Here is a 280,808-nt window from a genome sequence, read left to right on the forward strand (position 1 = left end):
ACATAAAAGATTAGCCAATTTCTTAATGTCTACACTGGAGCTCTGAGGCATACAGGCAAGACTGGTTTAACAAAGTACCTGTATACCCATAGTAATAGATAAAAATTGTCCAATTCTGAAGACGACCACGTCTCAAATTATAAGAGTATTCACACTTGCACAGCTACATTTTAATTTTCCCAAAAAATGAGTTCATTAATTTCATTGCAAAACTGATCTGTACAAAGACTGACAACTCAAGTTATTCTTCTTGCAATGTTTTCTTTACATGACAAATACCTGGCATTTTAACATTGGTGTTTAGACCTTTTTATATACTGTATAATCTTCTCTGTACATACGGTAGGTCTCTTATTTTGCATGATTCCAATGCATGTGATCGTGCGGGGGGACATTGGTGTTTAAGGTTACACTCCCACCGGTTACTGTTTCAGCATTATTGATCCTATGTTGTGCCATTTTTATTCTGTTAAATATCTTGAAGTCTTGAATATTTGTACGATTCAAAAAACAAACAAAAACCCTTCGTTCATACCTTGTATTTATAGGACCATAAAGTCACTTATTGGATACTTTTTGGATTAATATCAGACAAAGCTTTATTAAAAATTAATATACAGTAATTCTACAAATAACTGAGTACTGTACAAGTACAGGCACTTTTTTTAATATGCCGTAATAGTGCAATATAATACAAACATGAAAAGCAAACAAAACACAAGCATTACAAAATAAAAATTGCAGGGAAAACTGGAAATGACCATTTCCACTAGATCTGCCTACTCAAAATTGACCATTCTGATTCCATGACTTCTTACAGCCTATTTTTCATATCTAATGATTAAGGGAATCTGTCAGTAAGATTAACCTTCCTAAGCCATCTATACGGGCATACAGGTCATAGCAAGATGAATAAAAGGATAATTTGATATCTGATTAGATGTCGTATTTGAGAAATTCATGTTTTCCTTTGGGCCGGATACACCTCTGCTAATGACACTTATTTAAAATAATCTCTGGAGGCAGATTCTCAGGGAGATCTATGATCTACCCATAGATCTTAACAGCTCATTTAGATATAATAAAAATATGGATATCTGTGCAATGAGACATTGGGTCAGATATGAAGGCATGAGGTTATTCAGCTTTCCATTACCTGCATGCACATATAGATGGCTAAGGGTACTGTCACACAGTGCAATTTTGATCGCTACGACGGCACGATCCGTGACGTCGCAGCGTCGTATGATTATCGCTCCAGCGTCGTAGACTGCGGTCACACGGTGCAATCACGGCGCTGGAGCGATGCCGAAGTCCCCGGGTAACCATTGGGTTACTAAGCGCAGGGCCGCGCTTAGTAACCCGATGTTTACCCTGGTTACCAGCGTAAACGTAAAAAAAACCAAACACTACATACTTACATTCCGGTGTCTGTCCCCCGGCGTTCTGCTTCTCTCCACTGTGTAAGCACCATAGCCGGAAAGCAGAGCGGTGACGTCACCGCTGTGCTCGCTTTCCGGCCGGCAGGCGCTCACAGTGCAGAGAAGCTGAGACGCCGGAGGACAGACCCTGGAATGTGAGTATGTACTGTTTGTTTTACGTTTACGCTGGTAACCAGGGTAAACATCGGGTTACTAAGCGCGGCCCTGCGCTTAGTTACCCGATGTTTACCCTGGTTACAAGCGAACACATCGCTGGATCGCTGTCACACACAACGATCCAGCGATGTCAGCGGGTGATCAAGCGACGAAAGAAAGTTCCAAACGATCTGCTACGACGTACGATTCTCAGCAGGGTCCCTGATCGCTGCTGCGTGTCAGACACTGCAATATCGTAATGATATCGCTAGAACGTCACGAATCGTACCGTCGTAGCGATCAAAATGGCACTGTGTGTCAGTACCCTTAGAAGGGTTAGTTCTACTGATGGCATTATCTTAAAGAATCTATGTGCTATATACGATGCAATGAAGTTTCTGCTGTAGTGCCTTAAATGGTTTAGACATTTCAAATCTTAAGTGCAAATAAATTAAGATGGAAGATAAAAATACTGTCTCCATACAGAAGATTGTCAGAACTAAAGAGGAGCAAAAATATATAAAATACATCCAGTTTTGCCATTGTTTCAGCTGGACCTGGGCAGCATTCACGACTGTCAGCAATCCTCGGTCCGGCATCCTGGGTACCTCTGATTAACAGGCCTCCACAATGTCACGTCAGCTTTAAGCAGAGGCGCCCAGGATTCCAGATACAAGTTTCTCAAAGGGAAAAAAAAAAATCCTGCCCTGAAAGACTGAACAGTGAACACCAGATTGTAGTTTGAATCCTTTAGCCCAATTCTAGTCAGATTACTTACTTTTAAGTTAACGTTCAATGAACTGAACAAGACCATATCTGCAGCCTGTGCCACATTCAGTAGGTACTTCGGATAAAATTTAAATGGCCATTCTACATTTCTACAGTAAGCTATATACAAAAAAAAAAAAAATCCTAAAATGCAAGTTTTAGTTTGATCCTTCATTTCAATAGTAAACAAACATACTTGTGCTACTTAATTATTTTGGATACAGTTAAATTAATGCCCAACTTTGAATTAAAAATATAGAAATATGGCCTATACAGAACCAGTGTCAGTTCTTAAATCCCCCACATTGTCCGGCCTTCACAATAAAGTCCTTAAGCAGCATGCCATCCATTTGCCAAAAAGCCATAGTTTGCGTTACTCCTGTTAGATGATTGACACAAAATTTGAAGCAGAAATCTTCCAAATCCTGGAAGGAAAAAAAAAAAAAAATTCAATTCATAGTCAAACTTTAAAGGGGTTTTCTGGATGTATGAGAAGTCAGTCACTGACTGCTGATAGCCAAATCATGCCAATGACTCCCCAGTGCAAGCGGTCACATGGCTGCATGCAATTTATATGCTTGTGGTCACACGACTACTAGTCTCATCTGATGTGATGCCATCTGGGAGGGATGATACCTGCCCTTCCCCTCCAGAGGTTTCTTGGAGACCAGATTTGGAAGGATTTATACAATGATGGGCAAAGGGAGTAGCCTAGAATACAGGATGTGTGTGTGGAATAGCAATTTACATATAAATTACATCACGGCTGTAAAACCTACACTCTGCGGGCCACATGTAGCCCACAATGCCATTCTTTGTGGTCCCATCAAATTCCTCAGTTCAGCAACTCAAACTACAGGAATTGTTGCACTCAGTGTATGATCATCTTGATCGCTTCATTTACTGCCAAGAAGTTTGAGAAGAGAAACCTGTCTACAGTAGAGGACACTCCAGATATGGAACCCCAACGTAGATTATGGCATATAGCACTGTTGATATATTCCTCATATCCAAATATAAACCAGAGAAGAAAGTCAGCAGGCATGTAACAATTGGTGTAACAGGTGCAGAGGAACAAGGCAAGTAAATCCAGCTACCATTAACATCTAAAAAGTTTAGAGAAACGTTAAAACAAACTGCAACTACACAGTCACTAAAAGCCAATGCATTTCAGACGCTGATGTTCTTAATTGTAATGACTACTTGTGATTGTTTTCAGCCCTTAATGTTCCTGGAAGATTGAAAAAAAAAAAAAGTCAACTAAAAAGGTTTACTTAAGAAAAAAACACAAAAAAAAAACAATGTCTACAGGTAGGTGTTTGTAGCCATTTTTTGCAGGCATGTTTCATAATCCTGTAGAACCATCATACCTTGTCCACAGCACAAAACCAGGATTGGCCATAATACTAGTCCTCAGAAAGCAGGGGTGGGCTCTATGGAGTCCAAGTCCATACAGATAACTGGGGATTTACCTTTGCCTCATACCGGACTGCAGCAGAGTGTAATAGGAAGGCGTTTTCCACAGTTATCCCTCTCTTGATGATATGCTGACACAATTTCTTTAATCTGTTTTCACAGTAGGATGTTGCAAGATCTAATAGTCCTGAATGTAAAGAGCAGAAATATATATTAACTTCGTACCAGCCCAATGTATACACGGCACTAGTGCACTTGGCATTTTATCCGACATTACTCTATCCATTTATGAAAATTGAGATTTTGATAGACTAACAATAATTGGACTGTATGAATCTCAGACTAACTTGTGCTGTGAATCAAGGGCAAGATACACACTCCATTAAAGGGTTGTCCATTCCAAATTTATTATGAATCCCCTAGTGCCCACACTGCACTGCAGGCATTTGCCAGCCTGAGCCAGGACCGATGGGCATGTACGAGCTATACATACTCCCGGCCAGGGCCCTTCCAGGAGGTGAGGCCTCGTTCCATACACCTGTATGGACCACAGCTGTGCCTCCTAGTCAGCCACTAGTTGGGGCTTGGCCTCGCTCTATACAAGTGTATGGAGCGAGGCTGCATTCACTAGACTGCTCTGGCCAGGGGTATATAATGCATACATACTCAGGTCCTAGCACACAAACCGGCAAATCCTTGCAGCACACAGTGCGGGTTCATAAATCTGAAGTTATCGATTTGGAGTGTACAACCCCTGTAAGAGCAGGCTGCAGTGCCATTATTTTCAATCTGACAAACCCGATTGGTTAACAATCAATGATTTATGCAATGTTTAAAGGGAACCTGTCAGCAGTGGGCGGTTTTATGCACCGCTCAGCATTCTGAGCACTGCCGAGATGCATGCATGATCGCTAGGAATCGTGCACTATTCCTATAGCAGGTATCTGTAGGCACAACATCACACACTCAGTTATGGCTGTCGGCGGCTCTGAAAAAAACCTTTCAAGGCCCAGCAAGCCAGCATCTACCACAACTTCTGTTCTAAACCCTCTTAATAGAAAAATGTCAGCTTTTTCTTTAGTTACCGGCAGATTTGTGCGCTGCTGATGAGCACGAGTTATGGCCATGCATAGCATGTGACCGCATTCACAATGGCACCGCTGATCATTACCAAGATCAACCAAGTGCAGTACATGTTTGGACCTGATCAGTCCTCTAAGCCATTTTATACCTATAGCATCTTCTGGCGGCAGGTCCACTGTATCTGTGTACAAGTACTGTAAGAAGGCATAGTATACTGGGTAGGAAAACTGGTTAATTTCTATGACTTCTTTGGAGTTTTCATTCCAATGAGATTGGAACATTGTGCGGAAGTGTTCACATCTGTAAAGAGAAAAACCCAGTCATTCACAATCCAGTAATGTGGAAGAAGCCCAGCCATGACATGGGCATTAATGGTGGCTTGTAGAAAGGACTCAAGGACAATTCTAAGAATTCTCTTCCAAGAAAACTTAGTAGAGAAAAAGCATTTAGTTGCAGTGACAATTATAAAGCAGTAATAGTCATGAGAGAACAAGAACACGTCATTTATCGACATTCACCAAGTGTGCCCGTATTCAGGATTTCAGAGTGGTAGAACTTGACGGATTGCACATGCCCCGACCTCACCACATGGTCTCCATGTTAGATCCATGTAAACTTTACCTTATTTTTAAGACTGCTTTATGGACATGAATATCTTTTCCTTCCAAACGGAACTTCAAGTCTGCTGTTTCTTCACTATCAAACTCCCTCTTCAGTGACTCGGCGACTGTTAGAAAGTCTTCAGGTTCTAGATTTAACATGGTGAATAAGAGTAATACCTTATTAAACAGCAAATCTAATGAGCACATTAATTGCCATTATAGCCAATAACGGAGTTCTGATGGGAAAACAGCGCAAATAACGGGAATTCAGTTTTATTATAAAAAGTGACAAATGAAGATCTCACCAAATGATGTTATCTAGATGTCAGTCTGGTTAGTGAAAAACTGATAAATCAATTTTTAATTATGAAGCAAAGACATTCTACAAATTTACAAAACAGGGGAGACATATGTAATGTCTTACAAAAACTATCAGATAAAAGGCATGAGGGTCTTGCTTGCAAGCTTACAATATGAAGAAATAAGGGGAGGCTTAAAGAAAACAAAATGCATGAAGCGGTCCAAGTACAGATACAAATTGCCAAGTTAACCTTTAGCACAGCCATGACATACCTACAGAAAGCACGCGCCACATGACTGGTGGGTTTGAAAAACAAGCAAACACATCGTCTGTACAAGTAAAGTTTGTGAGATGAGGAGCGAGAATAATCTGGCCACGACAAGGACCCCACATGTAAACTTGGCCACTTTGTGACTTGGCAGATGAAGTGTGAGATGAGTGACAGGCTGCAATCTCCACTATTCTGAAAAAAAAAATAAAAATACACAAGACTTATTTGCTCCACCAAGAAAGTCTTAACATAAGAATGTAGTTCTACAGTATTCTTAAATAGGTATTTGAATTATGTCACTTTACAGGGAGTTTGTCAGCACAAAATGACTACTAACCAAGCACAGGTGCACTCTAGAGATGGGCAAACACCTGGATGTTTGGGTCCGGCAGGTTCAGCCAAACCGTTACAAAAAGTTTGGGTACCAGAACAGTACCTGGACCCACCGAACCCCATTCACTTAAATGGGGGCCTGAACATCCAGTGTTTGCCACGATATCTGCTTTAGCAAGGCTGGTTGTCAAAAATGGGGGAAACCGTTTGTATTTTTATTAATTTCAACAACAACAAAAAAAAAAGTGGAGTTGGTGGACCCCTTTTATTTTGATGACCAGCCTTGTAAACAGTAACAGCTGAAGGTTGTAGCCCCCAGCTGTAAGTTTTGCCCGGCTGAGAGCTTGCATTCAGGTTCTAAGTGGCAATATGAAACTATGTGCCAAGATTTGGCATGGAGTATGGGGGGAGTTGTGCTGTTCTATTGAGCACAAGACTAAATTTCTTTTTGTATCAATCTTAACTGAAAAATTAATTAAAAAGTTTGCCAATAAAGGCAGGTCTTCAAAGATGACTTAAGTCAAAAGTGGCCAGTTCTGGTTTTATTCCTACTACTCCCTTGAGTATTTGGGTTTTCTTTGTGCACAATTTTGCCACACAGTTGTAGGGATAAGTTTTTATTTAGTGCCATTTATGATCCTTACGAAGGGGTCTGATCTTCAGGCTGCTCTGCATTATTACCCTGTGAGGCATGCCTCCTTGTAAAGACCCCAGAAATGTGCACTATATAAAAGGCCCATATCTTTGGATGCATGTGGCAGATTAAAAAAAACAAAAAACCTAACACCTCCGGTGAGTAGCGTGAATATAAGAAAATCTGCTCACTTGACATTGCAACAGGTGCTCTAAAGGTGTGGACTAGAACATGCACTCCAGTATACTATACCTTTCATTCGTCTCCACTCTTACTGGAGAAAGCTGGTTGCTTTTGTTACCGATACCCAACTGGCCATTTGTGTTGGCTCCCCAGGAGTAGAGATACCCTTGATCAGTCAGCCCCATGGTGTGACTGTAGCCACATACAATCTAGAAAATATGGACAACTTTACCAAAGCAGATAAAGCCCTCAAAACTATGCACACAAGAAAAGCTTAATACTACCCGTTTCCAACCCATAGCTTAAATGAAAAAGCCATAAATTGGGCTATGTAAAAGATTATATAAACCCTTTAAAAAGGTAGGCTGAAGTTATTAAATTGCTTCAGTTAGACAGCATGACCGTAAGTTTGCAAATGACTTGCTTTGAATATTTGCTGTCACACTGCTGTGAGCCTTTATCTTACAAGGAGTACAGCTTGTTGCTTGAACAGATCCAGTAGCAGATCTGTTAAACAGTCACCCATTTTTCTTATTTGTAATGGTTCAGTTTTTTGCTTACTGGATCCAGTAACCAATTTTTTTTGCTTACTGGATATGGCAAGCAAAATAAAAAAATGGACCAGTTACAAATGAAAGGAAAACAGATCTGTTAATTAGCATAGACTTCAATGTTGAAAAAAAAAATGCAGTAGGGATCAGTTATTTAAATTTAAAAAAAAAAAAAGGACTAAAGTGGTGTCTGCACAACTTTTTTTCACAGATTGCTGCTGGATCCATTCTAACTGATCACTACTGGGCATGTGAAAGTAGCCTTAGCTACTCCTAGTCAGCTTCTGATCAAGCTGCTTTTATCAGTTCTGCAAAATCACAATACCTTGGACCCTTCACGGCAGCTCGTTCCTTGGCCATGTCAATGTTATTTTTATATAACTATATAGTGATAATAGTGTACACTTTACAACAATAGCTGAAGCAAACTGAAACTCACACCTCATCCCCAGCAAGCAGAAAGTAAGTAGACTGTAGAGCTGCTGAAGAAAACAGTTAACCCAGCCATTTTTTGTTTAAGCACTTTAGTTTCTCATCTGCCTTCATTTTTCTTGCCACATGGGAAGGTTTGCTTTTAGCAGGCAGAATTGTAGCTTACATTATTTAAGTTTGGTGACATGAACCCCCTCTCCTGCACAATTTTGGGTTTTGGCTATGTTGCATACACTGCAATAAAAGTGACCAGGTCAGTACAATTAAACAGGTTTTTTTATATTTTAGGGGTTAAAAAGCTTCAGAACGTTAAATTTTTTGTTTTAAAAAGTGGCTTTTGTTACGCAATGCGTAACTATTTTTACATCAATAGTAGCTGCGATCGATTGCTATTGCAAGCGACGGAGCCAAATTTTTGAAATCTGACCAGTGTCACTTTATGCGGTAATAACTCTGGAACGCTTCAACAAATCCCAGTGAATTTGATATTGTTCTTTCGTGACACATTATACTTTATGATAATGATAAATTTAGGTCGATATGTTTTGTGTGTAGTTATAAAAAATATCAGAAATTTGAGAAAAATGTAAAAAAAATAGCAATTTTCAAACTTTGAATGATTATCCCTTTAATACAGATCGTCATACCATAGCAAAATATTAATAAACATTTCCCACATGTCAGCTTTACATCAGCACCATTTATAAAATGTTCTTTTATTTTGTTAGCATTTTAGGAGGTTTAAAAATGTAGCAGTAATTTTTCATTTTTTCAAGGAAATTTACAACATTTATTTTTTTAGGGACTTAGCCATGTTTGAAGTGCCTTTAGGGGTCCCATATATTTGGAAACCCCCAAAAGTGATACCATTTTAAAAACAGCACCCCCTGACATTGAAAACTGCTGTCAGGTAATTTATTAACCCTTCAGTTGCTTTTCAGGAATAAATGCAAAGTGACATGACATAAATGAAAATGTGCATTTTTACCACCTAAATGCCTCTAACTTCTGAACAGGTTACAACAGCCGGCAGACTCTTAGGCCACTATTTGGTCATGAATTGCCAATCGCAAACATCAGGACCACAAAATCATGATCTGAGGGCACCAATTGGGATTAGGAGGAAGCCCTGACAGTCTGTTAACCATTTATAATGATGTAGTCACTAATGAAAGAAGCATCTAAGGGGTTAAACAGATTTGGACGGTGCCAACACTGATCGTGGCTGATGCAGCAAGTTGTCAGCAATAGTGTACAGCCGACAGCTGCTGGATTGTTACCTGTATTGGGAGGTCATTCTCTTATCTCAGGTCAGTTAAAAGACGTATTGGCGGTCATTAAGGGGTTTAACACCATTTTTGGGTATTTACATTTGTATCGCTTTTTGTTGCATTTTTTTAGGTATGTCTGATAGCAAACATTTTTGCAGTGAGGCTTCATTAAAATGTTGCAAGGCTTGGCTTTCACAGACTTTCCTGCAGTTTGCTGGCTGCAGAATGATATGGAGTTAGTGAGCGCACTAACATGAAGCTTGTTACTCTGTCTCTCAGCTCTTCTGCAGATTTTTGTTTTCACACGGCACCAGAGTTTAGTCAGCAGTTCATTCTCATGGAAGTTCAGGAAATCTCATCCCGAAGCCAGCAATGCAGGAAAACCGCCTGTAAGCCAAAAGGTGCAAGTTTATCAAAGGAATCTATTTCATGCTGCAAAAACAGGGGCAGCCATGTATACTTAAGGGTGCAGGCAGAAATCTGTTACTTGTATGCAGGATCGCATCATAATCCTTGGATTGACCGTCTGCTCTCCTGATGCGAGTGGGACATGTATTTCTATGCAGCTGTCACTCAGGTCAGGAGAACTCAACCACCAGTCCGAGGACTGCAATGTGATCCTGCACATAAGTAATATGGCCGACTGTACCCTTACTCTGAAACGATGCTAGGTTTTGGAGAAAAAAAACAAAACTGAAGAGCCAGGAGGGTGGGAGGGAGAGATCTGTCAATCATGGAGAAGCACATCGCACCTTTATATACCTGACCATACAGATAAGGCTAGTTTCACATTTGCGTTTAAAATGCAATCGCAGGTGGTGAAAAAAACGCATGTAAACGCAGCAAAACGCCGCGTTTTTAGACGCATGCGTTTTCGCATGCGGTAAAAAAAACGGCGTTTTGCCGCGTTTACATGCGTTTTTTCCTGCGTTTGCGTTTTTGAAACGCATGCTGAGAAGTGTGTGACAGCTGCCTATCATCAAAATCAACAAGAAAACCCACTATAAATAGAAATAGCTAGGGTTAGGATCCCTAGGGTTAGGGGTAGGGTTAGGGTTAGGATTAGGGTTGAGTGACTTCCTTTTTTGAAGTCGAGTCGGTTTTCGCGAAACCCGACTTTCTCAAAAAGTCGAGTCGAGTGAAATCGGCCGATCTTGAAAAGTCGGGGTCAGGGGATCGGCCGAAAAAACGAAACCCAATGCAAGTCAATGGGAAATCTATATAATTTTTATATTTACTTCAGCGCGATATAGCAGAAAAGCCGGTAATTCAATTGCCTGCTTTTCATTTCTCCTGCCTAAACTCGACATATGAGACATGGTTTACATACAGTAAACCATGTCATATCCCCCTTTTTTTGCATATTCCACACTACTAATGTTAGTAGTGTGTATGTGCAAAATTTCGGCGCTGTAGCTATTAAATTTAAGGGTTAAATTGCGGAAAAAATTGGCGTGGGCTCCCGCGCAATTTTCTCCACCAGAGTGGTAAAGCCAGTGACTGAGGGCAGATATTAATAGCCAGGAGAGGGTCCATGGTTATTGGCCCCCCTGGCTACAAACATCTGCCCCCAGCCACCCCAGAAAAGGCACATCTGGAAGATGCGCCTATTCTGGCACTTGGCCACTCTTCCCACTCCCGTGTAGCGGTGGGATATGGGGTAATGAAGGGTTAATGTTACCTTGCTATTGTAAGGTGACATTAAGCCAGATTAATAATGGAGAGGCGTCAATTATGACACCTATCCCTTATTAATCCAATTGTATGAAATGGTTAAAAAAACCACAATATTGCAAAGTATTTTAATGAAATAAACACGTTGTTGTAATATTTTATTGCTCTCAATCCACCTGAAGACCCTCGCTCTGTAACAAAGGAAAAATAAACCAACAATATACATACCTTCCGATGATCTGTCACGTCCCACGATGTAAATCCATCTGAAGGGGTTAAAATATTTTACAGGCAGGAGCTCCGCTAATGCAGCTGTGCTCGTGCCTGTCAAACCCCGGTGAATTAAGGTAATGTAGGTCAATGGCCTGTAGTTACCTTCATTCGCTGTGATGCGCCCCCTGCTGGATGTCCCTCAAACGTGGGAAAATATTCAGGAAAGTTACCAGGCTCGAGGTCATATGAGGACATCCAGCAGGGGGTGCATCACCGCGAATGAAGGTAACTACAGGTCATTGACCTACATTACCTTCATTCACCGGGGTTTGACAGGCAGGAGAACAGCTGCATTAGCAGAGCTCCTGCCTGTAAAATATTTTAACCCCTTCAGATGGATTTACATCGTGGGACGTGACAGATTGGAAGGTATGTATATTGTTGGTTTATTATTTTTCCTTTGTTACCGAGCGAGGGTCTTCAGGTGGATTGAGAGAGCAATAAAATATTACAACAACCTGTGTGTTTATTTCATTAAAATACTTTGCAATATTGTGTGTGTTTTTTTAACCATTTCATACAATTTGATTAATAAGGGATAGGTGTCATAATTGACGCCTCTCCATTATTAATCTGGCTTAATGTCACCTTACAATAGCAAGGTAACATTAACCCTTCATTACCCCATATCCCACCGCTACACGGGAGTGGGAAGAGAGTGGCCAAGTGCCAGAAAAGGCGCATCTTCCAGATGTGCCTTTTCTGGGGTGGCTGGGGGCAGATGTTTTTAGCCAGGGGGGGGGGCAATAACCAGGGACCCTCTCCTGGCTATTAATATCTGCCCTCAGTCACTGGCTTTACCACTCTGGTGGAGAAAATTGCGCGGGAGCCCACGCCATTTTCCGTGATTTAACCCTTAAATTTAATAGCTACAGCGCCGAAATTTTGCACATACACTACTATTAGTAGTGTGGAATATGCCAAAAAAAGGGGGATATGACATGGTTTACTGTATGTAAACCATGCTCATATGTCGGGTTTAGGCAGGAGAAATGAAAAGCCGGCAACTGAATTACCGGCGTCTTCTGCTATACCACGCTGAAGTATATATGTGTATATCTATCTATCTATCTATCTATCTATCTATCTATCTATCTATCTATCTATCTATATATATATATATATATATATCTATATATATATATATCTATATATCTATATATATATATATATATATATCTATATATATATATATCTATATATATATATATCTATATATATCTATATATCTATATATATATCTATATATATCTATATATATCTATATATCTATATATCCGACTTTGGAGCGAAGATCGCCGACCCGATCCCACAGTGAGATTGGGTCGGGTTTCACGAAACCCGACTGCCAAAAGTCGGCGACTTTTGAAATTGGCCGATCTGTTTCGCTCAACCCCAATTAGGATCCCTAGGGTTAGGGTTAGGATCCCTTTATCACCTTGATGGTGGGGGGTGGCTTATGGGTTAGGGTTTGGATCCCTTTATCACCTGGATGGTGGGGGGTGGCTTAGTGTGTATTTTTGTTTTTTTTATTAAAACGCAAGCAAACGCATGTGCTTAAAAATGCATGCGTTTACATAGACAGCAATACTTTTTTGGGGGCAAAAAAACGCCTCTAGAAATTACTACATGTTGCATTTCTGCAACCAAACGCAAGCATAGAAACGACGCATGCGTTGGCAAACCGCATACAAAAAAACACATGCGTTTTTAATGTTAAATATAGGGAAAAAAATGCATGCTTTTTTTGCACTAAAACGCAGCGGCAAAAAATGCAAATGTGAAACCAGCCTTAGCTAGCTTTTGATCAAGCGATCTCTCCACACACACTTGTCTAAGTGTTCCCATTCCCTCTAACAGCCATTGTCTATCTGGCAACAGTTCCTCTCCAGCCAAACAAGGTTTTGGCAATAAATCGAACCACCGTTCCTCATTTCACCCTGTAATTGTCAGCGGATAGCTGGCTGATCCTGAATAAGTCAGTGGGTTCAGATAATGGATTTTATTGGTGTGGGGGGCCTTCAGAATCATGAACGTGCCCTGCTCTGGCGATTGGTGTAAAGGTCCCAGCTGTTGTCAACCCCCACAATCTTATCAATAAAGCCCATGAATGGGTGATAAAGGGGTATACGGATTGGAAGCTAAAGGGTTGTCTCATCATAAGTGGGTAAGATTACAGTGACCCAAAAGCAATTTAATAAGGATTTCTCACCTGCACTATACACGCTTGCTGGACAAACACCACTTTACAGGGAATTAGCTGGTTTCCAGTACCTCCAACTCCAAGCTGACCAGTACCATTGTAACCCCAGCCATAAACCTGAGAGAAGGGGGAGCAAAAGACAAAAATTTAGTGTTGATGTATCTGACAGCAAATTTTGGCACAACAGTGGCATGGACAATTAAGGACAGATCTGTTAATGACCATTTATACTGCCAGCTTACAGTGACTTACGAGAGAAGTTATGAAGTGTTGTCCGCTAGACAATCACTAGTGTTCATGTACACAACCATATATTTCATACAGAGCGGTCACAGGAGTTTTAGTTCAACATAGACAAGTACATAGGGTGAGCTCCCTGAATCAACTCCACGGAATCTAGCACCCACAATGTGTAATATTCTGTTTTTCAAGAGATGTATTGAAGCACTCAACTTTTTCGTGAATGAAAAAAGCAAAAAAAAAAAAACCCACCACATTATATATGGCAGAGACTTCTCCTGACAAAGCCCAGGGTTGGTGAAACAAGCATAGGGGTACTAGTTCACACCACTTCTTTATCTTCACTTTTCATTGCATCATGTTTCAAGGTATCTGTCACGTATAGGCGCACAGGCCAAGATGGATTCTGCATCCATACATGGGTACGTTCACACATTGGTTTTGCTGCATTTTTTCTCTGCAGGCAAAACCTCTTGGCAGTAAAGAAGCTGCTAACAAAAAACAGGTTTTGCTGTGTTTTTATCAGGTATATTTGGTATATTTGTCTCTTGTGCATACTGAAAATTTCGCCCCAGACACAAGCCCTTCATTCCCCGAGATCAGCTGCAAACAGGTGAGAGACCTGCCCTTCTGTCCTGGCTTTTTCTTCAGCCTCTGTTCAAATGCTGCAGTATCCTATTGCTGTGGATGGCCTGGCTCTTGCCTAAATCAAAAGGTCGTCACTGCAGCAGCAATAGCATCTTCCCCACTGACCCTGGATAGCTGGGCTTGTTCTTAACCTTACAGGGCCCTTCTCATGGCCTTCCAGGCCTTGATGCTGCCTGACTGGACCTTGAACTTCTGCAGAGCTGACTGCCCAGACGAGGCGCTCCCGCCCAACTGATTCAAATTCTCAGCTGTTCTGAACCCAGTCACTAGCTCCTCCCACATTAGCCATCTACTTGCTGAAACTAACCCCACCTAGTGGACAAACTAGGGAATTACGCTTTCCCCATCTATAGAACAGTACATTTACATGCCAGGGAAGTGCACAACATGGACACTTACAAGACATTACAAGTAATATTTACAGACAGCTCCTGGTGTCCCTTACATATGATTAACCCTCTTTCCTCTAGATATAGAGGATGCACCTTTGGCACCGTCAGAGGCAAACAGGCCCTCTACTTTATTCTTTGCATTTTACATTCCTTTACATTAAGCTTTTCAACGATTATCTAAAAAGTAAAAAAAAAAAAAAAAAGTTTTCTAAGTTTTGAGATGTGGGAAGAAATTGGTGCCAATTTTATTTTGCCCCATACTGCTAAAATAATGGCAGAAGTGGCAAGCAGCTCGGCCAAGTCACGAGAGTGGTTGCTGGACAAAGTTCCACAAGGCTTTATACAGTAATTGGGGTTGGCACTGAGGTTTGAGCACAGGAGGAACACTAGGCCGGGGTGTCCCTAACCTCTAAGACAGTGTTCCCCAACTCCGGTCCTCAAGAGCCACCAACAGGTCATGTTTTGAGGATTTCCTTAGGCTATGTTCACACGATCCTTTTTTTCGCTGCGGAATTTTCAGGTCCTGATTTGTGAAAACCGCAGTGCAAAACCTGTGGTGGTTCACTGCGGTTTTCAGTCCTTTTTCTACTGCGGATTCCACTGCGGATTTCCAGCTGCATTTTCCTATTGGTGCAGGTGGAAACCCGCAGCGCAATCCGCAGAAAGAATTGACATGGTACTTCCTTTTTTCCGCAGAAAATCAGCGCGGATTTTCCAGCGGGAAAAAAGGAACGTGGGAACAGCGGTTTTCTTTTTCCATAGGGTAACTTTGTACTGTACCCTGCATGGAAAAAGGATGTGGATCCGCAGCTGCAAGTCCGCTGCGGATCTGCAGCAAAAACCGCATCGTGTGAACAAGCCCTTAGTATTGCACGGGTTACTGAATGCTTGCCTGTCCAGGTGATGCAATCACCACCTGTGCAATACTAAGGAAATCCTGAACACATGACCTGTTGGTGGCTCTTGAGGACCGGAGCTGGGGAACACTGCTCTAAGACCACCCTGAGTGATTAACCAATTAAAGATCGGGCCATTCTCAGGTTATCTGCACATTTAATGGTTTTCAAATTCTCGTTTGGATATTAAAGCAATTTTTGGCTGTTACATAATTCATGGGCCTGAATTTATACGTCTTTTTGCGGCGATCAGGGGGAAAATTTAATTTAATGTTAAATAGGAAGTGTATTTTTCACATTTAAGTTTTTTCCCATGAACACAATGGATCGCCAAAATATTCGCTTTTTCTTTCATGAAAAAAAAAAAGTTTACTATCTAAAATTTGACAGTGCATGCCTATAAATGGCAATTCAGACTTGCTTGCCAACTTTCTTATTTTACACACTGTCCACCATAATGGTCATTTGACCAGTTTTTTGTGTTTGTTTGTTTTTTTAACATGAAAACTTTACAGAATTGGCCCCACAAGGTCACCAATCCTTTTGAGGGACCTCCCTCACATGCAGGTGTCCCTGGCCTCGTAAAACAGTATGTGGAGGCAGCAATTAGTGCGGTGTGGATGTGAGAACTGGCTGTGGGGGTGCGCTTAGGTCATGGCCAGCCTATTGTTATAGGAGAGTTGATGACAGACAATCCCTTTACAGTCACATGATCAGAGTGGTGTTCATTGAAGTGTGTAATTAAATGTTTATGTAAAAAAAAATATATATTTTTTTATGTTTGTGGGGACTGTTAATCACTAAAAAGGAAACCCTGCAAAAATTTAACAATTTGACCCCCAAGAGAAAAAAAAAAAAAAAAATGTTTACCCGTTACAAGGAAAAATGGTCTTTTGCCAAGCCATTCATCACTTGCAAAGATGACACGAGTCTGCCAAGTCCCAGCAGCTGCTATTCCAGCAGAGACCCATCGATTGCCAAGGTCAGACAAGTATCAGCCATGCCGATGCTTCTGTTCGCTGCACAATATTTATTGAGCGCTAGGTAGCTAGCAGAAGTGAAGACAGACGCGATAATAAAATGCTTGTGTCTTCTCCCCAGGGTCCCTGGATGTCTCCGATAGCTGGTGTGAGAACCTATGCCTATTGATCCTGCGCTACAAACTTACACTGAAACAATGCTAAAGTATAAAACCAAGTGCCGTAAAAATATGGCACTTAGATGTTCCGGTTAAAGTGCAACCCATGGCAAGTTTGAGAAGAGTATCTAAAGATTTAAACATAGGAAGATAAAAGCATAACAACATTTTCCTGCTACTTTTTTTTTTTTTTTTTTTAAAGGGAAACTGTCAACAGGTCTTTGTTACCATATCAGAGCAGCATAAAGTGTGTGGGGGGGGGGATTAGTTACCTTCATCACTATCAACATAAATAAAATTAGAATAAAAAGCCATTTAATCTGTTAAACTCGAGAAGTACAATATGAAAAATGTCCATGCCGTGTATCACTGCACTGGGATCGGACACCTGATTTCACGATACAAACTGCATAGCCTCATTAGACCTAAAGTCTAACAATGTGGTGACTACTTTGATAATGTCATAATGGTGGCAAAATCTAAACCACATCTTCGCCCTCCTCAGTGTCCCTCCTCCCTGCTCAGTACAAGCTGCAGTAGTCAGGCTTGGCAGACTAATATGCTTGGACTCAGGGGCTCTTACTCTTTAGCCAAAACACCCAAAATGCTAAATTTCATGTACAGCCTCTGACAAGGACTTTCACACCAGCCTCATTTGGTCTAAGATGTATTTAACCCCTTTCTGCCAGCTGACGGAATAGTTTGTCAGCTGGCAGATCCCCCGCTTTGGGGTGGGCTCCGGTGGTGAACCCACCTCAAAGCCACAACATGTCAGCTGTTTTGTACAGCTGACATGTGCGCACAATGAGCGCGAGCGCAATCGCGATCTGCCCATTAACTAGTTAAATGCCACCGTCAAGTGCTGACAGCGGCATTTAACTAGCGCTCCCGGCCGTGTGGCTGGAAGTGCTCGCACGGCTGACCCCCGTCACATGATCGGGGGTCAGCAGTGCATCGCCATAACAACCAGAGGTCTCCTTGAGACCTCTATGGTTGTTGATGGCTGATTGCTTTGAGCGCCACCCTGTGGTCGGCGTTCAAAGCAATCCTGCATTTCTGCTACATAGAGGTGATCTGTGCTTCACCTCTATGTAGCAGAGCCGATCGAGTTGTGCATGCTTCTAGCCTCCTATGGAGGCTATTGAAGCATGCCAAAATAAAAAAAAAGTGTTTAAAAATATTAAAAAAAATATAAAAGTTCAAATCACCCCCCTTTCGCCCCAATCAAAATAAAATAATAAAAAAAAACCTTACACATATTTGGTATTGCCGCGTTCAGAATCGTCCTATCAATAAAAACAAAGGATTAACTTGATCGCTAAATGGCGTAGCGAGAAAAAAAAATCAAAACGCCAAAATTACGTTTTTTGGTCGCCGCGACATTGCATTAAAATGTAATAATGGGCGATCAAAAAATGTATCTGCACCAAAATGGTATCAATAAAAATGCCAGCTCGGCACGCAAAAAATAAGCCCTCACCCGACCCCAGATCACGAAAATTGGAGACGCTAAGGGTATCGAAAAATCGCGCAATTTTTTTAGCAAAGTTTGGAATTTTCTTTTCACCACTTAGGTAAAAAATAACCTAGACATGTTTGGTGTCTATGAACTTGTAATGACCTGGAAAATCATAATGGCAGGTCAGTTTTAGCATTTGGTGAACCTAGCAAAAAAGCCAAACAAAAAACAAGTGTGAGATTGCACTTTTTTTGCAATTTCATTACACTTGGAATTTGTTTCCCATTTTCTGCTACACGGCATGGTAAGGCTAAGTTCACACTAGCGTTGTGCGCCGCTGCGTCGGCGACGCAACGCACAACGCACGCAAAAACGCGGCAAAACGCACGCAAAAACGCTGCGTTTTGCGACGCATGCGTCGGTTTTTGCCGAAAATCGGACGCAAGAAAAATGCAACTTGCTGCGTTTTCTTGGTCCGACGCTTGCGGCAAAAAAGACGCAAGTGTCGCACAACGCAACACAAAAAAACGCATGCGTCCCCCATGTTAAGTATAGGGGCGCATGACGCATGCGTCGCCGCTGCGTCACCGACGCAAACCCGACGCAAATTAGCTTAACGCTAATGTGAACGTAGCCTAAAACCAGTGGCATCGTTCAAAAGTACATTTCGTCCCGCAAAAAATAAGCCCTCACATGGCCATATTGACGGAATAAAAAGTTATGGCTCTGGGAAGGAGGGGAGCAAAAACTGAAAACGAAAAAAGCTCCGGGGGTGAAGGGGTTAATATTTGCAGTTTATATTGAAGTATTTTGATTGATCCCCCTTCAGTCTGAGAAACACTGGTCCGAAACTGATATAAGTCAATAATTAATGCACATTCCCACATTAAAAATAGCCATATAGGGGAACTCCAATACGGGATAATCCTGAGTTCTCCCACCTCCAAGGTTTGTAAGATCCAAGTTTCTGGAAACAAAATGGAGTAATGACACACAGATTTTTGAACATGAAACTATCATTTGAACAAATTCATGTACTGTGAGATCCCAGGGAGTTTTATAGATCGCGTATATACTCCAGTATAAGCCGACCCCCCTAATTTTGCAACAAAACTGGGAAAACTTAATGACTCGAGTATAAGTCTAGGGTGGAAAATGCAGCAGCAGCTGCTACTGGTAAATGTAAAAAATAAAAATAGGTACCAATAAAAGTAAAATTAATTGAGACATCAGTAGGTTACGTGTTTTTGAATATCCATATTGAATCAGAAGAACCATATAATGCTCCATGCAGTTCATTATGGCCCCATAGATGCTCCATATAACATTGTGCTACATGTAATGCTGCACTAAAAGAAAAAAAAAAAAAAAAAGAAAAAATGACATACTCCCCTCTCATTGCTGCTCCTCAGCGTCCTGTCTCCGCAGTGACTGTTCATGCAGAGGGCGGCGCACACACCAATACGTCATCGCGCCCTCTGACCTGAAAAGTCCGTGCAGAGGACACGGAAGACATGGCGTCGGTGGAACGAGGGCAGGCAAATATGAAATACTCACCTGCTCCCGATGCAGTCCCTGCATGTCCCATGGTCTCTGGGCACGGCAGCTTCTTCCTGTAGTGAGCGGTCACATGGTACCGCTCATTACAGTAATGAATATGCAGCTCCACCCTTATGGGAGTGGAGTCCATATTCATTACTTTAATGAGCAGTACCAGTGACAGCTGAACAGGGGGAAGAAGCTGCCGATGCCGGAGACCGTGGGACATGCATGTGGGACGAGCGCCAGGAGCAGGTGAGTATTTGACAGTAGTTGCTCCCCCTCACCCGCCAACCATGACTCGAGTATAAGCCGAGAGGGGCACTTTCAGCCCATTTTTTGGGCTGAAAATCTCGGCTTATACTCGAGTATATACGGTATCTGCAATTGATGCAAGCCATAACGTATCAGTTCCCATTTCCTAGAATGCGAACATCTAGATATCCATTGATAGGAGTACTATCAACTGAAGGACCCACAGGTGTGATATCCTCCCTACATACCTTTTTGCTCAATTCCAGAATTGCATCCACTCGGCTCACTGTAGAAGATAAATGGTGGCACTTAATCCCCTCTATTGCTGATGACCGGTGGAATGATGCCCTAGAGGCACATACAATGGTGTCGCCAGCTGCAAACAAGCTAATCCAATTGTATACACTTCACCAATCCCATCTGACCGCAAATAAATTGCATAAATTTGGTAGACTGGCAACTGGTGAATGTCACAGATGTGGAGAATCGGGGCAGATTTCTGGCACCTCATTTGGAATTGCAGAACAACCCAACGATATTGGTGTGATGTCATAAATACATTAGAAAGGATAATTGGGATAGTTGAATGTAGTCCAGAGTTGTGTATTCTGGGAGTTGTGGATGAAGAGAGGTGGGTCCATTATGAGAGTATTTCTTCGAGACGCTTTACTTATGGCTAGGAAAGCAATAGCATTGAGGTGGATGGGGCGGGGGAGGGAGAAGTCCCCTTCGATTAATCAATGGAAAAAATTAGTGAATGATATAATTCGATATGAGAACATACCATATAGAAATGGAGGATGTCCCCAGAAGTTCCATAAGATTTGGTACAGGTGGCGTGACTCACCCTTAACACATTTAGCTACTAATGCCATGGTCTCACGATACAACCCCTGATGTATATCCCTTCCTGGGCATGAAAGTGATAATGTGGGCTTTGGGAGGTGTGCTTACTATAAACTGACCTGGAATGAGCTCAAAATCTGATAATGAAGCTGTTGGTTTTTAAAGGTGCAATGACTTGTAGTGTACATTATATTAATGCTATGGCTCTATTTGTTTTATTATTGAAAGTGTGATATCATTTATGTCACTGTGGATGGTGACTGTATGGATTATTCTGACTTTAGATCGCATCGTTATATGTTTATAACCTTCTCCTGGGGAATATTTCAATTAAAAAAAAAAGTTAAAAAAATAGCCATATGGAAAATCCAGACTATAGATTTGGATCAATATCAGAGCGAACTATCGCTATGTTGGGCCTCACCTGTCCATTGTCCGTTATGGCCATAGAGCACGTTGGTCCAGCTGCAACGGCAATGACCACCTTGCTTTGTAGCTGGGCACACACTCTGCGTGGAGTTGGCTGATTTGCTGTGGTGCCAGAACCAATTTGTCCACAGTTATTGTATCCCCAGGCAAACACCTAGGTGGCGAAAAACAAAATTTTACAATAGAAAGATCCTCCTCAAAAAGACTGCACAGTGGGACAGATACTAATCTGCGCCCATAATCTGCCTGGTGCATTTCAAGGCTGTCTAGGGTAAATTTGCACTGTCCAAGGCTGGTTTCACATTTGCGGTCGGGAGGGATGTGTGTGACAGCATACTTTCTCCACTTTTTCCTCCTTGAAGCTCCACCTACTTCTGTATGCATCCTGGGTTGCCCTGCGTACCAATCTTTAACATTGGGTACGCAGGGTCGTGCGTTGTATGCGGATGCATCCGCATGTGGTGATTTGATGTGCAGCAACTGCACAGAAATGCAAAAAATAGTTCTTACCGATAACTATTTCTCTGAGCCCATGACGGCACCACGCAGAGAGGGGATCCACCCACCAAGGACAGGAAACCTACAGATAAAAGGCAGTACCTTTCTCCCGCATCAGTGTACTAGAGTACGATGGGAGACTAAGGAATAGTCTTGATTTTAACATTACTTGAAAAATTAATTGCGATACCGCGTGGCTATTTAGATAATTGGCATAGGGCACTATATTAATGTGCACACCCATAAGTGAAGGGAGGGAATGTACGGGTGCAGTCATGGGCTCCGAGAAATACAGTTATCGGTAAGAACTATATTTTTCTCTGACACCCATGATGGCACCACAGAGAGAATTGAAGAGATTGTACATTTAGGGAGGGACCACCGCTTCCAGAACCCTTTTACCGAAGGTAAGGTCCGAAGAGGAGATAAGGTCCAATCTATAGTGCTTATAGAATCCACAACGTTCGTCCTCTGTAGGTAAGGACTTCTGTAGGTCTCCCATCAAGGACAGGAAACCAACTGATGCGGGAGAGAGGCACTGCCTTTTTATCTGTAGGTTTCCTGTCCTTGGTGGTCGGATCCCCTCTGCATGGTGCAGTCATGGGCATCAGAGAAATTTTGCATTACCGTGCAGTTGCCGCACACGTCAAATCACTGCATGCGGACACATCTGCATACAACGCACGACCCTGCGTACCCAATGTTAAAGATGGGTATGCAGGGCAATACAGGATGCATACAGAAGTAGGTGGAGCTTCAAGGAGGAAAAAGGGAGGAAGTACATTGTCATCCACAGCCCTCCCAACCGCAAATATGAAACCAGCCTAAGTTAGACATTGTTAGTAAATCTTCTAGCACAATTGCATTAAAGCTCAAGTAACAGTCAGCCAGAGAGAAGACAAGAAAAGCTGATTAAAGGAATGGACACTGCATAGTGTTAACAGAAGGTGTCTGAACAGTCGGCACCAAGGTCCTGCTCTGCCCTTATCCATTTCTTGGTTTACTGACTGATGTGAAATACACCTTGGGTACACCTTACAACTTTATCAAAATAATATTACCAAGTTCTCATGCACCATTTATTTACTCGTTACAGGGCATTTGCTCGTTTTGTTTTCATCTTCAGTTCAGCTTGTTAAATGGCCAGTGTGAACGCTCACCTATGCATTGCATCAATTTATTTAAATTATAGAAGATAAATATACAACTCTGCAGCTCTCCATTTGTGACCCTATGCTACCTTGTCTGGCAAACTTGCAAGAATATCCAAACACCACAAGTGAAAGAAACTAACAAGTCTTCAGATCACTAAATCAGTAAGACATTTAAACTGAATGTGTGGATTCTGCTCAGCAAGGTTAGGCAATTTGTTTATAAGTCTTTGAGCCTGGGCTTCTCCATGAAACATTACCTCTCCATTAGATGTTAAAACCATCGAGTGATGGGAGCCACACGCCACTTGCACCACTCTTTTTGGCAGCACATCAACGCAGATCTGAACAGGAATGGTACCCTGGACGGTGTTACCATTCCCAAGCTGGTTGTACCCATTGTGCCCCCAAGCATAAAGCTCCCCATCTAGAAAACAAAACAATAAAAAGGGTAGAATTACTAACAGCTGCACAGACCAGGACAATGAACCTGAAACAAGACAAAGGTAAGATGAGGTTTCATAAATCAAGACACCAGTTTGTGCTGCAAAAAACAGTTAGGAACTGTGACTACTTGGGGGCTCACCTGTGTCGTGAAAATTGAAAGGTGGAACTGGTGTAATTTTGGGGTGTGAATATTGCAGCAATTGTTCAGTTCTATAAATTTTATTAAAAAGGTTTCAATATTCTTGGTGTTGTACTTTTTTGTATATTCATATTAAGGGTAAGTTCACAGGGTGTTTTTTGCTGCTTTATGCTAATTTTCAGCTGCTTTTTACAATATCAGCAAAGCCTATGAGATTTCAGAAATCTCATGCACACACATTGGTTTTTGTTTGGTCAGTATTTTGTGCCTTGCCGTGTTTTGGACAGAGCATGTCACTTCTCGGCTTTTTTCACCCATTGACTTGAATGGGTGTTAAAAAAAAAAAAAAAAAAAAAAAACAGTAAAAATGCAGGGATCATTTGCTGCGTTTTGCTGCTGAAAATCCAAGGACATTAGCATGGACAAAAAAAAAAAAAACCGAACCAAAAAAGCACCTAAACCTGCATTTTTGACGCAGCTTCATACCTGCTAAGAAGATCAGGTTTTGCTGCAGAAAAAAAAAAAAAAGCAACAAAAACACCCTTGTGAACCCTAAATGTTCCAAGATTTTAGCCACAAAACAGGCAGATGTACGATGCATGCAGCTTCCTTAGCTGTGTAGGCTGGGGCAGAGTCAGCTCTTGTTATCAATGCAGGGTGTGTGCTTGAGAGCCGACATACTGCTAGGGGCCTCGATATAGTAGGATAGCAACATACACCCAGAAGGCCAAGCATTTCCATCTCATCTTAAAAGTGAGTTGCACTGTAGCTTTCATAACACTATATTTCACTGCATGCAGTCAACGCAAGGAGTTTGTAGCCCAAAGATGCACATCAATAGGACTTGTGCTTACTATGGCAATACATCTAAAACCTGAAAGTGGACGACTACTTTCTGAAATTCTAAAGTGTGGCCAGGCAAAGAAAGAATCACTCCATACTGCACAAGCCACATCTACCCTCCCACCTCTGCTGTGACCAGTTAAACACTGGATGAGGTGGCTGACACTGGTATAGTTGGCAATCACACACCTGCACATAGGTGGTGACACGCCCCCCCCACATACCTGCACATAGTTGGTGACACCCCCCCACACACACCTGCACATAGTTGGTGACACCCCCCCCCCACACCTGCACATAGTTGGTGACACCCCCCCCACACACACCTGCACATAGTTGGTGACACCCCCCACACACCTGCACAGTTGGTGACACCCCCCCACACACCTGCACATAGTTGGTGACACCCCCCCACACAGTTGGTGACACCCCCACACAGTTGGTGACACCCCCCACACACCTGCACATAGTTGGTGACACCCCCCCCCACCTACCTGCACATAGTTGGTGACACCCCCCCCCCCCCCACCTACCTGCACATAGTTGGTGACACCCCCCCCCACATACCTGCACATAGTTGGTGACACCCCCCCACACACCTGCACAGGGGGGGGGGGGGGGGGGGGGGGGGAGTAACCTGTGATCTTCAGAAGTGGGCTTGGCAGGGGATATGCACATGGTACCCCATGGACAAAGGATCATCAGGATAAGCATCCATCCACAAAACAGCATCCAAGACTATAGTCAAGGTGGGCATATATCTAGTTGGAAATCTGATTGTGTTGGGAGAAAGGCAGGAGAGGTAATACATGACCATTACATACCTTCAGTACAGACCAGTACATGGGGGCCGCTGCCATAGCAAATGCCAGTTATTTTCTTGCCACAAAGGATATCAAGTCTTCTTGGAGTCATTGTGCTTTGATTATCACCAGTTCCCAGACAATTACTGCAATTCTGCCCAAATACAAATACCTGGAAACAAGATTAGAGAGTTCTGCAGTCTGAAAACATGACCTATACATATTACTGTCCACCCATAGACCAAAAATGGGCAAGTACCACCACGGCAACATGGGCAGTATGGGAGTGCACCGAGAAGCACAGATTGCAATGCAGGATAATGATATTTTTATGTAGTGCCAACATATTCCAAAGCACTTTCCAATAAGGTAGAGACATGGACAGAAACAATGCAATACACTGCAACAGTCACAGAAGGAGTGAGGACCCTGCTTACAATCTAGAAGGACAAAGGGGGACACAATGTGCCTTTTATGTACGGTCCAGCTATTGTTTTATAAGATTTTATAGATTTTAAGTATAAGACTGTATTAAGGTTGCAGAATCCCTGTAATTGACAGTGTCTTGTCTACATTTCATGAGCAGTTAGCCACGTTCTATAAAACTGCTCTAAGAGCATAATCCGGGTCTATAAGACTGATGTCAATAAAAAGTTTTAGAGGCAGACATAATGGGAGTAGTTAATACTTTTAGACTTATAACCCCTTAAGGCTGCACTTCCACCCAATTTATATCCTCTTAATATACTGCAATCATATTATATGGTACTTACAATTGTTCATTATGATTTTCTACCCAGTTAATTATTTTGTTTGCTTTAAATACAAACAGTAAGTGTCCTGTCCCTGCAGAAATCATTCCTCTTCTACTCCTGACCTAGCTTCTCTCCCCCCAGGACTTTTGCAGTGACTCATGACAGGGAAAATTGACTTCCTGTTTCTACATAAAGCTTAGGATTCAGCTAGTCAGTTTATAGTCACATGTCAGATGTAATGGTAAAGAGAATTAGCTGCGTAGAAGGGCAAAATGAGCAATTGTAAGTGCACAGTGCCATATACTGGAATAGGATGACTAATATTAAGATACAAACTTTGATGGGAGGAGCAGTGCTTTTTCAATAAGTCAGTAAAAGGAAATGAATCATCAGGTTTAGGCTTCCAAACCGATGGCAACAATATAAAATTGGGACAGATGCGGATAGCACTGGGTTACTTACTGGGATTGCTGTGGTTGTGATAAAACCAGTCTTTACTGTAGCTCTGGTAGCTTTCAAAAGGTAAGCCTTCTTAAGACTTATTTTCAAAAAACATTTTTAAGTTAATGGTCATAAGTCAGGTTAGATGTTTGGGGGAAGGGGGGGGGGGGGGGACGGGGGAGAAAATAGGAAAATAGGTATTAAGCTTACCGGTAATGATGTTTCCAGGAGTCCATCCTGACAGCACCCTGGAGGACGTCCTCCTCCCCTTGCTGGGACAGGAAACACGAGAGTTTAAAAGGTCCGGTCCCACCCCCAATCCTTAGTGTTGTAACAAGAACAGTCTCAAGGGAAATGCAAAAAAATATATTTTAATGGTCAAAAGAACACATTACATCATGTACCAAGAACATATTACATCATATGCTAGGAACATACTACATACATGTCAGGCTTATATTACAAATGCATAACAATATTATCAGGGAGTGAACTACCCATGCTCTCAGGATGGACTCCTGGAAACATCATTAACGGTAAGCTTAATACCCATTTTCCAGGACGTCCCTCCTGACAGCACCCTGGAGAGTACCAAAGCACCTCCTCAGGGTGGGATTACCGCTTGGAGAACTTTTCTCCCGAACGCAGTATGTTGACCGGACAAAACATCAAGTTTATAGTGTCTACAAAAGGTATTCGCACTAGCCCATGTTGCGGCCTTACAAATCTGCTCTAGAGAGGCGCCTGCCCTCTCGGCCCAAGAAGTAGCTATCCCTCGAGTAGAGTGTGCGTGGAGACCATTTGGAGGTGGAATCCCCTCCAACTGGTAGGCCTCTGAGATCAGACGTGATCCAACGAGCGATGGAGGCCTTAGAGGCCTTTTTTCCTCTATTCTTACCACCGAACAAAATAAACAGATTTGGGTCAATGCGCCATGAGTTGGTGGCTGACAGGTAGTCAAGGACCGCCTGTCTGACATCAAGGGAATGCAGAGCTTTTTCTTTAGAATTAGAAGGGTTACTACAGAAGGATGGTAACACGATTTCCTGATTCCTATTTTTGAGCGTTCCCACTGTAAGGATTAAGCTATCATCTCTAATCTGGAGGTACGGGTCTTTTGTGCACAGGGCCTGAATTTCCCCCACCCTCTTAGCCGTGGTAATTGCTACTAAAAATGCTGTTTTACGTGTCAGGGCTGAAATGGACATGTTATCCGCCGAGGCCTAATTATTTTTAGAGGAATCTGAGGACCAGATTAAGGTCCCAAGGAGGCGATAATTGTCTAATGGTGGGGCGCAACCTTTGGGTGGCTCTGATAAATCTAACTATCCAAGGGTGTGTCGCTAGGGGATAGTCTAGAAAGGAGCTAAGTGCCGAGATCTGCACCTTCAAGGTGCTTGGCTTACGCCCTTTATCAAATCCGGCCTGCAGAAAGTCCAGAATTCTGGGTAAGTCGGGAGTGCCTGCCGCAACCTCAGACCTGCCACCCTCCAGACAGAAAGGCCTCCAGATCTTCAAGTAGATCGCCGATGTGACCAGCTTCCTACTGGCCTTGATAGTGGATATGACTTGGTTCGACAGACCTCTTGCCTTCAGGATGTTCCCTTCAGGATCCAGGCTGAGAGATGTAGCTTCTCTGGGTTCGGGTGATACACCGGGCCCTGGTGGATTACATCTGCTCTGTGAGGAAGCTCCACTGGGTTCTCGATTGCCAGGTCCACTAGAAGAGAGAACCAACTCCTTGGCCAGTATGGAACAATCAAAATAACTGGAGCTTGATCTTCTTTGATCTTTCTGAGAACAGCTGGAATTAGTGCCAGAGGAGGGAATGCATATGAGAGGGGCTCCGTCCATTGCTGGCTTAGACCATCTATCCCTTCCTGCAGATCCCAGGGGTTCAGCGAGAAGAATCTTGAGACCTTCGAATTTCTCCTGCTTGCGAAAAGGTCTATACTGGGAGTTCCCCAACAAAGACAACTCCTGGAAGATGTCTTGGTTGAGTTCCCACTCTGTTGCAAACACTCTTCTCCTGCTCAAGTAGTCTGCTATGGTATTCTGGGAGCCTTCTAGATGAATTGCCGAGATGGAAAGTACCGATCTTTCTGCCCAGCGAAATATTCTCCCCGCCAGCTCCTGCAGCGGATGGTGTCTTGGACCTCCTTGGTGTTTCAGAAAGGAAACCGTTGTCACATTGTTGGACAATATCCTGACGTGACAATTCTCCAGAGTGCGACGGCTCCTTCTCAGGGCTTCCCAGACAGCATACAGCTCTTTGAAGTTGGATGAGTTGTGAACGACGTCTGGAGGCCATCTCCCTTGTAGGATCCTGCCTTTTAAATGAGCTCCCCAGCCCCAGGCGCTGGCGTCTGTAGTAACTACCACGTAGGGATCGGTAGACCATAGCACTCCGATTCTTAGTTTCTCTGGGTCTGTCCACCAAAGAGGAGATCTTCGTACTGGATCCTGGTAGACAAAGTACTGTCCAGAGAAGACTGATGACGGTCCCACTTGGAGAGAATTAAACTCTGCAGAGGTCTTGAATGGAACTGTGCCCATCTTACACACGGTATGCAAGCCGTCATCAGGCCTAGCACTCTCATGGCCATCCTTGAGACTCTGCGTTCTAATAGGAGTCTGATCTGAATCTGTATTGCCTCCAGCTTGGACTCGGGTAGTAGGGATATTCTGTTTGCAGAGTCCAGACATACCCCCAGGAAGATCTTTCTGTGCTCCGGAATCAGGTCGGATTTCTGCCAGTTTATGATCCATCCCAATTGTTCCATCACAGATATAGTTCGGTTCCTGTGATCCGACAGGATTTCTGGTGTTCTTGCTACCAAGAGAAAGTAGTCGAGATATGGGACTATTATGATCCCTTGGTTTCTCAGGAAAGCCACGATCTCTGACACCAACTTTGTAAAAACACGAGGTGCTGAGGCAAGTCTGAACGGAAGGCACTGAAACTGGTAGTGACAGGTCCCGGACGGCAGAACTACCGCAAACCTCAGAAGCCTGAGATAGACAGTGGACGGGGACCTGATAATAGGCACTCTTCAGGTCTAGAGTGCACATCACAGAGTCTTGATCTATGAGGAGGATAGCCGATCGTATTGACTCCATACGAAACCTCTTGTACCTGACCCAGGCATTCAGAGGTTTCAGATTTACAATTGTGTGAGAATCGCCGGATGGTTTCGTTATGGAAAAAAGGGAAGAGTAGTGTCCCTGGCCTACTTCTAGTGGTGGCACTGGTACTATGACTTCTGAGGAAAGCATATCCATTAAGTCTATTAACATGGGAGAGTCTCGCATAACCACCGTAGGTACGATGTACCTGTGGTGGAGGGGAGTAGAGCTCGATACTGTAGCCTTCTGACAGTCCGAAGGACCCACTGATTTTGAGTGATTCTGTCCCAGTTTCTCGCAAAATGGCGAAGCCTTCCCCCTATAAGAGTGGCGTCATTGCGACTTAGATTTAGAGGGGCTGAAGAAGAAACTTCTGTTCTTATTACCCCGGCCACGGGAACCCCTATTAAAACCTCTATTGGACCTTCCCCCTCTGAAGTCGGACTGTCTTCTGAAGGGAAACCCTCTCCGAAAGGACAGACCTTTTAGGCTTGTCCTCTGGAAACCCTTTTTTCTTGTCAGAAGCCGACTCTAAGATAGTATCTAGGGAAGGACCGAATACCCTTGCCCCTGAAAAGGGAATTGAACACAATTTTGTCTTGGAAGCATTATCGCCAGACCAAGACCTTAGCCAGACCGCTCTCCTAGCCGCATTGGATAATGACCCATTTCTGGCTGAAAATCTGACCGATTCAGCCGTCATATCAGATAGAAAAGCTGTGGCAGATCTCATTATGGGGAGAGAATTTAGGATTTCGGACCTCGGGGTCTTATTAGAGAGATGCTCCTCCAATTGACCCATCCAGAGGTGCATAGACCGGGCTACCGAGGTAGCTGCAATGTTGGTCTTAGAGCCGCGGAAGATTCCCAGGCTCTCTTTAGCAGCATGTCCGCTTTCCGATCCATAGGATCGCGCAAGTTTGATGAATCCTCGAATGGTATAGCTGTCTTTTTGGCAACCTTTGCCACCGGGACATCCACCTTGGGTATCTCATCCCATAGTTTTACATCCTCCGGCTCAAAAGGTAGACGCGCCTTAAAGTCTTTAGACAATATCAGCCGACGTTCTGCCTCCTTCCACTCTTCGAGTACCATGGCTTTAATATGCTCACTAACTGGGAAAACAGTTTGCCGACGTGACATAAGTCCCTCAAACATCAGGTCCTGCCTGGATTGTGGCTTAGATGTCTCTTCTATCTGCATAGTGCATCGCACCGCCTGCACCAGATCATTCGTATCCTCCGCCTGGAAGAGATTTCCTTTGGTGGTCCTGGCTTCCAGAAGGAAGCTCACCCTCTTCTTCTGAGATAAGGTCTTCAGAGTCAGACCTGTCTTCAGAAGTAAATTCCAGCTCCTTTGTGTCTCGCTCCCATCTGGCCCTTTTGCGACTGGGAATGGGGCTGGACTTTTCCACCATGCTAGCCAGAGAAGCTTGGACCTCTTCTCGTATTAGGGACCTCATTTCGGACAATAAAGCGGGCTGCTCATCTCTCAACCTTGGATGTGCAATCTGCACATAAGGTTTTCCCATGAGTGTCCGGGAGCTTCACGATACATATAGGGCATCTACTGGATTTTCCAGAGGCCTTGCCGGACTTCTTAGCTTGACCAGGGGGGACAGCGGGGGTTCCCTTATCCTTAAATGACATAAGGTAGGGAAAGTAATGGGGCAGCTGCTTGGTGATTGCCGATAGGGGAGTATGCGCTATGCGCACTTACCCCCTCAGGTGGCATGCCTTCCATGACTCCCGGAGTAGCAGGTCCCCGCAGCTCACAGCGCCTGACAGAAGCGCTTCAGCCGCTGTGCGATCCACACTGGCGCGCACACACTCCCCCGTACATACAGCGTTACCGAAAGTGACGGTAACGGATGCCGCGAAACCGGAAGTGACGCGGTCCCTGGGAACTTCCGCCGGAAGACTCCGCGCCCGGCACCATGCCGTCTGGATGCCGCTGCAGACCTCAGGAACCGCGTCCGCAGCAGAGAGCCTCCCACCGGGAGGAGCGGCTGCTGGTCTTTGGAGCAGAGGGACCCCCCTCTGGAGGGTTTCTGCCCTGAGCCTCTTGACAGGGGGAAGGGTATTGGCAAGCCGCACGATCCCCCTGAGCTCCGGTAAGCTGCACAGCTTTTCTCGTGCGTCCCTTGCAGGGACAGGAAAAACACTAAGGATTGGGGGTGGGACCAGACCTTTTAAACTCTCGTGTGTTTCCTGTCCCAGCAAGGGGAGGAGGACGTCCTCCAGGGTGCTGTCAGGAGGGACGTCCTGGAAATTATGTTACAGACCTTGTTAAAAAGCTCACTGAAGGTTTTAACAATGTATTACTCTAGTCCATTTTAGTCTGCCACGTACTGAGATACATAGAAGAGAAGACAAACTGTTTAAGAGTCATACTGAAACTATTGCAAAAAATATAAAAGGGAATCTAGAATACCCACCAAGAAGGTAAACATGGATTTTTAACAAAAGAAAAAAAAAAAAAAAACAATTGGTCTTACTGGTAATTCAGTTTCTAGGAACCTTCCACGACACCAGAATAGGAGGATGTCTCCCACCCTAATGGGGGACAGGAAACAGGTTAAATACCCTCCCCTTCCTGCAACCACCAGTGTTTTTCTGGACACTGTAGCATGTATAATTATCACTCATGTGCAGGAACAATTCAATACGATCATCAATAGGGAGGGAAATTAGTGCCGTCGTGGAAGGTTCCTAGAAACCGAATTACCGGTAAGACCAATTCTATTTTTTCCAGTCACCTTCCACAACAGCAGCATAGGAGTGGTACCAACAATTTAATTTCTTAGGGGGGGGGGGGGGAACAACAGCCTGCAGAACTCTTCTGCCGAATGTTAAATCCCTGGTAAAGTCTAGTCTTTAGTGCCTGGTGAACGTATGGACCGAAGACCAGGTGGCGGCTCCTCATATCTGCTCCGTAGATGCGTCTCCTCTCTGCCCATGCTGTTGACACTGAATAGAGTGCCTTTAATGACGAAGGAGGAGATAGATTCTGAGATTAGTATGCGAGAGAAGGCTTGCTTGATCAAATTGGCGATTGTTTTGCCGCCTTCTTGCCCCTGTTCCTTCCCGAGTTTCGATAAATAAATTCCGATCAATCCTCCAACTCTCGGTCTTCTGAAGTTAATAAAGAACCACCCTTCGGACATCCAGGGTGTGAAAGGAGTCTTCCTTACTGTTAGAAGGATTTGGGGAGAATGAGGGCAGCACTAGGTACTGACCTCTATGAAAATCTGATGTCACTTTAGGCAAGAAAGTAGGGTCTAGACCAGGGGTCAGGAACCTTTTTGGCTAAGAGCCGTAAACGCCACATATTTTGAAATATAATTCCGCGAGAGCCGTACAATATGTTTAAAGGGCCATTGACAGATCAATCGCTCCAATGTTCACTTAGTACAGCAAGGAATGCTCCTCCCTACTGTATAAAGCCACAACTGGACTGAAACAATGGTAATTAGCATTAAAAAAATTAAATAAATAACTTACATTGTGAGCTTGCGATGCATGACATCAGTCCAGCAGTCTGGCTTCTTTTTCCTGCGCATGACTGGAAGCTGGCATTCTTCCCACCTGATGTTGAGAGAATGCCAGCTTTGAGGCATTCGCAGAAGAAAGAAGCTGGAATGTTGGACATGTCACAACGCATTGTCAGTTATGTCAATTATCTATTTTATTATTTTACAGCGAATTATTGTTTAGGTCCAGCGGTGGCTTAGTGCAGCAGAGAGGAACACTCCTTTGTGTACTAAGTGACCGCTGGAGCAATTGTATCTGTCAGTGGCCCTTTTAAAAGTGTTGGTCTTACAGAAAATGAACAAAAAAAGAGAGCAAAGAAGAGACACTGACAGGAACAGTCAAAACTCCTCTTCTGGGACATAAATCTGAGGTCAGAACAATAGGTAAGTATAAAGGGGCTTTATTAGCTAAAAGGAGCAAGTACTTCAGCAGTGAATGTAGCGTGTAGTAATACCCGGGGCAAGAATTCATTTTGGTGCCCCCATAATGTCCAGATTTCATTTGTGCCCCCATACTGTCCAGATTTGTCACTTGTGCCACCATACTGTCCTGATCTGTCACTTGTGCCACCATACTGTCCTGATTTGTCACTTGTGCCACCATAGTATGGTGGCACAAGTGACAAATCAGGACATTATGGTGGCACAAGTGACAAATCTGGACGGTATGGTGGCACAAGTGACAAATCTGGACGGTATGGTGGCACAAGTGGCAAATCTGGACAGTATGGTGGCACAAGTGACAAATCTGGACAGTATGGTGGCACAAGTGACAAATCTGGACAGTATATTGGCACAAGTGACAAATCAGGACAGTATGGCCTATACTGTCCTGATTTGTCACTTGTGCCCCCATCATACTGTCCTGAATCCTGATAATTCTGCCCCATAATGTCCTGTTTGTGCTGCCCCCATTCGCATCCCCCCAGGGCTGGCTGGCTGGCTGCTGCTCCCTCCCCCCCCCCCCCCCATCATGCATGCAGGCGCCAGGCAGCTCCATTACCCGGTCCGCGCGGCCGCGGTATGGAGCACTTACGACCGACCGACGTCACTGTCCGACTCCAAGTATGCTACAGCCGCACAGAACACTGGCGCAACGGACGAAAGAGCACCGCAGCAGCCTGTCACACGCTCAGTGACGTCACCCGCTGCTGGCGCTTCTCTGATGCGGAAGTGCCAGCGGCGGTCAGTGCCTCTCAGCAGACAGGGGTTTTAGGGCAGGGTGCGCAGGCGCGGCAAAGCGTGCACCGCGGCCTGATGGAGCGCGGTGCATGCATCCTTCCCATAGCATAGGTAGGAGCCCTGTCTGCGAGCCAGATACGGACATCAAAAGAGCCATATCTGGCTCGCGAGCCATAGGTTCCCGACCCCTGGTCTAGACGGAGGACTATGCTGTGTTATCGTTAAGTAAGGCTCCTGCATGGACAGTGCCTGTAATTTTCCTATACGTCTAGCAGAGGTAATTGCCACTAAAAAGACAGTTTTGAGGGTAAAAACCTTTAAATAAGTTCCCGGTAAAGGTTCGAATGGATCTTGCGGTAAGCTATTAAGTACCAGATTTAGGTCCCAAGGGGGAGTGCGACTGAACTATGGGATGAATTCTACTGGCCAAGGTCATGAAGCGTTTTATCCAATGATTGTTGGCTAAGTTATGGTCAAAGAACGAACTAAGCTGAAACCTGAACCTTTAGGCTACTAGGCCTAAGACCTATATTGAGACCCTTCTGGAGGAAATCTAAGATTTGAGCAATATTCGGGTGGAATGGGTCTGGGGTGTTTGGAGAACACCAAGATGAAAATTTCTTCCAGACTTTACCATAAATGTTAGTTACAGGTTTCCTGCTTCTCTGGAGAGTTTGAATTACCTCATAGGAAAGGCCTCTTGCTCTTAGTATCTTGGCCTCAGTAGCCAAGCCGCAAGGTTCAACCTGTGTAGGTTTGGATGCAACAGGGGACCCTGGTGAAGGTCGTTCTGTAGTAGAAGTGGACCTTCCTGGGCCATTTCCAACAAAGTGCTGTACCAGCTCCTTCCTGGGCACATGGGGGGCGATCAGGATGGTAGTGACTTGCTCGGATCAGATTTTCTGTAGCGTTTGACAGAATCGGGATTGGAAGGAAGGCATAGGCGAGGTTGAACCCCTACGGGTGAGAGAAAGCATCCATGCCCTGCACTGTCTGCCCTGTTTAGGTAAAAAGGTTTCTAGTTTTGCATTCTGGCTGCTGGCGAATAAATCAAAATCCAGTATCCCCCATTGAGATACTAGGGAGAGGAAGACTTCCTGATCTAGGCACCATTCCCCCGGATGTACATCCTTCCTGCTGTGATAGACAGGAGGTGTCTTTCTGCCCAGGAAAAAATTCTTGCAGTCAGTGACTTTAATTTTGCAAATTTTGTGCCCCCTTGGTGACGGAGGTACGCTACTGTGGTCATGTTGTCGGAAGTATATGCGCACATGGTGACCCTGGACAAGAGTTGATGCTGCTTTCAGGGCCTCTTCCACCGCCTTCAGTTCTCTGAAGTTTGATGAGTTGGCTCTGACATCTGGGAACCATATGCCCTGGAAATGAGATTTCCCCACTATGGCTCCCCATCCCCTCCGACTGGCATCTGATGTAAGAATCTTTAGAGGGAACTGATCCCAGCTGACCCCTTGGAGGTTCTTGTGACAGCCACCATGCCAGGGATATCCTGACATGATTGGGAAGAGGAACTTTCTTGGATAGGGAGTTCTGCTGTCTGTCCCAGGATGAGAGTATATGTGTCTGAAGGGCTCTTGTATGGGCTTGGGCCCATGATACCATCTGGATGCAAGATGTTAGGGACCCCAGAATGGACATGGAGTGCTGCAGAGCGGGAGCCTTCAGGGTTCTGTATTGAGCCATGCTCTGTACCAGATCGAGCTGGCACTCTGGGCAGGAAGGATTTCCTTAATTTGGAATTCAGTAACACCCCTAGGAATTTCTTTTTTGTGGAGGGAAGCAGGTCTGATTTCTCCCGATTCAGAATCCAACCCAAGGATTCCAGGATTTCTAGAGTCCTTGTTACATTGAGTTTAGACAGGAAATAGATGGAGAGACAATGAGCATGTCGTCCAGGTATGGTATAATGCAAATCCCCTGAAGCCAAATGAAAATCACTGCCTCCGTCATGATCTTTGTGAACACACGAGGTGCTGACAAGATTCCGAACAGTAGGGCGTTGAACTGAGTGATCTGATGGCCCTGGGAAATTCCAAACCTTAGGAACTTCCTGAATTTTCGATGGATGGGTCCATGATAATAGGCATCCCTCAAATCTATCGTAGCCATCACCCAGTCTTGACCAATCAGGGGAATCGCTGACTTGATTGACTCCATCTTGAACCTTCTGTATGAAATTACCCGATTTAGGGGTTTCAAGTTAATAATGATTCTGTGCTTCCCTGAAGGTTTTTTTGATTAGAAATAGGCAGGAATTGTGGCCCCTGCCTATCTTGTTGGGGTACTGGGGAAACCACTCCTGCAGGCCAGAAAGAAATGCATCCCGGGGATGGAGATTCTGTAATGGGGGTAATCCTTAGGCGCCAAGGGGGAGGACTCTCGAACTAGTTTTAATCCATCTTGAATGGTACCGAGTACCCACTGGTTTGAGGAGATGGACCCCATTGGTGGATAAAGTTCGAGAGTCGCCCCCCGACACCCCAAGAGTAGTCACTGTTTGTCAGGTGTCTGCTTGACAAGGATATTTCTGCCCTTTCCCCCTTTTTGATAACTCCAGCAGCCAGTTTTACCTTTTCCTTTGAATTCTCTTTGAGAAGTTTGGAAGTTTGGTCCTTTGAGGGACGAAAACTTTTTTTTTTTGTATTTCTCTGTTCAGGCAGTGCCTTCTTTTTGTCTGTGGCCTTCTCTAAAATATTGTCAAGGGCTTGGCCAGACAGAGCAACCCTGAAATGGAATTGCACAGAGTTTTGCTTTAGATGTGATGTTGCCACTCCAGGATTTCAGCCACAGGGCTCCACTAGCAGAATTGGAGAGTACTGCAGATTTGGCTGCCACTCGAACCGATTCTGCAGAAGCATCTGCAAGGAATCCTGTGGCCTTCTGGAGAAGGGGAAGGGAATCAAGAATCACCTTCCTAGAAGTTCCCTGGGTAAGGTGATCCTCCAGCAGAGGAGCCAGCGAAATAAAAGACCTAGCAACACAGGTAGATGCTATGTTTGTTTTAAGGAGGTTAGTGGAAGTATCCCAAGATCTCCTTAGCAGACCTTCAATTTTCCGATCCATTGGGTCCCTGAGCTGAGATAAATCCTCAAATGGGAGGGCTGTCTTTTGTCACTCTAGAGCAGAGGTGTCAAACTGCATTCCTCAAGGGCCGCCAACAGGTCATGTTTTCAGGATTTCCTTAGCATTCCACAAGGTGCTGGAATCATTCTGTGCAGGTGATTAAATTATCATCTGTGCAATACAAGGAAATCCTGAAAACATGACCTGTTGGCGGCCCTCGAGGAATGCAGTTGGACACCTCTGCTCTAGAGACCTATACGCCTACCTTCGGGGTATCCCAAAGAGCTGTCCCCATCTAACGGGAAGCGATTTTTTAATTCAGATGGTACGCTAAGTCCTTTCTCAGGGGACTCCCATTCGTGAAGAATGAGGCTCTGAACATTTTCATGCACGGGAAACGTACGTCCCTCTCTGGCGATCCAGTGCCACGCAGATCTGAGCTCCTCATCCTGATCATGGGCCACAGACTCCATTAGCGGCTTAGTACGCCTAGAGCCCCTTCGTTTTTTCATTTATTGCATTGCTCCACAGTTTATCGTTATAAGGTGACTTCCTTCAACACGCTGTAACCAGCTTAACCAGATAAATTGGAAATTGTTCTGAAGAAGGTCCAGTGGGACCGAAAACGTTTAACTGTTGAAACTGTATCTGGGACGTGCAATAAAGTCAATTAACTTCATCTTACAACCGATTTGAGTGCCAAGTTTATTGTATACATATTTTATTTTTATGTCAGAAGATCGAGCGCTTCGCTTTGGAATGGCAGAAAAATAAAGTGGTAAAACTGGTGTTTTATTTCATTAAAAGAAATTTCTGCATGTGTGTTTATTTAACCCTTTAATTACTATAGGATCTTGTCTTGACACCTCTCCATTATGAAGCCAGCTTAATGTCACCTTACAATAGCAAGGCGACATTAACCCCTCATTAGCCAGCTTGCCACCGCTACAGGGCAAGTGGGAAGAGCCGTGGGAAGAGCCGTGCAAAGCGCCAAAATTTGAGCATCTAACAGATGCACCTTTTCTTGGCAGCTGCAAGCTGAGGTTTTTAGGCTGGGGGGGGGGGGGGGGGGGGGCTAATATCAATGGCCCCTTACCAGCCTGAGAATACCAGCCCCCAGCTGTGAGCTTTAGCAAGGCTGGTTGTCAAAAATGTGGGGGACCCCACGCCTTTTTTTAATTGTTTAGCGTGAGGACCCCTCTATTCTTGAAAACTAGCCTAGCTGAAGCTGACCACTGGGGGTTGCAGCCCCCAGCTGTGAGTTTTGTCTGGCTATCAAAAATAGGGGGGGAACCCACATTTTTTTTTATTATTTATTGTGCAGGAGCAGCAGATGAAAACTCCCATCCGCTGCTCCTGCTGTAACTAGTTAGCGTTAGCAGGTGTCAGATGGGATCAGTAGTCCAATCAGCTGACACCAGTGATCGGAGGTAAAGTTTATACCTCCAATCAAAGCCGAGCGCTCCCCACTGTCTACTGATAGTGTGAACCGCGGCTCCGACCAGCGGGGATGATTTCCCCACCGATCAGAAGCAGTGTTTGCTGCGCTGTCATGCTTATGACAGCGTGTCAGACACCCCATTCAAGTGAATGGGGTTCAGGTCTGCTCTGCTGGGTGACAGGCTGCATGAACAAATCATGCAGCCAGCCTGCCATCTAGCTGTAGCAGAGCCGAGTGATGTCACATTCAGCTGTCCTTGACTTTTCTGCAGCAAATACGCTGCAAGAAAATTCAACCTGCGTATTTGCAGCATTTTTTTTTTTTTCCAACATCCATTCAAGTCAATGGGTAGAAAACGCTGAAAAAAAACACTAGACAACACTTAAAGTAGTGACATGCTCTATGTCCAAAAAACACAGCAAAGCACAAAATACTGATCACACAAAAACCCAACATGTGTGCATGAGATTTCTGAAATCTCATAGGCTTTGCTCGTACTGTAAAAAGCAGCTAAAAATTAGCATAAAAAGCAGCAAAAACCTTGTGTGAACTCACCCTAAGCGTTGAGAAATGTAACAGCATGTGGAGCCTCCATCCAGACCCAACCTGTAGCTGCATCTTTTCACACCAACTAGGAATGTGATCCTGAACAATCCCATTAAGGAAAGCATGACAAATAATATTATGTAAAAGCCATAAAACCCACTAACCTCATCATTGTCATTGGTGTAGATGACTTCATTCGCACATGTACCAAACACACAGGCTAGTCGGATGGATGCCACCTCCTGGGGTGATAATAAAGTGAATAACGGCCACTTCCCAAAATCCACCATGTCCTGAGAGGGTTTCACCGCAGTTATAGGTAATCTGAACACCTAAAAAAAAAAAACACCGGATTACGTACCGGTAATGCTCTTTTATAGAGCCACGACAGCACCCACTGAGAGAGGGGATCCGCCCCTAGGAACAGGAAACCCTATGGAGAGATAAAAGGGGCGGTCCCCCTCGCTCCCACAGTTTGGGTTACAGAGATTGCGAGGAACCGCCCACCAGTATTAGTAGGCAATTTATTATCATTTTATCTTAAACTACTAATATTTACAAGAACCAATCACCCTTATCCGTGCTCATATGCAAACTAATATATAAGGGAGGGAAGTGAAGGGGTGCTGTCGTGGCTCTATAAAAGAGCATTACCGGTACGTAATCCGGTGTTTTCTCTTCGCCACGACAGCACCCACTGAGAGACTTTCAGAGACAGTTATTTGGGGGGGATTATCGTGTTAAGAACTGATCTACCGAAACACAGGTCAGTGGAGGCAGATAGATCTAGTCTATAGTGACTATAGAAGGTAGTAGGAGACGACCAGGTTGCGGCCTTACATATGAGTTCTATTGGAACCTCTGCCCGCTCTGCCCAGGATGATGATATCGCCCGGGTGGAATGTGCCTTTACAGTCTCAGGTGGATCTACCCCTTTAGACGAATAGGCCAGGTATATCGCCTCCCGAATCCATCGGGATAATGTGCCTTTGGTAACACCAGCTCCTTTTCTTTGACCCTGGAAGGAAACAAAGAGAGCCCTGCTCTTCCTCCAGGGACTAGTCCTGTCTAGATAGGTTATCACAGCCCTTCTCACATCTAAAGTATGGTACTTTTCTTCCTCCTGATTCGTAGGGTTATTATAGAAGGTAGGAAGAAGGATTTCTTGAGATCTATGGAATTTAGTACACATCTTAGGCAAGTAGGAAGGGTCTGTTTTTAGGACAATCCTATCTGGCAATATTGACATAAATGGAGGATCTACTGATAGCGCCTGTATGTCACTTACCCTTCTTGCCGATACTAAGGCGACAAGAAGAGCAGTCTTGAGGGAGACATATTTAATGTGAGCAGAATCTAGAGGCTCAAACGGATGGTTTGTCAAGGCTTCAAGGACCAGATTAACATCCCAAGGAGGTGAGTTGGGGATATGGACTGGTTCTGCTCTCTGGCAGGCTGAGATGAATCTGGATATCCATCTATCTCCTGCAACGTTGTGACTATATAAAGCCCCTAGCGCTGAAACATGCACTTTTAAGGTGTTAACTGAGAGGCCTAAATCACGTCCTCTTTGGAGAAATTCAAGAATAATAGGGACTGGAATTTCATTTGACAAGGCTGAGGGATAGAGGCTTAAAAATTTTTTCCATACTCTTACATAGATCGATGTAGTGGATCTTTTCCTACTCAGCAATAGGGTATCGATTAGTTTATCAGAGAAGCCCCTTAGTTTTAACAGCTGCCTCTCAAATCCCAGGCTGTCAACCGCAGACCCTTCACATGAGGGTGGTTGAAGGGCCCCTGGGAAAGCAGATCTTGATTCTCTGGGAGAATCCATGGATCCGAGATGGACATGGCTCTAAGCAGGGAAAACCATGGTCTCTTTGGCCAGAATGGAGCGATCAATATCACACTCGCTCTGTCCTCTCTTATCTTCCTGATGACTGTTGGAAGAAGAACCATCGGGGGAAAGGCATATGCCTTCTGAAATGTCCATGGAATCTGGAGGGCGTCGAGAACATCGGGGTTGTCTGTTCGAAACATTGAGGCGAATGTTTTTACTTGCCTGTTGTCTCTTGTGGCAAAGAGATCTATGTCGGGTATACCCCATTTTATAGTTATCATACTGAATATCCGACGATTTAACACCCACTCCCCCTGATGGAGGGTATGACGACTGAGAAAGTCTGCTTTCGCGTTGTCTATCCCTCGGACATGAAGTGCTGATAAGGACAGAAGATGATTTTCGGCTATAGTCAAGATGTTTTCGGCTATAGACATGAGAGTGCCTGATCTCGTTCCGCCTTGATGGTTGACGTAAGCCACTGATGTCATGTTGTCTGAGAGAACCCTGGTATGTGTTCCGTGCAACTGTGGGAGGAATTCACATAGGGCATGATAGATGGCTTTTAGTTCTTTTTTATTTGATGAGTCGTCTAATTCCGAAACCGACCACAGCCCCTGGACAACCTGGTTCCCCAAGTGTGCCCCCCAACCATGAGGGCTGGCATCCGTAAATATTATGTTTGAGGGTTTAACCTCCCAGGGAACCCCGATAATTAGATGATCTGGTTGTAACCACCAGGTTAGAGATTGGATTACGTCACTAGAAAGGGAAATTTTACCGTCTAATCGGCCATGTAATTTTATCTCCTCATTTAAAATTGCATACTGTAAGCACCTCGAGTGGAACTGGGCCCATGGAACCGCTGGTATACATGACGTGAAGGAGCCAAGTAAGGACATACCCTCCCGAAGGGAAATTATAGGTTTATCTAGTATAGACTGAACTTTATTCCTCACCGTCATCTGTTTAGATTCTGGGAGAAAACACCTTTGAGTTATAGAGTCTAATATGATCCCCAAAAATACCTGTCGAGTCGTTGGGATTAACCTAGATTTTTCCCAATTTATTATCCATCCTAAGTTCTGCAAGGATGAAATCATGTGACTTAATCTTTGTTGACATTGTGAGGGGGATTTTCCTACTACTAGAAGGTCATCTAGGTATGGGATTATGAGGGTGTCTTTTAATCTTAGAAATGACATGACCTCTGACATTAGTTTAGTGAATACCCTTGGAGCAATTGACAGTCCAAAGGGCATTGCTGTGTACTGAAAGTGCCGTATATATCCTTTTATGACAACCGCCACGCGGAGATATTGTTGATGTTTTTTAAAGATTGGGAGATGGTAATACGCATCTTTCAAGTCCAGAACTGTCATGAAGCAATGGGGAAACAGGAGTTTTATGGTGGAACGGATAGACTCCATTTTAAAGGTTTGATTCTCTAAGAAGGTGTTTAATTTTTTAAGGTTTATAATGGTTCTAAATGATCCATCCGGTTTTGGTATTAGAAATAACGGGGAGTAAAACCCTTTGCCCTCCTGAAGTGGAACTTCCACCAATACCCCCTTGGACAGAAGACTCATTACTTCCTGTTCCAATGCCTCCTGTTGTGATTGAGATTTTAATGAAGTCAATAGAAATGAGTCCGGAGGGACTCGGGAAAATCTTAATTTTAAGCCGGAGGTGACAAGATCATTTGCCCAACTATTTGATGTTATCAGCCGCCATTTATCTGCGAAGGAGGATAATCTACCTCCCACAGGTAGATCCGCTCTAACGGGGTTTGTCCTCAGGTTTGAAAGGGCGCTTCCCGAAGAATGCACCTCTTTGTTTGGTGTCTCTAGTGGCCCAGCGGTCCTGGTTCTTAAAATCTTTCCTTCTATTAAACACTGGCTTCCGGAACGCTCTCCTATAGGATGGAAGGTAATTAACATTAGGGAAGCCCTTTTTTTCTCTCTCCCGCTTTAGTTAAGATCTCGTCTAGTTTAGTACCAAACAGGTACTCACCCTGACATGGGAGGCCACACAATTTAGATTTTGTTTGGGGATCCCCCTTCCATCCCTTAAGCCACAGGGCTCTACGTGCTGCATTCGTGAGTCCCGCTGATTTGGCCGCCAAGCGTATGGAGTCAGCAGATGAGTCCGCCAGGAAGGCTGTAGCCCCTCTAATCAAAGGTATAGAGGATATTAATTTGTCTCTAGAGAGACCGCTTTTTAGTCCCTCTTCCAGGTCATTTAGCCAGACTAGCATGGACCTGGCGGTGCATGTAGCCGATATTGCCGGCCTAAAGGCTCCCGTACATGACTCCCAGGCTCTTTTTAAAAGAGTGTCGGTTTTACGGTCCAGTGGGTCTTGTAATGAGCCCGAATCCTCCACGGGCAGTGAGGATTTTTTGGATGTGGATGCCACTGCTGCATCCACCTTCGGGGCTTTTGACCATAATGAGAACTCATCATCATTAAATGGATAACGTCTTTTTGAGGTTGGAGGTAAACCCCTTTGCCCCTGGCTTTCCCACTCTTTCTTGATTAGATCTTTTACTGCCGCTATTACAGGAAAGGAGGGTCTTTTCTTTTCTGACAGACCAGCGAACATGATATCCTGCTGCGTTTTAGGGACCTTAGAATCTTCAATGCCCATGGTGTTGCAGACTGATTTTACCAGGTTATCAATGCTGTCGGTGGGAAAGCATGTATTTTGGTCCTCATCTGAGGAAACGTATTCACGGGAAATATCAGAGTCTGCATTTTCTCTATCAGACGACTGGTCAGATATAGGGGAAACGTACCCCTTTTTTCCTTTAGTACGCGGCTCTTTGACAGAACTATGTAGGGCTCGTAGTTCTTCTCTAATCATGACCCTAATGTCTTCCGATTTAACGGAGGCTTCTTCCCGTAGGGTAGAGTCAATACACGGTTTACAAAGCCTCTTTTTATGACTATCTGGAAGGGGCTGGAGACATAACGCACACTGTCTGTGTTTCGTTTTTTCCGTCCTTTTGGCCTAGGGTGTGAGGGAGAGGGAACAATAATCAGCCTAAATAGGGTAGATATACACTCACCCAGTGAAGCTGTGTGAAGGTACCGGCTGATGAGGAGGAGACTGAGGCACGGGTTGAGGAATGGCACGATCCGACTTGCTCTTCCTAGAAGATCCGCTCTGCTTAGAGCGGCTGGTGCTGGTATGGCTGCGTGGAGTGGATGCGGTGGCTTCTAACGAAGACATCACAGCGTCCGGCGCAGAATCCATAGTGGACGCCGGAGCGTTATCGCCGGCGTCCTTTCATATGGGGGCCGCCATCTTCTTCCGGTTGTACTCGGAAGCGCTAGTCACTTCCGGGTCGCGGCCATACTGTATGGGCCTGCGCTGCCGCCGGTGTCAGCGCAGGCGCTGTCCTCCTCCTCCATCACCCCGGAAGTTTACCTGTACTTCCGGGGGAATACACTGGGGCTCCATGCTGCATATGCGTCCGCCGAGGACGGCGCGACGCTAACCTCACCACAGCGTTGCTCCCGCAGACGAAAAACCGGCTGGAATCCCGTGAGCCAGCAACCACCGTCCTGGCCTCACGGCGTCTGCCAGCAGAGGGGGGAAACCGAAGCAGGACCCCCGACGCTGCTTCCAGCTCTGGAGCCCTTGCCGTCCCCTAAGGTAAACCGCGCAAGCGGCATCCAGGCTGGGCATCCTCTTCTCTCCATGGATTCCCGTAGGAACAGGAAACCAAACTGTGGGAGCGAGGGGGACCGCCCCTTTTATCTCTCCATAGGGTTTCCTGTTCCTAGGGGCGGATCCCCTCTCTCAGTGGGTGCTGTCGTGGCGAAGAGAAAAATTATAGCCAAGTATTGCACTAGATGATGACTACTAGCATGCACAGGCGTTTTCAGAACTTCCATACAAGTGAATGTAAAGCTGTCTGAGCCTCCGCACGGGTCTAGCGACATTGATCGTAGACAAAAGGAAATTGAATTTCTGAATTTTTTCTCTCCTTTCTCATTTAATACATTTTCAAAGAACAGCAGAGGTGCATAGTATATATTAAAGAAAAAGCCATTTATATCTGGTAATATTTCATGCCAGCCTTGATTAGGGGCTTAAAACTCATGGGGATCCGATTGACTGCTGAGGTAAATGTCATTCAAGAGTAAAGGGGTTGTCTGGTGTAAACAAGTAATGTCTTCTCAGCACCAGTGATAATTTATTGATTGGTGAGGGACCTGCAACAATCTGCAGAACGGGGCAGTAGTGCACATGCTCAGCCGCTGCGCCATTCACTGTCTATGGGATTAGCCAGCGCTGCGCTCAGCTTTTTCCAGCAACTCCAAAGAGAATAAATGAAGCAGCCGCCCAATTCTGTAATGGTGTAAAGAGTGCCCCCTTCAGGGATAAAGGTGCCCATTCTGCCAGTTGGCATCCGTTTCAACAATTGGTCACCCTCTCCAATGACTACGGTATCCATGGACAAACCCTTTAAAAGGTAACTAGTCACCAGAAAAAAAAAACCACCATCAACCTGCAGATAAGGGGGATAGTCTGCAGGTTATCATTGTGAAGCTGCCAAGAACCAGCACTTAAGGTACCTTCACACTGAGCAACTTTCCAACGAGAACGACAGCGATCCGTGACGTTGCAGCGTCCTGGATAGCGATCTCGTGTTTGACACGCAGCAGCGATCAGGATCCCGCTGTGATATCGCTGGTCGGAGCTAGAAGTCCAGAACTTTATTTCGTCGCTGATTACCCGCTGTCATCGCTGGATCGGCGTGTGTGACGCCGATCCAGCGATGTGTTCACTTGTAACCAGGGTAAATATCGGGTTACTAAGCGCAGGGCCGCGCTTAGTAACCCGATATTTACCCTGGTTACCATTGTAAAAGTGAAAAAAAAAAACAAAAAAACAGTACATACTCATTCTGATGTCTGTCACGTCCCCCGGCGTCCACAGGGTTAAAACTGCTTTCAGCAGGAGCGCTTGCTAATGCTGCGCTGCTGCAGAGAGCTTCCTGCACTGACTGTCAGCGCCGGCCGTAAAGCAGAGCACAGCGCAGGGAAGCTCTCGGCAGCAGCGCAGCATTAGCAAGCGCTCCTGCCGAAAGCAGTTTTAACCCTGTGGACGCCGGCGGGGGACGTGACAGACATCAGAATGTGAGTATGTAGTGTTTGTTTGTTTTTTTTTACTTTTACAATGGTAACCAGGGTAAATATCGGGTTACTAAGCGCAGCCCTGCACTTAGTAACCCGATGTTTACCCTGTTTACCCGGGTGCTGCAGGGGGACTTCGGCATCGTTGAAGACAGTTTCAACGATGCCGAAGTCGTTCCCCTGATCGTTGGTCGCTGGAGAGAGCTGTCTGTGTGACAGCTCCCCAGCGACCACACAACGACTTACCAACGATCACGGCCAGGTCGTATTGCTGGTCGTGATCGCTGGTAAGTCGTTTAGTGTAACGGTACCTTTACACCCACTCTTCAAGGAGGAAATTAACTTTATTACCCTGGTAGAGTTCAGGATTCTGCCATAGGGGGAATAAAGTTAATTTCCTCCTGGTAGCAGAAAATCCAAGTGCTGGGCAGGCTCAACACTATTCACCCCATATTCGCAAGTTAATAACATTTTTCAGGTGACTAGTTCCCTTTAAAGGGAACCTGTCAGGTCCCTCATGCCCTCTAATCCAGCAGTATTCACTTATTTATGAGTAAATTCCCTGCATAACATTTTTCCTTACAAATGAGGTTTCACCCCTTAGTGACGGAGCCAAATTTTTTAAATCTGACCAGTGTCACTTTACGTGGTAATAACTCGGCAACGCTTCAACAAATCTCAGTGATTTTGAGACTGTTTTTTCGTGACACATTATACTTTAGGATAATGGTAAATTTAGGTCAATATGATTTGTGATTATTTATAAAAAAAATATCAAAAATTTGAGAAAAAAAGTTACAAAATTATCATTTTACCATTTACAAAATTGTATTTTATTTTGTTAGCATTTTAGGAGGTTTAAAAATTTAGCAGCAACTTTTCATTTTTTCAAGGAAATTTACAAAATTTATTTTTTTAGGGACTTATCCATGTTTGAAGTGACTTTAGGGGTCCTATATATAAAGAAACCCCCAAACTTGATATTATTTTAAAAACAGCACCCCTAGACATATTGAAAACTGCAGTCAGGTAGTTTATTAACCCTTCAGGTGCTTTACAGGAATTAATGCAAAGTGGTATGACAAATGAAAATGTGTCTTTTTACCACCTGTCTAACTTCTGAACAGATTACTAAAGCTGTCAGACTCTAAGGCCGCTATTTGGTCGTGAAGTGCGATGGCAAACATCAGGACAACACAATCCTGATCTGAGGGCACCAGTTTGGATAAAGAGGAGGCCCCCACACTCTGTTAACCATTTATAATGATGTAGTCATTATTGACAGCAACATCTAAGTGGTTAAACAGATGTACAGTGACAACACTGATCGTGGCTGATACAGCAAGTAGTCAGCTATAGTGTACAAGCTGACAGCTGCTGGATTGTCACCTGTATGGGGAGGCTAGCCTTATATCTCAGGTCAGTTATTGGCAGTCATTAAGGGGTTAAAATAAAAATAAAAAGTTGATGGGGTGCTAGTTCCCCAGACTAGTCGGCCCACTTTATCAGCCCCCTGTGGGCATGATACTTTGCACAAGTGGTGTCATCGCCAGTTAGTGCAAGTCTGGTGCACGAGCGCCACTCTTTTCAGCAGCACCACTGTCTCTGAAGACAGGTGTACCCTTCCCGGCTTCAGAGGGACGCACATCCAGAAGTCATAGTCTGAATTTTTTGACATGCACACCTCTGAAGCCAGGAAGAGTACACCCAGCGTCAGATTAATGCCCCATCGGCTAGTGAAAGCCCTAATTAGCATAGCAAACGAAGACAATATAAACACTTTTTTAAACCTCATTCGTGCATGAAAAATGTTATAATGGGAATTTACTAATAAGTGAATGTTCCTGGGTTGGAGTGTATGGGGTACATGATAGGTTCCCTTTAAGGAGGAGTTCTCAGAATACAAGCATTTTACTTCTTCCAGGAAGGAGCAAGAAGTTTCTTATCACTGATGGTCTGAGTGCTTGGCTGCAGTCCTATGCAAGCAGTCCCTGTGTAGAAAGAAGTTTAATTTGTGCACTTAGTGTGGCGCTTCTGTATGTGACCCATGATGTGAAAATGCAAACACTACAATGGGGGTGCAGGCAGCAATGCAAGTTCCCCCTGCACCCCCCCAGCGATGCAAGTTCCCCCCCAGCGATGCAAGTTCCCCCCCAGCGATGCAAGTTCCCCCCCAGCGATGCAAGTTCCCCCCCAGCGATGCAAGTTCCCCCCCAGCGATGCAAGTTCCCCCCCAGCGATGCAAGTTCCCCCCCAGCGATGCAAGTTCCCCCCCAGCGATGCAAGTTCCCCCCCAGCGATGCAAGTTCCCCCTGCACCCCCCCCAGCGATGCAAGTTCCCCCCCAGCGATGCAAGTTCCCCCCCAGCGATGCAAGTTCCCCCCCAGCGATGCAAGTTCCCCCTGCACACCCCCCCCCAGCGATGCAAGTTCCCCCTGCACCCCCCCAGCGATGCAAGTTCCCCCTGCACCCCCCCCAGCGATGCAAGTTCCCCCTGCACCCCCCCCAGCGATGCAAGTTCCCCCTGCACCCCCCCCAGCGATGCAAGTTCCCCCTGCACCCCCCCCAGCGATGCAAGTTCCCCCTGCACCCCCCCCAGCGATGCAAGTTCCCCCCAGCGATGCAAGTTCCCCCTGCACCCCCCCAGCGATGCAAGTTCCCCCTGCACCCCCCCAGCGATGCAAGTTCCCCCTGCACCCCCCCAGCGATGCAAGTTCCCCCTGCACCCCCCCAGCGATGCAAGTTCCCCCTGCACCCCCCCAGCGATGCAAGTTCCCCCCCAGCGATGCAAGTTCCCCCTGCACCCCCCAGCGATGCAAGTTCCCCCCCAGCGATGCAAGTTCCCCCTGCACCCCCCCAGCGATGCAAGTTCCCCCCCCAGCGATGCAAGTTCCCCCTGCACCCCCCCCAGCGATGCAAGTTCCCCCCCAGCGATGCAAGTTCCCCCTGCACCCCCCAGCGATGCAAGTTCCCCCGCAGCGATGCAAGTTCCCCCTGCACCCCCCCAGCGATGCAAGTTCCCCCGCAGCGATGCAAGTTCCCCCTGCACCCCCCCAGCGATGCAAGTTCCCCCCAGCGATGCAAGTTCCCCCTGCACCCCCCCAGCGATGCAAGTTCCCCCCCCAGCGATGCAAGTTCCCCCTGCACCCCCCCCAGCTATGCAAGTTCCCCCCCAGCGATGCAAGTTCCCCCTGCACCCCCCCCAAGCGATGCAAGTTCCCCCTGCACCCCCCCCCAGCGATGCAAGTTCCCCCTGCACCCCCCCCCAGCGATGCAAGTTCCCCCTGCACCCCCCCCCAGCGATGCAAGTTCCCCCTGCACCCCCCCCCAGCGATGCAAGTTCCCCCCCAGCGATGCAAGTTCCCCCTGCACCCCCCCCAAGCGATGCAAGTTCCCCCTGCACCCCCCCCAGCGATGCAAGTTCCCCCTGCACCCCCCCAAGCGATGCAAGTTCCCCCTGCACCCCCCCCAGCGATGCAAGTTCCCCCTGCACCCCCCCCAGCGATGCAAGTTCCCCCTGCACCCCCCCCAGCGATGCAAGTTCCCCCTGCACCCCCCCCCAGCGATGCAAGTTCCCCCTGCACCCCCCCCAGCGATGCAAGTTCCCCCCCAGCGATGCAAGTTCCCCCTGCACCCCCCCCAAGCGATGCAAGTTCCCCCTGCACCCCCCCCAGCGATGCAAGTTCCCCCTGCACCCCCCCCAGCGATGCAAGTTCCCCCTGCACCCCCCCCAGCGATGCAAGTTCCCCCTGCACCCCCCCCAGCGATGCAAGTTCCCCCTGCACCCCCCCCCAGCGATGCAAGTTCCCCCTGCACCCCCCCCAGCGATGCAAGTTCCCCCTGCACCCCCCCCAGCGATGCAAGTTCCCCCTGCACCCCCCCCAGCGATGCAAGTTCCCCCTGCACCCCCCCCAGCGATGCAAGTTCCCCCTGCACCCCCCCCAGCGATGCAAGTTCCCCCTGCACCCCCCCCCCCCAGCGATGCAAGTTCCCCCTGCACCCCCCCCCCCCCAGCGATGCAAGTTCCCCCTGCACCCCCCCCCCCAGCGATGCAAGTTCCCCCTGCACCCCCCCAGCGATGCAAGTTCCCCCTGCACCCCCCCCAGCGATGCAAGTTCCCCCCAGCGATGCAAGTTCCCCCCAGCGATGCAAGTTCCCCCTGCACCCCCCCAGCGATGCAAGTTCCCCCTGCACCCCCCCAGCGATGCAAGTTCCCCCTGCACCCCCCCAGCGATGCAAGTTCCCCCTGCACCCCCCCAGCGATGCAAGTTCCCCCCCAGCGATGCAAGTTCCCCCCCAGCGATGCAAGTTCCCCCCCAGCGATGCAAGTTCCCCCCCAGCGATGCAAGTTCCCCCCCAGCGATGCAAGTTCCCCCCCAGCGATGCAAGTTCCCCCCCAGCGATGCAAGTTCCCCCCCAGCGATGCAAGTTCCCCCTGCACCCCCCAGCGATGCAAGTTCCCCCCAGCGATGCAAGTTCCCCCCCAGCGATGCAAGTTCCCCCTGCACCCCCCCCAGCGATGCAAGTTCCCCCCCAGCGATGCAAGTTCCCCCTGCACCCCCCCAGCGATGCAAGTTCCCCCCCAGCGATGCAAGTTCCCCCTGCACCCCCCCCAGCGATGCAAGTTCCCCCCCAGCGATGCAAGTTCCCCCTGCACCCCCCCCAGCGATGCAAGTTCCCCCCCAGCGATGCAAGTTCCCCCTGCACCCCCCCAGCGATGCAAGTTCCCCCGCAGCGATGCAAGTTCCCCCTGCACCCCCCCAGCGATGCAAGTTCCCCCTGCACCCCCCCAGCGATGCAAGTTCCCCCCAGCGATGCAAGTTCCCCCTGCACCCCCCCAGCGATGCAAGTTCCCCCTGCACCCCCCCCAGCTATGCAAGTTCCCCCTGCACCCCCCCCAAGCGATGCAAGTTCCCCCTGCACCCCCCCCAAGCGATGCAAGTTCCCCCTGCACCCCCCCCAAGCGATGCAAGTTCCCCCTGCACCCCCCCCAAGCGATGCAAGTTCCCCCTGCACCCCCCCCCCAGCGATGCAAGTTCCCCCTGCACCCCCCCCCCCAGCGATGCAAGTTCCCCCTGCACCCCCCCAGCGATGCAAGTTCCCCCTGCACCCCCCCCCAGCGATGCAAGTTCCCCCTGCACCCCCCCCAGCGATGCAAGTTCCCCCTGCACCCCCCCCCAGCGATGCAAGTTCCCCCTGCACCCCCCCCCCCAGCGATGCAAGTTCCCCCTGCACCCCCCCCAGCGATGCAAGTTCCCCCTGCACCCCCCCCAAGCGATGCAAGTTCCCCCTGCACCCCCCCCAAGCGATGCAAGTTCCCCCTGCACCCCCCCCAAGCGATGCAAGTTCCCCCTGCACCCCCCCCCCCAGCGATGCAAGTTCCCCCTGCACCCCCCCCCCAGCGATGCAAGTTCCCCCTGCAAACCCCCCCCCCAGCAGGAGCGACCCAATAACCTTCCTCGCAGCACCTGCAGTACTATAAGTCTCAGCACTTCCTACCAGCGATTTGCATGGTGGCAGCTCGCCATCTGACACTCCGCATACGGAGACGTGCTCTTACCTTGTTCACCGAGGAGACCGGCTCTGGTGCGGCGTTCTCCTCAGGATAGAGCACATATCTTGCCGGCCGCCACTCTAGACACACCGCGGGCAGGGAGCGCGGCGCTCGGCGGTGCAGCGTACGTCTGCATACGAACACCGGCCGGGGCGGGGCAAATGCCATGTCACGTGGCGACAGTACTTTACCACAGGAAAGAAAAAAGGAGGCAGGAACAGAGCGGGTTAAATAGCGTAAGCTGATTGGTTGTTAACCTCCTGGCAGGCGCTGATTGGTAGTTCTGTTCCAGCCCACTGATATATAAGTGCGTGCAGTGCCCATGCCCCTAGTATAATGTCACTATTGGAGCAGTCGTTAATATGGTCAGGTGTAGAAAATGCGGTCTGTGAAGCCTGGCATGTTTTGGTTGGATGAAGTGGTTAGTATCCATAGGGGGAGGGATAACCTAAACCTATCAGATTCAGGGACAGATAGCGATAACGGGGCCCCTGATATATAATAATGTATGGGCACTTTGCCATCCTGTAGCTCATAACCATACACAGTTATAAGTTTTGGAGATGGAAGTGGTCCCCTTACCTCTTGGCCCCTGGAAAGGTTGCACTGTAAGATGAGGGCGTAGCGCTATAGTATCCCTGCTGCCACTTACAGAGACTGTGACCCAGTACAGACTGGGGCTGAAATTCAGCCCTGGCATTTGAAATCACACAGGCCCATGTTGTCCCCGTCCCCATGAACCAGATGCGATATATTACTAATGTTACCCTTGATGGAGGAAAGGAAGATTTTTAAAGACCAATATTTTTAATGACACCCGTGGCCTGCTGGGGTAAGTGACAGAGTGAGCGACTTTGAGCTCCATCACAACTCTTAACACTGAGTGTCTTGAGAACACCGATTCTGTTAACAACGTAGCCGACAAGGCAGCCCATGACCAGACAGGCCCTTCTGGCATTTGCCAGAATTGCCAGATGGCCAGTCCGGCCCTGCTGTGACCGGAGAGCTGCCTCTTGTCTGGTGGTTCCTGCAGCTGAAGTGACCCAATGCTACAGGTCAGTAAATACCGCGCGCTGGCTGCGTAAGAAAGACCAGGTGACTCATCGAGAACTGTTCCCTCTCTCACCCGCATACTTCTGCCGAGCTTCGTCAAGCTCTGGCAGTGTTGGAGACTGCACTCTGCAACCTGAATCCAGGACCCCTCACAAGCCGTTGAGAACTCACCGTCACCGACAGGAACCGGACCATCACCCTCAGGGACCAGACCATCACTGCCTACAGGACAACACCTGCTTCATTATATACCACCGTTTGAACCTAGTACTCTGCAGTCAGGAAGTCGGACTGATAAGTTAACCCTTAATGAACAGTTGCTATACTTCATGGGTGGACATAACGCCGATTCAACCGGTGCGGCTGCACCAGGGCCCGGAGGCTTTGGGGGGCCCCTGCAGGCAGCTGCCTAGGGCCCCCGCTCCCCCAGGATCCCCCAGCTAGCGGCAAATCACACAGCCACTATGGGGCCCCTGTGAGCGCCGACTCCCCCCGCCGCATTGAACTATATCGGCGTCTGCCGATACAGTTCAAAGCAATGATGGAGGAGAGAGTGTCACCTGACCTCCCATCCCTCTCCCATCATTCTGCCTCTGACATGCGTGCACTCACTGTGTGCCAGGCAGTGCAGCCGCTGAGACAGACAGGAGCAGCGCGGGCACGAGGAGAGGTGAGGAGTGTTTTTTTTTTTTTTTTCTTAACTATAAGGCCAGGTTCAACACATGCGTTAATGGGCTGCTGTTAACGCAAGTGCCAATTTGATATAGCGCTAGCGCAGATAGAGCTAGCAGATGCTCTATCTGCGCTAGCAGTGACGGACCCGGAAATGCAGCCCGCGTCCCAGGGTCCGTCACTCAATGACGGCACATCGCTAGCACATACCCATTGTGGGCGTGCGCTAGCGATGCGGCCGACATAGGAATTAACGGCAGCGTTAACTGACTGTGTTACACCGCGTTATGCCGTGGTGTAACGTAGTCCGTCTAACGGACGCCATAGACGCAATGTGAACCTGCACCAAACCACAAAAAACGATATTGAAGTCAAGATTATATCCCAAAATACAAATCAGTTTTATTAATAAAATTCAACAGACACTTGTGATTAGGAAAGAAGTATATAAACCATATCCCAAGACAATGCTATGCAACAAAACGCAGGGGAGCACATACCCTGGACCAATCCCACCACATATCAGGTAAATATGTGGCCACCATTATAACACTGCCCCAGGCATATTGCCGCCGAGAAAACCAGCTATGGGGCCAAAGCTTAAGGAAGATTCCATGCCTACCATAGTTCAAACGTCATAGCATAATAATTACCGGTGGCTGATGTAGTCGGGATATCCAGGGGATGTGCGCCCGCCCCAACGCGCGTTTCGGTGAAGCACCTTCGTCAGGGGGCATACCATCATACATAGGAGTGTGAGTTTAAAAAGGCCGAGACCGGAAGTACGTGTCCCGCGATAACCGGAAGTGTCGATCCGTTTCCATAGCAGCCGCCGTGGACGCCAGCGATCATAGCCGGGGAAGAGGAGGCAAACCCGGGAGCCCCACGTGGTCTCCACACTCCTCCCCGGCACGAAAGCAAGCCACCCACCGCCGCAATGTATCCGGAGAGAATTACAAAAATAGCACCTACTGCGCATAACCGGAAATGCCATATCGTACCCTAGGCAACCATGATCACAACAGACGCAGCCTCCATGCGCCTGAGGAGTGATCACGGGGGCAACACATGACCACAACCTCCGGCGGACACTGGATGGCGCATCAGGTGAGTACCTGGTGTTTGTAACATTGATGATAAGTCATATTGTCCTCCGCTTATTGTTTGACATTAAGGATTACCCTGATTATGCGGATATGCTATATGAATTACTATGCAATGTGAACCTGGCCTAACAGTGAGTACTAACTGGACTGTGGGGCCATTCTATGGGGGGGGGGATGCGAGCTGTGCTGTATACTGCGCAGGTTGTGCTGTATACCATTGGGGGGTATATTATAGTCTATGGGAGAGGCTGTGTTATATACAATGGGGCGTACATTATCTTCTATGGGAGAGGCTGTGTTATATATGTGGGGCTGCATTATATTCTATGGGGGGGCTACATTATATACTATGGGGTGGTGGGCTGTATTATATTCTATGGGGGGCTACATTATATTCTATGGGGGCTGTATTAGATTTTATGAGGGAGGATGGCATCATACTCTGATGGGGCTACATTATATTCTATGGGGAGGTGGGCTGTATTATATTTATATTGTATGAGGGGTGATTGCATCATACTCTGAGGGGGGCTGCATTATTTTCTCTGGGGGGGTTACATTATACTCTGTGGGGTTGCTGCATTATACTGTATGTGGGCTGCATTATACTGTATCGAGGACTATGGGGTGCATTATACTATGGGAAGTGAATTGTACTACATGGATGACTATGGCAGTGCATTATACTATATGGAGCACTATGAAGAGTGTATTATACTATGTGGAGGACTATGTGGAGTGTATAATACTATATGGAGGACTATGTGGAGTGTATTATACTATATGGAGGACTGAGGAGTGTATTATACTATATGGAGGACTGAGATGCACATTATAATATATGGAGGACTATGGGGTGTATTATACTAAACAAGCAAAATGCTGCATATTCATGGAGTGATTGGATTGTTTATGCCGGAACAGAAATAATTGTTCTCAGCAGCACATCGCCGGTGTAAACTGTACATGTGCTGCTGATAACATGATACTGTATTGTAATCTGTTAGTGATCTATTAGTGATCATTCTGTTCCCATGATTCTTTCTCAAACGGTGGAAAGAGGCCGGAAAACAAGCGTTGAACGACTTCAATATTGTCAATCACACTCGTTTAGCAGCCTGAGATCAGCGCATGTAAATACAACCGAAATGTTTCTGTGTGATGTGCAATATGTTAGCATTTTTGGCCCCATTTAAATTTTGCCTAAAACCAGCCCAGCCTGCAGGGCGGGTAATAATGAGGGCAATCTGGCCAGTTTATCCGGCTCCGGGGGGCTCCTGGCCAGATTGCCCTTGTGTGCGGCGGACAGGGAGAAATATCTGCAGCTCCGCTGCCTGCAAGAGAAAAAGGCAGCAGAGCGGAGCTGCAGGGAATTGATCCGTCCTGCTTCCTGCCAGTGCCGCGGCAAATTTTAGGCCACACCTCTGACCACACCCATTTCACAACTAGTCACGCCCCAACCACACCCATTTAGCACTTCTGATCACAATGTTTCGTAAACAATAATTATAAACCCCCAAAAAATGGCCACACATGACGCTCCATACTGTATAATGGCCACACATGACGCTCCATACTGTATAATGGCCACACATGACGCTCCATACTGTATAATGGCCCCAAATGATGCTGCGCACAGTGTACTGGCCCCACGTGATGCTCCATACAGTATAATGGGCCAACATGATGCTGCATACTGTTTAATGGCCACACATGATGCTCCATACTGTATAATGGCTCCACATGATGCTTCATACTGTATATTGGCCACACAGTGCTCCATACTGTATAATGGCCACACAGTGCTCCATACTGTATAATGGCCACACATGATGCTCCATACTGTATAATGGCCACACATGACGCTCCATACTGTATAATGGCCCCAAATGATGCTGCGTACAGTGTACTGGCCCCACGTGATGCTCCATACAGTATAATGGGCCCACATGATGCTGTATAATGGCCACACATGATGCTCCATACTGTATAATGGCTCCACATGATGCTCCATACTGTATATTGGCCACACAGTGCTCCATACTGTATAATGGCCACACATAATGCTCCATACTGTATAATGGCCACATTATGCTCCATACTGTATAATGGCCACACATGATGCTCCATACTGTATAATGGCCCCAAATGATGCTGCCTACAGTGTACTGGCCCCACGTGATGCTCCATACAGTATAATGGGCCCACATGATGCTGTATACTGTATAATGGCCACACATGATGCTCCATACTGTATAATGGCTCCACATGATGCTCCATACTGTATATTGGCCACACAGTGCTCCATACTGTATAATGGCCACACAGTGCTCCATACTGTATAATGGCCACAAATGATGCTCCATACTGTATAATGGCCACATGATTCTCCATACTGTATAATGGCCCCACATGATGCTCCATACTTTATATTGGCCACACAGTGCCCCATACTGTATAATGGCCACACATGATGCTCCATACTGTATAATGGCATAATGGCTCCACATGATGCTCCATACTGTATATTGGCCACACGTGATGCTCCATACTGTATAATGGTCACACATGATGCTCCATACTGTATAATGGCCACATGATGCTCCATACTGTATAATGGCCACACATGATGCCCCATACTGTATAATGGCCACATGATGCTCCATACTGTATAATGGCCACACATGATACTCAATACTGTATAATGGCTACACAGTGCTCCATACTGTATAATGGCCACAAAGTACTTCATACTGTATAATCGCCCCACATGATGCACAATACTGTATAATGGCCACATAGTGCTCCATACTGTATAATGGCCACACAGTGATTCATACTGTATAATGGCCACACATGATGCTCAATACTGTATCATGGCCACACAGTGCTCCATACTGTATAATGGCCACACATGATGCCCCATACTGTATAATGGCCACATGATGCTCCATACTGTATAATGGCCACACATGATACTCAATACTGTATAATGGCTACACAGTGCTCCATACTGTATAATGGCCACACATGATGCTCAATACTGTATAATGGCCACACATGATGCTCAATACTGTATAATGGCCACACATGGTGCTTAATACTGTATAATCGCCACACATGATGCTGAGTACAGTATAATGGTCACACATGATGCTGCCTACAGTATAATGGCCACACAGTGCTCCATACTGTTAGCATTTTTGGCCCCATTTAAATTTTGCCTAAAACCAGCCCAGCCTGCAGGGCGGGTAATAATGAGGGCAATCTGGCCAGTTTATCCGGCTCCGGGGGGCTCCTGGCCAGATTGCCCTTGTGTGCGGCGGACAGGGAGAAATATCTGCAGCTCCGCTGCCTGCAAGAGAAAAAGGCAGCAGAGCGGAGCTGCAGGGAATTGATCCGTCCTGCTTCCTGCCAGTGCCGCGGCAAATTTTAGGCCACACCTCTGACCACACCCATTTCACAACTAGTCACGCCCCAACCACACCCATTTAGCACTTCTGATCACAATGTTTCGTAAACAATAATTATAAACCCCCAAAAAATGGCCACACATGACGCTCCATACTGTATAATGGCCACACATGACGCTCCATACTGTATAATGGCCACACATGACGCTCCATACTGTATAATGGCCCCAAATGATGCTGCGCACAGTGTACTGGCCCCACGTGATGCTCCATACAGTATAATGGGCCAACATGATGCTGCATACTGTTTAATGGCCACACATGATGCTCCATACTGTATAATGGCTCCACATGATGCTTCATACTGTATATTGGCCACACAGTGCTCCATACTGTATAATGGCCACACAGTGCTCCATACTGTATAATGGCCACACATGATGCTCCATACTGTATAATGGCCACACATGACGCTCCATACTGTATAATGGCCCCAAATGATGCTGCGTACAGTGTACTGGCCCCACGTGATGCTCCATACAGTATAATGGGCCCACATGATGCTGTATAATGGCCACACATGATGCTCCATACTGTATAATGGCTCCACATGATGCTCCATACTGTATATTGGCCACACAGTGCTCCATACTGTATAATGGCCACACATAATGCTCCATACTGTATAATGGCCACATTATGCTCCATACTGTATAATGGCCACACATGATGCTCCATACTGTATAATGGCCCCAAATGATGCTGCCTACAGTGTACTGGCCCCACGTGATGCTCCATACAGTATAATGGGCCCACATGATGCTGTATACTGTATAATGGCCACACATGATGCTCCATACTGTATAATGGCTCCACATGATGCTCCATACTGTATATTGGCCACACAGTGCTCCATACTGTATAATGGCCACACAGTGCTCCATACTGTATAATGGCCACAAATGATGCTCCATACTGTATAATGGCCACATGATTCTCCATACTGTATAATGGCCCCACATGATGCTCCATACTTTATATTGGCCACACAGTGCCCCATACTGTATAATGGCCACACATGATGCTCCATACTGTATAATGGCATAATGGCTCCACATGATGCTCCATACTGTATATTGGCCACACGTGATGCTCCATACTGTATAATGGTCACACATGATGCTCCATACTGTATAATGGCCACACGTGATGCTCCATACTGTATAATGGTCACACATGATGCTCCATACTGTATAATGGCCACACATGATGCCCCATACTGTGTAATGGCCACATGATGCTCCATACTGTATAATGGCCACATTATGCTCCATACTGTATAATGGCCACACATGATGCTCCATACTGTATAATGGCCCCAAATGATGCTGCGTACAGTGTACTGGCCCCACGTGATGCTCCATACAGTATAATGGGCCCACATGATGCTGTATAATGGCCACACATGATGCTCCATACTGTATAATGGCTCCACATGATGCTCCATACTGTATATTGGCCACACAGTGCTCCATACTGTATAATGGCCACACAGTGCTCTATACTGTATAATGGCCACAAATGATGCTCCATACTGTATAATGGCCACATGATGCTCCATACTGTATAATGGCCACATGATGCTCCATACTGTATAATGGCCACACATGATGCCCCATACTGTATAATGGCCACATGATGCTCCATACTGTATAATGACCACACATGATACTCAATACTGTATAATGGCTACACAGTGCTCCATACTGTATAATGGCCACAAAGTACTTCATACTGTATAATCGCCCCACATGATGCACAATACTGTATAATGGCCACATAGTGCTCCATACTGTATAATGGCCACACAGTGATTCATACTGTATAATGGTCACACATGATGCTCCATACTGTATAATGGCCACACGTGATGCTCCATACTGTATAATGGTCACACATGATGCTCCATACTGTATAATGGCCACACATGATGCCCCATACTGTGTAATGGCCACATGATGCTCCATACTGTATAATGGCCACATTATGCTCCATACTGTATAATGGCCACACATGATGCTCCATACTGTATAATGGCCCCAAATGATGCTGCGTACAGTGTACTGGCCCCACGTGATGCTCCATACAGTATAATGGGCCCACATGATGCTGTATAATGGCCACACATGATGCTCCATACTGTATAATGGCTCCACATGATGCTCCATACTGTATATTGGCCACACAGTGCTCCATACTGTATAATGGCCACACAGTGCTCCATACTGTATAATGGCCACAAATGATGCTCCATACTGTATAATGGCCACATGATGCTCCATACTGTATAATGGCCACATGATGCTCCATACTGTATAATGGCCACACATGATGCCCCATACTGTATAATGGCCACATGATGCTCCATACTGTATAATGGCCACACATGATACTCAATACTGTATAATGGCTACACAGTGCTCCATACTGTATAATGGCCACAAAGTACTTCATACTGTATAATCGCCCCACATGATGCACAATACTGTATAATGGCCACATAGTGCTCCATACTGTATAATGGCCACACAGTGATTCATACTGTATAATGGCCACACATGATGCTCAATACTGTATCATGGCCACACAGTGCTCCATACTGTATAATGGCCACACATGATGCCCCATACTGTATAATGGCCACATGATGCTCCATACTGTATAATGGCCACACATGATACTCAATACTGTATAATGGCTACACAGTGCTCCATACTGTATAATGGCCACACATGATGCTCAATACTGTATAATGGCCACACATGATGCTCAATACTGTATAATGGCCACACATGGTGCTTAATACTGTATAATCGCCACACATGATGCTGAGTACAGTATAATGGTCACACATGATGCTGCCTACAGTATAATGGCCACACAGTGCTCCATACTGTATAATGGCCACACAGTGCTCCATACTGTATAATGACCACACATGATTCTGTGTACAGTATAATGGCCACACATGATGCTCCATACTTTATAAGCGACCTGCTGCAGCTTGCAGTGTGCACATGGATGGACCTGCTGCAGCTTGCAGTATGTATATAGATGGACCTGCTGCAGCTTGCAGTGTGTATATAGACGGACCTGCTGCAGGTTTTTGGAGGAGATGTGTCCCTGTACTGGGGGTCTGTGATGCTCTGGGGGGGGTCTGTGATGCTCTGGGGGTCTGTGATGCGCTGGGGGGGTCTGTGATGCTCTGGGGGGGTCTGTGATGCTCTGGGGGGGTCTGTGATGCTCTGGGGGTCTGGGAGGCTCTGGGGGGTCTGTGATGCTCTGGGGGGTCTGTGATGCTCTGGGGGTCTGTGATGCTCTGAGGGTCTGTGATGCCCTGGGGGTCTGTGATGCCCTGAGGGGGTATGTGGTCCTCTGGGGGTCTGTGATGCCCTGAGGGGGTCTGTGATGCCCTGAGGGGGTATGTGGTGCCCAGGTTGTAGCCCCAGGCTGCTGGCTGATGTCGATGAGCATGGCAGATAAGAAGTGCCGCTTATTGCTAGATATATTGGTAATTGGAGACAGTAGGTCTGCTGCAGCACCAGGGTAATTACGGTAATGCAGGAGCAGAGGCAGCAGAGTGTGTGAGCCCAGGCACACTGGCACACGGACACTGCCATCTGAGCAGTAAAGTTTCTGGTATGCTCTCGGCCAGGGAGTGGTGAGCTGTCAGCTGTGATGGAGCGCAGACAGTGCACTTATCTTTCCAGCAGAAGCAGCGTGTGCTGAGTGCAGGAGCCTCCCCTCTCGCCTCCCTTGTAACTTACCCTCCTCATCCTCCCTCCGTTCTCTACCATCGAGGAAATAAATCAGGGAGGAAGCGGAGAGAGGGAGACTGGAGTGGAGATCTCTTCCCAAAGTGTCTCTGATGGCGGCTGATCAGACCTGGCTGCGAGAGTAGCTGTGCTCAGCCTGTGCACGGTCACTGCCTGGAGTTTATTCTTCGCTGCTTCCATCCCATCCCTGCCTTATACAAAGGGGCGTGTCGGCTGCTTCTGCTGTGTGCGGGAGAAGCAGAGTCCCGTGCGGGACTGCGGGGCACAGCCTCAGAATCGGGACAGTCCCGCAGTATGAGGGACGGTTGGGAGCTATGTGAATGGTTCTGTGTGTGTAGGTGGAGGAGAGGGCAATGATGGGGCAGAAGCAGTAGCGTAGCTACCTGGGGGGCAGAGGGTGCGGGCCCGGTGCTCAGAGGGGGCCCACCCGGAGCTATGCTACTGTAACGCAGCGCGCCGATACAGTTACATTCTGCGGCAGAGCAGGGAAAATCAATCTCCCTGCTCTGCCGCTATGGGACCCTTGAGCAGGCGGGGGGGGGCCCGGTGCCAGCAGTGGGCCCCCCGCCTGTCATTGCAGGGTCAGCTGTACCGGCATTTTGCCGATACAGCTGACCGCATTGATGGGAGAAGGAGCGCTGCGCTCCTTCCCCCATCATCCCCGTCAGTGTCGTCGTCTGACGTCACCGACATTGACGTCACTGCCCGGCGCCCGCTGTTAGGAGATCAGCGGGAGCAGCGCAGTAACCAGGGTGAAGGGAGGTGAGGTTTGGTTTTTTTTTATGAGTGCTGCTGCCTTATTACAGGGTCTGACTATGGGGGCTGCCTTATTACAGGGTCTGACTATAGGGATGCTGCCTCATTACAGGGCCTGCCTATAGGGGTGCTGCCTTATTACAGGGTCTGCCTATGGGGGTGCTGCCTTATTACAGGGTCTGCCTATAGGGGTGCTGCCTTACTACAGGGTATGCCTATAGGGGTGCTGCCTTATTACATGGTCTGACTATGGGGGCTGCCTTATTACAGGGTCTGACTATGGGGGGGCTGCCTTATTACAGGGTCTGCCTATGGGGGGGGCTGCCTTATTAAAGGGTCTGCCTATAGGGGTGCTGCCTTATTACAGGGTCTGCCTATGGGGGAGCTGCCTTATTACAGGGTGTGACTGGGGGCTGCCTTATTACAGGGTCTGACTATAGGGGTGCTTCCTTATTACAGGGTCTGCCTATAAGGGTGCTGCCTCATTACAGGGTCTGACTATGGGGGTGCTTCCTTATTACAGGGTCTGCCTATAAGGGTCCTGCCTTATTACAGGGTCTGACTATAGGGGTGCTGCCTTATTACAGGGTCTGCCTATAAGGGTCCTGCCTTATTACAGGGTCTGACTATGGGGGTGCTGCCTCATTACTGGGTTTGACTATGGGGGTGCTGTCTTATTACAGGGTCTGACTATGGGGGTGCTGCCTTATTACAGGGTCTGCCTATAGGGGTGCTGCCTTATTACAGGGTCTGACTATGGGGAGGCAGCCTTATTACAGGGTCTCCCTGTGGGGCTGCCTTATTACAGGGTTTGACTATAGGGGTGCTGCCTCATTACAGGGTCTGACTATAGGGGGGCTGCCTTATTACAGGGTCTGCCTATAGAGGTGCTGTCTTATTATAGGGTCTGACTATGGGAGCTGCCTTATTACAGAGTCTGACTATGGGGGTGCTGCCTTATTGCAGGGTCTGCCGCCTTCTTACAGGGTCTGCCTATGGGGGTGCTGCCTTATTACAGGGTCTGCCTATATGGGGGTGCTGCCTTATTACAGTGTCTGCCTATGGGGGCTGCTGTATGCTATAGAGTCTGCCTATGGGGAGTGCATTATACTATATTGTGGACTATTTGGTGCATTATGCTACTGTATATGGAGGCTATCTAGGGGGCCATCATACAGTATGGAGATTACAGTGTGGGGGTCATTATACATTGTTGGAGCCATCAAACAGTTTGGGGGCTACTAAGGAGTCAGTATACTGTGTGGGTGCATTATACTGTGTATAAGAAAGCATCATGCTGTGTAAAGGGGAGCTGTACAGGGGGAGACTCGGGACCTTATTAAATGTAAAGTGGGCACAGCAGGTGCAGTAATAGGGACACATACGGCAACAATACTAAGCCACTGCTACCGTATGTGTCCCTATTACTGCACCTGATACCCCAATACTAAGCCGCTGCTACCGTATCAGGTGCAGTAATAGGGACACATACGGCAGCAGCGGCTTAGTATTGGGGTATCAGGTGCAGTAATAGGGACACATACGGCAGCAGCGGCTCAGTATTGGGGTATCAGGTGGAGTAATAGTGACATATACGGCAGCAGCGGCTCAGTATTGCGGTATCAGGGGCAGTAATAGGGACAAATACGGCAGCAGCGGCTCAGTATTGGGGTATCAGGTGCAGTAATAGGGACACATACGGCAGCAGCGGCTCAGTATTGGGTTATCAGGTGCAGTAATAGTGACACATACGGCAGCAGCGGCTCAGTATTGGTGTATCCGGGGCAGTAATAGGAACACATACGGCAGTAGTTGCACAGTATTGGGTTATCAGGTGCAGTAATAGGAACACATACGGCAGCAGCGGCTCAGTATTGGCGTATCAGTAGGATGAGGAGTTTGTGCAGGTTGGTAGTAGATGGTGATGGGGCTGGAATATGAGAAGTGAAATGTATCTTTGTTGTATTCTCTGCAGGTGAGTCGTTGCTGGAAGAAGTTGTCATGTCGGTCTGGGCCAGATGGAAAAGACGAGAAAAATTAACGATTCCATCAGAAAGAACGTCAGCGGTAAGTCATTATCTGTAACTGTGCAGTGATCTGTTATATGTTCTGTACGGCTGATATCTACCACTGACCATATGGCGGTAATATCCATATTGGTCTTTATATAGAGATTATCTTCAGTAACAGCGCGGTCATCTGCTGAGTATTAGGATGCATCACCGAGTTGAAATCAAGGTTACCTGGTTAGGGGCCCACTCAGAAGCTTCGCCCCCCCTGGACCAAAACCCTAGCTACGCCTCTGGGCAGAAGGCAATGATTGGGTTGACAGAGAGGGCAGTGATGGGGGTGATGGGGCAGAAGGCAATGATTGGGTTGACAGAGAGGGCAATGATGGGGGTGATGGGGCCGAAGGCAATGATTGAGTTGACGGAGAGGGAAATGATGGGGGTGGTGGGGAGGAGGCAATGATGGAGGTGGTCGAATGGGCAATAATAGGGTGGTGAGGAGAAAGCAATTAAGGAGGTGGTGAAGAGGGAAATCGTGGGGGAGAGGGCAATAGTGGGATGCGGGGGATTTATAATGGATTTAAGAACAGGGGGAGGTGGAGGAAGACATTATTATCGATTATTATGTCTAACACAGTCCTTTAGTATAAAGTGTACTCACTTATGTATAGCACGGTCCCTTAGCTTTGTCGCCATAAAAGGAGGGGGTCCCAGACACATTTCCTGCACAGGGGCCCCAAGTTGTCTGTGTCTGCCCCTGCTATACTTATTGCCCTAGTTACCTTCCACAGCACCCTCATTGTGCTCATCATCTGCCATACCCGTCTCTCCTTTCTCCTCCCTGCGTGGAGTATTCCCCTGTTCAAGTAAAATTGACTCAAACAAAAAAGGCAGTACTCTGTAGCGCCATAGTATGCAAATCTGAAAATTGAATTGCATTACTGCATTAGAAATATGAAAAATTGAGAATGCTTAGCACATAAATTGGCCAATTCATGTGTACCTGGAAGCCACATTAAAGGGAGTCTGTCACCCCCAAAATCGTATATGAGCTGCGGCTACCGGCATCAGGGGCTTATCTACAGCATTCTGTAATGCTGTAGATAAACCCCCGATGTAACCTGAAAGATGAGAAATAAAGGTTATATTATACTCACCCTGGGGCAGTCCCGCTGCGTTCCGGGTCCGGCGCCTCCTATCTTCATCAGATGATGTCCTCTTCTTGTCTTCTTGCCGCCGCTCCGGCGCAGGTGTACTTTGTCTGCCCTGTTGAGGGCAGAGCAAAGTACTGCAGTGTGCAGGCGCCGGGCCTCTCTGACCCTTCCTGGCGCCTGCGCACTGCAGTACTTAGTGCTGCCCTCAACAGGGCAGACAAAGTACCGTATTTTTCGGACTACAAGACGCACTTTTTCCCCCCCAAAAAAAGGGGGAAAATGGGGGGTGCCTCTAATAGTCGCAATGCAGGCTTACCGTGGCGGCAGAGGTACGGTGGCAGAGGTGTGGTGGCAGAGGTGCGGCAGCAGACGTGCGGGGATGAGGAGGCGCAGTGAGCGGGGTCCCTTTCCCCGGTGAGGTGATGCAGCAGCCCGGTAAGCAGCAGAGCCGCGGCCATTTTCCTGAAGCCCCGGGAAGCAGAGCGCTTCATCTGCGCACCCGCGGCCTCGGAAAGATGGCCGCCACCACCGCTAACAACAGTATTCACCCGGCTCTGCTGCTTACAGGGCTGCTGCATCACCTCACCGGGGAAAGGGACCCCTCTGACACCATACCTCTCACTGTGCCTCCTCATCCCAGCACCTCCTCATCCCAGCACCTCCTCATCCCAGGACCTCCTCATCCCAGCACCTCCTCATCCCAGCACCTCCTCATCCCAGCACCTCCTCATCCCAGGACCTCCTCATCCCAGGACCTCCTCATCCCAGGACCTCCTCATCCCAGGACCTCCTCATCCCAGGACCTCCTCATCCCAGCACCTCTGCCGGTAACCACTGCTGCAACCCCCCCATGGACACCAGGCCATGGCGTCGCCCACCTAAGAAGGAAGGGACCCTGCTCAAGTGCACGCCGTACCGCATCACCCCACCTCTGCCGACACCATGCCTCCTGTGACCCTGCTCTGCCACCGCCAGCCCTCAGGTAAGATACTGTAAATTCGGACAATAAGACGGACCCCCATGTTATAAAAAATCTTTTTTTCTGCAATTTTCACTCCAAATTTGGGGTTGCGCCTTATGGTCCGGTGCGTCTTATAGTCCGAAAAATACGGTACGCCTTTGCCGGAGTCGTGGCAAGAAGACAAGAAGAGGATGTCATCTGATGAAGATAGGAGGCGCTGGACTGGACCGCGACGCCCATCGGACCCGGACCGCAGCGGGACCGCCCCTGGGTGAGAATAATATAACCTTTATTTCTTATCTTTCAGGTTACATTGGGGGCTTATCTACAGCATCACAGAATGCTGTAGATAAGCTCCTGATGCCGGAGGATTTTGGGGGTGACAGATTCCCTTTAAGGCGTTTCTCGTTTCCAGGATCTAACAATGCTATTGCCACTTATGTTTGGATGTGACAGTCAGTTGTTTTAAATTTGTTTTCATTAGCCTTTTGACTGAGCACTCCACCTTTTAGCCACAGGTGTTTTTAATCCCAGCAGGACCACTACCCCTCCACAAAGATATAGATTTCAGTCTAAGAGAGGACTCGCGTTTCCTATATAGATGACTTAATTCTAAGAGAGGAATTGCATTATTAGGTTCTGGAAACGAGAAACGCCTTAACGTGACTTCCAGGTACACATGACATGACCAATTTATGTGCTAAGCATTCTCAATTTTTCATATTTCTAATGCAGCAATGCTGTAATGACACAGGGATAGTGTCACTGGGGTTAAGGCCAGGGGCACTAGTTGGGGACACGAGCCTATACACAAGGAGTGAGAAGACCAATGTGTGCAGAGCGCACAGGATCTGTGCTAGGCCGATCATGTGACCACAGGGCGGAGCTAAGCCAGTCTCATGACCACAGGGGCAGAGCTATCATGCGAGTGGACGGAGAGCCGCCCATGGTGCGGAGAACAATGGACAAACTGAATAACATAGTCAAAGCAAAGTCAAGGTTCAGAAGCCAGACAAGTACAAGGTAACCGGGGGCAAGATAGACGAGTAAACAGAGACGAGGGGTCAGAAAACCAGGAGGGACAAAGCAGTACTGAGCGGGAAGACAGACAGTAGTAAAGGGACAAACTGGGTCATACAGAGCGAAACTCACACAGAAGAACAGTGATTACCGATGAGTAACCTGGGTCAGCGACCTCTAACCGATTAAACAGAAGTATCACCGACACTGGACCCAGGAACTACCAGCATTAAATAGCCACCCCAGAACCAAAGAGAGGCGGACAAACTTAACCCTGACCTGACCAGGACGGAGCCAGAACCACCCCGTTCTGAGTCATGATAGATGCGATTCAATTTTAATATTTCATATTTGCATGCTATGGCTCCACAGTGTGCTGCCTTTTTTGTTTGAGTGTATATGAGTTGGTGACTCTAGGTTAGCACCTGTTCACACTTAGTTTATGTTTGGTTGTGACGGTCAGTTTTTTAAATTTTGTATTCATTAGCCTTCTGACTGAGCACTCCGCCTTTTAGCCACAAGTGTTTTTAATCACAGCAGGACCACTACCCTTCCACAGAGAGATAGATTTCAGTCTAAGGGTACCGTCTCACAGTGGCACTTTGGTCGCTACGACGGCACGATCCGTGACGTTCCAGCGTCGCTTGATTATCGCTCCAGCGTCGTAGACCGCGGTCACACTTTGCAATGCGTGGCGCTGGAGCGATAATTTCATGACGTATGTGCGATGTAGAAGCCGTTGGTTACTGTGCGCACATCGTATACAACCTTTGTCACACGATGCAATCATGCCGCCACAGCGGGACACTTGACGACGAAAGAAAGTTTCAAACGATCTGCTACGACGTACGATTCTCAGCGGGGTCCCTGATCGCAGTAGCGTGTCAGACACAGCGATATCGTATGAATATCGCTGGAACGTCACGGATCGTGCCTTCGTAGCGACCAAAGTGCCACTGTGAGACGGTACCCTAAGAGAGGACTCCCATTAGGTTCCATACAGATGAAGACTTTATTTTAAGAGAGGAATAGCATTGTTAGGTCCTGGATACGAGATAATAGAGGGTAGACATGACAATGAACTGGGGTGGGAGTAGCATGTAAATATAATGAATTGAGGGTAGGATTAGAGCTAGAGATACATAGTGGGGGGCGTTGGGGATGAAGTGACTGGTAATAAATTGGGGATAGAGTACAGGTGGTAATTAATTTCTATATTAAATGGGGAAAGTGGCTATTTATAGTTAGTGGGGGCACAGTGGTGGATTATAATTTATATTTGGAATGGTGTGTTGCACAATAACCAATTAGATATTAATGGTGGGTGCACGTCTGTATTCAGATGTGTAGTGTAGAAGAAAAAGTGGCAAATGTGCTCTGGAAGCAGTGCTCTAGGTAACTGTTATTTTATGCAGAGATGAATCTTGGCTTGATGAAGTGACAGCGGTCTGTGCTGGATGAAAAAGAAAAGTAAAGATGAAGGACTTCAGCTAGAGACGTCACTGGTGAGTCAGTGTGTTACCTGTACAAAAATGTTATATTTTGATCAATTAGACTTTTATGGGTGTGGCGATATGAAATATCATTGTTTAATTTATGTATTTTTTATTGGGGAAAAGGTTGATTCACAATTTATATATAGTCTTTAAAACTTTTTTTTTTTTGCATTTTTTCTCCCAATTTGGGACTTGAACTTGCAATCATTTAATCTTCTCATCACAGTCTCCTAAGTATCCCACAGGAATACCAATATGACAACAGTGGGAGCTTGTAATGGCAACCCGTCGTCGTCAACCAACGAGTGCGTCATGGGGCAGCGATGAACAGTCGCTTGGATGGGATTGCGTGCCTTAAATGATGCTGTCAGTGTTTGTCAGCTGCATTGAAAGGGAACCTGTCAGCAGGATTGTGCACAGTAACCTACAGGCAGTGTCAGGTTGGTGCCGGTATACTAATTATTATGATATTTTGGCTGATGAAATCCATCTTGTGGTTGTTGTTTAATCTTTATTTTCAGAGTTTATTTTTGAGTTAATGATATGCTCGTTTTCCGGATGCCATAACACACCCCATGTTTGGGGGGCCAAAAGTCACTGCATATCACCCTACAACCACCATACCAACATTCAAGTTTAGAGAGGAGTGGAACAGCATGGTGTGGCCTGCTGCTAAAGAGAAATTAATATTCACTGCGCTGCCATTTCTCTTATAGCACGCACAATGTTAGCCGCAGCTGCCGGCTTCCAGCAGCGACCGGGCTATCACGGGTGTGCACTACTTAAGAGTTATGAATATTCACCTCTCTCCATTCCCATAGGCGTAGAGAGAGGTGAATATTCATTACCTTAATGAGCGAGGAAACATGATAGCTCAGCCACAGGAGCTGTTGGCACTGCAACAGGATGCTGCGAGGGCGCGCAGTGACGGTAAGTAGGATTTTTTTTTAATGCTTTTCTCATGAGGGCCATGGATACAAGGATAGGTATGAGGAATCATGCCGACCAGGATAGGGAGGAGATGGCCATGCATACAAGGATAGGGATGAGGAACCATGTATATAAGGATGGTGATGAAGGGGCCATGCATACAAGGATAGGGATGAGGAACCATGTATATAAGGATGGTGATGAAGGGGCCATGCATACCAGGATAGGGATGAGGAGCCATGCATACAAGGATGGGAATGATGGGGCCATGCATACCAGGATATGGATGAGGAGCCATGCATACCAGGATAGGGATGAGGAGCCATGCATACAATGATGGATATGAGGGAGCCATGCATACCAGGATATAGGGATGAGGAGCCATGCATACAAGGATGGGAATGAGGGGGCCATGCATTCCAGGATATGGATGAGGAGCCATGCATACCAGGATAAGGATGAGGAACCATGCGTACAAGGATGGGGATGAGGGGGCCATGCATACCAGGATAGGGATGAGGGGACAATGGCTTATACTCGAGTCAATGCGTTTTGCCAGTTTTTTTGTGGCAAAATTAGGTGCCTTGGCTTATACTCAGGTCGGCTTATACATGAGTATATATGGTATGTGGCATTTTCATGTCTGTAAAAGTCTGATCTATCAAATTATAAAATTAATTAGTCCAAAAAGCAAAAAGTGTACCAGTTGATAGGGTTAATCCTGGGCACGGACTGTGCCTCTGTGTAGCATTCCAATCAGGATCCAAAAAAGCAGCATAGTCCAGCCACAAAGTTGCAACATGTTGTAACTAACATCATAAAATGAGATGCAGAGCTTATGCATTAGCTATGCCAGCTTGGTATCCCAGAGATCATACAGACCTGGAGAATAATTTTACCAGGTAATTTTTCTGTAAAATTACTGCAGTAAAAACAAAACCCCAAACACATTTGGGGAATTGTGTGGGTTTTTTTGCAATTTCGGGGCACTTGCAGTTTTTTTTTTGTTTTCCATTTCCATTCAATAATACAACTATATCAAGGGAAAAATGTAAAAAAGTTACGCTTCTTGGAAGAAGGGGAAGAAAAAAGTTACGTCACGAAAACAGCAAATTGCCATGTCGGGAAGGGGTTAGTGGCGTTGTACTATTTTTCTATTTTTACCCTTCGCCATGACAGCACCCACTGGAGAGAGATAGGGATCCGCCCCAAGGAACAGGAAACCTACAGAGACATAAAAGGGGGCGGTCCCCCTCTCCTCCTCAGTTTAGGTTTCCTGTTCCCAGGGGACAGGATCTCTGGATTCTCCGAACTACAGCATACCTGGGCTAGAAGCATCCGCCTGTGCGGTTTCCGCGAGAACGGCAGGGGATGCAGTCCAGAAGCAGCGTCGGGGGAGACTCCGCTAGACGGCTCCCCCCTCGTCTGGCCGGCATGTGGAACGCCTGGTCCGGGGAGGCCGCTCTGTTCCACGAGGCAACGCGGCAGAGGTGCGGCCCTGAAGGAGGAGCTCCAGACGCGGACCGGCAGGTATGAGGTCCGGGTTCTGAGGCACAGCTGCAGCGGCAGCCGGCACACCGCTCCATAGCGCAGGCCGGGCAAGATGGCGGCCGCGCGTGCGTGGTAGCGGTGAAAAAATCCCCATACTGCCCCGGGGCGGGTGAGCACTTCCGGGTCACCCACACAGCGGTGAGGGAAAGCGCGGTTTCACGCATGCGCAGTACACCGCTGTGGGGTACGGAAAAAAAAAAAAAAAAAAAGCTGACCGGATCATGGCCTTTAAAAAGGGGGAAGTTGCAAACGCACAGGCGATGCAACATGTCGTCCCCAGGCAAAACAGTGGACCCAGCAGGTGAGCCAGCCAGCAAAAGGTCCTCAGATGCCAGCCACAGGAGTGAGACCAAGGATTCAAGATCCAGAAAGTCGCAACCTCCTATTTCGGTACCGTACAGCTTCACTGGGTGAGTGTAATTCCCCTCTGCCTATAAAGCTGACACTCTTTTCCACAAATGTCTTCTTCACCCAGGCCAAAAGGAGACAAAAATCTAAACACAAACAGTGTGCGTTATGTGACGAGCCTCTCCCAGATTCCCACCCCAAAAAACTCTGCAATCAATGTATGACTGAAACAATGCAGAGTCCATCTATGTCGGTCGCAGATATACGGGCCATAATTAGAGAAGAATTACAGGCCATCTCACAAACCAGTACCCCCCCTAAAAAATCCGGGAAAGAAAAGGCAGTATCCAGCTCTGAGTCCGAGGAGGAAGGCGTTATCCACTCAGACTCCTCGCAGGCGTCATCCTCTTCCTCGACACAATCGGACATTGAGGGTCGAGCTTGTTTTCCCCTTGATGGGGTGGACAACCTAGTAAAATCCATCAGGAATACAATAGGTTGTGAGGATGCAAAAGACGACCAAACTGCACAAGACATCATGTTTGCAGGGTTGGCAGAGAGGAAGAGAAGAGCCTTTCCGGTAATTCCTGCGGTTAAGGCACTGATAAAGAGGGAGTGGGAGAAACAGGACCAGAGAGGTTTTCTCCCGTCAGCCTCCAAAAGGAAGTACCGTACCCCTTTAATGATGAGGAGTTAATTTCATGGACTAAAATTCCTAAGGTGGACGCTGCAGTCACATCCACCTCAAAACAGTCAGCTCTACCAGTCGAGGATGCGGGCCTACTTTCTGATCCTCTAGATCGGAAGGCAGATTCGTCACTAAAACGATCATGGGAAGCTTCCACGGGCATATTTAAACCATCAATTGCCAGTACATGCACTGCTAGATCCATGCTTGTTTGGATTGATCAGCTGGATCAACAGATCGAACAGGGGGTCTCCAGACAAAAATTGCGGGATGCGATACCACTAATTAGAGGTGCAGCAGCATTCATGGCCGATGCTTCAGCTGACTCTCTTCGCCTTGCAGCAAGATCAGCGGGTCTGATTAATAATGCCAGACGTGCGTTATGGATGAAGAGCTGGAATGGGGATACGCAGTCAAAGGCTAAGATCTGTGCTATTCCGTGTGAGGGTGAGTTTTTGTTTGGGAAAGCATTAGACGAGATCCTCAAAAAAGCGAAGGAGAGGAAAAAAGCCTTCCCTGACCCCTCAATTCCTTTCTATAGGAAGATCTTTAGGAGGAGGCCGTTCGGGAAAAGAACACAAAATGAAAGATCGTCACGATGGGTCACAAGAGAGGGAAAACAGGGTGGCACTATGTTTAAAGGCCCCCCTCTTCCATAGAGACAATAAATTCTAAAACACCAGACACCCCAGTAGGGGGTAGGTTAAAATTTTTCTTTCCCCAATGGCGAAAAATCACGTCCAGTTCCTGGGTGCTAAATATTATTAAGGAAGGAATGAAGATAGAATTCCTCCAAATTCCCCATGACTCTTTTATTTTAACAGCCCTTTCCTCACCAGTGCAACAGAAGGCCCTTGAACTGGAAATTCGAAGTCTCATAGTTAAAAATGTTTGTTAGGGTGCCAAAGGGACAAGAGGGTAGAGGGTTCTACTCTTCGTTATTTTTAATCCCTAAACCCGATGGTTCATTTCGAACAATTATAAATCTTAGAAAACTCAATACGTTTATTAAAAATTATACGTTTAAAATGGAGTCTATTAGATCGGCCATTAAGCTCCTTTTTCCAAATTGTAAAATGGGCGGCACTGATTTAAAAGATGCCTACTACCATCTCCCTATCCATAGCAGGTATCAAAAATACTTAAGAGTGGCAGTAACTCTTGAGGGGGAGATTCATCATTTCCAGTACACAGCCATGCCCTTTGGTCTCTCCACGGCACCTAGGATCTTCACGAAGGTAATGTTAGAAGTAATGGCCTACCTTCGCCAGAGAGACACCTTAATCATTCCCTACTTAGATGATTTTTTAGTTGTAGGAAATTCGTCCCTTCAGTGTGCGGAACGGTTAGCTGACACTGTCTCGTCCTTAGAAAGCCTGGGCTGGATCGTCAACTATAAAAAATCCAGACTCATCCCACTTTCTCTTCAGACATTTTTAGGGTTCAATCTAGATTCCATAAAACAAAAATGTCTACTTCCCCAAGAAAAAATATCTCTTATAGAGGGTAAAGTAGTGGCGGCCATTCACAAACCTCAAATGTCCCTGAGGGCAGGAATGTCCTTGCTAGGATCCCTCTCCTCCTGTACTCCAGCCGTTCAGTGGGCACAACTTCATACCAGAACGTTGCAACACCAGATACTTCGGGAACAGAGAAAATTTCTGGGGCACCTTGAATCAAAAATAACTTTATCCGAGAAAGTCTTATCCTCCTTAGAATGGTGGCTAGATAAAAACAACCTAGCGGGGGGTGTCCATTGGGTAATATCACCATCCCACACGATAACTACGGACGCTAGTCCCCACGGGTGGGGCGCACACATGGGAGATAGATTCTGCCAGGGAACCTGGGATAAAAATGAGGATTTATATTCATCAAACCTGAAAGAATTGAATGCGGTAAACTATGCACTGCATCAATTTCTCCCACAGCTACGAGGAAGCCACGTCAGAATCTGTTCAGACAACACTACGACAGTGGCGTATTTAAACAAACAAGGCGGCACAAGATCAGACGCTCTAATGTCTTCCGCAAACAGTACCTTAATCCTGGCCGAAAAGCATCTGTTGTCCCTCTCGGCAGACCACATCAAAGGAGAGGACAATCAACAAGCAGACTTTCTAAGTCGACACACTCTTCATCAAGGAGAATGGTGTCTCAATCCTCACATTTTCCACAAAATAACATTGTTATGGGGCAAGCCCCAAATAGACCTGTTCGCTACAGAACAGAACAAACAAGTCCAGAAATTCGCATCTCGGTCCCGTGCAGATCACCCGGACATTCTAGATGCTCTTCAAACACCCTGGCAATTCAAACTAGCGTATGCTTTCCCTCCGATAATTCTGCTTCCACAAGTAATATGGAAGATCAGGGAAGAGCAGGCCAGGATAATACTGATAGCACCATTCTGGCTCAAGAGACCATGGTTCTCGTGCCTGCGGTCAATGTCGGTGATGGATCCTTGGGTCCTTCCCTCAATCCCAAACCTTCTCTCTCAGGGACCTTTCTTCCACCCTCAGGTGGACAGTCTCCACCTGTCGGCCTGGAATTTGAAAGGCAGATATTAAATTCCAGGGGGTTTTCAAAAGGCCTAATTGATACACTCCTGCTTAGCAGGAAACCATCTACAACAAAAATTTACACCAAAATATCGAAAAAGTTTCTTCAGTTCCATACTAGTTCAAACCCCTCTGAAGTCCCAATAAAGTCTATACTAGAATTTCTACAGAAAGGGAAAGAGTTAGGTCTGTCGGTTAATACACTAAAGGTCCAGGTGTCCGCTCTGGGTGCCCTCTATGGCCATAATATTGCTGGTAATAAATGGGTATCCCGCTTCATCACGGCCTGTGAACGAGTTACTCCTGTCCACATACCTAGGGTAGCTCCTTGGGATCTAAATCTAGTCTTAGACTCTCTAACAGAATCTCCGTTTGAGCCTATAGACACAGCATCTTTGAAACATTTGTCGCTAAAAACAGCCTTCTTGGTAGCCTTAACATCGGCTAGAAGAGTCAGCGACATTCAGGCCTTGTCGATAGATCAACCTTACCTTCTCACATTTCACGACAGACTAATCTTAAAACCAGACCCCTTATACCTTCCTAAGGTAGCAGGGAAGTTCCACAGGTCACAAGAGATACATCTTCCTACTTTCTTTAAAGACCCCTCTACTCCTGAAGAACAAAAATGTCATACTCTAGACGTCAGGAGAGTAGTTTTGCAATATATTCAGAAAACTAGTAGTTGGAGGCAGAGTAGGGCTCTGTTCATATCCTTCCAGGGCAAAAAGAAAGGATATGGAGTCACAAGAGCTACATTATCCAGGTGGATAAGAGACGCTATCCGGTTGGCCTATTCCATGAAAAATGAAGAACCTCCGGAGGGTATCAAAGCACATTCCACCAGAGCCATGGCTTCTTCCTGGGCCGAAAAAGGGAACGTGCCAATCGAGGATATATGTAAGGCTGCAACTTGGTTGGCTCCTTCCACTTTCTATAATCACTACAGGCTTGACCTGTCTTCCGACTCTGACCTACACTTTGGCAGGACTATCCTCAGCACGGTGGTCCCCCCCTAGGTGTTGGTCTCTGGAAATCTCTCCAGTGGGTGCTGTCATGGCGAAGGGTAAATAGCCGGATTACTTACGGTAATGCTCTTTTAATGAGTCCATGACAGCACCCAGTCACATCCCTCCCTAATAAAAGCCAATGTAATTACTTCTATGAAGTTTATGTTCTGATGATACATTGTAATGGTTGACTAACACTGGCGGTCCTCCGGGTACTCTGAAATTAAACTGAGGAGGAGAGGGGGACCGCCCCCTTTTATGTCTCTGTAGGTTTCCTGTTCCTTGGGGCGGATCCCTATCTCTCTCCAGTGGGTGCTGTCATGGACTCATTAAAAGAGCATTACCGTAAGTAATCCGGCTAATCTTTTGCATGTGGTTAGTGGATTTATAGGTATTTTTTATTGGTAAGTTTTGTCTGATACTATGTTTTTTATTCCTCACTTTATACGGAAGTCAGGAGATGGTAATTATGATTGTTTTCTGTGCAGAGTATACAGGATGTGGCTTCAACATCCTGTTTCCTCTGGTGATCACATGTTTAATGTAGGAACAGATGCTTTAGACCTGGCAGGATGCACATTCATTCTCTGTTTATGGAAGAAAATCATATCAGCAGAAAACATGTTACATAAACTTTTAGAAATGCGACATAAATCACTGTTAAAATGTGAAAAAAAAAACACACTGCCGACTTGTCGAAACTAACTGGTGTCATCATTATTTTTTCTTATTGGAACTGTAAATGATAAAGGAGCCACTAATGGTGGGACGATAGCTTTAGGCCTCATTCAGACATCTGTTTTTCTCCACGTACGAGAAAAATGAACTAATTATTTTGATCAGAGTTTGATCCTAGTATCATCAGTTTTTCTCGTACATGGAGAAAAAAAAAAGGTATCTCCACTTTCTCGATTCTGACATTCCATGATAATCGGACCGCACTCGGATGCAGTCCAAATTTTACAAAGGCTTGTAACATATTTTCCTATTGAAATATGGGGAAGTCAAAATCCACAGACAGATCCTAGTGTTGCAGATTTTATTTAGGATCTGCATCAAAATCCATACATACAGATAACAGCACCATGGAATTAATGTTGCTATATAAATAAATAAATAATAATAATAATAATAAGTGTAAACTTAACAAAAAAAACACGCAGCATATAACCCAAACTACTATCTTGGATTTGTCGTTTCAACACATAATCATGGCAGCCAATCACAGTGTGCAATGGCCACATGTCCTCCACTTTACTAGGAGATAACAAGGGGATAAGTGAAGCAGTTCCACAAGATTGCCTAGGGATGAGTACAATATAGTGTTTTTATTTCAGTTATTTTTTATTTTAGTCTATATAACTTGTTTTACAGGGAAAGCAGGAAAAATCTGCAAAATTAGCATCAAAATCCGTTCAAATTAATTTTGGACTTCCAGTTGAATTTTGGTTGGAAATTGCCATGTCTGTCATCTAGATTCATTCTTCCCCTCTAATATAGTTTTCCTAATGTAGACTACATTTCCTATTGTGTCAGCGTCTTATTATTGGCTACATAGAGCTTCTGTCTTCTCATGCATACAGCAGTTTCAGTGTATCCCATGTGATGTATATAGCATTCTGTGTACCTATGTAATGAATTCAGCAGTCTCAGCGTATCCTATGTGATGTATATACAACAGTCTCAGTGTATCCTATGTGATGTACACTGTTTGCACAATTATTAGCCAAGCGAGTATTTTGACCACATCATTTTCTGCAGAGGGAACCCGGCTTCTTGGATCGCTCCAGCTGATCAGCTGTTTGGCTCTGCAGCTGCATGTGTCACGGCTGTGTGACAGGCAAGACACATGCATGGAGAGCCTTTTTGTTGGGCTCTACATGCATGTGTCGTGACTGTCACATGCAGCTGCGGAGTTGAACAGCTGATCAGCCGGAGCGATCCAGAAAGCCGGGTTCCTTTTGCAGCTTAATCAGTAACGGCTATAGCTTGCCAAATAAGCCCTGACCCGATCAAATTCGCTCATCTCTATTAGTAATGCCTAGGGTAATCTGGTACACTCAGCTCAGGGGTATGGAAAGTATAGAACATAGTTTAGTGTTTAGTTAGTGATAGGAACATTAGGATAGGTAAAGCAGGGATGGGCCTTATTATTGTACAGTGAGAGTAATAGTCTTGGATACAGTAAAACATTTGGGACCATACTGTCATGATCCACTCCTGACTTTGTTTTCAGCCTCCTTGCCTCTGGACTGGTCATGCGGGAGTTAATCCCCTCTGCCTCGTTTTGAAGCTGGCTGGGCTATTTCAGTCCTCTGCAGCCTGGAGGCCAGTGTCAGCTATAGGTCTTGCTTCCCAGCTTGATCCCCTGACCTGTATTAGTGATCCTCGTGCCTCTGACTGCCTGTACCCGTGTATGACTCGATCTGATCTCTGGACTTCTCCCCTTGTTTTCCGTTTCTGATTCCATGCTCCCCAACTGGCTTCGACTCTGGTTTGTACCCCGACTTCATCATACGTCTCACGTTTTGGTTACCACGCTCCCAGTAGGCTCTGATTTTTTGCTTATCCCTGACTATTCTTCTGACTGCCCCTGTGTACTGCGCAGACCTCTCTGTGTATGACCTTGGCTTGTCTGACTACTCTTTCATTACCTGTGGCACCTGTGCTGCTGTTCAGTATTGCTACGCTGTGGGTACAACTTCTCTTCCCTCACCAGCACCCCCTGGTGGAGGTTGCCCTATACTGCACTACAGCAGCACATTACACATACCTGCATGGAAGGGGTGGGGCACATAAAAAGGGGAAACACTTCCTGGATTAGGTACTTAGAGGTAGAGTGAGGTGTTTGTGTGAAGTTTAGGTTCAAGTTGCAGTGGGCTGGAGGTACATGGAGTACAAAGAGTTCTGGCAGTATGTGGTCATACCAGATTTCCTACAGACTTTCCTGTAACGTCCAGGGCCTATGGCCCGAACTAGACACTGGGAAGTTTGCCTTCATCCCTTCCATACAGAGGAAGCCGGACAGGAGAAACGCATGAGGCAATTGTAAAGGATCTCGGGAGTGCCGTGGTGCTGGATGGAAATTCCCTGGGGTTGAATGAAGGGATAGTTCGAGCATAGTGATAGTTCGAGCTGAACGTAAGCAGGAGCTGGAAATGTACTGTGTTGATGAAAATGGAACTGGAGATTACTGTGCCTGATATTGCGTGTTAAAGACTGATGCACTTACATTGCCCAGTAAACTTGGGTGTCTACTGATGTGTGCGCTGATGATCGTGGACATAAGGAAGTGGATGCAGCGGAGGCCTCCAGCCTGCAAGTGAGTACAATGCACTGTACACACTAATGCACTGTTTGTGGGGTGCCAGGGTATAGAGAAGCAGCAGCTCACTCATGACTACCACTCTTGGCACCTTACAACTTGGCATAGTCAGCAGGACGAAATCATACATTGTGAAAAGATGAAAGATGCTGGGAAGATTTCAGAAAAAAATAAGATGGCGATTGTCAAGGGACCCAAGATGGCGGACAATGGCACAAAAACAAGAGGAAGCTCCGCCCATTGTGGGTTTTTAGAGAATGAAGAAGTGCGAAAGCCTGTCCGGCCCAAGTTGTGATCTGCATGGAGAAGACGTCCCATCGTGAGTGGTGCCCACCCCAGATGGGCATGGCAGAAGAAGAAGAAACCCCTCCTAATGCTGCGAGTGGCTGGAGAATGGGCAGAGATCCACTCAGAATGGGCAGAACAGCCGGAAGTGGTCCCACCCAGTAAAGGGCAGAGTCCCGGAAAAGTACACCATTGTGGGAGAAAGTGAGTAAGAAGAAGGACGCCAGGATGGAGCAGTACCTGGTTCCATTAGAGCGAAATGACCAGGGTTTACTTATCACCCTCAGTGGGCTCGGGTAGGCCAAGTGGAAATGTAGGATGGCGGAAGCGGAGGAGGAGATGCGGCCTTGGAAATCTAAGGGCAGTGGAGACCCCAGCGGCCATCGAACTTCCGTAAGAGGGCCTCAAGGCGACAATCCCACCAAAACTTCTGGAAGTGGGACTTGAGGACCATAGGGAGGTGGAAATGTGACACTGGATGAGACCTAGCGGCAGTGGATGGCGGCTGAAGGCAACCGTTGCAGTCCGGCTAGTGAGTCCACTACAGACCCACACCACGAAGCCTCTACCCATCGTGTATGATGAGGATATCAGGAGTTGGACCCCCAAGGCAGAAGCGGCCATGTCAATGTGGTTGAAGCCCTGCAGCAGGGTGGACAGTCTGAAGTCCCCGATGGCCACATGGCTGGTGAGTGCACAGCCACCCAAAGAGATACCGATCACAGTTCACGTGTCACCGGGCCCCCAATCAACCACTTATGTCAGAAAGATAGGAACCCAGGAGGCATGGGTAGGATGCAACCGCAGTAAGTTAAAATGGCGGCCGTGAGTGCTTGGTTCACATCTAATGGGACTTTTCTTCCCTCCAAGTTGTTTTGTGCATGTTTGTGCCCCACCTCCCCCACTGCATTGAAGGACTGTGAACTCTTAAAGGGCCAGAAACCTTTCTGGCTCTATGGACTGTGCAGCTGCCCCATGGACTCTGTCCCATTGTCCCCTTGAACTCTGCCTAATTTTATCCATGAACTTTTCCCCAGGGACTGATGGGCAGCACGGTGCACTTCTTAAAGAGACCGTTGTTTGGAAAAGGGGGTAGGAAACGGATGATCCAAGGATCAAGCCGGGTCAGTGCTCCTTGGCTGCTAGCGCTGGTGTTAGGTTGGCCAACAGGCCGTTATTTTCTTTAGTATGGACACGCTGTATCGCGCACTGCGGAGCAGTGGGACCGGTGGTCATGTGGACCCGTGGAAAAATGGACTACCCAATGTGCCTGCCGGGTTGAAAAGGAAAAGAACATAATTTGGGCAATTCTTGTGGGCCCAGTACCCAACAACAACGTGATATCTTGTTGCTGAAAAAGGATTCATATTAGATAGTTTACCAGTAACCGGAGATAGCCTTGTTGTTGGCTGCTGGGCATGCAAGAATTGGCCAAATTATGTGCTAAGCATCTCCATTTTATCTTATCATAGAGATCAGTAATGCAATTAAAATTTCCTATATTTCATGTTTACATGCTATAGCACTACAAAGTACAACTTTGTTATGCATAGAGATGGCTACTCTGAGGGAATGTGCACACGTCAGGATTTCTTGCAGAAATTTCCTGAAGAAAACCGGACATTTTCTGCAAGAAATCCGCATGTTTCTTTTCGCGTTTTTTTCCCGTTTTTTCCGCGTTTTTTTTTTAGCATTTTGCAAACATAATTAGCTTGCAGAATGCTAAAGTTTTCCAAGGGATCTGTAGCATCGCTTGGAAAACTGATTGACAGGTTGGTCACACTTGTCAAACATAGTGCGTGACAAGTGTGACCAACTTTTTACTATAGATGCAGCATCAATAGTAAAAATAAATAATGTTAAAAATAATAAAAAAATAAAGGTTATACTCACCCTCTGATGGCCCCCGATCTCCTCAGCTGTTGCTTTGTGTGTAGGACCTGCGATGACGTTGCGGTCACATGACCATGACGTCATCGCAGGTCCTTCACACAGAGCATCTATAGGAACAGTAGAGAGAGCATGCACCGATGAGAGGCGGGAAGACTCCGGGGCCATCAGAAGGTGAGTATATCACTATTTTTTATTTTAATTATTTTTTTTACCAATTATATGGTTCCCAGGGCCTGGAGGAAAGTCTCCTCTCCTCCACCCTGCGGGAAGTAAGCAGATCAATGCATTCCTATGTGTGCGGAATCCCCGCGATTCCGCAAATTAATGAACATGTTGCTTTTTTTTCTGCAATGCGATTTTTTCGTGGAAAAAAATGCAACATTTGCACAAGATATACGGAATACACTGAAAATAATGGGAGGCATATGTAAGCGTTTTTTTCGCGATTTTATCGCGTTTTTATAGCAAAAAAAAAACCGCAAAAAATCCTGAACGTGTGAACCTACCCTTAGTTTGCACCTGTTACACACAAGTTTTTCTGTTTTTTTGTTTTTCTGTTACAAACTGGACACTACAATGTACGGTCACTAAAATAGCAGATTTGTAATTTTCCCTTAGCATCATCCACTGCTGCTTGTTTCTGGAAAACAGAAATGGAGTCAAAATCATCAATACACTTCTAGATAATTTTCCAAAGGGGTATAATTTTCAAAATGGGGTCACAACAGGGGGGTATTCTGCTCATCTGGCACTTAAAGGGAACCTGTCACCCCCAAAATTGAAGATGAGCTAAGCCCACCGGCATGAGGGGCTTATCTATAGCATTCTGGAATGCTGTAGAAAAGCCCCCGATGTAACCTGAAAGATAAGAAAAAGAGGTTAGATTGTACTCACCCAGGGGCGGAGCCGCTGCGGTGGGTCTCTCTGACCTTTCCCGGCACCTGCGCACTGCAGTACTTTGCTCCGCCCTCAACAGTGCAGACAAAGTACGCCTGCGCCGGAGCCGCAGCGTGAAGACAAGAAGAGGACGTCATCGTAAGAAGATGGGAGGCCCCGGACCGCGACTCCCATCGGACCAGAACCGCCACGGGACCGCCCCTGGGTGAGTATAATCTAACCTCTTTTTCTCATCTTTCAGGATACATCGGGGGCTTATCTACAGCATTACAGAATGCTGTAGATAAGCCCCTGATGCCGGTGGGCTTGGCTCACCTTCGATTTTGGGGGTCACAGGTTCCCTTTAAGGTCCATTCACATGCACTAAGTAGTTGAGGCAGACAATCTGCAGCTAATTTATAGCAGAAAATTCTACACTAAAATTAACATCTAGTGATGCGGGTTTGATGCAACAACCTTGTCCTCTGGCTGTGATTGACAATGGCTGGATACCTGCAAATCATGGTTGGAGGACAAGGTTAACACTCTGCTTATGAACATGGCAGACCACTGTATCTTAAAGGCAGGACTTCTACTTTGAAGCTGAGCAGAGAATTAGACTGTAACTAAACAAGTGAGGCATAGTTGGAATCAGTAGGCCTCATCCTACATTATACTATCCTCAAAGTTTCCCTTTAAGGCAAAAAAAATCACATAGTATTCTATATCAGCACTTTGTAATATATAATGTTTCACATTTGTGCAACATAAACTTTGCAATAATTCTGCATAATGGAAATGTTAAAAGCTTACCAGAGTCATGCAGAAGGAACTGCTGCTGGATGCCATCAATATTGATCCCCTGGAACTCCTGGGGAATAACATGTTTATCAAGGGTTTGGGGCAACCTTGGAATATTGCCAAGTTGCCTTGATAATCGTATTGTTCTCTTTAATGACGCTTTCTTTGGGAGAAGTGCTACAACATTAGAATGGGCTCCTGAAATCACTTCTGTGAGAATCTGTTGTGGTGTCTCCTCTGTTGTCCTTGCCCTGGTGACCGCCTCATTGACAAGTCGGATTGCTTCAGGTCTTGCTGCTTGTGCTGTGTGGTTGTGGGGATTGGTTACTTTAATCACTTCACCAGATGCTTCATTGGTCCAAACACGTCCCTTGCAAGTCGACCATTTTTCACACACCTAGATGCCATGGACATCGTCAGCCGTTCGTTTGGAAAATACGTAAATGTGATTCTCGTAGACCAACTTCTTCTTCCCACATTTGGATAGAACTGAATTCATACTTGTAGAAAGTGAATTGCTGTGGAAGCTGACTGATTTTTTTGTGCTAGTACACCTCTCTTTGTAGAGATTTTAGACACTGCTATATTCTGATGTAAAGATGGAATAAGAGCTAGTCTAAGGTAAGTTGCAGGACGCCCGACATGAAAATTGTTACATCTGCAACAAAACTTGCAAACAAGCAGGTCAATGCTGGGTCAGGTAAAAGTTGACAAAATGTTTTGATTTTAGAGGGGTTTACATTCCCCACCTAAATCAGGCCTCATTCACACTACATTTGTTTAATCCGTTTATTTTTTTCGTGTTCTGTTTTTGTAAAATGTCTTGTTAAATTTGCGGGCAAAATGCTCTGACACTATAATGCAATCAGTTGGGAGATTTACAGATGGAAACAGTTGATTTAACATGTCATAAAAGTGCAGCACTCTGTACAGTACTTTTGTGGCATGTGGATTGATGACGGAATTCATGAACCACAAGGACAAACTGGCGAAACATCCAAACACAAAATTCTGGGGGTAAAACAGGGTACAAACATTCAGGGGCGAAACATTGATGAGAGACGGGAATTCATGAACCACAAGGGCACAAACATCCATGGGCGAACTGCCGGGGGCAAAATATTGATGATGGATGGGAATTCATAAACCACAAGGGTACAAACATCCGGGGGCGAACTGCCGGGGGCGAAACATCCGGGGGCCAAATGCTCGGGAAACATTGATGACAGACGGGAATTCATGAACCACAAGGGTACAAACATCTGTGGTGAACTGCCGGGGCGAAACATCCAGGGGCCAAATGCTGGGGACAAAATGTGCGGAGGCGAAAGCGAAATGTACCCAGGGGCGAACTGCTGGGGGCGAAATGTGCTGGGGTGAAATGTGCGTGGGCGAAATATCCTGGGGGCCAAATGCTGGGGACGAAATGTGCAGGGGCGAAACGTACCTAGGTGTGAACTACTGGGGGCAAACTGCTGGGGATGAACTGCTGGGGGCAAACTGCTGGGGGGGCAAAATGTGTGGGGGTGAAATATGCGGGGGCGAAACATCCTGGGGGCCAAATGCTGGGGACGAAATGTGCGGGGCGAAATGTACCCAGGGGCAAACTTCAGTGGGCGAACTGCTGGGGGCGAAACATCCAAATCCCTCTAAAATCACCCTGACTGCCCTAACCATCCCTATATAGATTCTGCACCTATTCCTGAGCTAGAACCTAATCCATGAATTACCCTAGCGATAGGCCCTGGAAAGGGAGGGTATAGGTAGACAGTCCCCACTACAATTAAAGACAAAGAGGGTAGGCAAACAAGGGGACACTTAGCTTGAGAAGATAACGGGGATGTCACCCCAGCTATCCTCTAAGGGTACGTTCACACAGGACTTTTTTGCTGCTTTTTTTTGCTGCTTTTTTTTATGCTAATTTTCAGCTGCTTTTTACAGTACCAGTAAAGCCTATGAGATTTCAGAAATCTCATGCACACACGTTGGTTTTTTGTTTGATCAGTTTTTTCTGCTTTGCTGCTTTTTTTGGACATAGGGCATGTCACTTCTTTCAGCGTTTTTGCAGCGTTTTTGCAGCGTTTTTTCACCCATTGACTTGAATGGGTGATGAAAAAAACGCTGCAAAAACGCTGAAAAAACGCATGTAGCATTATTTGCTGCTTTTTTTGTGCAGAAAATCATGGCCAGCAGGAAGGGATCTCACAGCCAAGAGCTTAGGGGTGTGGTTAGTGAGGTGTGAAGAGCCATTGTGAGCCATTGTGAGGTGTGAAGAGCCATTGTGAGGTGTCCTGATTGTGATCTATTGTGAGGGAGTTCCTGGTAGTGAGGTGTGAAGAGCCATTGTGAGCCATTGTCAGGTGTGAAGAGCCATTGTGAGGTGTCCTGATTGTGATCTATTGTGAGGGAGTTCCTGGTAGTGAGGTGTGAAGAGCCATTGTGAGCCATTGTGAGGTGTGAAGAGCCATTGTGAGGTGTCCTGATTGTGATCTATTGTGAGGGAGTTCCTGGTAGTAAGGTGTAAAGAGCCATTATGAGGTGTCCTAGCAGCTGAAAATTGGCATAAAAAAAAGCAGCAAAAATCTGCAGCAAAAATCTGCAGCAAAAAAGTCCTGTGTGAACATACCCAAAAAACGCACCAAAAACGCACCAAAAAAACGCACCTAAATTAGCATAAAAAAAAGCAGCAAAAAAGTCCTGTGTGAACGTACCCTAAGAGTCCTCTGAGAGGGAAATAACTGACTACATCCAGCTAGACAGAGACATGCAAGAGCTAACACCAGCAACCTGCTGCAGCCATGGAATGAATATAAACCTTCAGTCCAGGTGTCTAATTAGCAGTAGAAAGTGGACGTAACCATTGGGTCCTAAACGGAGAGGGATATCCCTCCATAACGGAGATACAAAAATCAAGAAGGTGCTTGAGCTAATCGCAAATACCTTCTACAGCCGGATCCATGGTGACTGTATGTCACACTTTGCACACCCGTGACAATTGACACCACAGGTGGGTCACAGAATTTTATACCGTTGGGCAATGAAGAAAAACATTCCATTTTTACCACTAAAATTTTGTTTTCGCCCCAGATTTTACATTTTCACACTGGGAATGGGTAAAATGGAACCACATTTTGTCCCATGATGTCTGCTGAATGTAGAAATACCCTATTTGTGGTTGTATAGTACTGCTTAGCCATACTGCAAGACTCGGGAGGGACGGAGCGCTGTTGGGAAATAGCGCTCTGTCCCTCCAGAGTCTCACCGTATGGCTAAGCAGTACTGTTAAACAGGAAGCAGCCTGGGGTGTAAAATTTAATAATAGTTTGCGGACTCTATAAACAGAGCCCCAAAGTGTTAGAAGAGCAGAATCCCCCTTCAAGTGACCCCATTTTAGAAATGATATCAATTGATCCACATGTGTAGTGACGATTTTGACTCCATGAGAGTTTTTCAGAAACAAACAGCAGTGAATGTTGCTGAGTGAAAATTGCAAACTGACGTTGTAGTGACCAGTACGTTGTAGTGCCCGCCTCATGCACCTGTAAATTATGCATGCTCTCATCGCTATAGAAATGCCAAACATGGGGCTCAGAAGGGAGGGGGCACTTAGATTTGGGAGCACAGCATTTGCTAAATTTCTTCTGAGGGGCAAGTACCATTTAGCTTTTCCAAAACCTTTGTGCTACCAGTAATGTGGAAACCCCCTATATTTCCGTTTACAGATGATGGATTTAAGTGGGGACTTGCTTTTTTGTGGAGTGAGTTGAAGCTTTTATTGGGAACATTTTACATAACAATTTGGATAACATTTATGCGGTGCTCTATGCTGAGCACTTATATCAGTGTTTCCCTTTAAATCTTCAAATGACGTAATTCACGTGAAACTCCTGAGGGATCCATTCAATATAATGAGGCAGCAGAGCTACTCTGGACTCAATCTGGCCTCTGTTCAACTTTGTTCTTCTTTTCATTGGTGCAGAAAACTGTGGCCGATGGCACTTTTATGCACTTCTAATAAAAAGACGAACACCGCCGGATCACAGGTCCTATGGAGTCCACAATGCCTCCATCTGCTTCATTATAGGGAATCTTCCGCTGGGGGTTCCACCTGAATCCCGTATTTCAGAGAATTAAATGGAAACACCAGTGTAAGAGCTCAGCACAGAGTGCAGGATAAATGTGCGCCAAGCCTTACTGCGATCTTTGGGAGGCAGAATGAACAAATGAACAGCAAGTGAAGAATTGGCTTTATTTCTTTTTTACGCCATTCTTTGAGCGTTATAAGTGATTAGACGCTAAAAGACGCTTTTTTTGTTTTCAAAAACTATTTTTTTGCATCACTATATTTGAGAGCTACAATTTTTCCATATTTTGTCCAACAGACTCATGTGAGGCCTTGTTTTTTGCAGGACAAGTTTATGTTTTTGTTGGTACCATTTTCAGGCTCATGAGATTTTTTGTTCGCTTTCTATTCTGATTTTTGGGGCATTTTTTTATGCCATTCTGCATGTGGTAAAATTGATGTCAGCTTTATTCTTCGGGTCAGTACAATTAAAACTATTCTATAGAAAATGATAATTATTTTTGCAATGCTTTATTCTGAGAGCTATAACTTTTTTAATTTTTTGGCTGATGGATTGTTGCTGGACAAGATGACGGTTTCGTATGATGATAAAGCATCAGTCTTTGTATCTTTTTTTTTTTCTACTGTGTTCACTAAAGGGGTTAACTAGTTGGATGCTTTTATAGAGTCCGGTCGTTCCAGATGCAGCGATACCAAATATGTGTACTTTTTTTTTCATAATAAAATTTATTTATGAGTACATTATATATATATATATATATTTGTAATTTTAAAAAATATATATTTTTCCAACTTTTTTCACTTTTTTTTAACCTTTTTTTACTTAGTCCCACTATGGGGCTTTTATTTTCTACAGTCTGATCACAGTTATTAGGTATCGCAATGCAGCAGCATTTCAATATCTTATAACCTGTCATTGCTGCAGACACAAGTTTGTTAGATCATGCACTGCATATGATCTAACTAACTAACTAACTAGTGCCTGGTGACCTGGATGTCGTCATGATGACATTGGGTCACCATGGAAACGATCGGGATCCAGCAATGATGTCGTGGGGTCTCCGATACGAGGGCAGAGGGGCCTTCTTCCCTCTGCTCGCACTGATCACAGCGTTTAGGGGGTTAAAGTGCCAGCAGCGGTGCGGGCACTGCAAGTCGGATTTCAGCTGTCAGAATCAGCTGAGACCCGGTGGCGATCACCATGACGTGCATGTACTGCATTGATTGGGAAGTCCTTCCCAAACATGACGTACATGTACTACAAATGACGTGAAAGGGTTAATTAAGAATTTATAAATGTAACTGAGGTGGGTTGAAATAAATGACATAGCTAGACTAATGATTGGGAGTAAGCATTGCTCTATAAAAGAAAAAGCAAGAATACTTCCTTAAAGACAATATGTGCCACATCTAATGCTATTTTAACACCAGATCCGTAGTGTGACAGATAGTACCACTGAATGACCACATTATTCTGCTGTGGTTTCTGTTGTTTTGTCGCTTCTCTTTCCATTGCATAAGCTAAATCTTGAAACTGAACTTTTGACAAAAATGTAACGAGGTTAAAACATTTGTGCAATTATTTTTTTCAATTTATCCTTGTAGCCAACAGAGTTCCCTTTTTTGATTTTATCACAATTCTCCAAAAATAACATTCAGTAGGTCATCACCTGCAATTGTTACCCATCAGCCCCCCGTTATCACATTGTAATCTGGTAGGTTTGCTATTGTGCACCACTTCAATTTTACTGTAGACATTTTAGCTATTAACGATATTGCATATTGAGGACAATTCAATTCTCTTACTGAAAGCTATGTATTTCGTCACCAAAAAATCTTTTGTCCCTATAATAATATATTGGAGGAATCGTTTAATGTCTGTTGTAGGAAACACATTCTTTGGTGAAGAATAGTGACTTGAGAGGTGTTGCAGTTTTATTATACTCACAATAGATGGCGTCATAGCATCAGTATTTATTCATGATATCTGGCATGTGGTATGAAGTGCTTCAGATGGTCATCCATTATCAGACAATATCAATATATTTTTAAAGGGTAAATGCACTTTTAACTAGCTTTTCAAAATAAACTATCCTGTGTTTTGACACGTAGAATAACACTATTTCTGTGTATTTAGACCAGTTTTCCACTCTGCGGGCTATGAACCCAATTCATGAAGACCAGCGTTGTTCACGCCGGTCTTGATGATGGGGCTTTCTGGAGTCAGATGCTCCTGATTCATGAAGAGATGCATGCATCTGATGAGTGGAGTGTGCCTCCATGCGCTACTCAGGTACTAGAGTGAGATTTCTGGCGTAGGGAATGCCACGGCTCGTCATGTTCCCATCCTAACCCAGTTGTGCCCCATTTCGTCAGAGATTGATCAAACTGATGTGAAAACTCCAAAAGCTGCAACTTGGACTTGCGCCTAAATATTGTGACTTTATAAAGCTTTTTCAACAGAATTGGGTGCAATGAAATAAAACATGTTTTACTTTTGCACACACCCGTTTTAATAGTTTGATTTGAATAGTATATGTGGCACCCCAGGAGTCCGGTTGCCACAGTGGCATTGCCTCCCTCATAGGGGGTGATGAGATGCCTGACTAGGGTTTCCCTGACTAGACATCTTACATCCAACATTCTTCCTACTCCAGACCAGAAGGGACTGCTGTAACACCTGATTTCAGGGGATCTTCCTTATATAAGTTCTGGCCTGGAGGCGGAGTTAGTTAGTCTAAGGAAGACAGAGAGGAGAGAAGAAGTCAAGGAAGAACCTGAGGAATTTGAGCTGCGACTGAGCTCACCTCACCCCAGGACTGAGCGCCAAAGATCGGACACCAGAGTCCATGCATCCGTGGTTGTGTGGGAGCTGCAACTAAATCCAGAGGGCAGGGGACTGCAGGTCTCCTGGCCCATCACAACACCTGAAGGTACAGCAGCAGATGAGAGCCCGGAGCCACCACGAAGGACTGACACCAGTAATAGGCTCAAGCTGCCTGCCATGTCACCTGCTGAAGCCCAAGGTGCAGTACCTAGGTTACATGGTAAGCGCCGAAGGTGTGGCACCAAACCCTGACAAAGTCACCGTTTTCAGGGATTGGCTAAAACCCAACAACATTCATGAAGTATGGCAGTTCCTCGGGTTGGTAGGCTACTACCAGAGATTCATCAGGGGCTTCACTAAGAGAGCCGCACCTTTGCAAGACTTGCTAGTGGGCCAATCCAAGAAGGCTAAGAACAAGAGTCTTCCGTTCGAGTGGAACAACAGGTTAGAAGAATCCTTCACTCGGATGAAGTTGGCTCTCCCGGGAGATGAAGTCCTGGCCTACCCTAACTATGACCAACCATTTGTACTTTACACAGATGCCAGCAACGTGGGATTAGAAGCAGTGCTGTCACAAATGCAGAAAGGCAGGGAGAGAGTGATTGCCTATGCCAGCAGGAAGCTTTGTCCCACTGAAAGGAACCCCAACAACTACAGTTCCTTTAAATTGGAGTTCCTCGCCATAGACTGGGCGGTAACAGAGCGCTTCAAGCACTACCTGGCATCAGCAAAGTTTACTATCTACATTGACAATAATCTGCTAACCCACCTTGAAACTGCAAAGCTGGGGGCACTGGAACAGCGATGGATGGCCCAGCTGTCCAACTATGAGTTTACCATCAAGTACCGAGTGGGACATAAGGACGCTAATGGTGATGCGCTGTCCAGAAGGCCCAATTTACCAGATGAGGGAGAAGATCCGGAAGCATTCAAAGAAATTGAGTTACCAGCCTTCCACCACCCAGTTGCGGCCCAACGCTCCCAGGGGGTGAGGAACAAGCCCTGCATTGTACAGGAGGCCACGTTAAACCCATTGCCCCACCATGAGTGGGCAGAGGAGCATTATAACGATCCAGCAGTCCGCCTAGTAAAGGAGTTACTGACACAAGCTGACTCACACCCTGTTCCAGATGCTCCACAGGAAGCGCAGCAGTTGTGGAAGGAAAAGGGCAAGCTGTTCATCTATGAGGGTAAGCTGTGTTGGAGGAACATCAACTCACGCACTCATGAACTGGTCTTGCAGGTGGTAGTCCCGAATCGGGATGCGCCAATGGTCTTGGAAGCGTACCACAATCGAGCAGGACATTTCGGGTGGAAGAAGTTGGAGGTCATACTTCGTGAAAAATTCTACTGGGTTGGCATGAGAAGAGCCATTGAGAGGTGTAATGCCGAGAGTGTGGCCCATGCAACTTGCGCAGGAAAGACAGCAACAGCCAGCGAGCCCCATTACAGCCAATAATCAAACAACCGCTCGAACTGGTAGCCTTGGACCACGTGAAGCTGACCCCAAGCCGGCCAGGCTATGTCTACGCCCTCACAATAGTGGACCATTACTCAAGGTTCCTGGTAGTCGTGCCTGTTAAAGACCAAACAGCAAAGATGGCAGCCAAACGTTCCAAGAACACTTTTTGTCGACCGCACAGTTACTCTGAACAAGTGCTCACCGACCAAAGCTCAGCCTGTGAAGCCAAAGTGTTCCAGGAGTTCTGTAACCTGTAAGGCTGCAAGAAAATCAAAACAACGCCGTACCATCCACAGACAAATGGCATGTGCGAGATAATGAACCAGGTGGTAATTGACCTGTTGAAGACCTTGCCCCTGAAAGAGAGAAACCAGTGGCTAGAGAAGTTGCTGGACTTAGTAGATTTATACAACCATATCCCGGTAAACTCCACCAACTGCACTCCGGCCTACCTGATAAGAGCGAGACCTGGCAAGTTACCCATTGACTTGGACATGGGAGTCTTAACACCTGAGACGACATCACCAGATGCAGACTGGGATATAGAGCGGCAGCAGCAATACTGTAAAGTGCAAGAGTGCGTGGAACAAAGTTTGTCCCAAGCCAGGCAGAGACAAGAAAAGAGCTACAACCAACAAGCTCCGGCTACTCCTTTAGTACCTGAAGAGCAGGTCCTCAAAAGGAAAAGGGGGATGCACAAACTAGATGATCAGTGGGAGGCTTAACCGTACACCGTTATGCCTTCAAACTTTGATAATACCAAGGTATGCCTCGTCAGTAAAGATGGAGGAGAAACCTCAGCAGCAGTGTTGAGAGATCATCTGAAGATATGCCCTGACCAATTAAGAAACAAAGAGGAAGACCAAGATGCCCCTCAATCTATAAAAGAGGAGGAAGAGAAAATCCATACCATTCTTGGAGACTTTCCCCAGTCATGGACACAGGTACACCAGGCCATCGTAGTACCTGTGCTGATCTTTCCCCAACGTACTGCACCTGAAGCAGCAGACTCTAGACCTGTCAGCTGAAGCAGCAGATGCCACACCAGCAGCGGAACTTTCGAATCTACCCCCTGCTAGCGGTGAATCTGTCAGACCCATGGTGAATCTAAAAAGTCACAGACAGTTGCCCAGTTTACCAGTACAATGCAGACCTAGCAGTAGCAAAGACACATCAGACCCGGCTAGGTCATCAGAGGTACCTGTACTGCGTAGATCCACCCGTAGTACCAGAGGTCAGATCCCAGCCCGGTATAGGGACTAATACCTAATGTCAAAGTATTAAAAATGTAAATAAGTTAATAATATGTGTAATTGCAACCTTAAGTATGAGCGCCTACAGAAACTTACTGTATGAACTTTTAAAAATTTTCGTAAAAACCTGTTGAAGGACAATTGGGCCACAGGATTATGTGTGGCCAAAACCTCAATTGTACATAGTTACCAACTTGGATCAGGAATGACGAATGGATTAATCGTCGCCAGGACTATTTTTGAGCTTTTTATTTGTAATTTTTCATTTTTGAAATCCTTTAAATAATGATTATTGTTTACTTGTTATAATGTTTTGTTTCCTCAGTCCGGGAGTACTGAATTTCACTAGGGGGAATGTAGCAGCCCAGGAGTCAGTTTGTCACAGTAGCATTGCCTCCCTCACAAGGGGTGATGACATGACTGGAAGCAAGGAGGGTTTCCCTGACTAGATAACACTTACATCCATCATCCTTCCTACTCCAGACCAGAAGGGGGAGCTCTAACATTTGATTTCAGGGGAGCTTCCTTATATAAGTTCTGGCTTGAAGGTGGAGTTAGTAAGTCTAAGGAAGACAGAGAGGAGAGAGGAAGTCGAGGAAGAACCTGATGGATTTGAGCTGTGACTGAGCTCACCCCAGGACTGAGCACCAAAGACCGGACACGGGAGTCCATGGTTGTGTGGGAACCGCCAGACCCGCAACTAAATCCGGAGGGCAGGGAACTGCAGGTCTCCTGGCCCATCACAACACCTGAAGGCACAGCAGCAGATGAGAGCCCGGAGCCACCACAAAGAACTGACACCAGTAATAGGCTCAAGCTGCATGCCATAAAGGCAGTTACCACAGACCAATAAGGAGCAGAGGACTGAGCATAGCTTTAAGCAGCAAGGACCTCAGAGGACAGTGCAGTAAGGAGGCCTCAAAAACCCATCTGGCTAGCGGATCCTAAGTTACTTCCAGGCTCCCCGGACCTCCATTGTCATCGTAACTAGTGCCCCAGCCTGCACTTCAAACTGTGAGTAAACTGTGCAAACTGCACCCTGCTGTGTCCTCTGAATTATTGCTGTACCACCTTCACTACAACATTCACTTCCACCATCATTGACTTAGGCTACTTTCACACTTGCGTCGTGTGACGTATGTCGCAATGCGTCGTTTTGGAGAAAAAACGCATCCTGCAAAGTTGCCCGCAGGATGCATTTTTTCTCCATAGACTTGCATTAGCGATGGATTGCCACACGTCGCATCCGTCATGCGACGGATACGTCGTGTTTTGGCCGACCGTCGGCACAAAAAAAGTTCAATTTTCTACCACGCATGCACGGCCGGAACTCCGCCCCCTCCTCCCCGGACTGCAGAATGGGCAGCGGATGCATTGTAAAACTGCATCCGCTCCCCACGTCTTGCAGTTATTTCACAGGCTCCGTCGGTACGTCGGCCCGACGCATTACGACGGGCCCGTACCGACGCAAGTGTGAAAGTAGCCTTTAACACCACAATTGTCCTGGCACTAAGCTCTACCTTAGTTACCTTAGTTAAGCTGTAACAACTGTGCTGCATCACCATCAGCCCCAGCGGACCCCTTTAAGCAGCGTCGCCCATTCCTGGCCGAGTACCACAGGTGGCGTCACGAACAATACCCCTATAAACTTTGTTTCCCCTTTCAAATCATTGACTGTTTTATTGGACGCCCAGGGCCACGGACCAGGTCACTGCTGCCTTGACTACATCCCTTTAAGAATCGGCCCGGTACCGAGTCTCCCCACAGCCCTGGCGGGCACTCCATATACGTGAAACAACAATACTGCAGGCTGCTGCTTTGCCGCATTTGTCTTTTATGGATGAGCATATTTTAAGTTTTTATTGATCATCAGAATTTAATTTGGCTATCAAAAATAGAAAAGAAAATACAACTACTACAGAATTACTTGTAATCTACACATTTAAATGTGCAGGTCTGTTTTAGCTGGCCTATTTCAGTAGTTAAATTTGAGGCATGAACACGGCCACACCAATACTACACGTACGCAGTGGTTGCAGTAGGTTTTTATGCATCACATGTATCCTCCTTAGCATTTTTACCACTAGTGTGGCTAAACATTTTTATAAATGTTATACTTGTGCAAAAGAAGTATGGTGAATAAAAAAGTGATACTTTCAGCAAAGGGGCCAGTTTGAATGAAGAAACTCCCCATATCACAGCTAAGAATGGTATAGTGCTTCTTCTCCGTAGAAGCACTATACCAGTGCAAAACGGCCGTCGTCAGCACCTGCGCACTCCTGCCCTCACACTCCCGGGCCATGAAGAGTTTTACTGTGACTGAATAAAGGAAACACTGTTTTAAAGGATCGGTGAGTGCTAGCCATTTTTCCTTCTGGTTATGGATGGTATAATAATACAACCAATATTGGAAATATAAAGGAGTTATTCCTAATTAGCCAAAGAGGTCTGCTCCACTCTTGTCCATTGCAGCCCAGCCTATGCTTGAATGGGAATAAGTGCAATACCAGCTACAGCCCATAGATAAGAGTGACGCTGTTTCTTGGGCACAAAATAACCGCAAGAGTATTATTATTGGAAGTGCTGGAAAAAATATATGTAAATATTAAAACTAAATATTCCATCCATCTCCATAGCGAAAGTTGATCATTATGTAGAAGTATATGACAGTAGAGGACTACAGGCTGACAGCTGTGTTTATTTCCCGCTGGGGAGGGTGTAGCATGTGACGCTATGACAGTCTTTATTTGTGCTGCACAGTTGAGTGATTCAGAATTCTCTAACGATCGAGATATATTCTATGTACACAAGCTGTAGTCCTCCAATGGTTTATGAGAATGTAGAAGTGTCAGATACATTTATCACTCATACATTTGCAGTGTTTGGGAGTGACTCATTGTGACGAGCTTTGAAGAAATATCACGTCTGTTAGTCCGAGTAAAGTTCACAATGCACAAGTGAGTTACAGCAAGCCACGGTGCGTGCAAAGGCATTGCCCTCTTTATAAACGTATAGGCTGTACAGAAATCATAGATTGGGGGCTTGAAATAGAAAATCACCCAAAACTAGATTCATATTTGGACTTTGAGGAAGGCATCTTATTTTTCCTCTAAGGTAGATGGTAATTACACAAAACCTCTGGATTCTTTTAGTCCAGATCTGAATCTAGGTTGCCTTCAACTGAGGCATAAATTCAGTTTGGTGCCCACTTCTTTACTCAACTTATGTGTATGCGATTTTCATACTTGCCGTCACGTGCCGACTAGCTACTCCTTCTAATTTTCACAATGTTCAGTGAACAACTACAGCCCCTGCCTCATTGAGAGAAGCCGGAAGAAAAGCCAACCAGCACGTAACCGTAAGTATGAAAATCACATATGACTTGTCATGTGATGACCGCTAGAACTGGCAAGCAGAGACAAATCCCGACAGTGAGTACATTGCATGCTGTTAGGATTTGGCATGCTACAGTGCTAGATTTTATAATTAATACTCCTAAAATAAGTACACATGTAGTAACCCTTAACTTGTCAGACGTCACAATAATTTATTAACACAGCCATGTATAGCATTGTCTGACAAGTTATAGATTGCAACATGTGTAGAGGATCAGAACCCAAAACAGTAGAGGAATGCTTCATTAAAACCACCAGTACAGGAATACATAATCAGAACAACCATCAGTACATGAATACAGACCCAGGTTGGCAATCAGCAAAGAAATAGAGTCTCAGAACCACCAGCAGTACAGGAGAAGTGAAATATAAGTGGTGTCCTACCACAGTGTGTGTGCTCAGGAATTCATGGGCCACTTTGTTTTCATTTGATTCTTCTTATCCATGGTGGTTTCTATATTACAGTGCCCACAATGTCTAGTGCTCCTTACTAAAATGCTGCCTGCGCTGACCAATCCACTTCCTTTTGCCATCTTAGAACTCCCATTTTTCTGCAATTCATGCCCACCAGTGCACTCTCCATACTATCCCTTAAAGTGAATGGATAAATGGGCTTCTACATGCTGGATCAATCATGGAAGCCACCCTGAGCTAAAACTCATGAATTTTCTGTGAAACAGATTGGCTGAGTATACCAGCCTATGAGGAGAATGATGTGCATTCTGGAAAAGGAAGAACAGCTATTCTTGGAAATTCCCATGTTGATAACTTGACCAGGACGTACGAAAGAGATGGCAAAGTTTTTTCTAATGCAAAAATAAATTGTGGAAGCCCCACATGTTCAGTCATAGACAACCTCTATCAGTAAACCGCAGGAAAATAAAGCTTACCTTTGAATATCTAAAAATTAGAAAGCATAATAAACGACAAATATTACGAAAAATGTGACAATATTTTCACAAATGTCTTACGTAATTACCATACCACATTGTATTTAAAGTGCTTTATGGGTAAAAATAAGTTATCACCAAGCCATATTGGGATTTAATATTGAGGCGGTGCGCATGCTCAAACGCCACACTTTTTATTCCCTGTGAGGCTACAAAGCACTGTGCTCGGCTTTTCCTGGCAGCTCCAAAGAGAGGAAAGGGAGGAGGTCGGGCATGCGCCCTCTTGCTCCATTCTAACCAGGGTATAAATGTCCTGGCTTTCCAATTGGTGAGGGTACCCGCAGATGGATCTCCACCGATCAATAAGTTATCCCCTACGAGTGGATAAATGATAACTTATTTTCACAGGACAACACATTTGACGTCTTCCTAACATATAACATACTAGTATGTCATATGTCTGATCCCCTTCTTTCAAGCAGACTCAGAAGCTGAGCCTGCATTAGTCCCGGCATATGATTTCTGTATTACCATCTCCCTTTAAGGGTATGTACTAATTATGTCTTTTTCAGGTGGTTAAACCACCTGAAAAAGCGCTTGAAAATTGTTAAAAAGAATGAGTATGTACATTAAAGTGAACATATGCATTGCAGTTGCACTGTAAAAAAGACTTGAGGTGCATATGTTCAGGTTTTAAGTCTTTTGAGCTTCTTTTACATTTTTTTGGTATCACGTTGGTAAAGACATAAAATTGTTAAAAGAAACGGCCTGACCATTATTAAAGAGGCTTCCACTAGGAAGTTGCTCATTATTTTCTACATAGATGGTAAAATAAAAATGGCAGTGCCAAAGCTGCAACAAACGGCAACTGAAAAGATGGCAAAAAAGATGCTTAAGGAATAACACAACAGGCGTTTTCAGCAACGAGTTGAGCTGAGCTCGGCTTCCTGCTAAATCCTTAGATCCTGCTTTCGATATACAGTATGACATTCATAAGAGACTGTGATCTTACACTATACTGTATACTGCTATACTATTGTATTGGTGTATAATATAAGTGCTCAGACAATTGCAGGTTTATGTCCCATAAGAGGACTACAAAATGCAGTTAAAAGCTATAAAAAAAAGTTTTCAAAATATTACAAATTTTGAAGCACCCCCTTTTTCCTTTCTTAAAAATATTTTTTTTTTATTGTTTTATGTCCATGTCCATAAAAGTACGATCTAAAACAATATAAAATGAATTTGAATGGTTTGTAAATGGAGTAACTAGTAAAATATTGAAACAAAATTGCATATTTTTTATTGCTGAAACACTGCAAAAAATGCAGAAAGAGAATATTATACCGTGGGTGAAATAAGTATTGATCACGTCACCACTAATTTTCAAATTAAATATATTTCTAAAGGTGCTATTGATATGAAATTCTCATCAGATGCTGGTAACAACCCATCTAATACACACAGGTAAAGAAATCAAACCATAGATGTTCATAAATTATGTGTAATGATAAGAAATGATACAGGGAAAAAGAATTGGACACTCTTACTGAAATTTATTTAATACTTTGCACAAAAGCCTATTTTGGTGACGACAGCTTCAAGATGCCACCTCTACGGGGAAACTGTTCAGGTGTGATTTTGTCCCATTCTTCCACACAAACACTATTCTAATCCTAAATGTTCTGTTGGCACCTTCTATGAACTCGGAGCTTTAGTTCCTTCCATAAATTTGCAATTGTATTCAGGTCCGGTGATTGGCTGGGCCATTCTAGCAACTTTAGTCTCTTTTTCTGAAACCATTTGAAAGTTTCCTTGGCTCTGTGTTTGGGATAATTGTCTTGCTGCAATATCCACTATTGTTTCATCTTCATCATCCTCGTAGATGGCAGCAGATTTTTATCAAGAATGTCTCGGGACATTTGTTCATTCATCATTCTTTCACTTATATGAAGCTTGCCAGTGCCGTGTGCTAAAAAAACAGCCCCACATCATGAATTTACAACCTCCAAACATCACTGTTGGTATGGTGCTTTGGGGTGATATGCTTTGCCTTTTTGTCTCCAAACATGGTGGGCATCCAAATAGTTCCATTTTTATTTCATCTGACCAGACTATATTCTCTCAGTATTTCACAGGCTTGTCTAAATGTTGTTGAATAAACTTGAAATATGCTTGAACATGCTTTGTGTTCAGAAATGGAGTCTTGCATGTTGAGCATGCATACAGGCCATGGAGGTGCAGTGCATTACTTATGGTTTTGTTTGAAACAATTGTACCTGCTGATTCCAGGTCTTTCTGTAGATCTCCACAGGTGGTCCTTGGCTCTTGGACAACTCTTCTGATAATGCTTTTCACTCCTTGAAATCTTGTGAGGAGCACCTGTTTGTGGATGGTTTATGGTGAAATTATGTTCTTTCATCATATACGTACCCCAACAGTGCTCATTGGATCCTTCAGTAGTTTAGAAAATCTTCTGTAACCAATGCTATCAGTATGTTTTACAACAATAAGGTTGCAAAGGTCTTCAGACAGCTCACCGATTTTACCCATCATGGGATGTTTGTTGTGTGGCACCTTGGTAATAAGACACTTTTTTATAGGTCATAAGTTGAACCAGCTGCCACTAAGGACCCGTTGAAGCTTCTGTTCAACGTGATACGGCCGTCGTCCTCCACTGCACCTGCTTCCCCCTGTATCCATGTACTACTTGCATTGAATAAAGAAAGGATTGTTTTACAGCATCACTGAGTGCCACCTATTTTTTCCTCTTTGGCCTGGACTTTGTACGATGCTGATCGTTTCAGGTGTTGCACTCGGGATTTTGCAAACCGTACACTGCTGGTCTGCTTAGTAAGCATGAAAAGGTATGTTTTCAGTTGTTTGCTGCTGGTTTTTCTCATTTTCCACACCTTTAGAAATATATTTGCTTAGAAAATTAGTGATGGTGACATGTTAAATACTTATTTCAACCGCTGTATCTATCCCAAAATAGTATCAATAAAAATGTCTGCTTGCTCCGCAAAAACAAGTTATCACACAGTCCTATCAGCTAAAAAATGAAACCATTGCGGTTCTTGGATTATGGCAATACAAGGGAAAGTTAAATTTTACAAGAATCGTGTCGTAAAAATGACGTGGAAATATGATTCCCTAGGTGACTGCAATTATAGCGAATCCCAAATTTGTATTAAATATATATATATACATATACACAAATGTGGTATCACTGTAATCATACTCAGCTAAAGAATCATATTTACAGGTCATTTTTACTGCTCGATCAGTGCTGTAAAGGCAAAACCCAAAAAACTATTGGAAAATTCCTTATTTTATGTAATTTCACTACACTTGCAATTTGATGGTATGATGAAAGATAAAATTAATGGTCTCATTTAAAATTGCATCTTATCTTACAAAAAAAACAAGCCCTCATATGGATGCGTGGATGGAAAAATTAAAAAAATTATGGCTCTTGGAAGAAGCGAAATAGAGAACTGAGTATCACCATGTGAGAAGGGAATAATGTAAGTAAAAAGCGTCACTCTTGGTAAACTTATTCTAATCATGTGTATGGAAGCCTATAAAGACTGTTTCACTGGAAGGATATTGCAAGCATTCCTCCGGAGTGACAATGTCACGTGCAGAGAGGGAGTGGGTCACAGCGTTGTTTTATCCACACCTTTTTATAGTAGGATGTGGCAAGCTTTAATTGTACATGACAATTTTCTTTCAGAAGGTAATAATAATAATACAGAAAAACAGGAACTGCTAGTACATGAGATATGTATGAAATTAGATCATGGACTTTGGAGCAGTCAGGGATCAGACTTTACTGAAAGTAAAGCAACACACAATGGCCCCTATTCATCATTTGCATTTTCTTTTTAAGCCACACTTCTTTTTTTGTCTTGTAGTATTGGCCGATTTTTATTGCATCATATTCATCAACATGGTGCACGCAGTTCATGAATTTTGTGCAAAGTCAAAAATGGGATTTCTCCTGTCGTTAACCACTTTTTGAGCAAAATGTCACATCTTTTTCAAAATGTCAGGGAAAAAAAAATTGCGCTCTTTCTTGACATGCAGAAAATGAGTCCGGGGGGTACTCGAGTGGAGTTGCACCACTTTTTGCGACTTTTTTAAGAAGACACACATAAAAAAATCAGCCGTAAACATCTAAAATCATTAACCTCCGCCCACAAAGCATAAAACGAAAAAACAAACAGATGAGCCCATGTAAAATAGACTTTAAAAAGATGCAAATAAAATAATGAATTGGGTGCAAGCAAAAAAAGGCACAAAACACAGGCAATGATGAATTGGGGCCAACATGTGTTTATGTAAAACTCCCACTCACTGTGTACCTCCAGGATATAGCATCCATTCATGAGTTAATTATTGCTGCAGGGGCTTTATCATTGGTTCTATTTGTCTTACATGGAGTAAATGTAGGCGAGGTAATTGTAAAATAGAAACAATAAACTGATTATGGGCTCCTACAGAATGTGGAGCTTTTCTGATCTCACAGTCTAAGGGTACTGTCACACAGTGCAATTTTAATCGCTACGACGGCACGATCCGTGACGTCGCAGCGTCGTATGATTATCGCTCCAGCGTCGTAGACTGCGGTCACACTTTGCAATCACGGCGCTGGAGCGATGCCGAAGTCCCCGGGTAACCAGGGTAAACATCGGGTTACTAAGCGCAGGGCCGCGCTTAGTAACCCGATGTTTACCCTGGTTACCATCGTAAACGTAAAAAAACCAAACAGTACATACTTACATTCCGGTGTCCGTCCCCCAGCGTTCTGCTTCTCTCCACTGTGTAAGCACCATAGCCGGAAAGCAGAGCGGTGACGTCACCGCGTCACCGCTGTGCTCGCTTTCCGGCCGGCAGGCGCTCACAGTGCAGAGAAGCTGAGACGCCGGGGGACAGACACCGGAATGTGAGTATGTACTGTTTGTTTTTTTTACGTTTACGCTGGTAACCAGGGTAAACATCGGGTTACTAAGTGCGGCCCTGCGCTTAGTTACCCGATGTTTACCCTGGTTACAAGCGAACACATCGCTGGATCGGTGTCACACACAACGATCCAGCGATGTCAGCGGGTGATCAAGCGACGAAAGAAAGTTCCAAACGATCTGCTACGACGTACGATTCTCAGCAGGGTCCCTGATCGCTGCTGCGTGTCAGACACTGCGATATCGTAACGATATCGCTAGAACGTCACGAATCGTACCGTCGTAGCGATCAAAATTGCACTGTGTGACGGTACCCTAATCCATAGGCATTGATAAGGAGTTTCCACCAGTCATTTGCAGCTTAACAATTTTCACTCTTCTGTCTAGACTTCCTACAACATTTTGGAGTGTATTGTAGGATTTTTTTTTCCTGAGGAGAGCATTTGTGAGGTTACAGACAAGAGGGCTTGGCTCACCATTTTAGTTATAACCCATCAGAGAGGTGTAGTGTGGGGTTGATGTCAGGGCATTGTACAGCCAGTCATGTTCTTCCACAGAAAACTCACCCAACCATGCCTGTTTGAACTTTGCTAGAACAGGATAGGGTCTTAGCTACAATTGCTGAAGATGTCTTGTATGCTGAAGCCTTAATATTTTCCTTTACTGGACCTAGGGGATCCAGGCCAATCACCGAAAACAACTCCACAGTATTATCCTCCTCCAAAATTACAGATGACAGAGTGTAGATAACCAGGAAATGTTCTCCTAGCATTTGCCAAATCCAGTCTTTACCATCAGACTGCCAGATAGATAAGTGTGATTTATCAATGCACAGAATAGTTTTCCACATCTCCAGGTTATGTAATAATTATGTGACCAAGAAGGAGAGAGACTTCACAATAACAAGAATCACAAGACTTCAATCCAGTTAGGGTGATTTGGGATGAGTTGGATGCAGAGTGAAGGCCAAGTGGCCAACAAGTGTTCAGCACCCCTGAGAAGTCCTTCAAGACTGTTGGAAGCCATTCCAACTGAAGAGGTGATGAAACTGCTTGAGAGGATGTCAGGGGGGAGTAAAGCTGTCATCATAGCAAAAGGGGGTACTTTCAGGAATCAAAAGGTATTCTTGCTTGTTTCTTTACATTTATATGTTCCTTCATGTTTTTTCAGTCTTTTGTCTTAATTTGTAATGAGCACATTCTAATGAAAGCAAGGCAATCTATTGAATTAACAGTTGAATTCTAACTTTTTTTTGTAGGTGTGGGGAAAATGTTGCAAAAAATAGAAATGTTCATGGCTGATTTTTATCCCAGACAAAATACAAAGTGAATGAACAAATGAGTAATGTAAATCAAAACACTACTTGGTGTGAACACTCTTTGTCTTCAAAACATCAAGTCTCCTAGGTACACTTGCAGCGCCCCAGAGTCCTGGTCGTTGCAGTACTGTGGCTCCGCCGCTAAGGGGGGCTATGGTACGTCTGATGGCACTGAAGGAGTTCATCTGACCAGGTATCACATACACCAATACATTTCACAAACGGGCCTCCAGGGGGAGCTAAGGGTGCTATTTATTAGGCCACTCCTCACCTCTGTGGGTAAAACTGGGGGTCAGGCAGGAAGTTAGTCAGAAAGCTGACTGGGTTGGAACCAGGCAACACCTTGTGGCAGAGGGTGTTGTGGGGGAAAATTCGGTAGGGTCCCTGTCAGGTTTGGGACCCTGACAGAGGCCTGGCTACAAGAAAGAACGTCACGGGACCGTGCCTGCTCAGCGTAGCGGCGGTGCCCTAAGAAAGGATTAGAAGCGAGATATATTGTGCTGAGTGAGAAACGAGATCAAAGCAAGAGGAGAAATACCAGTAGGAGTCGTGCTGTAAGACCGAGGCAACATCCTACTGAGGCGCACAACCGGCGGCCGGAACACCGAGGAAGTATTTATATATCTAGCTCCAAGCAATACTTCAAACCAACGGCAGGACAGTCAGTCTCAGGCGGGCTGTCTCACATACATCACCTATGAAGACATGGGGGGCGCACTAGGAGAGGGGCGACTCTAGGGTCCCGGAAGAGCTCCGAGCCTACTCGTCATACGGGTGCCGTCCTAACCAGAACATCAGGGAGGGACGGAGGAGAAGAACATCATCCGAACGAGTTGTGAGGGAACATCAGAAACAGACACAACAGTTGTGGGGTACTATCCCGTAAGCACAGCAGGGGAGGACCACAACACATAGCGCTAGCAGTAAGGCACAGATTTCCACCTGCAAAGAGAACTCTGGAGGTGCCATTGGGCCGACCGGACTTGCATAGCCTGGTGAACCGTATTCCGGACTGAGGACCCAGAGATCTTCAGTAAAGAGGTAAAGAGACTGCAACCAGGTGTCCTCATTATTTACTGCACCGCACCACCACCACCATCCACATCTATCAGACACTGTGCGCCCTTCGGCAGGGTCACGGACCGGGGCCTAGCCACCGTGACAACCCCAGAGCAGAGACTCAGAGGCCCGGTACCGGGTACCCCTCGGCCCTGCGGCAGTGGGGGCGCTACAACTTGGCGTCACGAACAGGATCTACTTAAGCCTGAAGAATCAGGTCATGTGTGCCTTGGAACTGTGATTTACTGTGCTTGGACTGTACTTTATTGCAAGGACTGTGCTGCGCCATTTACCGCCAAAATCCGCCGCCATTACAGCACTGAGGAGAGCGCAGGAGAAGAAGAGGGGCGTGGAGTAGGCGTGGACAAGCTGGAGAGCGCGAACGGCAATGGCCGCCCAATCTAAATATCTCTGCACTGTGAGGACGTGTCCGTCAGCAGCAGAGATCCGCCTCCTGATCCTCAATGGAGGGCGGAGACCGAGAAAACGACACCGCCCATGAAGGAGAGAGCGGGAAAAAGACCAGGAAGCGACCCACGTGGAGGACGCCATGGCCAGCAGCTCCGAACCCGAAAGTGGGGTTGAAGCGGAAGTCTCCCCCAACTACCCAGACGAGCGCAGCAGCCAGTTCCCCGCGGACAGCACCGAACTCCTGCAGGTCGGGATGGAGAGCTTGCTCGATCAGTTCCTTCAGCTGAGTGTGAAGGCCCAGGCTCCGCACCAGGCGGCGCTTATACTGCTGCCGAGGCCCTCGCCGACATTGCCAGAGGAACCCGCCGCGGAGGAGGAGCCTGCATCGGCTGGTGAGTCCGCCGACCCCGTCCCGCCGGCCGAAGGCTTGCTAGTAGGCCCTGTTGCGGCACCCCCTCTCCCTGGAACCCATAGACTTCAGCGCCTGTTGCCATGGGAGGATCCCACGGGCATGGAACACCGCTTAGAGGCCCCGCTTCGACCCACTGCCCTGCTGTGTGAAGTCCGCGCAGAGCGCACAGTGTGCCGCTGGGTGAACCCAGGATCTGACCTTATGGGGTTCCCCGGGGTGAAGACCCAAGAGGGGGAGATGGTACAGGCCCTAAGCTGGGAGGAATATCGGGTTCAGCTCGAGCAGCAGTGGGGGAAGCAACGGGAAGAATACCAGGCCGGGCTAGAGGCCCACCATCAAAAAGACTTGGAGGTCAAGGACCGGGCCCGCAAGGACCCCACCGCTCAGCAGGCCCCGCGCAGGCAGGGCACCGTCATTGACTTTAAGCTCCGTGGAGGCTGGGGCTTTATAAAAGAATTGGGTCTATATGCCGAAGTTTTTGTTAACCGGCGGGATGTGGAGTCGCATCTTAGAGAGGGCCACCCAGGCCGGGATCTTTATCCAGGGGATGATGTCATTTACACCCGGCACCTTGGGGAGAAGGGGTGGTTTGCTCTGAACGTCCACAAGAGGCACAGCCCCGTGACCCCCTTGCCTAGGGTGTCAGAAAAGTTGTCCCCCGTGGCCAAGGTGCCCCCTTGTGGCCGGCCCACGATTACCACTGAGACCACCGTGGTCACCCCAACAGGCACAATTGTGAAGACCACGACTTGCCGCATTATGACCTCCACCGCTGTCGTGGCCACGCAGGCACCTCCTCAGGTGACCAGCGTGTCTACTGCCCAAGGACTGAAGACTGTGGGTACGCAGACCCCCAGATGGGACAACAGACCCCCTTATGCAGTACCGGGCGGCTCGCAATACCCAAAGGGGTTGCCTCCGCCGGTGCTGCCTCCTGAGTGGTTTGAGTAAGCAAGAATGCTTTAATAAATGTACATAGTTCTTCTAACTGTTTCCCGTTACGTTGCTGCTAAACCCGTCCAGGGTTAACTCTTAAAGGGATCCCTTTGTTGACCCGGGATCCCTATTGTTTCTGTGGTTTGGTTTTGTTTTTCTACCTTTTCGTTCCATTATCAAGAACTGCTGGAATCATGAACAGTGCATGATACGAACTGCTTGTAAAAAGTTTGCACCTTCTTAAAGGTGCTCCCTACTGGTTTTACTTAAAGAAGGACTCTTTGCGAAGATACCGCACCGGAGCCTTTGCTGAGTACGGACTGGTAGCTTGAGAAGATGTGCTACCTCATAGAGACTTGATCCCCTCTTAAAGGGGATGTCCACGTATTGCGCTGATGAACCGTATTGCCTTAAGACAGTTGGGTGGCAATAATGTCTTGAAAAGAGAAAGTAAAAATGCTGATATGTAAGAGTTAAATGTAACTGACTAGTTAATTGTAAGAAAGGTTCAATAATGTTGAAAGAAAAATGAGGACAGAAAGTGAACCCGTACGGGGTTAATCAGTGAGTCCTCTTAGGAGTCATGTAGGGATGGCTCAGTGATTTCAAACTGAAAGTAAATGTTATGTTCTATACTGTGTATAGTAGTGGAAGGACAGTAGGCCCGGGCTGAAAGGGGCAGTCCTGTAAAGAAAGGAGAGGCAGTAGGTCTGGAGCATCTAGGACAGGCGGTCCTGCAGATTTAAAGAAGGAGTATGAAGTTAATTGCCTTATAATGTGTTATAAGAAGGTCTTTAGTGGATTTAGAGTGTACATCCTTAAAGGCAATGTTAAATTATTGTTCAACAATTTTGCACTTAGTAGAATACCCGGTTGGGTAAAAGAAAGTTAGTTATAGCATGTTGCTATAATATTTAACCATGTTTTGTAACGTTCAAGTGCCCTCACCTCCCATAAAGGGAAGCCTGTTTAAATATGCTTACTGTTATTGCACTCACAAAAATTGTATGTCTTTTTGCTAACCTGTATTGTTGTTTTCTTCCCAGTCCCGGAGTACTGGATTTAACCGGGGGGGAGTGCAGCGCCCCAGAGTCCTGGTCGTTGCAGTACTGTGGCTCCGCCGCTAAGGGGGGCTATGGTACGTCTGATGGCACTGAAGGAGTTCATCTGACCAGGTATCACATACACCAATACATTTCACAGTCGGGCCTCCAGGGGGAGCTAAGGGTGCTATTTATTAGGCCACTCCTCACCACTGTGGGTAAAACTGGGGGTCAGGCAGGAAGTTAGACAGAAAGCTGACTGGGTTGGAACCAGGCAACACCTTGTGGCAGAGGGTGTTGTGGGGGAAGATTCGGTAGGGTCCCTGTCAGGTTTGGGACCCTGACAGAGGCCTGGCTACAAGAAAGAACGTCACGGGACCGTGCCTGCTCAGCATAGCGGCGGTGCCCTAAGAAAGGATTAGAAGTGAGATATATTGTGCTGAGTGAGAAACGAGATCAAAGCAAGAGGAGAAATACCAGTAGGAGTCGTGCTGTAAGACCGAGGCAACATCCTACTGAGGCGCACAACCGGCGGCCGGAACGCCGAGGAAGTATTTATATATCTAGCTCCAAGCAATACTTCAAACCAACGGCAGGACAGTCAGTCTCAGGCGGGCTGTCTCACATACATCACCTATGAAGACATGGGGGGCGCACTAGGAGAGGGGCGACTCTAGGGTCCCGGAAGAGCTCCGAGCCTACTCGTCATACGGGTGCCGTCCTAACCAGAACATCAGGGAGGGACGGAGGAGAAGAACATCATCCGAACGAGTTGTGAGGGAACATCAGAAACAGACACAACAGTTGTGGGGTACTATCCCGTAAGCACAGCAGGGGAGGACCACAACACATAGCGCTAGCAGGAAGGCACAGATTTCCACCTGCAAAGAGAACTCTGGAGGTGCCATTGGGCCGACTGGACTTGCATAGCCTGGTGAACCGTATTCCGGACTGAGGACCCAGAGATCTTCAGTAAAGAGGTAAAGAGACTGCAACCAGGTGTCCTCGTTATTTACTGCACCGCACCACCACCACCATCCACATCTATCAGATACTGTGCGCCCTTCGGCAGGGTCACGGACCGGGGCCTAGCCACCGTGACAACCCCAGAGCAGAGACTCAGAGGCCCGGTACCGGGTACCCCTCGGCCCTGCGGCAGTGGGGGCGCTACACACTTACACATAGTTTTTGAAAGAACTCAGAATGGAGGTTGTTCCAAACATCTTGGAGAAAATCACAGATCTCTTTATGTAATCCCAGACAAATTCAAAGATGCTGAGATCAGGTTTTTGGGGGTGTAATATTATCGCTTCCAGGCAGTGTTGGACTGGCGTGCCAAGGGCATTTTCACATTGCCAATCCCCTGAGGTGTAGCATAGAAAACTGGGGAGAAAACACAAGCGCAATAGAGTCTTAACTGATAAAAACGGTGAGAAACCAATGGGGTGCTATCTCATTATCTCATCTTATGTGGTTGCAAAATAGCAACATGAACATCAATTTAAATCAGCTACAGCAGAACACGGATCTGTGGACTGAGGAAGAGATTTAACAAGTGGAGGGAAAATCGTGTCATGCCTGCGTTGCTGAAAGATCCAGCATGTCGGCTTAATTCTTTAAAATTGTTTATTCTGAACAGATTTAGCAGTCGACGTGTTTCAAGGTCACACAGGACCCCTTCTTTAGGACAAAAATCTTCACATAAGGTTTTCGTCCTGAAGATTGGGTCCTGTGTGACCTTGAAACGCGTTGACTTCTAATAGGAAAAAATGGACCTCACAGTTTGTTGTGAAATTTCTCCTGAGTGCCCTAATACCCTACATGTAATTGGGAACTACTTTTAAGGCATAGTGGAAAGCTCAGAAGGGAAGGAGTGCCATATTATAGTGCAGATTTTACTGTTATGGTTTGCCGAGGCCATGACCCACTGGAAGAGCCCCTGAGTTGCAAGAACAGCAGAACCAACATGACCCCATTTTACTACCTACACCTCTCAATGAATTCATCTGAGGGTGCAGTGGTCATATTGACACTACATGTGTGTCACAGAATTTTATACCATTTCAAAGGTGAAGAAAAAGATAATTACATTTTTACAATAAAAATGTAGTCTTAGCCCCAGATTTTACATTATCACAATAGAAAATGGGTAAAATTGGCACCAAAATTTGTCACGCAATTTCTGTTGAATGTGGCAATACTCTATACATGGCTGTACAGTAGTACTTAGCCACACGGAGAGCAGATTTTCTTAGAATAGTTTGCGGTCTCCATATACAGAGGCCCTAAGTGCTAGAAAAGCAGAATACTCCCTAAAGTGACAACATTTTCGAAAATTATACCCCTTTGGCAATTTTGCCTACAGGTGTAGTTATGATTTGACTCCATGGGTGGTTTCCAGAAACAAGAAGCAATGGATGTTGCTGAGTGAAAATTGCAAATATGCTATTGTAGTGCCCACTACGTTATGCCCTGCTCATGCTTCCGGAGACATGCACCTGTAAATTAAGCCGGCTCTACAGGAATGCCAAACGTGGACCCTAAATGTGGTTTAGGCACACTGTGGGGCTCAAAAGAGAGGCAGCATTTGGATTTGGGAGTGCAGAATTTGCTGGATTTCTTTTAGGGTGTGAGTAGTCATTTCACTTATCTTTCCAAAGCCTTTGTGCTACCTGTAACGTGGATGACCCCTATATTTCCATTGATAGATGACGGATCTGAGTGGGGACTTGTTTTTTTGTGTGAATTAAGTGGAAATTGTGTTGGGAGCATTTTACATAACATTTTGTATCGTATTTATCCAATGCTTTATGCTCTGGGTTTCCATCTAAATCTATGAATGATGTAACTCAGATGAAACCCTGATGGATCAAATCACTATAATGAGACAGCAAAGTTACTTTGTATAAATCGTGTTTATTAAAGCAAGTAAACAATACATAGACAAAATAGGATAAAAGCATAAACGGTCCAATTAATAAGATCATACCTATATTTCTGACATATAATTTTCAGGACCTTTACTGAACAAAACCAAGATTATCTCTTCTGTTGAAAACATTAGTTAATATTATTGCAATAGTCAGTAAAAGAATCAATTATAACTCCATAAACTAAGTTATATATATTAGCATAAATCGAAATATGCAAAGGAAAATTTTTGAAAGAAAAAAAAGGGAGGAAATGAGAGAAGAGAGGAGGAAGAGAGGAGAAAAAAGAAGGGAGATGAAGACAAGTAGGTATATTGTGCGAAGTTGGCGATGAGAGGACTGGATTCCCCCCGAGCGGATCCATATCCCTGACTAACAGTGGGGAAGAATAGTAAATTATTTAAATCAGTTCCAAGTTGTGAAGACAAGTTAAATCAAGTGTACCGTATCCAAAATATACAAACATCTGAGATTACTTCAGATGTGAGTCAAGATCTAGATAACCAGAGATCTAGTTCTGGGGTTTCCCTAAATGCGATCCAGGAAGTCCAAGTATTGTAAATTTTTTCAGAATCCCCGGTAACTTGGTTTATTAATCGTTCCATTCTGTAAATATCATTAAGTTCCGCAACAAATTCAGGACGTGAGGAAAATTTCCCCCGTTTCCAATAAGTTCCTAGCGGCCGTGAGGAAGTGTCTGAGGAGACTCTTCTTAAACCTGGATATTGACAAGTCACATAAGGACAAAAGGGCTAGTTCTACCGTGGGTCGAACCTTACAGATAGATAATTTATTATAAAGATCAAAAATTGACAGCCATAATTTCTTTACAGGCGGGCAATCCCACCAGATATGAACATATGTTCCTTTTACTTCTAAGCATCTCCAGCATGCATCTGTAATCACCGGGAACATGGCATGCACCAAGGGAGGGCATCTATACCACCTTGATAAGATCTTATAGCTCCTCTCCTGAGACATAGAGCACAATGAGGTCCTAAATGTAAATAGAAGGATCTTGTCTCTCTCCTCTTGAGATAGAGATATCCCCAGATCATTCTCCCATTTTGAAAAAAAAATTGAGAAATTGTGCGTCAGTTTTTTACCTCTTTGGAAAAGATTATGTAGCAGAGAGACCGTGTGGACCGGAGGCTCCCCACTGATACAAAGTTATTCGAAAGGAGTTAATGTTCTAATAATATTATTTTGTTTAGATATCATGTTTATGAAACTTTTTAATTGTTCGTAGAAAAACCAAGTGCCAGTAGGCGGCTCTTTGCCCTGATATATTTCATGTAGGGATTTGATGCCGGTTTGATTAGAATAGTCATAGATGATAGGTCTTGAGTCTCTACACTTATTCAGGTAAGTCTCCCTGTGAAACCCCGGGGAAATTAGGGTTATCGTATATTGGAGTTAATGGTCCAGGGAATGTTGAGGTTTGAAGTCCCCTACCGCTCTGTTTGATAAACAAGATCATGTTTCTGGTTATAAAGGGCAGGTGAAGCACTCTCCTCCCCTCTCCTTTTGTGGACCATAATGTTATTAGAGGGTCACATCCATTAAGGTCACATTCCAGGTTAACCCACTTCTTACTGTTCCCCACTGTGATATAAGTCCAAGATGCAAGTTCCTATCGATGCACGGCTATAAACCGCAAAATCTGGCAAACCAATTCCCCTATCTGCTTAGATCTGCTTAATAAAAAGTATGATGTACGTGGTCTAGTATGTGACCAAACAAATTGGGTGATTGCCTTCTTAAGACGAGAGAAAAAGGAAGCAGGTAAGTATAATGGAATTGTTTGGAAATAGTATAGAAGGCGTGGTAGTAAATCCATTTTAATTACATTAGCTCTGCCAAACCAAGAAAACTGAAGTCTGTGCCACCTCTCCAGGTCTAGCTCCGCTTTATGTAGAGCAGTTTTAATGTTTGCATCATATAACCCAGCGATTTTAGCTGTTATTTTGACTCCTAGATATGTAAGTGAGTCAAAACGCCATTTGAAGGGGAAAGAAGCACGCAACTGATCTACCATGGGTGATTGTAATTATATATTTAGGATCTCAGATTTATGTGAGTTCATTTTGAAGTTGCTTAAAAGACCAAACTTATTTAACTCTAGCATAATTTTCGGTATGCTGGTTACTGGGGAGGTGACCTATAAAAGAATGTCGTCAGCAAAAAGTGCCAGTTTATGTTCCTCTGATCTTAATTTAATTCCCTTGATGGAGGGGTTGTTGCGAATTGCAGTGGCCAGATATTCCATTGTCAGGATGTACAAGACGGGGGGAAAGTGGGCATCCCTGCCTCGTGCCATTCCTGATTGCAAATGTTTTTTAAAGGACGCCATTAACTTCTACTTGCGCATTGGGGAAGGTATATAAAGCTGAAATCCTATGGAGCATATTTTCCCCTAAGTCGATCCCTCTCAAGACCTGAAACAAAAATTCCCAATGCCCCCTGTCGAAGGCTTTTTCAGCATCGATCGACAGGATGCACATGGGGTCTCCCTCCCTTCCCGTCCCATCTATTAATAAAATGGTCCGTATGGTGTTATCTCACGCCTCCCTCCCAGGGACAAAACCAACCTGGTCTTGATTTATCAGCAGAGTTACTTTGTCCGTCTGGTGTCTGTTCAGCAATGTCTTTCTTTTCAGAGGTGCACAAAACTGTGTGCCGATAACGCTTTTAAGCATGCTAAACCCCTTAACGACCAGAGGTATTTTTGGTTTTGCATTTTAATTTTTTGCTCCCCTTCATCCCAGAGCTATAACTTTTTTATTTTTTGGTCAATGGCCATATGAGGGCTTGTTTCTTCCGGGATGAATTGTACTTTTGAACGACACCATTGGTTTTACCATGTCATGTACTCGAAAACAGGAAAAAAATTCCAAGTGCGGTGAAATTGCAAAAAAAGTGCAATCCTACAGTTGTTTTTTTTTACCATGTTCACTAAATGATAAAACTCAACTGCCATTATGATTCTCCAGGTCATTATGAGTTCACAGACACCAAACATGTCTAGGTTCTTTTTTATTTCAGTGGTGAAAAACAATTCCAAAGTTTGCAAAAAAAAAATTGTGCAATTTTCAGATACCCGAAGCGTCTCCATTTTTCGTGTTCTCGGCTTGGGTGAGGGCTTCTTTTTTGCATGCTGAGCTGGAGTTTTTAATGATACCATTTTGGTGCAGATACGTTCTTTTGATCTCCCACTATTGCATTTTAATGCAATGTTGCGGCAACCAAAAAACATAATACTGGCATTTTGACTTTTTTCCTCGCTACGCTGTTTAGCAATTAGGTTAATTATTTTTTTATATTGATAGATTGGGGCGATTCTGAACTCAGTAATACCAAATATGTGTATGTTTGATTTTTGTTGTTGTTTTATTTTGAATGGAGCAAAAGGGGGTGATTTGAACTTTTATATTTTTTTAATATTTTTAAAAGCATTTTTTTTTACTTTTGGCATGTTTTAATAGTCTCCATGAGAGACTAGAAGCTGCCATAATCTGATCGGCTCTGCTACATACAGGCGATGATTAGATCACCTGTAAGTAGCAGAATTGCTCACTTGATAAGAGTTTCGTCCACGGGTGGCGCTCATAGCAAACTGGCTGTGACAACCATAGAGGTCTGCTGGAGACCTCTGGTTGTCATGCCAACCCATCAGTGACTTGCGATCACGTGACGAGGGCACTGATGGGTGGGATTTCTGGCACACTTGCCGGAAGCACATGTTAAATGCAGCTGTCAGAGTTTGACAGTAGCATTTCACGGGTTAACAGCAGCGGGTGGATCACAATTCCACCTGCAGCTGTTAGAGGCACATGTCAGCTGTTCAAAACAGCTGACATGTGCCAGAAAAGATGTGGGCTCACCGCCGGAGTCCACATGAAAGGGAGGGAGTACAACATCGGCGTACTATTACGCCCGATGTCAGAAAGGGGTTAAAAAGACACCGCCGGATCATAGGCCAGATGGCGTCCACAGTCTGCTTTCTTATAAGGAATCTTCCAACGTGTGTCCTGTCTGAATCACATACTTCACAGATTCACGTGGAAATCCTGGTGTAAGCGCTCAACGTAGAGTGCAGAATAAAAGTGAGCCATAAATGTGAGCGATTTTTGGGAGGCAGAATGAACAAATCAACAGCAGGTGAAGAATTGTTTTATTTATTTTTTATGCTGTTTCTTGTGCTGTATAAGTAATTAGATTAGTTTATTCTTCTGGTCAGAGTGATTACAGAGATTTATAACTTTTTTTACGTTTGGCTGCTGTAACACACTACAATACGCTTTTTTTTACGCATTTTTATTATTTGCAAAAAAAAGGTTTTGCATAGTCATATTTGAGAGCTATAATTTTTGTATTTTTCTGCCAGCAGAGTCATGTGCAGACTTGTTTTTAAGGGAACGAGTTGACATTTTCATTGGTACCATTTTTGGTCGCATGACATTTTTTGATCGCTTTCTATTCTTATTTTTGGGATACAGAATGAACGAAAACCAGCAGTTCAGGAATTGTTTTTTTTTCTTTTAATGCTGTTCTGCATGTGGTAAAATTGATAAGACAGCTTTATTGTTTGGGTCAGTACGATTACAGAGATACTACACTTATATCTTTATGTTTTGCATTTTGCATCGCTATATTTTGAGAGCTATAGCTTTTTTATTTTTCCACTCATGGAGCTGTATGGTAGCTTGTTTTTTTGCTGGACAAGATTGCATTTTCAGAGATACCATTTTTATTTAGATTGGTCTTTTAGCTCAACATCCAGAGAACTGCAGCAGATAAAACAAATTTTATCAATTTTACCGGTCTATGCCCTTACACCATGTTTTCAGATGGGGTAGCAAAAACCTGGAGACAGATTTCCTTTAAGAAGTTTTGTATTTTAATCATTATGGATATAAGAAAACTAAAATTGCCATGCGATTCCTCTAAGTATGGTCACAATCCAACGACGCTTCTTTATGAAAGGCAGAATGCCAGTTCTCAACCATGAAAATACAAATACCTTTCAGTGGTTGTAAAAAAAAATGTGTCAAAAATACAATTAAGACCAAACAAAAAGATAACTTGTCTTGACTACGGCTACTTAGCTACTCGACTGACAAACCAACAAGGATATTCCTGTCACCTCCAACCTAGAGAATGTTTGACTTTCCAAGTTATTGTAACTTCATTTGAAAAACCTGTTTGGAGAAGTGTGACACACGAGTCTCTAATGCTGTGACACAATATGTAAATCTTCTAGCTGGTGACACGGTATTATTGGATGAGGAGGAGACTGCAGATCCGGGGTGGAGCAGAATTGCTTCTCCTACAGTTACAGAACTTCTGCTTTGCGATGAGAAGCAAATGCCCAGTCCTGACATCCAACTGAAATAATGAGAAGACCCAAGATGTTTCTCCTCTGTCAGTAAACAGTCGGGAGCTGGAATTACAGCAGGTAGTTATCTATGGAACATTTAGTATCGTCATTGTGTGTCTAGAAGTTGTTTAAATTGTGTGAAACTTTTACGGCTGATGTTTGAAGTTCTATGATCAGCATTGTTTACTATATATTGGGTTTGGTCTATGACTACAAGATTCACCACCTTAAGGCCGGAAAAATTGTCAGAGCTTCATCCAGAAAACGTAGATAATTTTCATTCATATTGTCATTGGAGTGCCATACATAGTTCTTTTCTTTTTGTGGTTCTACTGTAAGCCGTGTGTCTGTATTTTATGTCTGTGCTGTCATCCGTGTGCCTGTTTTATATGTCCGTGTGTCCTCCTTTTTATATATATAAACAATTTAGAATGTAGCTCATCAATTGCAGTTTCTTAGGTTAAAAATGGCAATGTGTCCACAAACATTGGATGCTATACAAATTATCTGATTTTTTTTTGCGCACCCATACACTTGGATAGGCGCATCTTCTCCGACACTCGGAAGAGAATAGTGCCTGTTGTGATCTGAGCAGCCCTATTGAATTACTTTGGTCAGTGTGCTGTCCGATTTTTTACTCGGAGATCACGCATCCGCATAATTTGCTCTTCTGAATGAGGCATTTAAAATGAACGATTACTGGAAATAATTATCCTCGGAACGTTTACCTCCCAGTAATCTTACAGCGTGAACAGGCTGCTGATCGCCCAACAAGCTCATTGGTAGGGAAAGATGAACATTTGACTTGATTAAAAGATTTCAGCAGCGCACCTTCCTGTGTAAACAGGTCATGTGCTGCTGATCTCAATGGCATCTGATGAGCACTGAACGACCTATAGATGGTTATTCTGTGCACATTGGAAACATGGCCTACCTGTCTTAAAAAGGCTATTAAACAGCCGCTTAATGCCACTATCCAGTTGGTGTACATCCAGCTTATTTATCATGACTATGATGTGACCTTTTTGTTGGAAACCAAGTGTCTGATGAGCAGTTTAGATATTAGCATGATCTGACTAATTTCAATTTCATCTAGTGATAATTGTTGCTTGTAAGCATGCTGACTATTGTCACTGTTTCAGTAGTCAAGATTAAGTTTGTTGGGTCACACAGGCCCCTATTCTCGTATTTGACGTTTTAGTTTGTTAGGAATGAATGGACGTTCATTGTGTAACTGCAATCAATATTAGTAAGAAATTGTATAGTCCAAATTTACTCAATCAGTATAAAAGCCTCTTCCTGTTCAATGTCATCATACCACTCACTACTTTACATGTGCCTGAAGGCCTCCACTAGATTAAAGTTGGCCAAATATACATATTTTGTCAGGACTGACTGACTATCTAATGTGTTTGGAGACCTCAAATATCACCTAGAAAGATGATGCCGGGATCATCCACTTGGAATTTGAAATGCCTGGAATTTGGAACACCCGATCCTTTTGCCTCTCTAGAGGTAAGCTGCTTTCGGGTGTCTAGCAGCAGCTGACTTCACTCTCCCCATTGAAGACAAATGAATATTTGACCAAGCTGTGCTTTATATGTGTATAGTGGAGTCAGGAGAGATAGCTCTTGGCCGAACGACCATTTCATAGAATCATAGAGTGTTAGAGTTGGAAGGGACCTCAAGGGTTTTCATGTCCAACCCCCTGCTAACTGACAACTTTTTAGCGTCCATTGGCATTTTTGCTTGAGGATAATAGGGTTATTATTATTTCTTTTTTACTCTTTATTAAATGTGTTTTATGCTTTAGATAATCACTTTTTGTTAGGAGGGTCCATGATCCACTGATGACAGGCTGTACTGAGGCTGTGGGTTCCAGAGATCTGCTGTAATCTGTAGTGAGGACCCAACGACAAGTCTTCAAATTTCTTGTAGGAAAGGAAAGCTGTTTTTTTTACTTGCTCTTTATCCTGCCTAATAAAAGGGAGTGTAGGAAAATTACCAAATATCGTATTTAAATCATGCTTTTTAAAGCCATAAATAGGGCCCGATTCATCAACAGTTTGCTCTAGAGAACTTTCTTAAAGTGTTGCAAATCTTGCAAAGTTTTGGAAAAAACACAAATTTAGTTACTTTCATCATTTTTACATCAACTCTGCTAACTTTTTGAAAAGTGAAAGGAGATTAGCGAGATTGGGAGTGACCTAGCATGGCCAGACAAATTCATTATAGCAGAAATTATAGACTGGAGACTGAAGCTCATGCCTCCTAATGAATTTGCCACATCTTAAGGCCACCACATACATTATAGATAAAAGTACGACTAACCCAGTGATTCCATCGGGATCAGACAACAATCCAACTTGTATGATCGCCTCTCAAAACCAACATAGGTCAAGGGAGAGAAATACTCAGCCTGATGAATTTCCGCAGAATATCTTTTTGTTCTATGTGGAGATAAGCCGTTGCTGGAGGGGTCTGACAGTGGTTTTCACATACAGAACACAGGCTTTATGAACGTTCCTGTGTAGGAGTCGGTCAAGAGATAGAGCTGTCAGCCGGAATGATGGTGTGGCTGACAGCTGCCCAATGTGTATTGCCAGCTCACATCCAGTGGACTCTGTATGAAGACCGGCATACAAAATGCCATTCTTGATTGATCAGCCCCTTAATGTTTTTAGTTTTGATAAATATCTGATTGTTAGTGGCAAGAATAATATAAGTGATGAGAGACAAAGGATGCAAAGAGGATATGGTTCCTAAGACAGGTTATGAAGGTTCTCCATTTTTGAGTATTGGTAGAACAAATTAGTGATAGGTTAACCCCAGAATATGTCAGAGGTAAAGCCCCCGTCACACTAAGCGAGGTCGCTAGCGAGATCGCTGCTGAGTCACAAGTTTTGTGACGCAACAGCGACCTCAGTAGCGATCTCGCTATGTTTGACACGTAGCAGCGACCAGGCCCCTGCTGTGAGATCGCTGGTCGTGTCGGAATGGCCTGGACCTTTTTTTGATCGTTGAGGTCCCGCTGGGTAGCACACATCGCTGTGTTTGACACCTTACCAACGACCTCGTTCACACAGGACGTCCCTCATCGAGGTCTGAATCGTCATAATAGCTGCCATGTGACATCGTTGTACAGGTCGCTACAGGTCGCCGCATCGCTGCTGCGTTGTTGGGAAGATCTCACTGTTTGACATCTCACCAGCGACCACATAGCGACGCAGCAACGATCCCTGACAGGTCGTATCGTTGTCGGGATCGCTTTAGCGTCGCTAAGTGTGACGGGGCCTTAAAAGTTAGACAGATAGCTGTCAGCTAAATTTGTGACCAAAATAGTGTTTGAGGTCACAATATTTGCCTCCATGCCTCCAGGGACTGAACAAAGAACACTAACATAAGCCAGCCATGTCAACAGAATTATGGCTGAAAGACAAATAAGCAAATACTAAATAGGGTTAGGGCAACACTGTGACATGTCGCACATCCCTGAAATCGCGGTGTCGAACTGAGATATTGCATCTACTGATCCTTTATGGTGTCGCCTATGTTTCCAAATGTGCTGGATTTTCATTCGCTTGTTGCAAGTCGCACATGACTCACTTTCCATAGACTTCAATGCAAGTCACAAGCAACTGCAACTTACTTGCGACTTATCTACGATTTGGCCGTTTTTTTTTCAACAAAATTACGTCTCTACATAGTCTCTAAATAGTCACGAGATAGCAAGTTGCAGACAAGTTGCTCAGATACTTTTGGCCGCCCGACTTGTTTGAGAATTGCTGTCAGATGTTGCAGTGTAGCCCCAGCCTAAAACAGACACAAGGATAAAAAAACAGGTCAAATGAGACAGAAAGTGACACAAAGGAGATGAATAGATAGACTCGTTAGATGAAATGTGACAGGTGCCATCAATCTTCAGTGATTAAAAATATTACAAAAATTTGGAGAATGTTAGGGACTTAGTATTCTCACGAATAAGATAAGTCAGAAGTAACACACAATGGATAACATTAGATTGGAGAAACCACAGCACTTGCACCACTGGTGTTGGGGCCAAAGGGCAATCAGAGAATCCCTTCCACTCCGGTTTGCACTGTTCATATTGAATAAGGCATCTAATAACAACATGGGGAAAAACAAGTTAATAAGTTAATCAATCTGCCCCAGCCAAGTGATATAATAAAGTTAAATATTACTCAGTTAAAAGTGCCAATCTGTTTTACAGCATAATATGACCACCACCCCTACAAATAATGCCGAGATCATACACAGACCTCAGAAACAGATCCTGTGCCGTCCTACAGGTGTGCACACTTCTGCTGCCGTGAGTCATTTCTGCGTGATTATTATCAATACCTGGAAATAAAGTGCCAGGGAGTACTAGGCTACACTCGAAAACCTTCCCAACTGATAAAGATAATTGTCACCACCCTACGCTACCTACAAAGGATCGGCATGTAGTTTGAATTAACTATTGAGCTTCTAGTCAAATACCATTGTAGCTTTGTAGCTTTTTGGATGATATGGTCACAGGTGCAACCACTTGTGTTGCTCCAATCTATCTAAAATTAAAAAAGAAAATGCCTCTTTAAAAATAGCCTTAATTAAAAATATTCCATTTTTTGTAAGCATCTTCCTTGTGGACATATGTGTTTTCATGGTGACAGACTACAAACAAAACCCTGCACGTAGTCTGTTCCTCTAGTCCTGTGTTACTCTCTTCCATCTGCTCTCAATAAATTACATTTGTGGATGAGTTCTCGGATATATAAGCTTGGCCATTCGAGCTGCAGTATAGCGACCAATATTGGGCAGTCAATGCAATATCGCAGCCTGAACTATTACGATGAAAATAACATTCTACAAACTGATCCTCATGATTAATTACAGCTTCGGGAACTCTCTGCTATCCTTGTGGGAAGCTGTCACTGCCCATACTTTTCCAAAGCATCAGGTACTGAGGGGACATTAAGCCTAAGCTCACACTGGGCATTTTTGCTGCGTTTTTTTTTTCTGCTGGTTGGCAGGAAAGAAACTGTCTCAAAAATGAAGGTTTTACGGCATTTTTTGAAGCATTTTTGGTGCTTTTTTCATGCGTTTTTTTTCCATTCAATTCAATGGGTGAAAAACGTTGAAAGAAGTGACATGCATTATGTCTGAAAAAAGCACAAACTACTGATGCCAAAAAAAACCACGCTGTGTGAATGAGATTTCTGAAATCTCATAGACATAGCTGGTACTGTAAAAAGCAGATGAAAATTAGCAAAAAAGCATAAAAAACTGCAGCAAAAACTCCCAGTGTTAACTTAGCCTTAATATTAAAGAGAACCTGTCATAGACGGGATGGTGGGTAGGGTCTTTGGCTCCTGTCCCAGCCCCTCCGCCTGCCTCTACAGCAGGTCATTGCTTTGTGAGTGACCTGTCTCCTGTTTGAAATTTGAAGCTGTCCTTGCCGCAGGCGGCACGTGTGCAGACTGATCTCTCTATGGTCTTAACTAAAATGACGCCGGGTGCAGCACTTGCACAGATTGAGATCTCGGCTAAGTGACATCCTTTAGAGATCTAATTGAGCCAATATCTAAACTTGCGCTGGCATCGCCACCGGCACCATTTTATTGAAGAACGCTGGGAGATCAAACTGCACACTTGGCGCCCGCAGCAAGTATTTCAACAGGAGGCAGGTCACTCACAAAGCAGTGAACTTTCATACAGACACAAGAGGCAGGCAGAAGGGCCGGGGAAAGAGCCAAAGACCCTACCCACAATCTGGCCCCTATGCACCTAAAGTTAATTACCTGAAAACAAAGCGGATTCCTTGACTAAAGGTATCAATTTAATCTTTATGGCAGCACCATTATGGCCATGTCATAACATGTTAACAGTAGAGTTGAGCTGAGTTGATAAGAATCTCGCATGTCCAATTTTGGACTACTGAATCTTTTGTTCTTGGGCAAAATTAAACCACTGTGATCACATAGAGAACACAGGCGCACTTCTGTGTATGAAGGAGTTGGGAGAGATAGCTGCCGGATGAATGATCGGCTGAACCCTCTTTCAGCCGACAGCTCCCTGTTGTGTATGGGCCCCGTAAGAGCTGACCATTTAAATAGCTGAACATGTAACACATGAATGGGTCCGATTTGCCAGTTAGACTGCTATATTATATATAGAGTTAGTAACTCTCTATCCTTGCTAATAGTGGGGGGAAGGTCACAAGAGGAGAACCCTCTTTTAGGATGTCCTTTTGCCATAAGATGACATATGGAAAAACGGCTTCTTTCATGAGGCAACCTTATTAACACTCATATACTATGTACATTAAGATTATTTTTTATGTAGATCATTTTATTATCTTTTATCTTATCGTTGCAGAGCTTGATCATGGGGGCGCAGAATTCTAAACCTGTGCATAAGAAGCAGTCCCGGGTTGTCATGTTGGGTCTCGACTTTTCTGGAAAATCAACCATCCTTTATAAACTTAAAATGAATCAAACAGTGGAGACCTTTCCAACTGTTGGATTTAATGTGGAATCCCTAGAAATGGCCAAGAATGTTTTTGTCACAGTGTGGGACGTGGGAGGCCAGGACAAACTTCGATCAAACTGGAAAGAATATCTAGAAGATACAGATGTCCTCATCTTTGTAGTAGACAGCACTGATAAATTCAGGATACAGGATGCTACAGCAGAACTTCTGACGATACTGAACAATGAAAACATGGCTGGAGTTCCATTCCTGATTTTGGCAAATAAACAGGATGTACCTGAGGCCCTGACCACCAACGAACTTGTGAATGTTCTAAAACTAGAAAACTATGACGATAGAGCATGGGAAATTCAAAGATGCAGTGCGTACACTGGAGAAGGACTGCCCGAGATGGTGAATGCCGTGTTGCGTCTACTAAAGAAGACATGATACAATTTAATGTCAAGTTTTTGGTCCTAAATCTTAATTCAACATGAACTACAGTTGAAACCTACTAAAAGACCACCTTTTTGAGAAGATCACCACTTTATCTAAATATGCTATGACAGGTTTAATTTCCACTATATGCTGGCTTTATTCTTTGAGAAGAGCACCCTTCTAGAAGACCATTTTTCAATTCAATGTTGGTTGGTTTCAGAGGTTTCATTGTTCATGTATTGTTTACACATCAGTTTGTTTAATAGTTATTTTCCCCAAAATTATTTAAACATCGTTTTTCAAATGCTGAAAACGTTTAAGTTTATTTATTTCCATCAGGGTGTGATTGTACTAATTTTTGCCAGCTATATTTCCGGGGCCTCAGATACGACCAGTTATCTGTTCCCTCCATGTGCAATCAAAAGGTTGCTGTTAAGATATGATCACTCTACTCCAGGGTTTGGTTACAAACTGTGGTCATAAATTATGGACTGCACCAATCTGATCATGTCTGTAAAGCGTTGTGGAATTAATGGTGCTCTGTAAGTGAGTAGAAATAAATAAATATATACTCTATGAGGGATGCAAGAACAATTGATTGAACCTACCCATCTGTTTTCAAAAGTCATGTTTTTGTAATTGAGGTTGATTTTACATATGTGGCTTCCTCTTTACTGCCAAAAAGGGAGACAGAACCCCTACGAACTGTCAGGGAGGGATTACCCCAATCAGAGGCGTAGCTAGGGTTTTGGTTCAGGGGGGGCGAAGCTTCTGAGTGGGCCCCTAACCAGGTAACCTTGAGTACAACTCGATGATGCACCCTAATAGTGGAGGAGAACCTCAGCAGATGACAGATGTTACTGAAGATAATCTCTATATAAAGACCAATATTGATATTACCGCCATATGGTCAGTGGTAGATACCAGCCCTACAGAACATATAAGAGATCACAGCACAGTTACAGATAATGACTTACAGCTGACGTTCTTTATGATGGAATCATTCATTTTTCCCGTCTTTTCCAGGCCGGCATGACAACTTCTTCCAGCCACGACTCGGCTGCAGAGAATACAACAAAGACACATTTCACTTCTCATATTCCAGCCCCATCACCATCTATTCCCAACCAAACGCCTCATCCTGCTGATACCCCAATACTGAGCCGCTGCTGCCATATGTCTCCCTATTACTGCACCTACTGTGTGGTTCACTGTGCTCTCTAAATTCTAAAGCACCCCTCTATAATATAGTAATGCCAGGTGCAAGTGCCCTAGAAAACAGTGCCCATATTTTGCCCCCTAGATAAAAGTAATATTGCCCTGTGTGCCCCTTTGATAGTCACAGTAACCTAAGTCCCCCTATAACAATAAGGGCCCACTTTACATTTAATAATGTCCCGAGTCTCCCCCCTGTACAGTTCCCTTATACACAGCATGATGCTCTCTTATACACAGTATACTGACCCCTTAGTAGCCTCCAAACTGTTTGATAGCTCCAACACTGTATGATGGCCCCCTCACTGTAATCTCCACACTGTATGATGCCCCTCTAGATAGACTCCATATAGTGTAATGCACCAGATCATCCTCAATATAGTATAATGCACCGGATCGTCCTCAATATAGAATAATGCACCAGATGGTCCTCAATATAGTATAATACACCAGATAGTCCTCAATATTATACTCTATATTGTATAATGCACCCCCCATAGGCAGACTCTATAGCACAAGGCAGCACCCATAGGCAGACTCTAGTATAAGGCAGCACCCCATAGGCAGCCCCTGTAATATAAGGCAGCACCCCTATAGGCAAATCCTGTAGTATAAAGCAGCACCCCTATAGGCAGACCATGTAGTATAAGGCAGCACCCCCCATAGGCAGACCCTGTAGTATAAGGCAGACCCTCATAGGCAGACCCTGTAGTATAAGGCAGACCCCCCATAGGCAGACCCTGTAGTATAAGACAGTACCCCCATAGGCAGATCCTGTAGTATAAGACAGCACCCCCCCATAGGCAGACTCTAGTATAGACTCTAGTATAAGGCAGACCCCTCCATAGGCAGACCCTGTAGTATAAGGCAGACCCCTCCATAGGCAGACCCTGTAGTATAAGGCAGACCCCCCTACAGGCAGACCCAGTAGTATAAGACAGACCCCCCATAGGCAGATCCTGTAGTATGAGGCAGGCCCCCCATAGGCAGACCCTATAGTATTAGGCAGCACCCCATAAAAAAATAAATACTCACCTCTCTGATTCCTGCACTGCTCTGAGCGCCCGCTGATAGCGGGCACCGGGCTGTGACGTCATCGGGCCCTCTGTCCGCATCGCCGACGCCAGACGCTGACAGAGGGATGATGGGGAAAGGAGCGCAGCACTCCTTCTCTCATCATTGTGGTCAGCTGTATCAGCTAAATGCCGGTACAGCTGACCTTGCGATACTGCTGGCATCGGGGCCCCCCCGCCTGCTCAGGGGCCCCATGGCAGCCAGTGGCAGAGCAGGGAGATCGATGCTCCGTGCTCTCCCGCAGAAGGTAACTGTATTGCACGCGCAGTTACAGTAGCGTAGCTCCGGGTGGGCCCCCTCTGAGCACCGGGCCCAGGGCGCTCACACCCTCTGCCCCCCTGTAGCTACACTACTGACACCAATGGATAGTCAATTAAATTTGTAAAGTCCCACTCCATAATCTATGAAAACTGGGCGAACATATTTTAGTACTATAGAAATACTTTCCACTATGTATTGTACACACTGTACAGTCACAGATGGTTGAAGGGATTCAGGTGCCATAGGATCAGGTACGGACTGGGGCTGAAATTCAGCCCTGGCATTTGAAATCACACAGGCCCATGGTGTCCCTGTTCCCAAGCACCAGATGGGATATGTTACTAATATTACCTTGGATGGAGGAAAGCAAGATTTAATACAAGACCAATATTTCTAATGATACCCGTGGCTGCTGGGGTAAGTGACTGAGTCAGCAACTCTGTACTCTGTCACAACTCTTAACAGTATGGGTGTCTTGAGATCACCGATTCTGTTTACAATGTAGCAGTCAAGGCGGCCCACAACCAGACAGGCTCTTCTGGCTTTAGCCAGAATTGCCAGATGGCCAGTCCAGCCCTGCATAGGATGAACACCCGAGGCTCAACTACTGTACCCGGTCTGTTATAGATACCAAAACACATTAGGCTAACGTCGGCTGAACCTGTGCATAATGTGGGTTTGGCGGTCAGTCTAATGTGTATGAAGGTCCTCGGCTCTCATCTGGTAAATGATGTTGAGTGAGATAAGGATACAGGATGTCCGAATTTGGACTGCTGGTCTTTTTGTTCTTTAAGCGATAAGCCATCCCCCGAGGAGTCTTGTAGAAGCTGTCTTACAGAGAAATTTACAAAGCAAGCGCTCCTATGTATGGAAGAGTTCGGCAAACAATCAGCCAAACCATGGTTTGGGCGACAGCTATCAAAAGTGTGTAGGGAACATCTGTTTGCTTGTTTTAATAAGACCACTGTGTACAAGAACATGTATTTTTGATTTAAATCTACCCATGGAGGAATTACATCAGATTCACCGATAATTTCTATTGTTCTCTCCACTACACTATGGATTTAGGGTAGCTGCTGGCTTTGCACACACTATTCAACCCCTACTTTTTGGGGTCAGGGCTGTAGTTGCTGGTCGATACATCTTTTAGTTGCAATTAGTTAATGTATATAGTCCATTTATCATCTTTCTAGGCAAGCAGATTATATTCTCAAGCCTAAGGCTAAGAACGAACAGTAATGAACCATAAAGGAAGACACAGTATCTGTACAGCCCCAAATAAGAAGGGACACACCGCACTATTAAAATACTATGTTTTAATAAATTGTACTTGATGTAAATGTGTTTTGAAGTTTTATGTAATAATTTTGTTGTTAATTTTGAATACTTCACCTCCTCTGTTCCATTTCTGTATTTATGTGGCCATTTATAGTTAGAAAATGACAAATTGTTTAGATCTATTTTTTTGTGTGTTAAATGTACTTTTTAAAAAAGTTTTGGCAATTTTTTTTTCAGATTACAATCTATATGAAAAAAATAGGAATCTTGCACTTTTCACGCTAGCCACTGGAACAATTGTAGACTCATGCTTACTATTCGTCACAGATGACTTTTCAGCAGTCTCATTATCATAACATGCGGGATTACAATAACAGGTAACCGTTCTCTACACAACTGACAACACTGGATCAACCATTCACAATAGATGTCACAGCTCACTTCCTCTCCTTCCCTTGACTTTTGCACACGCTTATTAGATGTTTCCATACAAAACCCGGTGGCAAAGTCGGTGTTCAGGTGAATTTCATGAAAGAACAGAAAGAATGAGTTTCGAGTAGCCCCAGTGGCCAGTGTGAAAACTTTAGGCTTTATAATTTTTTTTTAATTCAGATCGTGATATGAAAAATAAAAAAAAAAACATTAACAGAATAAGAAAAACATTTAACATAATATATGATATAAACAGTGGGTCCTTTTCTGATTATATATTCCCTTTAAAAAAGTTAATTAATTAGTTCCTTATTCCCTCCATTGCTCTGACCCCCTCATCCACTACAGCAGGGGTCCCAAGCCTTCACTTTTCTTACTGCTTGAGTGGTAGTTGAGCTTCTATGCATCTCTCCATGTAATGTCTTCTGTAAGCGCTCGACTGACACTTCATTAAACTATTCATTGCAGTTGTGGAGTTAGGCAAGTTGTAGACCTGTGCCCCCATTCTAGTGATTAGTGGGGGTCCTAGCAATGGAGCCTGAGGTAATCAAAGGCCTCTTTGCCATAAAGGAGAACACCAGTATTATAACTTGCATAAAGTAGGTGGGGAGGTTATTGTTTCCAATTTTGCTTTAGGACCCTGGAGGCTTCAGAGAAAACATAGTTTAAAGATCCGGCTTCTCCCAGCACCGCTCTAGATGATTGACAGGTTTATATCTAATCGAGAAGACCTATCAGTCAACTGCTGCATAGCGGGGAGAAGCTGGCCATGGATGGCGCCAGACTAGTGTAGTCTCTTCCTATTGTCACTGGATGGATCCCTAAACTGTTTTCTCTGAAATATAACATATGGCTATATGGAAATATGGCTGCTGCTATGATGTAGCCAGGCTCTGATTCATGCTGACCATTGGTTCTATTTCATGGATGACAGGTTCCCTTTAAAAAGGTCTTCCTCTACTATTACATCAAAATGAAATCGGTGAAGGTCCAACTCCAGGCACTCCCATCAATCAGAAGTGAAAAGTGCTGTAAACAGTGTGCGGAGCAGAACACCGCCGCCCCATCCTACTGTCCTAATATTGCATAGGAGCTGATCTGTAGGACTCCTTAGGCTCCACTAAGCAGTGTGACGGAGATAATGGGTGCCGCTCCATACGCTACTTATATCCGGCTGCTTCCAGAACTGGTAACAGCTGATCAGCGGTGGTGTTGGGTGTCGGGCCTGATATTAATCACCTAGGTCATCGAATAGTTGTAGAAATCCATTTTAGGCTACTCAGCTGTACAATGCCCTAGGCTGCCTCCTACTAATGCTGGCAGCACATTATATATCGGTAATATACCCAGCGTGTTCTGTACTCATATATGAAAGTCGGCTCATAACTTTATAGTCCTGGGTTAGGAATGATGAAGGTGATTTAATAGTTCTTAATTTAACACGCAATTATCCCGATGATATAAAAGACTAGGTGTGGGGATGACAGACGAGTTTTAACATGCCTGAAGAAGAAAATTGGAAGAGTAAAATATTAAAGCTCCTGTGTATTATGAATATTAGTCAGCACTCATAAATATTAGTCATGACAACTTAGGCATTATATTTAACCCATGGTAGTATAGATAGGCTAGAGAATGGGTACAGACCGGGGTACAGATATGACATCTTTTCAAAACTATCAATCTGTCATCTTGTATGGTATAGACTTAAAGGGACGCTATATTCAGAACATTACCCATTGTTTAAATCAAGTTATTTATATATATTTTTAATTTTGCAATGTTTTTTTCCCACATCACCACTAATGGGACAACTCCTTCTCAATCCCTATGTTTCCCTTTGTAAGCTAAGAACATTTATACTCACCTCCGGTGCAGGTGCTGTTCGGGCAGTAGCTCTTCCTAACAATTTCACGATTCCAGCGGCCAATCAGCGCTGGTTTCACTCTCCCCACCTTTGGACAAATCACATACATCTGGAGGAAGTGAGAGAGCAGCAGCCTGGACTTCCGCCAGATGTATGTGATTTGTTCGAAGGGATTGGCCACAGGGATCGCATAACATAACAATGTTAAGTGATCTCCGGGAGAGCCAGTGTGGATACCATTGGAACTGCACCAGCACAAAAAGTGAGTATAGGTGAAATAATTTTACAAAGACAAAACAGTGATTCAGAAGGTTTTTTTTTCGAGTAGTAGCATTTTTTTTAAATGTTGAAATTATGCAATACACTTACTATTAGGTTTTTTTTCTAGACTCTAATATCCTGTTGTTTCAGGAAATCCACTATGAGATTAGCAACAATGAACATGTTCTGACAATATCTTTTGTAGCATCTCATGATCATGTGCAAACGTCATTTTGAAGGAGGGGAGCAGGGTCAGCTGTGACATCACCTACTGTAAATAGCTGGATCCTGTGTTAGCAGCTGTGTATGGAGGTGTTACCTGTCATTATAATCCTGCCTCTTTGATAAGGAATGAATACTTAAACATGGAGTATATAGTCCAAAATATAATTCAATAATGACTTTATTAAACATACACAAGGCATTTACAAATAAAAGGACATGTATCAGTTCAAAGTCAATTAGAGCAAAGGATCGGATAGAAAAGAGAATGTATCACATACATTGTAAGGGCAGGGGGAGCACCAAATTTAGTAAATAACTTTATAAAGTGCCAGGGCTACAATACTTCATATATATGGGAAAGAATTGCAGACAGTTAATTGTCTATTTAATAAACAAGACTATATGTACGATATATACTAGATTGTAAGACATGTCATAGTCAGCATTAACATTGCACCCATACATACATCCACTATAAGCTTTTACCCATAATTCCCCACCACACCAGCAGCCCCCATTCTATGGCCCCCTAAGGAAGCCAACGCGAAACGAGCGTTGAGGCTGCTGGCGTGGTGTCACATGTGGGGATTTATGGGTGAGAGCCTATAATGGATGTATGTATGGGTGTAATGGTAATGCAGACTAGAAAGTTTGATTGTAAAATAGCCTCAGTGGTCAGTGTAAAAATTACAAGATTGCAAATTTTCTTTTTTTAATAAGATTTTTTTTCTTTAATAAGTACACAGAAAACCTGTTTTAAACAGTGGGTCATTTTGTGAGATCACACTCCAATATTATGTTGCATCTCAGTAAATAATGGAATATTACCAGGGGCTGGTATGCACTTTTCAGCCTGGGGGGAAATCACAATGCAGTGGCCCTCGAGTTGCAGTGGCCCACCTCTGCCCTGCTTATCTCTGACCGCTGCATTAAAGCAGCAGAGATAACAAGCTTATAAAACAGGCTGGTATAAAGATATGGGAACAGAACGGAGCTTGCTGCATAGATATGGGAGCATAACCGAGCTTACTGCCTACATAGATACTATAACAGAAGCAAGCTGACTACATAGACACGAGAACAGAAACATGATTAGTATGTACATAAGGGAACTTCAAAGGAGCTTACTACAGAGATATGGGAGCAGAACCGAGCTTACTACAGAGCAGTAGTGTTGCTACCGCGGGGACAGAGGGGGCGGTTGCCCCGGGCCCCACACTCTGAGGGGGGCCATCCAGAGCTACATTACTGTAACTGTATCTGCGTGCACAGCATGTACACAGATCTCCCTGCACTGCCGCATGACAGCTATGGGGCCCTTGAGCAGAAGGAGGGGCCTGGTGCCAGCTGTGGCTTCCCCTAAACACAATCGCAAGTTCAACTGTATGGACTAGATGCCGATGCAGCTGACAGCATTGATGAAAGTGGGAGCATCACACTCCCTTTTCCATCATCCCCCTATCAGCATCTGATGTCACTGATGCAGACACTGACAGCGGGCACAATGACATCACTACTCGGTGCCAGACACGTATGGGCGCTCGGAGCAGCGAAGGAGATGGGTGTATTCTATTATTTTTCTTTGGGGGTGCTTTATATTATATAGAGTCTGCCTATGGGGTGTGCATTATACTATATAAAGTCTGCCTATGGGGGGCTGCATTATACTATATAGACTCTCCCTATGGGGTACATGATGATATGTAGAGTCTGCCTATGAGGGGTGCATTATATTATATAGTCTCCCTATGGGGGTGCATTATTCTATTGAGGCCTATAGGGGGTGCATTATATTATATGGAGTCTGTCTATGGGGGTGAATTATACTATAGAGTCTGCCTATGGGGAGTGTATTATATTATACAGCGTCTGCCTATGGGTGTTGCATTATACTGGAGTCTGCCTTTGGGGTGTGCATTATACTATATAAAGTCAGCCTATGGGGGGTGCATTATACTATATAGACTCTCCCTATGGGGTACATGATATTATGTAGAGTCTGCCTATGAGGGGTGCATTATATTATATAGTCTCCCTATGAGGGTTCATTATTCTATTGAGGCCTATAGGGGGTGCATTATATTATATAGAGTCTACCTATGGGGGCTGCATTATACTATAGAGTCTGCCTATGGGGAGTGTATTATATTATACAGCGTTTGCCTATGGGTGTTGCATTATACTGGAGTCTGCCTATGGGGGCTGCATTACACAATATAGAGTCTGCCTATAGGGCATACATTATACTATAGTCTCCCTATGGGGGGTGCATTACACAATATAGAGTCTGCCTATGGGGGTGCATTATACAATATAGAGTCTGCCTATAGGGATACATTATACTATAGTCTCCCTATGGGGGGTGCATTACACAATATAGAGTCTGCCTATGGGGGGTGCATTATGCTACAGAGTCTACCTATGGGGGGTGCATTATACTATAGTCTCCCTATGGGGGGTGCATTACACAATATAGAGTCTACCTATGGGAAGTGCATTATACTATAGTCTCCCTATGGGTTGTGCATTATACAATATAGAGTCTCCCTATGGGGATGCATTATGCAATATAGAGTCTGCCTATGGGGGGGTGCATTACACAATATAAAGACTATAAACCAAAAGAAAAACAAAAATACCCCTAAAATGTAACTTTTAATATTCCTGGGTAAAATTACCCTTATTATAGGGTCAGGAGACAATAACAGCCTAAACAGTATATCTTATCAATATAAACAATACTAAAAAAGGATAGAGGCTAATATGGTGAGGAGGTGATCTCTCACTTACTCACCCTACCTCAAAGCGGAGGCTGGCACTCTAAGTTCGACATGGCGCCCCGCTCACCGACGGCTCTCTCTTGAGACCCTAAAGGGAACTTTACAAAGAAACCACCACCGACACCAAATATTACCTAAAGTGCAAATGTGCTTACAAAGTTCTAGGTCAAAACTGCAGCAGTCTTTTTTAGGTAAATCCCACATTGTTTCAGGGTTTAATAGTTTTTGGACCCTGATGCCTTTTATACTAGGGGTGCAACTGTGTATCATATCAGAGACAGGGATAAATCTCAAAATTGCAATAGCTATTATAGTTTCAATAATACCCCTCCTTTTGTTAACCTCTTATCTAATAATACACAAGAGAGGATAGAGGGAGCAAAAAAAATAGCATATCTGTGCATTTTCAGGGTGTAATGATTCTATTCCCTTAATGCATATATCTCCTAGCTCTTATAATAAAACTGATGCAGAGAAATAATCATTAATAATCATATCTTCACAGTGGTCAAAGAGAAATAAGGATGTACTCATCCAATTTATCGCCCACCCTGACGTGTTTCCCCCAGGACAGTACACTAGGGTTCATCAGGGGAAGGAACAGGGCTTCTCCCAGTATGAGGCAGCTATAATATGCCACGTCTCGTTGTGACCGCTTGCAATGAAGGGCTACAAATACAATATAGAGACTGCCTATAGGGGTGCATTATACTATAGAATCTGCCTATGGGGGATGCATTATATTATAGAGTTTGCCTAAGGGGGTGCATTATATTATATAAATTCTGCCTATGGGGTGAATTATACTATACAGAGTCTACCTATTGGGGGTGCATTATACTATACAGAGTCTCCTTATGGGGGTGCATTATACAATATAGCATCTCCCTATGGGGGTGCATTACACAATATAGAGTCTGTCTATGGAGAGTGCATTATGCAATATAGAGTCTCCCTAAAGAGGGCTGCATTATACAATAGAGTCTGCCTATGGGGTGTGCATTATACAATAGAGTCTCCCTATGGGGGTAAATTATACAATACAGAGCTTCCCTATGGGGGGTACATTATACAATATAGATTCTCCCTATGGAGGGTGAATTATACTGTAGAGTCTCCCTATGGGGGGTGCATTATACTATATAGAGTCTGCCTATGGGGGTGCATTACTCAATATAGTGTCTGCCTATGGGGGTGCATTATGCTATAGAGTTTACTTATGGGGAGTGCATTATACAATGTAGAGTCTCCCTATGGGGGTGCATTATACAATTTAGCATCTCCCTATGGGGGTGCATTACACAATATAGAGTCTGACTATGGGGGCTGCATTATGCAATATAGATTCTCCCTAAGGGGTCTGCATTATACTATAGAGTCTGCCTATGGGGAGTGTATTATTATTTATTATTATTTATTGTTATAGCGCCATTTATTCCATGGCGCTTTACATGTAAGGAGGGGTATACATAATAAAAACAAGTACAATAATCTTAAACAATACAAGTCATAACTGGTACAGGAGGAGAGAGGACCCTGCCCACGAAGGCTCACAATATTATACAGCGTCTGCCAATGGGTGTTGCATTATAGTGGAGTCTGCCTATGAGGGGTGCATTATACAATATAGAGTCTGCCTATTGGAGATACATTATACTATAGTCTCCCTATGGGGGTGCATTACACAATATAGAGTCTCCCTTTGGAGGGTGCATTGTACTATAGAGTCTGTCTATGGGGGGTGCTTTATACTATATAGAGTCTGCCTATGGGGTGCATTAATCAATATAGAGTCTGCCTATGGGGGTGCATTATTCAATATAGAGTCTGCCTATGGGGGGTGCATTACACTATAGAATCTGCCTATGGGAGTGCATTATACAATATACAGTCTGCCTATGGGGGATGCATTATACAATATTGAGTCTGTCTATGGGGAATGTATTATACAATATAGAGTCTGCCTATGGAAGTACATTACACTATTTGAAGGCCTATGGAGAGTGCATTATACTATGTAGAGTATGCCTATGGGGAATGCATTATACTATACTATAGAGGCCAATAGTAGTGCATTATACTATATGGAGGCCTATGGGGAGTGCATTATACTATATAGAGAACTATCTGGTGAATTATACTAAATGCAGGCTATCTAGGGACTTGGAGCAATCAAACAGTTTGGGGGCTACTAAGTTGTCAGTATACTGTGTTGTGGTACTATACAATGAGGGGGCATTTAACTGTGCATAAGAGAGCATCATACTGTGTATAGGGGGTTGTACAGGGGGGAGACTCGGGACATTATTAAATGTAAAGTGGGCACTTATTGTTATAGAGGAACTCAGGTTATTGTGACTGTCAAAGGGGCACATAGGGCATTATTACTTTTTAGGGGACAATATGTGGGCACTGTTTTCTAGGGCACTTGCAAACGGCAATACTATATTCTAAAGGGTTGAATTTAGAGGGCACACAGTACCACATAGCAGGTGCAGTAATAGGGTCACATACAGCAGCAGCGGCTCAGTATTGTGGTATCAGCAGGATGAGGAGTTTGTGTAGGATGGGACAGTCCCATTGGGGACAGTGCTGAAAATGTGAAATGTGTATTTGTTGTAATCTCTGCAGCTGAATCATGGCTGTAAGAAGTTGTCCTGTCGGTCTGGGCAAGATGGGAAAGACGTGAAAAGTGAAAGATTCCATAGCAAAGAACATCATCTGTAAGTCACCCTCTATAACTGTGCTGTAATCTCTTATATGTTCTGTAGGACTGGTATCTACCACTGACCATAAGGCGGTAATATCAATAATGGTCTTTGTATAGAGATTATTTTCAGCATGGTCATCTGCTGAGGTTCTCCTCCATTATTAGGGTGCGTCACCCATTTGTAATCAAGGTTACCTGGTTAGGGGCCCACTCAGAAGTTTTGCTCCCCTGAACCGAAACCCTAGCTACACCTCAGGAATCGGATCACAGTAAACTGCTCAAATCCAGATCAGAATTTGAGCCGATTGTCATTACCGCAATCGGCCTGATTCTCGCCCATAATAGAATCATCACACATGTGACCATAGCCAACCAAATCATGTAATCCATTTGCATGTCAGGAAACTTATAACTCAAAAGTTTTGCCTCCCTGAACCAAAACCCTAGCTATGCCTCTGCTACAGAGATATGGGAGCAGAACAGAGCTTACTAGAGAGATGTATGCAAATTGCCTCTTCTGAGAAAAAGAGGACTTAACTCTATAGCGCCACCTGTTGGAAGTAGCGATCCTACAAGTCACAATCAACCCTTTAACGAGTCGTGCAATATGACTTAGGATAAAAGCCAAATCGGTATCTCAATTCGCAGACACGGTGTTTCGGGCTGTTGGCCCTCGTCAGTGCGAAGCATGAGAACTGATTTGGCTAGGTGAGAAGCTCTGGACTGGGGTCTAAGGGGTAACGTTTCTCCTTATGGAGAGTGACATACCAGCTAGCTTGTCAAGGTAAGGAGGCTTATTCGCCGTGCAATGCTCCTCTGGGAATTTAAATATGCAATTTGCCTCTTCTGAGAAAAAGAGGACTTAACTCTATAGCGCCACCTGTTGGAAGTAGCGATCCTACAAGTCACAATCAACCCTTTAACGAGTCGTGCAATATGACTTAGAGACTTAGAGAGATGACTTAGAGAGATGTAAGAACTGAAAGGAGCTTACTACAGACATATGGGAGCCGAACCGAGCTTACTAGTGAGATATAAGAATTGAAAGGAGCTTACTACAGAGATAAGGGAGCAGAACCGAGCTTACTACAGAGATAAGGGAGCAGAACCGAGTTTACTACAGAGAAAAGAGAGCAGAACTGAGCTTACTACAAAGATGAGGGAGTAGAACCGAGCATACTACAGAAATAAGGGAGCAGAACCGAGATTACTACAGAGATAAGGGAGCAGAACCGAGCTTCCTACAGAGATAAGGGAGCAGAACCCAGCTTACTACAGAGATAAGGGAGCAGAACCGAGTTTACTACAGAGAAAAGAGAGCAGAACCGAGCTTACTACAGAGATAAGGGAGCAGAACTGAGCTTACTACAGAGATAAGGGAGCAGAACAGAGCTTACTACAGAGATAAGGGAGCAGAACAGAGCTTACTACAGAGATAAGGGAGCAGAACAGAGCTTATTACTACAGAGTTAAGGGAGCAGAACAGAGCTTAATATAGAGATAGGGGAGCAGAACAGAGCTTACTACAGAGATAGGGGAGCAGAACCAAGCTTACTACAGAGATAAGGGAGCAGAACTGAGCTTACTAAATCTACTACATAGACACGGGAACAGGACCAAGCTTACAGCACACATATGGCTCCAGAATCTAAATTACTACATCATTACAGTACCAGAACCAAGCTTACTGCTTAGATATGGTACCAAATCTGAGCTTACCTACTAACATACATACAACTCCAGAAACTCGAACATGTAAACACACAGTACGATGGGAGCATTGCTAGGGTCCTAAAAAGATTAAGGGCCCAAGCCCCAAAGTGCATGTCTCCCAAAAAGACCCCTTATAGCCATTTAAAATAGCATCTATCTATCTATATAAATATATATATATCTATATATATATAGATATATATATATATATATATATATATATACACACACACACAGTATACCATTTAAAATAGCATCAATCTATACACACACAGTATACCACTGTTGCTAACCAAAAACACACAATGCAAAGACCTATATTATCAAAATTACTACTATAAAAGACCAAAACAATATGGCTACACAATGCCCACCACCATCACCACTACACAGCGAGTACATAATACAGTATAATATGACCATTACTTCTACATAACACTATATACAAAGACCAATGATATCACCATACACCTTCTACTACATAATGAATGAAACAGATTAAGCTGCTAAAAAGAGCAATATTACCACCTTACAGTAACCATATATTGGTAGATACGAGTTCCGCAGAACATAGAAGTGATTACAGTACAGTTATATATAGTAACTTACAGCTGTCGTTCTTTCAGATTCGGGGCTTTCATTTTTCCCGTCTTTTCCATCTGGCCCAGACCTCCATTACCACTTCTCCAGCCAGGACTTGTCTGCACAGATTACAACAGAAACACATTTGACTTCTCACATTTGCAGCGACATCTCTATCTATTCCCAACCTACAAAAACTCCCCACTCTGCGTGCACCTGCGGTGTGAAAAAATGTGTAATTACTAGGATTACTAGCTCCCCCCAAAATGAAAGTGTCCCATAGAAAGTAATAATGCCCTGTATGTTCCTTTGAAAGATATAATATTCCAAACGCCCCCTTCCAGCAACAAATACCCTTGATTGTTGATTGTCCACTTAAAGTTAACAATGCCCCCCCAAAAGAAAATGGAACCTGAGTGCCCATATCAAAGCTAATAATGTCCCCATTTATAACAAGTAATGTCCTCTGCATGCCCACACAGCTCTGTAAATACAGAATGATGGTCCTACAGTCCCCAATACACAATATGATGGTCCCCAAAGCCCTTTATTACATTGAGGACCCCAGAGCTCCTATATATAGTAAAATGGCTACATAGCCCCTATAAACAATATGATGTCCCCACTGCCTCTATATATAGTATGAAGGACCCCACTTCCCCATATATATTATGAAGGTCCTCACTGCCCCATATATATAATATGATGGCCCCACTACTCCCCACATATATAGTACTAGATGGTGGCCCGATTCTAACGCATTGGGTATTCTGGAATATGTATGTAGTTTATTTATGAAGTTTTCAGAATAATGCAATTTATGCACAGGATTCGGCTGGCCGGGCGCGACCAATTAGCGAAGCGTTGTTTAAATTTCACGCTAATTCCCAGCCGGACTGCACCTGTCGCTGATTGTTCGCGGCCAGCCGGGCGTGACCAATCAGTGAAGCCAGGGCCGGCTCCAGGTTTTTGAGGGCCCCGGGCGAAAGAGTCTCAGTGGGCCTCCCTCTTTAACACATACCACGATTCATGATGCACAGATACAGCAGAGAAATATACAACCAAGTAGCATATAACACAGCCCACGTAGCATATAGCATAGACCACGTAGTATATAGCACAGGCCACATAGTACACAGCCACGTAGCATATAGCACAGCCATGTAGTATATAGCACAGCCCAAGCAGTAAATAGCACAGCCCACGCAGTGTATAACACAGCCCACGTAGTATAAAGCACAGCCCACGCAGTGTATAACACAGCCCACATAGTATATAGCACAGCCCACATAGTATATAACACAGCCCACGCAGTGTATAACAGCCCACGTAGTATATAGCACAGCCCACGCAGTGTATAACACATCCCACGCAGTATATAGCACAGCCCACGTAGTATATAACACAGCCCACGTAGTATATAACGCAGGCCACGTAGTATATAACACAGTCCACATAGTATATAACACAGCCATGTACTATATAGCACAGCCACGTAGTATATTGCCCAGCCATGTACTGTATATTGCACAGTTACATAGTATATAGCACAGCCCACATAGTATATAACACAGCCACGTAGTATATAGCACAGCTCACGTAGTATATAGCACAGCTCACGCAGTATATAACACAGCCATGTAGTATATTGCCCAGCCACGTAATATATTGCACAGCTACGTAGTATATAGCACAGCTCGCATAGTATATAGCATAGCGGCATAACGCAGTCATTAACCCTGTGTGAGCGCTGACTGGAGGGGAGTATGGAGGGGGCACTGACAAAGAGTAGGAAGGGGCGAATTCGCGGCTGGACTGTGCCCGGGATTTCCATGACAGACAGACAGACAGATGGAAGTGACCCTTAGACAATTATATATATACTGTAGATGATGGTCCGCACTGCAACATATATATAGTATGAGGGTATGTGTACACGTTGCGGATTCCATTGCGGATTTTTCCACCCGGATTCTGACAAATCCACAGATTTTGTGCGGAATTCGCCTGCGTTTTTACACCTGCGGATTCCTATAAAGGAATAAATGTAAAACGCTGTGGAATTCGCACAAAGAATTGACATGCTGCGGAAAATAAACCGCAGCGTTTCAGTGTGGAATTTTCAGCAGCATGTGCACTGCGCATTTGGTTTTCTATAGGTTTACATGGTACTGTACACCGCATGGAGAGCCAAATCCGCTGCGGATCCGCAGCCAAATCCGCAACGTGTGCACATACCCTGATGGTCCCAGATCTCCCCGTATATATAGTAGGATGGACCCAGTTCCCCCATATATACAGTATGATGGCACCAGTCCCCCCCATATATCCACTACGGTTCCAAAGTTTAGGGTCACCCAGACAATTTTGTGTTTTCCATGAAAACTCATACTTTTATTAATCAAATGAGTTGCCAAATTAATTTAAAATCTAGTCCAGACAATGACAAGGTTCGAAAAAAAGATTTTTATTTGAAATAATAATTTTCTCCTTCAAACTTTGCTTTCGTCAAAGAATGCTCCCTTTGCAGCAATTACAGCATTGCAGACCTTTGGCATTCTAGCAGTAATCTGGAGAAATTTCACCCCATGCTTCCAGAGGCCCCTCCCACAAGTTGGTTTGGCTTGATAGGCACTTGTTGCGCACCATATGGTCAAGCTGCTCCCACAACAGCTCAATGGGGTTGAGATCTGGTGACTGCGCTGGCCACTCCATAACAGATAGAATACCAGCTGCCTGCTTCTTCCCTAAATAGTTCTTGATTAATTTGGAGGTGTGCTTGGGATCATTGTCCTGTTGTAGGATGAAATTGGCTCCAAACAAGCACTGTCCACAGAGTATGGCATGGCATTGCAAACTGGAGTGATAGCCTTCCTTATTCAAAATCCTTTTTACCTTGTACAAATCTCCCACTTTAACAGCACCAAATCAACCCCAGACCATCACATTGCCACCACCATGCTTGACAGATGGCGTCAGGCACTCTTCCAGCATCTTTTTAGTTGTTCTGCATCTCACAAATGTTCTTCTGTGTGATCCAGACACCTCAAACTTGGATTCATCTGTCCATAACACTTTTTTCCAATCTTCCTCTGTCCAATGTATGTGTTCTTTTGCCCATATTAATCTTTTCCTTTTATTAGCCAGTCTCAGATATGGCTTTTTCTTTGCCACTCTGCCGTGAAGGCCAGCATCCTGAAGTCGCCTCTTCACTGTAGACGTTGACACTGGCGTTTTGCGTGTACTATTTAATGACGCTGCCAGTTGAGGACCTATGAGTTGTTGATTTCTCAAACTACAGACTCTAATGTACTTGTGTGATGCCCCAGGGTCCTTGTTGTCACAGTGGCATTGCTTTCCTCACGGCGAGAGTGATGTCACGCTTGGAAGCAAGGGAAGATCTTTTCTATCAGGTATTCACAATGCACACAACATGTTTACACTCCAGGTCAGAAGGGGGAGCTCTGAACCTGGTTTTCAGGGGAACTTCCCTATTTATACATTCTGGCTTGGAGGGAAAGCAGTCAATCAGTCAGTCGGTCCAGAGAGACCAATAGAGAAGGAAGTCTGTCAGAGGGACAGAGCAGAGTGAGTGAGGAGAAGGGGAAAGGCCTGATAGTAGACTGAAGCAGTCTGAGGCCAGAAGGAGAGTTGAAGAAAGCCAGAAAGGAGCTTTTTATCGAACTTCAGCTGAGGCGGAGCTGGTATGATAGGAGAATAGCTGAGCAGACATGGGGGTCTCCTGGCAGGAAGAGGAAAGAAGAGAGACGTGTGCGGGGCCGTGCAGCCAGAGGTGCTGCAACTCCTGGACAGAGAAACAGAGAAGGAAGAACAGTGTAAAGTGAGCATGCAGGAGAGCGAATCGCAGGCGAGTAACACCAGGGGGAGGCCAGCAGCGTATGTGCTATCTCCCTGTGGAGCGCAGATTCCCAGTAGCTGAGGTTGTGTCAGACTCTAGGAGGCACAGCAGAAACTGGCAGGACAGCTGGATTATTACAAGTAACCTGTCTGCCCTAATACCCAGGTGACACATAGAGCCCAGGTCGTGATAGAGACCCTGTGAAACGGCTCGAGCCACCTGTTATACAGGTTTGTGTCTTAACCTTCATGGAGGACAGAGAGAACTGTGAGCACCTTGCCAGAAGCCATAGGCATTAAGAGACTACAACACCACCACGCTAATAGGAAGGCTTCTAACTCCACTTGGTAAAGGGGACTCTGAACTTGCTTCCAAGCCGGCCGGACCCTGCCTGTACCTGTGATCTGGTGCCCTGGACTGCGGTTGCCTGAAGCCTTCAGTAAACCAGGTAAAAAGACTGCAAACCTGTGTCCTCCGTTCTTTACTGCACCACTCACCATCCTCTATCTACACACCGGGAGCCCTGGGGACCTACTTCACCTGTGGGAAGTCACACCATCTTAGCTGCCATAACATCACCCCAGAAGACCCCTTTAAGCAGCGTCGGTCACTACTGACCAAAAACCACAGGTGGTGTCACGAACACAAACTTTATTCAAAACCCCTTTAAAGACTTTCTCTTTAACATGGGCGCCCAGGGCCATGGACCGGGTCGCCGACACCATCCGCTTTTAAGCTGACCTGACCTGGTACCGAGTACCCCACGGCCCTGGCAAGCGTTCCACTTGTCTTGTTGCTCAGTTGTGCAGCGGGGACTCCCACTTCTCTTTCTACTCTGGTTAGAGCCTGTTTGTGCTCTCCTTTGAAGGGAGAAGTACACACCGTTGTAGAAGACCTTCAGTTTCTTGTCAATTTCTTGCATGAAATAGACTTCATTTCTAAGAACAAGAATAGACTGTAGAGTTTCACATGAAAGTTCTTTTTTTCTGGCCATTTTGAGAGTTTAATGGAACCAACAAATGTATTGCTCCAGATTCTCAACTAGCTCAAAGGAAGGTCACGTTTATAGGTTCTCTAATCAGCCAAACTGTTTTCAGCTGTGCTAACATACTTACATAAGGGTTTTCAAGGGTATTCTAACCATCCATTAGCCTTTTTACACAGTTAGCAAACACAAAGTACCATAAGAACACTGGAGTGATGGTTGTTGGAAATGGGCCTCTATACACCTATGAAGATATTGTATTACTAACCAGACGTTTGCAGCTAGAATAGTCATTTACTACAATAACAATGTATAGAGCGTATTTCTGAATCATTTAATGTTAGCTGCAGTGGAAAAAACTGTGCTTCTATTTAAAAAATAAGGACATTTCTAAGTGACCCTAAACTTTGGAACGGTAGTGTATAGTATGATGGCCCCAGTTCCCCCATAAATATATAGAATAGGCAACTTCTCCTCAGTCTTGTCCAGTCCAACACAGGTAATATTGTTTGCCAGAGCAATTTGAGGCTCAAGTTTCTGCAGGATTGGCATGGCACCGGTGATGGCCACAGACGAGATACTACTCACACTTATCTCTGCAATGACACATACAGACTTCAGGTAGGGATGGTGGTCTTTAGTGGTCACGTAGGAAGAGGACACCATGTCATATGTTGAGCTCACCAATGGGAGGTTTATCAGCCTTACCACCACGTTCTGTTGCTTCTGCACCATCTCAGCCATGTTGCTAAGTGAAACCGTGTGCTCTGCAGAGAGGAGGAAGGGAGGATGGCCCCACTTCCCCCCATATATATAGTAGAATGGCCCCAGTTCCCCCATATATATAGTATGATGGCCCCAGTTCCCCCATATATATATACAGTAATGGGATGGACTCAGTTCCCACATATATATAGTAGGATGGACTCAGTTCCCCCATAAATGTAGTATGATGGCCTCAGTTCCCCCGTATATATAGTAGGATGGCCCCAGTTCCACCATATATATAGTAAGATGGCCCCACAGCCCCTTCATATAAAAAATAATGAAGTTTATGTTCACCTCATCCTGATTCCCAGCACCGCAGCCTCCGTCCTCTCTTCTGGTCTGCAGAGCGGCACGAGCAGGGGCGTAACAACCGCGGTCGCAGGGGTCGCAGCTGCGACGGGGCCCGGAGTGCTTAAGGGCCCGCCCAGTGCAGCAGACTGGGCAGGCCCCTAAGAACTCTGAGCTACAAAATGGGCCGGCGGCCCTTTAAATAAACCTTCTTTACAGGCCCTGGTGCGCGTGCACTCTCTCAGTGCGTGCACGATCACGGGTGGGACTGCACTTGTCCCGCAGCATGAGGTCACAGGAGGGGAGGAGGCGGAGTCACATGATCAAGGGCTTCCGTGTAGTGCAGGACTGTAGTGCAGTGCTGGTCGTGATGGTGCTGCAGGAGGGTAAGCTTTTGTGTGAGGTCAGGATTGGTTTGTGTGGATGTAGCAGAGCAGTGTGTGTATGAAGTGTACAGAGCGGAGCCGTGTGTGCAAGGTGTATAGAGCGGAGCCGGGTGTGTACGAGGTGTACGGAGCGGAACCGTGTTTGTATGAGGTATACGGAGCAGAGCTGGGTGTGTATGAGGTGTACGGAGCGGAGCCGTGTGTGTAGGAGGTATACGGAGCAGAGCCGTGTGTGTACGAGGTGTACGGAGCGGAGCCGTGTGTGTACGAGGTGTACGGAGCAGAGCTGGGTGTGTATGAGGTATACGGAGTGGAGCCGTGTGTGAGGTGTACGGAGCGGAGCCAGGTGTGTGCAAGGTGTATGGAGCAGAGCCGTGTGTGTATGAGGTGTACGGAGCGGAGCTGGGTGTGTGCAAGGTGTATGGAGCGGAGCAGTGTGTGTATGAGGTGTACGGAGCTGAGCTGGGTGTGTGCAAGGTGTATGGAGCGGAGCCGTGTGTGTATGAGGTGTACGGAGCAGAGCCGCGTGTGCAAGGTGTACGGAGCTCAGCCGCGTGTGTAGGAGTAACTATGTGTGGCCATTATACTGTAGGCAATATCATGTGTGGCCATTATACAGTATGGAGCATCATGTGTGGCCATTGTACAGTATGGAGCACCATGTGTGGCCATTGTACAGTATGGAGCACTGTGTGGCCATTATACAGTATGGAGCATCATGTGTGGCCATTATACAGTATGCAGCACCATGTGTCGCCATTATACAGTATGGAGCACTATGTGTGGCCATTATACAGTATGGAGCATCATGTGTGGCCATTATACAGTATGGAGCACCATGTGTGGCCATTGTACAGTATGGAGCACTGTGTGGCCATTATACAGTATGGAGCATCATGTGTGGCCATTATACAGTATGGAGCACCATGTGGGGCCATTGTACAGTATGGAGCACTGTGTGGCCATTATACAGTATGGAGCATCATGTGTGGCCATTATACAGTATGGTGCACCATGTGGGGCCATTATACAGTATGGAGCACTATGTGTGGCCATTAAACAGTATGGAGCATCATGTGTGGCCATTATACAGTATGGAGCATTATGTGTGTCCATATTTTTTGTTTATAATTATTGTTTATGAAAACAGTGGGATCAGCAGTGCTAAATGGGTGTGGTTGGGACGTGGATTTGGGTGTGACTAGTTGTGAAATGGGTGTGGTCAGAGGCGTGGCCTAAAATTTTCCACGACCCGCTGCACGCGCCGCAACTTTGTCCCTCTATTCCTTCTTCAAAAGTTGGGAGGTATGGAGTACACATGTCACGTACTCTGCGGGCAGGAGCTTAGAGGTGTGGGACCCAAGCACCAATTTATGGGATGCAGATTTCCGTCTGGGTGCGGCCATCCCATAGTGATCCCCCATAGCCACAGAGCAAATATTATAGCCATATGCATAGTGGAGCAGAGTCTATCTAGCTGCAGACATCCCATAATGATCCCACATAGTCACAGAACACATATTATAGCCGTACACATAGCCAGCCCACGACTAATTCTATAAAGGTGCATGTATTGTATTACTAACGTAGATGACGTTTGTGGAGCGCCCCCACACCGCCGCAGGGCCGAGGGGTACCCGGAGCCGGGCCTCTGAGTCTCAGTTCTGGGGTTGTCACGGTGGCTAGACCCGGTCCGTGGCCCTGTCTGTCAGTGGGGGACGTCCGGTGCAATAAGTGGTGTTGTAACGGTGCAGTTGTGTGGTGCAGGTCGCGGTAAATAATGAGGACACCAGGTTGCAGTCTCTTTACCTCTTTACTGAAGGTTTTGGAGACCTCAGTCCAGAGCGCTGTTAACTGGGTTGTCAGAGACCGGCCGGTCCAAAGGCACATCAGGAGTTCTCTTTACAGGTGGGAATCAGTGTCTACCTTCTAGCGCTATGTGTTGTAGTTCTTCCCTGCTGAGCTCCCGGGATAGTCCTCACAACTGTTTCTGTCTGTCTCTGATGTTCGCTTTCTCCGTCCCCCAGATGATATGGTAGGACGCACCCGTATGACGGGGTAGGCCTGGAGTTCTTCCGGGACCCTAGAGTCGCCCCTCTCCCACAGCTGCCTCCATTGTCTGCTTAGGTGTTAAGTGAGACAGCCAACCTGTAATTAGCTGTCCGGCCGTGGTTTGCAGTAGTACTTAAAGTCTCTTACTTGCTCGGCGTTCCGGCCACCGACTGTTTGCGCCTCAGAAGGATGTTGCCTCGGTCTAATAGCACGACTCCTTCTGGTTCTAATTCCTCTTTACTGTATTCCCGTTGTTCACTGGTTTGTTCTGCTCTGAGGAGTCTGCCAGGATCCCATCCCTGACAGGTCCTCTCACTAGCTCTTCCCAGCTACATCTCCCTGTCTTCCTGTCCAACCCCCAGTTTTACCAGAGTTGTGAGGAGTGGCCTACTAGATAGGACCACCCCTCCTGGTGGCCGGAGTGTGAAGTGTGGTGTGAGTGTACCTGGTCAGAGAAACTCCTTAGTGCAATCAGACGTACCATAGCTCCCCATAGTGGCGGAGCCACAGTACTGCAACAACCAGGACTCTGGGGTGCTGCACTCCCCCCCGGTTAAATCCAGTACTCCGGGACTGGGAAAACAAGAACAATAATACATGTTAACAGGAAACACACAAATTTTTGAAATAGCATAACAATTGAACATAACTATGCTTCCCTTTACGGGAGGTGAGGATTCTTGAACGTTGCAAAAGTTAGGTCATGCACAGTTTATGACTCTCAGTTCAGTGGTTGAAACAGCGGGGACCCCGGGTAAACAAAGGGGTCCCCCTTATGAAAGTTTTTGAGCAATTCACCGTCCATTACTCTAGTGTCCATTTAAAAACCTGTAACAAAAAGATATGCATACAAACATTTTCAATTAAATAGCAGCCCTTATCAATACCTCCAAGTTTTGTAGCGGAGGGGAGTTTGATTTTGAGTGCTGCGTGTGGACCTTCGCAGTGCAGGGGTTGCTATTGGCCTAACAGGGCCCGCTATGCTTGCTACCGCTGGTGTAGTGCACTGTCTTCTAACTACACTTCTAGTGAGTCTGGGTAGCACTGGCAGGTTGGGGCTCTCAGAGCTGCGGTTATCAACAGTGGGTACAGCAGATTCACTGATAGCAGAGGGAGGATTTGCCGGCTCAATGGTTGGTATGGCTTCATCAGGTAAGGCTTGTTGAGGTAGCGGGGCCAGATGATCTGGTACCACCATCGTTTCTGGCGGGTCCAGCTGTTGAAACATTATGACAGGTACCACGACGGCTTGGTTTATCTGAGTCCAGGACTGGGGAAAGTCACCAAGGACAGTATGGAACATCTTCTCCTTTTCCACCGGCGGGGAGATTTCTGGGGCCGTGCCCCTCTCTTTTAACTTATCGGGGCAGACCTTAAGGTGATCCCTGGATACCGCTGTCGAGGTCTCCCCTCTGTCCTTGCTGATGAGACAGACCTTTGTGTTGTCGAAGTCGGATGGCAGGATGGTATACGGTTCTGCTTCCCATTGGTCATCGAGCTTGTGTAATCTCCTCTTTCGTTTAAGTACTTGCTCACCAGGTGACAGGGGAATCGCAGGAGCGTGTTGGTTGTAGTCCCTTTCTTGCTTCTGCCTAGCCTGGGCGAGACTTCTCTCTACACACTCCTGAACTTCGCGGTACCTTCGCTGCCTTTCTGCATCCCAATCTGCATCCGGCGAGGTATCTTCGGGTACTAGGACCCCCATGTCCAGATCAACGGGTAACCGACTAGACCTTCCTCGCATCAGGTACGCTGGAGTACAGTTGGTGGAACTTACTGGGATGTGGTTGTACATATCCACCAAGTCAGGCAACTTTGTCGGCCACAGGTTCCGTTCCTCCACAGGCAAGGTCTTCAATAAATCGATTACTACCTGGTTCATCTTCTCTCACATCCCGTTGGTTTGAGGGTGGTACGGTGCAGTTCTGATCTTCTTACACCCGTACAACTGGCAGAATTCTTGGAACACTTCCGCTTCGAATGCAGGCCCCTGATCGGTCAGTACTTTCTCTGGGTAGCCATGGGGCCTACAAAAGTGCTGCTGGAAGGCCCTGGCGGCAGTCCTAGCTGTTAGATCCTTGACAGGCACAGCCACCAAAAACCTGGAGTAGTGGTCCACGATGGTAAGGGCATAGATATAGCCCGACCGGCTAGGTGTCAGCTTCACATGATCCAGCGCCACCAGTTCGAGCGGCCGTTTGGTGATGATAGGCCGCAGGGGAGCCCGTTGACTGTCACGGTCCTTCCTGCGCAGACTACATGGACCACACTCCCGACACCACTTCTCAATGGTTCTCTTCATGCCAATCCAATAGAACCTCCCTCGGAGCAGCTTCTCCAGCTTCCTCCATCCGAAGTGTCCGGCTCCATCATGGTAGGCTCCCAGAACCATGGGCGCATCTCGCCTTGGCACCACTATCTGCCACACCAATTCATGAGTACGTGGGTCGATGCTCCTCCTGCACAACTTGCCATCATGGATAAACAGTTTGCTTCTCCCCTTCCACAGCTGTTGGGTTTCTTGTGGATCATCTGGGCCAGGGTGCAACCCAGCCTGCGTCAAGAGTTCCTTCACCTGACGGACCGCGGGGTCACTATCCTGGGTTTCTGCCCATCCGTGGTGGGGCAGGGGATTCAGCGTGGCATCCGGTTGGTTCTTGTGCCTGTTCTTCACATGGTTAGAGTTCTGAGTGGCTTTGGGGCGATGGAAGGCAGGCAGCTCCACCTCTTCAAGTGCCTCCAGGTCTTCTCCCACTTCTGGTAAATTGGGCATTCGGGACAGAGCATCGGCATTGGCATTCTGGTGTCCTGCCCGATATTTGATGGTGAAATCATAGTTGGACAGCCGGGCCATCCACCGCTGTTCCAAAGCCCCGAGTTTGGCAGTATCCAGATGCGTTAGCGGATTGTTGTCCGTGAAGACAGTGAATTTCGCGGAGGCCAGGTAGTGCTTAAACCTCTCTGTCACTGCCCAGACAAGGGCAAGGAATTCCAGTTTGAAGGAACTGTAGTTGTCAGGGTTCCTTTCCGTGGGACGGAGTTTCCTGCTGGCGTAAGCGATCACTCTTTCTTTGCCTTTCTGGACTTGAGACAGCACGGCTCCTAGTCCCACATTACTGGCATCTGTGTACAGCACAAACGGTTGGTCGTATTCGGGGTAAGCCAGTACCTCTTCTCCCGTCAGCGCCGACTTCAAGCAGGTGAAGGATTCCTCCAGCTCCCCGTTCCAGTCAAAGGGGGTGTTCTTCCCCTTGGTCTTCTTTGGTTGGCCCACCAACAGGTTTTGCAAGGGTGCGGCCTTCTTGGTGAAGTCTTTAATGAACCTCCGGTAATAGCCTACCAGCCCGAGGAACTGCCGGACTTCGTGGAGGTCACTGGGCTTTGGCCAGTCCTTGATCACTGTGACCTTGTCGGGGTCTGGGGCCACTCCTTCAGCGCTCACCACATGGCCCAGGTACTGCACTTTAGGTTTCAGCAGATGACACTTGGACGGTTTCACTTTTAGGCCGAAGTTGGACAAGGCTTCAAACACCTCGGCCAGGTGCTTCAGATGGTCTTCGTAGGTTTTAGAGAAGACTATGACGTCATCCAGATATAGCAGCACGGTTTCAAAGTTCAGGTGTCCCAGGCAGCACTCCATCATCCTCTGGAACGTTCCGGGAGCATTGCACAATCCGAAGGGCATGTAGTTGAACTCACAGAGACCCATTGGCGTCGTGAAGGTCGTCTTCTCTTTGTCCGCCTCCGCTACAGGAACCTGCCAGTACCCACTGGTGATATCTAAGGTAGAGAAGTAGTTAGCAGATTTTAAGGCAGCCAGAGACTCCTCTATCCTGGGCAGTGGGTATGCGTCCTTATGTGTAATGCGATTCAACTGCCTGTAATCAACACACATCCTCATTGTACCATCTTTCTTTTTAACAAGGACTAACGGAGCTGCCCAGGGGCTACAGCTGTCTCTCACCACCCCAGCCTCCTTCATTTCCCGTAACATGTCCTTGGCACACTGGTAATGAGCTGGGGGTACAGGGCGATATCTCTCTTTTATGTGTCGGTGATCTCCCGTGGGGATGTGATGTTGGATCCCTTTCACCTGCCCAAAATCTGAGGGGTGTTTGCTGAATACCTGCTCGTACTCGTGTACCACCCTGTAAGCCCCCTGTATTTGATGAGATGGGGTAGAGTCAGTGCCCACATGCAATTCCCGACACCAGTCTTTCGAGTGCTCTGCAGAACCTTTGTTCTCCGCCACGTTTGACGGGACCAAGGGTTCAGGTGTCTGTATTACACTATTATTGTCAGTGAACAGTTTGGCGAGCGTGGTATACTTGGTTAGGTGGACCTCTTCCTCCCCACAATTGAGGACACGTACGGGCACTCTCCCCTGTCGGACGTCGACCACCCCCCGGGCTGTCAGAACAGTAGGCCTATTGTCTGAATATACGGGTTCTACCAAGGCCTGGTAGTCCTTACCCCTGAGGCCTATGGCTGCTCGACACCATATTAACATTTCACTCTTGGGGGGTATCGCGATGGGGTTTGAATCACTCACAGTGACACGACCAATCTCACCACCAGTCAGCTCTACCTGCTGTCTCTGCATCAGAGCTCTGATTTCCTTCTGCAGGGCACGTTGCTCACTGTGGCCAGCGGTTTCTGCCACCTGTTGCAACAAAACAATCACTTCTGCAAGACAATTTTCTATAACATTAGTACCAAGAGTCATCATGGGATTACATTCTCGACGATCAATATCTACAATCACAATCCCTTGGGCTTTCAATTCCACCCGCCCCACTTTGATGGTGACCTCCTTATACCCCACTTGTGGCAACGGCTGACCATTACTGGCGATTATGGTGAAATCATCGTCAGGGCCACGAGTAATATCAGCGTCCTCCCAATACCGTTTGTAGAGCATGTAAGGTATAGTCGTCACCTGAGAACCGGTGTCCAGCAAAGCATTCAAGGGGATTCCATCAATCACTACAGGGAGAACTGGTCGTCCTCCAATATACTTGGTTCTCCAATGCTGCGGGCCTGACCGTCCTACTCCTGGGGGTTGGCCCTTTGCCCCAGGGGTTGCTCGTTTAAAGGACAGTACCTTGCAAGATGGCCCACCTGGTGACAGCGGCGGCAGATGGGTCGTCCATCCTGGTGGAAGCGATCGTCGGGCCGGCTCCTGGTCGGCGGAGTCCTCCTCTGTCGCATCCAAGGGACATCCTCCGGGCTGGAAGCCAACTGGATCTTCTCTTTGGGGGCCTCCTGTAGGGACTGCACCGTCCGGGCCAGGGCAGCAACGCTCTTGGTTAGCTCTTGCATCTGGAGACGGAGTCCTGCAGGGGAGTCGTCCTCGAAGCTCTGGGCGTCGGCCTCCGCGGCAACTGGGGTATCCGATGCCACCTCCTGGTGGTATGTGAGAGCGGGGCGCCTGGGTGGTACTGCGCGGCTGGGCTGTCGCTCCTGCAATGCCTGGATAGCTTTATCTTTAAACTACGCAAAAGTCAAGTCTGGATTTTGCATGGCCAGGAAGTGCAATTGGCCCCGCTGGTGACTGCACAGGAGCCCCTCAATGAACCGCTCCTTCAGGATTTTATCCTCATCCTGCATGCTGCCGGGGTCACTCTGCTTAATGGCCCGCATCGCTTCCTGGAGATTAAGGGCATAGTCCCGTAAGCTATCCTGTGGCCTTTGTTTGCATCCATAAAAAGTCAGTTTAATTTCTGTAGCAGTGCGAGTATCAAAGGTGGCTTTAAGCTTGGCAAAAATCTGTTGTGCAGTTTCTTTATCCTCAGCGGGCCAGGATTTCAATTCTCTCAGAGCCGCCCCAAAGAGTTGGCCGGTTATCATATGGACCTTCTGAGGCTCGGTTAGGGGATAGAACTCGAGCAGGCTGCAGAGCCCCTCTTTAAAGTCAGTGAACGTATGCGACTCCCCAGAGTATCGCGGAAGCCAAGCCGCTCCGGGCAGGTACGGCATAGAGAAGGGCATTATGGCTTTTGTGTTAGCGGCAGCGTCCGGCTGGTTGGGAGGAACAGCGGGTTCTGCGGCTACCGGTGGTGGTATTAGGGCCGCGGCTCCGTCCGCTGCGGGGACCGGAGCTGCCCCTGCGTCCGCGGCTGCGACCGCCACCTCCTCTCCTCCCGACTCAGACATGGCTGTCCCTTCCTCCCACGAACCTGCTGGAGGTCGGAGTTCCTCTTCCGGGATTGGCGCCTTACCGCGCTTTCCGTTCCGCGCTTCTTTTGGCTGATTCCGCCCACGTAGCTAAGGCTCCTCCCTCCGTGCGTGGCAATGGCGAATTTTGGCGGTAAATGGCAATACACAGTCTTTTCAATAAAGTACAATTCAAGCGCAATAAATCACAGTTCCAAGGCACACATGACCTGATTCTTCAGGCTTAAGTAGATCCTGTTCGTGACGCCAAGTTAGAGCGCCCCCACACCGCCGCAGGGCCGAGGGGTACCCGGAGCCGGGCCTCTGAGTCTCAGTTCTGGGGTTGTCACGGTGGCTAGACCCGGTCCGTGGCCCTGTCTGTCAGTGGGGGACGTCCGGTGCAATAAGTGGTGTTGTAACGGTGCAGTTGTGGGGTGCAGGTCGCGGTAAATAATGAGGACACCAGGTTGCAGTCTCTTTACCTCTTTACTGAAGGTTTTGGAGACCTCAGTCCAGAGCGCTGTTAACTGGGTTGTCAGAGACCGGCCGGTCCAAAGGCACATCAGGAGTTCTCTTTACAGGTGGGAATCAGTGTCTACCTTCTAGCGCTATGTGTTGTAGTTCTTCCCTGCTGAGCTCCCGGGATAGTCCTCACAACTGTTTCTGTCTGTCTCTGATGTTCGTTCTCTCCGTCCCCCAGGTGATATGGTAGGACGCACCCGTATGACGGGGTAGGCCTGGAGTTCTTCCGGGACCCTAGAGTCGCCCCTCTCCCACAGCTGCCTCCGTTGTCTGCTTAGGTGTTAAGTGAGACAGCCAACCTGTAATTAGCTGTCCGGCCGTGGTTTGCAGTAGTACTTAAAGTCTCTTACTTGCTCGGCGTTCCGGCCACCGACTGTTTGCGCCTCAGAAGGATGTTGCCTCGGTCTAACAGCACGACTCCTTCTGGTTCTAATTCCTCTTTACTGTATTCCCGTTGCTCACTGGTTTGTTCTGCTCTGAGGAGTCTGCCAGGATCCCATCCCTGACAGGTCCTCTCACTAGCTCTTCCCAGCTACTTCTCCCTGTCTTCCTGTCCAACCCCCAGTTTTACCAGAGTTGTGAGGAGTGGCCTACTAGATAGGACCACCCCCCCTGGTGGCCGGAGTGTGAAGTGTGGTGTGAGTGTACCTGGTCAGAGAAACTCCTTAGTGCAATCAGACGTACCATAGCTCCCCATAGTGGCGGAGCCACAGTACTGCAACAACCAGGACTCTGGGGTGCTGCATTTGTGTGTCGCCATTTCTAATTCACCTATATATTTTGGTATGGGGGGCCCCATTTGAAAGTTCGCATCGGGGCCCATAACTTTGTAGTTACGCCACTGGGCATGAGACAATGCATAAGACGTCTGTGGCTTATGAGACACACTATGATGCGAGCGGCCTTGTCCGCTGCCAGCCGCATCACACTACAGTACAGTAGACATGGACACGCGTGGTTTGTTGTGCGTGGCCTTCTGGCGGCCGTCCCTGTACAGATGCTGGGGGAGCAGCCCGAGGGGGAATTTGCCACCCTGCCCCCGGCCCAGCCCTCCCCTGAATATTACACTGTTGCTTATTTAATTCATTTGAGCAAATCATTGACACCGTTGCATAAAGATACATGTAGCAATAGGGAAGACACAACTAACACATTAATTCTAGGTGCCACATCCTGGTATTGCACTAAAGCATGCAAATTGTATTTGGCGTGATGCCCACTATTGTGCACTGCCATTATTTGTATAGCTCTTTATCTTTTTATTTATTACTTAAAGATGTTGGTAATTGTTTTAATCAGATATTCTTTATTAACATTTTGACATTACAAAATAACTATAAATAAAATAATACAAACCCACCCGGCCTCCCAACTCCCACCAGATGTTAATAGTTTAACAAAACTATCTTATTGGTTATTAAATTTTATAATATTTGTTCTCTATCTGCACAACAGGCCCATTTATTCCGTTGGGAGCCTTGTCAACATTTAGGCTATGTGCACAAGTCAGGATTATTTGCAGAAATTTCCTGAACAAAACCGGACTTGCGTTTTTTGCATGTTTTTGTGCGGATTTTTCACTTTTTTTTTTCCGTAGCTTCCCAATGCATTAAATAGTGGGAAATCCACGAAAAATCTGCAAAATTAATGAACATGCTGCGTTTTTTACCGCGATGCCTTTTTTTTCACAGAAAAAAACGCAACATGTGCACAAAAATTGCGGATTGCATTCTATTACTAGGATGCTTAATGGATGTGTTTTTCATGGTTTTATTGCATTTTTATAGCGAAAAAAATACAAAAAAAGCAAAAAAAATCCGGAATGTGTGCACACAGCCTAAGTCAACATTTAAAATGCGTTGATGTATGACAACACCAGTCTTAAAAGGGTATATAGCTAAGGTGTCATATAGAGGTGTCCTGACATGTGCAAAAGGGTTACATGATCTGGTCGGCTATGGTCACATGAGTGATTATTATTCTTTTATGTGTGAGAATCGGGCCGATTATGCTAATAACACTCGGCTAAATTCTGATCCGGATTTGATCAGATTGTCAGTTTACTGTGATCCGATTCCAGAGGCGTAGCTAGGGTTTTGGTTCAGGGGTGACAAAATTTCTGAGTGGACCCCTAACCAGGTAACCTTGATTACAACTGGGTGACGCACCCTAATAATGGATGTAGGAGAACCTCAGCAGGTGACCGCGCTGTTGCTGAAAATAATCTCTATATAAAGACCAACTGAGATATTACTGCCATATGGTCAGTGGTAGACACCAGCCCTACAGAACATATAAGTAATTACAGTACAGTTACAGGAAAGATAAATATCTTCGCACTGTGTTAGCCAGTAGATAGAAAAATATTTATAATTGAGATATCAACCACTAAGGACTCTTAATTCTAAATATTTTTCTACAGTACAGTTACAGATGGTGACTTACCACTGACGTTCTTTCTTATGGAATCCTTCACTTTTCCCGTCTTTTCCATCTGGCCCAGATCGACATGACAACTTCTTACAGCCAGGACTCGTCTGCAGAAATTACAACACAGCAAAGACACACTTGAAGTCTCAAATTTTCAGCACTATTCCCAATGGGAGTATTCCCAACCTGCATAAACTCCTCATCCTGCTGATACCCCAATACTGAGCCGCTGCTGCCCTATGTGTCCCTATTACTGCACCTGATACCGCAATACTGGGCCGCTGCTGCCCTATGTGTCCCTATTACTGCACCTGCTGTGTGGTTCTCTGTGCCCTCTAAATTCTAAAGCAATCCTCTAGAATATAGTAATGCCGGGTGCAAGTGCCCTAGAAAACAGTGCCCACATTTTGCCCCCAAGAAAGTAATAAAGCCCTGTGTGCCCCTTTGATAGTCACAGAAACCTGAGTTCCCCTATAGCAGTGATGGCGAACCTATGGCACACGTGCCACAGGGGGCACGCGTAGCCCTCTCTGTGGGCATGCATGCCAGGCCTGCCGCCGCACACACTCCACTCCCTTCCGATGTCCAAATGTATTTGCATCTTTTAGAAACTAATACATTTAAACCAGGGATGGGGAACCTCTGGCTCACAGATCCCCGGAGTCCGCAATGCTCGGGCGGCAGCTGTAACCTGCCAGCTGCCTGCCCTTTAACACCCAAGTGCAAGGTATGCAGCGTTCATTACAGAACGCTGCCTGCAGATGAATGATGATGTCATCGGGGTGGGCGGAGTTAGCACCCAATGCGCTCCCGTCCTCCTGTCCCTGAAGAGGAGCTGCTGCCAGAAAATCCAGAGAGATCTCTGTGGCGGCAGCTTTGTGCCTGTGTGCTGGTGGTTTCTGTGCTTGCAGCTCTGTGCCTTTCTTCTGGTGATCTGTGCCCCTAATCTATGTGCCCCCAGCTATATGCCCCAATATGATCTCTGTGCCCGTCAACTATATGCCCCCTGTGATCTCTGTGCCCCCCAGCTATGTGCCCCCCTGTGATCTCTCTGACCCCTCCAGCTATGTGCCTCCCTGTGATCTCTGTTATGATCCTTAGTGGCTGAGGATCACGAATAGACCAGCAAGTGAATAAACTAAGGACAAGCTCTAGGGAGATGGTAACTGGACTGATCGCAAATCTGAACCTATCCAACACAACTAGAGGTAGCCGGTGAACGTGCCTAAAAAATTCCTAGACGTCTCGAGCCAGCCTGAGGAACTAGCTACCCCTAAAGAGAAAGAAAGACCTCGCTTGCCTCCAGAGAATTAATCCCCAAAGATATAGAAGCCCCCAACAAATATTAACGGTGAAGTAAGAAGAAGGCACATACGTAGGGATGAAATCAGATTCAGCAAAAGAGGCCCACTAGTACTATAAAGCAGAAAATCGAGCAGGGGTCTATGCGATCAATAAAAAACCCTTACAAAATATCCATCCTGAGATTTCAAGTACCCACGCACCAACTAATGGTGTGTGGGGAGAAACTCAGTCCACTAGAGCATCCAGCAAGCGAGGGAAACACATTTTAGCAAGCTGGACAAGAAAACATGATAAACACTGCTGATCAAAAAATGAGCAAACAAAACTTAGCTTGTCCTGGATGGACTGGGAGCAAGGTAGTCAGAAGGAATCTGAGTAGCACTGATTACATCGACAGCCAGCCACAAGTGGAAGTAAAACAGAGCTATATAGGAACCTCCCAGAGGATAACGAACCAGCTGATAGCCAGAGACCAGCAGGATAACAAACAAAGCCACCAGGGCGAGCCCAAAGCAAAAGTCACACCATACCACCAGTGACCACAAGAGGGAGCCTGAAAACAGAGTTCACAACAGTACCCCCCCCCTTAAGGAGGGGTCACCGAACCCTCATGAAAACCCCCAGGGCGATCAGGATGAGCCACATGGAAGGCATGAACCAAATCGGCCACATGAACATCAGAGGCGATAACCCAAAAATTATCCTCCTGACCATAGCCCTTCCACTTGACCAAATACTGGAGCCTCCGTCTAGAAACACGAGAATCCAAGATCTTCTCCACCACGTATTCCAATTCTCCCTCAACCAGCACTGGGGCAGGAGGCTCAACCGGAGGAACCACAGGTACCACATACCTCCGCAACAACGAGCGATGGAACACATTATGAATAGCAAATGATGCCGGGAGGTCCAGACGGAATGACACAGGGCCAAGGACTTCCAGAATCTTATAAGGACCGATAAACCGAGGCTTGAACTTAGGAGAGGAGACCTTCATAGGAACGAAGCGAGAAGACAACCGCACCAAGTCCCCAACGCGAAGTCGGGGACCCACACAGCGACGGCGGTTGGCAAAAAGCTGAGCCTTCTCTTGTGACAACTTCAAATTGTCCACCACATGATTCCAAATCTGATGCAACCTATCCACCACAACATCCACTCCAGGACAGTCAGAAGGCTCCACCTGACCCGAATTACAAAAAAAAGGAGAAACCAAAGTAGCAGAACTAGCCCGATTATTAAGGGCAAACTCAGCCAACGGCAGAAAAGTAACCCAGTCGTCCTGGTCAGCAGAAACAAAACATCTTAAATAAGTCTCCAAGGTCTGATTAGTTCGCTCGGTTTGGCCATTCGTCTGAGGATGGAAGGCCGACGAAAAAGACAATTCAATGCCCAACTTAGCACAACAGGTCCGCCAAAATCTAGACACAAACTGGGATCCTCTGTCAGAAACAATGTTCTCAGGAATCCCGTGCAAACGAACCACATTTTGAAAAAACAGTGGAACCAACTCGGAGGAGGAAGGCAACTTAGGCAAGGGCACCAAATGGACCATCTTAGAAAAATGATCACACACCACCCAGATGACAGACATTCTCTGAGAGACAGGGAGATCTGAAATAAAATCCATGGAAATGTGCGTCCAAGGCCTCTTCGGGACAGGCAAAGGTAGCAGCAAACCACTGGCACGAGAACAGCAAGGCTTAGCCCGAGCACAAATTCCACAAGACTGCACAAAGGAACGCACATCCCGCGACAAGGAAGGCCACCAAAAAGACCTGGCCACCAAGTCTCTGGTACCAAATATTCCAGGATGGCCCGCCAACACCGAAGAATGAACCTCGGAGATGACTCTGTTGGTCCATCTGTCCGGGACAAACAGTCTCTCCGGTGGACAGCGGTCAGGTCTATCCGCCTGAAACTCTTGCAGCACACGTCGCAAATCTGGGGAGATGGCAGACAAAATCACCCCTTCTCTAAGGATACCAGCCGGCTCTGAATCTCCAGGAGAGTCAGGCACAAAACTCCTAGAAAGAGCATCAGCCTTCACATTCTTCGAACCCGGCAGGTACGAGACCATGAAATCAAAACGAGAGAAAAACAACGACCAACGAGCCTGTCTGGGATTCAGCCGCTTGGCCGACTCGAGATAAATCAAATTCTTGTGATCAGTCAAGACCACCACACGATGTTTATCTCCCTCGAGCCAATGTCGCCACTCCTCAAATGCCCACTTCATAGCCAACAGCTCCCGATTACCGACATCATAATTCCGCTCGGCAGGCGAAAACTTTCTTGAAAAGAAAGCACATGGCTTCATCACAGAGCCATCGGGGCTTCTCTGCGACAAAACAGCCCCCGCTCCAATCTCGGAAGCATCAACCTCCACCTGGAAGGGAAGTGAGACATCTGGCTGACATAAGACCGGAGCCGAAGAAAACCGACGCTTCAGCTCCCGAAAGGCCTCCACAGCCGCAGAAGACCAATTAGTCACATCAGAACCCTTCTTGGTCAAATCCGTCAAAGGCTTAACAACGCCAGAAAAATTAGCTATGAAGCGACGGTAAAAATTAGCAAAACCCAAGAACTTCTGAAGACTCTTAACAGATGTAGGCTGCGTCCAGTCATGAATAGCCTGAACCTTGACTGTGTCCATCTCAATAGTAGAAGGAGAAAAAATGAAACCCAAAAAAGAAATCTTCTGGACTCCAAAAATACATTTTGAGCCCTTCACAAATAAAGCATTGTCACGCAGGACCTGAAAGACCATCCTGACCTGCTTATCATGAGACTCCCAATCATCCGAAAAAAACAGAATATCATCCAGATACACAATCATAAACTTATCCAGATATTCGCGGAAGATGTCGTGCATAAAGGACTGAAAGACTGAAGGAGCATTAGAAAGTCCAAAAGGCATCACCAAGTACTCAAAATGGCCTTCAGGCGTATTAAATGCAGTTTTCCATTCATCACCCTGTTTTATACGCACAAGGTTATACGCACCACGAAGATCTATCTTGGTGAACCAACTAGACCCCCTAATGCGAGCAAACAAATCAGTTAACAATGGCAAAGGATACTGAAATTTGACTGTGATTTTATTCAAAAGGCGATAATCAATACAGGGTCTCAGGGAACCATCCTTTTTAGCCACAAAAAAGAATCCTGCACCAAGAGGGGATGAGGACGGGCGAATATGTCCCTTCTCTAAAGACTCCTTTATATAACTCCGCATGGCAGCATGCTCTGGCACAGATAAATTGAAAAGTCGTCCCTTAGGAAACTTACTACCAGGAATCAAATTTATAGCACAATCACAGTCCCTATGAGGAGGTAGAGAATTGAGTTTGGGCTCCTCAAATACATCCTGGTAGTCTGACAAAAACGTAGGGACTTCAGAAGGAGTGGACGAAGCAATTGACACCACAGGAGCGTCACCATGAATTCCCTGACAACCCCAACTTGACACCGACATAGCTTTCCAATCCAGGACTGGATTATGAGTCTGCAACCATGGTAGACCCAACACGATGACATCATGCAAATTATGCAGTACAAGAAAGCGAATCACCTCCTGATGAACAGGAGTCATGCACATGGTCACTTGTGTCCAGTACTGAGGTCTATTCGTAGCCAATGGTGTAGAATCAATTCCCCTTAGTGGAATAGGGAATTTTAAAGGCTCCAAATCAAAACCACAGCGCCTGGCAAATGACAAATCCATCAGACTCAGGGCGGCACCTGAATCTACAAAAGCATTAACCAGGTAAGATGACAGGGAACAAATCAGGGTAACAGACAAAATGAACTTAGGCTGTAAAGTACCAATGGTGACAGATTTATCAACCTTTTTTTTGCGCTTAGAGCATGCTGAGATAACATGAGCTGAGTCACCACAGTAAAAGCACAACCCATTTTGCCGTCTATAATTTTGCCGTTCACTTCTGGTCAGAATTCTGTCACATTGCATAGATTCAGGTGTCTGTTCAGAAGACACCGCCAAATGGTGCACAGGTTTGCGCTCCCGCAAGCGCCGATCAATCTGAATGGCCAGAGTCATTGACTCATTCAGACCTGCAGGCGTAGGGAACCCCACCATGACATTCTTAATGGCTTCAGAAAGACCTTCTCTGAAATTTGCAGCCAGGGCACACTCATTCCACTGAGTAAGCACCGACCATTTCCGAAATTTCTGGCAGTACACCTCTGCTTCATCTTGCCCCTGCGAGAGGGCCAATAACGTTTTTTCAGCCTGGTTCTCAAGATTAGGTTCCTCATAGAGCAATCCAAGGGCTAGAAAAAACGCATCTACACTAAGCAATGCAGGATCCCCTGGCGCCAATGCGAAGGCCCAATCTTGAGGGTCACCACGCAAAAAGGAAATGATAATCTTAACTTGCTGAACGGCATCACCAGAGGAACGAGGTTTCAAAGAAAGAAACAACTTACAATTGTTCCTAAAATTCAGGAACCTAGATCTATCTCCAGAAAACAACTCCGGAATAGGTATTCTAGGCTCTGACATAGGACTGTGAACAACAAAATCCTGAATACTTTGAACCCTAGCAGCAAGATGATCCAGACTGGAAGCCAAGCTCTGGACATCCATGTCAGCAGCTGAACTCAGAGCCACACCAAGATTAAGAGGAGGAGAGAAGCTAGCCACAGCAGCTAGATACACGGCAAAAAAAAAAAAAAAAAATTCTCAAGGCTTCTTTTCTCCTGCTTCTGCCATGCAATTAACACTTTATAGGCCGGCTGTACTGTTATGATCCTTAGTGGCTGAGGATCACGAATAGACCAGCAAGTGAATAAACTAAGGACAAGCTCTAGGGAGATGGTAACTGGACTGATCGCAAATCTGAACCTATCCAACACAACTAGAGGTAGCCGGTGAACGTGCCTAAAAAATTCCTAGACGTCTCGAGCCAGCCTGAGGAACTAGCTACCCCTAAAGAGAAAGAAAGACCTCGCTTGCCTCCAGAGAATTAATCCCCAAAGATATAGAAGCCCCCAACAAATATTAACGGTGAAGTAAGAAGAAGGCACATACGTAGGGATGAAATCAGATTCAGCAAAAGAGGCCCACTAGTACTAGAAAGCAGAAAATAGAGCAGGGGTCTATGCAATCAATAAAAAACCCTTACAAAATATCCATCCCGAGATTTCAAGAACCCACGCACCAACTAATGGTGTGTGGGGAGAAACTCAGTCCACTAGAGCATCCAGCAAGCGAGGGAAACACATTTTAGCAAGCTGGACAAGAAAACATGATAAACACTGCTGATCAAAAAATGAGCAAACAAAACTTAGCTTGTCCTGGATGGACTGGGAGCAAGGTAGTCAGAAGGAATCTGAGTAGCACTGATTACATCGACAGCCGGCCACAAGTGGAAGTAAAACAGAGCTATATAGGAACCTCCCAGAGGATAACGAACCAGCTGATAGCCAGAGACCAGCAGGATAACAAACAAAGCCACCAGGGGGAGCCCAAAGCAAAAGTCACACCATACCACCAGTGACCACAAGAGGGAGCCTGAAAACAGAGTTCACAACAGATCTCTGTTTCCAAGCTATATGCCCCCTGTGATCTCTGTGCCCCCAGCTATGTGACTCCATCTGATCTCTGTGCCCCATAGCTATATGTCTCCCTGTGATTTCTGTGCCCTCCAGCTATATGCCCCCTGTGATCTCTGTACTCCCCAACTATGTGCCCCCTGTGTTTTCTGTGCCCTCCAGCTGTGTCCCCCTGTGATTACTGTTTCCCCTGTGATCTCTCTGCCCCCCAGCTATAGGCCCCGTGATTTCTGTGCCCTTCAGCTATATGCCCCCCTGTGATCTCTGTGCTCCCCAGCTATGTGAACCACTGTGATCTCTGTGGCTAGCAGCTTTGTGCCCCCCTGTGATCTATGTTCCCCCTGTTATCCCTGCGCCCCCCTGCTATGTACCCGCCTGTGATATTTGTGCTCCCATGTGATCTCTGTGCTCCCCTGTGATCTCTGTCCCCTCCAGCTATGTGCCCCCCAGCTATGTTCACCTCTGTGACCTTCATGCCACCCCCCGGTGATCTCTGTGTCTCCCGGTGATCTATGTGCCTCCCCGGTGATGCTGTCAGTCCCAGGTCCAACGTGCAACATTGCTGCTGGGGCCGAAGAGGAGTAAAGACAGTGTGGGTGTGCTCTGGTAAGAGCTCCAGCAGGAGCTGGACATTAAATGTTTAAGTTTAGTTTTCAGAGAGGTGGGGATGGGGGGGGGGCTGCTTTATTCAGAGGGAGTGTGTGTGTATCTGTGTGTGTTTGTATATATTTTGCAGAGGGGCAATGTGTGTGTATATGTATACATATTTTGCAGAGGGGTAGTGTGTGTGTGTGTGTGTGTGTGTGTGTGTGTGTGTGTGTGTGTGTGTGTGTAAGGAGGAGTATTTTCCAGGTCTTCTGCGATGTGATGTTAAATTGCCGTATTGGTATTTTCTGATAAATAAGTGGGTTTTGGGTTGCCATTTTGGCACTCAGTCTCTAAAGGTTCACCATCACTGCCATATAACGATAAATGTCCACTTTACATTTAATAATGTCCCGAGTCTTCCCCTTTACAGCTCTCCTATACACAGTATGATACTTTCTTATGCATAGTATAATGCCCCCTCACTGTATAGTAGCACCCATACAGCATACTGACCCCTTAGTAGCCCCCAAACTGTTTGATGGTTCCAACACTGTATGATGGCCACCTAGATAGCCTCCATATAGTATAATGCATCAGATAGTCCTCAATATAGTATAATGCACTTCCCATAGGCCTCCATATAGAATAATGTACTCCACATAGGCCTCTATATTATAGTATAATGCATTCCCCTTAGGCATACTCTATATAGTATAATGCACTCCCTATAGGCCTTCAAATAGTATAATGTACTCCCCATAGGCAGCATCTATATTGTATAATGCACTCCCCATAGGCCTTCATATAGTATATTGTACTCCACATAGGCAGACTCTATATTGTATAATGCATACCCATAGGCGGACTCTATAGTATAAGGTAGTCCCCATAGGCATACTCTATAGTATAAGGCAGCCCCCATAGGCAGACTCTGTATAGTATAAGGCAGCCCCCATAGGCAGATTCTATAGTATAAGGCAGACCCCATAGGCAGACTCTATAGTTTAAGACAGCCCCCCTAGGCAGAACTTATAGTATAAGGCAGCCCCATACGCAGACTCTGTATAGCATAATGCACTCCCCATAGGCAGACTCTATAGAATAAGGCAGACCCCATAGGCAGACTCTACAGCATAAGGCAGCCCCCATAGGCAGACTCTATAGCATAAAGCAGCCCCTGTAGGCAGTGTCATGATCCCAGTGCAGGGTTTGACCTGCACGCCAGGGGTTAATGTTTTGATCACAGTGCAGGCTCTGACCAGCACACCTGGGGCTTATTATTGGCCTCTCTTTGGTTCGGGGGGAGCTTCTAATAGCCCTGGGAAGCTCCAATCTCTGTCAGTTATACTTTTGCTATTGGCTCAGTGTGTTGACCCCTGTGTGCTTGTGCCTTGTGCCTGTAATCTAGCTTGTTTGTATGGTTCTGACTCGGTTCTGTTTCCCGGTGTGATTTTGCCTTTTTAATTCTGTACTGTGTATCTGCTTCTCCTGTTTTCTGACTCCTGCCACGTCCCTGACTATTCTTGATTACCCTGTTCCTTGTGTACCACGTTACCTCTCTCGTTTACTGACCTCGGCTTGTCTTGGATTGTGTCTCCCTCTGTTGCCCCATCCTTTCCCTGGTGTCCAGTTACTCCCTTTCCCTTCTCCTCTGCCCTGTGTCCCTGTAGTGTCCTGCATACTCCAGCAACAGGACACTAAGCCCCGCCCCCTGTTGTCACGTGACCACAGGTCTTGTCAGTACACTCACAATCTGGCGTTCTTCTCACTCCAGCTCTGCTGTATTGGTGTTTTCTTGCCCAGGTCTCGGGCGCTGTGAGTACAACTGTCACATATAGTACAATGCATCCCCATAAAAATAAATAAATATAATACTCACCTGAGTCACCTCTCCTGCTCATTCTTCCACTGCCCACACATCTCCGGACAGCGCGCACTGAGTAGTGATGTTATTGCGACCCCCTGTCAGTGTCTGCATCAGTGACGTCAGACGCTGAGATGGGGATGATGGGAGAGGGAGCGTAGTGCTCCCTCTCTCATCAATGTGGTCAACTGTATTGGCATGCAGCCTATATAGTTGTACTTGCGATGACGGGCAGGGGGGCCTATAGCGGCAGTGCAGGGAGATCGATTCTCCCTGCTCCGCTGCAGAGTGTAACTGTATCTGCGCGCTGTGTACGCCGATACAGCTACAGTAACGTAGCTCCGGGTGTTCAAAATTTTATCATTATTATATTGCTTAAGCATAGACTATTCCGTGGTCTGGAGTACATTTCTTTGGTTTGTAACCCTCAAAAAAAGCTTTCAAAAATTTAGACACTGTGTACATGCTGCAGATTTGATGCTTTTTTTCTGTGCGTATTTGTGACAAAACCTGAAGCAAAATCTGATGCCAGCAAAGTGACTGAGAAGCCTGAAGTCCTTACATTAGAGAATGGCCGACAGCACAACAGATACAGGGATGCACGTCCTAGTTCCACTGGACCCAATGGAAAGATACAAACCACAAAAAAGAAATGAAGGACAGCATCCAATCCAGGTGAATCACCTGGATTGGATGCTGTCTTTCATTTCTTTTTTGTGAGAAGCCAGAAGTGTCCAACACACGTTGAGTATTTTTGACTTGGAGAATTGATGCAGAATGTATTCTGCTGCATATCAATTCTTTGTACATTTTTGCCCTGCATCATTTACTTCACTACAATCAATCAAAAACGCACCAAAAATGTGTGTGCTTTGCAGCTGCATTTTTCCTGCCAAGAGATGCAGAAATTTTACTCAACGTGTGCACATACCCTTATCGGTATTATAGTGCCCATTCTTTGATTATTCCATGGTCTGGAGTACATTTCCTTGTTATAACCCTCAAAAGTGCATAGCCTTTATGAGTCTAGGAGCACCAATACATGACAATGTGAGCAGAATGTTTATGAAGCCCTCCTTTACGTTGATCTGATTCCCTAATTTTTGGCAGTTCTTGCTTCCTTCATACATTCAACTGAAATTTCCTATTTGTTAATTAAAAAAATCAATTTGGGTTTAAATTATATATATATTAAATCCTTTTGAAATTTAACCTTATATACAAGTCTTTATACAGGGCAAATTGTTTCTTAACATTTTTTTTTCCTGTAAAATGCAATTTCTCGTCGGTTTAAAATGTTATATTGTCAGTCCTTAAAGTGGAGATTAAAAGCATGACACCATTGTTTTCAGCAGTGATCTGGGAGTCAGAGATGCTTCCAGGGGTCCTCCCCATGCTGTTCTCCTTCCAGCACTATTCCCATCCATTTCAACATTTTTATTGCCCCCCAGACCAATGACTTTCCCATTGACTCCCATTATACACACTCGTTACTCAAAACGAGCATGCAAGTATTAGGCCGGGGTCACACATGCGTGTTTTACGTACGTAAGAGCGCAAAAACTACGTACGTAAAACTCGCATTACATACGGCACAATGCTTCTCAATGGGGCTGCTCCTATTAGCCGTATATTACGGTTCAGTATTATATGGCTTTCTAGGCCGTACAAAATCGCAGCATGCTGCGTTTGTCAGCGTATTGCGCAAATAATACGCCAATGAAAGTCTATGGGGGCGAGAAAAATACGGATTCCACACGGACCAGCAGTGTGACTTGCGAGAAATACGCAGCGGTGTTAGTGAAAAGTCGGTAATTCAATTGCCGGCTTTTCATTTCTCCTGCACAAACCCGACATGATATGAGACATGGTTACATACAGTAAACCATCTCATATCCCCTTTTTTTTGCATATTCCACACTACTAATGTTAGTAGTGTGTGTATGCAAAATTTGGGCGCTGTAGCTGCTAAAATAAAGGGTTAAATGGCGGAAAAAATTGGCGTGGGCTCCCGTGCAATTTTCTCCGCCAGAATGGTAAAGCCAGTGACTGAGGGCAGATATTAATAGCCAGGAGAGGGTCCATGGTTATTGGCCCCCCCCGTGGCTACAAACATCTGCCCCCAGCCACCCCAGAAAAGGCACATCTGGAAGATGCGCCTATTCTGGCACTTGGCCACTCTCTTCCCACTCCCTGTAGCGGTGGGATATGGGGTAATGAAGGGTTAATGCCACCTTGCTATTGGAAGGTGACATTAAGCCAGATTAATAATGGAGAGGCGTCAATGATGACACCTATCCATTATTAATCCAATTGTTGGAAAGGGTTAAAAAACACACACACACATGATTTAAAAGTAGTTTAATGAAATAAACACAGCGGTTGTTGTAATAATTTATTGTTCTCTCAATCCATCAGGAACACCCTCGCTTGGAAAAATAATAAACGCACAAGATACATACCTTCTGGTGAACCGTCTCGTCCCACGAAGTAATCCATCTGAAGGGGTTAACTAATATTACAGGCACGAGCTGCGATAAACCACTCGCTCGTACCTGTAATCCCCGGGTGCTGAAAGGAAAGCAGTGATCTGTACTTACATTGAGTTGCGGTGAGGCGCCCTCTGGTGGATGTTCTCATGAACTGCAGCCTGGGAACTTTTTCCCACGCTCCAGGTCATATGAGGACATCCACCAGGGGGCGCATCACCGCGACTGAAGGAAATGTAGGTCAATGACCTACATTTCATTCATTCGCCGGGGAATTACAAGCACGAGCACCGCTGCATTTAGCAGGGCTCGTGCCTGTAATATTAGTTAACCCCTTCAGATGGATTACTTCGTGGGACGAGACGGTTCACCAGAAGGTATGTATCTTGTGCGTTTATTATTTTTCCAAGCGAGGGTGTTCCTGATGGATTGAGAGAACAATAAATTATTACAACAACCGCTGTGTTTATTTCATTAAACTACTTTTAAATCATGTGTGTGTGTGTGTTTAAACCCTTTCCAACAATTGGATTAATAATGGATAGGTGTCATCATTGACGCCTCTCCATTATTAATCTGGCATAATGTCACCTTCCAATAGCAAGGTGGCATTAACCCTTCATTACCCCATATCCCACCGCTACAGGGAGTGGGAAGAGAGTGGCCAAGTGCCAGAATAGGCGCATCTTCCAGATGTGCCTTTTCTGGGGTGGCTGGGGGCAGATGTTTGTAGCCACGGGGGGGCCAATAACCATGGACCCTCTCCTGGCTATTAATATCTGCCCTCAGTCACTGGCTTTACCATTCTGGCGGAGAAAATTGCACGGGAGCCCACGCCAATTTTTTCCGCCATTTAACCCTTTATTTTAGCAGCTACAGCGCTGAAATTTTGCACATACACACTACTAACATTAGTAGTGTGGAATATGCCAAAAAAAAGGGGATATGAGATGGTTTACTGTATGTAAACCATGTCTCATATCATGTCGGGTTTGTGCAGGAGAAATGAAAAGCCGGCAATTGAATTACCGGCTGTTCACAGATATCGCGCTGAATGAAATCTAAATACAGAATATATATATACAGTTAGGTCCATATATATTTGGACAGAGGCAGCATTTTTCTAATTTTGGTTACAGACAGTACCACAATGAATTTTAAACAAAACAATTCAGATGCAGTTGAAGTTCAGACTTTCAGCTTTCATTTGAGGTTATCCACATTAAAATTGGATGAAGGGTTTAGGAGTTTCAGCTCCTTAACATGTGCCACCCTGTTTTTAAAGGGACCAAAAGTAATTGGACAGATTCAGTAATTTTAAATAAAATGTTCATTTTTAGTACTTGGTTGAAAACCCTTTGTTGGCAATGACTGCCTGAAGTCTTGAACTCATGGACATCACCAGACGCTGTGTTTCCTCCTTTTTGATGCTACTCCAGGTCTTCACTGCAGTGGTTTTCAGTTGCTGTTTGTTTGTGGGCCTTTCTGTCTGAAGTTTAGTCTTTAACAAGTGAAATGCATGCTCAATTGGGTTGAGATCAGGTGACTGACTTGGCCATTCAAGAATATTCCACTTCTTTGCTTTAATAAACCCCTGGGTTGCTTTGGCTTTATGTTTTGGGTCATTGTCCATCTGAAGTATGAAACAACGACTAATCAGTTTGGCTGCATTTGGCTGGATCTGAGCACACAGTATGGCTCTGAATACCCCAGAATTCATTCGGCTGCTTCTGTCCTGTGTGACATCATCAATAAACACTAGTGACCCAGTGCCACTGGCAGCCATGCATGCCCAAGCCATCACACTGCCTCCGCCATGTTTTACAGATGATGTGGTATGCTTTGGATCATTAGCTGTACCAAGCCTTCGCCATACTTTTCTCTTTCCATCATTCTGGTAGAGGTTGATCTTGGTTTCATCTGTCCAAAGAATGTTCTTCCAGAACTGTGCTGGCTTTTTTAGATGTTTTTTAGCAAAGTCCAGTTTAGCCTTTTTCTTCTTGATGCTTATGAGTGGCTTGCACCGTGCAGTGAACCCTCTGTATTTACTTTCATGCAGTCTTCTCTTTATGGTAGATTTGGATATTGATACGCCGACCTCCTGGAGGGTGTTGTTCACTTGGTTGGCTGTTGTGAAGGGGTTTCTCTTCACCATGGAGATTATTCTGCAATCATTCACCACTGTTGTCTTCCGTGGGCGCCCAGGTCTTTTTGCATTGATGAGTTCACCAGTGCTTTCTTTCTTTCTCAGGATGTACCAAACTGTAGATTTTGCCACTCCTAATATTGTAGCAATTTCTCAGATGGGTTTTTTCTGTTTTCGCAGCTTAAGGATGGCTTGTTTCACCTGCATGGAGAGCTCCTTTGACCGCATGTTTACTTCACAGCAAAACCTTCCAAATGCAAGCACCACACCTCAAATCAACTCCAGGCCTTTTATCTGCTTTATTGAGAATTACATAACGAAGGGATTGCCCACACCTGTCCATGAAATAGCCTTGGAGTCATTTGTCCAATTACTTTTGGTCCCTTTAAAAGCAGGGTGGCACATGTTAAGGAGCTGAAACTCCTAAACCCTTCATCCAATTTTAATGTGGATACCCTCAAATGAAAGCTGAAAGTATGAACTTCAACTGCATCTGAATTGTTTCGTTTAAAATTCATTGTGGTAATTTCTATAACCAAAATTAGAAAAATGTTGTCTCTGTCCAAATATATATGGACCTAACTGTATGTGTCTCAATGACATATATATATATATATACACTGTATATATGTTTTCCCGAACATTTGAGCACATAAATCCATTAGATGTCGGTTTTGCAAGCCTGCGCGAAAATCTCGCAGTACGGATGCCATACGGATTACATACGGAGGATGCCATGCGCAAAATACGCTGACACACCCTGACTACGGATCAATATTTTGGGAACATTTCTCCGTATTACGGCCGTAGTACGGACGTATAATACGCGGCGTATTGTCTTACGCCAAGTGTGACTCCAGCCTTAGGAATTGATCAGTTCAAGCAACGAGCATTTTAGTGCTCGCTTATTCCTAATAATGATGTATATACCGTTTCATAATCAGGTGTGTCTCTTAGTATTTTTTTTATTTTTTCTGTTGATAATGTCCTTCCCAAACTTATTTATTTTATATATAGTGGATTGATCCATCTGGTGATATTACCAAATGCATTACACAGTAGCAATTGTTGAATGGCCTCTTTTGCTTCATTAAGAGTTTAAGGTGGCACGGGTCAGTAGCCGTGGGCGAGGTACTCGTCTCTTGTGCCACGCCATGTTACATAAAAGTGGGGGTCCTGGCTTGGTGTGTGCTGTGAGGGTGCTAAACCCATGCAGGCCACATGTAACCAAGGTTGCTGGTTTGCTAGGACCAGATGTTTCACAGTTCAATGAGGGAGATCACCATTCAAAAATGACCTCTTTACTGAATGGCAACTGGACAAGGGTTATATACAAGGCATAGCAGGTGTACAGACCTATGAACGTTTCCTTTAAAACCCAGAGCATTTTCCACACAGATTTCTTCCTTCATCTTCACTAGTGCCCTCTATGGCCGCTGCTTCTCACTACTTCACCACAACTCAACTTTAACACTACAGTCCTGCTTAATAAGAGTCGTTTACTTGTCCTGCGGTTCCACATCCTCTTGTAATAATTATAGGGGATAACTCAGGAGACTCTTTGTGTGGAACAAGACAACTACAGGACACAGTTTTATAAGTGGTAAAGTCTTATCACACGGTGATTCAAACAGGTGCAGAGAGAAACTCAAGTCCACAACGCTTGGTGCAAATATCAAATGCAGCTCAGCAGTCTATAGGAAACTTCAGAGGAAAATGCAATCACGCAGAAAGTCTATGAAGCACAATTATTCTTGAGGATACTTGACACGAATAAGTCCTTGCTTAGTCCAAAACACAAATAGATATGCTTATAAGGCAGTTCAAATAATATCTTAGCTCAACCAGGGAGGTCTGGGTAATACTCTCAGGTTCTTGCAGAGCAGAAACAGCTTACATGTCCAGCAAATGCAGATGGAAGTAAACACAAGCAGCAGATGAAGGAGGATTACTGGAACTGGTGTATGCAGCAGGAACTGAGAGCAGAGTAGCAGGATAACACCACAGGTACACAGGAGCAGGTATATAGCCAGGGAGTCACCAGAGGTCAGGAGCTGGATGCAAGGCAGAATACTCTAGCACAGACTGAAGGCTGGGGTGGAGTTTTATAGCAGGAAGACACAGTGCACATGAGACCAAAACGCCATCTTGGAAAAGGGTAGTAATGCACAAAAAGGTAATAAAAAATGTTCAGAGTCCTGACACCTTTTTGCCCTTTATGGTGCCAGTATGGCCGGTAATGCTGACGCTCTGGAACTCCTGCCCGGGACACTTTACTCGTCCCATGAGCGCAGTCCTGTGTAGGCCCGTTTTGAGAGGTGGTGAAACCTTTGACTCCACTATACATTGCAGACTTTTACATCCATTGTTGCTGTATGTGCTGCGCTACTTTCCTCATTTTTAATTGTGTTTTTCATTTTTTATCATGTGTTGTTATTCCTTGTTTTTTAATCAGTCTTGTCAATTTTGGTGTCTCTAATAAAATTCATCATATGGAATCATTGTTGATTATCTATATTTATGTTCGAGTAGTTTATTTACTGTATATCCTGTTAAGGCTAGTTACCTTCAAGGGTCATAAGCTTGGGGTCTTGTGGCTAGGCGTCCTCTCTCTGGACCTGATTCCGGATGGTCATTCTGTCTCTTAGTCACCTGAGCTCCGCAACTCGCTATCCCTTTTCTTCGGTCTCCTCTCACCTAGGGACACCCCAGAATGTGTCAGTGCTCACTTTGGACCTTAATGTCCACTTACCATGCACTCCAGGCCCTTTGTGCCTCTCTGAAAGGAAATTGTCACTTTCCCTTCAGCCTAGCCTCTCCCGCTGTGGGCTAGTCCCAAACATTACCTTTAACTGTCCCTATGGTCAAACTACACACATCATCAATATCACTACTACCTTTAACGCACCTCACAGCTCACATTACATATGACATCACATAACATTAAAACTTGTTTCTTCAAGAGCGAAACGTGAACAGCATGTCCATCTCCTTACAAGAGCATAAGGTGAGGTTTGCTGTGATTTTGATAAAATCTTTGTTTTATCTGATTCAGTTCTATCAAGCCTCTGAATGCTGAGATCCCTATAACTGCACCAACACCACTGGTTGGCAGCTTCCTGCCTATGCACAGTTTACTGTACATAAAATATTAGTACTAGTAATGAGCGAATATACTCGTTACTCGAGATTTCTCGAGCATGCTCGGGGGTCCTCCGAGTATTTTTTAGTGCTCGGAGATTTCGTTTTTCTTGCTGCAGCTGAATGATTTACAGCTACTAGCCAGCATAAGTACATGTGGGGGGTTGCCTGGTTGCTAGGGAATCCCCACATGTACTTATGCTGGCTAACAGATGTAAATCATTCAGCTACGGCAAGAAAAACTAAATCTCCGAGCACTAAAAAATACTCGGAGGACCCCTGAGCATGCTCGAGAAATCTCGAGTAACGAGTATATTCGCTCATCACTAATTAGTACTACTAGAGAATAAATTCATAATCCAAACAACAAGGTGTAGACAAAAATTAGGATTAAAGACCCCGGGTGCAACTCCCAAAATAAATAATTTGATATTCTGCCAGGTAGGACGAATTTCTCTTGAGATTTTGAAGCTGCAAAAAAAATACAGCGTCTTACAGTTCCAGCAAAGTGGATTGGATTTATAGATATCCCCCTCTTTATTATATGTTTTTACACAGCATAAACTGACCTGGGGTGCGTGTTTGAAATCCACAACAAATCAGTTTCTCTTGATTATGCAGAGTTTTCTGTTTGGATATCTCCATACAATGGTATTAGATGGGGAAAAACTGCAGATAAAAAGCATATGTAATCTGTACGTGACTATATAAAAATGTTTTGTCATAGCCAAATAGCAGCTTTATTTAATGTATGACACAGCAAAAAGAGACAAGAACCGCAGAATCAAAAGCGCAATAAAAACAAATTTACAAAAGGCAATGAAAAAAACAAAACAATTAAAAAAATAAGAGTAACCTAATTGACCTAATAGGTGCAAAATGGTGCAGAAAATCTGCAACATCAAAAACTCATCATGAGAATGTAGCCTATTGTTTTTAATGAAGATATTCATTAATATTTCCAGATATCTTAGTGCATACAGTGTTCGGCGGTAGTCTTTGGTTTGCAGATAGATCTCTGTAGGTGCACCTCTACTCTGGTAAACAGTACTCCTTTTCCATGAAGCTTTTGTAGCGCCCCGCACTGCCGCAGGGCCGAGGGGTACCCGGTACCGGGCCTCTGAGTCTCTGCTCTGGGGTTGTCACGGTGGCTAGACCCGGTCCGTGACCCTGCTGAGGGGCGTACAATAAAGGTGGAGGCATGGTGACGATGTTATGGTGCGGTTCAGGTCGCAGGAAATAACGAGGACACCAGGTTGCAGTCTCTTTACCTTTTTACTGAAGGTTTGGAGGTACCCAAACCAGAGCACTGTTATCAGGGCTGGCTGAGACCGGCCGGTCCAACGGCACATCCGGAGTTCCTTTTTCAGGTGGGAATCAGTGTCTACCTTCTAGCGCCTGTGTGTTGTAGTCCTTCCCTGCTGAGCACCCCAGGATAGTCCTCACAACTTATTCTGTCTGTCTCTGATGTTCATTCTCTCCGTTCCCCAGATGATATGGCTAGGACGCACCCGTATGACGGGGTAGGCCTGGAGTTCTTCCGGGACTCTAGAGTCGCCCCTCTCCCACAGCTGCCTCCGTTGTCTGCTTAGGCGTTTAAGTGAGACAGCCAACCTATAATTGGCTGCCCTGCCGTGGTTTGAAGTAATGCTTAAAGTCTCTTACTTTCTCGGCGTTCCGGCCACCGACTGTTTGCGCCTCAGAAGGATGTTGCCTTGATCTTACAGCACGACTCCTTCTGGTCCTATCGCCTCTTTGCTGTATTCCCGTTTTCTCACTTCTTGTCCTTTCTTAGGAATCTGTCAGGATCCCATCCCTGACAGGTCCTCTCTCTGGCTCTTCCCAGTTACTTCTCTCTGTCTTCCTGTCCAACCCCCAGTTTTACCAGAGTGTGAGGAGTGGCCTACTAGATAGAACCACTCCCCCTGGTGGCCGAAGTGTGAAGTGTAGTGCGAGTGTTACCTGGTCAGGTGAACTCCTTTAGCGCAGTCAGACGTAACATCACTCCCCTTAGTGGCAGAGTGACATTACTGCAATGACCAGGACTCTGGGGCGCTGCACTCCCCCCCTGTTAAATCCAGTACTCCCGGACTGGGAAAACAAGAACAACAATACATGTTAACAGGAAACACACAAAGTTTTGAAATATCATAAACAATTAAACATAACAGTGCTTCCCCTTATGGGAGGTGAGGACTTCTTGAACGTTGCGAAAGTTAGGTCATGCACAGTTTATGACTCTCAGTTCAGTGGTTGAAACAGCGGGGACCCCGGGTAAACAAAGGGATCCCCTTTTAGAAGTTTTTGGAGCAATTCACTGTCCATTACTCCGTTGTCCATTTTTAAAACCTGTAACAAAAGATATGCACACAAACATTTTCAACTAAATAGCAGCCCTCATTAATACCTCCAAGTTTTGTAGCGGAGGGGAGTTGGATTCTGAGTGCTGCGTGTGGACCTTCGCAGCGCAGGGGTCGCTATTGACCTAACAGGGCCCGCTATGCTTGCTACCGCTGGTGTAGTGCACTGTCTTCTGGCTACGCTTCTAGTGAGTCTGGGTAGCACTGGCAGGCTAGAGCTCTCAGGGCTGCTGCTACCAACAGTGGGTACTGTTGTGAACTCTGTTTTTGGGCTCCCTCTTGTGGTCACAAGTGGTACTGTGTGAGTGCTATCTTTGGGCTCCCTCTGGTGGCTCTTTTTGTCATTCTGCAGGTCTGTGGCTGGGATCAGCTGTCTCGTTATCTGCTGGTTGGTTTCCTATTTAGCTCACCTGGACTTTCAGTTGTTGCCTGCTGTCAATGTATTCAGTGCTATTTTGATCTCTCCTGACTACCTTCGTTATCAGTCTCTCCAAGAGAAGCTAAGTTTCTGTTTGTTCATTTTTTGATCATCAGTGTTCAATATGTTTCCTGGTTTATTATCAGTCCTAGTCCAGCTTGCTAATATGTGATTTCCTCGCTTGCTGGTAGCTCTAGGGGGCTGAGTTTCTCCCCTCACACCGTTAGTTGGTGTGGGGGTTCTTGAATTCTCAGCGTGGATATTTTGTATAGGGTTTTCTACTGACCGCACAGTTTCCTATCTGTCTTCTGCTATCTAGTATTAGCGGGCCTCATTTGCTGAATCTGTTTCATTTCTACGTTTGTATTTTCCCCTTACCTCACCGTTATTATTTGTTGGGGGCTTTCTATATCTTTGGGGTTATTTCTCTGAGGCAAGTGAGGTCTTACTTTCTTCTCTCTAGGGGTAGCTAGTTTCTCAGGCTGCGTCGAGACGTCTAGGAATTCAGGCACGTTCACCGGCTACCTTTAGTGTGTTCGGTTAGGATCAGAATTGCGGTCAGTCCAGTTACCACCTCCCTAGAGCTCGTTCTATGTTCAGTAACTTAGCTAGTCAGTTCGGTGATCCTCAGCCACTAAGGATCATAACAGGGTACGACAGATTTGCCGATAGCAGAGGGAGGACTTGCCGGTTCAACGATTGGCATGGCATCTTCAGGTCGGATCTGCTGAGCTTGCGGACCGGGATGATCCGGCACCACAATTAGTTCTGGTGGGTTCGGTTGACAGAACGTTAGGACAGGTACCACGATGGCCTGATTTATCTGAGTCCAGGACTGGGGAAAATCACCAAGAACAGTGTGTATCATCTTCTCCTCTTCCATAGGCGGGGAGATTCCTGGAGCCGTTTCCCTCTCTCTCAACTTATCAGCGCAGACCTTAAGGTGATCCCTGGATATCGCCGTCGAGGTCTCCCCTCCGTCCTTGCTGATGAGACAGACCTTCGTGTTGTCGAAATCTGATGGCAGGATGGTATACAGTTCCGCTTCCCATTGGTCATCGAGCTTGTGTAGTCTCCTCTTTCGTTTGAGTACTTGCTCACCAGGTGACAAGGGAACCGCAGGAGCGTGCTGGTTGTAGTCCCTTTCTTGTTTTTGCCTAGCCTGGGCGAGACTTCTTTCCACGCACTCCTGTACTTTGCGGTACCTTTGCTGCCTCTCTGTATCCCAATCGGCATCCGGTGAGGTTTCTTCAGGGGTGAGGACCCCCATGTCCAGATCAATGGGTAACTTGCTAGACCTTCCTCGCATCAGGTACGCTGGAGTGCAGTTGGTGGAATTTACTGGGATGTGATTGTATATGTCCACCAAGTCAGGCAACTTTGTTGGCCACAGGTTCCGTTCCTCTACGGGCAAGGTCTTTAGTAAGTCGATCACCACTTGGTTCATCTTTTCGCACATCCCATTGGTTTGAGGATGGTACGGTGTGGTTCTGATCTTCTTACACCCGTACAGTTGGCAGAACTCTTGGAACACTTCTGCTTCGAATGCTGGTCCCTGATCGGTCAGTACCTTCTCCGGGTAGCCATGGGGCCTACAAAAGTACTGCTGGAAGGCCTTGGCGGCCGTCCTGGCCGTCAAATCCTTGACAGGTACAACCACCAAAAATCTGGAGTAGTGATCTACGATGGTAAGAGCGTAGATATAGCCTGATCGGCTAGGTGTCAGCTTCACATGATCCAGCGCGACCAGTTCGAGCGGCCGTTTGGTGATGATAGGCCGCAGGGGAGCCCGTTGGCTGCCACGGTCCTTCCTGCGTAGGCTACATGGACCGCACTCCCGACACCACTTCTCAATGGCTCTCTTCATGCCAATCCAATAGAACCTCCCTAGGAGTAGCCTCTCTAGCTTCCTCCATCCGAAGTGTCCGGCTCCATCGTGGTAGGCTCCCAGAACCATGGGCGCATCTCGCCTTGGCACCACTATCTGCCATACTAATTCATGAGTACGTGGGTCGATGCTCCTCAGGCACAGCTTGCCATCATGGATAAACAGTTTGCTTCTCCCCTTCCACAGCTGTCATGTCTCCTGCGGGTCATCGGAGCCGGGATGCAACTCTGCCTGCGTCAGGAGCTCTTTCACCCGACGGACCGCGGGGTCACCATCCTGGGTCTCCGCCCATCCGTGATGGGGAAGGGGATTCAGCGTGGCATCCTGTTGGTTCTTGTGCCTATTCTTCACATGATGGGAGCGCTGAGCGGCTTTGGGGCGATGGAATGCAGGCAGTTCTACCTCTTCAAGTGCCTCCGGGTCTTCCCCCGTTTCTGGCAAATTGGGCATTCGAGACAAGGCATCGGCATTCGCATTCTTGCGTCCTGCCCGGTACTTGATGGTGAAGTCGTAGTTGGACAGCCGGGCCATCCACCGCTGTTCCAAGGCCCCGAGTTTGGCGGTATCCAAGTGCGTCAGCGGATTGTTATCCGTGAAGACGGTGAATTTCGCCGAGGCCAGGTAGTGTTTGAACCTCTCTGTCACTGCCCAGACGATGGCAAGGAATTCCAGCTTAAAGGAACTGTAGTTGTCAGGGTTCCTTTCTGTGGGACGGAGCTTCCGGCTGGCATAAGCGATTACCCTCTCCTTTCCCTTCTGGACCTGGGACAGCATGGCCCCCAATCCTACATTGCTGGCATCCGTATACAGCACAAACGGTTGGTCGTATTCAGGGTAGGCCAGTACCTCTTCTCCCGTCAGTGCCAACTTCAAGCAAGTGAAGGATCCTTCTAGCCCCTCGTTCCAATCAAATGCGGTGTTCTTCCCCTTGGTCTTCTTTGATTGGCCCACCAACAGGTCTTGCAAGGGCACTGCCTTCTTGGTGAAGTCCTTAATGAACCTCCGGTAGTAGCCTACCAGCCCGAGGAACTGCCGGACTTCATGGAGGTTGCTGGGCTTCGGCCAGTCCTGGATCACCGTGACCTTGTCGGGGTCTAGGGCCACTCCTTCAGCGCTCACCACATGGCCCAGGTACTGCACTTTGGGTTTCAGCAGATGACATTTGGACGGTTTCACCTTTAAGCCAAAGTTGGACAGGGCTTCAAACACCTCAGCCAGGTGTTTCAGATGGTCTTCGTAGGTCTTAGAGAAGACAATGACATCATCCAAATACAGCAGTACGGTTTCAAAGTTCTTGTGCCCCAGACAGCACTCCATCATCCTCTGGAACGTCCCCAGGGCATTGCACAATCCGAAGGGCATGTAGTTGAATTCGCAGAGACCCATCGGTGTCGTGAAAGCCGTCTTTTCTTTGTCCGCCTCCGCCACGGGAACCTGCCAGTACCCACTGGTGAGATCTAAGGTAGAGAAGTAGTTAGCAGATTTTAAGGCAGCCAGAGACTCCTCTATCCTGGGCAGTGGGTATGCATCTTTATGTGTAATGCGATTCAACTGCCTGTAATCAACGCACATCCTCATTGTGCCATCTTTCTTTTTAACAAGGACTAATCTAGCTGCCCAGGGGCTACAACTGTCTCTCACCACCCCAGCCTCCTTCATTTCTTGCAACATGTCCTTGGCACACTGGTAATGAGCTGGGGGTACAGGGCGGTATCTCTCTTTTATGGGCCGGTGATCTCCCGTGGGGATATGATGTTGGATCCCTTTCACCTGTCCAAAATCTAAGGGGTGTTTGCTAAATACCCGCTCGTACTCGTGAACCACCCTGTAGGCCCCCTGTTTCTGATGGGATGGGGTGGAGTCAGTGCCCACATGCAATTCCCGACACCAATCTTTCGAGTGCCCCGCAGAACCGTTGTCCTCCGCCAGGTTAGACGGGGCCAAGGGCCCAGGTGTCTGTATCACACTATTATTGACAGCGAACAGTTTGGCAAGCGTGACATACTTGGTGAGGTGGACCTCTTCCTCCCCACAATTAAGGACACGTACGGGCACCCTCCCCTGGCGGACGTCGACCACCCCCCTGGCTGTCAGGAGAGTAGGCCTATTGTCTGAATACACGGGTTCTACCAGGGCCTGGTAGTCCTTTCCCCGGAGGCCTATAGCTGCTCGACACCATATTAACATCTCACTCCTGGGGGGTATCGCAATAGGGTTTGAATCACTCACAGTGACACGACCAATTTCACCACCAGTCAGCTCTACCTGCTGTCTCTGCATCAGAGCTCTGATTTCTTTTTGCAGGGCGCGTTGTTCACTGTAGCCAGCGGTTTCTGCTACCTGTTGTAACAAGACAATAACTTCTGCAAGACAATTTTCTATAACATTGGTACCGATGGTCATCATGGGATTACATTCACGGCGGTCAATATCAACAATTACAATCCCTTGGGCCTTCAACTCCACCCGCCCCACCTTGATGGTGACCTCTTTATATCCCACTTGTGGCAACGGCTGACCATTACTGGCTATGAGGGTGAAATCGTCATCGGGGCCACGAGTAATATCGGTGTCCTCCCAATACCGTTTATAAAGCACGTAAGGCATAGTCGTCACCTGAGAACCGGTGTCCAGCAGAGCGTTCATGGGGATACCATCGATCACAACAGGAAGAACTGGTCGCCCTCCAACGTATTTGGCTCTCCAATGCTGCGGGCCTGATCGTCCTACTCCTGGGGGTTGGCCCTTTGCCCCAGGGGTTGCTCGTTTAAAGGACAGTACCTTGCAAGGTGGCCCACCTGGTGACAGCGGCGGCAGATTGGTCGTCCGTCCTGGTGGAAGCGATCGTCGTCCCGGGCTCTGGTCGGCGGAGTCCTCCTCTGTCGCCTCCAGGGGACATCCTCTGGTCTGGAGGCCAGCTGGATCTTCTCCTTGGGGGCCTCCTGTAGGGACTGCACCGTCCGGGCTAGGGCAGCAACGCTCTTGGTCAGCTCCTGCATCTGGAGGCGGAGTCCAGCAGGCGAGTCGTCCTCTAGGCTCTGGGCATCGGCCTCAGCGGCGACTGGGGCATCCGACGCCACCTCCTGGTGGTATGTGAGAGCGGGACACCTGGGTGGTATTGTGCGGCTGGGTTGTCGCTCCTGCAGCGCCTGGATAGCTCTATCCTTGAATTGCGCAAAAGTCAAGTCTGGATTCTGCATGGCCAGGAAGTGTAATTGGCCCCTTTGGTGACTGCACAGGAGTCCCTAAATGAACCGCTCTTTCAGGAGTTTATCCTCATCTTGCATGCTGCCGGGGTCACTCTGCTTAATGGCCCGCAGCGCCTCCTGGAGATTAAGGGCATAGTCCCGTAAACTATCCTGCGGTCTCTGTTTGCATCCATAGAAAGTCAATTTAATTTCTGTAGCAGTACGGGTATCGAAGGTGGCTTTAAGCTTTGCAAAAACCTGCTGTGCCGTTCCCTTATCCGCGGCGAGCCAGGATTTCACTTCTCTCAGAGCCGCCCCAAAGAGTTGGCCGATTATTATATGAACCTTCTGAGGCTCTGTCAGGGGATAGAACTCGAGCAGGCTGCAGATCCCTTCCTTAAAGTCAGTGAATGTATGCGACTCCCCGGAGTATCGTGGGAGCCAGGCCGCTCCGGGCAGGTACGGCATAGAGAAGGGCATTATGGCCTTTGTGGTAGCGGCAGCGTCCGGCTGGCTGAGGGGGGCAGCGGGTTCTGCGGCAACCAGTGGTGGTATTAGGGCCGCGGCTTCGTCCGCTGCGGGGACCGGAGCTGCCCCTGCGTCCACGGCTGCGACCGCCGCCTCCGCTCCTCCCGACTCGGACATGGCTGTCCCTTCCTCCCACTAACCTGCTGGAGGATTCCTCTTCCGGAGTTGGCACTTTACCGCGCTTTCTCGTCCGATTCCGCCCACGAAGCTAAGGCTCCTCCCTCCGTGCACGGCAATGGCGAATTGTGGCGGGAACCCTTGGCGGCAATCAGCAATTCACAGTCTTTGCAATAAGTCACAGTCCAAGTACAATAAATCACAGTCCCAAGGCACACATGACCTGATTCTTCAGGCTTAAGTAGATCCTGTTCGTGACGCCAAGTTGTAGCGCCCCCCACTGCCGCAGGGCCGAGGGGTACCCGGTACCGGGCCTCTGAGTCTCTGCTCTGGGGTTGTCACGGTGGCTGGACCTGGTCCGTGACCCTGCTGAGGGGCATACAATAAAGGTGGAGGTATGGTGACGATATTATGGTGCGGTGCAGGTCGCAGGAAATAACGAGGACACCAGGTTGCAGTCTCTTTACCTTTTTACTGAAGGTTTGGAGGTACCCAATCCAGAGCACTGTTAACAGGGCTGGCTGAGACCGGCCGGTCCAACGGCACATCCGGAGTTCCCTTTTCAGGTGGGAATCAGTGTCTACCTTCTAGCGCCTGTGTGTTGTAGTCCTTCCCTGCTGAGCACCCCGGGATAGTCCTCACAACTTATTCTGTCTGTCTCTGATGTTCATTCTCTCCGTCCCCCAGATGATATGGCTAGGACGCACCCGTATGACGGGGTAGGCCTGGAGTTCTTCCGGGACTCTAGAGTCGCCCCTCTCCCACAGCTACCTCCGTTGTCTGCTTAGGTGTTTAAGTGAGACAGCCAACCTATAATTGGCTGCCCTGCCGTGGTTTGAAGTAATGCTTAAAGTCTCTTACTTTCTCGGCGTTCCGGCCACCGACTGTTTGCGCCTCAGAAGGATGTTGCCTTGATCTTACAGCACGACTCCTTCTGGTCCTATCGCCTCTTTGCTGTATTCCCGTTTTCTCACTTCTTGTCCTTTCTTAGGAATCTGTCAGGATCCCATCCCTGACAGGTCCTCTCTCTAGCTCTTCCCAGTTACTTCTCTCTGTCTTCCTGTCCAACCCCCAGTTTTACCAGAGTGTGAGGAGTGGCCTACTAGATAGAACCACTCCCCCTGGTGGCCGGAGTGTGAAGTGTAGTGCGAGTGTTACCTGGTCAGGTGAACTCATTTAGCGCAGTCAGACGTAACATCACTCCCCTTAGTGGCAGAGCGACATTACTGCAACGACCAGGACTCTGGGGCGCTGCACTTTCATGTTTGGAATCCTCTTACATACACTGTACGGACAAAAGTATTGGGACACACATCTTAATCCATGAATTCAGGTGTGTCATTCAGTTGAATTACCACATGTGTATAATGTCCAGCCCCTCGCCATTACTAACTTTTGTGGAAAAATGGGTCGCTCTAAGGAGCTCACAGATACCAGTGCGGTCCTGTAATAGGACGTCACCAGCATAAATAGTCAGCTCATGATATTCCTTCACTCCTAAATTTTCCACCAACATCTGTGAGTGATATTATTGAAAAGTGGAAGGAACTGCAGCAACTCAGCCATGAATTTGGAGATCACATAAAGTCAGTAATGAGTCAGCAGAGTGTTGGTCACTTTTATACACTATGAGCCTCAGCACTTAATGTCCCCGCTCTGTAACTTTATGTGATCTCCAAATTCGTGGCTCCTCTATTATTAACATCAGCACAAAACTGTGCACTTAGGGCTTTATGGCATGGGTTTTTATGGTCGAGTAGCTACAGGCAAGCCATACACCATCAGGCACAATGCAAAGCATCAAATAGAGTGATGTAAAGCACGCCATTCCCTGGACTCTGCGGAGATGTGTTCTATGGAGTGACGGATCACACTTCTCTGTCTCGCAGTCTGTTGGACGAGTCTGGACTTGGAAAATGACAAGTGAACATCACCTGCCTGACTGCATTTTGTAAACTGTAATGTTTCGTAGAGGAAGGATAATACCATGGGGCTTTTTTTTACCTCTTCATGACTGGAGCTTTTTTGTTTTTCGCTCCCCTTCTTCTCAGAGCCATAACTTTTTTTATTTTTCCGTCAATATGGCCATGTGAGAGCTTATTTTATGCGGGACGAGTTGTACTTTTGAACGCCACCATTGGTTTTACCATGTCTTGTACTCGAAAACAGGAAAAAAATTCCAAGTGCGGTAAAATTACAAAAAAAGTGCAACCCCACACTTGTTTTTTGTTTGACTTTTTGGCTAGGTTCACTAAATGCTAAAACTGACCTGATATTATGATTTTCCAGGTAATTACAAGTTCATAGACACCAAACATGTTTAGGTTCTTTTTTATCTAAGTGGTGAAAAAAAATTCCAAAGTTTGCTAAAAAAAAATGTTTTATGCCATTTCTGATACCCGTAGCGTCTCCATTTTTCATAATCTGGGGTCGGGTGAGGTCTTATTTTTTGCGTGCCGAGTTGACGATTTTAATGATACCACTTTTTTTGCAGATACGTTCTTTTGATCGCCCGTTATTGTATTTTAATGCAATGTCGCAGCAACCAAAAAATGTAATTCTGGGGTTTTGACTTTTTTTATCGCTACGCCATTTAGCGATCAGGTTAATCCTTTTTTATTGATAAATCGATCAATTCCGAACGCAGCGATACCAAATATGAGTGGGTTTGACTTTATTTTTATTTTTAGTTTGAATGGGGTTTAAGGGGGGTGATTTAAACTTTTACATTTTTTTTTCATATTTTTAAAAACATTTTTTTTTAAATTTCGGCATGCTTCAATAGTCTCCATGGGAGGTTAGAAGCTGGCATAGCCTGATCGGCTCTGCTACATAGAGGTGATGCACAGATCACCTCTATGTAGCAGATTTACAGCATTGCTATGAGCGCTGACCACAATCTGGCATCAACAACCATAGAGGTCTCAAGGAGACCTCTGGTTGTCATGCCGACGCACCTCTGACCCCCGATCATGTGACAGGGTCAGCGGTGCGCGTATTTCCGTCCCGATGACCGGAAGCGCGCGTTAAATGCCGCTGTCAGTTTGACAGCGGCATTTAACTAGTTAGTAGGCGTGGGTGGATCGCGATTCTGCCTGCGCCTATTGCGGGGACATGTCAGCTGTTGAAAACAGCTGACGTGTTGTGGCTTTGAGGTAGGCTCACGGCTGGAACCCGCCTCAAAGCGGGGCTTCTGACGTCGGACGTACTATCCCAACCGACATCAGAAAGGGGTTAAGGGTCTGTCTAATCCTCTTAGCTTCTGTGATGGGAACTCTTAACTGTGCCCACTACACAAAGAAAGTTCCATAAAGGTATAGTTGGGTGAGTTTAGTACGGAGGAACAAACACCTATAGGATGAACTAGAACAGAGATTGCGATTAGTGATGAGCGAGTGTGCTCGTTGCTCGGGTTTTCCACGCTCGGGTGGACTCCGAGTATTTATGACTGCTCGGAGATTAAGTTTTCATTGCCTCAGCAGCATGATTTACAGCTATTAGCCAGCTTGAGTACATGTGGGGATTACCTAGCAACCAGGCAACCCCCACATATACTCAGCCTGGCACGTAGCTGTAAATCATTCAGCTGCCGTGATGAAAACTAAATCTCCGAACACTAACAAATACTCGGAGGTCACCCGAGCGTGCTCAGGAAAACCCGAGCAACGAGTACACTCGCTCATCACTAATTGTGATCAATGCCCTCTTGTTCAACAGTACAGTCTGATGCTCTTTTGGCTAAATGAGCAAAAATTAATAGACTCACTTGTAAAAAGTTTTCTCAGAAGAGTGTAAACTGTTTTCTTCGTATTAATATCCATCTAGAATGGAATATCATAAAAGCTTCTGTTAGTGTAATGTGTAGGTGTGTTTTGTCCACATAGTGTATCTTCAATTCTAAAAATCTCCAGAAATATATGCGCAAGTGCAAATGAGGGTTGTAAATCTTTCTCTAAGTTCCATTTATGTTGGCTCCTAGTACTTAACCCCTTAATCCCATATGACGTACTATCCCGCCAAGGTGACCTGGGACTTAATTCCCAGTGACGGGATAGTACGTCATATGCGATCGGCCGCGTTCACGGGGGGAGCGCGGCCGATCGCGGCCGGGTGTCAGCTAACTATTGCAGCTGACATCCGGCACTATGTGCCAGGAGCGGTCACGGACCGCCCCCGGCACATTAACCCCCGGCACACTGCGATCAAACATGATGGCAGTGTTCCGGCAGTATAGGGAAGCATCGCGCAGGGAGGGGGCTCCCTGCGTGCTTCCCTGAGACGATCAGTACAAGGCGATGTACTCATCTTGTACCGAGCGTCTCGTCCCTGCAGGCCCCGGATCCAAAATGGCCGCGGGGCTGCATCCGGGTCCTGCAGGGACTACTTCCGGGTCCTGAGCAGGCGCCGGTAAGCCTGCAGCGCTATCAGTAAGATCGCCGTTCTGACAGAGTGCTGTGCAAACTGTCAGATCAGCGATCTGTGATGTCGCCCCCCCCCTGGGACACAGTAAAAAAGTAAAAAAAAAAAATTCCACATGTGTAAAAAAAAAAAAAAAAAAAAAAACCTAAATAAAGAAAAAATATATATATATATTATTCCCATTAATACATTTATTTATCTAAATAAAAAAAAAAACAATAAAAGTACACATATTTACTATCACCACGTCTGTAAGGACCCAACCTATAAAACTGTCCCATTAGTTAACCCCTTCAGTGAACACCGTAAGAAAAAAAAAGAAAAAACGAGCCAAAAAAACAACGCTTTATTATCATACCACCGAACAAAAAGTGGAATAACACGCGATCAAAAAGATGGATATAAATAACCATGGTACCGCTGAAAACATCATCTTGTCCCGCAAAAAACAAGCCACCATACAGTGTCATAAGCAAAAAAATAAAAACGTTATAGTCCTCAGAATAAAGCGATGCCAAAATAATTATTTTGTCTATAAAATAGCTTTTATCGTATAAAAGGGCCAAAACATAAAAAAATGATATAAATGAGATATTGCTGTAATCGTACTGACCCAAAGAATAAAACTGCTTTATCAATTTTACCAAACGTGGAACGGTATAAACGCCTACCCCAAAAGAAATTCATGAATAGCTGGTTTTTGGTCATTCTGCCTCACAAAAATCGGAATAAAAAGCGATCAAAAAATGTCACGTGTCCGAAAATGTTACCAATAAAAACGTCAACTGGTCCCGCAAAAAACAAGACCTCACATGACTCTGTGGACCAAAATATAGAAAAATTATAGGTCTCAAAATGTGGAGACGTAAAAACTTTTTTGCTATAAAAAGCGTCTTTTAGTGTGTGACAGCTGCCAATCATAAAAATCCGATATAAAAAATGCTATAAAAGTAAATCAAACCCCCCTTCATCACCCCCTTAGTTAGGGAAAAATAATAAAATTAAAAAAATGTATTTATTTCCATTTTCCCATTAGGGCTAGGGTTAGGGTTAGGGCTAGGGTTAGGGTTAGGGCTAGGGTTAGGGCTAGGGTTGGGGCTAGGGCTAGGGTTAGGGCTAGGGTTAGGGTTTGGGTTGGGGCTAGGTTTGGAGCTAAAGTTAGGGTTAGGGTTGGGGCTAAAGTTAGGGTTAGGGTTGGGGTTAAAGATAGGGTTAGGTTTGGAGCTAAAGTTAGGGTTAGGGTTGGGGCTAAAGTTAGGGTTAGGGTTGGGGCTAAAGTTAGGGTTGGGGCTAAAGTTAGGGATAGGGTTGGGGTTAAAGATAGGGTTAGGTTTGGAGCTAAAGTTAGGGTTAGGGTTGGGGCTAAAGTTAGGGTTAGGGTTGGGGCTAAAGTTAGGGTTGGGGCTAAAGTTAGGGTTAGGGTTTGGATTACATTTACGGTTGGGATTAGGGTTGGGATTAGAGTTAGGGGTGTGTCAGGGTTAGGGGTGTGGTTAGGGTTACCGTTAGGATTAGGGTTAGGGGTGTGTTTGGATTAGGGTTTCAGGTAGAATTGGGGAGTTTCCACTGTTCAGGCACATCAGGGGCTCTCCAAACGCGACATGGCATCCGATCTCAATTTCAGCCAATTTTGCATTGAAAAAGTAAAACAGTGCTCCTTCCCTTCCGAGCTCTCCCGTAAACAGGGGTTTACCCCAACATATGGGGTATCAGCGTACTAGGGACAAATTGGACAACAACTTTTGGGGTCCAAGTTTTCTTGTTATCCTTGGGAAAATAAAAATTTGGGGGGCTAAAAATCATTTTTGTGGGAAAAAAATATTTTTTATTTTCACGGCTCTGCATTGTAAACTGTAGTGAAACACTTGGGGGTTAAAAGTTCTCACAACACATCTAGATAAGTTCCTTGGGAGGTCTAGTTTCCAATATGGGGTCACTTGTGGGGGGTTTGTACTGTTTGGGTACATCAGGGGCTCTGCAAATGCAACGTGACGACTGCAGACCAATCCATCTAAGTCTGCTTTCCAAATGGCGCTACTTCCCTTCCGAGCTCTGCCATGCGCCCAAACAGTGGTTCCCCCCCACATATGGGGAATCAGCGTACTCAGGACAAATTGGACAATAACTATTCGGGTCCTATTTATCCTGTTACCCTTGTGAAAATACAAAACTGGGGGCTAAAAAATCATTTTTGTGAAAAAAAAGGATTTTTTATTTTCACGGCTCTGCATTGTAAACTGTAGTGAAACACTTGCGGGTTCAAAGCTCTCAAAACACATCTAGATAAGTTCCTTAGGGGGTTTACTTTCCAAAATGGTGTCATTTTTGGGGGGTTTTAATGTTTAGGCACATCAGGGGCTCTCCAAACACGACATGGTGTCCCATCTCAATTCCAGTAAATTTTGCATTGAAAAGTCAAACGGCGCTCCTTCCCTTCCGAGCTCTGCTATGCGCCCAAACAGTGGTTTACCCCCACATGTGGGGTATCGTCGTACTCAGGACGAATTGCACAACAACTTTTGTGGTTAAATTTCTTCTCTTACCCTTGGGAAAATAAAAAATTGGGGGCGAAAAGATCATTTTTGTGAAAAAATATGATTTTTTATTTTTACGGCTCTGCATTATAAACTTCTGTGAAGCACTTATTGGGTCAAAGTGCTCACCACACATCTAAATAAGTTCCTTAAGGGGTCTACTTTCCAAAATGGTGTCACTTGTGGGGGGTTTCAATGTTTAGGCACATCAGGGGCTCTCCAAACGCAACATGGTGTCCCATCTTAATTCCAGTCAATTTTGCATTGAAAAGTCAAATGGCGCTCCTTCCCTTCCGAGCTCTGCTATGCGCCCAAACAGTGGTTTACCCCCACATGTGGGGTATCGTCGTACTCAGGACGAATTGCACAACAACTTTTGTGGTCAAATTTCTTCTCTTACCCTTGGGAAAATAAAAAATTGGGGGCGAAAAGATCATTTTTGTGAAAAAATATGATTTTTTATTTTTACGGCTCTGCATTATAAACTTCTGTGAAGCACTTATTGGGTCAAAGTGCTCACCACACATCTAAATAAGTTCCTTAAGGGGTCTACTTTCCAAAATGGTGTCACTTGTGGGGGGTTTCAGTGTTTAGGCACATCAGGGGCTCTCCAAACGCAACATGGCGTCCCATCTTAATTCCAGTCAATTTTGCATTGAAAAGTCAAATGGCGCTCCTTCCCTTCCGAGATCTGCTATGCGCCCAAACAGTGGTTTACCCCCACATATGGGGTATCATCGTACTCAGCACAAATTGCACAACAACTTTTGTGGTCTAATTTCTTCTCTTACCCTTGGGAAAATAAAAAATTGGGGGCGAAAAGATCATTTTTGTGAAAAAATATTTTTTATCTTTACGGCTCTGCATTATAAACTTCTGTGAAGCACTTGTTGGGTCAAAGTGCTCAGCACACATCTAGATAAGCTCCTTAGGGGGCCTACTTTCCAAAATGATGTCACTTGTGGGGGGTTTCAATGTTTAGGCACATCAGGGGCTCTCCAAACGCAACATGGCGTCCCATCTCAATTCCAGTCAATTTTGCATTGAAAAGTCAAATGGCGCTCCTTTCCTTCCGAGCTCTGCCATGCGCCCAAACAGTGGTTTACCCCCACATCTGGGGTATCAGCATACTCAGGACAAATTGTACAACAACTCTTGGGGTCCATTTTCTCCTGTTACCCTTGGTAAAATAAAACAACTTGGAGCTGAAATACATTTTGTGAGAAAAAAAGTTAAATGTTCATTTTTATTTAAACATTCCAAAAATTCCTGTGAAACACCTGAAGGGTTAATAAACTTCTTGAATGTGGTTTTGAGCACCTTGGGGGGTACAGTTTTTAGAATGGTGTCACACTTGGTTATTTTCTATCATATAGACCCCTCAAAATGACTTCAAATGAGATGTGGTCCCTAAAAAAAAATGGTGTTGTAAAAATGAGAAATTTCTGGTCAACTTTTAACCCTTATAACTCCCTAACCAAAAAAAATTTTAGTTCCAAAATTGTGCTGATGTAAAGTAGACATGTGGGAAATGTTACTTATTAAGTATTTTGCGTGACATATCTCTGTGATTTAAGGGCATAAAAATTCAGAGTTGGAAAATTGCGAAATATTCAAAATTTTCACCAAATTTCCGTTTTTTTTCACAAATAAACGCAAGTTATATCGAATAAATTTTACCATTATCATGAAGTACAATATCTCATGAGAAAACAGTGTCAGAATCGCCAAGATCCGTTGAAGCGTTCCAGAGTTATAACCTCATAAAGGGACAGTGGTCAGTATTGTAAAAATTGGCCTGGTCATTAACGTGCAAACCACCCACGGGGCTTAAGGGGTTAAAGGGAAATTTTAAGCAGGTTTTTGCTATGTAATCTGAGGACTGTATGAGGTAGGGGTTAAAACACAGATTTCAATGATGTGCCACATGACCGGCTGTTTTGCTGTTGTTTACTTACACTCAGTGGCGTAACTACAAAGTTATGGGCCCCGGTGCGAACTTCCAAATGGGGCCCCCCCCTACCCCACCCCCTACCCCCCCCACCTTCCCCCGCCCCCTACCCCACCCCCTACCCCCCCCCACCTTCCCCTAGATACGCCTCGGACTGTTGCAGGAATCTCCTGCACTGCAACATGGTGTTGGGTGCCAGCACAGCCCACACAGTGGTATATCCAGCACAGCCCGCACAGTGGTATATCCAGCACAGCCCGCACAGTGGTATATCCAGCACAGACCGCACAGTGGTATATCCAGCACAGACCGCACAGTGGTATATCCAGCACAGACCGCACAGTGGTATATCCAGCACAGACCGCACAGTGGTATATCCAGCACAGACCGCACAGTGGTATATCCAGCACAGCCCGCACAGTGGTATATACAGCAGAGCCCGCACAGGGATATATACAGCACAGCCCGCACAGTGGTATATAGAGCACAGCCCGCACAGTGTTATATACAGCAGAGCCCGCACAGGGATATATAGAGCACAGCCCGCACAGTGGTATATACAGCAGAGCCCGCACAGTGGTATATACAGCAGAGCCCGCACAGTGGTATATACAGCAGAGCCCGCACAGTGGTATATACAGCAGAGCCCGCACAGGGATATATACAGCAGAGCCCGCACAGTGGTATATACAGCACAGACCGCACAGTGGTATATAGAGCACAGCCCGCACAGTGTTATATACAGCAGAGCCCGCACAGTGGTATATACAGCACAGACCGCACAGTGGTATATAGAGCACAGCCCGCAGTGGTATATAGAGCACAGCCCGCACAGTGGTATATAGAGCACAGCCCGCACAGTGGTATATAGAGCACAGCCCGCACAGTGTTATATACAGCAGAGCCTGCACAGTGGTATATAGAGCACAGCCCGCACAGTGGTATATACAGCACAGCCCGCACAGTGTTATATACAGCAGAGCCCGCACAGTGGTATATAGAGCACAGCCCGCACAGTGTTATATACAGCAGAGCCCGCACAGTGTTATATACAGCACAGCCCGCACAGTGTTATATACAGCACAGCCCGCACAGTGTTATATACAGCAGAGCCCGCACAGTGGTATATAGAGCACAGCCCGCACAGTGTTATATACAGCAGAGCCCGCACAGTGGTATATAGAGCACAGCCCACACAGTGGTATATACAGCAGAGCCCGCACAGTGGTATATACAGCAGAGCCCGCACAGTGGTATATACAGCAGAGCCCGCACAGGGATATATACAGCAGAGCCCGCACAGGGATATATACAGCAGAGCCCGCACAGGGATATATACAGCAGAGCCCGCACAGGGATATATAGAGCACAGCCCACATCTCATCTCATCCCCCCCCGATAATGGCCCCACAGTCCGGTTAAAAAGAAAAAAAAAAAAAAAACTCTCCTCACCTTTCCTTTTGCCCGCGCTGCTCCTGGCGGCTGAAGTCTGCCCAGGACACTGCAGGTGCGCGATGATATGACGTCATCGCGCACCCGCAGTGTACTGTCAGAGGCAGAGCGGGGAATGATGGGAGAGGAAGCGTCAGGTGACGCTCTCTCCTCCCATCATTGCATTGAACTATACCGGTGTCATAGACGCCGGTATAGTTAATGCGGCGGCGGCGGCACTGGGGGGGGTTCCGGGGGAGGAACAGTGCAGCGGCCCACTACTGGCATCGGCTCTTCTGGCATTTGCCAGAAGTGCCTGATGGCCAGCCTGGCCCTGCTCAGACCTGCCGGCCCGGGGCCCCTGACCTGCGGGGCCCGGTCGCAATGGCGACCGCTGCGACCGCGGTAGTGACGCCCCTGCTTACACTGAAGGTCTTATCATATATTGATTATGATTGTTCAGACATGATAGTCGACTGCGCCCTTCCTGTGATAAGCAGCTCACTGTCTATAGACAATGTACACTGAGAAACAACAAATTCCCATATAAAATAAATACAGGACAAAGAAGAGATACCAAGATATTTAATGATAAATAATAAATTATATTAAACAATATTAAAAACTCACAAATAAAAAAGCAGAAAAGCCGTTTAGGGGACACCGGGCACTAAATTCCAGAAGGGAACAGAAGTATGTCACGTAAGGTATGTGGTGGATAGCTGCACAGGGTATATACAGGTACAGTGACCCCCTATATCAGATGAACAACCACAGTATGCACAAACATCAATAAATGCAGTTAGACTACATCAAATCAGCCCTCCACAAGATAGCAACTCCACAGGATCAGTAGATAAATCACCAACTCAGAATAAACAGGGTACACCAACTAACTATGTAGTCCGTTTGAATGCGGTAAAACAAGAGCTGACTGTGTTGGAATGAGATTACTAACAGAGACCACCCTGATTCATGTCTGTGGATCCTATGCCCAATGGTAAGGGTTACAAGGAAGGTGACTATGAAGATATATTACCTGTAGAGGAGGAATGTGCTCCAGGCGTCCCCTCACCCCGACGTGTGTTTCGCCACCAGCTTCTTTCAGGGGTGCCCCTGGAACAAGCTGGCGGCAGCTGGTATAGCCGGTTGTCAGTCAGGGTCAGAGGCACAGTTACAGAGCGGAAACTGAAATTGTGGCGGCTCCGCCCCTATAACTGGAAGAGCGAAGCTGCTGGGTGAAATAAAGTTAATTTGCTCCTGGCAGTGGGACTCTCAGTGCAGGCTCTGCATGGTGTCAGAACGCTATTAACTATTATACTGTGTTTTGGGCAGGGCCGGACTGGCCATTGGGCAATTCTGGCAAATGCCAGAAGGGCCTGTCTGGCTGTGGGCTGCCTTGCCTGCTACATTGTTAACAGAATCGATGTTCTCAGGACACCCATACTGTTAACAGTTGTGACAAAGCGCAAGGTCACTGACTCTGTCACTTACCCCAGGAGGCCACGGGTATCATTTGAAATATAGGTCTTGTAGTAAATCATTCTTTCCTCCATCCAGCGAAATATTAGTAATATATTCCATCTGGTTCATGGGGACGGGGACATCATGGGCCTGTGCAGCGCCCCCAGACGCAGGGACGCGGGGTACTCGGTACTGGGCTTCTCTGTCTCAGTTCTGGGGTTGTCACGGTGGCTAGACCCGGTCCGTGACCCTGCTAAGGGGCGTCCAATGAAAGGTGTAGATGATGGTGTGCGGTGCAGGTAGCAATAAATGACGAGGACACAGGGTTGCAGTCTCTTTACCTCTTTACTGAAGGCTTCAAGGTCCTCAATCCAGAGTACGGTTAACAGGGCTGTCTGAGACCGGCCGCTCCGATGGCACCTCCAGAGTTCCCATTGCAGGTGGAAATCTGTGCCTACCTTCTAGCGCCTGTGTGTTGTAGTACATCCCTGCTGAGCACCACGGGATAGTCCTCACAACTGTTGTGTCTGTTTCTGATGTTCCTCTCTCACAACTCTCGTTTCTATTCTGATGTTCTTCTCCGTCCCCCAGATGATATGGATAGGATGCACCCGTATGACGGGAAGGCCTGGAGTTCTTCCGGGACCCTAGCGTCGCCCCTCTCCCACAGTTGCCCCCTATGTCTGCTTAGGTGATTTAGGTGAGACAGCCAACCTAAAATCAACTGTCCTGCCTCTGTTTGAAGTATTGCTTGGAGCCTAATACTTCCTCGGCGTTCTGGCCACCGGCTATGCGCCTCAGTAGGATGTTGCCTCGATCTTACAGCACGACTCCTACTGACTTTTATCTCCTTTTGCTTTGATCTCGTTTCTCGCTCTTCACAATAAACCTCGCTTCTTGTCCTTTCTTGAGATACCGCCGCGATGTAGTGCAGGCGCGGTTCCTTAACGTTCTTTTCTGTTAGCTAGGCCTCTGTCAGGATCCCACCCCTGACAGGGACCCCCCTGAATCTTCCCCTGCAACACCCTCTGCCACAGGATGTTGCTTGGTTCCAACCCAGTCAGCTTCTGTCCTAACTTTCTATCTAACCCCCAGTTTTACCAGATTGTGAGGAGTGGCCTAATACATAGCGCCCTTAGCTCCCCCTGGAGGCCAGACTATGAAGTGTATTGGTGTCTGTGATACCTGGTCAGGTGAACTCCTTCAGTGCCATCAGACGTACCATCACTCCCCTTAGCGGCGGAGCATCAGTACTGCAACGACCAGGACTCTGGGGCGCTGCACTTGTGTGGTTTCAAATGCCAGGACTGAATTTCAGCCCCAGTCCGTACCTGGTTTTGGGGAAGCAGTGGGGACATCATTCAATGTATAGGGGAACTCTGCTGGACATCTTACTGTATGTATGGGAGCTGCGGGCACATCATACTGTATATAATGGAGCTGTGGGCCTACCATACTATGTATAGGGGAGCTGTGGGGGCATTATACTGTGTATAAGGGAGCAGTTGGCCCATTATAATGTTTACAGGGGAATTGGGGGGGACATCATACAGAATGTACGGGAGCTTGGGCCCACCATACTTTGTATGGGGAGCTGTGAAAGCATTATACTGTGCATAGGGGAGATGCTGACTCATTATTCTGTATATAGGGGAGCTCTGGGGGGGCATTATACTTTCTATAGTGGAGCTCAGTTGGCATTAAACTGTGTATACGGGAGCTGTGGGCTCATCATACAATGTACAAGGGAGCAGTGGGCTCATACTACAGTATATAGAGGGGAACTGTAGGCTCATCATACTGTGTATAGGGGAGCAGGGGGGAAATCACACACTGTATAGGGAAGTTGTGGGATCATCATACTGTGTATAGGGGAGCTGTGGAGGCATTGTACTGTGTATAGCGGAGCTGTGGGCCCACCATACTGTGTATAGTGAAGCGGCACATGGGGGAAACTTACAGGACATTATTAAATGTCAAGTGAGCACTTAAGCATTATTGTTATAGGGGCACTCAGAGTATTGTTACCATCAAAATTGCATATGGGTAATTATTACTTTTTAGGGAAAAAATGTGGAGAGCACTAGCACGGGGCATTAATATTTTCTAGGGGGGAATTTTACTATCTAGAGAGCACAAAGTGATCATTAATACTATGTAAGGGGCACAGTGGTGGCATTATTATGTGGGTCGGTAAGAGGAGCAGTTATTGTACCACACAGCAGGTGCTATAGGCACATATGGCAGCAGTGGCTCAGTATTGAGGTATCAGCAGAATGATTAGTTTGTGCAGGTTGGGAATAGATATGGACGGTGCTGGAAATGTGAGATGTCTGGTCTGGGCCAGATGGAAAAGTGAACAACTCCATGAGAAAGAACATCAGCTGTAAGTCCCCATCTAAGACTGTCCAGTGATCTCTTGTATGGTCTGCAGGACTGGTATCCCCATATAGTAATATCAGTGTAACATCAGTGTTCGTTTTTTTATATAGATTTATTTTCAATCACAGCGTCGTCATCTGCTGAGGTTCCCATATACTTACAATTAGGGTGCGCCAATTTAGCTGTAGTCAGGATTACCTGGTTAGGGGCCCACTCAGATTTTTTACCCCCCCACTAAGCTGAAACCCTAGCCACGCCTCTGGATACTCCTTTTCCCAAGGCTGCATTCATATAACCGTATTTTACAGTCTGTTTTCAGGCTGCAATTCCTGTCCCAACCATGGTTCTCCTGGCCTGAGCCAAGGGTCTGTATGAGATGGTGAGTTCAGATAAGAAGACCAGTGGTTGGGCCAGACATTGCGTCCCGAACACGGACAGTAAGATACAAAAGTATAAATGCACTAACGAGTCGGAAAAGTCCAATGAAGAAACCCTTTAATATAAGGCGACTGGTGCCAGCCATGCAAATGTGATTATTATTATTTTTTTTACTAGGGGTATTTATAAAATTCTACAGGAAGACTCCTTGTACTAGTAATAACATATAATAAGCATAGCTGTATGTGTGTGATTTTCTATCTCTAAATTTATATCCACCAACACATTTTCTTGTCATGGCTATGACTAATAGTCACATACCTGCAAGAGATGTAATCCTATGACAAGCTTCATTGGTAATGCAACTGAGACGTAAACTGTGACCGCACAGCACCGTGAGATCATGCAACTACACATTAGAGGTGCCTATAATTATATCCAAAACCACTGACATTAGTATGACAGTCCACATATTCACTGACAAGGAAGCTCTGACTTTCCATTTACTGTTTGGATCACTATTATTAAAATATAAAAAAAAAGATTCCAGGGCAAAGTGGAAACAGCGATCAGACAATGGTCACACATCCCTTGTATTTTCATTCAATCCTTTCGCCACCATCACTCATGGAGGGGGAGCAGTGTCACGGCTGAGCTCCTTTGAGCATGCGAGCTCCCACAAGCTGAGATTTTATGAGACTTCTAAGTCACCCCAGGTCAAAAAAATTATATTGAAGCACCCCAACCACATCATTTTTTTTTTTTTTTACAAATGACCAAAAACCGTATTCTTTGCACTTTGAATATAATAAAATTGACATGGTACCCCCCCCCCCAATGAAACAAAAAAACCAAACTGTGGCACTGATGCACCCTGAGCCTGCAGGACAGCTTAAATTTCTTTGGAACAAATCAAGGGCTGCTTCTCCACCATCCGGACTGTCCTGTGTTGCAACCTTTCATCAATGTTTCTCTGCCATCCATGTCCAGAGAGATTAGCTACAGTGCCAAGGGTTGTGAACTTTTGATTGTGTTGTGCACAGTGGACCAAGGAAGATCTCTGGAGATGGACTTGGGAAGTAAAATTGTTCAACAATATCAACAATCTCAAGGTTGCAAGTCCTGACAGTTCACTTCTCCTCTTTCTGTTCTCCATGCTTAGTGTGGCATACACAGACACGCAATGCAAAGATTGAGTTAACTTCTCCCCTTTTTATCTGGTTTCAGGTGTGATTTTCATATTGTCCACATCTGTTACTTGCCACAGGCGAGTTTGAACAAGCATGGCATGCTTAAAACAAAACTTGTATACCCACAATTTTGGAAAGGTGCCAACAATTTTTTCTGGCCTATTTCTGGGTTTGGTGTGACATTATGTCCAATTTGCATTTTTGTTTTTTTTGTGTTGTTCCAATACACACAAAGGAAATAAAGAAGTGTATGACAAAACATGTGTAATTGCAATAATTTTCTGAGAGAAATACTTAATTTTCTTGAACAATTTCAAGGGTGCAAACATTTTTGTCAGGAATGTATACTGTATACCATATACAGTATACTCTGTGCCCCTGAACATACATAAAAATATATACCGTGCCTCTTAATATTAAAAAACAAGTGCACTGTGCCCCCTGAATATATACAGTGTTATTTTGCATTGTCACATATACAAATGAAGCAGGACTATTTGGTGGGCATCATTTCACCCAAATAGCTCCTTCTTTAGACCTTATTATGTTTCTCTGGGCGTGATTGACATCCTGCAGATGTCATACTACCAAAGGCTTGTCAGTCATGCCCACGGGGATTCGAGGCAGAACTAGGGGAAAAAACAGCCAACAGACCAGTCCTGCTTTATTTATATATACACTGACGAGCAAAAGGGTAACAATGTTTTGAACTTTTGACTTTCAAGCTCCATATCTCACCATCCACTATTGCTTCGAACATGAGACATAATTTTATAGACAATCATCTCAACCATCTCATACATAAGATTGACTTGCATTGTTACTGTTTTGCTCCTAAAAATCGAAATTTTTATTATTTTATAATTCCACCTGTGAGGACCCAGCATTTAATCTTAATTATCCATATGTCTATTTTCAGTAAGCCAGGAGGCATAGACTTTTTTTATGTTGACGCTTCTTGTAGGTTGAACTGATATTTTTAAAATGAATGGTTGTTATTTACCTCTTATATCATCTCCTACAGTTTATTGTACGGTTATCTTTGCAGAACAGTGATGCAGGGTCACTAAACAATGATGTTTGATGATATGTTGATTACACATTTGCAATTTATTGACTTGCAAACCTTGAAGGATATACTATAAATAATCAAGCAATGAAAGTTAATCTCAGCACCCCTTCCTCTTGACCTGTGAATGATGGCTTGTAGAACAGTTGTGAACTATAAAAAGGGCTATGACTTTGTAACAAGAGATACAAAGCATCTAAGGTATCCAGAGATCCAAAGAACCAGAGACTTTTTACAAAACCACAGCCAGGAAGACACTATTATTATTTATTATTATTATTATTAATTTATATAGTACCATTGATTCAATGGTGCTGTACATGAGAAGGGGTTACATATAAATTACAGATCACTTACAGTAAGCAAACTAACAATTAAAGACTGATACAGAGGGGTGTGGACCCTGCCCTTGCGAGCTTACATTCTACAAGATGGTGGGGAAGGAGACAATAGGTTGAGGGTTGCAGCAGCTCCGGTGTTGGTGAGGTGATAGCTCCGGCAGTGGTGAGGAGGCAGCGGGGTCAGTGCATGCTGTAAGCTTTCCTGAAAAGGTGGGTTTTCAGGTTCCGTTGGAAGGATTCGAATGTGGTTGATAGTCGAACGTGATGTGGCAAAGAATTCCAGAGGATGGGGGATATTCGGGAGACGTCTTGGAGGCTGTTGGATGAGGAGCAAATAAGTGTGGAGGAGAGAAGGCGGTCTTGGGAGGACCGGAGATTACATAAGGGAAGATATCAGGAGATTAGTTCAGAGCTATATGGAGGAGACAGGTTATAGATGGCTTTGTAGATTAGTATTAGTAATTTGAACTGGATACACTTAGGGAATGGGAGCCAGTCAAGAGATTTTCAGAGGGGAGAAGCAGAGGAGTAGTGAGATGAATTAGTCAGGCAGCAGAGTTAAGGATGGACTGGAGAGGTGCAAGGGTGTTAGCAGGGAGGCCACAGAAAAGGATGTTGCAGTAGTCGACGTGGGAGATGATGAGGGCATACACAAGCATTTTAGTAGATTGAAGGTTGAGGAAAGGATGGATTCTGGAGATATTTTTGAGATGGAGGTGACAGGAGGTGGAAAGAGCTTGGATGTGCGGTTTGAAGGACAGGGCAGAGTCAAGGGTTACTCTGAGCCAGTGGACATCTGGTACGGGGGAAAGTGTGATGTCGTTAATTGCGATAGATAGGTCAGGTAAGGAAGATCTATGAGATGGAGGAAAGATGATGAGTTCAAATTTGTCCACATTGAGTTTGAGGAAGCGAGAGGAGAAGAAGAAGGATATGGCTGATAGACACTCCGGGATTCTGGACAGCAGAGAGTTGACGTCTCGGCCAGAGAGGTAGATCTGAGTGTCATCAGCATAAAGGTGGTACTGGAATCCATGGGATTTTATGAGTTGTCCCAGGCCAAGTGTATGGATTGAGAAGAGTAAGGGTCCTAGAACAGAGCCTTGGGGAACTCCAACAGAGAGAGGGTGGGATGAGGAAGTAGTGTGGGAGTGGGAGATGTTGAATGTGCGGCTGGAAAGGTATGAGGAGATCCAAGATAGGGCGAGGTCTTTGATGCCTAACAAGGAGAGGATCTGTAGTAGGAGGCAGTGGTCAACTGGGTCGAAAGCAGAGGACAGGTCTAGGAGGAGTGTAGAGTATTTTTAGCTTTGACTGCAAGTAGGTCGTTAGTAATTTTGGTCAGGGCTGTCTCAGTTGCCTGATGGGGGCAGAAACCAGATTGTAGATAGTCAAAGAGCAAGCTAGATGAGAGGCGGGAAGAAAGTTCAGCGTGGACGTGCTGCTCCAGGAGTTCGGAAGCCAATGGGAGCAGCGATATTGGGTGATAGCTGGACATAGCAGTTGGGTCGAGTGTTGGCTTTTTAAGGATAGGTGTGATTGTGGCATGTTTGAAAGCAGAAGGGAAGGTACCAGAAGTTAGTGATAGGTTGAAGAGGTGGGTTAGGGATGGGATGAGTGGCGGTGAGGTTGGGAAGGAGATAGGATTGGTCGAGCGCACAGGTGGTGAGGTGCGATTTGGAGAGGAGACAATTAAGCTTCCCTTCAGTGAAGTGGGATAGGGAGGTTATGGGGTTTGGGCATTGGTCTGGTATACAAAGGGGTTGTGGTGGTTGAACAATGAAGACTTGCCTTGTTTGGTCGATCTTATTTTTAAAGTGTGTGGCAAAGTCCTCAGCAGAGATGAGGGAAGTTGGAGGGGGCAGTGGGGGGCGGAGGAGGGAGTTAAACGTTTTGAATAACTGCTTGGGGTTGTAGGATAGGGAAGAAGTAGGCCTGTTTAGCAGAGGTGAGAGCAGATTTGAAAGCAAGTGTTGCCTGTTTGAATGCAGTGAAGTCGTCTTGCGAATGTGTTTTCTTCCAACGCCGCTCTGCAACCCTGGACACTTGCCGTAGCTTTTTAGTGGTGTTATTGTGCCAGGGTTGTCTGTTGATATGTCGCACTCTGCCATGAATGAGAGGGGCAACCGCATCAATAGCTGAAGAGAGAGTGGCATTGTAGAAAGCAGTAGCACTGTGTGTCATGGAGTGAGGATATGGATGCCAGTGGTTGAACATGTGGGTGTCTAGGTGTGCAAGGTTTCTGCGGGGGTTCGCATGTTGCTGGACATGGGTGACAGTTGAAAAGGGCAGGGATGAGAAAGTGAGTAGATGGTGGTCTGATAGAGGAAGAGTGGAAGTGGTGAAGTTAGATAGAGACGGGTGAAGACCAGGTCTATTGTAGGTCCGTCTGTGTGGGTGGCTGAGGAGGACCACTGAGCAAGTCCAAAAGATTAAGTAAGGGACAGGAGTTTGGAGGCTGTTGACTGAAGGGTATCAGTGGGGATGTTGAAGTCACCCATGATGACAGTGGGAATGTCAGTGGAAAGAAAGTGAAGAAGCCAGGTAGAGAATTGGTCAATAAAGGCAGTGGCTGGGCCCGGAGGTCGGTATATGACAGCCACTTGGAGGTTGGAAGGATAGTAGATGCAGACATAGTGGACATAAAAAGAGGGGAGGATAAGGGAGGGTAGAGGTGGGATTGGGTTAAAGGTGCAGTTAGAAGAAAGGAGATAGGATAGCTGTCAGAGCATAGCTCCATCACGAAGGACAAGGATTTGACATTCTACAGGATGCCAGCTTAGGGGACCACGGCACCAGCTGAAAGAATACAGATCTGCTCCATTGACCACCACTGAACCTATGGATATTGGGGTAGCCAATATTTGGATCCACCAGTCATCTAAGCCCCAAGGGTAAGTTTGGGAAAGCCAGGATTGGGACCCACCGGTCACCTAGCTCCATGGAGATGTACGGAGAAGCCATGCTGTGACCCTCCAGTTACCTGACCTTGTACCTCATTGGACTGTTAACCTTGCTGTAACCTCCTATCTGTGCGTGCCACAGGTAGGGGGTAGTCAGCCGTGGAAGTTCTGAAGTCACAGTTGCTCTTATCCCGGTGAGACAGTGGAAGGGTGAGATCCTGCAGTTTTTTGCTGGGACTGTTCTATGTGTTATTTGTCTGTTTTGTGGTTCAATAAGGTATTGCCACACTGTTTTACACTCATCCTGTCTTGTCTGAGTAGTATTATGCCCACAGTAAAAGGAGTGCGAATGTTTGATGGGATGAGCCCTGGTCTATACAGTTTCAGCTAGCGGATTAGAGCACCCGCTGGCCCCCGTGTCGCCACACCACCTTTGGCTTTCAGCACTGCCTTAGTCCTTCTGGGCATGCTCTCAATCAGATTCAAGTATGTCTGATCCAAAATCAGATCCCAGGGCTCTTCTTCACGTCCCCAAAGTTGGTGTATACTGGACGACTCACTTGGGTATGTATACAGCTTTTTTTTTCAACTCTACCCACAAGTGTTCAATTGGGTTGAGGTCTGTGGACTGTGGGGGCCAATCCAACATCTCTACAGTATTCATTGTCTTTGAACCATTTCTTTGCCAATGACGTACGTTTCAGGTAGTTGTCCTGCTAGAGCACTATGTCATCCTTTTCATACCCATAGTGCTTGAGTGTATGAAGTAACTCGTCTTTTAGGATACTCATATATAGCTCAGCATTGTGTGATCCATTTGACTACACTGCCTCCTTGTGGCCAATACTGGACCTTCATATGTTAGGAAAACTTAAATATGTTACATATACTGTCTATATAATCCAAGATGGTGATAATTTCACTACCATTGTTAGTCAATGGAGATCAACTCAAAGCAATTGTTCTGTTATCTTTATTTAATATGACTTATTCCTGAGCTGCAGTGTCTGATACTATTGGGTCAAAAGGGTTCTATAAATCAGGGGATAATAGTGGGGAAAATGACCCCTGCACCCATAGTAGGCAAGAAGGGGCAGTTTCAGTGTGTTTGGGTGACGACTGTTAAAATCCAGTGGGGTGTACAGATGTCATTCACTGACTACAGTATAGAATTATCATGTTCCGTGGCCTCTCTTCACTCAGAGAGCAGCTGACCACTATAGTTACAGTCTCTCCTCTGCCAGGTAATGCTCATTACCTCAGTTGAATCTGCATCTATGATTTATTTATGGCATAACCTATAAAAATTCAGAGGGGATGTCATGAGCAGCCATAAGTGGGGTAGATCAATCAAAATTGATAATCCCTATTGCCAGGTCCAGGGGCTACATCCATGTAAACTTATTATTGTGACTATGCTCAAGAATTAATTTTCGCCCTGACTTGGTAGGTTACATTACTAATCTTCATTTTCCAGACTTTCTGTCCTTCATCTGTCCACTGTGACCGATTGCTCCATTTAAGAACAAAAGTATTGAAACACCTACAGGAGCTTTTATGACATCCGGGCCAAATCTATAGGCATTAATATGAAGTCAGTTTCCATTTTGCAGTTATAACAGGTTTCATTCTTCTGTAAAAACTTTGTACAAGATTTTGGAGTTTGTGAGAATTTTTGCCCATTTATTCAGAAGAGTATTTGTGAGGTCAGACAGTGATGGTGGCCGAGAGGTCCTAGCTCCTAATCTCTGTTCTAGTTCACTTTCAGGTGCTAGATGGGATTGAGGTCAACACTCTGTGCAAACAGTAAAGTTCTTCCACACCAAACTTCCCCTATCATGCCTTTACGGATCTTGCTTTGTGCACTGGGTTGCAGTCATAATGAAACAGTAAAAGGTGTTCTCTAAACTGTTCCCACAAAGTTGGAGACTAAGGCCATGTTCACACTTTGCGGTTTTTACCGCGGATCCGCGGCAATTTTGATGCTGCGGGTCCGCACCAGTTTCCATAGCGTTTACATTAACATGTAAACCCTATGGAAACCGCAAACCGCTGTGCACATGCTGCGGGAAAAAACGTGCAGAAACGCAGCGGTTTAAAACCCGCAGCATGTCACTTCTTTGTGCAGAATCGCAGCGATTCTGCACTCATAGAAATGCATTGAACCGCTTACTTCCCGCATGGGGCTGTGCCCACGTTGCGGGAAGTAAGCGGCTAATGTGCGGTTGCTACCCGGGGTGGAGGAGAGGAGACTCTCCTCCAGGCCCTGGGAAGCATAAATAGTGTAAAAAAAAAAGAATTAAAATAAAAAATGATGATATACTCACCTCTCAGCGCTGCCCGCGGCCGTCCAGTCTTCGGTTTGCTGTGCGAGCAGGACCTGCGGTGACGTCGTGGTCACATGACCGTGATGACGCCTCGGTCACATGACCGTGACGTCACGAAGGTCCTTCTCGGCACAGCATCTTTGGAACCGGACCGCCGGGTGCAGCGCCCAGGAGATCCGGACATCGGAGGGTGAGTATAACCAATTTTTATTATTTTTAACATTACTATTGATGCTGCATATTGCTGCATATGCAGCATCAATAGTACAGGAGTAATCCCGCAGCGGAAACCGCGGAACAAACCGCGATAAATCTGCAGGGATAACCGCAGCGGTTTTGCCCTGCAGATTTATCAATTCTGCTGCGGGATAAACCTGCAGAGCAAGCCGCAACGTGCGAACATGGCCTTAGGATAACTGGTTCCCATTAGGGAGAATGCCAAATCGGCGTAAGGAGACTTGTAGGCCATGCAAATGTCAATGGAAGTGGACAGGAGTTCTGGCGCCACCCATTGGAAGCAACATTACTAGAAGTCAATATTGATGTTTTAACAAGCCTTGCCACATGACTTAGGATAAGAAGCCAAATCAGACAGTTTGGGGAGGGGAGGGGGGTGTTTGCCTTTCATCAGATCAATGGAGGTCTGATTTGGCTGGATGAGAGGCCTCAGATATGGGTTGTAGGGGGGAATGTTTCTCCTTATGCCAATAGTTGGAACTATGGTTCAAGTGTTCCTCTCAGAGAGGCCATCTACATATTTAAAGTCATAACACATAAGTCTATGACCAGCTTGGCACTATCAAAAAGGTATTTTTATATCTATTTGCCATCATTCCTCACTATGTAAGGGAACCTGTTATTAACATTTAAATCTCACCACTGGGAGTGCTGAAGAAAAAGTATGGTCCAGAAGAGATCTCGGGGGATTTGTACTGCAGCTGCCCACTCTGGTTGCTCATGGGTGGGCACAACAAAAGTGAAGGTGAAGCTAGAAGGATTGTTCACAGTTTTACAAAACAGTTCTTTTAATTCACAATATGATGCACCTATTCTAATCAGGGCATGTTTTTATTGGATGAAAAATCAGCAAACGCAGCCGAGTTTTGACCACATCAAAGTTGAGCTGAATATAATGATAAAAAGAGGTACATTGACAAGAGAACACAGCAAAAGTTGGTTTAAAATATGGCAAAGAAACCACATGCAACATCCAAAGACCTTCGGGCTGAGAGGGAGATAACTGGAATGATGGTTTCAACGCGAACCATAAGTAACACACTGAAAAAAAAAAACCTCTACGGTTTAAGGCCAAAGAGGACCACGGAGAGGCAAAAGAAAAGGTTACATAGTGTGGGATTTCACTCGCTCTGATAGGCATTAGCCCTTAGGTAGTGTTCACACAGGCACTGAAGTTTTGGTCCAAACACATGAAGTTTTTATTTCTTCCTACAGGTTGCACAGAACCTAAATAAAATAAATCTCTAGCCTTGCCCAGGTGCTAACTAACCAGTACAGACCCTGACTACTCCAGACACCGCTGAGCTAGCCACAGTTCAGTCGAACAAAACTTCTATCGTCCATAGCAACCACTGAGTGCAGACTCTTATCAAAGAGATTCTGGCTTGTTCTTCTCCAATTTCAAGAGACATCAACACAGGGGCTGGCTGGCAATTTTCAGCCTGGGGGGCAATTACATGGCAGTGGCCCTCGAGTTGTGGTTGCCCGTCTTTTCCCTGCTTATATCTGGCCACTGCATTAAAGTAGCAGAGATAACAGGCTTTAAAAACAGGCTGGTACACAGATATGGGAACTGAGCGGAGCTTGCTGCATAGATATGGGAGCAGAATCGAGCTTACTCCAGAGATATGGGAACAGAACGGAGCTTACTACAGAGATATGGGAGCAGAACAGAGCTTATTATAGACATATGGGAGCAGAAGCGAACTTACTAGATTCAGAGATATGGGAGCCGAACCGAGCTTACTGCAAAGATATGGGAGCAGAACCGAGCTTACTACAGAGATATGGGAGCAGAACGGGGCTTAGTACAGAGATAGGGGAACAGAACCGAGTTTTCTACAGAGATATGGGAGCAGAAACGAGCTTACTACAGAGATAAGGAAGCAGAAACGAGCTTACTACAGAGATATGGGAACAGAACCGAGCTTACTACAGATATATAGACGCAGAACCGAGCTTACTGTAAAGATATGGGAGCAGAACCAAGCTTACTACAGAGATATGGGAGCAGAACCGAGCTTAGTGCAGAGAAATGGGAGCAGAACCGAGCTTATTGCAGACATATGGGAACAGAATCAACCTTACTACAGAGATATGGGAGCAGAACCAAACTTACTACAGAGATATGGGAGCAGAACCTAGCATGCTACAGAGATAAGGGAGCAGAACCGACCTTACTAGATAGATAAGGGAGCAGAACCGAGCTTACTACAGAGATATGGGAGCAGAACCGAGCTTACTGCAGAGATATGGGAGCAGAACCGAGCTTACTACAGAGATATGGGAGCAGAACGGGGCTTAGTACAGAGATAGGGGAACAGAACCGAGTTTTCTACAGAGATATGGGAGCAGAAACGAGCTTACTACAGAGATAAGGAAGCAGAAACGAGCTTACTACAGAGATATGGGAACAGAACCGAGCTTACTACAGATATATAGATGCAGAACCGAGCTTACTGTAAAGATATGGGAGCAGAACCAAGCTTACTACAGAGATATGGGAGCAGAACCGAGCTTAGTGCAGAGAAATGGGAGCAGAACCGAGCTTATTGCAGAGATATGGGAACAGAATCAACCTTACTACAGAGATATGGGAGCAGAACCAAACTTACTACAGAGATATGGGAGCAGAACCTAGCATGCTACAGAGATAAGGGAGCAGAACCGACCTTACTAGATAGATAAGGGAGCAGAACCGAGCTTACTACAGAGATATGGGAGCAGAACCGAGCTTACTGCAGAGATATGGGAGCAGAACCGAGCTTACTACAGAGATAAGGGAGCAGAACTGAGCTTAATAAGTCTACTACATGGAACCAAGTCTGCTACATAGAAACTGGAGCAGAACTGAGATTATGACACACATACAGTACTAGGGTTGAGCGAAACGTTTCGGCCATTTTCAGAAGTCGCCGACTTTTGGCAAAGTCGGGTTTCATGAAACCCGACCCGACCCCTGTGTGGGGTCGGCCATGAGGTCGGCGATCTTCTGAATCTGGTATCGGAATTCCGATACCGAGTTCCGATATGTTTGCGATATCGGAAATCGGTATCGGAATCCATATTTAAGTGTAAAATAAAGAATCAAAATAAAAAATATTGATATACTCACCCTCGGACGCGCCCTGGTACTAACTGGCAGCCTTCCTTCCTAAGAATGAGCGCGTGAATGACCTGCGGTGACGTCACGGCTTGTGATTGGTCGCGTGAGCGGTCACATGGGCGGCCGCGACCAATCACAAGCCGTGACGTCATCTAAGGCCCTTCACGCGCTCATTCTTAAGAAGGAAGGCTGCTGGAAAGAAGCAGGGCGCGTCCGAGGGTGAGTATATACCTAATAGGAATATACTCACCCTCGGCTTCTTTCCGGCAGCCTTCCTTCCTAAGAATGAGCGCGTGAAGGGCCTTAGATGACATCACGGCTTGTGATTGGTCGCGGCCGCCCATGTGACCGCTCACACGTCCAATCACAAGCCGTGACGTCACCGCAGGTCATTCACGCGCTCATTCTTAGGAAGGAAGGCTGCCAGTTAGTACCAGGGCGCGTCCGAGGGTGAGTATATCAATATTTTTTATTTTGATTCTTTATTTTACACTTAAATATGGATCCCAGGGCCTGAAGGAGAGTTTCCTCTCCTTCAGACCCTGGGAACCATAGTATCCCATTGTAGTGCATTGGGTTTCGTGTTTCGGCCGACCCCGACCCCGACTTTTTTATAGGATCGGCCGATTTCACTCGACCCGACTTTTGAGAAAGTCGGGTTTCGTGAAACCCGACCCGATCCTATAAAAATAAAAGTCGCTCAACCCTAGGGACTATACAACCTGAACTATACCCCTGACCCTATAGGCAAGACAGCACTGTCTACCCTTACTCCCACTGGAGAATACCAAGCCACTTGGGGACCATACAGCCTTATCTGTACCCCAGACCCAGTATATAAAACAGGATTGATTCCAGCTGGGACTGCGTTCACATTGCACGGGCAAGCACCTATACCATACCAATTTGGTTACATTACTGCGTTCTTTTCCAGACTCAGCAGGCACACAGTGTCCTTACTGTAATGAAGTCTATTTGGGCGATTTTGTGATCAAGGCCACGGGCTGGCCGAAACGTTATTATCGCCTGTCGCTATTTGCACAAACTTTTATCCGAATAAACTTTTGGCATAAGCATCTTGAAATATACGAGTGCAGTGATCTTTTTTGTACATGATTTATGGGACTTAAAGCCCCTTTCACTGGCACCGTGAACCACATTGATTGAGTGCTAGCTTTTTATATACTTTGATACCATACACTCCCTGACAGAAGTTATGTCGCTTATCCATGCTATGTAAATAAAAGCTTATAACCTGATGTTAAATTCATCCATTGGTTGTATAAGTTATTCTTTTGAAAGCTGGAACCCTCCAAAATGTGATTTAGGTTAAGAAAATAAATTGTTATCAAAGCAGAAATATTGATCAGTTAATGGACACAGAATGGTCAGATTTTGGCAAGACAAAATTTTTGTTGCCCACAGACAAATAATTAACTTAAAATACAAATATATGTTGCATAACATTGGTGAATGAAGTTGTGGTGCTCATCTAGATTCTTTGGTTTTGTCTTCCAAGCTTCCTCTTCCATCCTTCCCCAAACATGCTCAATGATGTTCATGTCTGGTGACTGGGCTGGCCAGTCCTTGAGCACCTTGATCTTTTTTGCCTGGAGGAACTTTGTTGTAGAGATGGATGTATGAGATGGAGCACCATCCTGCTGCAGAATTTGACCTCTTTTATGATTTGGAATATAAGCGGTAGCTAATACTTCTTGATATTTTAGGCTATTGATATTGCCTTCCACCTTGCAAATGTTTCGCACACCCCCATACTGAATGTAACCCCAGACCATGATCTTTCAACCACCAAATTTAACTGTCTTCTGGGTGTATTTTGGATCCATACTGGCTCCAGTAAGTCTCCTGCAGTGTTTGTGGCAACTGTGGTGTAATTCTACTGAAGAGAAATCCATCTTCTGCTACTTTTCAAGTGTCCATCTATTTAGCAGGCTGTGGGAGTTTGCAAATGCCACACGGTTTTTTATTTGCCTTTTGTTTAGTGCTGGCTTCTGGGCACTGATTCGACCATGGAGGCCATTTTGAGACAGAATCCTACAAACTGTTCTAGTTGACACAGGTAAAGGTTTAGGTGTGCACTCAGCCTTAATATGGCAAGTTGCTGGTTTAACGGACCAATGGCCCAGAATAACAGTAAAAGTTAAATTCACCGCACTCTCTCTAGGTTTCTTATGCAAAGTCTGGTATAAATTTATTATACATAAACTGGGAGCGTAACAGAATATTACAGCATCTGTGATTTTTTATATACAACGTTTCGGCTCAACCAGAGCCTTTGTCACGTAATCGCTTGTTCCAGCTAAGATAGTGATATATAGAGAAGGCGGAAAGTCTCAGCAGTGCAATATAAGCTCTATTGTAATCTAAATGTCCGCCCATGGAAGATCCTGTCCAGTAGTGTGGACCTGCAGTGTCTGTTAGGACAAAAGGCGCTCCCGCGCCTTGCTAACGATCGGCGTGTCACGTGCGGTGAATTTAACTTTTACTAGTTGACACAGGGACTTGAGGTGACCAGACCTGTTGGAGCTCTGCTGCTGTGGAAGAGGGGCTTGCTTTGGATTTTCTAACCAACAAACATTCCTCCTGAGCAGTTGTCTTGCGGGGTCTGCAGGATCTGGGCTAGTCAAACACATCTCCAGTCTCTTCAAATCTTTTTTTTTAATTCTTTGTACTTGACGCTGAGACACATTAAAGATGCCCGCCACCTCTGCAGTGGATCTGGTCTTCAGCCTCTTGATAATCCAGGCTTTGGTCGCAGGGTGGATTTTTGGCATGTTGTCAAGAGCTCAAGTTGCAGTTCAAGTGAAGGTCTGGGGTGCTAGGTTTCTTTTTATACACACACCCTAAATAACCGATCATTTACTGAGCACAGGTGAGGATGTAAACTATGATTGGGTGCATTATATGACCAGGCGACAACTTTTGTCTTGCTAAAATCTGACCATTCTGTGTCCATTAACTGATCAATATTTCTGCATTAATATAAATTTATTTTCTTAACCTATACCACATTATGGAAGGTTTCAGCTTTTAAAAGAATAATTTATACAACCAATGGATGAATTTAACATCAGGTTATAAGCTTTTATTTACATAACATGGATAAGCGACATTACTTCTGTCAGGGAGTGTACAACTATTACTACTAGTATACTACAATACTGATCATTAATTTTAAAAAAGCACAACACTAAGTGCCATTGTATACAGGAACTCTGTATTTACGGTCAGTGTAAAGATACTACAGTGATCACTGGTGACATTATACACAGGAGATCTGTATAAGGTGTCAGTGTACAGCTAATACAGTGATCACCACTGCCAATGACATTATACACAGGAGCTTTGTATATAGCATACAGTGTATAGTGTCAGTGTACAGGTTATACACTGACTCACTAGTGATGTCTCTAGCTGAAGTCCTTCATCTTTGCTTTTCATTTTCATCCAGCACAGACTGCCATCACTTCTTCCAGCCAGGACTCGTCTATGCATAAAATAACACAGTTACCTAGAGTACGGCTTCCAGACCACATTCCCCACTTTTTCCCTTTCTTCTACACCATGTTCCAAATTATTATGCAAATTATATTTTTCTCTGATTTTCCTAAATGGTCGGTGCAAATGACAGTCAGTCTAATAAAAGTCATCACCCGTTAGAGTATACATCGAATTTTATTGGAGAAACCTCCCAATGATAACAGTATAATCTCCAAAATGAATAAAAACTCAAAATGCACTGTTCCAAATTATTAGGCACAGTAGAATTTCTAAACATTTGATCTGTTTTAAAGAAATGAAAATGCTCATTTGTGGAATTTGCAGCATTAGGAGGTCACATTCACTGAACAAAAAAGCTATTTAACTCCAAAACATCCTAACAGGCCAAGTCACTTGTTACCATAGGAACCCTTCTTTGTTATCACCTTCACAATTCTCGCCTCCATTGAACTTGTGAGTATTTGGAGAGTCTCTGCTTGTATTTCTTTGCATGAAGTCAGAATCGCTTCCCAGAGCTGCTGTTTTGATGTGAACTGCCTCCCACCCTCATAGATCTTTTGCTTGATGATACTCCAAAGGTTCCCTATAGGGTTGAGGTCAGGGGAAGATGGTGGCCACACCATGAGTTTATCTCCTTTTATGCCCATAGCAGCCAATGACTCAGAGGTATTCTTTGCAGCATGAGATGGTGCACTGTCATGCATGAAGATGATTTTGCTCCTGAAGGCACAATTCTGATTTTTATACCATGGAAGAAAGTTGTCAGTCAGAAACTCTATATACTTTGCAGAGGTCATTTTCACACCTTCAGGTACCTTAAAGGGCCCTTCCAGCTGTTTCCCCATGATTCCAGCCCAAAACATTACTCCTCCATCTCCTTGCTGACGTCGCAGCCTTGTTGGGACATGGTGGCCATCCACCAACCATCCACTACTCCATCCATCTGGACCACCCAGGGTTGCTCGACACTCATCAGTAAACAAGACTGTTTGGAAATCAGTCTTCATGTGTGTCTGGGCCCACTGCAACCGTTTCTGCTTGTGAATACTGTTTAGGGGTGGCCGAATAGTAGGTTTATGCACCACAGCAAGCCTTTGAAGGATCCTACACCTTGAGGGACTCCAGAGGCACCAGCAGCTTCAAATAACTGTTTGCTGCTTTGTAATGGTATTTTGGCAGCTGCTTTCTTTATCCAATGAATTTGTCTGGCAGAAACCTTCCTCATTTTGCCTTTATCTGCATGAACTCTGTCTGTGCTCTGTTTCAGTCACAAATCTCTTCACAGTATGGTGATCACTCTTAAGTTTTCGTGAAATATCTAATGTTTTCATACTTTGACCAAGGCATTGCACTATTTAATGCTTTTCAGCATCAGAGAGATCCTTTTTATTTTCCATATTGCTTGAAACCTGTGGTCTGCTTTATAATGTGGAACATCATTTTTAAGTAGTTTTTCTTTAATTAGAATCACCTGGAAAACTAATGATCACATGTGTTTAAGATTGATTTCAGTGATCCATTGAGCCCTGAGACACAATACCATCCACGAGTTTATTTGAAAAACAAAACAATTAAATCTTTATGACACTTAAATCCAATTTGCATAATAATTTGGAACATGGTGTACACTAGACATCTGAATACAGAGGTGCACCCACAAACAATATATAATTGGTTATTATGCAACCTCATAGATTGTAAGCTTGCGAGCAGGGCCCTCATTCCTTTTGGTATCTGTTGATCTATGTGTTTATTGTTATGCTTAATGTCCATTGTCTGCACAAGTTCCCTCTAAAATGTAAAGTGTTGGCACTATAGAAATAAAATTATCATAATTATTATTATTAACCGACCATTCCAAATATAAATTATAATCCACCACTGTGCACCCACTAACTATATATAGCCACTTTCCCCATTTAATATATAAATTAATTAGCACCTGTACTCTTTCCCCCAATTCATTACCAGTCACTTCATCCTCAATGCCCCCCACTATGTACCTACCACTCTAACCCTAACCCCGATTCATTATAGTTACATGCCCCTCCCGCCCCAATTCATTGTCATGTCTTTCTCTCTCACCCTCTATTCATTATCAACTGCTCTACCCCACATTCAATACATCATTTACTCCCCCACCCTTAAAATTCATTATTTGTTCTTCCCCTAGATCATCATTTGCTCTCCCCACCCCCTCTTCAATTGATCATTTGCTCTCCCCACCCTCAATTAAATTGCTGTCCCCTGTCCCTCACACTGAATTTATCATTTTGCAGTCCCCCCACTTTAATTTGAAGTCCCCTTACTTCATTCCCCTTACTTCATTCATTGCAGTCCCCTATCACCCCCTCACTTCATCTGCAGTGCGCCTTCATCATTTGCAGCACCCTATCCCCCTTCCATTTCATTATGAGCAGTCCCACATCAGACACACCATCATGTGCAGTCCTGCAGTCCCCTTCTCCCACTTCATCATATGCAGTCCCCTTACCCCCCACTTCATCATATGCAGTCCCCTTACCCCCCACTTCATCATGTGCAGTCCCCTTACCCCCCACTTCATCATGTGCAGTCACCCTTACCCCCCACTTCATGTGCAGTCCATCTTACGCTCCACTTTATCATGTGCAGTCCCCATTACCCCCCACTTCATGTGCAGATCACCTTACCCCCCACTTCATCATGTGCAGTCCCCTTTAACCCCAATTCATCATGTGCAGTCCCCCTTACCCCACACTTCATCATGTGCAGTCCCCCTTACCCCCCACTTCATGTGCAGCCCCACTCCTTCATCATGTGCAATCCCCCTTACCCCCACATCATGTGCTGCCCCATTCCATCATGTACAGCCCCACTCCCCCTTCACCATGTGCAGCCCCACTCCATCATGTACAGCCCCACTCAACCTTCATCATGTGCAGCCCCACTTACCCCCTCACTCCATCATGTGCAGTCTCCTTTAACCCCCAAATTCCATCATGTGCAGCCTCCTTACACCCCCCACTTCATAACTTGCAGTTACCCACCATAAAATTTATTTTATAAAGAAAACAAAAAAGTTCTTCATACTTACCTCACCAGTCGCTCCCCTGCAGTGCCTCTCTGCTTCTAGCATCCGGGTCATGTCGGCGTGTGCGTGAGGATGCCATCGCGCATGCCCAACACCTAACCTGGAAGTATAGAGAACATGAAGGGAGCAGTAGCTGCGCAGCCGTCAAGGTGACAGTCAAGCATAGCTCCTGGCCCCAGCACAGATGTGTGTGCTAACTGTGATGCGGCTGTGTCTGCTGCCAGCCACGTCACAGCACAGCAGACATGGCTGCGCACAATTTGCTGTGTGGCTGTAGCCACCACCAGGCAGCTGGCCCTGAACAGCTGCTGGGGGAGCGGCCCGGGGGGCATTTGCCTCTTTGCCACCTGGGCCAGTCAGCCCCTGCATCAACATCCAGTCTGCTCAGCCTCCCCAGCAGACTGACTTAGATGAACACCTAGCCTGTTTATATGCAGAGCTAGCCAGGTGCAGAAATCAAAGCCTGCCGAGCTAGGATTTAACCCTAGCCTACCTGGCCTTGCTACAACAGATAATCTATAATCCTTATGAGAAAATGTTCTACAGCCATAAAATTACTCCATATTGTATGAAGGCCCTTACACAATATGATGCCACCTCTACTCCTCACACACACACACTATGATGACCCGGCAGCTCCTCCCACCACACAGTATGATTACTATATATCACACGGAGAAAATAGGAGTCATTAGGTATAAAAATAGTAAATTTATTTGTACTTCAAAAAAATCAACATACTAAATCCATTACATCAAAAAACAAGTATCTGCAGGAAATTGAAACAGAAAAGAAGGAACCCTGCTGATTATCCCTGCCCACTCTGTGCAAAAATCGCATTAGATAAGGTGCAAGTGAGGTAGTATATTGCACATAGAAGGTAAGCAAAGAAAAAAAAAAGCCAGCCAGGATTCTAAGATCACTCTATCAGTATATCGGCCAGAAACAAAGTGCTTACCAAAGGCAGGGAGGTTCCAAACTCGGGCGTGGATGCCCCCAAAAACCCCGACGCACGTTTTGCATGTCTATAACAGCGCTTTCTCAAGGTAATGTAGCTGTGAGATATGGGGTAATGAAGGGTTAATGTCACCTTGCTATTGTAAGGTGACATTAAGCCAGGTTAATAATGGAGAGGCGTCAATTATGACACCTATCCATTATTAATCCAATAGTACGAAATGGTTAATAAAACACACACACATTATTAAAAAGTATTTTAATGAAATAAAGACACAGGGTGTTTTAATATTTTATTATACTCTTAATCCACCTGAAGACCCTCGTTCTGTTTAAAGGGAAAAATAAAAAATCAACAATATCCCATACCTTCCGTAGTTCAGTCACGTCCCACGATGTAAATCCATCTGAAGGGGTTAAATCATTTTACACCCAGGAGCTCTGCTAATGCAGCTGTGCTCCTGTCTGTAAAGTCCTCAATAATCAGAACCTCCCACTCCCGTCTCCAAGACTTTTCACGTGCTGCACTAATTCTTTGGAATACACTACCCAGGTTAATTCAATTAATCCCCAATACCCACAGTTTTAAGCATGGCCTAAAAACGCATTTGTTCAGACTGCCTACCACCTCAACGCATTAACCTAACTATCCCTGTGTGGCCCATTCAAAATTTTTACCATAACCAGGTTCTTCGTATCATGTTCTCACATGCTTCATACATTTAAAGGCCCTCTGTGTCTGTGCTGTTACATACTTAGGCTGATAACCGGTTCATGCAGCTTTACATTAACACCCAATTCTTACACTATGGCTGGTCCGAACAACTAAAGCAATTGTTACCATCCACCTTTTGTGTCTCCCCTTTTCCTCATAGATTGTAAGCTGGCGAGCAGGGCCCTCATTCCTCCTGGTATCTGTTTTAATCTATGTGCTTATTGTTATGCTGTAATGTCTATTGTCTGTACAAGTCCCCTCTAAAATGTAAAGTGCTGTGGAATATGTTGGCGCTATAGAAATAAAATTATTATTATGCTGGTAGACCCAGCCACAACCCATCTTCAAAGCTATTACTGAGGGAAGGAGGTTATTGGCCAAATCTCGAGATACATGAAACTATCCATCCTCCCTTCAATACAGTACAATCGTCCTGTCCCCATTGCAGAAAAGCATTCCCAAAGTATGTTTTCCCCACTATGCTTCATGGTTAGGACGGTGTTCTTGGGGTTGTACTCATCCTTCTTCATCCTCCAAACACCACGAGTGGAGTTGATACCAAAAAGTTCTATTTTGGTCTCATCTGACTACATGACTTCCTCCCATGCCTCCTCTGGATCATCCAGATGGTCAATGACAAACTTTAAACGGGCCTGGACATTTACAGGCGTGGCTTACGTGCTCTTTAGGATTTTAATCCATGATGGCGTAGTGTGTTAGTAACGGGAATGTTTGAGACTCCGGTTCCAGTTATCTTCTGGTCATTGACCAGGTCCTCTCATGTAGTTCTGGGCTGATTCCTCACCTTTCTCATAATCATCCTTACCCCACAAGGCAAGATCTTGTATGAAGCCACAGACCGAGAAAGATTGACAGCCATCTTGCATTTCTTCCATTTTCTAATAATTGTGTCAACAATTGCTGCCTTCTCACAGGTCTCTTTTTTATACAGGCAACGAGTTCCAACAGGTGCAATTAATACAGCTAATGAGTGCAGAGTAGGAGGGCTTCTAAAAGAAAACTTAGGCTATGTTCACACGCTGCGGTTTTTGCTGCGGATCCGCAGCGGATTTGCAGCTGTGGATCCGCAGACGTTTTCCATGCAGGGTACAGTACAATGTTACCCTATGGAAAACCAAATCCGCTGTGCCCACTTTGCTTTTTTCCGCTTGAAAATCCGCGCTGATTTTCTGCGGAAAAAAAGAAGTAGCATGTCAATTCTTTCTGCGGATTCCGCAACGGTTTTCCACCTGCACCAATAGGAATGTGCAGTTGGAAACCCGCAGTGGAATCCGCAGGAGAAACCGCACAAAAAAACGCAGGGAAAACCACCGCGGTTTTGCACTGCGGGTTTTCCAAATCAGGACCTGAAAAATCCGCAGCAAAAAAAGGATAGTGTGAACAAGGCCTAACAGGTCTGTGAGAGCCAGAATTCTTGCTGGTTGGTAAGTGATCAAGTACAGTACTTATTTCAAACAATAAAATGGAAATTGACTATGCATATCAATGACAATGTGATTTTTCTGGATTTTTTTTTAAGATTCTGTCTCTTACAGTTGAGGTATACCTACAATAAAAATTACAGACCCCTCCATTCTTTGTAGGTGGGAAAACATGCAAAATCGGCATTAAATAATTATTTTCCCAACTGTATATAAAAATATAGAATACTCACCTAACCCTGTTCACCTGCTCCGGTCTATGCAGTATGTGGATTGAGGTTTTTCTACTCTATCAAGAGGACAGTTAAAGGGATCGGGGTAGTTTTAAAGGGGAAGTAATTATGGTTTCATAATTTTCCTATCACTCACAGCAGAGTGAATCTAGTACCGTCATTGCTCCTGCTGCCTTGAGACACACAGTAGCACAGGCTGAACAGTGCAGCAAGGCTCAGATAACACCATGTTACACCACTGTAGTCAAAACTGGGACACTAGGCAAGGGGTTAGTGACACGGTGCAGTACGCCACCATTTCGAGTCCTTTGACTGTACTGGCCTGAGGGCCAATTAGAACCCATGGGTTGAACTTTGCCCAAGTCTGCTGTAGAGTATACAAAGGGGGCAACAGAAATGGCCAGCAGTTACTATAGAACTCATTATAAAAAGGTTGTTGTCTGCAATTTGTATAAGGCCTCAGTCAAACATTTGTTTTTTACGTCCGTGATTTTCATGGATGGAACACGAACCCATTATAGTCTATGGGTCTGGTCATATGTCTGTACTTTGTGGACTGTGTCTGCAAAAAAAAAAAAAAAAGCTTCTATTCATTGACATTGTAATCTCAGATTGCACACTGATAATTATCTAAATTGGACATATCTCCGTATTTTTTTACTAATTACAAACAACTTAATCTTGTTTAATGGATCATATGATCTGCAAATCCCTTTCTTTAAAATAATTATCTTGTCTTACTCCTTCCTCCACTTACAGTGGGGTCAGCAATACCAAGCTTTTGTGTGAAAAGACAGGTACTTATAGGGCCCGATTCATTATTGCATTTGCTCTTTCTTGTTTTTTTTTATTTCGGTTAAATTCTACTCTTAATTTTTCTTTTTATTTCTAAGCCTGTTTTTTTTTTGTTAGCTAATGTGACTGTGGTTTTCCAGGTTTGTGGCACATTTATTAATAGCGATTTTTTTAGTCCAGTACCCCCAGAATAATTTTATGTAACCGATAAATTTTTGCACCATTTGTCTGACATTTTAAACAGAACATTCCATTTTTTTGCTCTTAAAAAAAAAAAAGTGCAAAAAAGGTATAAGGCAAAAATAGAGCACAGTTTTAGTTTTTGCTCAAAATTGATGAAGCACGAGTCATTTTGAAGATTTTGGCACAAAAACAATCAGCGAAAAATACAACACAAAACTAGAAAGGGGACTAAAATAATAAAAGCAAATGATGAAACGGCCCTATGTCATCTCTCAATTAAAAGCGAATTTCCAATAAAAAATAGAAACATAAAAAAAGAATAAAAGTAGATGTGTGAAAACAAGTGTATTAAATGATCATCTTTATAAGAATATAAAATTACATCAATTAATAAAAAGGAAATAATGTCACAAAGAGTCAAACATTGCACCATACTCTTATCTTGATTTTTTTCCAACAGGTTTTCTGCCAATATGAACTTTTTTAAGCTGCACCCAGGACTGACATAATAAGAGGCTGGGAACTACGACCCATATGCCATTGAAGAACACTAAATAAACCCACAGATACAGAAAGTTGGAGGTGTTGAGATTCGGGCTTCCAGTTAACCAGTCTGGACAAAACGTCATCCATCCTCCATATAACTCGCACACACAAAGTGTGATTTGTATGAAATGCCTGAAAAACAAGAAGATTAGAAGTAAAAAGAATCCATGTCACTTCAGTGAAGTGCACTGCTAATTTAATTGGGTGATCTCAGTACATTACTAGGATATGCCCTAAGGTCTGATCCTGTCATAAAGCTCACATGGTCATCACATTATGGTCAGAAACCATCATGGAGCCTGGGGGGGAAAGCTGGTCCTGGGTAATTCTGTACTACCCAAATTCCACCACTAGATGGGGCAAAAGTACTATTCAGACAATAAATATTCAAACAAGCAAAGATATTGCTCTGATGACTTGCACTGAGAGGTCACTCTCACCTGTAGTACTTATCCTTTATTATGGCATATGTCAACACTACAGCCAACAGCCCATCCACAACAACGGTGAGGATCTCCAGTGATACAATTGTGGGGTCTGAATGGAGCCAACGTTCGTCTGCTTTTCCATACTCTTTCCCTGCCAAGCAAGACAGCAACATCACACAAGAGAATCTGATTTGCAAAACAGGAGTAGCAGAAAAAAATAATTATATATACACACAGTTGTGCTCAAAAGATTACTCTCCACTCATGGTTAGTGGTTGGGTGAAGCCATTTATTGTCAAACTACTGTGCTTTCTCTTTTTAAATCATAATGACAGCCCAAAATATCCAAATGACCCTGATCAAAAGTTTACGTACCCCTACTTCTTAATACTGTGTATTGCCCCCGCTAACATCAATGACAGCTTGAAGTCTTTTGTGGTTGTTGTGGATGAGGTTCTTTATTTTCTCAGAAGGTAAAGCTGCCCACTCTTCATGGCAAAAAGCTTCCAGATCCTGTAAATTCCTGGGCTGTCTAGCTGAACTGCATGCTTGAGATCTCCCCAGAGTGGCTCAATGATATTGAGGTCAGGAGACTGAGATGGCCACTCCAGAACTTTCACTTTGTTCTGCTGTAGCCAATGACAGGTTGACTTGGTCTTGTGTTTTGGATCATTGTCATGTTGGAACGTCCAAGTACGTCCCATGCGCAGCTTGCGGGCTGATGAGTGCAAGTTTGCCCCCAGTATTTGCTGATAACGTGCTGCATTCATCTTTCCTTCAACTTTGGCCAAGTTTCCTGTGCCTTTGCTGCTCAGACATCCCCAAAACATCAGCGATCCACTTCCGTGCTTTACAGTAGGAATGGTGTTCCTTTCATCATAGGCCTTGTTGACCTCTCTCCAAACGTAACATTTATGGTTGGGGCCAAAAAGTTCAATTTTGGTCTCATCACTCCAAATTACCTTGTTCCAGAATTTTTGAGGCTTGTCTCTGTGCTGTTTTGCATATTGTAGGCGAGATACTGTGACATTTGCGCAATAATGGCTTTCTTCTGGGACTCTACCATGCAGCCCATTTTTCTTCAAGTGCCTCCTTATTGTGCATCTTGAAACAGCCACACCGCTAGTTTTCAGAGAGTCCTGTATTTCAGCCGATGCTATTTGTTGGTTTTTCTTTGCATCCCGAACAATTTTCCTGGCAGTTGTGGACATTTTTGTTGGTCTACCTGACCGTGGATTTGTTTCCACACAGCCCGATTTTCCATTTGTTAATCACAGTTGAATGCTGCTGACTGGCATTATCAATTCCTTGGATATCTCTTTGTATCCCTTTCCTGTTTTATACAGTTCAACTACCTTTTCTCGTAGATCCATTGACAATTCTTTTGCTTTCCCCATGACTCACAATCCAGAAAAGTCAGTGGCTGGATGAAAGATGCAAGAGTCTGTCTGGATCCCAGAAACTCACACAGCTTTTATGCACACACACTGATTACAAGCAAACAGGCCACAGGTGAGGATGTTACCTTTAGTAGCCATTCTAACCCATTTGTGTCAACTTCTGTGCATGTTATCATGCCAAAATCACCAGGGTATGTAAACTTTTGATCAGGGTCATTTGCATATTTTGGGTTGTCATTATGATTTAAAAAGAGAAAACACAGTAGTTTGACAATAAATGGCTTCACCCAACCACTAGCCATGAGTGGAGGAAAAGTTTTGGTGTTCTCATTCATATTCTCTGAAAAAAAGGCCAAGAAAGCAAAAATTCTGCCGAGGTATGTAAACTGTTAAGTACAACTGTAGGTATACACAAACATACATACACGTGTCTGCAGTGTGAGGAATACAGGGTGCAGCAGCAGACACAGAGAGTAAGGCCCCTGCACGAGAACAATACATGGGCACTTCACAGTCCGTTAAGTCATCATAGTGCACAATTCCACTAGTGGACCCTCTGCCTCCTTGGACGATGCAGAGGTTACTCCTGTGACATGTCGCCCATGACAGTGTATCAATTAATTGAATTCAGTTTGGGAATCCAGTGTTAGTCCTGATCACCCACGTTTGCAGCAGGACTGTGGCGAGAGTAAGCCAAACCTCAGACTCCTCAATTTCCCTGACTCCCGACCCCACAGCCCTGGTCACTACTGAGCATGTGCATAAAGTGCAGCACGGATTCATCTCCACTAACTGCCGAGATCCTGAGATCAGGAACAGAACAGACATTTATAGGACATTTCACAACATGAAAACATTTGCAGCACATCCTGCATTGTACTACTGTACCCAATGTATTCTATATTTTAGTTGTCGGTCCATTTTATACAGACTCCACAGCCCTGGTTTGCAGCGTCCTCCAGTAGTGATGAAGGTGCTATATCCATATACTTACACAGAGAAGCCATGGCCCCCTCAGACGTGCCCACTGTCCCCATTAGAGAGAGGTAAACGAAGGGCCCCTCCTGGAAGCACAGACAGGAATATGCTGGTCAATATCCTCCTGTATAAAATACACAATATATAGCTTCTGACAACATTAACAGCCGGATCCCAGTCATCTTGGGGTTTCCAGCTCCACCTCTTAAACACAGGTGAATATACATTTTTACACCTCCCCACAAGATACAACACAGTTCTGCAAGCGCCAATTCTTCCCTATAAAAACTACCTCCATAATATAGGCCCAGTGGAATAAGTCTGTTATTTTCTGTATGGCGTGGATAGAAAATGTGATGCTCTTTTCTAACCCTTGAGTTTAGGGTGAGAAGTGTGTGCACAACAAGCCCTGGGGGTCCGAGAGTGAACGCCGTCTCGCTGGATATCAGTCAGTAGTGACATCGGCGGTCAGTGTGCAACTCTATACTAAGCCTATAACTAATGGTCACCAGTGGCCAGTCTACCGCGCTGACTCCCAAGTCCAGTGTCCGACTATGGACCGGGATGGTCGGACCGGCTAATGATTGCATGATCCAAATGTAACAGTTTACAGGCAGACACAGTTATTAGTGATGAGCGAATATACTCGTTACTTGAGCACGCTCGGGTGACCTCCGAGTATTTTTTAGTGCTCGGAGATTTCGTTTTTCTTGCCGCAGCTGAATGATTTACATCTGTTAGACAGCAGAAGTACAGTGGTGTTCAAAAGTCCTGCATATGCATAGGATAAATTGATTTTTCAAGTTTTAAACGTTTTCTGTTGAATATCTTCGATGCTAATATGACATATTATATATGGTTTTGTTCAGAATTCAATTTTGCATTCTCTCCCTGTAATATTTTTAGCTTTTGAAGCAGTTTTGCCTGAAATTATTGCAACAATATGGGAATTGAAAGCACAACTAAATATTGTACAGCTTCAGATCCAAAATTAGCCAATCACAGATGAGGTTCTTGTGACCAATCATAACCTGGATATGGCAGCCAGTCACATTGCATTACATTGCATCACATCTGCTGCTTTGTTTGTTTGTTTTATCTGTTGGTCTATCTAGTGAATCATACTGCAGAGTTTTATGATGGGAGCCTTCAGATTTTTGTCAGCGGAGGATCGTGTGCGAGTTGTGGTGCTACATGAAGAGGGTTATACTGGCCCCCAGATCGCAAGGAAGGTCGGCTGTAATCAGAGTACAGTCGTAAGAATTTTGCAGAAACATAAGCAGCTTGGAATTACCCAGGACAGGCCCAGATCTGGTCGGCCCGGAAAGTCAACCAAAAAGGAGGATAGAGAACTGATAAGAACATCCCTTGCCAATCGAAAGCTCACCTCTCCTCAGCTTCTGCGAGAATGGCAAGAAAAGTGCAATATTGAGGTAGCAACATCAACTGTTAGGAAGAGATGTTTGGAAGCGGGATTGAGAGGGTGCAAGGCCCGAAAGAAGCCATTGATGACAGCCATACAAAGACAAAGGAGAAAACTGTGGGCATTGAAATATTTAAACTGGAGGAAGGATGAGTGGGAAAAAGTGCTATTTAGTGATGAAAGCACTTTTTGCATTTTAGGAAATGATGGCAAGTCTTATGCGAGAAGGTTCCCACATGAAGAGTACAAGCCAGAGTGTTTGAGCTTCTCTGTGAAACATCCGATGAACGTAATGGTCTGGGGCTGTATGGCAGCCGATGGTGTTGGAAGGTTTTCATATTGTGGAGGGTATGGTTAATGCAAAAAAATACATAGACATCCTTAATAAGAAAATGCTTCCTTCTGCTCAACACCTGTTTTCAGGGGATTATATCTTCCAGGATGATAATGCTCCTTGTCACAGAGCTAAGACAGTAACGGAATGGAAAAAAAAAAGAACAAGGTGGCTACTATTGACTGGCCAGCTCAGTCCCCGGACCTCAATCTAATTGAAAATTTGTGGCACAAGGTATCACTAGAGATATCTAGAAAACAGCCAAGGACCAAGAGTGAGTTGATTGAGGCTCTGATACAGGCCTGGAACCACATCATCACTCGTGAACATCTGCAGAAGCTTGTTCACTCAATGCCACAGAGATGCAAGCTGGTGCTCAAGAGCAAAGGCTGGCCAATAAAGTATTAGAAGCTAAAGATGCACTCTAAAGGCCCTTTTCAGGACTCTGAATTAAACAAAAAATAATAAATCTTAAAGTAAAATTTAAGTCTGTGTGAACTTGCATTGGAAGTTAATGAACTTAGAAACCTGTTCACCATTCTACACACTGTACTGGTGTAGGTATGGTTATGCTGTAAAAAAAATTATCAAAAATGCGCATACCATAACAATTTATACACTTGGGACATTCAAAAATGAGTATGGCATACAATGAGGAGTTACAAAAACATATATGTTCCACCAGTTTCACTGTAGAGATGCAGAAGTATGAAACATATAGTTTTCTTCACGCCTATGCAGGACTTTTGAACACCATTGTACATGTGGGGGTTGCCTGGTTGCTATGGAATCCCCACATGTACTTCTGCTGGGTAACAGATGTAAATCATTCAGCTGCGGCAAAAAAAACGAAATCTCCGAGCACTAAAAAATACTCGGAGGTCACCCGAGCGTGCTCGAGTAACGAGTATATTCGCTCATCACTAGTAATTATGAGCAGCTGCGCGCTCTCCCCCAGCAGCAGTGCAATACACGTTCTCCTCCACATACAGTCGCCTCCTGCTGGCAGCAGTGCGAATCTCTGCCTTCCTTGCAGCACATCAGGCTCCATCCCTCCTGGCGCTGTACACAGCACACTACTCACCAGGGTGAAGTGCACAATGGCGTCATAGAAGAGCCAGACCAGCACCCATCTGTCAGCGGCCGAGCACCTCTTCCCCAGGCGCTGGGCCAGCACATAGCCCAGAGCCAGCTGTGCGGCGCAGGCGGCCAGGGAGAACACAGTGACGGCGCTCACCAGCGGCACCCCGGCTCCCTGCTCGGCCGCTCCCCCAGCTCCCTGCTCGGCCGCTGCCCCAGCTCCCTGCTCGGCCGCTGCCATGGCTACTGGTGTCAGAGCTTTCTTCCTGCGCCGCAGGTAACACGGAGCAGTGGGTGGCGGCTCCGGAGTCCGCAAAGGGCAGCAGTCACCCACCTACTCCGGAGCTGAGTGGCTGCGGGCAGAATAGCGCCATGTACCCGCCTCCCCCAGCCCAGACAGCGGCCGCTCCTCCCAGCCAGGACTGATAGTGGTGGAGAGAGGGGCAAAGAGCGAAGCTGAGGGGAGGATGGGAGAGTTCTCACAGGCTGCACATACACGGGGTGGTGGAAGGGCTGCAGGGCATCCAGGTGCTGCTGAATGCGGCGGGGCTGGGCAACAGGCGTCACAGTCCGCCACACTCCCACCCATACCACTCCCAGCCATAGTGCCCCTGTTCTGAAAATTGTCGGCATGTCGTAGATAGTAGGGATGGGCGAGGCTACGGAGTCACGTGGCGCAAACTGACCAATCACGGCCAAGCAACAGCTGAAGATGCAGGGTGGAGAGAAGAGGAGCTCTGGGCGGCAACATGCCTGAAAATTTCAGGGAGGGGCGTGAGTATGGCACCTGGGGGCCTGGTTAAAACCACAATAGTGAGGGAGGGGGCGTGACAAAGGGAGGGGGGCGTTACTATGCCCAGAAATTTCAGGGCGTCTTCATTTCTGCAAAGGGGGGTGATTAAAGCAGCGGGGAGTGACTACATGCCGAGAAGGGGAGTGTATACATGCCCAGAAATTTCACCAGAGGGCGTGATTAAGGCAGGGGGGAGTATATACATGCCCAGGAAGGAATGTCAGTCCTGAACACGATGCTGAAGTTGGTTTCTTATTCAGCAGTTTCTTATTCGGCTATTTTTTATTTTCTGTTTTTTTCAGGTTTTTGTATAAAAATAAACCATTATGAGTATATAATAATATGCGGTCATGTGTCCTTTTGTGAATACACTTAAAAACAGATACAAAATTTAGAAGGCTGGCACAAAAATGGGCATCAAAGTGGGCACTGAGGTATGGTATTAAAGGTGTTAAATGGCTTTGTGCCACTGATCTGACACCTGACTTGCATACCTTGTGATGCCACACATCAAGTTCCTGTCACTCCAGCCTGGCACAAATGGGTTCTGGGCATCAGAACTGGCATCAAAGTGGGCAGAGAACCAATTTTCACACATGCGAATAAGTAACAGCTATTTTAAAGGGGTTAAATGCCTTTGTGCCACTTATTAAACACCTGATTTACATACCTACTGATGCCCCACATGAAATGCATTTCAATACAGCCTGGCACAAATGGGTTCTAGACATCAAAACTGGCATCAAAGTGGGCAAATCACCCATTTTCACAGATTTGAATAAGTAACAGCTATTTTTAAGGGGTTAAATAGCTTTGTGCCACTGATCTAACACCTGATTTACATACCTACTGATGCCCCACATGAAATCCATGTCACTCCAGCCTGGCACAAATGGGTTCTGGGCATCAGAACTGGCATCAAAGTGGGCAAACAGCCCATTTTCACAGATTTGAATAAGTAACAGCTATTTTTAAGGGGTTAAATGCCTTTGTGCCACTAATCTAACACCTGATTTACATACATACTGATGCCCCTCATGAAATGCATGTCAATCCAGCCTGGCACAAATGGGTTCTGGGCATCAGAACTGGCATCAAAGTGGGCAAATTGCACATTTTCACAGATTTGAATAAGTAACAGCTATTTTTAAGGGGTTAAATGCCTTTGTGCCACTAATCTAACACCTGATTTGCATACCTACTGATGCCCCACATGAAATCCATGTCACTCCAGCCTGGTACAAATGGGTTCTGGGCATCAGAACTGGCATCAAAGTGGACAAATCGCCCATTTTCACAGATTTGAATAAGTAACTGATGTTTTTAAGGGGTTAAATGCCTTTGGGCCACTGATCTGACACTTAAAATACACAGACAGTGATGCCCTGCATCAAACCCAGGTCTCTCCCGCCTGGCCCAAATGGGTTCTGGGCACCAGAACTGGCATCAAAGTGGGCAAACAGCCCATTTTCACAGATTTGAATAAGTAACTGATGTTTTTAAGGGGTTAAATGCCTTTGGGCCACTAATACGACACTTAAAATACACAGACAGTGATGCCCTGCATCAAACCCAGGTCTCTCCAGCCTGGCCCAAATGGCTTCTGGGCACCAGAACCGGCATCAAAGTGGGCAAACAGCCCATTTTCACAGATTTGAATAAGTAACTGATGTTTTTAAGGGGTTAAATGCCTTTGGGCCACTAATACGACACTTAAAATACACAGACAGTGATGCCCTGCATCAAACCCAGGTCTCTCCAGCCTGGCCCAAATGGGTTCTGGGCACCAGAACTGGCATCAAAGTGGGCAAACAGCCCATTTTCACAGATTTGAATAAGTGGTGTTTTTAAGGGGTTAAATTCCTTTGTGCCACTGATACCAGAGTGCATACATATAGAACAGGGAGCCCCACAATAAAACCAGGTCTCTTCAGCCTGGCCCTAATTAGTTCTGGGCATCAGAACTGTCATCAAACTGGGCAAACAGCCAATTTTAACAGATTTTAATAGGGACCTGCTGTTTTTAAGGGGTTAAATGGCTTTGGGCCACTGATCTGACACTTAAAATACACAAATAGCGATGCCCTGCATCAAACCCAGGTCCCTCCAGCCTAGCCCAAATGGGTTCTGGGCACCAGAATTAGCATCAAAGTGGGCAAATATAGTGGGTTGGTGTCGGGAATGCCTTGGTTACAGCATCAAAACCCTGTTATTAACTGGGTTACTGAGGAAATTGTTCAATGGTCCTTATCTAAGTCCTTGAAGTGTGTATCTGTGTTGTCTGTCGGTCTGGAAGCTATTCCGGAGTATCTGAAGGTCTTTGAAGACGTGTTCTCTGAAAGCGAGGCTGAGGTTCTACCGCCACATCCATCTTTTAATTGTGCCATCAATTTAATCTGTCTTGTCCTGAGCGGCTGGCCATGAAGGAGTATATTGCCGAGAGTCTTCGTAAGGGGCATATCCGCCCTTATGTTTCTCCTATGGCAGCTGGCTTTTTCTTTGTAAAGAAAAAAGATGGTGGTTTGAGTCCTTGCCTCGACTTTCGGGAACTCAACAAAATCACTGTGAGAAACACTTACCCACTTCCTCTCATTCCTGACTTGTGTAACCAGTTGTCTGGGGCCAAATGATTTTCAAAGTTGGATTTGTGGGGAGCCTATAATTGGATAAGTGTTTGAGAGGGAGACGAGTGGAAGACGGCGTTTCTCACGTGAGAAGTTCTTTTTGAGAATCTTTTTACGTCCTTCGGGCTAACAAACACCCCTGGCCATTTTTCAAAATTTTATTAATATTGTGTTTGCTGATCTGATCGGTCACTTTGCGATTATTTACCTTGACGACATCTTGGTTTACTCCCCTGACAGTGAAACCCATTATCACTATTCGCGTACTGTCCTTCATAGACTCAGGGAAAAACTACTTTTTTCAAAATTTGAAATGTTAATTTTTTGTACAGGAGTTATCATTTTTGGGTTTGATTGTTTCCAATGAGGGGTTTCACATGGATCCCAAGAAGGTGCAGGCTATTAGTGATTGGGTTCAGCCCCGTGACTTGAAGGGTTTGCAACTAGTGATGAGCGAGTATACTCGTTACTTGGGTTTTCCCGAGCACACTCGGGTGGCCTCCAAGTATTTATGTCTAATCAGAGATTTAGTTTTCCTTGCCGCAGCTGCATGATTTACAGCTACTAGACAGCTTGATTACATGTGGGGATTCCCTGGCAAACAGGCAACCCCCACATGTACTCAGGCTGGCTAGCAGCCATACATTATGCAGCTGCATCAACAAAAACTAAATCTCTCAGCAGTCACAAATACTCAGGAGACCACCCGAGCGTGCTCGGGAAAGCCCGAGCAACGAGTATACTCGCTCATCACTATTTGCAACGCTTCTTGGGGTTTGCAAACTACTATCGAAAGTTCATCAAGTGTTTTTTGCAGGTAGTTAATAGTGATGAGCGAATATACCTGTTGCTCGGGAAATCTCCGAGTATTTGTGACTGCTCAGAGATTTAGTTTTTGTTGACGCAGCTGCATGATTTATGGCAATTATGGCACTTAGCCTCTCTCTTCCCACTGCCCTGTAGCGGTGGCAATGGGGTAATAGTTGGGTGGTTGATGTGACCTTTGAATTGTAAGGTCACATCAAGCCCGGCTTAGTAATGGAGAGGTGTCAATAAGACAGCTATCCATTACTAATCCTATAGATCTCCTGTAATGAATAAAAAAAAACAAAACAACAATATACCTGTCCGTTGTTCTGTCCCACGCAGTAATCCATATCTGGTGAAAATACAGTTTGCAACCAGGACTGTGCTAAGATGCTACCAGCCCAGCTGCAAACTACTGGGGAATGAGGAGATGCTGCCAGCGCAGCCTCAGTGACTAGCGGTGAAGTCACTGAGTCTACCCTCCCTGCTTGCCTGACCCGCGCTGAACTCTGGAGCGTGGGAAAATGCCAGTTCATTTTCCCACGCTGCAGAGTTCATTGCAGTTCAAGCCGGAAGGGAGGGCAGACTATGTGACATCAGCACTAGTCTCTGTAGCTGCACTGGCAGCATCTCCTCATTCCCCAGTAGTTTGCAGCCATGGCGGTTGCATTTCAGCACCGCTCCTAGTTGCAAACTGTATTTTCCCCAGATATTGATTACTGCGTGGGACAGAACGACTGACAGGTATGGTATATTGTTGGGTTTTTGTTTTTTTTTTAATTACAGGAGAACAAGGGCGTTGTATGTATTAGCTGCATAATAAGGATGAAAAACTGTGTTTAGTGTTTTATTTCATTAAAAGACTTTATCCTGGCTGCGTCTTTATTGAACCTGTAACAACTAAAGGATTAGCAATGGATAGGTGTCTTCTTGACACTTCTCCATTACTAAGCCGGGCTTGATGTGACCTTACAATATAAAGGTCACATCAACCCCCAAACTATTACCCCATATACCACCGATACAGGGCAGCGGGAAGAGAGAGGCTAAGTGCTGAAATTGGTGAATCTTAAAAATGCGACATTTCTGGGGAGGCTGAGAGCTAGTGTTTGTAGCCATGAGGGGTCAATATCCATGGCCCCTTCCTAGGCTATGAATATCAGCCTGCAGCTGTCTGCATAGCTTTTTCTGGAATTTAATTATAAGGGTACCCCATGTCATTTTTTGGGGGCCACCCTATTTTAATAGCCAGTAAACACTAAAAATACAGCTGTGGGCTCATATTCATAGCCTGGGGAGATCCATGGGTATTAACCCCTTCTTAGGCTATAAACATTGGCCTCCAGTCGCTGGCTTTCCCTCTCTGGATTGGAAAATTATGCGGGAGCCCGCAACATTTTTTCCCCCAAAAATAATCTTTTATTAATTACATACATGTCCTCTAATTTGCACACACACTATACTAATTGTATTGATCACTGACATATACAGTACATATCTAACTATTCTGCATCTACTTAGTGTATGTAAACCATGTCTTCTATCCTGTCGGCTCCAGCAGTGATTTTAGAGAGGCTGACAAATGAATTACCGGCCATTCTTCTATGTATCTCTTTCTGCAATATAAAGACTATATATATACAGTGTATATATATATATATATATATATATATATATATATAAAACCATATGCAAGAAGAAAGAGAAGGCACTCACCGATCTAAATTTCCCAACTTTATTTCATCTTAATGTTAAAAAAATTCCATGACCGGGGGAGTGAGGAGCGGAGTTCTTGTGAGCAGGGATAGACGATGGCCGTTTGTGCTTGCGCTTCCACGGGTCAGTATTTTTTTAACATGAAGATGAAATAAAGTTGGGAATTTTAGATCGGTGAGTGCCTTCTCTTTCTTCTTGCATATGGTCATGGATTTTCGTGTATTTTCAGAAGAGCACCTATGATCTTGATGCATGGCTGATGCTAGGACTATTATTCATTAATACCTGAACCCGAAATTTTTGGATAACCTCTTTTCACAGACAGTGCCGTTCGTTTTTGGTCTTCTTGGCGTTAGATATATATATATATATATATATATATATATATATATATATATATATATATATACACACACCCACTAGCTATTGAACCTGTTCTACGCCCGGGTGGCGAGCATTTATATTGGTATATGGTCTCCATCCTGGTATGCGCCTCTTCCATCCTGCCCCCTAATCTTGTCATGTGCTGCTACCATCTTGCACCCCCATCCTGTCATACGCTGCTCCCATCCTGCGCCCCCTTCCTGTCATGTGCAGCCCCATCCTGCGCCCTCATCCTGTTTTGTGCGCCTCCATCTTGTCATGTGCTACTCTTTTCCTGTGCCCTCATCCTGTCATGTGCTGCTCCCATCCTGCGCCCCCATCCTGTCATGTGCTGCTTTCATCCTGCGCCCCATCCTGTCATGTGCTGCTCCCATTCTGCGCCCCCATTCTGTAATGTGCTGCTCCCATCCTGCGCCCCCATTCTGTCATGTGCTGCAACCATTCTGCGCCCCCATTCTGTCATGTGCTGCTCCCATCCTGTGCCCCCATTCTGTAATGTGCTGCTCCCATCCTGCGCCCCCATTCTGTCATGTGCTGCAACCATTCTGCGCCCCCATTCTGTCATGTGCTGCTCCCATCCTGTGCCCCCATTCTGTCATGTGCTGCTCCCAACCTGCGCCCCATTCTGTAATGTGCTGCACCCATTCTGCGCCCCCATTCTGTCATGTGCTGCTCCCATCGTTGATGGCCCCCATAAGATGCTCCATAGCATAATATGCCCCGTATGCTGATGCTGCGATTTAAAAAAAAAAAATGACAGACTCACCTCTCGTCGCTGGGCGCCGAGTGCCTAAGCAGGCGGGAATACCAGCGCACTATGGGGGTCAGGTGCTGGAGTCGCCGCTGGCTAAGGCCCCCGGTGTAACAGCGTGTCCCTCCCCCGGCCTGTGTCCCTGGACTGCTATGTAATCAGGCTTGAGTCAACAACCAGAAGGGGGAGCTTTCCCTCATGGAGGGATGGATCCCAGGACACAGAACAATAGACTCGTGTTGGCTGATTCAATTGTGTGGTGACTTGCGAAGGGCTGGGATCGTATGCTGAGGCGAGATCCTGGTGCCCGTGTGTGGAGGATTAAAAGCTGCCACGTGGAATGGTGTTGTGTCCCTCATCTGCTGGATCCAGTAAACCCATCCCAGGATTATTTTTCTTTTCCCTGGCTTCGGATTGCCAGGTGGCGCCCCCGGATCTGCTCCCTTTGTGTGGACTCATTGTAGACTAATTACGGACGCTGCAGAATTACTTTGATTTGTGTTGTCCCAGTTCCCTGTTCCGATAAATTTTATTGGATTGATTACTGGCGTGGTGTCTCTTCCTGCTCTGTCGCATGCCCCGTCACACCCGGCACTTGCGATATTCACCTGTCCCTGTTCCACCGCCGCGCGCCACTCTGTCATCCGTGTCCTCTGGCTGTGACTGTTGAGGCAGGGGGCGCGCACTGACCACGTCATCGCGCCCTATGACCTGAACGTCACAGCCAGAGGATGCGGAAGACCCGGCGGTGGAACGGGGACAGGTGAATATAGCATGGCTCACCCTCCCCCTTCATACTCACCCTCCTGGTGCGTCTCTGCTTCTCCGTTGGAGATAGCGGTATGCGTTCAGTGCTTACTCATACCGCGATCTCCTGGGCCACAATCCTCCTCCCCGGATGTGTCACACTGTGGGATCCAGACCGTGCAGACGCGTCGCGCTTGCGCAGTCTATAAAGGCTTTGGACAGAGTGACGCTATCAGCATTATAATATATATATATATACTGTATATATATACTGTATATATGTATACACACACACACACCACACATTTATTCTATGTGTATATCTCTATTCTATCGTAATCTAACCTGTCACTCTGATTAAAATGTACGTGGCTGATCATTTGCAGGCTTTTAATCTATCTATCTATCTAGAATATATATATACATTTTGAAGAATATTACGTTTTAAAACTATGTGTAAATGATTAATAACATTTCTGTATGTAAAATCTCATGTTAAAATCGCACTGCAGTCGGATGTAGATTGGATGCTAGGTGTGAAAAGTCAGATTGTACTCGCACAAAAACCGCCTGACACTCACATGACACTTGCATTGCACTCGTCAGACTTTCCTAGTGTGTAAATCGCTCGTGTGTAGTGTTGAGCATTCCGATACCGCAAGTATCGGGTATCGGCCGATACTTGCGGTATCGGAATTCCGATACCGGGATTCCGATACTTGCCGCGTATCGGATACCGGAATCGGAAGTTCTAAGATTCAAAAAGCAGAAATTCAGCCAATGAGATTGATTCCAAGTGTGGGCACATCCTGTTTAGCATGGAGGGCATGAAACTACTGGCAAGGCTGTGATTGGCTGGTGTAATGATGTCATGATGCAGTTTAAAAGTCGCTGGCGCCATTTTGCGATCACTCTGCTGTGAATTCAGTTAGTGACAGGACGCTGTTTGCTGACTGAGGGACAGTTTAGAGATAGCGATTTGCTTCTTTGTGCTTTCCAAAGGCTAATTTAGCAACCGCTGTGTTCACCTACTATTCACCTTGCTTTTGCCTTGTAGCGCTGTTTTCACAGCGATCTGCAGGGTCTGTGTGTGTGTGTGTGTGAGTGCAGCCCAGTCTCCAGTCTGAGTGCAGCCACATAGGCCATCCATAGTTGGTTGTATTCAGTTCAGGGAGGGTGGTTCATTGCCTCATACTGTTCCTTTTTTTTTTTTTTTCCCAAGTAGTGTAGTCTGCTGCTAATTTATTCAAAAAAATCCTATTAGTGTCTTTCCACCCGTCTCCAGCTAATTTGTGGAAAAACACTACATAGGATAAAGTAGAGGAGGGTTTTTGGGCCTTGCAGCGCCGTTTACGGCTGTCTGCACGGTCTCCGTGTGACTGCAGCTCGCCCTGTAATCTGTGAGCAGCTGTAGCCTGGTTGTCTCCAGCTCAGGGTTTTTCACTGCGTCATACCGCCAAATCAATTTTCTTTTTTTTCAAAGTAGTGTAGTCTGCTGCTAATTAATTTAAAAAAATCCTATTAGTGTCTTTCCACCCGTCTCCAGCTAATTTGTGGAAAAACACTACATAGGATAAAGTAGAGGAGGGTTTTTGGGCCTTGCAGCGCCGTTTACGGCTGTCTGCACGGTCTCCGTGTGACTGCAGCTCGCCCTGTAATCTGTGAGCAGCTGTAGCCTGGTTGTCTCCAGCTCAGGGTTTTTCACTGCGTCATACCGCCAAATCAATTTTCTTTTTTTTCAAAGTAGTGTAGTCTGCTGCTAATTAATTTAAAAAAATCCTATTAGTGTCTTTCCACCCGTCTCCAGCTAATTTGTGGAAAAACACTATATAGGATAAAGTAGAGGAGGGTTTTTGGGCCTTGCAGCGCCGTTTACGGCTGTCTGCACGGTCTCCGTGTGACTGCAGCTCGCCCTGTAATCTGTGAGCAGCTATAGCCTGGTTGTCTCCAGCTCAGGGTTTTTCACTGTGTCATACCGCCAAATCAATTTTCTTTTTTTTCCAAATAGTGTAGTCTGCTGCTAATTTATTCAAAAAAATCCTATTAGTGTCTTTCCACCCGTCTCCAGCTAATTTGTGGAAAAACACTACATAGGATAAAGTAGAGGAGGGTTTTTGGGCCTTGTAGCGCCGTTTACGTCTGTCTGCACGGTCTCCGTGTGACTGCAGCTCTATCTGTTGTCAGTTCAGCCCCCAAAAAATAAATAAATAATAAAGTTCACCAAACACACCAGTTACACCACTTTACATTTCTGTAGGCCACATTAGCTCATATTTGTGTCTAGTCCACACTTTAGATAATTAGTGCTTCTTATACCTGTTAGGAGGAGTTGCTCAGGAATAAGCACACAAAGCCGTTAGTACTTTTCTGCTTATCTTTATCAGTCAACCAAGATGAAGAAGGCAGTGAGTAAGGCACGGGGGCGTGGGAGCCGTCGCGGAGCAGGGAGGGGACGTGGGGATTCTGTGCCTGCTGCGGGCACCGGTGACTCATCAGCACCCACTTTCACCAGGCAACAGTCGTTCATGCGAAGCTTTGTGTCCGAGCGCCGTACACCGCTGCTGCGTGAAGAACAAATTGAAGCTGTTGTCGGATGGATGGCAGCTAATGCATCAACTTCCATTAGTGCCACATCCTCTCAGACACAGAGCACTGGAGAGCAGCCATCTGTCTCTTCACCACCTGCCAAATTGCCCAGGCAGACAGAGAGCCCAGGACAGGAGCCGTCTCTACTTCTGTTCTCTGAATCTCTTGGCTTGGAAACAGGGGGCCAGCCAAGCAGCATTGGAGAAATGGAAGAAGAGGCAGGGTGCAGTGATGCCCAACAGCTTTTTCTGTCTTCCTCTGAAGAGGCGGGTGGGCCAGTGGCTCCGGTCACCACATCGCAGGCCGCATCAGCTGATGATGACACTCAGGTGCCACTTACTGGTGCGTGCTCTGCTGCTGAGACTACCCAGGAGGAGCAGTTGGGGGCAGAGGGTAGTGTAGATGATGAGGTCCTCGACCCATCTTGGCGTGAGGGACAGGAAGGTGGTGGGAGCAGCTCTGAGGAAGAGATTCCCCGTACGGCCCAAAGAGGGAGAGGGAGGGGGAAGACTGCGGATCCTGCAGCCTCCGCTTTGGCACCCGTTAGGAGCATGTCTCTTCCAAAAGCCAAAAAGGGCGCTCCCAAGACTTGCAGTGCCTGGTCCTTTTTTGACACAGTTGCAGATGACATTTGCTATGTCAGATGCAACGTGTGTCATCAAAAAGTCAAAAGAGGGAAAAATGTCAGCAACCTCAATACCTCCAACATGTGGAAACATGTGCGCAACAGGCACCCGGCGGAGTTAGAAAAACACACTGAAGAGGTAGGCCAACCAACAGCGGCAGCTACCACCTCTTCAGCTCGTGTTGCCTCTTCCTCTACCTCACACGCAGCTGGTTCGGCGTCCTCCCAGGATCGCCGTGGAAGAACCTCTGCCCCTGTTGTCCAGAGACCCGCTGTAATTCCACCCGCAGCGCCACTTTCCCAGTCATCCACACACTCCCAGCCCAGTCTACAGCCATCGGTAGTACAGGCATGGGAGAAAAGGCGGCCTTTCTCGTCAAACCACCCACGAGCACAGGCTCTGACTGCAGGCATTGCCAAACTTTTGTCACTGGAAATGCTGTCATTCAGGCTGGTGGAGACTGACAGCTTCCGTGACTTCATGTCATTGGCAGTCCCACAGTACAAAGTGCCCAGCCGCTTTTACTTCAGCAGGCAAGCCGTCCCTGCCCTGCAGAAGCATGTGGAGGGACACATAAAACACGCGCTACTGAACGCCGTCAGTAGCAAGGTCCACCTCACCACCGATGCGTGGACCAGTCAACATGGACAGGGGCGATACCTTTCCCTCACTGCCCATTGGGTTAATGTCGTTGAGCCGGGTACAGACCGTGCGAGTGGCGCAGGACGTGTCCTGCCCACTCCAAGGATTGCAGGAATCCATTCTGTACGCATTGACTCCTCCTCTTACACCAGTTCCTCAGAATCATCGCTGCAGGAGCCGTCACAGTCCACCTCCACATGGACCCGTGATGAACGTGTACCTGTTACGACCGACATGAGCACAGCCGTGGCCAAACGTCAACAGGCCGTCTTGAAATTAATTTTCTTGGGGAATCGTAGCCACACAGCGCAGGAGCTCTGGAATGCCATCAAGCAGGAGAGCGATGTGTGGTTTGTGCCAGCGAATCTCCAGCCAGGCATGGTAGTGTGTGATAATGGCCGAAATCTGGTGGCAGCTCTGGGCCTCGGCAACCTCACTCACATCCCATGTCTGGCACATGTGCTCAATTTGGTCGTGCAGAGCTTTTTGAGGGACTATCCGGATCTTGATGCACTGCTGCACAAGGTCCGCCTAGAGTGTGCTCACTTGCGGCGTTCCAGCACGGCCAAAGCGCGCATTGCGGCTCTGCAGCGCCGACACCGCCTGCCGGAACATCGCATCATATGTGACCTACCTACCAGGTGGAATTCCACGTTACATATGTTGGAGCGGTTGTGTGAGCAGCAGCAAGCTGTAATGGAGTACCAGCTGCTTCAGGCGCAAAAAAGTCGCAGTCAGCGCCGTACAGACTTCACAACCACAGAGTGGGCCACTATGAATGACGTCTGCCAGGTTTTGCGTCCCTTTGATTATTCCACGCGGATGGCGAGTGCAGATGATGCACTAGTCAGCATGACTGTCCCCCTTATCTGCCTGCTTGAAAAATCACTGCAAGCGCTAAGGGATGATGTTGTGGAAGAGGTGGAGGATGAGGATTCACCATTTCCATCATCTTCTGGACAGTCAGCGCCACGTGGTTCCTCACAAACGCGTAGGCAGGGGACCGTTTGTGAGGAGGATGAGGAGGAGTCAATGGAGGAGGAAGACATCCGTCCAGAGGAGGGAGTTACACAATTGTCCAGTACTCAGTGTGTACAGCGAGGGTGGGGTGATGACGAGCGGGCAGAGATCACGCCTCCAGCAGGGGACAGCGTTTCTTGGGCAGTTGGCAGTCTGCAGCACATGGTGGATTACATGCTGCAGTGCCTGAGAAACGACCGCCGCATCGCCCACATTCTCAACATGTCTGATTATTGGGTGTTCACCCTCCTCGATCCTCGCTACCGGGACAACGTAGAAAGCCTCATCACACCGTTGAACCGGGAGCGAAAAATGCGGGAGTACCAAGACACACTGGTCAATTCCATCATCTTCTCCATTCCAACTGAGAGAAGTGCTGCTAGTGCATTCCAAAGCAGCTCAGTGCGTCCAGGCCGTGGTGGAGGCTCTGCACAAAGAGGGAGCAGAAGCAGTGCCTCTGCCCAAGGCAAGACCAGTATGGCCGAACTGTGGCACAGTTTTCTGTGCCCGCCACAAAAGTCTACACCATCACAGACGGCTCCAGTCAGCAGGAGGCAACGGTTCCGTCAGATGGTGACAGACTACATGTCTTGCCCTCTTGCTGTACTCCCAGACGGCTCTTCCCCTTTCAAGTTTTGGGTCTCAAAGCTGGATACATGGCCAGAGCTAAGCCAGTATGCATTGGAGGTGCTGTCTTGCCCTGCGGCCAGTGTATTATCGGAACGTGTCTTTAGTGCTGCAGGTGGTGTACTAACTGACCGTCGCATGCGACTATCCTCCGATAACGTTGACCGGCTTACTTTCCTGAAAATGAACAAGGCCTGGATCTCGCCGGAATTTGCCACTCCTCCTCCTGATTGAATAATTAGGTCACTGTATACGTTATCCAGGTCTCCTGTTGTGTTCATCTTTCTACCACCTGAACTTAAATTCCTGGGCTCCAACACCGCCAGTTGAGGCTCAGACGTGCCGTCTGCACAGTCAAAACATACGACCCAGTGTTATTGGGTTTCAGTAACGTCAGCTGATCCCCAGCTGTGTAGCCGGCAATGTGTCATGCGACCGCCACGCTGACACAACAACTGAAATGTAAGGGAATCTGTCCCCCCCCCCCCAAGGCGTTTGTTACTGAAAGAGCCACCTTGTGCAGCAGTAATGCTGCACAAGGAAAAGGTAGCTATTTTTGTTTAGCTCCTTGCACACGCAGAACTTAACACTTATAAAATGTGTCCACTGATACCGTAAAACCGTCCCGGAGGTGGGACTTTCCTTCGTAATGTGACGCAGCCCAGCCGTCATTCCTACCCCCCCGGCGCCGCGCACCGGCTCCTCAGCGTTGTTTTATTCCGTCCAGGAGCCTGCGCTGTTATGTTATCCCGTGGCCAGGCACACTTAGCGCTGCCCGTCTTCTGGCATCATTTGGTGTCTGGATGGCTGCGCCTGTGCGGCCGCGCTGGCAGAGAGCCCGCCTCGCAGTGTCTTCTGATTTAATCCCACTGGGGGCCTGGGATCCATGGACATGCGCAGTGCATATCTGAACCTCCACCTCTCACTCATTTCCCTATGGCTTCTTCAGACTGTTCGGTGTCAGCTGGTCCCTAACAGCATGCCACGGCCGTGACACCGCACAGTCTGAAGAAGCCATAGGGAGATGAGTGAGAGGTGGAGGTTCAGATATGCACTGCGCATGTCCATGGATCCCAGGCCCCCAGTGGGATTAAATCAGAAGACACTGCGAGGCGGGCTCTCTGCCAGCGCGGCCGCACAGGCGCAGCCATCCAGACACCAAATGATGCCAGAAGACGGGCAGCGCTAAGTGTGCCTGGCCACGGGATAACATAACAGCGCAGGCTCCTTGACGGAATAAAACAACGCTGAGGAGCCGGTGCGCGGCGCCGGGGGGGTAGGAATGACGGCTGGGCTGCGTCACATTACGAAGGAAAGTCCCACCTCCGGGACGGTTTTACGGTTGCAGGGGACACATTTTATAAGTGTTTAGTTCTGTGTTTGCAAGGAGCATGATGAAAAGAGCCACCTTTTCCTTTTGCATCTTTTGTGCTGCACAAGCTGGCTCTTTCAGCTACAAACGCCTTGGGGGGGGGTTAAAGGTTCCCTTTCGACTTTCTCAGGCTTCGGCCTACATTGTGTTCCTCTGCTTTTCCACCTGTCCCTGGGCTCCAACACCGCCAGTTGCCGTCCAGAAGTGCTGTACGCACAGTCAACAGTCCCTCCTCTGTTATTGGGGTTCAGTAACGTCAGCTGTTCCCCTGCTGTGTGTGTGGCAATCCCTCCTACCTCCTCCAACCTCCTCCAACCTCCTCCTCCTCCACCTGCCCCTGGGCTCCAACACCGCCAGTTGCCGTCCAGAAGTGCTGTACGCACAGTCAACAGTCCCTCCTCTGTTATTGGGGTTCAGTAACGTCAGCTGTTCCCCTGCTGTGTGTGTGGCAATCCCTCCTACCTCCTCCAACCTCCTCCAACCTCCTCCTCCTCCACCTGCCCCTGGGCTCCAACACCGCCAGTTGCCGTCCAGAAGTGCTGTACGCACAGTCAACAGTCCCTCCTCTGTTATTGGGGTTCAGTAACGTCAGCTGTTCCCCTGCTGTGTGTGTGGCAATCCCTCCTACCTCCTCCAACCTCCTCCTCCTCCACCTGCCCCTGGGCTCCAACACCGCCAGTTGCCGTCCAGAAGTGCTGTACGCACAGTCAACAGTCCCTCCTCTGTTATTGGGGTTCAGTAACGTCAGCTGTTCCCCTGCTGTGTGTGTGGCAATCCCTCCTACCTCCTCCAACCTCCTCCTCCTCCACCCGTCCCTGGGCTCCAACACCGCCAGTTGCCGTCCAGAAGTGCTGTACGCACAGTCAACAGTCCCTCCTCTGTTATTGGGGTTCAGTAACGTCAGCTGTTCCCCTGCTGTGTGTGTGGCAATCCCTCCTACCTCCTCCTACCTCCTCCAACCTCCTCCTCCTCCACCTGTCCCTGGGCTCCAACACCGCCAGTTGCCGTCCAGAAGTGCTGTACGCACAGTCAACAGTCCCTCCTCTGTTATTGGGGTTCAGTAACGTCAGCTGTTCCCCTGCTGTGTGTGTGGCAATCCCTCCTACCTCCTCCAACCTCCTCCTCCTCCACCCGTCCCTGGGCTCCAACACCGCCAGTTGCCGTCCAGAAGTGCTGTACGCACAGTCAACAGTCCCTCCTCTGTTATTGGGGTTCAGTAACGTCAGCTGTTCCCCTGCTGTGTGTGTGGCAATCCCTCCTACCTCCTCCAACCTCCTCCTCCTCCACCCGTCCCTGGGCTCCAACACCGCCAGTTGCCGTCCAGAAGTGCTGTACGCACAGTCAACAGTCCCTCCTCTGTTATTGGGGTTCAGTAACGTCAGCTGTTCCCCTGCTGTGTGTGTGGCAATCCCTCCTACCTCCTCCAACCTCCTCCTCCTCCACCCGTCCCTGGGCTCCAACACCGCCAGTTGCCGTCCAGAAGTGCTGTACGCACAGTCAACAGTCCCTCCTCTGTTATTGGGGTTCAGTAACGTCAGCTGTTCCCCTGCTGTGTGTGTGGCAATCCCTCCTACCTCCTCCAACCTCCTCCAACCTCCTCCTCCTCCACCTGCCCCTGGGCTCCAACACCGCCAGTTGCCGTCCAGAAGTGCTGTACGCACAGTCAACAGTCCCTCCTCTGTTATTGGGGTTCAGTAACGTCAGCTGTTCCCCTGCTGTGTGTGTGGCAATCCCTCCTACCTCCTCCAACCTCCTCCTCCTCCACCTGCCCCTGGGCTCCAACACCGCCAGTTGCCGTCCAGAAGTGCTGTACGCACAGTCAACAGTCCCTCCTCTGTTATTGGGGTTCAGTAACGTCAGCTGTTCCCCTGCTGTGTGTGTGGCAATCCCTCCTACCTCCTCCAACCTCCTCCTCCTCCACCCGTCCCTGGGCTCCAACACCGCCAGTTGCCGTCCAGAAGTGCTGTACGCACAGTCAACAGTCCCTCCTCTGTTATTGGGGTTCAGTAACGTCAGCTGTTCCCCTGCTGTGTGTGTGGCAATCCCTCCTACCTCCTCCTACCTCCTCCAACCTCCTCCTCCTCCACCTGTCCCTGGGCTCCAACACCGCCAGTTGCCGTCCAGAAGTGCTGTACGCACAGTCAACAGTCCCTCCTCTGTTATTGGGGTTCAGTAACGTCAGCTGTTCCCCTGCTGTGTGTGTGGCAATCCCTCCTACCTCCTCCAACCTCCTCCTCCTCCACCCGTCCCTGGGCTCCAACACCGCCAGTTGCCGTCCAGAAGTGCTGTACGCACAGTCAACAGTCCCTCCTCTGTTATTGGGGTTCAGTAACGTCAGCTGTTCCCCTGCTGTGTGTGTGGCAATCCCTCCTACCTCCTCCAACCTCCTCCTCCTCCACCCGTCCCTGGGCTCCAACACCGCCAGTTGCCGTCCAGAAGTGCTGTACGCACAGTCAACAGTCCCTCCTCTGTTATTGGGGTTCAGTAACGTCAGCTGTTCCCCTGCTGTGTGTGTGGCAATCCCTCCTACCTCCTCCAACCTCCTCCAACCTCCTCCTCCTCCACCTGTCCCTGGGCTCCAACACCGCTAGTTGCCGTCCAGAAGTGCTGTACGCACAGAGCCAAACACCTCGCCAATGTGTTAGTGGGGTTCAGCACCGCCAGCTGTTCCCCTGCTGTGTATACGGCAACGTGTACTGCGCCCGCCACGCAGGCACAACAAGTTAAATGTAAGGGAACCTGACCCCCCCCCCCCCCCCCAGGCGTTTGTTACTGAAGGAGCCACCTTGTGCAGCAGTAATGATGCAAAGGGAAAAAGTGCCTCTTTTCGTGATGCTCCTTGCACATGCTGAACCAAACACTTATGAAATGTGTCCCCACACAGCGTTAAACCGTCCGGTAGGTGGAACTTTCCTTTGTCGTGTGACGCAGCACAGCCATCATTTTTACCCCCTTGGCGCCGTGCGCCGCCTCCTCAGCGTTGTTTGAATCTGTCCCGGAGCCTGCGCTGTTAGGTTAGCCCTTGGCCATGCACACATGTTGCGCTGCCCGTCTTCTGACCTCATTTGGTGTCAGGCTGGCTGCGCCTGTGCGGGTGCGCTGGCCGAGATCCCGCCTCGCAGTGTCGTCTAATGTAATCCCACCGCGGGCCTGTGATCCGTGCCCGTGCGCAGTGCATATCCTCTCCTCTCACTCCCCTCCCTACGGCTTCTTCAGACTGTGCGATGTCAGCTGGTCCCTAATAGCATGCCACGGCCGTGACACCGCACAGTCTGAAAAAGCCGTAGGGAGGGGAGTGAGAGGAGAGGATATGCACTGCGCACGGGCACGGATCACAGGCCCGCGGTGGGATTACATTAGACGACACTGCGAGGCGGGATCTCGGCCAGCGCACCCGCACAGGCGCAGCCAGCCTGACACCAAATGAGGTCAGAAGACGGGCAGCGCAAAATGTGTGCATGGCCAAGGGCTAACCTAACAGCGCAGGCTCCGGGACAGATTAAAACAACGCTGAGGAGGCGGCGCACGGCGCCAAGGGGGTAAAAATGATGGCTGTGCTGCGTCACACGACAAAGGAAAGTTCCACCTACCGGACGGTTTAACGCTGTGAGGGGACACATTTCATAACTGTTAGGTTCCGCATGTGCAAGGACCATAATTAAAAGAGCTAAGTTTACCTTTTCCAGCATTAGTGCTGTACACAATGGCTCTTTCAGCTACAAACGCCTGGGGGGGGGGGGGGGTTAAAGGTTTCCTTTCAACTTGCTCGAGTGCAGGCTTCGGCCTACACTCCGCTCCCCCTGCTCCTCCTGCTGACCCTGGGCTCTAACACCGCCAGTTTTTGCCCAGATGTGCTAGCTGCACAGAGAAAAACACCAGCCAATGTGTCAGTGGGGTCCAGCACCGCCAGCTGTTCCCCTGCTGTGTAGCCGGCAACGTGTCCTGCGACCGCCACGCAGACACAAGAACTGAAATTGAAGGGAACCTGTCCCCCCTCCCCCAGGTGTTTCTATGTTTTACAGCTACCTTGAACAGCAGTAATGCTGCATGTGTTCAAGGTGGCTCAGAAACTTATTCTCCTTGCCCATGTTGAAGTGAACACGTCTAAAATGTGTCCTCTGTGACCATTAAAACGTCCCTCAGGTGTGATTTGACTTTGTATTGACACACGCAACAAGCTCCTTGGTAACGCTGCCCGTCTTCTGGCATCATTGTTTGGCTGGCTGTGCCTCTGCGGCCGCCCTGACCCACACAACAGCCCTCGTTGTCTTATTTAATGGGACTGCGAGGGTGCGATTGATGGGCAGGATCAGTGCATCAGTTCGCCTGTCCCTCCTCTCCTTCCGCCTTCTTCGGACTGTGCGGCTTCATGGCCGTGGCATGCGATAAGGGATCAGCTGACGCCACATAGTCTGAAGCAGGTGTAAGAACCCAAGCGAGAGGCGAACATATGTACTGCGCCAGGCCATGAATCCAAGCCCCGCAGTGTTTAAACTATGTCAATACACTGCGGGCCTGTGATTCATGGGCATCGCGAACCGCACCGGCCAACATTAAATGAGGTCAGAAGATGGGCAGCGCTAACAGCGCTAGGCCAGGGGATAACACGACAGCGCAGACTCCTGTACAGCAAATAACAACGCTCGGGAGGCTGCACCCAGCACCAAGGTGGGATTCTTGACACCTGTGCTGCGTCTCATTACAAAGGGAACTCTCGCCTCCATTACACAGTTTGACTGTATAAAGGGCTAAATGTTATACGTGTTTCATTCAGCGTGTGCAAGGAGCGAAATTAAAAGAGCAACCTTTGACTTGTGCAGCACTACTGCTGCATAAGCTGTGGCTCTTCTACTTTCTAACCCCTGAGGGGGGGTTAAAGGTGACTTTTGAAATCGGTTCAATTAGGCTTCGGCCTACACTCTGCTCCACCTGCAGAGCCCGGGCTCCAACAACGCTAGTTGCTGTCCGGAAGTGCTGGCTGCACAGAGCCAAACACCTCGCCAATGTGTCAGGGGGGTCCAGCACCGCCAGCTGTTCCCCTGCTGTGTAGCCGGCAACGTGTCCTGCAAAAGCCACGCAGACACAACACACCCAAAGCTGCCGCCAGTGCAGGCTTCGGCCTACACTCCCCTCCCCCTGCTCCTCCTCCTCCTGCTCCTCCTCCTGCTGTCCCTGGGCTCTAACACACCGCCAGTTGGGGCCCAGATGTGCTAGCTGCACAGAGAAAAACACCAGCCAATGTGTCAGTGGGGTCCAGCACCGCCAGCTGTTCCCCTGCTGTGCAGCCGGCAACGTGTCCTGCAAAAGCCACGCAGACACAAGAACTGAAATTGAAGGGAACCTGTCCCCCCTCCCCCAGGCGTTTTTACGTTATCCAGCCACCTTGTACAGCGGTAATGCTGCATGTGTGCAAGGTGGCTCAGAAACGTATTCTCCTCGCACATGTGGAACTGAAAACACGTCCGCAATGTGTCCTCTGTGTGACCATTTAACCGTCCCGGTGGTGTGACTTTCCTTTGTAATGACACGCTGCAACCCCCTTGGTAGCGCTGCCCGTCTTCTGGCATCATTGTTTGGCTGGCTGCGCCTCTGCGGCCGCCCTGACCCACACAACGCCCCTCGGTGTCTTAATTATTGGGACTGCGAGGGTGTGATTGATGGGCAGGATCAGTGCATCAGTTCGCCTGTCCCTCCTCTCCTTCCGCCTTCTTCGGACTGTGCGGCTTCATGGCCGTGGCATGCGATAAGGGATCAGCTGACGCCACATAGTCTGAAGCAGGTGTAAGAACCCAAGCGAGAGGCGAACATATGTACTGCGCCAGGCCATGAATCCAAGCCCCGCAGTGTTTAAACTATGTCAATACACTGCGGGCCTGTGATTCATGGGCATCGCGAACCGCACCGGCCAACATTAAATGAGGTCAGAAGATGGGCAGCGCTAACAGCGCTAGGCCAGGGGATAACACGACAGCGCAGACTCCTGTACAGCAAATAACAACGCTCGGGAGGCTGCACCCAGCACCAAGGTGGGATTCTTGACACCTGTGCTGCGTCTCATTACAAAGGGAACTCTCGCCTCCATTACACAGTTTGACTGTATAAAGGGCTAAATGTTATACGTGTTTCATTCAGCGTGTGCAAGGAGCGAAATTAAAAGAGCAACCTTTGACTTGTGCAGCACTACTGCTGCATAAGCTGTGGCTCTTCTACTTTCTAACCCCTGAGGGGGGGTTAAAGGTGACTTTTGAAATCGGTTCAATTAGGCTTCGGCCTACACTCTGCTCCACCTGCAGAGCCCGGGCTCCAACAACGCTAGTTGCTGTCCGGAAGTGCTGGCTGCACAGAGCCAAACACCTCGCCAATGTGTCAGGGGGGTCCAGCACCGCCAGCTGTTCCCCTGCTGTGTAGCCGGCAACGTGTCCTGCAAAAGCCACGCAGACACAACACACCCAAAGCTGCCGCCAGTGCAGGCTTCGGCCTACACTCCCCTCCCCCTGCTCCTCCTCCTCCTGCTCCTCCTCCTGCTGTCCCTGGGCTCTAACACACCGCCAGTTGGGGCCCAGATGTGCTAGCTGCACAGAGAAAAACACCAGCCAATGTGTCAGTGGGGTCCAGCACCGCCAGCTGTTCCCCTGCTGTGCAGCCGGCAACGTGTCCTGCAAAAGCCACGCAGACACAAGAACTGAAATTGAAGGGAACCTGTCCCCCCTCCCCCAGGCGTTTTTACGTTATCCAGCCACCTTGTACAGCGGTAATGCTGCATGTGTGCAAGGTGGCTCAGAAACGTATTCTCCTCGCACATGTGGAACTGAAAACACGTCCGCAATGTGTCCTCTGTGTGACCATTTAACCGTCCCGGTGGTGTGACTTTCCTTTGTAATGACACGCTGCAACCCCCTTGGTAGCGCTGCCCGTCTTCTGGCATCATTGTTTGGCTGGCTGCGCCTCTGCGGCCGCCCTGACCCACACAACGCCCCTCGGTGTCTTAATTATTGGGACTGCGAGGGTGTGATTGATGGGCAGGATCAGTGCATCAGTTCGCCTGTCCCTCCTCTCCTTCCGCCTTCTTCGGACTGTGCGGCTTCATGGCCGTGGCATGCGATAAGGGATCAGCTGACGCCACATAGTCTGAAGCAGGTGTAAGAACCCAAGCGAGAGGCGAACATATGTACTGCGCCAGGCCATGAATCCAAGCCCCGCAGTGTTTAAACTATGTCAATACACTGCGGGCCTGTGATTCATGGGCATCGCGAACCGCACCGGCCAACATTAAATGAGGTCAGAAGATGGGCAGCGCTAACAGCGCTAGGCCAGGGGATAACACGACAGCGCAGACTCCTGTACAGCAAATAACAACGCTCGGGAGGCTGCACCCAGCACCAAGGTGGGATTCTTGACACCTGTGCTGCGTCTCATTACAAAGGGAACTCTCGCCTCCATTACACAGTTTGACTGTATAAAGGGCTAAATGTTATACGTGTTTCATTCAGCGTGTGCAAGGAGCGAAATTAAAAGAGCAACCTTTGACTTGTGCAGCACTACTGCTGCATAAGCTGTGGCTCTTCTACTTTCTAACCCCTGAGGGGGGGTTAAAGGTGACTTTTGAAATCGGTTCAATTAGGCTTCGGCCTACACTCTGCTCCACCTGCAGAGCCCGGGCTCCAACAACGCTAGTTGCTGTCCGGAAGTGCTGGCTGCACAGAGCCAAACACCTCGCCAATGTGTCAGGGGGGTCCAGCACCGCCAGCTGTTCCCCTGCTGTGTAGCCGGCAACGTGTCCTGCAAAAGCCACGCAGACACAACACACCCAAAGCTGCCGCCAGTGCAGGCTTCGGCCTACACTCCCCTCCCCCTGCTCCTCCTCCTCCTGCTCCTCCTCCTGCTGTCCCTGGGCTCTAACACACCGCCAGTTGGGGCCCAGATGTGCTAGCTGCACAGAGAAAAACACCAGCCAATGTGTCAGTGGGGTCCAGCACCGCCAGCTGTTCCCCTGCTGTGCAGCCGGCAACGTGTCCTGCAAAAGCCACGCAGACACAAGAACTGAAATTGAAGGGAACCTGTCCCCCCTCCCCCAGGCGTTTTTACGTTATCCAGCCACCTTGTACAGCGGTAATGCTGCATGTGTGCAAGGTGGCTCAGAAACGTATTCTCCTCGCACATGTGGAACTGAAAACACGTCCGCAATGTGTCCTCTGTGTGACCATTTAACCGTCCCGGTGGTGTGACTTTCCTTTGTAATGACACGCTGCAACCCCCTTGGTAGCGCTGCCCGTCTTCTGGCATCATTGTTTGGCTGGCTGCGCCTCTGCGGCCGCCCTGACCCACACAACGCCCCTCGGTGTCTTAATTATTGGGACTGCGAGGGTGTGATTGATGGGCAGGATCAGTGCATCAGTTCGCCTGTCCCTCCTCTCCTTCCGCCTTCTTCGGACTGTGCGGCTTCATGGCCGTGGCATGCGATAAGGGATCAGCTGACGCCACATAGTCTGAAGCAGGTGTAAGAACCCAAGCGAGAGGCGAACATATGTACTGCGCCAGGCCATGAATCCAAGCCCCGCAGTGTTTAAACTATGTCAATACACTGCGGGCCTGTGATTCATGGGCATCGCGAACCGCACCGGCCAACATTAAATGAGGTCAGAAGATGGGCAGCGCTAACAGCGCTAGGCCAGGGGATAACACGACAGCGCAGACTCCTGTACAGCAAATAACAACGCTCGGGAGGCTGCACCCAGCACCAAGGTGGGATTCTTGACACCTGTGCTGCGTCTCATTACAAAGGGAACTCTCGCCTCCATTACACAGTTTGACTGTATAAAGGGCTAAATGTTATACGTGTTTCATTCAGCGTGTGCAAGGAGCGAAATTAAAAGAGCAACCTTTGACTTGTGCAGCACTACTGCTGCATAAGCTGTGGCTCTTCTACTTTCTAACCCCTGAGGGGGGGTTAAAGGTGACTTTTGAAATCGGTTCAATTAGGCTTCGGCCTACACTCTGCTCCACCTGCAGAGCCCGGGCTCCAACAACGCTAGTTGCTGTCCGGAAGTGCTGGCTGCACAGAGCCAAACACCTCGCCAATGTGTCAGGGGGGTCCAGCACCGCCAGCTGTTCCCCTGCTGTGTAGCCGGCAACGTGTCCTGCAAAAGCCACGCAGACACAACACACCCAAAGCTGCCGCCAGTGCAGGCTTCGGCCTACACTCCCCTCCCCCTGCTCCTCCTCCTCCTGCTCCTCCTCCTGCTGTCCCTGGGCTCTAACACACCGCCAGTTGGGGCCCAGATGTGCTAGCTGCACAGAGAAAAACACCAGCCAATGTGTCAGTGGGGTCCAGCACCGCCAGCTGTTCCCCTGCTGTGCAGCCGGCAACGTGTCCTGCAAAAGCCACGCAGACACAAGAACTGAAATTGAAGGGAACCTGTCCCCCCTCCCCCAGGCGTTTTTACGTTATCCAGCCACCTTGTACAGCGGTAATGCTGCATGTGTGCAAGGTGGCTCAGAAACGTATTCTCCTCGCACATGTGGAACTGAAAACACGTCCGCAATGTGTCCTCTGTGTGACCATTTAACCGTCCCGGTGGTGTGACTTTCCTTTGTAATGACACGCTGCAACCCCCTTGGTAGCGCTGCCCGTCTTCTGGCATCATTGTTTGGCTGGCTGCGCCTCTGCGGCCGCCCTGACCCACACAACGCCCCTCGGTGTCTTAATTATTGGGACTGCGAGGGTGTGATTGATGGGCAGGATCAGTGCATCAGTTCGCCTGTCCCTCCTCTCCTTCCGCCTTCTTCGGACTGTGCGGCTTCATGGCCGTGGCATGCGATAAGGGATCAGCTGACGCCACATAGTCTGAAGCAGGTGTAAGAACCCAAGCGAGAGGCGAACATATGTACTGCGCCAGGCCATGAATCCAAGCCCCGCAGTGTTTAAACTATGTCAATACACTGCGGGCCTGTGATTCATGGGCATCGCGAACCGCACCGGCCAACATTAAATGAGGTCAGAAGATGGGCAGCGCTAACAGCGCTAGGCCAGGGGATAACACGACAGCGCAGACTCCTGTACAGCAAATAACAACGCTCGGGAGGCTGCACCCAGCACCAAGGTGGGATTCTTGACACCTGTGCTGCGTCTCATTACAAAGGGAACTCTCGCCTCCATTACACAGTTTGACTGTATAAAGGGCTAAATGTTATACGTGTTTCATTCAGCGTGTGCAAGGAGCGAAATTAAAAGAGCAACCTTTGACTTGTGCAGCACTACTGCTGCATAAGCTGTGGCTCTTCTACTTTCTAACCCCTGAGGGGGGGTTAAAGGTTACCTTTGAAATTGGTTCAAGTAGGCTTCGGCCTACACTCTGCTCCCCCTGCAGAGCCCGGGCTACAACACCGCTCGTTGCTGTCCGGAAGTGCTGGCTGCACAGAGCCAAACACCTCGCCAATGTGTCAGTGGGGTCCAGCACCGCCAGCTGTTCCCCTGCTGTGCAGCCGGCAACGTGTCCTGCAAAAGCCACGCAGACACTTGCTCTTGTACCTTCTGCTCCCCATCCTGGTTCCAGTACCGTCAGCTGGTTCCGGGCAGAGCCTTTGGCTTAGGTGCCTCCCTCTGGGTATCCGAGTTCCACCAACGTCAGGTGGTCCTTGGTAGTGCTTTCAGGCACGGGTACCTCCTGCTTAGTAACCGGGTTCCAGTAACGTCAGCTGGTCCTCGGTAGTTCCATTGGCTCTTGGACCTTCGGCTACCCATCCGGGTTCCAGCACCGTCAGCTGGTTCTCGGCAGTGTCTTTTGCTCTTGTACCTTCTGCTCCCCATCCTGGTTCCAGTACCGTCAGCTGGTTCCGGGCAGAGCCTTTGGCTTAGGTGCCTCCCTCTGGGTATCCGAGTTCCACCAACGTCAGGTGGTCCTTGGTAGTGCTTTCAGGCACGGGTACCTCCTGCTTAGTAACCGGGTTCCAGTAACGTCAGCTGGTCCTCGGTAGTTCCATTGGCTCTTGGACCTTCGGGTAGCCATCCGAGTTCCAGTTCCATCAGCTGGTTCTCGGCATTTTCTCAGCCTTCTTGTACCTTCTGCTACATTTCCAAGTTCAAGAGACTAAACACGATGACCCGGAAGAACACCCCTAAGATGACGACGACACCAGAGACGACAACCACCGTGATGACGACGACCCTGGAGACGATGACCCTGAAGACCACCCCGATGACGACGACCCCGGAGACCACCCCGATGACGACGACCCCGGAGACGACGACCCTGGAGACGACGACGACCTGGAAGACCGAGAAGCAGAAGAACAAGAGGCTGCAGAACAAAGAGCAGAAGGACATTAAGCATAACACAAAATATCAGAGCAAAAAAATATAATGTAAATTATAAGCAGAAGAAGACTAAGCAGTGTATGGGGGTGAGTCCGTTCCTCCTCGTGGTGCCCCTGGATAAAGCCTGATGCTGCAGGCCAAACTGAACGCGGACAAATGTAACTGGTTTGTGACAGGCAGAACGGAAGGTGTAATCTTCAAACTTTTATAGATAACAACTACGGGAATGCCTGTCACAAATAAGAATATGATGAAGAAGTTGAATATGATGAAGATAAGAGTAAAATAAAAAGAATATGAACAATGTAACCCAAAAAATAATAGGTAGAAGATGAAGAAGAAGATGAATAAGGTGAAGAAGTTGATGTCAAAGAAGCTGATGATGAGGATAATTAAGAAGAAAGCGTGGGAGAAGTAAAAAAGAAGGTGAAGGGCGTGGAAGTAGTGAAACATCAATATCTGACATAAAAAAAAAAAAAAATAACATAGTCAAATTCTTTCTAACGCCGAACTTCATAAAAAAAAAATTAAAAATCCTGCTATTCTATTACATTGGGCTAAACCTCTGTCCCTTTAATATCTCCGCCACGTCCCCCAATACATCCTACATTATTCTTAGTTGTTTTCCTTCATGTAGAATGAACCTACAAGTGTATAAAGGGTTTATTTTAATTCCGATATTTTCGTCCCATTGACTTGCATTGGGATCGGGTATCGGTATCGGATTGGATCCGATATTTTGACGGTATCGGCCGATACTTTCCGATACCGATACTTTCCGATATCGGAAAGTATCGCTCAACACTACTCGTGTGTCTCCAGCCTGTGTATGTAATAGTGGTGTGACATCAGTGGCCAAGGTCATTTAACCCCTTAAAATTCAGTTACTTATTCAAATAATTAAAATCAATGCCAACTTTGATGCCAATTCTCACGGCCAGAACCCATTTGGGAAAAGCTAAAGTGACATGAATTTCATGCAGGGCATCAAAATGCATGTAATAATGGTGTCAGATCAGTGGCCCAAAGGCATTTAACCTCTTAAAAAATCACTTACTTATTCAAATATGTGAAAATGGGCTGTTTGCCCACTTTGATGCCAGTTCTGATGCCCAGTACCCATTTGGGCCAGGCTAAAGGGACCTGAGTTTGATGCAGGGCATCACTATCTGTGAATTGTAATCGTCAGATCAGTGGCCCAAAGTCATTTAACCCCTTGAAAACACCAGTTGCTTATTCAAATCTGTGAAAATGGGCTGTTTGCTGACTTTGATGCCAATTCTGGTGCCCAAAACCCATTTGGGCCATGCTGAAGGGACCTGGGTTTGATGCAGGGCATCACTTTCTGTGTATCTTAAGTGTCAGATCAGGGGCACAAAGGCATTTAACCTCTTAAAAATAGCTGTTACTTATTCAAATCTGTGAAAATGTGCAATTTGCCCCCTTTGATGCCAGTTCTGATGCCCAGAACCCATTTGTGCCAGGCTGTATTGACATGCATTTCATGTGGGGTATCAGTAGGTATGTAAATCAGGTGTTAGATTAGTGGCACAAAGCTATTTAACCCCTTAAAAATAGCTGTTACTTATTCAAATCTGTGAAAATGTACGATTTGTCCACTTTGATGCCAGTTTTGATGCCCAGAACCCATTTGTGCCAGGCTGGAGTGACATGGATTTCATGTGGGGCATCAGTAGGTATGTAAATCAGGTGTTAGATTAGTGGCACAAAGGCATTTAACTCCTTAAAAATAGCTGTTACTTATTCAAATCTGTGAAAATGTGCCATTTGCCCACTTTGATGCCAGTTCTGATGCCCAGAACCCATTTGTGCCAGGCTGGAGTGACATGGATTTCATGTGGGGTATCAGTAGGTATGTAAATCAGGTGTTAGATTAGTGGCACAAAGGCATTTAACCTCTTAAAAATAGCTGTTACTTATTCAAATCTGTGAAAATGTGCAATTTGCCCCCTTTGATGCCAGTTCTGATGCCCAGAACCCATTTGTGCCAGGCTGTATTGACATGCATTTCATGTGGGGTATCAGTAGGTATGTAAATCAGGTGTTAGATTAGTGGCACAAAGCTATTTAACCCCTTAAAAATAGCTGTTACTTATTCAAATCTGTGAAAATGGGTGATTTGCCCACTTTGATGCCAGTTTTGATGCCCAGAACCCATTTGTGCCAGGCTGTATTGAAATGCATTTCATGTGGGGTACCAGTAGGTATGTAAATCAGGTGTTAAATCAGTGGCACAAAGGCATTTAACCCCTTTAAAATAGCTGTTACTTATTCGCATGTGTGAAAATTGGTTCTCTGCCCACTTTGATGCCAGTTCTGATGCCCAGAACCCATTTGTGCCAGGCTGGAGTGACAGGAACTTGATGTGTGGCATCACAAGGTATGCAAGTCAGGTGTCAGATCAGTGGCACAAAGCCATTTAACCCCTTTAATACCATACCTCAGTGCCCACTTTGATGCCCATTTTTGTGCCAGCCTTCTAAATTTTGTATCTGTTTTTAAGTGTATTCACAAAAGGACACATGACCGCATATTATTATATACTCATAATGGTTTATTTTTATACAAAAACCTGAAAAAAACAGAAAATAAAAAATAGCCGAATAAGAAACTGCTGAATAAGAAACCAACTTCAGCATCGTGTTCAGGACTGACATTCCTTCCTGGGCATGTATATACTCCCCCCTGCCTTAATCACGCCCTCTGGTGAAATTTCTGGGCATGTATACACTCCCCTTCTCGGCATGTAGTCACTCCCCGCTGCTTTAATCACCCCCCTTTGCAGAAATGAAGACGCCCTGAAATTTCTGGGCATAGTAACGCCCCCCTCCCTTTGTCACGCCCCCTCCCTCACTATTGTGGTTTTAACCAGGCCCCCAGGTGCCATACTCACGCCCCTCCCTGAAATTTTCAGGCATGTTGCCGCCCAGAGCTCCTCTTCTCTCCACCCTGCATCTTCAGCTGTTGCTTGGCCGTGATTGGTCAGTTTGCGCCACGTGACTCCGTAGCCTCGCCCATCCCTACTATCTACGACATGCCGACAATTTTCAGAACACCCCCATAACACTCCCAGCCATAGTGCCCCCATACTACCCCCAGCCATAGTGCCCCCATAACACTCCCACCATAACACTCCCACCCATACTGCCCCCAGCCATAGTGCCCCCATAACACTCCCAGCCATAGTGTCCCCATAACACTCCCAGCCATAGTGCCCCCATAACACTCCCAGGCATAGTGCCCCCATAACACTCCCAGCCATAGTGCCCCCATAACACTCTCAGCCATAGTGTCCCCATAACACCCCCAGCCATAGTGCCCCCATAAGGCTGGGGTCACACTTGGCGTAAGACAATACGCCACGTATTATACGTCCGTACTACGGCCGTAATACGGAGAAATGTTCCCAAAATATTGTTCCGTAGTCAGGGTGTGTCAGCGTATTTTGCGCATGGCATCCTCCGTATGTAATCCGTATGGCATCGTACTGCGAGATTTTCGCGCAGGCTTGCAAAACCGACATCTAATGGATTTATGTGCTCAAATGTTCGGGAAAACATATATACAGTATATATATATATATATATATATAAGTCATTGAGACACATATATATATATTCTGTATTTAGATTTCATTCAGCGCGATATCTGTGAAAAGTCGGTAATTCAATTGCCGGCTTTTCATTTCTCCTGCACAAACCTGACATGATATGAGACATGATTTACATACAGTAAACCATCTCATATCCCCTTTTGTTTTGCATATTCCACACTACTAATGTTAGTAGTGTGTATGTGCAAAATTTGGGCGCTGTAGCTGCTAAAATAAAGGGTTAAATGGCGGAAAAAATTGGCGTGGGCTCCCGCGCAATTTTCTCTGCCAGAATAGTAAAGCCAGTGACTGAGGGCAGATATTAATAGCCAGGAGAGGGTCCATGGTTATTGACCCCCCCGTGGCTACAAACATCTGCCCCCAGCCACCCCAGAAAAGGCACATCTGGAAGATGCGCCTATTCTGGCACTTGGCCACTCTCTTCCCACTCCCTGTAGCGGTGGGATATGGGGTAATGAAGGGTTAATGCCACCTTGCTATTGGAAGGTGACATTAAGCCAGATTAATAATGGAGAGGCATCAATTATGACACCTATCCATTATTAATCCAATTGTATGAAATAGTTAAAAAACACACACACACACATGATTTAAAAGTATTTTAATGAAATAAAGACAGCGGTTGTTTTAATAATTTATTGCTCTCTCAATCCATCAGCAACACCCTTGCTTGGCAAAATAATAAACGCACAAGATACATACCTTCTGATGTCCGATCACGTCCCACGATGTAATCCATCTGAAGGGGTTAACTAATATTACAGGCACGAGCTGCGATAAACCACTCGCTTGTGCCTGTAATCCCCCGGGTGCTGAAAGGAAAGCAGAGTGATCTGTACTTACATTGAGTCGCGGTGATGCGCCCCTGCTGGATGTTCTCATGAACTGCAGCCTGGGAACTTTTTCCCACGCTCCAGGTCATATGAGGACATCCACCAGGGGGCGCATCACCGCGACTGAAGGAAATGTAGGTCAATGACCTACATTTCATTCATTCGCCGGGGATTACAGGCACGGAGCACAGCTGCATTTGCAGGGCTCCTGCCTGTAAAATATTTTAACCCCTTCAGATGGATTACCGCGTGGGACATGACGGTTCAGCTGAGGGTATGTATCTTGTGCGTTTATTATTTTGCCAAGCGAGGGTGTTGCTGATGGATTGAGAGAGCAATAAAATATGAAAACAACCGCTGTGTTTATTTCATTAAAATACTTTTAAATCATGTGTGTGTGTGTTTTTTAACCCTTTCATACAATTGGATTAATAATGGATAGGTGTCATAATTGACGCCTCTCCATTATTAATCTGGCTTAATGTCACCTTACAATAGCAAGGTGGCATTAACCCTTCATTACCCCATATCCCACCGCTACAGGGAGTGGGAAGAGAGTGGCCAAGTGCCAGAATAGGCGCATCTTCCAGATGTGCCTTTTCTGGGGTGGCTGGGGGCAGATGTTTGTAGCCAGGGGGGGCCAATAACCATGGACCCTCTCCTGGCTATTAATATCTGCCCTCAGTCACTGGCTTTACCACTCTGGCGGAGAAAATTGCGCGGGAGCCCACGCCAATTTTTTCCGCCATTTAACCCTTTATTTTAGCAGCTACAGCGCTGAAATTTTGCACATACACACTACTAACATTAGTAGTGTGGAATCTGCAAAAAAAAGGGGATATGAGATGGTTTACTATATGTAAACCATGTCTCATATCCTGTCGGGTTTGTGCAGGAGAAATGAAAAGCCGGCAATTGAATTACCGACTTTTCACTAACACCGCTGCGTATTTCTCGCAAGTCACACTGCTGGACCGTGTGGAATCCGTATTTTTCTCGCCCCCATAGACTTTCATTGGCGTATTATTTGCGCAATACGCTGACAAACGCAGCATGCTGCGATTTTGTACGGCCGTAGAAAGCCGTATATTACGGATCCGTAATATACGGCTGATAGGAGCAGCCCCATTGAGAATAATTGTGCCGTATGTAATGCGAGTTTTACGGACGTAGTTTCTGCGCTCTTACGTCCGTAAAACACGCATGTGTGACCCCAGCCTAACACTCTCAGCCATAGTGCCCCCATACCACTCCCAGCCATAGTGCCCCCATAACACTCCCACCATAACACTCCCACCCATACTGCCCCCAGCCATAGTGCCCCCATAACACTCCCAGCCATAGTGTCCCCATAACACTCCCAGCCATAGTGCCCCCATAACACTCCCAGCCATAGTGCCCCCATAACACTCCCAGCCATAGTGCCCCCATAACACTCTCAGCCATAGTGTCCCCATAACACCCCCAGCCATAGTGCCCCCATAACACTCTCAGCCATAGTGCCCCATAGCACTCCCAGCCATAGTGCCCCATAACACCCCCAGCCATAGTGCCCCCATAACACTCCCAGCCATAGTGCCCCCATAACACTCCCCAGCCATAGTGCCCCTATAACACTCCCAGCCATAGTGCCCCCATAACACCCCCAGCCATAGTGCCCCCATAACACTCCCAGCCATAGTGCCCCTATAACACTCCCCAGCCATAGTGCCCCCATAACACCCCCAGCCATAGTGTCCCCATAACACTCTCAGCCATAGTGCCCCCTATAACACTCTCAGCCATAGTGCCTCATAACACTCCCAGCCATAGTGTCCCCATAACACTCCCAGCCATAGTGCCCCCATAACACTCCCAGGCATAGTGCCCCCATAACACTCCCAGCCATAGTGTCCCCATAACACTCCCAGCCATAGTGTCCCATAACACTCCCAGCCATAGTGTCCCATAACACTCCCCAGCCATAGTACCCCATAACACTCCCAGCCATAGTGCCCCCATAACACTCCCAGCCATAGTGCCCCATAACACTCCCAGCCATAGTGCCCCCATAGCACTCCCAGCCATAGTGCCCCCATAACACTCCCAGCCATAGTGCCCCATAACACTCCCAGCCATAGTGTCCCATAACACTCCCCAGCCATAGTACCCCATAACACTACCAGCCATAGTGCCCCCATAACACTACCAGCCATAGTGCCCCCATAACACTCCCAGCCATAGTGCCGCTATTACACTCCCAGCCATAGTGTCCCCATAACACTCCCAGCCATAGTGCCCCTATAACGCTCCCAGTCATAGTGTCCCCATAACGCTCCCAGCCATAGTGTCCCCATAACACTCCCAGCCATAGTGTCCCATAACACTCCCCAGCCATAGTACCCCATAACACTCCCAGCCATAGTGCCCCCATAACACTACCAGCCATAGTGCCCCCTGTTATGATCCTAATGGCAAGGATCGCAGGTCGGACTAGCTAAGTAACTGAACAGACTACTAGCTCTGGGGAAGTGGTAACTAGATTGACCGCAACCTGATCCTATCCGCAAACAACTATAGGCAGCCGTGGAACGTTACCTAAAAATCCTAGACGTCTCTTCACGGCCTGAGAAACTGACTATTCCTGGAGGGAAAGAAAAGTCCTCTCTTGCCTCAGTGGAATGACCCCAAAGATATAGAATAGCCCCCCACAAATATTAACGGTGAGTTAAGGGGAAAGCACAAACGCAGAGATGAAATCAGATTTAGCAAATGAGGCCCGCTAATACTAGATAGCAGAAAATAGGAAGGGAACTGTGCGGTCAATAAAAAAACCCTATTCAAAATATCCACGCAGAGATTGCTCGAGCCCCCGCACCAACTAACGGTGCGGGGGAAGCAACTCCGTACCCCAGAGCTTACCAGCAAAAAGAAATCACATATTAGCAAGCTGGACTAGACTCATCATACACAGAAATCATATTGCAGGCAGATGAGCAAAAAATATTCAAACAGAACTTAGCTTATCCTGAAGAGGCAGAAAACGAGATAATCAGGAGTAATCAGAATAGCACTGAATACATTGACAGCCGGCAACAAGTGGAAGTGAAGCAGAGCTAAATAGGAGCCTCCCTGGTGAATAACGAGGCAGCTGATCCAGCCAGACCCGCAGGATAATAAACCAAACCACCAGGGGGAGCCAAAAAACCAAAGTCACACAATACCATCTGTGACCACAAGAGGGAGCCTGAAAACGGAGTTCACAACAGTACCCCCCCTTGAGGAGGGGTCACCGAACCCTCATCAAAACCCCCAGGGCGATCAGGGTGAGCCACATGGAAGGCACGAACCAAATCGGCCGCATGAACATCAGAGGCAACAACCCAGGAATTATCCTCCTGACCATAGCCTTTCCACTTAACCAAATACTGAAGCCTCCGTCTAGACACACGAGAATCCAAGATCTTCTCCACCACGTATTCCAATTCTCCCTCAACCAGCACAGGGGCAGGAGGCTCAACCGAAGGAACCACAGGCACCACATACCTCCGCAACAACGACCGATGGAACACATTATGAACAGCAAACGATGCCGGGAGGTCCAAACGAAATGACAGAGGGTTAAGGACTTCCAAAATCTTATAAGGACCGATAAACCGAGGCTTAAACTTAGGAGAGGAGACCTTCATAGGAACAAAGCGAGAAGACAACCACACCAAATCCCCAACGCGAAGTCGGGGACCCACACAGCGACGGCGGTTGGCAAAGCGCTGAGCCTTCTCTTGTGACAGCTTCAAATTGTCCACCACATGATTCCAAATCTGATGCAACCTATCCACCACAACATCCACTCCAGGACAGTCAGAAGGCTCCACCTGACCCGAGGAAAAACGAGGATGAAACCCTGAATTACAAAAAAAAGGCGAAACCAAAGTAGCAGAACTAGCCCGATTATTAAGGGCAAACTCGGCCAATGGCAAAAAAGTCACCCAGTCGTCCTGATCAGCAGAAACAAAACATCTTAAATAGGTTTCCAAAGTCTGATTAGTGCGCTTGGTTTGGCCATTCGTCTGAGGATGGAAGGCCGACGAAAAAGACAAATTAATGCCCATCTTAGCACAAAAGGTCCGCCAAAATCTAGACACAAACTGGGATCCTCTGTCGGAAACAATATTTTCAGGGATCCCATGCAAACGAACCACATTTTGAAAAAACAGAGGAACCAACTCGGAGGAGGAAGGCAACTTAGGCAAGGGCACCAAATGGACCATTTTAGAAAAACGATCACACACCACCCAAATGACCGACATTCTCTGAGAGACAGGGAGATCTGAAATAAAATCCATGGAAATGTGCGTCCAAGGCCTCTTCGGGACAGGCAAAGGCAACAACAAGCCACTGGCACGAGAACAGCAAGGCTTAGCCCGAGCACAAATTCCACAAGACTGCACAAAGGAACGCACATCCCGCGACAAGGAAGGCCACCAGAAGGACCTAGCCACCAAATCTCTGGTACCAAAAATCCCAGGATGGCCTGCCAACACTGAAGAATGAACCTCGGAAATAACTCTGCTGGTCCATCTATCCGGGACAAACAGTCTCTCCGGTGGACAACGGTCAGGTCTATCCGCCTGAAACTCCTGCAGCACTCGTCGCAAATCTGGGGAGATGGCAGACAAAATCACCCCTTCTCTGAGGATACCAGCTGGCTCTGAATCACCAGGAGAGTCAGGCACAAAACTCCTAGAAAGAGCATCAGCCTTCACATTCTTCGAACCAGGCAGGTATGAGACCACGAAATCAAAACGAGAGAAAAACAACGACCAACGAGCCTGTCTAGGATTCAGCCGCTTGGCCGACTCGAGATAAATCAAATTCTTGTGATCAGTCAAGACCACCACACGATGCTTAGCTCCCTCGAGCCAATGTCGCCACTCCTCAAATGCCCACTTCATAGCCAACAACTCCCGATTACCAACATCATAATTCCGCTCGGCAGGTGAAAACGTTCTTGAAAAGAAAGCACATGGCTTCATCACAGAGCCATCAGAGCTTCTCTGCGACAAAACAGCCCCCGCTCCAATCTCAGAAGCATCAACCTCGACCTGGAAAGGAAGGGAGACGTCTGGCTGACATAAGACCGGAGCCAAAGAAAACCGGCGCTTCAGCTCCCGAAAGGCCTCCACAGCCGCAGGAGACCAATTAGTAACATCAGAACCCTTCTTGGTCAAATCCGTCAATGGCTTAACAACACCAGAAAAATTAGCGATGAAGCAACGGTAAAAATTAGCAAAACCCAAGAACTTCTGAAGACTCTTAACAGATGTAGGCTGAGTCCAGTCATGAATAGCCTGAACCTTGACTGGGTCCATCTCAATAGCAGAAGGAGAAAAAAATGAAACCCAAAAAAGAGACCTTCTGGACTCCAAAAAGACATTTTGAGCCCTTCACAAATAAAGCATTGGCACGCAGGACCTGAAACACCATCCTGACCTGCTTAACATGGGACTCCCAATCATCTGAAAAAAACAGAATATCATCCAGATACACAATCATAAATTTATCCAGATATTCGCGGAAGATGTCGTGCATAAAGGACTGAAAGACAGAAGGAGCGTTAGAAAGTCCAAAAGGCATCACCAAGTACTCAAAGTGGCCTTCGGGCGTATTAAATGCAGTTTTCCATTCATCACCCTGCTTAATACGCACAAGGTTATACGCACCACGAAGATCTATCTTGGTGAACCAACTAGACCCCCTAATGCGAGCAAACAGATCAGATAACAATGGCAAAGGATACTGAAATTTGATCGTGATTTTGTTTAGAAGGCGATAATCAATACAAGGTCTCAAGGTACCGTCACACAGTGCCATTTTCATCGCTACGACGGCACGATTCGTGACGTTCTAGCGATATCGTTACGATATCGTTGTGTCTGACACGCTACTGTGATCCGGATCCCCGCTGAGAATCGTACGTCGTAGCAGATCGTTTGAAACTTTCTTTCGTCGTCTAGTGTCCCGCTGTGGCGGCATGATTGCATCGTGTGACACAGGTTGTATACGATGTGCGCACAGTAACCAACGGCTTCTACATCGCAAATACGTCATGAAATTATCGCTCCAGCGCCGTGTATTGCAACGTGTGACCGCAGTCTACGACGCTGGAGCGATAATCATACGACGCTGCAACGTCACGAATCGTGCCGTCGTAGCGATGAAAATGGCACTGCGTGACGGTACCCTCAAGGAACCATCCTTCTTAGCCACAAAAAATAACCAAGAGGGGAGGAGGAGGGGCGAATAAGTCCTTTCTCCAAAGACTCCTTTATATAACTCCGCATAGCAGCATGCTCCGGCACTGACAAATTGAAAAGTCGTCCCTTAGGAAACTTACTACCAGGAATCAAATTTATAGCACAATCACAATCCCTATGAGGAGGTAGAGACCTGAGTTTGGGCTCATCAAATACATCCTGGTAATCTGACAAAAACGCAGGGACCTCAGAAGGAGTGGATGAAGCAATTGACACCACAGGAGCGTCGCAATGAATTCCCTGACAACCCCAACTTGACACAGACATTGCTTTCCAATCCAGGACTGGATTATGAGTCTGCAACCATGGCAGGCCCAACACGACAACATCATGCAAATTATGCAATACAAGAAAGCGAATCACCTCCTGATGAACAGGAGTCATGCACATGGTCACTTGTGTCCAGTACTGAGGTTTATTCGTAGCCAATGGTGTAGCATCAATTCCCCTTAGTGGAATAGGGAATTTTAAAGGCTCCAAAACAAAACCACAGCGCCTGGCAAAATGACAAATCCATCAGACTCAGGGCAGCACCTGAATCCACAAAAGCCATAACCGGGTAAGATGACAGGGAACAAATCAGGGTAACAGACAAAATAAACTTAGGCTGTAAAGTACCAATGGTGACAGATTTATCAATCTTTTTTGTGCGCTTAGAGCATGCTGAGATAACATGAGCTGAGTCACCACAGTAAAAGCACAACCCATTTTGCCGTCTATAATTTTGCCGTTCACTTCTGGTCAGAATTCTATCACATTGCATAGACTCAGGTGTCTGTTCAGAAGACACCGCCAAATGGTGCGCAGGTTTGCGCTCCCGCAAACGCCGATCAATCTGAATAGCCAGAGTCATTGACTCATTCAGACCTGCAGGCGTAGGGAACCCCACCATGACATTCTTAATGGCTTCAGAAAGACCTTTTCTGAAATTTGCAGCCAGGGCACACTCATTCCATTGAGTAAGCACCGACCATTTCCGAAATTTCTGGCAGTACACCTCTGCATCATCTTGCCCCTGAGAGAGGGCCAACAACGCTTTTTCAGCCTGGTTCTCAAGATTAGGTTCCTCATAGAGCAATCCAAGGGCCAGAAAAAATGCATCCACACTGAGCAATGCAGGATCCCCTGGAGCCAATGCGAAGGCCCAATCTTGAGGATCGCCACGCAAGAAAGAAATAATAATCTTAACTTGCTGAACAGAATCCCCAGAGGAACAAGGTTTCAAAGAAAGAAACAACTTGCAATTGTTCTTAAAATTCAGGAACCTAGATCTATCTCCAGAAAACAACTCCGGAATAGGTATTCTAGGCTCTGACATAGGACTGTGCACAACAAAATCCTGAATACTTTGTACCCTTGCAGCAAGATGATCTACACTGGAGGCTAAACTCTGGATATCCATATCAGCAGCTGAACTCAGAGCCACACCAAGATTAAGAGGAGGAGAGAAGCCAGACACACAGCAGCTAGACACACGGCAGCAAAAAAAAAAAAAAAAATATCTCCAAGCTTCTTTTCTCCTGCTTCTGCCATGCAATTAACACTTTACTGGCCGGCTGTACTGTTATGATCCTAGTGGCAAGGATCGCAGGTCGGACTAGCTAAGTAACTGAACAGACTACTAGCTCTGGGGAAGTGGTAACTAGATTGACCTGATCCTATCCGCAAACAACTATAGGCAGCCGTGGAACGTTACCTAAAAATCCTAGACGTCTCTTCACGGCCTGAGAAACTGACTATTCCTGGAGGGAAAGAAAAGTCCTCTCTTGCCTCAGTGGAATGACCCCAAAGATATAGAATAGCCCCCCACAAATATTAACGGTGAGTTAAGGGGAAAGCACAAACGCAGAGATGAAATCAGATTTAGCAAATGAGGCCTGCTAATACTAGATAGCAGAAAATAGGAAGGGAACTGTGCGGTCAATAAAAAAACCCTATTCAAAATATCCACGCAGAGATTGCTCGAGCCCCCGCACCAACTAACGGTGCGGGGGAAGCAACTCCGTACCCCAGAGCTTACCAGCAAAAAGAAATCACATATTAGCAAGCTGGACTAGACTCATCATACACAGAAATCATATTGCAGGCAGATGAGCAAAAAATATTCAAACAGAACTTAGCTTATCCTGAAGAGGCAGAAAACGAGATAATCAGGAGTAATCAGAATAGCACTGAATACATTGACAGCCGGCAACAAGTGGAAGTGAAGCAGAGCTAAATAGGAGCCTCCCTGGTGAATAACGAGGCAGCTGATACAGCCAGACCCGCAGGATAATAAACCAAACCACCAGGGGGAGCCAAAAAACCAAAGTCACACAATACCATCTGTGACCACAAGAGGGAGCCCGAAAACGGAGTTCACAACAGCCCCCATAACACTCCCAGCCATAGTGCCGCTATTACACTCCCAGCCATAGTGTCCCCATAACACTCCCAGCCATAGTGCCCCTATAACGCTCCCAGTCATAGTGTCCCCATAACGCTCCCAGTCATAGTGCCCCCATAACACTCCCAGCCATAGTGCCCCCATAACACTACCAGCCATAGTGCCCCCATTACACTCCCAGCCATAGTGCCCCCATAACACTCCCAGCCATAGTGCCCCCATAACACTCCCAGCCATAGTGCCCCCATAACACTACCAGCCACAGTTCCACTTTTATCACCAACTTAGATTGCGGATTGAGCCTCTGTGGTCTATTTGGATGCATCCATTTTATTGATTGTTCTGCCTTTTATTACTTTGCTGCAACAAATTTCTTTTGATGTTGCAATTATTTTTATATGTTAGGACATACAGAGCCTTGAAAACGTATTCATACCCCTGAGCGTTTCCACGTTACACCCACACATTGTATGTGACACTAACACAAAGTGGCAAGTTTTCTATTTATTTTAAGAATATATATCTGAAAATTGTGATGTGCATTTGTATTCAGCCCCCCTGAGTCATTACTTTGTAGGACCATCTTTCACTACAATTACTGCTGCAAGTCTTTTGGGGTCTGTCTCTACCAACTTTGCTTAGCCACAGGCTGAAATTCTTGTTTGTTGTTCTTTGAACACTTGCTCCTGCTCAGTGAGATTGGATGGAGGCGTCCGTGAACAGCAATTTTTAGGTGTTGTCACAGATTTTCAAAGGGATTTAGGTCTGGCTTGTGACCGCCATTTACACACATGAATATCCTGTGATCTAAAACATCTATTGTAGCTCTGGCAGTATGTGTAGGATCGGTGTCCTGCTGGAAGATGAAACTACGCCACAGTCTCAAGTCTTATTCAGTCTCTAGCAGGTTTTCCTCCAGGATTTGCTCAATCCATTTTTCCATCAACTCTGACCAGTTTCCCTGTCCCTGCTGAAGAGAAGCATCCTGACAGCAGGATGCTGCCACCACCATGTTTTATGGTGGGGAAGATGTTTTCAGAGTGATGTGCAGTGTTAGTTTTCCGACACACATAACATTTTGCATTTAGTCCGAAAAGTTCAACTTTGGTCTCATCTGACCAGTGCACCTTCTTCCACATGTAATGTAGGGGACACAGATAGCATTTGGAAGAAAGTATGTTTTAAAAAAGCATAATGCTGCCAGATTTTTCTTAACCAGCTAATAGAATGTGCAACCAACATCTTTTTCTTGCAGGAATCCATGATGAGGTTGTCAAGAGGAAAACATTTCAGGAAATGCCAGAATTTTTTTCCCTGTGCCTTTTTTTTCAGCACTCTTTTGTTTCGAAGCAGATTCGCCTGAAAAAGATGTGTATTTATCCTAAAGCTAGAAATGTTTTTGAATACAGATCTTGCTGTGGGGTTTTGTCCTACATTCATCAGAAAAGGAAGGATCAGACTCTCAAATAAATGACAGTAGATGTATCTGTCAACCCTCATCTCTACACAGAAATAGACATGCACAATCGGTACTTCCGAGCGTGCATGTTCATAGTGGGGAAAGCTAAGCATTTGTTTTGTGACACACATTGGTGATAGTTTTTTTGTATGCTGCTCTGTGGTATATAGATTGAGTGATTGCTATATAAAGACTTATTTCATGACATCCTATTGATATAGAAAGTAAATATTGACATTAAAATGCTACTTGTTCCTTCACTGCCCCTAGAAAGCACCAGGATTCCATGTTCTTATGATGACAGATAAGATATGTAACATAATATGCTAATGATGAGTATGACAAGGAATCTGACGACAAGAACTCAGCACATTTGTAAGTTGGCTGCTTTAGGCCGGTGTCACACTCAGCGTATGAAATTAGGGTCCGTTTTTTACGGCCGTAATACGCAGAAATGTTCTAAAAATAGTGATCTGTATGTCATCCGTAGGCAGGGTGTGGCAGCGTATTTTGCGCATGGCATCCTCCGTATGTAATCCGTAATTTCTCGCAGGCTTGCAAAACCGACATCTAATGGATTTATGTGCTCAAATGTTCGTTAAAACATATATACAGTATCTATATATATATATATATATATCTCAGTGAGACACGTGTATATATATATTTATATTTCATACAGCGCTAGATATCATAAAAGCCGGTAATTCAATTGCCGGCTTTTGCTATCTCCTTCCTAAACCCGACATGATATGAGACATGGTTTACATACAGTAAACCATCTCATATCCCTTTTTTTTTGCATATTCCACACTACTAATGTTGTTAGTGTGTATGTGCAAAATTTGGGCGCTGTAGCTTGTAAAATAAAGGGTTAAATCGCGGAAAAAATTGGCGTGGGCTCCCGCTCAATTTTCTCCCCCAGAGTGGTAAAGCCAGTGACTGAGGGCAGATATTAATAGCATAGAGAGGGTCCATGGTTATTGGCCCCCCCTGGCTAAAAACATCTGCCCCCAGCCACCCCAGAAAAGGCACATCTGGAAGATGCGCCTATTCTGGCACTTGGCCACTCTCTAACCACTCCAGTGTAGCGGTGGGATATGGGGTAATGAAGGGTTAATGTCACCTTGCTATTGTAAGGTGACATTAAGTCAGATTAATAATGGAGAGGCGTCAATTATGACACCTATCCATTATTAATCCAATAGTACAAAATGGTTAATAAAACACACACACATTATTACAAAGTACTTTAATGAAATAAAGACACAGGGTGTTTTAATATGTTATTAGACTCTTAATCCACCTGAAGACCCTCGTTCTGTAAAAAAGGAAAAATAAAAAAACAATATCCCATACCTTCCGTCGTTCAGGTCACGTCCCACGATGTAAATCCATCTGAAGGGGTTAAATCATTTTACACCCAGGAGCTCTGCTAATGCAGTGCTCGTGGCTGTAAAACCCCGGGGAATTAATGGAAAGCAGGGGAATGTCCTGTAGTTACCTTGAGTCGTGGTGACGCGGCCGCTGCTGGATGTCCTCATATGAACTCGAGCGTGGGAAAAATTCATGCATAAAAAAGCTATATTTAGGTCTCATCTGTCCACAAAACAATTTTCCAATTGCCTTCTGGCTTGCCTAGGTGATCTCTAGAAAACTGAAAACAAAATGTTCTTTTTGGAGAGCAGTGTCGTATACAATCCTTCCTTGCACACCATTATTGTTCAGTGTCCTGATAATGGATTCATGAACATTAACATTAGCAAATGCGAGAGCCCTTTAGTTGCTTAGAGATTACCTTTGGTTCCATTGTGACTACATAGACTATCATATACCTTGCTCTTGGAATCCTGGTCCACCACTCCTGGGAAGAGTAATAATGGTCTTGATTTTCTTTCAGTTGTACACAATCTATCTGATTGTGGACTAGTGGAGTCCAAACTCTTTATAGATAGATTTGTAAGCTTTTTCTGCCTGATGAGCATCAACAACTGATTTTCTGAGGTCCTCAGACAAGCCTTTAGTTTGTGCCATGCTACATTTCTACAGACAAATGTGGTGGGTTTCAGACTTGGATAGATCCCTGTTTTTTAATAATCCAGATCGCCCACTCATGCCTGATTGTTTGAAAACTCCTAGCTCTAATTTCACCTTCAAATTATTTGTTAACCCCTTCATCCTCCAAGCCTGTTTTCACCTTCATTACCAGGCCAAATTTTGCAATTCTGACCTGTGTCACTTTATGAGGTAATAATTCTGCAGCACTTCAACAGATCCCAGGAATTCTGAGTTTCAGTTTTTTTCATGACATATTGTACTTCATGATAGTAGTAAAATTTGTTCAATATGACTTGCGTTTATTTGTGAAAATATCAGAAATTTGGTGAATATTTTAATTCTTATGCCCTTAAACCAGTGAGTTATGTCACACAAAATAATAAACAAATAACACTTAACACATGTCTATTTTACATCTGCATCATTTTTGAAACATTGAAACTGCATCATTTTTGTTAGGAAGTTAGAAAGGTTAAAAGTTGATCAGCAATCTCTAATTTTTCCAACAAAGTTTACAAAACCATTTGAAGTGACTTTGGGGGACCAATATGACAGAAAATAACCAAAAGTGACACCATTATAAAACCTGCACCCCTCAAAACTATATTGAATAAGTGTATTAACCCTTCAGGTGTTTCACAGGAATTAATGCAATGTGGAAGGAAGAATTGAACATTTTACTTTTTTTCTCAAAAATGTAACTTTAGCCCCAATTTTTTTATTCTCACAAGGGTGACAGGAGAAGATAGACCCCAAAATTTGTTGTGCGATTTCTCCTGAGTACGCCAATATTCCATATGTGGAGGAAAACTCCTGTTTGGATGCATGGCACGGCTCGGAAGGGAAGGAGCAGTTTGACAATTTGAACGCAAAAATGGTTGGAATAGAGAGCGAACGCCATGTCGCGTTTGGAGAGCCCCTGATGTGCTTAAACAGTGGAAATCCCCCACAAGACCCTAAATGCAAGGAATGTATTTAGATGTGTGGAGAGCACTTTGAACCCCCAGGTGCTTCACAGAAGTTTATAACGTAGAGCCGTGAAAATAAAGTCACATTTTTCCCACAAAAATATTCTGTTAGCCCAAAAGACAGTAGAAAATGCACCGTACAATTTGTTGTGCAATTTCTCCTAAGTATGCAGATACCCCATATGTGGAGGAAAACGACTGTTTTTGCGTGCAGAAGGGAAGAAGTGCCATTTGACGTTTTGAGCACAAAATTTGCTGGAATCATTACCTGACGCTATGTTGCATTTGAAGAGCCAATGATGTGTCTAAACAGTGGAAATCCCCCACAAGTGACCCCCTTTTTGGAAACTAGACCCCTCAAGGAATTTATCTAGATGTGTGGTGAGCACTTTGAACCCCCGGATGCTTTACAGAAATTTATAACGTTGAACTGTTAAAATTAAAAAATAAATTATTCCCACAAAACTGTTGGTTTTGCCCCCAACTTTTTATTTTCACAAAGGTAACAGGAACAAAATGAACCATAGAATCTGTTGTGGAATTTCTCCTGAATACATAGATGCCCCATATGTGGTCGAAAACTACTTCTGGAATGGGTTGAGGGTGCCATGTCACGTTGGCAGAGCCTTTGAGATGCCAGAGCAGCAGAAACCCCTCATAATTGACATCATTTTACAAACTACACATCTCAATTAATTCATCTAGGGGTGCAGTGATCATGACACATGTGCCTCGCAGAATTTTATACCATTTGGCGGTGAAGAAAGAATAATTACATTTTTACCTCTAAAATGTTTTAGCTCCAAATTTTTATAAGGGCTAATAGGAAAAATGGACCTTCTCAGTTTGTTGTGTAATTTCTCCCGAGTAAGCCAATACCCTACATGTAATCGGGAACTACTTTTGAGGCACAGTGCAAAACTCAAAAAGGAAGCCATAATTTAGTGCAAAGTTTACTTTTATGTTTTTCGAGTGCCATGACCCACTGGGAGAGACCCTGAGGTGTCGGTGATAGCGCAACAGTAGATCCCCCCCCCATACGTGATTTCATTTTACAAACTACACCTATCAATGAAATCATCTAAGGGTGCGGTGATTATATTGACACCAAGGGTGCCTCACAGAATTTTATACCATTCTGCAGTGAAGAAAAATAATTACATTTTTACCACAAAAATTTAGTTTTGGCCCCAGATTTTACATTTTCACAAGGGGAAATGGGTAAAAATCGCACCCACTCTTTCTGCTGAATGTGGAAATACCCCATATGTGGCTGTACAGTACTACTTAGTCACACAGCTAGACTCAGGATGGATGGTGCACTATTTGCCTCCTGGAGCGCAAGTTTTCCTAGAATAGTTTGTAGACTCCATATACAGAGCCCCCCTAAGTGCTAGAATAGCAGAATATCCCCTTCAAGTGACCCCATTTTGGAAATTATACCCCTATGGAAATTTATCTAAAGGTGTGTTGATGATTTGACTCTATGGATATTTTCCAGAAACAAGCAGCAGTAGATGTTGCTGAGTGAAAGTTGTAAATCTTCTATTATAGTGTCCAGTACGTTATGCCCTGCTCGTGCTTCTGCAGATAAGCATCCATAAATTAGGCTGGATATCATCTCTACAGAAATGCTAAAACATGTGGATTCTAAATGTGGCTTAGGCACACTGTGGGGCTCAGAAGGGAGGGGGGGCATTGGGATTTGGGAGCGCAGAACTCAATGGATTTCTTTTTGGGGGTGAAGAGCCATAGCGCTTTTCCACAGCCTTTGTACTACCAGTAAAGTGGAAGGCCCCTATTTTTCCGTTAACAGATGATGGACCTGAGTGGGAACTTTCTTTTTCTGTGGATTGAGTTGAAGCTTTCATTGGGAACATTTTATACTGAGCACTTACATCGGGGTTTCCATCTAAATCTCCGAATGACGCAATGCAGATGAAACCCCCAAACAATCCAATCACTATAATGAGGTAGCAGAGTTACTCTTGCATTACTCTGGACTCCGTCTGGCCTCTGTGCAGCGGTGTCCTTTTGTTCATAGGTGCACAAAACTGTGGTCGACGGCACTTTTATGCATGCCCACAGTGCCTCTATCTGCCTCATTATAGGGAATCTTCCGCCGGGGGTTTCGTCTGAATCACGTATTTCAGAGATTTAAATGGAAAATCCGGTGTAAGCGCTCAGCGCAGAATGCAGGATAATGTACGTCAAGCCTTACTGCGATCTTTGGGAGGCTGAATGAGCAAATCAACAGCAGGTGAAGAATTGGTTTTATTTATCTTTTATGCCATTCCTTGTGTGGTATAAATAATTAGACAACTTTATTCTTTGGGTCGGTGAGATTACATCGATACCAAATTCACATTATGGTTCCAAAGTTTAGGGTCACCCAGACAATTCTGTGGTTTTCCATGAAAACTCATACTTTTATTAATCAAATGAGTTGCCAAATGAATTGAAAATCTAGTCCAGACATTGACAAGGTTCGAAAAAAAGATTTTTATTTGAAATAATAATTTTCTCCTTCAGACTTTGTTTTTGTCAAAGAATGCTCCCTTTGCAGCAATTACAGCATTGCAGACCTTTGGCATTCTAGCAGTTAATTTGCTGAGGTAATCTGGAGAAATTTAACTCCATGCTTCCAGAAGCTCCTTCCACAAGTTGGTTTGGCTTGATGGCCACTTTTTGCGTACCATACGGTCAAGCTGCTCCCACAACAGCTCAATGGGGTTGAGATCTGGTGATTGCGCTGGCCACTCCATAACAGATAGAATACCAGCTGCCTGCTTCTTCCCTAAATAGTTCTTGCATAATTTGGAGGTGTGCTTTGGGTCATTGTCCTGTTGAAGGATGAAATTGGCTCCAAATGCAAAATGGAGTGATAGCCTTCCTTAATCAAAATCCCTTTTATCTATCTTGTACAAACCTCCCTCTTTACCAGCACCAAAGCAACCCCAGACCATCACATTACCTCCGCCATGCTTGACAAATGGCGTCAGGCTGTCCACAGGGTATGGCATGGCGTTGCAAAATGGAGTGATAGCCTTCGTTAATCAAAATCCCTATTACCTTGTACAAATCTCCCACTTTACCACCACCAAAGCAACCCCAGACCATCACATTACCTCCACCATGCTTGACAAATGGCATCAGGCACTCTTCCAGCATCTTATCAGTTGTTCTGCGTCTCACAAATGTTCTTCTATGTGATCCAAACACCTCAAATATGGATTCGTCTGTCCATAACACTTTTTTCCAATCTTCCTCTGTGTTCTTTTGCCCATATTAATCTTTTTGTTTTATTAGCCAGTCTCAGATATGGATTTTTCTTTGCCACTCTGCCTTGAAGGCCAGCATCCCGGAGTCGCCTCTTCACTGTAGACGTTGACACTGGTGTTTTGCGTGTACTATTTAATGAAGCTGCCAGTTGAGGACCTGTGAGGCCTCAATTTCTCAAACTACAGACTCTAATGTACTTGTCTTGTTGCTCAGTTGTGCAGCGGGGCCTCCCACTTCTCTTTCTACTCTGGTTAGAGCCTGTTTGTGCTCTCCTCTGAAGGGAGTAGTACACACCGTTGTAGGAAATCTTCAGTTTCTTGGCAATTTCTCGCATGGAATAGCCTTCATTTCTAATAACAAGAATAGACTGTCGAGTTGCACATGAAAGTTCTTTTTTTTCTGGCCATTTTGAGAGTTTAATGGAACCAACAAATGTAATGTTCCAGATTCTCAACTAGCTCAAAGGAAGGTCAGTTTTATAGGTTCTCAAATCAGCCAAACTGTTTTCAGCTGTGCTAACATACTTGCACATGGGTTTTCAAGGGTATTCTAACCATCCATTAGCCTTACACAGTTAGCAAACACAAAGTACCATAAGAACACTGGAGTGATGGTTGTTGGAAATGAGGCTCATACACCTATGAAGATATTGCATTACAAACCAGATGTTTGCAGCTAGAATAGTCATTTACCACATTAACAATGTATAGAGTGTATTTCTGAATCGTTTAGTGTTAGCTTCATTGGAAAAAACTGTGCTTTTCTTTCAAAAATAAGGAAATTTCTAAGTGACCCTGAACTTTGGAACGGTAGTGTATAAAGTTTTTTTTATGTTTGGCTGCTATCACCCACCAAAACACGCCTTTTTTGCAAGAGCTATAAGTTTTCCATTTTTCTGAGGATGAGGAAAAAGCCAATATGGTAAATGACTTTTTTTCATCAGTATTTACACAAGAAAATTCCATGGCAGACAATATGATCAGTGATAACAAAAATTCTCCATTAAGTGTCACCTGCTTAACCCAGCCGGAAGTACGGCGGTGTCTAAAAATCACTAAAATTGACAAATCTCCGGGCCCGGATGGGATACACCCCCGAGTACTGCAGGAATTAAGTACAGTCATTGATAGACCATTATTTTTCATCTTTAAAGACTCCATAATAACAGGGTCTGTACCACAGGACTGGCGTACAGCAAATGTGGTGCCAATATTCAAAAAGGGGACAAAAACTGAGCTCGGTAATTATAGGCCAGTAAGCTTAACCTCTACTGTGGGTAAAATCCTGGAGGGCATTCTAAGGGATGCTATACTGGAGTATCTGAAGAGGAATAACCTCATGAGCCAGTATCATGAGCCAGTATCAGCACGGGTTTACTAGGGACCGTTCCTGTCAGACTAATTTGATCAGCTTCTATGAAGAGGTAAGTTCCGGACTGGACCAAGGGAACCCAGTGGACGTAGTGTATATGAACTTTTCAAAAGCTTTTGATACGGTGCAACACAAAAGGTTGTTACATAAAATGAGAATAATGGGGATAGGGGAAAATATGTGTAAGTGGATTGAGAGCTGGCTCAGGGATAGGAAACAAAGGGTGGTTATTAATGGAGCACACTCGGACTGGGTCGCGGTTAGCAGTGGGGTACCACAGGGGTCAGTATTGGGCCCTCTTCTTTTTAACATATTTATTAATGACCTTGTAGGGGGCATTCAGAGTAGAATTTCAATATTTGCAGATGACACTAAACTCTGCAGGGTAATCAATACAGAGGAGGACAATTTTATATTACAGGATGATTTGTGTAAACTAGTAGCTTGGGCTGATAAATGGCAAATGAGCTTTAATGGGGATAAATGTAAGGTCATACACTTGGGTAGAAGTAAAAAGATGTATAACTATGTGCCTAATTCTAAAACTCTGGGCAAAACCGTTAATGAAAAAGACCTGGGAGTATGGGTGGATAACAAACTCATATTCAGTGGCCAGTGTCAGGCAGCTGCTACAAAGGCAAATAAAATAATGGGATGCATTAAAAGAGGCATAGATGCTCATGAGAACATAATTTTACCTCTATACAAGTCACTAGTTCGACCACACTTTGAATACTATGTACAGTTCTGGTCTCTGGTGTATAAGAAAGACATAGCTGAACTGGAGCGGGTGCAGAGAAGAGCGACGAAGGTTATTAGAGGACTGGGGGGTCTGCAATACCAAGATAGGTTATTACGCTTGGGGCTGTTTAGTTTGGAAAAACGAAGACTAAGGGGTGATCTTATTTTAATGTATAAATATATGAGGGGACAGTACAAAGACCTTTCTGATGATCTTTTTAATCATAGACCTGAGACAGGGACAAGGGGGCATCCTTTACGTCTGGAGGAAAGGTTTAAGCATAATAACAGACGTGGATTCTTTACTGTAAGAGCAGTGAGACTATGGAACTCTCTGCCGTATGATGTTGTAATGAATGATTCATAACTTAAATTTAAGAGGGGACTGGATGCATTTCTTGAAAAGTATAATGTTACAGGGTATATATATTAGATTCCTTGATAGGGCGTTGATCCAGGGAACTAGTCTGATTGCCGTATGTGGAGTCGGGAAGGAATTTTTTTCCCCAATGTGGAGCTTACTCTTTGTCACGTTTTTTTTTGCCATCCTCTGGATCAACATGTTAGGGCATGTTAGGTTAGGCTATGGGTTGAACTAGATGGACTTAAAGTCTTCCTTCAACCTTAATAACTATGTTACTATGTAACAGAGTCATGTGACACCTTGTTTTTTTGCGGCATGAGTTGACATTTTTATTTGTACCATTTTCGGGCACATGACTTTTTTTATCACTTTTTAGTCCGATTTTTGTTAGGCAGAATAAACAAAAACCAGCAATTGTTTTTTTTAAATGCCGTTTCGTGTGATAAAATTGGTAAGTCAATTTTATTCTTTGAGTCAGTACTATTACAATGATACCACAGTTATATCATTTTATTATGTTTTGGTGCACACAAAAAACTATTCAATAGAAAAAAGAATTATTTTTGCATCGCTTTAATTCTGAGAACTATAACTTTTTTATTTTTCTGCTGATGGAGCTGTATGGTGGGTTGTTTTTTGTGGGACAAAATGATGTTTTAAGCAGTACCATTTTTATTTACATTCGTCTTTTTAATCGCATTTTATTCCACTTTTTGTTCGGTGGTATGATGAAAAAACTTAATTTTTGCACTTTCTTTTTTACGGTGTTTACTGAAGGGGTTAGTCAGTTGGATAGTTTTATACGTCAGGTAGTTCCGTGTGTGGCTCGGATCACCACGGCAATGATCGGCCCCTCGCAATAACATTGCAGGGGCACTGATCGGAAGGGAAAGGGAGTCCCCTCCCTCTCCCTGCTTTCTAAATGTTTTGATCGATATTGATCGCAGCATTTAAGGGTTTAAACTGTCACTGCTCTTGGCAGTGAGTGCCGGGTGTCAGCTGTGATGTTTGCTGAACACCAGGCGGCAATCACGAACCCAGCTCCTGTGTGCACAAAATCGCCAGGACAAATACATACGTCCAAGGTTGGGAAGTTCTCCCCAACCCTAAACGTGTGGAAGCGTCTAAGGTCGTGAAGGGTTATCCCCAATGTTCGCATCATTTTGTTACTCGCAGACATGGTATTGGATCATTTTCCTAACAAAATGTTTAAAATGCCTAATATTTTTTACTCACTTGTTTTATTTCTCTTTATCTGCTTTTAGGTATTGTGTCAATATGGTGTAATTTCCTACTGCACAGCTTTCCTGTGCACAGAATGACTGTCGATAGGTGAGCATGTGACCAGACCTGTCCATCAGCCTCCCTTAATTGTAAAACAGCTTTTCCATGTGCAGCGTTTATCGATCGGAAGAAGCAGACTTCCAGGTCTGGTCACGTTTCTCCATCATCAGCCATTTTGAGGACAGGAGGAGAGCTGCGATTAAGGCCAAACTAACAGGTGCAGGAGGATAACACCTGCCACAAAATCATGTCCCGATAAAGTGGACAATCTTTACAAAAAGTACATAATTTTTATTCCATTGATATTCGTATATATTACTCTAACTTTTCTCCTTACAAATAGGTACTCTTCGAATTACTTACACATCTTGTGGAGGTCTGGGGTCACACATGGTAGAAAGGTCTTAAAGCCCTCACATACTTTAGATCAGTGTTCCCCAACTCCGGTCCTCAAGGGCCATCAACAGGTCATGTTTTCAGGATTTCCTTAGTATTGCACAGGTGATTGAATACTTGCCTGTCCAGGTGATACAATTATCACCTGTGCAATACTAAGGAAATCCTGAAAACATGACCTGTTGGTGGCTCTTGAGGACCGGAGTTAGGGAACACTGCTTTAGATAAAAGTTGGTTGAACCCTACAATCAGCAAGATCAGATCATCTAATGTGTATAGGGGTCTCCCGACACTCCCCCAACAAATGATGTGGAGAAAAGTAATCATCTATTGGAAGTTTAAAGGATGATTATTTTCTGAGGTGGAGGGATAAACCGCTGGCAGAGATTCTTTCTTGAAAAATACAGGACTACCCGGCTGATCACAGCGTTCCTGTCCATGAAGGACTCAAGACTCAGGAGAGATAATTGTGAACTGAACAATCGTTCTACCGACAGCAATCCATTGTGTATGGCCACCTTTATCAGAGATGCCAAATTTAACCTATCACATATGTTGGTCAATATAGGAAAATGTCAAAGGTTGGTGATCACCAATACCCCAAAATAATCAGTCATCACTGAAAACAAACTCATGGAAAGGAGCCTACGTTCACACTTAGATATGAAAGATTTGTACAATTTCTGCACTAAAAACCTTCAGAATCCAGGTAACGTGGAGATCATGAAAACCGATCACTGTATAGATTAGGTAATGGATATCAGCCAAGTCTGAAGATATTTATTCAGAACAATCTTCATGGCAAACAGACCCTCATTCAGAAGACCAGTATACATGCACATTGTAGAGTCCATATTACCGCCACAAGAACAAGATCTCTGGCGGCTCAAGGAAAATAGCCTGCCACAATACAGATATCTGAACGTAGCCTTGAACATGTTCAGAAGTCGGTCAATAGATATAATCCTCGACTAAAGTCTATACAAGTTTGTGCACAACCATTTAAACCACAATCGTTCCAGATATAAAGGAGATAAAAGAGGAGATTGCAGTTTTATGATCAGGTCAAGGATGAACCTGATGAGAAGCACAAACTAGACAAAAGAGCGGGTAACTGGAAGTAAAGACATAACTACAATTCATCAAGACGGGTGTTTTGCGTGGCAGATATGATGTCTTCATAATGTGCTGGAGAAAGATGCGCCAAATTCATAAACCCCTTTACCCCAAGGGTGGTTTGCACGTTAATGACCGGGCCAATTTTTACAATTCTGACCACTGTCGCTTTATGAGGTTATAACTCTGGAACGCTTCAACGGATCCTGATGATTCTGACACTGTTTTCTTGTGACATATTGTACTTCATAATAGTGGTAAAATTTCTTTGATATTACCTGCGTTTATTTGTGAAAAAAACAGAAATTTGGCAAAAATTTGGCAATTTTCCAACTTTAATTTTTATGCCCTTAAATCACAGAGATATGTCACACAAAATACTTAATAAGTAACATTTCCCACATGTCTACTTTACATGTCGACATAGTGCCAGATGTCAGCTGCGATAGTCCACCCCAGGGGTGGACCGGCGCCTGCAATCTTCATACGATGAGGGCAGAGTAAAATACTGCAGTGCGCAGGCGCCGGGCCTTCTCTGACCTTTCCAGGTGCCTGCGCACTGCAGTACTTCGATCTGCCCTCAACAGGGCAGAGATTTACGCCTGCACACCTGCGCAGGAGCTGCGACAGAAGCAAGGAAGAGGACGTCATCGCATGAAGATGGGAGGCGCCGAACCCGAACCTGTGACGCCCATCGGACCCGGACCGCACCGGACAGCCCCTGGGTGAGTTTAACTTATTTTTCTTATCTTTCAGGATACATCGGGGGCTTATCTACAGCATTACAGAATGCTATAGATAAGCCCCTAATGGCGGTGGCCACAGCTTATATGCAAAAAATGAGGTGACAGATTCCCATTAAAGTTCTGTTTTTCTATTGTATCAAATACTTATTGCATGTAATAAAAGTCAAATTATGTAAGAATCATACGTGATTTTCTGAATTTTTTTTTTTTTTTTTAAAGATTCTGCTTCTCACAGTTGGTGCCCCATACAAAAAAAAAAAAACCTTGCAAAATCAGCAGTGCATCGAATACTTAATTTTCCTCACTGTAAATCTGGTATCGCTGTGATCACATGGACCCAAATAAAGTTGTCTAATCACATACTACATGAGTAACGATGTAAAAAATAAATAAAACCAATTCAACTGCTGTTGATTTGTTCACTCTGCCTCCCAAAGATCGCATTAAGTCTCGGCGCACATTTATCCTGCGCTCTACACTGAGTACGTACATTGGGGTTACCATGTAAATCTCTGAAATACGTGATTCAGACGGAACCACCGGCGGGAGATTCCCTATAAGGAGGCACTGTGGATTCTGTCTGGCCTATGATCTGGCTGTGTACGTCTTTTTAGGCACCTCGCTCTCCAAAAAAAATCCAGTGAATTCTGCGCTCCCAAATCCAAATACCCCCTCTCTTCTGAAGCTCCACGGAGTGCCTAAAACACATTTAGCATCCACATGTTTAGCAGGGGTATAATTTCCAAAGTGGGGTCACTTTAGGGGGATACTCTGCTCTTCCAGCAAAGTCTAGCTAAGCGGTACTGTACAGTCATATTTCCACGTTCAGCAGAAATTGTGACCAAAAATACAGTAATATGGCGCTCCTACCCTTCTGAGCTTTAAACTGTGCCTCAAAAGTAGTTCCCAATTACATGTAGGGTATTGGCGCAATCAGGAGAAATTGTACAACAAACTGAGAGGTCCAGTTTTTCCCTATTAGCCCTTTATAAATAAAAATTTCAAATTTAGGGCTAAAACTTCACATTTTTATCTCTAATTATTCTTTCTTCACCGCCCAATGATATAAAATTCTGTGACATGTGGTGTCAAAGTGCTCACTGCACCCCCAAATGAATTCATTGAGAGGTATAGTTTGCAAAATGATATCACTTATGGGGGGGGGGGTTTCTGCTGTTTTGGCACCTCAGGGGCTCTGCCAATGTGACATGGCACCTTCAAACCGCTCCAGCAAAATGTGAACTTCAATATGGTGCTTCTTCTCTTCTGAGCTGTGCACTGTGCCTCAAAAGTAGTTTTCCTCAACATATAATGCATGTGTACTCAGGAGAAATTGCACAACAAATTGTATGGTGCATTTTCTCCTGTTACCCTTGTGCAAATTAAAAAGAAAATAAAAAAAAGTGGCTAAAAATCTTGTGGGAAAAATATTTTATTTTCCCTGCTCTACATAGTTACATAGTTATTAAGGTTGAAGGAAGACTGTAAGTCCATCTAGTTCAACCCATAGCCTAACCTAACATGCCCTAACATGTTGATCCAGAGGAAGGCAAAAAAAACCCAGGTGGCAAAGAGTAACTCCACCATGGGGAAAAAAATTCCTTCCCGACTCCACATACGGCAATCAGACTAGTTCCCTGGATCAACGCCTTATCAAGGAATCTAGTGTATATACCCTGTAACATTATACTTTTCCAGAAAGGTATCCAGTCCCCTCTTAAATTTAATTAATAAATCACTCATTACAACATCATACGGCAGAGAGTTCCATAGTCTCACTGCTCTTACAGTAAAGAATCCGCGTCTGTTATTATGCTTAAACCTTCTTTCCTCCAGACGTAGAGGATGCCCCCTTGTCCCTGTCTCAGGTCTATGATTAAAAAGATCATCAGAAAGGTCTTTGTACTGTCCCCTCATATATTTATACATTAAAATAAGATCACCCCTTAGTCTTCGTTTTTCCAAACTAAATAGCCCCAAGTGTAATAACCTATCTTGGTATTGCAGACCCCCCAGTCCTCTAATAACCTTGGTCGCTCTTCTCTGCACCCGCTCCAGTTCAGCTATGTCTTTCTTATACACCGGAGACCAGAACTGTGCACAGTATTCTAAGTGTGGTCGAACTAGTGACTTGTATAGAGGTAAAATTATGTTCTCCTCATGAGCATCTATGCCTCTTTTAATACATCCCATTATTTTATTTGCCTTTGTAGCAGCTGCCTGACACTGGCCACTGAATATGAGTTTGTCATCCACCCATATACCCAGGTCTTTTTCATTGACGGTTTTGCCCAGAGTTTTAGAATTAAGCACATAGTTATACATCTTATTACTTCTACCCAAGTGCATGACCTTACATTTATCCCCATTAAAGCTCATTTGCCATTTATCAGCCCAAGCTTCTAGTTTACATAAATCATCCTGTAATATAAAATTGTCCTCCCCTGTATTGATTACCCTGCAGAGTTAAGTGTCATCTGCAAATATTGAAATTCTACTCTGAATGCCCCCTACAAGGTCATTAATAAATATGTTAAAAAGAAGAGGGCCCAATACTGACCCCTGTGGTACCCCACTGCTAACCGCAACCCAGTCCGAGTGTGCTCCATTAATAACCACCCTTTGTTTCCTATCCCTGAGCCAGCTCTCAACCCACTTACACATATTTTTCCCTATCCCCATTACTCTCATTTTATGTAACAACCTTTTGTGTGGCACCGTATCAAAAGCTTTGGAAAAGTCCATATACACTACGTCCACTGGGTTCCCTTGGTCCAGTCCGGAACTTACCTCTTCATAGAAGCTGATCAAATTAGTCTGACATGAACGGTCCCTAGTAAACCCGTGCTGATACTGGGTCATAAGGTTATTCCTCTTCAGATACTCCAGTATAGCATCCCTTAGAATGCCCTCCAGGATTTTACCCACAGTAGAGGTTAAGCTTACTGGCCTATAATTACCGAGTTCAGTTTTTGCCCCTTTTTTGAATATTGGCACCACATTTGCTATACGCCAGTCCTGTGGTACAGACCCTGTTATTATGGAGCCTTTAAAGATTAAAAATAATGGTCTATCAATGACTGTACTTAATTCCTGCAGTACTCGGGGGTGTATCCCATCCGGGCCCGGAGATTTGTCAATTTTTGTGATTTTTAGACGCCGCTGTACTTCCTGCTGGGTTAAGCAGGTAACATTAAATTGGGAATTATTATCACTAGTCATATTGTCTGCCATGGGATTTTCTTTTGTAAATACTGATGAAAAAAAGTCATTTAGCATATTGGCTTTTTCCTCATCCTCATCCACCATTTCCCCCAGATTATTTTTAAGGGGGCCAACACTGTCATTTTTTAGTTTCTTACTATTTATATAGTTAAAGAATATTTTGGGATTATTTTTACTCTCTCTGGCAATGAGTCTCTCTGTCTCAATCTTTGCTGCCTTGATTTGCTTTTTACAGAATTTAATTTTCTGTATTTATTTAATGCCTCCTCACTACCTACTTCCTTTAATTCTCTAAATGCTTTCTTTTTGTCCCTTATTGCGCCCCTTACAGCTCTATTTAGCCATATTGGTTTCCTCCTATTTCTAGTATGTTTATTCCCATACGGTATATACTGTGCACAGGTCCTATCCAGGATGCTAATAAACGTCTCCCATTTTCTTTGTGTATTTTTGTGTCTCAGGATATCGTCCCAGTTAATTGCACCAAGATCCTCTCTCATCCGTTGGAAATTTGCCCTCCTGAAGTTTAGTGTCCTTGTCACCCCCCTACTACCCATCTTATTAAAGGTTACATGAAAACTTATTATTTTGTGATCACTATTCCCCAAGTGACCCCCAACCCTTATGTTTGCTATGCGGTCTGGCCTGTTGGTTATTATTAGGTCTAGCAGTGCCCCCATCCTTGTTGGGTCCTGAACCAGTTGTGAAAGGTAATTGTCTCTCATAGTTGTCAAAAACCGATTACCTTTGCTGGAACTGCAGGTTTCTGTTCCCCAATCTATTTCAGGGTAGTTGGAAGTCCCCCATAATAATGACTTCTCCTTGAGTCGCAGCTTCATCTATTTGCTTTACGAGGATATTCTCCATTGCTTCCATTATTTTTGGAGATTTATAACAAATCCCTATCAGTAATTTATTATTTTTCCCCCCTCCCCTTATCTCCACCCACAGGGACTCTACATTTTCATTAAATTCACCTATATTATCACGCAGGATGGGTTTTAAGGACGATTTTACATATAGACACACCCCACCCCCACGCTTATCTGTACGGTCATTTCTGAAAAGGCTATAGCCCTGCAAGTTAACAGCCCAGTCATGGCTCTCATCCAGCCACGTCTCAGATATCCCCACCATGTCATAATTATGCTCCAACAACATTAGTTCTAATTCATCCATTTTGTTGGCGAGGCTTCTGGCATTAGTATACATGCACTTGATGTTCCTCTCTGTACGTTATAAACTTCTGTGAAGCACGAGGAGGTGCTCATCACATGAAACATTACTTGAGAGATCTAGTTTCCAAAATGGTGTCACTTGTGGGGGAGGGATTCCACTGTTTAGGCACATCAGGGGCTCTCCAAGTGACATGGCATCCACTCTTG

At 45.9% G+C, this 280,808-nt stretch overlaps 3 protein-coding genes across 5 annotated transcripts; 1 reads left to right on the top strand and 2 right to left on the bottom strand.

Moving 5' to 3' along the window:
* Positions 1 to 573: 573 nt before the first annotated feature.
* RCBTB1 (RCC1 and BTB domain containing protein 1) lies at positions 574 to 52,143 on the bottom strand. The gene is made up of 12 exons (XM_077298092.1): positions 51,948 to 52,143; positions 39,564 to 39,731; positions 25,317 to 25,467; positions 23,324 to 23,490; positions 21,410 to 21,568; positions 13,582 to 13,689; positions 7,238 to 7,377; positions 6,020 to 6,210; positions 5,466 to 5,592; positions 4,993 to 5,144; positions 3,818 to 3,948; positions 574 to 2,770 (listed from the first exon to the last, which is right to left on the bottom strand). Exons 1-12 carry the CDS (start codon positions 52,107 to 52,109, stop codon positions 2,630 to 2,632), a joined length of 1,797 nt encoding a protein of 598 aa, XP_077154207.1. The 5' UTR covers positions 52,110 to 52,143; the 3' UTR covers positions 574 to 2,629.
* Positions 52,144 to 52,278: 135 nt separating this feature from the next.
* Positions 52,279 to 123,523, top strand: ARL11 (ARF like GTPase 11). 2 transcript variants are annotated; one of them, XM_077298095.1, is made up of 3 exons: positions 52,288 to 52,362; positions 115,933 to 116,127; positions 122,428 to 123,523. In XM_077298095.1, the coding sequence occupies exon 3, from the start codon at positions 122,437 to 122,439 to the stop codon at positions 122,968 to 122,970; it is 534 nt and encodes a 177-aa protein (XP_077154210.1). In that variant the 5' UTR covers positions 52,288 to 52,362; positions 115,933 to 116,127; positions 122,428 to 122,436; the 3' UTR covers positions 122,971 to 123,523. The 2 variants fall into 2 exon arrangements, with proteins under 2 accessions (XP_077154208.1, XP_077154210.1); XM_077298093.1 differs by lacking the exon at positions 115,933 to 116,127 and having other exon boundaries at positions 52,279 to 52,362.
* A 93,872-nt stretch (positions 123,524 to 217,395) lies between these two features.
* On the bottom strand, positions 217,396 to 223,862 carry EBPL (EBP like). 2 transcript variants are annotated; one of them, XM_077298097.1, is made up of 4 exons: positions 223,752 to 223,862; positions 220,435 to 220,504; positions 218,053 to 218,191; positions 217,396 to 217,744 (listed from the first exon to the last, which is right to left on the bottom strand). In XM_077298097.1, exons 1-4 carry the CDS (start codon positions 223,857 to 223,859, stop codon positions 217,504 to 217,506), a joined length of 558 nt encoding a protein of 185 aa, XP_077154212.1. In that variant the 5' UTR covers positions 223,860 to 223,862; the 3' UTR covers positions 217,396 to 217,503. The 2 variants fall into 2 exon arrangements, with proteins under 2 accessions (XP_077154212.1, XP_077154211.1); XM_077298096.1 differs by lacking the exon at positions 223,752 to 223,862 and adding an exon at positions 223,260 to 223,560.
* Between the last annotated feature and the right edge of the window lie 56,946 nt (positions 223,863 to 280,808).

This window comes from Ranitomeya variabilis, chromosome 3 (genome assembly GCF_051348905.1).
Source record: "Ranitomeya variabilis isolate aRanVar5 chromosome 3, aRanVar5.hap1, whole genome shotgun sequence".
In the NCBI taxonomy this organism is placed as follows: Eukaryota; Metazoa; Chordata; class Amphibia; order Anura; family Dendrobatidae; genus Ranitomeya; species Ranitomeya variabilis.

Excerpts from the sequence above, each read along its gene's own strand:
- RCBTB1 (XM_077298092.1), bottom strand. The coding sequence starts at position 52,109 with ATGGCATTTGCCCCGCCCCGGCCGGTGTTCGTATGCAGACGTACGCTG. Across the intron at positions 6,211-7,237 it reads AGAGTGGAGACGAATGAAAG|AATAGTGGAGATTGCAGCCT; the intron begins GTATAGTATACT and ends TTTTTTTTTCAG. Across the intron at positions 5,593-6,019 it reads GTGGCGCGTGCTTTCTGTAG|AACCTGAAGACTTTCTAACA; the intron begins GTATGTCATGGC and ends TGTTAAATCTAG.
- ARL11 (XM_077298093.1), top strand. The coding sequence starts at position 52,321 with ATGCGGTCTGTGAAGCCTGGCATGTTTTGGTTGGATGAAGTG. Across the intron at positions 52,363-122,427 it reads TGTTTTGGTTGGATGAAGTG|AGCTTGATCATGGGGGCGCA; the intron begins GTTAGTATCCAT and ends TTATCGTTGCAG.
- EBPL (XM_077298096.1), bottom strand. The coding sequence starts at position 223,496 with ATGGCAGCGGCCGAGCAGGGAGCTGGGGCAGCGGCCGAGCAGGGAGCT. Across the intron at positions 220,505-223,259 it reads CCATTGTGCACTTCACCCTG|GAGGGGCCCTTCGTTTACCT; the intron begins GTGAGTAGTGTG and ends CTGTGCTTCCAG. Across the intron at positions 217,745-218,052 it reads ATAAAGGATAAGTACTACAG|GCATTTCATACAAATCACAC; the intron begins GTGAGAGTGACC and ends CTTGTTTTTCAG.